General features: G+C 44.4%; 3 protein-coding genes, 1 long non-coding RNA gene and 1 pseudogene across 28 annotated transcripts; 4 read left to right on the forward strand and 1 right to left on the reverse strand.

The window, feature by feature from the left end:
* The first annotated feature begins 8,519 nt into the window (after nt 1–8,519).
* PRICKLE1 (prickle planar cell polarity protein 1) lies at nt 8,520–103,518 on the forward strand. Of its 3 annotated transcripts, none has more exons than XM_084749465.1 (8): nt 8,520–8,833; nt 91,505–91,694; nt 93,230–93,343; nt 94,089–94,226; nt 94,507–94,710; nt 97,720–97,906; nt 98,919–99,782; nt 101,291–103,518. In XM_084749465.1, the coding sequence occupies exons 2-8, from the start codon at nt 91,563–91,565 to the stop codon at nt 102,145–102,147; spliced, it is 2,496 nt and encodes an 831-aa protein (XP_084605591.1). In that variant the 5' UTR covers nt 8,520–8,833; nt 91,505–91,562; the 3' UTR covers nt 102,148–103,518. The 3 variants fall into 3 exon arrangements, with proteins under 3 accessions (XP_084605591.1, XP_084605593.1, XP_084605592.1); XM_084749467.1 differs by lacking the exon at nt 8,520–8,833 and adding an exon at nt 9,107–9,744; XM_084749466.1 differs by lacking the exon at nt 8,520–8,833 and adding an exon at nt 86,334–86,479.
* A 9,581-nt stretch (nt 103,519–113,099) lies between these two features.
* Nucleotides 113,100–195,301, reverse strand: PPHLN1 (periphilin 1). 19 transcript variants are annotated; one of them, XM_084749485.1, is made up of 12 exons: nt 195,167–195,301; nt 194,143–194,407; nt 185,148–185,239; nt 177,004–177,210; nt 174,128–174,189; nt 161,391–161,509; nt 150,128–150,184; nt 146,903–146,982; nt 146,145–146,192; nt 142,749–142,868; nt 135,146–135,265; nt 113,100–115,371 (listed from the first exon to the last, which is right to left on the reverse strand). In XM_084749485.1, the coding sequence occupies exons 2-12, from the start codon at nt 194,180–194,182 to the stop codon at nt 115,177–115,179; spliced, it is 1,140 nt and encodes a 379-aa protein (XP_084605611.1). In that variant the 5' UTR covers nt 194,183–194,407; nt 195,167–195,301; the 3' UTR covers nt 113,100–115,176. The 19 variants fall into 19 exon arrangements, with proteins under 19 accessions (XP_084605611.1, XP_084605596.1, XP_084605614.1 ...); XM_084749470.1 differs by having other exon boundaries at nt 161,391–161,599; XM_084749488.1 differs by lacking the exon at nt 177,004–177,210 and having other exon boundaries at nt 161,391–161,599.
* Nucleotides 150,191–152,625, forward strand: LOC311579174 (large ribosomal subunit protein eL32-like; annotated as a pseudogene). Its single transcript has one exon. The product of its transcript is annotated as a large ribosomal subunit protein eL32-like (transcript).
* Nucleotides 167,817–172,429, forward strand: LOC311579177. Its single transcript, XR_014773090.1, has 3 exons — nt 167,817–168,054; nt 169,325–169,423; nt 171,025–172,429. It is a non-coding gene; the product is annotated as an uncharacterized lncRNA (long non-coding RNA).
* On the forward strand, nt 195,287–205,665 carry ZCRB1 (zinc finger CCHC-type and RNA binding motif containing 1). 4 transcript variants are annotated; one of them, XM_084749489.1, is made up of 8 exons: nt 195,287–195,426; nt 196,266–196,351; nt 198,140–198,168; nt 199,761–199,872; nt 200,170–200,277; nt 203,478–203,590; nt 203,682–203,757; nt 205,483–205,665. In XM_084749489.1, exons 2-8 carry the CDS (start codon nt 196,268–196,270, stop codon nt 205,612–205,614), a joined length of 654 nt encoding a protein of 217 aa, XP_084605615.1. In that variant the 5' UTR covers nt 195,287–195,426; nt 196,266–196,267; the 3' UTR covers nt 205,615–205,665. The 4 variants fall into 4 exon arrangements, with proteins under 4 accessions (XP_084605615.1, XP_084605617.1, XP_084605618.1 ...); XM_084749490.1 differs by lacking the exon at nt 195,287–195,426 and adding an exon at nt 195,445–195,639; XM_084749491.1 differs by lacking the exon at nt 198,140–198,168.
* Nucleotides 205,666–219,095: the final 13,430 nt, after the last annotated feature.

A 219,095-nucleotide genomic window follows, 5' to 3' on the forward strand; every position in this document is an offset into this window, starting at 1 on the left:
ACTTTAGGCCAAAGTCGGTTTTTGTATTTCTTTCTTTCTTTCTTTCTTTCTTTCTTTCTTTCTTTTTCTCAAACTGGGAGCAAATTTGGATAATTAAACTAAGTATTTCTTTAAATTATTAAATAGAGGAAGCACTCAGAAATAATGCAATCCTCTACATTGTCCACAGATACTCCCGAGTCTCCCATCTTCTCCTTTACTTAACAGCCCCTCTGTAAGCATCACTTTGACAAATCTCTTGGGAGCTTAACAGTCTGCCCTTTTCAGTTTTAAGTCTTTTGTGATATACCTTAATCATTGAAAGCTTTGAACCTGCCATTTTTCTTGCCTTATCTTGCCAACTACAAAGCGTGGTTCTAAGCGGGGAAGACTGAAGGGCCAGGATTAGAAGGGAGGTTTTTTTTCATGGTACTACATATTTCACCTGTAGAAGTGAAACTCATCCATCGTGAAACTTATTCACGATGGCAATTCAGGAGACTTATTCCACCATCACTAATCCCTTCCCGGTGTGAAGTGAGAATTACAGGGCCATTTGGTTCTGTCTTGTTTACCTTTATAATCTCCCGGCTACATATTGCCTCCTATTCTCTTTGGATTAATCCAGATATAAATATTCAGGTATATGCGTATACAAACACACACTACCCCCTCACACAAGGTCAAATACCCAATCTTTGTGCTCAAAAATCCCTGGGAAATTCCCATTGTCATCCACCTCACATGATCTGCTAATGAGGCGCCTGGACCCAGAACCCAGGTCTCCATAGCTTTCAGCTCACTTTGAAGAGGCACATAAGTCAGCGGCCTTGTGGTTAGACTCAGAACCCAGTCACGTGCTCCTTGTACAAGCCAAAGGACTGTAAACCAAAAGGGACTGTCGAGAGCTACTTTTCATATTGATAGGGAAATGAGTCGAGTGGTACTATTTCCAGTGAGAACCCAAGTTACGCTGAGGAAACCTTCCTTCATGTAGTCTGTTTCTGCTCTGCCAGAGCCTGCCTTCTCACCACCATGGAAAGTAGGGGGATATGAACGCCCAACCCCAGCATCTTGGCATTTCTACCTTCCTTGTATACACACACACACACACACACACACACACACACACACACACACACACTAAACTATTCCTGGGTTCCTCAGCCTGCCTCATACTGTCCCCTCCATCACAGCCCTCTTCCTCTGAACCCCCTCCTCCAAGCAGACTGTATCACCCCCTCCTCAAAATCCTTGGTCAACCCTCCCTTTTTCAGGGTGGGGGCATGGGGGTGGGGGCAGGCCCATTAATATTGTGGAGATGTCAATCATTACAAGGAGAAATTTTATATTTATCTCTCTAATAAAACTCTGAGCTCACCTAGAAGCAGAGGGAGATGCCAGGGCTCTTCGCATTTCGGAGGTGGAGGAAGCGGGTCAGGATCATCCTCGGCCACCCAGAGAATTCAAAGCTGTTGGGGAATAATCTGATGTATTTTGATGTTAATCCCTGTTTTCTGTCTGTGACCAATGCAGGATACATTGGATTCTGCCTCAAAATAAAATAAATAGACATGCAAACTATGGTTCTGTATAAAAACATAATTTAGCATGTGAGATTACACACTGAATAAATACAACAGCAACAATTCAATTATTTGTCGAGTTCCAGTTACCTGCAGGAGTAAGCTATGAGATGTCCACCAAGTCTAAGACACAACTTGTGCCCTTCAAGAACTGAGAGTGTTATCAGAATTTCAAACCACCGTGCAAAATGCATCAAGCATTATGAACAGATGTGCATGGTGCAGGTGAGAGGTCAAAATGATAAAACTTGGACGCCCCGTAGAGGAATGCAAACAAAACTCCCTCCAAGTGAGGAGAGACTGAGCCATTAAGTGACAGCAATACTACCTGCTTCCCCATCCATATCATGCTCATAAATCAGTGGAGAAAATAAAACTGTAGTTTTTAAAACTTGAGAAGGATGCTGGAGAGATGGCTCAGTGGTTAAAAGCACTGGCTGGTCTTCCAAAGGACCCAGGTTCAAACCCCAGCATCGACATGACAGTTCACAACTATATGTAATTCCAGTTCCAAGGGATCAGACACCCTCACAGACATACATAGAAGCAGAACACCAGTGTGGTGTGTGTATATATATATACATATGAGAAGAAAATGTGTTGTTCCTTCACCTATTAGCCCCTATGTCTCTAATAAAAATTAATGATAATACGGTAATGTGCCAAGCGTCATTTCACTTAGTTGATGTGCAGTTGCACAATAAGAAACTGAATCATTTATATCTGTTTCAATAATTTCGCTTCACTGGAAACCACCCCCTGCCAGCCAACACTCCCTCAATTGTCAGGCTAAAATAGCATCACCGCCTTCCGTTCTGGTTGTGACAAGAACTTCCTTTGCTTTGGCTGTATTTTGAAAAGCACCCCCTTTCCCTTTCCCTCCCAACACTTGTCACCCCCACACCTCTCCTGATTCTTGCAGAGGGATCAATGAGCAAAGACATAAGCATACTACTGTGTCCCCCCACCCCCCCATTTCTTTCCAGCCAGCTAGCAGGACTGCCTACTGATTTTTCTCCCATTTAACCAGACAGGAAGGAGACGAGATCTGTAACTGTTAATAGACAAATTCTACTTTCTGATGAAGCAAGATTTCATGCAACTTGCAAAGATAGAAGACCAAGTGGCGGTGAGACTCTGCTCCATCATCTCACCAAAGGAAAACATATCCTTTGAGTCACTTTTAGTGTCTTTGTGGCCTTTCTTTCTTTCTTTCCTTCCTCATGTTAAATTATTATGCTTTTAGGCAAAATTGGACTTTTTAGCAGGAAAGGAGTGTATTTGAACACAGAAGATCTATAGAAACGATTGTGTTGGGTCATGCAGCATGCCTCCATCATTTTTGTTTTTGTTTTTTGTTTTGGTTTTGGGTTTTTTTTTTTTTTTTGCTAAGTTTTCTCAAATGCCATTATTTTACAACATAAAAAGTAAATTAAATTTGCAGTCAGAGAACTAATTCTAAAAAATTAAATATTGCCCTTTGATGATTGCTTCAATCTCCATTTGCCTTTTAACCTAATGGAGTTAGTAAACTGATTTCCTTTGTGCATTTCATGCAATCCCATCGTGAGTGACACATCACTTTGCTAATGCTTCAGGACAGCCACCCAGGGTCACATGGCTAGCACCCTAACACAAAAGGGTAATTTCCAGGCCATCAAAGCCTCTCACCTAGGAGGAAACCACATCCTGCCTGGATAGGGCTGGTGTGGGAGCCAGTTCCCAGGAGTTCAAGAGAAAGCATTGTCTCAGGCTTCTCTGGCCCCTTGCTACCATTTCACTGCCTTATCTGAATTCTCACAATTGTTTTTGCAAAACCTAGAAGCAGGAGCCACAACCAGTCTTAAAGTTCAGGGGGAAAAATAATAATAATAAAACAGCGCAAACCTAGCCGTCCCCACTTAGAAGTTGTTTCTTTTTTTTTTTTTATACTCACAGTCCATAATCATACTGTTGAGCGTGTAATAATGTTTTTTACACTTTGAGTTTTAGTGCCCCACAAACCCTGGGCTCAGGTGGAAGTTGGTGCAGGGAGCAGAAGGAGGGCTTTTCTAACCCAGAAGTCCAGGGGCCAAGTTACGCAACAACACTCTAAAAGGGAAGCTGTGGCAGACATCACAAGTCCTACTGGAAGATATTTGTGGAATGCCGTGTGCTATCTAGAAAATATCTACAAGCCTGGGGCCAAAGGTAGCAGGAAGCAGCAAGATTCTGAAGCGGGAATTGGTGTGGTTTGTTTTCACTGTTCTGTTTACTTTTTTTTTTTTTCTAGAAGGGCAAATACTCACCTATGATCTAACCTTTCTGAGGTGGACAGAAGATTTAATGACTCACCCTTCCTCCAGTGAGCCCACTCTGCATTCCAGAGTTCCCCTCAGGTGAAAAAGAAAAGACAAGGCACCTTCAGATCAGGGTTATTTCTAGAAAGGATATGAAGCCATTGTGTCACTCTCTTAAGCTTTTCGCCCTTGCTACGTGACTTAGTAAGCCTTAGATGTCAGAACTGGACGCAGAAGCTATGAAGCACAACAGATAGGGTTGCGATAGCCATGCACAAAGGGGGACGTTCACTTTTCCTGTTTCTCACTCTCTCAGATTCCCAGGCATGTGAAACTGACAGTATGGAGGCTGGCAGGTAAATAAGGGAACCAGAATAAACAATCCCAACACTCTAGGGCAAAGGCAGGTGGATCTCTGAGTTTGAGGCTAACCTGGTCTATATTCTGAGTTCCAGGACAGCCTGGGCTAGGCAGAGAGACCCTGTCTCAAAACAATAACAATAAATAAATAAATAAATAAATAAATAAATAAATAAATAAATAAATAAAACACCAATCCATTCTTCAGTTTCAGCATCTCCATTTTGGTGGTAAAAAGCTATAATTTGGGACTAGGGAGGTGTTTCAGTCAGCCAAGTGCTTACCACATACACATGTGCATTAATAAACTACCAAGAAGTGGGCATCTAAGCAAAGGTTTTCAGGACAGAAATGGACTTGATAATAAACAAGGCACTGATCAGTGGGTAACTTCCTAGGTACCATCTCAGCACAGAGGTCTCAAACAGCTTTTGAAGAACTGTGAAGAGTTTGGTGGGATTAGTGCAAAGACGGGCGAAGGCAGAAAGAACATTCACATCTGTGCAAACATGAGCACCTTCTCCCTACTCTGAGGACAATGTGCTTTGTCCTAAAAGGCATAGGAAGTCTACCATGGACTGTTAACTCAGGACCATGCATTCCACAATGGTCGTTCACTATGGGCTCAAGGTCACGCAACTCACAGTCCCCATGTCAGGCTGAGTCTGCGGGTCATGGGATGTTCGATATTTGGGGTCAAGAGGCACAGGGAACAAAAACCAAACGAAAGGCAGGAACCAATCAGACTGGATGTCAAGTAAGGATTGTCAACCCTCCTAGGCTCTTGCTTAAGTCTCCGTTTTGTCTGAACTGCTGAGAATTCTTTATCTTGAGTGAGCTGAGAGCATCCATGAGTCATTGGGTACCACATTTGGTGCCTGGCACTGACATAACAAAGCAAGACATGTGGGCTAGCCTGGACAAGAGAAACACAGTGCTCCACAATTGAAGAAAGGGGACGTGTGGGATCAAGTCAGAGGGAGAGCCGGCTCCTTCTGAGAGCTGCCCTCCACTCAACTGGCTTCTGATAACTGGCTACAATCTGCTGCAGCCCTTGGCTTGTAAAGCATTGCCCCAATCTCCACTTCCAGGTTTGTGGCATCTCCCTGAACACAGGTCTGTCTCCAAATGTCCTTTTCATATGACCAATCATGCCAAACATGGTATGGGGGACGCAGGCAAGAGAATTATGAGTTCAAGGACTTCCTCAACCACACAACAAGCTCAAGGATAGTTTGGGTTACGTAAGACCCTACTGTCAAAACAAAAAAAAAACAAAAACAAACAAAAGAAAGGCTCAGTTGTACAGGATTAGGGCTCAATCTGGTCAACTCGATTTTGGTGTCAGTTATATCTATAAAGAGCCTGTCTCCAAGTAAGCTTACACTCTGAAGCACTGGGAATAATGGCTTCTACACATGAAACTTGAAGCTACAGATCAATACAGGAGGGTATAACTTTTATAAAAAAAAAATTGGCGTCATTGCTTTAAAGTGACTCTGACTTGACTTGCATACTAAAAGCATGATATTCTGATATTCTGTGACAACACAAAGATGAGAGAAGCCCCATTAATAAGAGGTCCAGAACACCCAGGAGTTCACAACGGTGACTACGTCTGACCCATTAAATTTTATTTTCAAGATATACTTTATCATTTATTTATGTGCACGTCTATGTCGACGTGAGTAAATATTTTGTGTGTGTATGGGTGCCCACGAAGACCAGAAGACGGCAGACACTGAATGCCCTGGAAGTTGGAGACAGACAGAGGCCTCTGTGAGTCATCTGATGTCGGTGCTGGGAGCCAAACTCCAGTCCTCTGGAAGGGCAGTAAATACTCATAACTGCAGAGCCATCTATACAGTCCTAATATGCCCCCCAAACTTTAAAACAGCCTCCTACTTTTCTTTTATCAGGCATGGTGGCATGCAGCTATACCCAAAGCAACCCAGGAGGCTGAGAGATGATCTCAACTTCTTCAAAGCCCGCCTGCGCAGCACTATATGACACTGACACAAAAGTAAAAATTAAAGGGCTGTGGTATAGTTCAGCGATCCAGCTCTTGCCTACAATGCATGAGGCCCTACGTTCAGTCCTCAACACTGACGGGCATTTTGCATGGAGGTAGGAGTAAGGGAAGGTGGTTGAGAAAAGATGTGATACAGAAACGCCATCCATAAAACTTTTTCTTCAGCCCCAGAATCCATTGCTCTTCAGGGCTAGTGACACCCTTTAGGCTCCATTTGGTATATGGTGGAGCTTGATGTGTAAAAATCAAGATACTCTAATCTCAGACCATCACTTAACTGCCTGAGCGATTTCTCAAGCATCTTGTTTGAAAAAGCAAGTGTTTGCTACGAAGATGCTTGTCTCTAGCACGTTACCTGAAGAGGTATCGGCTTCTTGAGAGGTTAGCGGACACCGTGTTGGCACCACATGTAATAGATGCCCAATTTCAATAAAAGCATCTGTCACGTCACAGCTGTAAGCCCTCTCTGCTACCATACTCGTGTCGTACTATAATATACTAACACATTCTCCATTTAATAGGGAGGTCCAAGTGCGGGCTGTACAAATATCCTTTCTACCAGCTTCTCCCTCTCAGCTCTGCTTGCTGAAGGGGGACCCTCTGAAGAGATAAGGCTGTAGAGAATAACTGGCCCCGCCTTCTAAGCCACCCCCGCCCCCCATACTATTCCACTACATCGCTTACTTTTTAAGTTTTTGAAAAGCCACTTTACTTTGAAGCTTTAAGAAAAGGAAACAGACAGGAATTCAAGGCATTGATAAAGACAGTAGATTCGTCCTTAAAAGTAGTAAATTTCCACTATGTCTGGAAATGAGGTGTTTTTTTTGTTTGTTTGTTTTTGGTTTTTGTTTTTTGTTTTTGTTTTTTTTTTTTGTCGGTTTTCTTGGACAAGAAGGTTAGTTAGTATTCCCATGCTTGTAGCTTAAAAGAAATATTGATATAGCTGACAAGACGAAGAGACACAACTTTAAAGGCCATGGCCAATGAAATGCTGAGGAGCAAGAAGGCGTGGGTCATTTCTTGCTCAGAGTCCCATCTTTGCGAACATCGCGGGGCAGCGGGGGGGGGGGGGGCGGGGGGATTTCAATAGCAACAGCCTATGCCTGTGAGGAGCATCCGGGATGTTAACAGAGTGAGGAGTTCTGAGCCCCCGTAAGAGCTGAGGAGAACAGTCCCTACCTTTGGAGGTTTCCCTCCTTCGTTTGTCTTTAACTATTATTACTTAATGTCTTCCTAGTGGTTGGCTCCATTCTTTTTTTTTTTTTTTTTAACCTAGGCTCCCACTGGAAAAAATGGTGAAGATACTTGCTACTTATCCTAAAACGGACAGCTTTGGGTTTTTTTTCCTCAAAGGAATACATATTCGTCAATCAGCATCATCCTTCCTACTGCCAACACGCAAAGCCTCCTCTTCCTGGAAGATGCTACCTACTTACAGCATCTCGGAAGGTTTAGAAGGCGTAGTGAGGTCGACAAAGGCTCAGCTTTGCTGGGCCACCTGTCAGGTTGGCATTACCAGCTGCAGTGGGGTCTGCCCTCTGAGATCTGGGGTTACAGTGCCCACAGTGTGACTCCTCGGATCCGGAAGTAGAGAAAGTAAGGGGCTCCGAGGTTTAAGGGGAAGCAAATGTCAGGGCAGAACTTTTAAACAGGCTGGGTCCCTGTTGAACGTGGGCGACGGAGCCTGACAGCCTAGCTCTGGGAACCGGGCAGAATGAAAACATGGATTGTGGCCTAGTCAATGAAAATTGATGTTCATGATGGAATGAAGGCTTTGGACTCCGCATCTAGTGTGTCACGCTAACTCGGTCCAGGCCCCAGACACAGCTGTTCCCCAAGGGTCGTTGGCTATGGCCCTCGGGTTTTTTCCCAGAGGTGTCCAGTTTGGGCTTCGTGATCTGTAATCTCTCCCTCTTGGCTGCGGAGCCGACTAAGTAAGGCCAGCCTGGAGGACTACACGAGATAGGATCGAGTCCAGGTGGGTTTACCAGAGAGCGCCGGAAGAAACCACGAGTTTAATTAACTAGTGCCCTCCGTACCCGCCCCAAAGGAAAGGGAGCCCTAATAGGGACCCCGTCAAAGTGTTTGATCAGAGGAAATTGGGTTTGCATTCTCCTCCCCTTCACCCTTCCTATCTCTCAATCAATCCTTCTGGATTATTGGCCGAACCCCGGCAACAGCATTAAAAAGGGCGGGGCGGAGACTCGCGGGCCTGCAGACCGCAGCCTGGCGGGTGCTGCCTCGCGGGAGGGATCGCGGCCCCGCACCGTGCGCGTGGGCGCGCAGAGCCGCCTGGATCCCAGGCGTCCGCGCTCCGGGATTTCGCTGGCGCCCGCGCGGCGGCCGGGGGCGGGTGCTCTGCAGCGGCCGGGGCTGGAGCGCGCACTCCGCCTGCAGCCGAGCAGCGGCCGGGGAGCTGCCACCATGCCAGCCCCGCGCCGCCAGCGCTGACCTGGACTGCGCGGCCGCTGCGCTACGGGCCAGGCTGCAGACGCTCCCGGGGCTGCGCACGCGAGCGCGCGCCTGACGCGGAGGACCGCAGCTCCCAACGCAGCCGAGGAGGAACGCGCGGGCCACCGCCGCCGCTCGCGTGTGGGGTGAGTGGCTCGGGGCAGGGGGCGCCGCGGCTCGGGTCGCGTTGTCACGGTACGGGGTGGGACGTCCGGCGGTTTGGGGAGCGGGAGTGGGGGGGGACGACGCGGAGAGGGCTGCTGGGCTGTGGCTGCACAGAGGCTGGGCGCACGGCCCCCTCGTGCTGCGTGGCAGCTAGGTCGTGCCGGCTCCCCCCTGCGCCGAAGCCAGCTGCATGGCTCGGAGTCTGGCCACGCGAGAACGGGGAGGCGAGGGTGAGTGGCTGAGGATCGGCTGTCACCTACTGGCGTCGGCGGGGAGGCTTGGCCCCTAGCGCGCCTGGGAAGGGCCGCCTGCTCAGGCTAGGGAGGGCAGCTGCAGCCTACCCTCCGTGGACACCCCCGCTCTGCATGCAGTTTGCTCTTAGGAGAGCAGGGAAGCCGAGACATCCTCCCTTCTGGCAGAAAAAGTTGAAGAAACTAGGTCTGTTAATAATTAGCAGGAGCGGGACTCGGGATGCAGCAGAAAGCTGTTGAGTTTTCATTGCCCTCTAAGAAAAACAAACGGCATCGCCAACGACTATTGGCAGAGCCGTGTTATTTTTGGGACTTTGGGAAAATTGTCTACAGATTGCATTCGGGAGACTGAAGACGGGGGGTGTACCGGGGAGGTCGCGGGGACGGCTGGCACCGCTTTGAGTTCCAGCCCGCCCCTGGAGGACTCAGAATTCTTAAGCCTGACGCACTTGGTTCCTGGTTTTAAAACGTAGGCAGAACTGCAGCCACGATCGAGGAGAAGAACGCACAGCGAACTGGCCTAAAGGAGCATATGTTTAAAAAAAAAAAATCTGGCAGAGCCTGGAAGCGCACTTGTACTGTTTTTTAAAAAACAAAAGAAAGGAAGAAAAAAAAAGAATGCTGCATTTGTGGCTTTTAGGGTAGGTTTTATGAATGACAAATTATACTTGATGAAACTGTATCTCCTATCTGTCCCTGAACAGTTCTGTCTGCCGCCTGGTTTTAATCAGCGCTTTGGGAAGGCAGTGTCTGCGCTGATGTTATATAATTGACATGGTTCGCCATCAGATATTTTTTTAATGTACTTTTGGAGTAAAGGAAACCTCCGTATGTCTCCTCAGACAGGCCTAAGGTGTAGACGAGTGAGGGCTGCTAAGGTTTGCCCTCCTCCAGCTCCAGATGTGTGAGCTCAGCTGTTGCCTGTCACTTAGGTGACAACTGGCCTTTTTCCGACTAAGCCTTTGCTGACGCCATTATCCTCAGTGAAGTGTCAGTGTTCTTTCGGCCTTCTATTACCAAGAGTGGGACTGAGCCCCTTGGGAGGTGTCAGCCGTGTTCACCATCCCCAACAATATGTATGTTTTTAGAGTAGAAAAGGGAGAGGTGAAAAAAAAAACCTGACAGCAAGATAGATACACTTTTAGATTAGGACCAACCTAATCTACAAATTCTGTTTTAATCAAGGCAGCTCCGTAAGGATGACGCAATGTTTGTCAAGCCTTTTTCACTAGAACAATATTTACTCCCACCGGGGGATTTAAAACTTAAACAGCAGCCATTTATCTTGCTGTCTGGTGGAGCTGGGTTCATTTTGCCTCCAATGTGGTCCTAGCCTAGGTGGCTGGGACAGGAATCTATCATTGTTGCCAGCTGGAGCCTGAAAAAAGCAAAATACAACACCTGCTGGTACCAGAGAGTTCGAAATGCCATCAACTGGCCAGCCGGGAAACACAGAAGGAGATATTTTATAAGCGCTTCCAGAAATGTTTATACAAAGGATTTAAAGGTTAACAATGCAAAGGGGCTCTACAAACGGCGCTAGAAATAAATGGATGTTGTTACCCTCAGTTAAGAGTTAGCATAGTCACTGTTAACTCAAAATAATAAGTCATGGCTAATGTTAATGAATTACTCTCGCCTCTAACTAAACCTTAAAAGGGAAGGGGGGGCAGAATGATGTCTAAAGATGGACAGGTTGATATGAATGAATGAGTTTGGTAATTTAATTTTTTCATTCTTAATTTGGTACTAATTGGAGAGTTGCCTCTGAATGAGCCTGTTGATTTATAGACTCTTAAAGACAAAACTGCCACATTTCACTAAGGTGACAGATTCAATCAGTTCTGCTGGTAATACCAATGAAGCTTAAAAGGTTGACTATATTTTTTATAATTAAGGACCATGGGTCCACTTTTTGTTGTAATGAGTCAGTTCAGGTTATGAAAGGAACGTCTAATACAAGCTAGAAAAAAAAAAAGAAAGAAAGAAAGAAAGAAAGAAAGAAAGGAACTTTGTAGTTAATAGCTAGACTATGACAGAGTTGGCCCTAAAAACAAAGTTAAATTTTTACAGTTTCCTTAGGGATTTCCAATAGTAAGCTGGGACATAGTTTTCCATGAGTAGGTAATCTCTTTAAAGCCTCCAGTAACTTGTCAGTGGAGCACAAAAGGTTAAGTTCTGTAAGTGATATCTTTACTGTACTGGTGAGCTAACCTGGGCACATGCTAGTTCCAGGGGTGAGCCACGCCCCAGTGAGTGACATTCCTAACCCTGGAGAAATAGAACAAGAATCTTTGAAAATGATTTACCATCAAGTCACTCTTAGAATAACCTACCCTGTGTCATTGAGTTGTCGAATTAAGATTGTCCTTTACTGGTACTTTAATTACAGCATTTAATTCCCCCAAAACAACACAGTTTATAATGGATAGGTCCTTCCATTTTAAAGAAGCGGTGGAATTTCAGCAGTCAAAATGGGGTTCTGGAGAGATGGCTCCATTGGTAAAGTACTTGTTCTGCAAGTATGAGGGCCTCCGTTTAGGTTGCCCAGCACCCGTGTGTGTACAGCAACTGGGCATGGTCACCATGCTTGTAATCTCAGCATTGAGGGAGCAGGGCTAGAGGATCTGGAAAGCTCTCAGGCCCTCAGGCCAGCCAACCTAGAACGTGTGTGAGTCCTAAGTCCAGTGAGAGACTGAACTTGCTGGAGAGACATAGAAGAAGATGCATTACATCGACCTCTGCCCTCTATGCAGACACCACACACCACACCACACACACACACACACACACACACACACACATACACACACACACACACACACACACACACACACATGCACACACACTCAAAGTGATTCTGTTGTGTGCATAGAAATGTTTATTATGTCATCTCCCTTCAGAAACGTAGTTCTGTGTTTCCTCCATGTTATGTAAATCAGTGTTCACTGTTCAACTCTTACTAGTGTGAGAATATGAAAATTGTGTAAGTCCAGGTGTAAGTAAGGTGAGGAGAAGAATAAGGTGAGTGAGGTGTTTCCTGGTGGGCATGCTAAGACGCCGCTATTTGTTTTTCTCCTGGTTACTGGATAAGGAACTATAGAGTTGCACAGTGATGTTTTTAGAAAGTAGAGATGAATAAATGATTTGGGGAGGAAAGCAGAGTCATTTGGAGGCCAAGCTGTGCACTGCTACAGCCTAGTGCCTCCAAACCTCAGCTGCAAAAGGAGCTGGTGCTTCCAACAGAGTATCAGGGACCAGGGACCAGGGACCAGCATAGCAGCCCTGCCCTCCTGGACTCCTCACTTTGGACATATGCAGAAGCCACCCCCTGAGCATCCTGGTAACCAACAAATGCATCCCCTTGTTTATGGTGGTGCTGAGAAGCCAACTGGTGAGTGCACATCCCGGAGCAGTGGGAAGGGCTGGCCAATAGCAGAGCTAGGAACCCTTGTAAGCCTGTTTCCCTGACCCTCTCTCCTAAAGAAGGCGTGGAAAGGGACCTGCTTTACAGCTTGGAGCGTGCTGATGTCATGACGCTTTTGGCACAAAGATAGGACAGAATAATCAGATCCCTCTCTGTGTGCCAGGATGACATGATTTTTCCACGAGCTGTTCCTGAGCTGCTGGTCCACGGGCACAGGCTGTTTCCAGTTACTGGGGGGGAGATCAGGCCTCTCAGACAGTTCAATAATTCTTCCTGTGTCTGTCTGTTTAAACTACATGCCCATGGTCTCATCTGAAGCGACTTCTCTGAGAATACAAAGACAGTACCACCTTCCATTTTCATCTGCCTGTAGCTAGAAATGTCAGGTAGGCAGAAAACAGCATCAGCATTTGAAAGCATAGAACCAACTGCTGCCATTAACTTTTATTTAACTCCCCTCCCCAAGTTTTGTTCTAGGAGATCCTAGAAATGAACTGGCCGGTTCAGCTGAGGTTGCATCCCCCGCCCCCCCTGGGAGATTGGGGTGATCCCCTTCATCTCCAACAGGTTACATACTCTTCAGAAAACAGTTTAGGGCTGTGTTGTTGCAGTTGGCTTGGTGCTGGGTGCTGCTTGTGGTTTACAGTTCCCACCAGCTTTGCTGTGCTCTTGTGTTCTCACTAGGCCTTTGGAAAGAGAGATGTGTCCGTGAAGAGTGGCATTCTGCATTGAGATGCCCCCGCTGCCCTGAGTCCTCTCCCACAGTTCCACTGCCCTTCTTTTATGGAGGTACTGAGCCCAGGGCTCACAATTATCATCTGTGACTTTAGTAACAATTCTGTTTGAAATGTTTCCAATTACACATAAGACTGGCCCCACGCAGCAGCTGCGTGCCAAAAGCATTTCCTAGTGTGCTCCAAGAGTCATGCTGTGATTGCTTTTAATTTAAATAAAGGCTACTTGGCTTCCTGTGATGTTTTTTTATAACCACCTTTTCCTCCATTTGTGTTGCCTTAAGAAAGACAAAGAGCCAGTAGAGAGCAGCCACCACTTAATGTGATGTGACCCTAGTTTTCTAGAATACCATTGGCTTTGAGCAAACACCCTGGATTTAATAAAATAATCTTAAAGAAACATTGTGTGCCATTGGGTTTCCCTAAGGAAGGGGGGGATAGGTTATCACATTGTAGGTCACCAACGTTTTCTTCATTGTTTTCTTTAGAGACCTACCATACTTATCCTTTTAGGCCATTGGCTATCATCTGACACATTGTTTCTTATTCAAGTTATTCCATCTTACCTTCTGAAGGACCATGAAGAAGGGTTTAAGACAAAAATACTAAAACAGTGGAGAGAAGCTAAAAAAAAAAAAAACATACTCAAAGCAGAAGAGGGGACAGCAGATAATTCCATCCATTCTACAGGCACTGGATCTTCCTAATGTACCTCCTCTGGGGGCTTCCAACTTTTTCTTAACACAGTGGTGGCTCTAATCCTCTAATAGCCACCAGACATATTTGACTAAACTTGAAAATAAACAGTCTTGGGACTTGGCCTGTGTAGACTGGTAATGGGACTAGGGGGGCTCTGTCTCCAGAAAGGTTTTCTGCCCCCCTTCTCCGTGAAACACAACACCCACAGCCTGAGGGGATCCAATGGGCGGGGTGCGGAGATGGTCCCCAGGAAGGTTTTCACACAGGCTCTTTCAGTGCCTCAAGAGCATCCTGGAGAATAGAGTGCTTCTTTGGGTTCAACAGTAGTTGACTTGCATAAATGCCAGCATCTCTCCTGGCACTTCTGGACAATTTCCATCGTGCAATAAATAGTGCTGTTTAGTCCAAATCTGTAAATGCCATATTTCATGGAGCCCCTCCGGGAACAGCAAAAATTAACCCAGGCTACTAGGGAATCATTGGATCCTGGAGGTTAGGTTACTGCCTAAATCCCAAATGTGACCAGTGGCTGCGTCTACTGGAGACCTTTCTTCAAATTAGGACTTAGCTTAGTCGGGATAGAACGGGACTGAAACGTTGTCTAGTGGCTCCCACATAAGGTCTTTCTTTTTCATCCCACTTCATCCTAGGGCACTGCCTATCAATTAAACAAATCTCCTTGGAGGATCTTGGTTCAGCTCGAGGTAAAGAGAGGTCTTGTGTTTAGCACCCACGGTGATAGACACACCCTTTGCTACAGGGACACCCTCAGTAGGACAGGATATCTAAAATAGGATATCTGTTAGAATCTTTTTCTAAATTGTCCAGTTCTCTGGCTTTGTTAAAATACTGAGTGCATGTACACATGTACACATACATACATACATACACACAGAGAGAGAGAGAGAGACAGAGAGAGACAGAGAGAGGGAGAGAAAGAGGCACATATGTACATACACACTAACTTAATAGGAATATTAGACTGTTTCACTTTAGTAAAAGTAAACTGACCCAACCTATATCTTCACCTAAGGCATTTGTGCTTTTATTATTATGATTACAGTGACAAACAGTGCGGTGATCTGAAGAAATCCGTAACTTGGTACCTGTAATTGATATCTCCAATTAGGCTATACATGCTTGGATGATCTGCATTCCTCATAGAGTAGAGCCAAAAGGAGGCTAATTGTATGGCGCTTTGCTTTGCTTTCAGAGACCTGTGCCAGACCATGTCAGGTTTCGCATAAGATGCTGCTGGAACGCTCGTATAGTCTCTGTCAAGAGAAATGGCATTTTCAATTCCTGGGGGGGGGGGGTCATTGTAATTAACAAGTATGGGCAGAGCTCTAGAGTTCATGTGCGTTACATAATTTTTTGAAAAAGATAAAGTGATGTCTGGAGTAAACGGAGCTGCAGATGTTTCTCATAGAAAGCACAGATGCGTTGTGGGAATTCTGCACCACATTTGGTGCTCAGCTTTGTTCATTCTGGGGATCATACGAGTGATTCCACTGAGCTGCCTCAGCCCCCTCTTTGCATACAAATCTTGAGCAACAGGGCTGAAGTACCAGCTTGACCCCTCACGTGGTTCTGAAACGCTTTTAGCCTTTCTAGGTTGTTGTGAATATGAAGGGAAGGAAGAAAATATACATGGACGTTTAACTAACTTAACCATGTATGTTCCCGTCGTGGGCCATCTGTAAACGTAACCAGTTAAGCGGGCTAATAGCCAAAAACACGTCCTTCAGTCCTGCCAAGTGTGAGAGAAGCAGGCCAGCTTTCTCCATTTTGAGGGATTGGAAAATGTACTTTCTTAACTTTCTTTTGAATTTTAAGGAGTATGCCAAGAAAAAAAAAATTCCCCCCTCTCTTCTTCCTGACCCATGGAAAAACCAAACAGCAGTGCTGTTCGCTGCCCTGCTGCCTGTGCCTTGCACAGCTGGCTTGGCTGTGTCAAGTGGGGTGACCCAGTCTGTGGCATGTGATGCGTCTACTGACTGTTTTTTGTCTTTGTGCCACCTGGAGACACTGGCTTTTTAACATTGCCTCAGTAACTTTTGGCCGGATAGTTTGACCTTTTATCCTGTTTGCTCTTGAACATGGGTTCTATCTATGACAGACAGCTGTGAGCTCACAAGTAGCAACCATGCACGGGGAGACAGTTTGTTTCATTCTGAAAATCGTGGAAGTCGGACTGTGTACGTACGAAGACAGTTTGTAAAAAGTGGGATTTTTCAACCAGTAGCTGTGTGGCTTTCAGTCAGTGTCCCAGCGTCTCTCGGCTTCAGTTTCCTCATATATACAATAAAAGAATTAGGCTAGATAGGTGTGTATTCAGGAATGCAATGATAAACACCTGTGGGACTTTGTCAAAAGACACATAATGCACAAAGATCTTAAGGGAGGGGCGCAATTTCTCAGTACTGGGTATGGAACCCAAAGCTTCGTCTGCCTCTGAGCCACACCCCCAGCCGTTGGGCGGACTCTGGCGCACGTGGCCTGAATCAGCCAATCAGGTGATTACAGTACACAGCTGTGGCAAAGCGCTCTGTAAGGTGGAGTTAAGAGATTCTCTGCCAGTACTCAAATTGTGTCCCTGCCCCACAGAAGCTGAACTCAATACCTTCTGACTTTCCTCCCCCCTTCCCTTCCTCCTCGCTTCTTCACCGTCCCCCTCTGCCTCCCTCCATCCTTCCTCCTTGGTTCATCATTGTGAACGGTTGTTTTCATTCTGTTTCTGACTAACTGTTGTCACTGAACCTAATGCTACCCGGACCTCTGCTGCGCTTGCTGTTCAGGGTCGATGTGTGTCAGAAGGAAGGCAGATGCCTCCCTCTGCCTGACCCTCACTGCACCCCGACCCCAAGCAGATACACATGCCAGAAGTCAAGTACGATGTGAATTATGTTTTGAAATAACGTACCAAATATTTTTTGGTCACCTTGGAGACACCTTTTAGGTAAAAACTATCTCCAAATTTAAAACAATTAACATTATCGTTCACTAAACTGGAAAAGAACATAATAGACATATTATTTTTCCTGTGCATTTACAATACTCTAAAGCATATTTATTGTAATTTGTTCCAGATTAACAATTTGGCCCATTGTTTTAAATTTGGAAGTACACTACCTAAAAAGATATTGGAAGACTAGGAGGAAACTGCATCTTAATCCAAAATGAAAGTTTTCCAGAAAATACAATTTGCATACTGTTGAAAAATAACTTTATCCTATTTTTCCTTACAGTTTGGGTTCCTATAGTTGTTTAATAAATTTCAGGGTTTTGTGATATATATATATATATATATATTAACTTAAGAACGATTACCCAAGTATAGCACTATAGAAATTTAAAAGCTTATCTGACAAATTATGAGTTTATCACAATGTCGTTTACAACTTTACATCCTACTTTTAAGTATTCTGAGTCATAATATCAGACATTTTTAAGTAGAACTATATTAATTGAACCTTTAGCTGAGCCTCTGTATGTACACACATACAAGTCTGTCCTTTCAAAAATGGGAAGACTGGCTCCCGTTTCTGTTTTTTACATTTATTTTCTTTTGAATTGGAGGTGGGTGGGAAGAATAGGGATATGTGCACATGTGAGTAAAAGTGACCACAGAGACAGGAAGACGGCATCAGATCCCTTGGAGCTACTGTTGCAGATGGTTGTGACACATTACACAGGTGCTGGGAACCCAACCCAAGCCCTCACTCCCTTTAAAAAAAAAAATCTATTTATTTATTATTTATACAGCATTTTGCCTGCATGTATGTCAGCAGGCCAGAAGAGGGCACCAGATCTCATTATAGATGGTTGTGAGCCACCATGTGGTTGCTGGGAATTGAACTCAGGACCTTTGGAAGAACAGCCAAGTGCTCTTAACCTCTGAGCCATCTCTCCAGCCTCCTCCTTTTGACTTTTTTCAAGACAGAGTCTCTCTGTGTAGCCCTGGCTGTCCTGGGCTTACTTTGTAGACCAGACTGGCCTCAAACTCATAGAAATCCACCTGCCTCTTCCTCCCTGAGTGCTGGGATTAAAGTGTGCACCAACACGCACAGCTGGATGGTATCTCTCTTAACCATCTCTCTTGCCCAGTGGCTCTCAGCCTGTGGGTTTCCACCCCTTTGGGGCTGAACTACTCTATTAAAGGGATCACATATCAGATATCCTGCAAATTAGATACTTACCCTAACTATAGCAAAATTACATTTATGAAGCAGCAACAAAGTAATCTTAGGGTTGGGGGTCACTAAGACACAAATCATCCCAGCATTAGGAACATCAAGAAGCACCGCTCTAGCCCAGGTCCCATCTTCCTGGACCAGTGAAGCAATCTTTAAGCCAGTTCACTATAGCTGTTTCTCTAGCCAGCAATGTTTTTGTCCTTTCACAGACATAAGCCCACTGATCTTCCATAACATGAATTCTTTAAAACTGTGTCCATGCTGTGAACAGCAGCTCATATCAAAGGATCTCAATAAAATGTAACAAACGCACCGTTTTTCTAATTAGGATAATATATCTGAAATTTTACTATCAAGCACGGGGAAGGGAGTGATTGCATAGTTTTGTTAAAATCAGTTAACAGACTTTGTTGCCCATATGATTTCTTTGTCTTTATTGGTTTGTTTGTTTTAACTTTGAAATTTTGGGTGCTGTTTGTCATTATCCTGGACGGCCATTGTTTCGGACATACACAAACAGTGAATCCCCACTGCGGTACAGCAGCCCATAGTGCTCAGGGGAAGAAAAGGCTTTACTATGGCCGCATTCTGATCCTAAAGCTGTAAAGTTAGCAAATGACTTCCTATCCCTACAGAGCTGGTGCTTACGAGCCAGTTTATAGATACCATAAAGGCAAAAGAAGCCAGGATTCTTTTTTTTCCCTCTGGGTCTTTCTTGTTTGGGGCTTGGGGTTGTTGTTGTTGTTGTTGCTGCTGCTGCTGCTGCTGGTTGGTTGGTTGGTTTGGTGTTTTTGAGACAGGGTTTCTCTGTGTAGCCCTTGCTGTCCTAGAACTCACTCTGTAGACCAGGGCCTCATGAACTCAGAGATCTGCCTGCCTCTGCCTCCCAAACACCGGGATTAAAGTCATGCACCACCACTGCTTGGCTAGGATGTTTTATTTTCATGGATGAAGTTTCTGAGAAAATTCCCACTTCTTTGAATAAAACTAGAGAAAAGTTGAGAGTCAAGGACAGGGCTTGCTTGGCCACGCCTCCTTCCTTTCCTCCTCCCACTTTGTTCAATGAACCAGGACTGTATGGCAGAGAGGTATTTGGTCCACATAGATAACACCTGCAGCAGGCCAGCCCCGTGGCCTTTCGCTTCATTGTGAGCCATACTGCCCACTTAAACGGTGGCTGGAGAAAGCATCTTCAGACAGGCTTTGGGCTGCTCGACGATAACAAGCTGTCTGTCATTTACTCTTGATCTACGTGCCAGAGCCGCAAAACTAATCCGTTAAGTGATTTCAACCAGCTTGCTACAAACCCTAGTTGCTTGAGTTATTATATTAATGTCTCAGGTTCCAGGGACTAATTGGCCGTGGATCAACTTTTTAAGAAGCCTAGCCAACTGATTTGTCCAGAAGTGATCATGTTTTAATTTGACACCTTTTTTTTTTTTTTTACTGTTGTAAGACAAATGCCTTTCGAGTACAAAGTGCCTTTAGTTATACCTCATGCGTCTTTACTCTGGCTTTGCGGAGGGGCCTACCCAAGGTTAAGCCAATGTACTGATGAGGAATCCACTCTAGTTCAAGACTCCAGTTGCTAGGCAGCTGTGGCTGGCTCAGCATCTCCTGAGTAAAGCGTGTCTCTGCAGTTGAGGGGTTTCAAAAGAAAGAGAAGCAGGAAGGTCAAGTGAACATCGCCGTTGCTTACCCAACATGGCTGATGCCTGTGGCCTCCTGCACAGGGCTGTCCCTAAGTATATGTGTTGGGTGACTCACTTAGTTCTCTATAGTCTTCTTACTCTAGTCTGCCTCGGTCCCCTTGGCTAGAATGCGAAGGTCATGGAGATATTCCCAGTTCATACCTTATTTGATTCTGAAATACCGGAGTCAGAGGCTTTACCGTCGGGGGCCGGATGGGAGCTAGCCGGTGTGGAGCGGTGTTTAGCAATCATCGTCACTGCTTGAATGAATGGGCAGACTTCTCTAACAGTCCACCCAAAGGTACTCCTAGTAGCCAGGTTCAGCTTACAGCTTTATTCAATTCTTCCCCACGGCAAACTCAAAACCCAGAGGTTGCGACGTTGTGAAGAGCTCAGGGGATATATACTTCCCAGACCCAACAGTTGGCTTAAATAACTTGTCTACGGTACAGTATGATAGCTAAAGATAAAATAAGGCTGGGTGGTGGTGGTGGGACACACCTTTAATCCTAACACTTGAGAGGCAGAGGCAAGTGGATCTCTCTGAGTTCGAGGCTAGCCTGGTCTACAAAATGAGTCCAAGACAACCAAGTCTATTCAGAGAAACTCTGTCTCAAAAAAAAAAAAATCTCACATAAAATAAACAGAAAAGCAGGGTTATTAAATAGAAAGTTACCAGTGTGTTGTATGTACAACAATGGCCTCATTTTCTCTAGTTTAAAAAATAAATAAAAAGGTAACTGTGAGCATTATGCTCATCATAGGAAATATAGGGGATTTAAAGCATGGGCTCACACCTTGACCAGGGTTTGCTAGAACATAGTGCTACTCGACACTTGAGTTGATTCCTAATATTTTTAAGAACCTCATAGTGTCCTTATGTTTTTCCACAGATACGTTAGGGAGATGTACAGTATGCCACAAAGCCCATTCTGTGTTGTGTCAGTCCCGGCTGGTACAGGCTGCCTATGTGACCAGCTGAAACAACTTTCTAGTGCACTGTAATTAGAGTTGAGCCGTTTACTTTGCAGCAGATCCTCAGGACCTCAAACGTCCGTCACATTCTAATGAGGCCAGACTCAATCAGAAGAAGCCCACACTGGGAAGCACAAGGCCACCGGCAGCATTTTCCTCACACCAGTCAACACAGCGAACTGAGTGTCGCATCTCCCAGCAGGTTCCTAAGTGACTCCGAAGTGCTGTGCGCTAGGAAGGACTCCATAAATGTGACATTAATAATCACCAGTTTGAATCTGGGTCACCTCAGCCGTGACTCAAAGATCAAACACCGCCCAATGGTAATGAACGTGTGAGAAAGTTCAGCAGAAAGGCCCCGCGTTGCTTAATGACACCTTGATGCCTCTTGAGCACCTGTTAGGGGCAGAGTGGCGATCAAGCCGCCTGAGCCCTTGGTCTGGAGGCCAGCCCTTCAGGGTACAGCCGGCACACTTTCATGGAGACTCTTGAGGGACGTCACAGCAGCTTCTGTTGTTCTAGCTCCTTAAAATGGAGACCCTGGCCCCTTTGTCTTTTCCTGACCATATGGTCACGTCAGAGAATCGGTGCCTATTTTGCATATTCTCCTGTCTTCTTGACACTACACTCACATGTGCCTGTTAGCCTTTAACATTCAAGGTGGTCATGCTTATTTCGATTTGGGGACATGGTTTCCTTGCAAGACACCTTTATTGAGTGATTATATTGTACCAAGCATAGGGTGACAGTCTAAGAACATAAACATTAGGTAAGAATAGTCTAATCTTGAAAGATCTCACTGTTGGTAGAGAACAAAGGCACTTAAACAGGAATATATGTGTGTATAAATATGTATATATGTATATATACAAATATGTACACATATATATGTACACATGTGTGTATACATATATATTAATTATAGTAGTACAAAGGTGAAGACCTAGGCCGTTTGTCCTGCGTGGGCTGTGATAGAAAGCTTCAGGAAGGAAGAAAGGCTAAGCTGGGCCTGACGGATGAGCAGGGATTGGCTAAGCCATCAGAATTGTAGCCTGAGTCATTCTAAATACAAAGCAGAATGTACAGAAAACAGGAGGGAAACATGGAGTCTGTGAGTTGCAAGTCTTTGTAGCTCAAGCATTGGTTCTGCTGCCCTTTGGGGGCATTTGTCGTCCCTTTACAAACCCTCAGTTTCTATCAGCAGCGAGAGATGAGGCTGACAACCTTCAGTCTGAGCTTGTCTTGTGCACATGCAACGGCTTTAAGCTTTGCAATAGAGCCTGCTCCTTACAGGCTGAGAACAACTGTCCTGCTGCCACATGTACGGCACGTGTCCTTCCATTGTAGTCAGTACACGCCTGTCTCTTCAGCTCACTGACAGGCTTGAATCTCCCCTTGGACCACACCAAGGGATGCAGGATGTGCTTCAGGGATGCTTGTGCTAGTTTCTGAGAGAGATGCTGTGGACACTCATGGTTGGAGAGAAAAGGCCTGAGTGTCATCAAGCATCTTTACTACGTTGCTCTCTTTATTTTGTTTTCATGAAACCTTTTTTTAGTGTTAAGAAAAAAGAAAACCTTACAAAGTATAAGTAGTAAACAGTAGACTCATAGGAAATCAGCAGACTAAATGATTTTTTTCTTCTCTTCTTCCTCCTCATTTTTGAGGCAGGGTCTCCTTATATAACCCTGTCTGGCCTGGAACTCACTACATGGACCAGGCTGACCTCAGACTTTTCAGAGATCCTCCTGCCTCTGCCTCCTTAGGACTGGGATTAAAGGGGTGCACCATCATGCCCAGGTGTTCACTTGTTAATATTTCTTGAACTACTTTTTTAAAATTATAACTTAGCAAAATGAAGCAAAATTTTTATAAATATAATTCAGCTTTGAAAATAACAATATAAATTACTATGTTTCCATTTGAAAGCAAATTGTGTTCGTTTGTCTCCTTGGAAAGGTACACACTCTTCTTAAAGGTATGGTCCTTTAACGTGGAAGTATTATAATTTTTTGAATTAACATTTTAGAATCTCTTGTATTCCGGTGGCTACTGATCATGCTTCCAGGCAGTCTGGCATTTGATAAATACTTTGTAGCATATGTGGCTGAACATGCCAATTTCAAAGAGCTTTACAAGGTTTAATTAATTTTCTCAGCATCCAGATGTTCTTGGTTTATTGATGGGAAATCCACAGACAGTGGGGCACAGACGCCTTGCTTGAACGCATCATTTAGGAAAGATGCTTTCAGACGCTGATGGCTTGGTAGGAGGAGCTAAATGTTGCGTGGTAGGAGGAGCTAAATGTTGCGTGGTAGGAGGAGCTAAATGTTGCGTGGTGGGAGGAGCTAAATGCTGCGGTGCAGGTGCCAGAGTGCTGGAGCCCAGCACATTGAGTTAGGCGGCACATTGGGAAGCAGTGGGGAAGTTGTTACGCTCCCTGTTAACCCTGTTAACCAGTCAAATTTGATGCCAGGCAAAGTTGAATTTCAGATCAAAGTTTTTTTAGTATTAATACGCCCGAAGTATTGCATGGTCCCTAAAAGGCACCCACTGTTTATATAAATTCAAGTTTACCTCCACATTCTGTGTTTGACGTGGCAACCCCAATCTGGTGGCTTTAGCCACTCTCCCAGCGCCCTTGTCTCCTAAGTGGGTGAGGTTCCTGGCCGCCTGAGCACATTCGAAGGCCAGAGACAGGAACAATCTAGACAAATACTGGGCAGGAGTGAGCACTGCCCTCCTGGTTGCTGAGACTCTCCCTGGTGATGCCCCGATAATGGCACATGGGATTTTTAGGGCTGTGGCTTTTGCTTCCCTTTCTTTTGTCTTGGATCAAATCCATCCGTCCCCGTCATTGGCAGCAGCATTTGCTGTCACTAATGTGTGGAAGCTAACATGGGAGCTGCTGGTGTAACGGTGATCGCAGGTTGCTTGCACCAAGCAAATACAGAGAAACATGAATAAGAGCGGGAGTGGCCCTAATGTGACCAATTGGGGGGGGGGCGGGGGGGAGAGGAGGGAGGAGGGGAGGGAGGACGGAGATCGGCTGCTATGGAGTCATCCTTGTCTTTTGGTCCTAGATGGCAGAGGCCTTCAGAGGCCCTGGCTTGCTCTCGGTGTTCAGCGAAGCATGTCTGTTTTTTTTGCTGCCGCATCTAAAAGCAGATTGGGAAGTTGTTCTCATTTTTCTAGCCACCTACTCCGCAGAGTGTTTTTATCTATTCAGCCGCTCAGTTCCTCGGTGTGCGTGAATACGGAATGATTATCAGTCAGAAGCTGCTAGGTTTGTTTTGGGGGAAATAACTCCTTAGCACCAAGGGGACTCCCTGATTAGCTGATAAAAAATATTTTAAAAATATAAAAGAAACCGAGTTCCTTATCCTGGGAGTAAGGCAACCTAAGTGCTTTAGGTTTGCTGTTCCGCATGGATGATGTATTTGTAAAATGTTAGTCATGGTTTAGTCTTTTATGGGTGCATTGGTAGGGTACAACTGAATTCTTTAGGTTCCTCCCCTCCCCCCAAATAAATGTGCTATAAGCATTATATGTTACTTGTAAGACATACATGAAAAGGAAATATTTGAGATTTAGTTTTATCTGCTTTCTGTGTATTATGTATTTGCAATGCTGGGAATGGAACCCAGGGCCTTCCGCACGCCAGCTGCCACATACCAAGCCCCAGAGATCTGTTTTCAGCAGTTGTAGATGTCAGAGTCATAGGCAGAGCCCCTCCAGGATGGACGTCTTTTGAGGTTGTTTTGAGACAGGGTCCCACTGTGTACCCCTGGCTGGCCTGGAACTTACCATGTAGAGCAGTCTGGCCTCAAACTCACAGAAATCCTCCTGCCTCCGCCTCCTGAATGTTGGGATTAGAGGCATGTATGCACCAACACACCCTGTGAGATTTTTTTTTTTCTGTGTTTGTTTGCAAATGTTTATGTCTTCCTGGCTTAGTGTTTATGTGAACCCTGCTCAAATGGCTGAGAGTTGACATGTGTATCTCGTTCTTAGACTAATCCACCACAGAGTTGTTGAGCTGGTTCTTCGTGTCACAGGATGGGGTAGTGGGTAGAAGGAACAGGAAAGGGGAGCAAAGCAACACCCCAAGATCTCCTTCCTTCGGGTCCTGGCTGTGTAGTGGGGCCATGCTTTCCTCGAAGTCTGGGGAGGAAAACAGTGAACACACACACACACACACACACACACACACCCCGCTGAACAACAGCACATGAGTGTTCTGTTCTGATGTCCAAGATGCCTGAGAACCGCCAGGCTGGATGTTTCCATTGGGACCTAACAGCCCAGGGTACCTGAGGTCATGGTAGGATTCATAACGTGATGCTACAACAGCAAACACAGGCTCCCATCCGGTGATGTGGATCTGGAAGCAGTTGAACCCAGAGCCTATCAACAGGGAACTAACTCATCTGCTGCTTCCAGTGCCGGTGCCGGGGCTGCCTGCAGACTGGGGCCAGTGTTAGGGCTGCCTACAGCCTGGGAGGCATTTTATACAACCTCACTTGTATAATGGCTTCCCTTCCAGAGGCTAGTTTCAAGGAGCTTATTTTTAATCACCTATATAAATATAAGTTCCATGGCATTTTTCTCCTCCCCCCCCCCACCCCTTCTGTTGTCTTTCCGCGTCTATGTATTCTCTTAGGGGAGAAAATAACCTGTAATTTTACTCTTCAAATACCTCCTTCAGAAAAGAGCTTGGACCACGCTTGCAGTGCCCCTCAGTGGGAGAATCATCCCAATCTATAAAATGATATGGAGGAGACCAAAACACATGAACTTACCTCTTACTCTGTTTTCTAAGAATGCCACAGAAGGGGGCCACATGTCATCCTGGCAGCGGCTAAATGAAAGGAGAATTTGTTGGACAGCCTGGGGGGGTGGGGGTGGGGGCAAATCTGTGTGATTAAGCCTAGGATCCTAAAAGGTTTCATTCTTGCTAACACAACTTTTTGGGTCAAATTTAAATTCAACTAAACAATTTCATATTAAATCAAGCTGTGTTATTATTGATATTGACATGTAAATACTCAGGGAAGTCATCTCCTAGATATAAGAACAATTTGAACACTGAATAAACGTGAAGGAACTTTCTTGAGGATTTGCATAATTATGAATAAGCCGGATGTTCTGGGGAGACAAGAGTGCTGCACACAGTTGGCAGATCACAGTCTATGAGCTGTGGAAGTCAGAGATTTGTCTTTGTCCACTGAGCTAGTACGAGGAATTTACTTAAAACCACAGCCGAAGGTCCTTAATTCTTTAGGACTCCTGTGAATTTTACCACAATGTCACCCTGTGACCCATTTGGAGGACAGTCATTTAAGGGTGCACTCTAGCAACTGTTTGACAATGCATAGTAAAACACAGGTCACCTATGACTCAGGAAAAGGAAGTACACTAACTGAAACAGCCAGGGCTAGTTGGGCAGGTAGACATGGCCACCCAGGCATCTCGGCACCAGTCCAGTAAGACTGACTGATGAGCTGTGAGGCCCAGACCTGCTTTGCTACGCTTCCCATTAGTACACATGGTGCCACCAAATACATGCTAGGACACTAGTTTGCAATTGATGATAAAAAGGAATGCTCTGGAACACACAGTGCCTATGATGCCCTAGCAGACCTCGGATTCCAGAGTCTGCTTTTTAGCTTTCAGGCATTCCAGCCAGAGAACTCTGCAGATGTCATATCAGTCAACATCAGCATGAAGACCTTGCGTCCCCATGATGGAGCCACCTATGCCAGGGACTATGTCACCACCAAGGAGTTAGTTTGTCTTGTCTGAAGGGTCAGGGTTAATTGCACAAGTCAGATTTAAAAAAAAAAAAAAAGTTAAACAACTGCTTTCAACTCTTAGTCTGTGCCTTGTTTTGTTTTGTTTTTTTCTTTAAGAGCACAGAACAGTGCGCCCAGTTTCCTTAATCAGCGCAGCTGGAGCCATGAGCATGCTGTCCACCTGGATCTGAGACCTGAGTTAATGAGCCCACCGGTAGATTGTCCTTAACGTGGCTTCTTTGCAGAAATGCTCCCACAGCCAACAGGAGGAAAAGAGGCACTAGGTGGCACTCTTCAACTAGAAATGATCTTTTCTAAACCAAGTCGGCCTGCTTTTTACAAACGGGCATGGCTTCATTAAAAAAAACTGCAAACATAGGAGCGATATGAGGCTTGGAGTTTTGTTTTTTGAACCTAAAGATGATCCCTTATTAACACGGTATCAATCAAGTCTCTCACTGAGCTGATTTTGTTACTAAATTATTTTCGTGTCTCATTTGGTATCACTTTAAAAAAAAAAAGGCCAGCAGAAAGCTCTTTTAGACATTAAAAACTAAGAATGGTAGTATGTCCAGAAAGTGGAAAAAGTACGCACCTCCTAAGAAGCAAAATACAGAGGGAAAATAGTATGAGAAAAATAGTCAGGATCTATTTGAGTGGAAAGAGAAGGTTACAAAAGGGTGTGTATAGTTATTCTTATTCTTTGGGGGCAGAAATAGTATATGAATATATACTGTTGTGTTTATGTACTTGTCTATAATAGTTTCTGATAAATGGGATTAAGGATTTATTTTTCTTTCTTATTTTGTTTACTGTTAAAAATAATATACAGGGGGCAGAGGGGAATGCTGGGCCCATAACTGGGAGTTTGGAGACAGGAGTTCACTGTCTTCCTCAGCTAAGTAGCAAGTTTTAAGCTAGCCTGGGCTACAGAAGACCTTGTCTTAAACAAACAAACAAACATGGCTGGGGAGATAGTTCATTTGGTAAAGTACAAACATGAGGACCTGATTTGGTCACCCAAAGCCATGCTTAAAAAAACAACAAACAAACAAAATCTGAATTGCTGGGAAGAGCTTGTAGTCACAGCTGAGAAGTGGAGGCAGCAGGATCTCTGGGGCTCGCTGACTAGCCAGGCTAGTCTACCTGGAGGGCTCCTTGGCCCGTGACAACTCTTTCAGAAAACAAGATGGATGGTGCCTGAGAAAGAACACTCGAGGTCCACACACGTGTGTGCACACAAAAGCACACACAGCGTGCACGCTGCTCTCTTTCTGGCTGCTGTGTTCTGTGCACACGTGTATCACCACTTACTCCATCTTACTTTATGTTTATGGTTTTGGTTTTTTTTAATGTTTGTTCGTTCTCTTCTATGGCCTTTAAAAAGTGCCAACTTGGGACAGAGAAATGGGGTGAAATAGTTGCTTTCCATGCTCCTTCCCCGACACCCCCATTCCCAAACTACCCACTCTAGAGAAGCACTCACAACAGATCCTAGGGTCATGTGACCCCCGCCACCCCCAGGCCTCGCCTTCCCTACCGCCAGGCCCCTGAGTTGTTGCCATAAGGTGGGGTTAACTAGCTTGAGGGAAAGTGCTTTCAAAGGCCACAAGCCTATGTCCATCTCAGAGCTGCTCCATGGGCGGCAGTAGCCTGGTTCCATAAATGGGAATCTCCAATGAACTAACATAGGTCGTTCGTATTGATGTCTGACTGCATTGACTTGGATGTTTGTGAATAATGACTTTATTTATTTGGTTGGTTGGTTGGTTGGTTGGTTTGGGTTTTGAGTGTCTCAGTGTACTGCTGGCTGTCCTGGAGCTCACTGTGTAGACCAGGCTGGCCTCAAACTCAGGTTCTCCTGCCTCTGCCTCCTGAGTACAGGGATGCAAGGCATAATGCTACCACTGTCCGATGGTGAATAATGGTTTTAAGTGTACATCTCTGTGAATTCCTGTATAGTCTTTGTTTACTTCCAGATGGCTAGAGCTAGTGTTCTTGCCCCAAACATTAATATAAGTTAATCATACAAATTAAATATAAGTTAATCTCCTGTGTAACAATTAAATTGCTGTCTATCACCAGTGCAATTGAACACTACCTGACCTTACATAATACTAAGCATACCCTAATCCTTTTGTTTACATTCCACTAGAGACTTTGGAATACAGGTAATTGAAACAACCCCTCCTGAAAAAAAAAAAATCCCCAAACCTAAATCCTTCTACAATGAAGTCGTCCAAATATGCATTAGTATAATAGTAAAGTTTGCTTGAAGATTGGGAAGTGTTCATATGTGTAGATTTTAAAATGTGACCTGCAAAAGATCTGAAAACTGTTTAGAAAGAGACACATTTAATCTTGAAAAGATATGACTGATAAACCAAATTTTCTTAATATTAGTTCACTTGAGACATTGCTATACTGAGCTCAGTGGCACGCACCTTTCATCTCAGGACTCAGGAGGCAGAGGCAGGTGGATCTCTGTGAGTGTGAGGCCAGCCTGGTCTATCTATGGAGTTCTTAGCCAACCAGGGTTACACAGGGAGACCCTGCCAAACAAAAAGAGGAAGAGAGGGAGAAGGAGGAAATTGCTGCTTATTTGGGGTCACCAATACCGAGCATTTGGGTCACTAATTAATAATCATTAATTGTACCTGTTAAGTCCTAACAACGTCCTGGTTTACATAACAACATCTAAGTTCTCTCTAGCCTGTTTAAATAGCAAGTAATTGTCAAGCTTTCTCTCTGTCCATTTATCTTGCAAATAAATGTGAAAACAAATTGGACTTTAAATTAAAAAAAAAAAAAACAAAAACCACCTCCAGCTTTCACCTTACATAGAGGGAGAAGACATTAATGTTCTTGTTCCTCATCTTGCTTGTACCTTACTTGCCCGAGGCAATTGTCCTGGTTCCAGTTTAAATATTTTAATAATTTAATGCACCTGTCTCTGTTGGCCATCCAGTTTTTCTGGCTAGTGGTTTCTCTCAAGTTATTTTAGCCAAGTTTCGTCCATCTGTATATACCCTTCTGTTTTCCCACTGTAATTAAGATAATAAGGCTAATCTTCAGAAAGCCATCTCCACATTAGAAAGCAATGTTCACTTTTTGTTTATTCTGGTAAGTCTTTTCCCTGCTGTGGAACACACTCTCCCATGTATCTGCTCATGAAACCTCGCAGATTTATCTATCGTTATGTGGATGAGTGTTTGCCTGAATGTCGAGGCACCACGGGTGCGCCTGGTGTCCACTGAGGCTAGAACAGGGCATTGGATCTCCTGGGACTGGAGTTACAGATGCTTGTGAGCTGCCCTGCGGTTGCTGGGAACCAAACAGGGGCCCTGTTGGGAGAGCAGCCAGCGCTCTTAACCACTGAACCAGCCCTCCAGCCCTAATTCTTTTTTCCTTTGTTTGTCTGTTTTTGTTTCCTTTTATTTTTGAGACACGGTCTCACTGTGTAGACCAGGCTGGCCTAGAAGTCTGTGTAGACCAGGCTGGCCTTGCGCTCACGGAGATCCACCGCCTCTTGCTTCCTGAGTGTGGCATCGAAGATGCGCACCGCCGTGCCCCACCCCCTAATTCTGCTTTATAAGCTCTCTCCCAGAAGTGCGTTCATTCAGAAGTCACTGTAGTTAATGCTTTATCAGCCAATTTCAAGTCCATTCAAATCTTTTAAAACTTCCTATAGTTCTAATATGTACACAATATATTCCAACCCTTCCTTTTTAAGCGCTGACATCTTATAACCTCAAATCGAATTCTTTCTCTTCACATCATCTCTAGTGTGCTTCCCCCATCTCTCTTGCTCTCTCCCTCTTTAGTATTACCATGTCAGCATATTATGTGCATTCATTTTTTTTCTTAACCTTTTTATTTGCAAATGAGTTATACTTTCCCAGTATATCTCTAAAGGCTACATTCACTGTGACTCGCTGTGGTTTGATTTTTTTTTTCTTTTTTGTAAAATAAGGTCTCATTCAGTAGCCCCAACCTGGCCTAAAACTTGAGACCCGTTTGCTTCAGGTTCTGCAGTCTGGGATTATGGGTAGGTGGTTTGCAGTTAAGAAATACCTTCTAACGAGATAGTATCCTGGCGTTTCATTGGCATGCCCTTTCTTAGGGACTGTTCACAAGTTCATCTAGGTATCTTACTTGAGAACTGGGTCATTAATACCAAAAACATCATAAATGAAAAATAGTACAAATCTCATTTATGCACTGATAATGCACAAATGACTGAGAATTTGCAACACGCATTTTACCCAATAATTAAAAACTTGCTACCTTCTAAACCTGTGGTTTTTAAGTTAAAAAAAAAAAGTCATTAATTCTTGGGCAGAATAAAGTTAACCCTTATAGTACATGACACACCCACCAAAGATAAATGCCACCAGTTAGCCATTCTGTGACTGCTACAATACTCCTAAGTCTAGTAGAGAAGGAAAAAAAGTAGTGCTTAAGAGAAAACCTTGGGTGGAGGGATGGGAAAGGCTGGTGGAACAAAAGTCAGAGACGTGACTGGGTGTGGAAAGGTCACTTCTTAAGGAAAATGCCTGGCCACTGTGACGTCTATTGTGAGTACTTTTAAATGAATCTTTTCCTTACAATGCATGCAACCCAAGGAAAAGTGAATCAGGTGCTGGATCCAAGGTCCCCCCGTCTGCCGTAGCAGGTGCCACTCTGTTATTAATGAGCTCCTGAAGGGTGTCTGGTAGTCTAAGCCTAGGTCTTTCCCTAACATAATCTTTCTGACAACTTCAAAGAGTTTCCGAGGCTTGTCTCGTTCTGATCTTGTCAGCCCGGTGACAAACGTCTCAGGGAAGCAGGGCGGATATAACCAGTCTTCAGAGATTTATATGGTTTCAGGCATCACAAACCCTGGACCACTTTCTTCTTCTTCAGGACAGAATCCTATGACTACTTTTATACTGCAAGTCAATGCTGTCGGTATTGTTATTATTATCAGGACCACTTCCGTGGAGAAAGGGCTCTTGATCTGCCCCCAATGGGGACATTTTTCTTGACTCAGATATGCATCTATACTTGTGTGTGCTTCCTAGTGTGTATTGGTAGCCGTATGTCAGATGATCTTCAGTGCCGGAGATACTGGCTTCAGCTTTGACAAGGCATCAAAGTACCTAGCTGTCTAGTCCAGAGTAACATAGAAGTAATAAACACTAGCCTTTCGTGGAAATTGAACCCTCATCTCTCCCTCTCCCTTTGTTCTTTTCTCTTTGTGCCTCCTTTGCTCTCTTTTTTCCTCTGGCATGTTTCCACACTGACAAATAGTCCTGAACAATAGAAATAGCATACATTTGAATACACACTTCAGAGGCGGTGCGTACCTAAAAGCTGAAAGCTAGTCCATTTAACTGGATTTGGAATTTTAATTCTCCACTTTGATTTTGACGAGCTGGTCCCTGGTTCTTTCTTTTTCTGGTGTATTAAGAATTGTTGGAGGAGGGGGAACTCGAGAGATGGCTCAGCGGCTAAGAGCACTGGCTGCTTGCTCTTCCAGAGGTCCCAGGTTCAAACCCCAGCACCCACATGGCAGCTCACAACTGTCTGTAACTCCAGTTCCAGGGAATCTGATACCCTCATACAGACATTTTTAATAAACTGAAGAACAAGAAGAAGAAGAACAAGAAGAAGAAGAACAAGAAGAAGAAGAACAAGAAGAACAAGAAGAAGAAGAAATAGTAGTAGTGGTGGTGGTGGTGAGACTCTAATTTTATGAGATGATGTCTAGTGGGCCCAAGAGAGCATCCTTTAACTTGCCTGTGGTTGTGTATGGCACAAAGGAACCCCTTCAACATGGGCAGTGAGCTTCAGCCTTCTAACGTGATGACTCCCACTGTGGAAGCTGCCATGTTGTGCAGAATCCATACCAGAACCAACAAGGAGGTGGGTTGCCTGCATTTCAATGACAAGACCAGGATGGCGCCCTGAACGTGGAAGGCCTTGGGTGACTTTTAGCTTGGTCCATGTTAATTATAAAGTTCCAGTTAAATGAATTTACAATAAAGACAGTCTTCTGGCCTCTCCGTCTCTGATAGCTCAAATGGATATATTGTCGCTTCCTAAGCCCACCAGGAAACACTTTGGGAAACAGAACCGTTAGTAGTAAGGAGGGGAAAATGATTCCTGTGGGTGTTGTAATGTGTGGATAGCACAGGGACCAATCTCTTATTCATCTTTTGCAAATTCTTTAGTATTACCAAATTCTGTTTTCTCTATAGAAGTTTTCCTCTCAAAATGCAAGTTAAAAGCTAAGACTTCTTGATGGAAATAGTACACAGTCAATCGTGCAATAGGCTAAATGTCCTTTTTTTTTTTTAAATGCTTGTTTGCTAGCTATCGGATTGACTATAAGTAACTAATTCGGTATATTCACCATTTCAAGAATGTCTTTTGCTTTCCTAGCAAAGCAGCCCTCGACTGACGTTTTTACTGTTATCCACCATATAGTTCAGCCCTTTGGAGGAGAATGGAGCCATTTAAAAGAAAATAAGATCATAAAAGCCGAGAACGAGCACTTTATTACTTTCTGTGAGCAGACTTTTACAACAGTGTGGCTTTGTAGTTTAGTTACCCAAAGGCAACATGGAGACTGGTCCTGGTGAGCCTGTGGTCTGTCCAGCACCCGCTTATGGCTGGCATCTGCTGGCCCAGGGTAAAGCCAGCCAGGGACCCAGGCAAGCAGCGTCCTGTTGGAGACCTTAACTGCACTTTCCACTACAACCTTGGAATTTTCCTAAGGCAGTTTCACAGCTGGAATTTTAAAGAAGGTTTGCCCTTCAATAAAATGGCAGTAAATCTTAGGAAGCATTGTGCCTTTTTTGGTTGCTGTTGTTTTAATTAACCTGGCATTTTTCTACTAAACTATTAAATTATTGGACATCCCGTCTCCTTTCACTGTTAATGGTAATATTGGACAAAAAAAATTAGAAAGAGCTTTTTTAATATTACTAATTATGGTGATGTAAACACATCACAAAATATCATTTTTTCATAAAAGTGTGCATGCATTCTTTTTTATCATATCTAAATATTTATTGAATTCAGTATTATTTACATTTGTGATTTGCCTTTTAAAAGCTCTTTATCGGTGTCAGTTTGTTTTCTTAGAATGTTTGCGTTTAATGTGATTTGGGGAAGATTTTTTTAAATGGATGCTTCATTATAGTTACTTTTGTTTTTTAGTATTACGTATCAATTTCAAATGTAATATACAGTTAAGATTCTGAGAGACTAAATAGACACTCTTTACAGATTTAAACCATAAAGACATTGCATAGATTTAGGGTTACCCAGAGACCCAGTGTGGGATTTGAGCAAGCAAGGATTTATTGGTTTAAAATTTGTATTTTTTACCTGGTCTTAGCCAAAAACCTGGAGACAGCGAATGATTATTTCTCAAATGACCTTGTGCATAGGCTTTGACTAAGTCCTTGTCTTGGGCCTTTGGAAAGAGAGACAATTTAAAGGCATAGTATATCTACAGGCCAGGGGGGCCACTCCTACAGTGGCTTGGGACTTGTCACATCAATCATTAATCATAACAATACCTCACAGATTTCTCTGCAGGCCAGTCCTATGGAAGCATTGTCTCAACTGACATTCCCTCTTCTAGATATGTCTATATTTGTGTCACGTTGACAAAGAGACAAGCACCACGGTTCTTTACCTATAAACCATATCACCTAATCACAGTGGTATTTGAAATAATATTACACATGACAGTGAGAACAAACATAAAAATTCTAAGCCGAACACGGTAATGGCATGTGTTCTTCTAGGGTGCGATTCCTTTATTGATGTGACTTAGCATCGTCTGGTTATGAAGATGTGCAGTTTGTGTGCAGACACACATTTGTCACAGGCAGCTTGCGTATGGCAGGCCTCTCTCCAGGCCTCAGAGTCACCATCATGCTTAGAAGCTCTCACACTCCAAATGCCACTGACTGAGTGTGTAAAGCGTCTCTTCAGAAGCTGGTGTTATCGACTCCAGTCTGTTATTAAGAATAGTCTAATCAGCTGGGCTGGGTGGTGGTGGTGCACTTGGGAGGCAGAGGCAGGCAGATCGCTGTGAGTTCGAGGCCAGCCTGGTCTACAGAGTGAGTCCAGGACAGCCAAGGCTACACAGAGAAACCCTGTCTCAGGGGAAAAAGAGAGAGAGAGAGAGAGAGAGAGAGAGAGAGAGAGAGAGAGAGAGAGAGAATGGTCTAATCAAATTCCGAATGTGGCAGCTTCTTAGTTTAAAATATCAAAGCTGTTCTTTCTTTTCTTTTTTTTTTTTTAAAGAAAAACTGTGGTGTTTTGAATCCAGTAGCTTAGAATATGTTTGAGAAACTTCCCTATATAGAGAGGGAAATTTTGCATGCTTGCATAAACCAACCATGAAACCCGAAATTTTGCTTTTGATAACTCCCACAGGACCCTCACTATTGTAATAATCCACAGTTCCCTGAATTGTGGGCGGCAGATGAGCAGAGGCTGTACCAGGCTCTCCTGCCTCCAAGTGGGTGTCTTTACCACAGAGCATTGGCTGGAGGCAGGGGGATGGGAGCAGAGCAAAGTAGGGCTTTCTGCTGTTCCAGAACAGATCAGAAACACAAATTGTCTGAACTTGCAAACTATTTAGAAGTGATGTGAGCAGTTCAGCAAGTCTGATTTTTCATTTTTTTCTTTTTAAAGATTTATTTCTTTATTATGCATACAGTGCTCTGCCTGCATGTACCCCTGCATGCCAGAAGAGGGCATCAGATCACATTACAGATGGTTGTGAGCCACCATGTGGTTGCTGGGAATTGAACTCAGGACCTCTGGAAGAGCAGTCGGTGCTCAGTGCTCTTAACCTCTGAGCCATCTCTCCAGCCTGAGTTTGCTTTCTTTATATGGCCCATCACTCACCCATTTAATCAACATCATTGCTTACTCCTCACTAGAGCTGTCCGCAGCAGTCTACAAAAGGTCAACCCAAAGTATGTAACTGTCAAATAAACTGTATTTGAAAAGCAGTCTCAGACGCTCCCTCCAGACGGCGTCCTCATGTTGCTGAGTGTCCCGCCCACTAGTCACTCTGGAAGAAACGCAACTTTGGCCTGTGACCCACACTAAACCACAAGCTCTCTGAAGGCAAGGAAGGCAGTGTCTTATTCTAGATGGGACATCTGGAAACAGTGGGTACGTGGAAACAATTACTGACCTTAGCATAAAGGTATTTGTGAAGTACGTTCAAGTTTATAAAATTCAGTTTTCTTTTCTTCTTCTTTTTTGGTTTGGTTTTGTTTTTTGTTTGTTTTCTTTTGGTTTGGTTTGGTTTGGTTTTTTGAAACAGGGTTTCTCTGTGTAGCCTTGGCTGCCCTGGACTCGCTTTGTAGACCAGGCTGGCCTCAAACTCACAGCGATCCACCTGCCTCTGCCTCCCAAGTGCTGGGATTAAAGGCCTCAGCCACCATGCCTGGCAAAATGCAGTTGTGTGTGTGTGTGTGTGTGTGTGTGTGTGTGTGTTGTATAATCCTCCTCTGAAGCCCATCAGACAGATATATTTGTAATGAAAAATGAGGAATACAGTGATAGCTTACAGACATCTTGGACAGCAATGGAGCTAGCTCAGTCACGCAGTGGGTCCCCTCTCTGAGTCAGAGTACAGAGCCTGTTTGATGCTGCCTGTGACTCTCCGACTAGCTGAGTGATAGCAGAACTGCCCGTATGAGGTGGGAATAGTAGCAGCAACTTTTTACAGAGGTGCTCTGACGATGGCAAGACCCACCAAGTGTACAACGCCTGAGCCTCATTATGGGTGTTACTTATTATTTGCACAGTGGCTGTGGGGCGCGGTTTTGTTGTTGTTGTTTTGTTTTGTTTTTCCAGAAAGAGCAAAGACACGCATAGCTTGTGATGAAGCTGGGGAGAGGGAAGGAAGCAGATCTTCTCAGGGCCCCTGCTAACTTAGGAGACTTCGTCCCGGGACAAGCCTGGGGAAGGATGCAAAGAGTCTGTAACCTTTTGTCTTTTCCGAGGTTAGAAAACCTCAGTCAGTGATTTCTGCAAGCAGTCACCTAAGGCGACCTTGTAAGTGGCCACTTGAACATAATCAATAGGGCTTTATGTGCCAACCACAGAGGAGAATATGATTGTATTCAGCCATTGAGTGGGGTGGTGAGTGTTTGCTTACCTTCCAGTGGAATTTAGAAACGCTGTAACATTACAGACCTAACCCCAGGCTGTTTGTAAAGAAATCAGATTTGGTGATTAAATAGTGAAAGGTGTAATTCTTTTTGCTCTCCAGGCTCCTAGAATAATAGAAGGTTTCTATGTGCTGGCGTTAGGAGGGAGGGTATCGCTAATGCTAAGCAACCAAGTAGCACATGAAAAAAATGCTGCACAGGAAAAAAAAATTACCATTCCAGGAGAGATCTAGAGGGCAGCTCTTAAAAGTTGTTCCTTAATGCCACCTTTATTTCTTATTGCTAGGACGTTTAGGATGCATTAGAGCATACAAATATTCATTTGTTATGTTTTAAATGTTTTTTCAGTCCTGAGCCCTTTGTCTTTTGAGACATGAAGAAACATTAGAGCGAAGATCTGTGTCCCCCTTCTCAGGAAACTCTCTGTGTGCGACACAGAGATGTGAAGGGTTTTAAACTTTAAAAGCAGGAATAAGAAGTGCAGTGGGGTGTTTTGGCAGCGCACGCCTTTCGTCCCAGCACTGGGAAAGCAGAGGCAGGCACATTCTCTTAAGTTCATGGCCAGCCTGCTCATATAGTGACTTCTAGGCCAGTCAGGGACACATAAAGATAATAAACAAACAAACAATGCTAGGACGTCCTGGCTGTGCCATCTTTCACCCCATTGGTTGCCAAGGTTGATGTGGCTGGTGCGGTTGCTAGGCAGATTTGTGGACCTCCCTCACCATTCCATGAGGGTGCCTCCGCGCAGCGGAGCCTGCTGGTATCTCATTCTCCCTCTTTACTCTTTTGCCGTGGTGATGAGTCTCCTAAGGGCAAAACTTCTTACTTAGAATTCGCCCTGTCTCCTGTGAAGTGTTTTTGCATCCCTGACGGTTTGTGGTTCTTATTTCCTGTAGCTTGTGAGTTGCCAGAGTCCAGGGGGAAGGTGTCGGAGCGGTGGATCCATCTTCTGCCTTTGGAACTTTTTAGCCTCCTAGACTCCACTCCCTTTTGCGGAGACCTCCCCAGTTCCTTAAAAATAGTCTGTAGTTGCTATTAGGGGCATCTTTTTTTTTTTTTAAGGCTTTCATTTCATTCTAAAAGTTTCCACTTTGAAGATTATAGATTGTTTTTCTTGTTGCTCATTTCTGTTCGCACGTTTTCCTAATACTGTCCCAGTAAGAGCGGCGTTCCGCCACCCTGAGCGCTGAAGTACGCGCGCTGGACGGACCACACTACCACCTTAAAATTCTATAGCAGTCAAAGTAAATGCGGGTATAACGCCCTGGACTCGGGCCATTGAGAAGGGTCAGCAGGTAATGGCGCTTGCTTCCAAGCCTGATGGATGCTTGGGAGCAACTCTTGTCAGTTATCCTCTGTCACCCATGTCACTGAGTGTGTGCACACATGTACACCCATAAAATAAATATATGGTTTTTGAGTGGAAAAAAAACCTGAAGTGAAATTTTAAAAAAATACTTGTGCTCAAGGAGACCGTTTCCCTGTTTTCCAGGAATTTGCTGTGTTTGCTGAAACTGAAAACAGTCTTTATGTACATTCCCCATACGGGTGCTACTTGCTCCCGCTCACAGCTTCCAGAGACTGATGCCTAATGTATGCCCCACCCACCCACCGTCCGATGGTTGCCCACTCCCCACCCCACCCCTCTCCACCCTCCTCCCCATCCCTGCCCGTCTCAAAAGAAGGGCTGGACAGCAGGCTCCACAGTTGAGAGTACCACTGCGCTTTCAGAGGACCTGGCTGTCATTCCAAGCACCCACACGGCAGCTCACAACCCTCTGTAATTCTGACACCCTCATACAGACTTACATGCAGACAAAGCGCCAATGTGCATCAAATTTTTAAAAATCAATAGAAAAAAATTTTTAAGGAAATGATGCCTTCTCCTAGGTGAGGGTCCCCTACTGGTGAGTATTGGGACTGACTGACTTTGCTGACTTGCTCTCTGATCCAACAGGCTCTGTACTCAGAACGTCTATACATTATCTTACTGAGGTCCCCCCCCATGTTTTTTCCAAAACATGGGGGAAATGCTGTGCTTTTTCCCCACATTAAAGAAACAGACAATAACATAATGACATTAAGTCGCCTCCTTGGGCCTACAATTATAGTACATAGCTCACAGGGCTCTTGGGCTCAGGATGGCTTTATTTGTCTGCTTGTTCGTTTCGGTTGGTTTGTTGGTTTCAGGATTTCTGTTTTGGGGAGGCTTTGTTTTGTTTTAGTTTCTATATTGTATGAAATAGGGAGAGAGAGAGAGAGAGAGAGAGAGAGAGAGAGAGAGAGAGAGAGAGAGAGAGAAGAGATGACTAAGCTAGTGTAGGCTGATTTATGAATTCAAAATCTTCCTTGCAGTTGGTTAGGAGGTACATGGTGTCCGCTTATGACATTAGCTGGCTGTAGCACAGCACCCGTTTGAAAGCAAACAGTCCACTGGCTTCTTTTCTGAAAGGAAATGGCAGGATGAGCACGTGCTCCTCCCTCGGGCCACACACAAAGGAGAGCCCAGCTCCAGACACTGGCCGGCACATGTGTGCTCTGCTGGGCTCCCCTCTGCCACTGGTTCCTTGCTGTCCTACAGAGATGAGGCCTTCACTCTTCACAGGTGGGTCAATATTTACAGCGGTTCAGAGAAGTTGTCGGCTTCTTGTTCTTCAGGCTACTGTGTAACAAAAGCCTCCTGTTTCCCCTTCTGCTAGCAGTGCTGTGGTTAGCGCCACCCAGAGCCTGAGAGAAGGCCGGGTCAAAGCAAATCTGTTGGCAGTGCACAGAACCACCTTCCTGTGTGCTAGGAAAGGGGGAAAAAAGCTCTGCCCCCTGCAGATGTCAGACCCAGAGGTAGCCGCGCCATTCACGGTGGACATTCATTTTTCCGCCTTTTTTTTTTCTCACGATCACCTCAGCCACCCAGTGTGTGATCACAGCCGCTGTGCAATTATAGCTATTTAAGGTACTGCAAGTGAAAATTGACGGCTAGATACATGTACATTAGTAGGGTGGTGCCGATAAGAGGAGAAAGAGACAGGATCGCAACAGCATTTTTAAATTAATGAATGCGATTGGATTTAATTATTTTTATTTTTATTTTTTTAAATACGTATGTCTAACAGGCTTCCTCAATCTGACCTTTTTGTGCTGACTCCGGCACATTTTCCTCTGAAACTGGGGAGAGCCCTGCTCTATCATCATGCAGATGGCTTCTGTTAGTCCTCAAGGAAACTAAATGGTTACAATTAGCCACATACTGAAAATTTCAAGATTCTGGAGTTTTGTCCTATTATTTCAGGCATGGATCCCGTATGCCACCCTCTCTCTCAAGGAATGCCTAAAAAGAGAGATGCTCCTGGCAGTCGTGTTGTGTCTTGGAGTTCTCAAAGCCCAGTTTAGGCAAATCCCTGTTGCCTTTGCTGGCTCCAAGTATTTATGAGTCTCCTTGCTTGTAGTTTGGGTAGTTCAGTGAGGATGGGAAGAATCTGGATAAAATTGAGTAGCAGCTATAGATAGTTCAAAAAACTCTTAAGTTCAGGTAATACTAGAGGCGATGAACAAACACCATGTTGCATGCCTCAGGGGTCAGAAAGGTCACCGTGAATTCAAGGCCTGGGCTACATAATGAGTTCATAGCCAAGCCTGGGAGAGCTGGAGAGATAGCTCAGAGGTTAAGAGCACTGCCTGCTCTCCCAAAAGGTCCAGAGTTCAATTTCCAGCAACCGCATGGTAGCTCACAACCATCTATAATGAGATCTGGTGCCCTCTTCTGGCCAGTGGGTATACATCCAGGTAGAGCACTGTATACATAATAATTAATTAAATAAATCTTAAAAAAAAAAAAAAAAGAATAGCCTGGGAGGCCACCCAGTACTCCGGAAGAGGAGGCAGGGGCAGGCAAATCTCTGAGTTTAAGGCTAACCTGGACTACAGAGTGAGTTGGGCAGGCAAGGCTACACAGAAAAACAATGTCTCAAAAAACCGAAAATGAATAGCCTGGGCTACAGGCTAAAATAACACCACACAATACTTTTCTTCCTTGTCCTATCACATCATACATGGTGGCACACACTTTAAATAAATATTTCATCAGATTCAATGAAAGGATAAAGAAACAAAGACCACTACCTCCCACTCGTGTCCTCCCCACCCCTATAAACTAATGTTTGTGGCCATTTTCTCCCAAGTTGTTGCCTTTAACCAAAGGACACTGCTTTCATTTTGACATGCAGTTATACTTAACAAATGTTTGGTTGATTGGCCTTCTGCACATGACCTGACAGGTGCTTACAGAGAAGGCACCAAGTTAAACACTTTGAGTTAATTGTGACATCTTAGGGACAGAGAGGGTGAGAGCAGAGATGGTCACTTGTGTTTAAGCTAGAAGATGACAACATGTTACCACTTGTCAGCATGGTGGCCCCAAAGCAGGGAGGGTCAGGAACTGCTCAGGAAATTAGATGTTGCCAAATGTACATTTCAAGGCAGCAACTGAGATAGGCTGGTGGGCTGGGGCTGGTAATAATGCCTTTCAATGCTATGTGAAAGGAGTTTCAGATTTTATCTGGTGGAGATTTTCTTTGTGGCAGCAGTCTGTAGGATGGTGAGATTAGAGGAGGTGAGACCAGACCAGGAAACAAATGAGCTGCCTCCTGCAGAAAGAAGAAAGAGTGGCACAGAACTGGGAGGCAAGGGCACAGTGGCAGTGCCCTTGAGTTACCCAGGTGGAGAAGTCATTTGGGTCTGGAGGATAAAGAAAAGACGGGGCCTAGATTCCCAAGTATTCTTGCACTGAGAACTCTGCACACAGCTCAGGAGAGTGTCAAAATTAGCTTTGCAGCAGGCAGCCTCGCCCGCTGTCCTCTGTGTGGTTAGCTTGATTTCACATGGGTGCGGATCCTTCTGGAACTTGTGTGGTACAAACATCACAGCTTCATACCGTACAAACCTAGAAAATGCGGCTCACTGAGATGGGTGAGAGCAACTGATTGCTGTTGCTGGCTGCTGCTCTTCTCCCAGCTTCCTGTGAGGTCTTGAATTTGGAGATGTAGGAGCCATTCTCTTGCCAAAACCAAACGTAGCGTCTTCAGACACCAAGTATGCGTCTTTGCTGCTAGGTGGGGTAGACGGGGTAGAGCCGTCTTACCATTGTAATGATGACTTCCAGCCTACCCTCTAAGGACCAGCTTAGAATCCACCCTTTCCTTTGAACTTACCTCCCACAAGCCAGCCAGCCTTTGCTCCTCAGAGCTCAGATAGCGTTTGTTATTTTATGTCTCTTAGTTGCCACTTAGCATTCATGTCATTGTCGGGTATGTGGATTCCTTATTTTCCTTCCAGGTGGAAGTCTCCACAGAGTCCTTAGTTCTGTGTTCTATATTGTTTTATGCCTAGAAGCAAGTAATAAATTTGCATTAACATTCTAGGGTGACCTACACTGTGTATTTTTCTATTCCACATACTATAAATGTCTTGGTCTTCTCATAAACACCCACTATAAACAGATAGCTATGTTTGTTACATGTATATTATTAATCTAAGAACTTAGAAAATGGGACTAGTTCCTAGCTTTTAGTCTTAGTGGTCCTTTATAATAGCAGGTCATATTATTTGAACACAATGTATATCGCCCCATGCAGTATTTTAAAATAACATGATGACTAGGGCCATGGCTCAGTGGCAATGCGCTTGCTTAGCATGCGTGAATCCCTGGATTCAATCCCCAACATTCCCAAAAGATTAACCACTGAAACAGACAATAAGAAACAAGAAAGACCTCATAAGGTGTTATTTTCTTGGCTTTGAAGATAGGAAGAAGAAACTGAGCCTTGAAGAAACTGAGTGGCCTATCACGAGAGTTATAGCCCTGAGAAGGCCCACGGGACTGTGGGCCCAGCAAGGTTCAGCCACAACTCTTAATTGTAGGATTTAGCCACAGACAATGCTCATGCATCTGCCATTTTACACATCTGCCCAAGGATCTTATGAATACCTGTTGTTAGTGTCCTTTACAGATGAATAAGCTGGAATTCCAAAACTCAGCAGCGTAGCCCACCTCAAGGTATTGTATCCCAACCCTTGCCTTTTCCTTCTGTGTACAGCTTCTTCCCAGCATGCACTGCGATGCCTTGGCTGGAAACGTGATGGCGTTCATTGCTAAAAGATCTTTCCACTCAAGGAACCTGTCATTATAAGACCAAAGTTTATCATGGAAATAACACTGTAGGAGTAGAAACTATCCTAGCCACCGAAAGAGAACTTCACAACTGTTCTGGTTTCTGACTTAGTAAACATATATATGCATTCTTCAAACTTGGAGCTAATTCAAAACAAAACTGGGTGTATCTTGCCAGAACTATTTAGTGCGTAATCAAAGTAAAAATGAATTCTCTTTTGCTTTTCCTTTCTTGGACCATAGTGGAAACACGAAGAAAGCAGAAGGCAGACAACAATGAAACAGAGAAACAGAGTCCTCAGCAAGCCCACAGAAACTGTATCAGCAGCCAGCAAAACTGAGTTTTATGGCCATTAAAGTGAGCTTGCAGTATTCTTGTGCATTGCATGCCAGATCCATTTCCAGGGTTCTTTCTAGTTGAATAGGCTGGGTCGGTGGCTCAGTCCATAAAGTGCTTGCCTTGCAAACACAAAGACCCGAAATTTATCCCCAGAACCATGCAAATACACATGTAAGCAAAAACTTACCTTCCCCGCACCCTTCGCCACAAAAATGTACCTGGTTCTTACTCCAGCACTAGAGAGGTTGAGGCAGGAGGATTCTTGGACTTAGTAACCAAACCAACTAGCCTCATTGGTGAGCTGCAAGTCAGAGAAAGATCCTGTCTCAACAAAGGTGGACATGGTTGCTGGGGATGACACTGGAGGATGTCCTCAAGCCTGTGTGCGTGCGCATGTGTGCGTGCGCACATGTGTGTCACCATCAAGTCTGGTGAAAAGTGCTTTGCATGGACCGAATCAATTTCATTCAACATCAGTCATGTCCACTAACCTAACTGCATTAGTTTATAAGCTATTGTCTGCCACTGATTAACAGTCCATTTTGAATTCATGCTATTATTTAATTATACCATTAGACAGTGTGTTCTGAGGCCTATGGATGGGCTGAGTCTTTTCAGAGTATTATTTTTTGTTTGTTTTGTTTCACATCAAACTTTGACATTCTTTAAGGTTCAGGGAAGACTGCTGAGCCCACGTGACTCTAGGGAAGACCTCCCATGTATTTTAAAACAGGTGGACTCAAATTGGTTTCTAAGGTCTAGATTTTTTTTTCCCTGCAATGGTGGGTTAAGAAAGTCTTTGAGAGCCAAGAGGTGGTGGCGCATGCCTTTAATCCCATCATTTAGGAGGCAGAGCCAGGCAGATCTCTGAGTTTGAGACCAGCCTGGTCTACAAAGTGAGTCCAGAACAGCCAGGCCTACATAGAGAAACCCTGTCTCAAAACAAAACAAATAAACAAACAAACAAAACAAAACAACAAAAAAGTCTTTGAGAATCCAGGCATTTTGTGGCACATACTTTCAATCCCAGCACTTGGGAGACTATGAGTTCAAGGCCAGCCATGAACACTTAGTGAGACCCTGTCTCTAAAAAAAAAGAAAAATTCCTTGGGAGTCGGGTGCAGTGGTGTGTGTCTATTTCTCAGCTACTTAGCTGAAAAAGATCACGTGTGCCAGGAGTTCAAGACCAGCCTAGACAGCATGGCATGAGGCCATATCAAAAAAAATGAGCACTTGCGAGAGGGACAGACAAAAGAACAGCAGGAAGGCAACAGCCAATATTGGTAGCTCAGTGGTCAAGCGGGTGCTTAGCCCCTGCTGGGTTTAATTCCCAACAACAAGAAAAGAAATTACTGAGAAAACTTGATAGCAGCTTTTTGTTTCTGTTGTTGTTTTCTGAACCATTTGTTGTTTCAGGATAATCTTTCCTTTAAAATCATTTAATGTGCTAAGTTTTCATGTTTTCCAGGAACACATTAAAGTAAGATACAAAGAACCAGTTCAGTGCATATGACTTTAGGATGGTATGCACTTCTGCCTTCTGCCATAGGGACCTTCAGAGTGTAGCTGGGTGTGTGTATTTGGATCATCCGGTGAGGTTCAACAAGTGCCTGATGACTAATTGTTGTCTGCTGCTAGTTGCTAGTTGCTGACAGAATTCAATAACATAGCCCAGGGGTCTTCCCAAGGGGCGGGGACTAGCTGTTCCTCATATCAGAAGCAGCTACAAAACTGACAAGTGACGCCTGTTTTCGGAAGCCTTTAGCACTGGCTGTTTAGCTCTTAAACGTGTGTGTGTGTGTGTGTGTGTGTGTGTGTGTGTGTGTGTGTGTGTGTGTGTGTGTCTCCGATCATAACTAGTCCCCCCCAGGTGGCTAGCGCTCCCAAGTGGAAGAAACTTGACCCCTCCAGATCCTCATCTCAAATTCTGAATAGTGGGGGAGGGGAGGATTTTAATTGGTGTTGATGTGAGGTAACAAATAGGACAAAGATTAGCTACAAGATGCATAGGTCACTACAGAACAGTTGCAGAGCAGGCTACGGTAAGGTCGTGGAATAGAATGTGAAACCGTACCCCAGAATTGTACGCATGGCGTAACTCCATGTACATCACATGCTTTTTTCCTCTCACGCTTCTGTCATAGGGAAAGCTGCTGATCGCCAATATTATCAAGTAAGCTTTTCTCCCCTTACGGTCAGTGCATAGGTTCAAACCCAGAGCCTCACGTGTGCTGGGTAAGAGAACTATCGTTAAGCTCCAGCCGCAAGCCCCACTCCGCCTCAGCAGGAATGAGGCATCCTCGTTTGTTTATCGGTGTGTAGCAATGTGAGGTATACAGGGACTCCAATGAGACACTTCTAGGAGCATTTACTTGAGTCTGGGAGACGTTTACATAGCTTATGGGCAATTGGGGAGTATCTCGGTGCATTCGGGCTGCTCCAATAAAATACCATGGGTGAAGTGGCCAGGTAAATGCATCAGTTTGTTTTCGTTGGTGTGAGACTGACTGATAGGTCCCAGATGAAGATGCCGAAAGATCCCCTGACTGATGAGGGTGTGTCTTTTTGGTTCTTAAACTTTCTTCATCTTCATCCTGAGTCCTCAGATGGGGAAGAGAGCAGAGCAGCTCCCTGGGGTATCCTCTAAGATATTCGTTCTCTCTAGACACTCATTCTGGCCGTGGAAGCATCAGTCACAGACCCTAATCTTGTACTCCCCAACGCCATCACCTTTGCTGGTAAGGTTCCAAGGCGAGACGCTGAGGGGCTGGCAAACCGCTCCATCCAGAACGCAAGACGAATCCCGACCTTTCCAACGGTCAGCGCCATTAGGAGAAAAATGAAGATGCTATTTAGAATGTAGAGACCTAGTTGTGCTGACCAAAACACAACACGCAGAATTCTGATCGAAAGAAAATGCCTCTCTTAAAACATTCTAAAAGCAAACATGCAATGGCTCACAGCTGCAAACACAGCGCTTGGGGGAGCTGACGCAGGAGGACTGGAAACTGGCTGGTAAAGGTCAGCCTGGTGCCGGGGACGGCCACGTCTGTCCTTCTCACCTGGCTGTGCCACCAGCATGCACACCTTCTGTCTCACAGTGCCGCTTGCCAGCTCTCAGGAGCGTGGCTGTGACCGCTCTCTCAATGGAAAGCGGGGAAGTGAATGATTCTCGCTCTGCCTCGGCCAGTTCTGGGCTCCACAGGAGAAAACTAGAGCCAACACATTCTTGAATTAGATAATTAAGGATAAAAAACAATCCTCTGTATGACTTGAATAATTCTTTCTCTATACAACATAAATTCTAATTACCAATCTCTCTGTTATAATGAGCTATTTAAGTGCCATTTCAACAATCTTGTGTCTGAAAGTCCCTGCTGAGGAGGGCATCTTATCAAAGACTGTGTACACACTAACATTTCTTGATATTTTGCTGCAGTGTCTTCTGAATAAATTTGTTTCTGGGTTTTTGTTTGGTTTTTGGGTTGTTTTTTTTGTTTGTTTGTTTGCTTGTTTGGTTTTTTTTTTGTTTTTTGTTTTTTGTTTTTTTTGTTTTTGTTTTGTTTTGTTTGTTTGTTTGTTTTTGTTTTGTTTTTTTGGACAGGATTTCTCTGTGTAGCCTTTGCTGTCCTGGATTTTTTTGTAGGCCAGGCTGGCCTCGAACTCACAGAGGTCTCTCTGCCTCTGCCTCCCTGTGTGCTGGGATTACAAACTGCACCACATGCCCAGCTATAATTTTGTTTCCGAAAGTGAGCTATTGGGCTCTTTCTGGTAAGCAGATGCTATCGTTGGAGTCTTTTGTTCCTTTGTTTTTAAGACAAGGTTTCTCTGTAGCTTTGGCTGTCCTGGAACTGGGACTGTAGAATAGGCTGGCCTCCAACTCAGAGATCTGCAGAGCAAAGGTGTGTGCCACCAGCGCCCCCCCCCCCCCCAGCTATGGTTTGAGTCTTAAGTGCCCCCCAAGCTATTTGTTTAAAGGGGTCAGTTCTATAGGATTTGTGGGGATGTGTCCTACAGGGGGTCATGGGCCTTGGCTTCCTCTTTACTCTCCTGTGATTTCTAGCCATGAAGTGACAAGTTCGGTTCCTCCACTTTTACTTCGCACCTTCTTTGGAAGCCACCACGCAAAGAATGGTCCCTCACACACTCACAGAAGATGCTTTCACTGGAGCCTCCAAAATCCTGAGCTGAAACAAACATTCAAATTTAATTATCTCAAGTATTTAACATGGTGATGGAGCACTGACACAGCACATAACATACCTACATTTTCCTCTTTTTCTTTATTTTTATTTTTCTTTATCTATTTACTTATTTACTTATTTTAAGGCAGGACTCACCAGCCTGGGACTTGCTGTATAGACCATGCTGGCCTCAAACCCACAGAGATCAGACTGCGTCTGCCTCCTGAATGCTGGGACTAAAGGTGTCCACTACCATGCTCAACCCACATACTTCTTTTTTGAAAACAGAAATCCAGATATCATACTTTGCTCATAAATATTTTTGTAGAGGAATTTTAGTTCAGAACATCGCTGCTCTGGCAAGAGATCACATCCAAAGGACCTTCTAGGTCTGTGTGATGCTGCTAGAATACAGACACGCCTTTAATTCAGGAGACAGAGGCAAGCAGATCTGAGTTCAAGGCCAGCCTGGTATAGAGCAAGTTTCAGATAATGAAAAGCCGCGCCCGGCTTTAATCCCAGCACTCGGGAGGCAGAGGCAGGTGGATCGCTGTGAGTTCGAGGCCAGCCTGGTCTACAAAAGTGAGTCCAGGACAGCCTAGGATACATAGAGAAACCCTGTCTCGAAAAAAAAAAAAAAGAAAGAAAGAAAAGAAAAGCTTAAGTCCAGGCATGGTGGTACACACCTTTAATTCCAAACAATGAAGGTAAAGTTAGTTTGTAAAAGGAAAGCACCCATGTTTGAAAATGATGTCTAATTGAGAGGAAGAAAAGGTGAAGATCAGAGAAAGATTTGACAGATTGGCTACCCACAAATTTCAGGAGAACAGAGAGGAAAGGGACGCTACTTAAGGGAGCAACACAGAGAATGGGGATTGAAGAGGCAGTTTTACCAGAAGAGTTTTACAGACAGAGGAGGTTGAATGAGAGAACAAGCTGGACATGAGCTTGTGAAGACAGAACAAGCCAGAGAATAAGAAGGAGCCAGGATCTTAGAGCAGATTGCTGAGTCAGTTTGAGGCCAAGCAGAGCAATTCAGGGGCCAAGAGAGAAGCCAGATTGAATAAGTCAGCTGGGAGAGGAGTTTGAGCCAGAACAGCTGAGTTGAACCAGCCAGCCCAGAGCTCAGAAAGAACAAGTAAGGGTGAGCTCATTAAGCAGTAAGTCTCAGAGGCTGAAAACATTCTAGGCCTAGGTTAGATTGTACAGAGGTGAGAAACTTCCAGAACTAGGCCTAGGTTAGCAGAAGGAGGCAGTAAGCCTTGGCAATGACAATCACAGCAGGCAAATAAAAGTTCGTTTTACATACTTTGTTTGACTTAAGAAAAAAATTCCTAAGCAAAAACACAGCGGAGGACTTTAAAAGAAAGGTGGTAAAGAATGTTTTATGTATACTGAGCCATGATCAATTCCTTGTCTGATATTAAAATATTGGCATTTGCTACTGGGGTATAGTGGTCCATACCTTTAATCCCAGCAGAGGCAGGCAGATCTCTGAGTTCCAGGGCAGCCTGGTCTACAGAGTGAGTTCCAGGACAACCAGGGCTATACACACATACACACACACACACACACACACACACACACACACACACACACACACCTTGTCTTGAAAAACCAAGTTAATTAACTGATAATGGTGACATTTGCTTCAAAATTAGCAGGCATGACTGCTTCCTCTCTGTGTGCTAAGCAACATACGGTCAGTATAGTATTTAATGCTCCCAACAGCCCTGTTCTTATTCCCATTTCGCAGATAAAAACCATGCATCCTACAGTGAGTTTTCCTACGGCCTGTTTGCTGAGATGACAGAGTAGAGGGTTTGTATTCAGGAGGCAGCGGCAAGTCCAGGCTCTCAGCCGTCACTGTCACAGCCTTCCCATCATGGAGGTTCTCTCCCTCCCCCTCCCTCTCTCCCTCCCCCTCCCTCTCTCCCTCCCTCCCTCCCTCCCTCCCTCCCTCCCTCTCTCTCTCTCTCCCTCCCTCTCTGGCATGAGATGCTGTCCTCGCGCTGAGCGATGCTTCCCAAGGTGCAGTAGGAACATGAAGAATGTTAGCACAGGCTTTCGTTGGCTTAGGTTTTGTGGAATCAATACAACTATGACTTTAACGTAGGAAATGCTTCCATCTTTTAGTGCGCCAAACACCATCTTAAATGAAAGCAGAGAGGAACATGGAATATGCAGAGTGTAACCCCAGCTTAGCTTGGGGTGAGGGCTCCGGGTAGGGGGCCATGGGGGGGGGGGGTTGGGAGCGCTGCTTTTCTTCTCACAGGGACCAGAATGCCAACTGGAAGAGCTATCAAACGTTCTCGAGGACATTGGATTGTAATTAAAGGGCTCTGCCCCACTGTCGCTTCAACTTCCTCTGGGGCCCAAGATCAAAAGCAGAGCTGGAACATGCCTGACATCTCGCTCAGCCCCGCGCAGTCATAAAAACCCTTGCTTGCTGCTTTGTAAGGGACACATGGAAGGAGGCACAAAGGACTCCGCTTTTAGCCTCGTACATAGAAATGTGCCTCTTTAAAACATAAAAACAACTGACTTTCTAAGCTTAATTGCAGAATTCTTCATTCATAACTGACTATAAACAGCAGGCGCTGTGATTTATAGAACAGCGAGGACTTGCTGGCAGGATCGGAGGGGTCGGCTCACATCAAGATTTCTGCCAGCATCAGGGGGAAAAAAAAAAGTCTTTCACTGTCCAGGACAGCATGTGTGGGTCAGGAAGACAGAGACAGAAGGTTTCTGTGTGCAATTTTTTTTTTGATCAGTCCTTAAGCATTCCCTATCTCTTAAGGCAGAACTTAGCTGTATGTGCTTCAGGAAGCAGCAGCTATCACTCATCTGTATTTTTTTTTTCCTCAGCTATTAAATTACTTCACCTGTGCCCTAACATCATATTGAATTCATCTTATTCATTTTTCCCCTTTACAGTAGCCAAACGAACTCCCAAGTAGGAAGGACCATGTCTTGTCCGTTATCTTTTTTTTTTTTTTTTTCTGTCCTTTACAGCCTGACTCACAGGAGGTGACCAGTGCCTAATGACTCCTGGCTGTTTGCGCCTACATTTCATAGCTACAGCTCCCACTCTGTTTGCTGCCCGTCCCAAAGGAAGAGGAACATTGTCACCCTCGTTGCTTGAACCCTCAGTGGTCATACAATGCAGGCTGTTCTGATGACCCGGCTACATTGGCCTTACTCATCTCCAGCCAGTCTGCCCTCACTCTAGTCCAAATCAGATCTTTCAGAACCACTTCTGGAGAGAAAAAAAGAAAAGAAAAGAAAAAAGAAAAAGCTTGTTGGTTCGTTCAGATGAGAAGCTCAGGAGTAGATCTGCTTCAAGGACCATCTACTTGGTCATTACCAAGAACCTAGCTGCCATCTTCAAGTCCTCCTCCTACTGCCTTGGCCTCTATTGCAGGTGTGTTGTCCAGCGCGGTCATGACTGCAATGTGCATCTTTTCAATGCCCAGGAAAGTTCCAGGATTGAAGTCAGATGCCATCAGCCAGACTGCTTAAGTTTGAAGAGTCCCTGTGATCAACTTCAAAAACAGGCTACCAGAGCGTATGAGAGATGCCTTCTGTCTTAGTTACTTTTTTTTTATTATTCCTGTGATAAAGACTATTATCAAAAGCAACATGGAGAGGAAAGGGTTGGTTTGACTTACGTATCCCAATCATGGTCCATCATTGAGTGAGGGCGAGGAGGGACTCAAGCAGGGCAGGAACTTGGAGGTAGGAACTCCAACAGACCATGGAGGAATTCTGCTTACTGGCCTGCTCTTCCAGGCTTTCTCACTTTGCCTTTTTATATACCAGGGAACGACCTGCCTAGGAGTGACAACACCCACGTTGGGCTGGGCCTTTCTGCATCAACTGTTTATAGAGAAAATGCCCCCACATGCTTTGCCTACAGGTTAATCTTAGGGAGGCATGGTTTGTTTTGTTTTGTTTTGCTTTGCTTTGCTTTGCTTTGCTTTGCTTTGCTTTGCTTTGCTTTGCTTTGCTTTGCTTTGTTTCACTTGACTTCCCCTTTTCCTAAACGGCTCTAGCTTGGGTCAAGTAAATAAAAAAAATTAACTGGTACAGCTTCCCGTAGACAAGCTGTCTTCGCACAAGATTTTAAAAAATGAATGGAGTTGGGGGGGCGTGGGTAGGGGTGGCGGAGAGATGGCTCTCTCCGGTTAAGAGCACTGACTGCTTTTCTGGAGGTCCTGAGTTCAATTCCCAGCAACCTCAGTGTTGCTCGCAACCGTCTGTAATGTGATCTGATGCCCTCTCCTGGCCTGTAGGTGTACATGCAGGCAAAGCACTGTATACATAATAAATAAGTAAATCTTTTTTTAAAAAATCATAGTTACCTGCAACAGTACCCTGTCCTATTTCATGTTATTTCTCCCCAGAAATTCTTTAAAAAAAAAAAAAAAAAGAACAAAAGAACAAAACAAAACAAAAAAACCCTTCATTTCCCAAAGCTCCAGGGTAAAAAAAATAGGAGAGGCCATCCACTAACAAGGGTCAGAGTTATGACTCCAGAGTCTGACATATCCCTGCTCTGACTTCACACACCATGCCACCTCAGGCCAGACAGCGGCTTCACAGGTGGTCAGTAACGCCTGCCTAAGCCTTCCTCTGGAGAACAAACCGACTGTCAAGTGCAAAGCTCTAAATGTGTGTCTGGCTTCACCAATCTCGCTGGCCCATCTGCAGCGCTCCCCGGCTTACGTCCCACCCTCCCCTTGCTCCAGCAGCACTGCTCTGCCTTTCCCAGACTCCTCTGCGCCACCCCCCCCCCATCCTACCTCTACACGCAGCACATGCCGCTTTCCATTCTGGGCTGTCTGCACCACACCCACCAGGTCTCCCTGTCAGCGAAGGAGACTTCCCAGACCTGATCTACGATTGTCTTCCACAGAAACCTCCTTTTCTATTGTCGCCTGTCCCCGATCTTTAGTAAACTGGTGATTTTGTGTGCCCTTCCCAACTATAAGCGCCCCCTTCCCCACCCCGTCCCCTTACATTGTAAGCAGGCCTTAAGCCACCGTTTCTTAGTACGACATACTACTGTAACGGCAGGTATTTCCTGGGCCTGTTTAAGGGTGTTGGGGACTTTGTTGAAGCCGCTGTGAAGACCGTCCCAACAGCTAGGGGGCTAGAGGTGGGAGACTATGGCAGGAGGGCTGGAGAGCAAAGGCAGGTTCAGTGGGGAGCGAGTACTGTGTGTGCCACATGAGCAGATGCCAAGAGTGTGGCATTCATGGCAATTTAGGCTCCCCATTTCAAGGTACATCATGTCTACAGGTAGCGTTTTTCTTCTCTCTCTCTCTCTCTCTCTCTCTCTCTCTCTCTCTCTCTCCTTCCCTCCCTCCCAACCCCCCCCCCAGCCCTGTCTCTGAATATGGGGTCCAGGGGGTACTGGTCATGTTACATGTTTATTATACAATTCCCCAAATACTCTGAATAGCCACATTATAAATAACGGTTCTTTATTATTGCTGTCTAGACTTAACAAATGGCTATTTAACAGGCAAGGAAATGATTTATCCACAGTTCTCATACTGTAATTACACACACACACACACACACACACACACACACACACACACACACACTCTTAATGGCAAGTGTTAGGGCTCATGTTCAAAATATAAGTCTTGTTCCCGGCGAGTTATTCTCTGCAGACAGAGGGTGCTACTGTGAAATACAGAACAAACAGAACAAACACACCTCAGTTTTCCAAGGATCAGGCTCTTGTTGTCATCATAATTCAAACCGATTGTGATTGGCAAATATTAAATAACATGTCTGTTCATCGGCTTCAAATCATTGCAGGTTTACTAGAAAACACAGTGGACATTTTGACAATTACCCCTTAGATTATCTTATCCTGTTATGAATTTTTGAAGCACAGCATTAGATTCATACTACACATATGTCATATCAACTCTTCTTCAATTTTAAAAATACTGAGCATGTGGTGCATGCGTGTGCGTGCGTGTGTGCGTGCGTACGCGCGCCACCAACCATGATGACATGAGTCCTATTCCCAGGACCCACATGATGGAAGGCGAGAACTGACCATCACAGTCATCTTCCACACATGCATCCTGTTAAAAGCAAGTAAACGAATAAGAACAGACTTTTTGGCCTTCCATTATTTGGTTCTCTTTCCCCTTTCCCAGAAACGTATCATTCCTGTCACTAGCCATCGTTCATTTTATTTTTATTCAAAACCATCATTTCAACCGTATTCAAATAAATTACAACTGGCTGACACTCTCAGTTGTTATTGAGAGTCAGCACTGAGTTCTCTTACTTTACGTGAATTGCAAACTACTGAGTTGGAACATCACGTAATCCTTCTAGATTAGGACGCGGTTACATCGGTTGGCTATAGTCGACCAAAAGTAGAAGGTAGGAGCAATCTATGGCTTCCAAGTTTCTGCAACTAAAAACGAAAGGCTTAGTCCATGCCACAGAGCTGCTCACGTGGGCGTCTCTCGTAGCATTAACCGATACAATACACTGGAGTTTCTGCATAAGTGGCTGGTGGACTCTGTAAGAGAACGGCCCTTGCTTACAGCTTTTGTTTTGTTCTCCTCCTGATGTGGCTGGGCTCCTTCACGCCCCCAGGAGCTAGTACAGAATTGCTAATTCAGGAAGTAGAGCATATGCTGTATTCAGAGATGGAGCATTAGGAAGGATTTATTGGACCGAACAGAAAGCTGAATGTAACTTAAAGGTCTATTGCATTTCAGAAGCACAAAATGAAGTGTCTGGTTCGCTCTCTGTGTCTCATTTGAAATAACGAGTTATATTGTCTAATAGTGGAGGGTAGAAAAATAAAAACCTACATGGCTCCGACTTGGCGAGTTCCTCCTTTTCCCCTAGTTCTCCGTCTAAAGAGTTTGACTGATGATCCCAGCCCTAAGGAAACAGAAACACTGAGCTGGATTTTTCTCTTCGAGAAGCCTCATCCCAGTAGAGTAGCATTCAGAAGCACAGGTGGAAACGGCTCTGCGTGGCACTGTGCTGAAGATGTTGCCAAAGCTCTGCGGTGTCACCATGTCACCCCGGTCACCGTGGAGCTGGGGGATCCTTGAAGTACACATTCTCACACAAGTCGGCTCTCCATAGGAAATTTTCCCATCTGATTGCAAAGGAGGGTTTCCTCGTTCGCTAATTTGAAAACATACCATTTTGGGGCTGTTTTTGCTATGTGGTTCCAGCTGGCCTCAAACTTGCAGCCACCCTCCTGGCTGTGCCAGGACTACAGGTGTGTGCCACCTTGCCCAGCTGACAAATGTGCCCCTGGAGAATTGCATCTTCCGTATACCCTACAGTATGCCTTTCAGACAATATACAGAGACGTGCAACATGTCACACTAGCCTGGTGCACTTTAATCCCAGCACTCAGGAGGCAGGAGGGAGGGGATCTCTGAGTTCCAGGCAAGCCAGGGCTACACAGTGAGAGCCTGTTAGAGATATAAGTTTGTTTTTTTTTTTAATTTTGCAGTCCTGGGAGTTGGACTCATGTTGGTGTAGCTAATGCTTTATGTGGGCTAAGAGTCCCAGCCTCCTTCGATGGCATTTAAAGGTGAGATCCTATATATAAGAAGCTCCTGGAGGCATTTCATCCTCACTATTGGTCTAGAGCAGCTCGTTTCTCACAAGTAAGTAGACAGGCAGCGGCCTCTCTGCTAGTTGGAAGTGTAAAACACTTTTCCTAAAGGCTGTTCAAATAGGTGCTTTTTAAAGCTTGTGTACGTAATAAATAGCTTAACTGCATATTAAGCGTTTGCCATTGGCACCTCTGTCACACATCACTGACATCAAGTCCCAGAGGAACGCGTTCACTTGAAGAGTGAAGGCTACAGAAAAAGCTTCGAAAGCATTATTTTGATCACAAATAAAATTCAAAGCGAGCCATCTAGTTTTAAGGACTAGGTATTTTTCCTAATTAAAAAGTAACACGAGAAACCTGTCATTTATTCCGGTATAATTCTGTAAATGTGTCCATGTGCAGTGCCAGGGAGGAAGAAGCCCGAGCCCAGTGCATTCATTAGGAAAGAGAACGGAAGGAGACGGTCTCCTCCTCGTGCTGGGACTCGGAGACGCGGTGCACCGCCCTCCTCGGTTTCCACAGCAGAGCTAGTTCCTAGTGATCACAGTAAAGGAGATGTGCAAGTAAGAAAGGTAAAGGCTGCCTGCAATGTGCATCGCCTGCACAGCCCGTCAGCTATGAGGTGATTTCTTGACTTGGGTTATTTTTAAAGCCTAAGCACGTCCCGGGCACCTTCGCTATATATTCGAAAACTCGCAATTAGTTCAGGTTCTGCCTGAACTAATTTTTTTTTCCTGATGATTCAGGTTTAATGGAAATGTTTGACCACTTAGCATTTATTTTGTTTTCTACAAAATAAATTGGATTTTCATACCTGTATTCAATGTATATGATCTGTTCCAAATCCCTGTGTCTGCACTGCCGCTCCTCACACCTTGCTGGGCTGACAGGGTTACTTCTGTGCAGCCCTGGCAGGCTGGGAACTCTCTGTTTAGTCAGGTTGGCTCAAATGTAAAAGAAAAAGTCCTCTTCCCTGTGCCTGCCAAGGTTACAGGTGTGGATGCCTAGGCCAGGCACTCTTTTGTTAACTTTAAAAACTAAGATGGCTCAGAGGTTAAGAGCACTGGCTGCTCTTCCAAAGGTCCTGAGTTCAATTCCCAGCACCCACATGGTGGCTCACAACCATCTATCATGAGATCTGGTAATGCAGGTGTGCAGGCAGAATACTGTATATATAATAAATAAATAAATCTTTAAAAAAAAGAAAACTTGACAAGTCAAGATTTTTTTAAACAATAATATTTTATTATGAAAAGACATTCAAGACAAAGATCAAGCCAGACTCTGTTTTGTGGGCTTATTTTTGCTTTGATTCTCTGCTTGTGTTTCCTACTGGTGTTCAGGATTGGACTCTTGGCTCCGTACGTGTGGAACATACACTCTACCAGTGAACTATGATCCTGGTCCCTAAGCTTAGCTTTGTTCATAAAAAGGGATTTGTTGTTTTGCAAATGATCAGTTTTTCTCAAAACTAAAAGCCCGCTTTGAGCCACACAAATTTGACTGGCCTGTGTGAATTTGCGAATGTTTGCATTCCATTTTTATTTCTTTAATTGCCTTATTGAAAAATTTTTTAAATGGTGGAGAAGAGAAGATTTGGAATTTGGGTAAAGTAGTATAAAGAATTGCGTAGGGACTGGAGCAATGGCTCAGTGGTTAAGAACGCACACCTTTAATCCCAGCATTCGGGAGGCAGAGGCAGGCGGATCGCTGTGAGTTCGAGGCCAGCCTGGTCTACAGAGCGAGTCCAGGACGGCCAAGGCTACACAGAGAAACCCTGTCTCAAAAAACAAAACAAAACAAACAAACAAAGAACGCTTGTTCTTGCAGAGGACCCAGGTGTGGTTCCCAGCACCCACATGGTGGCTCACAACCATTCATAACTGCAGTTTCAGGGGACCCATCACAGTCTTCTGCCTCTGTGGACACCAGGAGCACATGTGATTACACACACGTACATGCAAGGAAAGCACTCACACACAGAACTAAATTTTTAATAAAAAAATTTAATGAGAAAGATAGATATATTGATAGATAGATGATAGATAGATAGATAGATAGATAGATAGATAGATAATGTCTTACCAGTATCCCATGTCTAATATAGTGATCACTTATACACATATGTCTTAACCACAAAGAGATCTCAAGTAGCTGTTTATCCTCCCAAATAGCAGTACTTTTTGTTTGGGATTTTACTTTTAGTTTCTTAGTTTTTATCCTGAATCTCATGTACCCCAAGCTAGCCTCAAACTCACTACGTAACAGAGGATAATGCTGTTTTCCTGACCTGCCTATCCCCCCCCCCCATACACAAGAACTACTGACATGTGCCCCGACGCCTGGCTTTATCAATACTTTAAAAGAAAGAGTAGCTTACACAGTCAGTTTCACACATAGTCTTGGTTGACCCATCTCCTTGCTCTCCATCTCCACGTCCCCCATCCCATCTTTGTGTTCTGTGTTCCCTGTCCCTACACATGCCTTTCCACCCAGTGCTTGTTAACCATGTCTTAGGCTAAGAAGAATCCCTTCCCTTGGATTTCTCTCATGATTGTCTCTGTTTGTAAGGGCAGAGCCCTTTGCTCTCAGCTGAACAAAATCTCGCAGAGGATTTGCCGAGCACAGAGCACATGCCAGGCATGCTGGGGTCGCCATAGACTTCACAGAGCACCAGCTGAGCCTTAACTGTTATGGAGCTTTTGTCCTGCAGCCTAAGAGGTGGGCCTTGGCCTGGCTTCCACCTAGGGAGGACAGAGGGAAACAGTTCACCTGTCAGGACACACCCTTGTGTCTGACTTCACGGCTCCTTTGTTAACAGTGTTACGGAGTGTCTGCGCTGTTTCAAATTACCCGTGTTACACAGCAGATCTGAGTGGAAATAAAATTAGCTTCAAGATAGGAAGTGCCTCTGATTAGCTCAACAAGGCCATGGTCAATTCAATTAAAGTGTCAAAGTACACTTCAGAAGAACGCATGCTTAAGATCATGACTAATTCCACACAGTTGTTCAGAGCACTCACTGCTTTCCTGGGACTGTGCACTGTGCACTGTGCTTTGGAGATAACTACTGTCTTTTTTTTTTTAATGCCCGTTTAATAAAATGTGCTTCAGAATACTGCATTTAACATCAAAGATCATTACCATGAACCTTGTGGCTAACAGTTTTCATTTCACTTAAGTATGAGATAGATGAGTCGCACCAGGTAGCTTGCAGATAGATAAAAGTTGTAAGCATCCAAATTATGTTATGACTGTGTCTTGCGTGGTTTCTGTCTGTACTACAGAATGTCTCCCCAGACCTTTGCCCTTTATTGCAACAATAGAGTTCCTGTTTGTTCCTGAGCATCCTTTAAGCCATGGGGGCCACCAAGTAGGCATGTAGCTGAAAATTAACCTCACTGACCATTCTCCTTTCTCGGTTGTTTGAAACTTCAATAGAAGGCTTGCTCAAAATGGAAGTGTTGCCATGGAAAAAATGAGCTGAAGAGAATCCAGAAAACATCTTATTTGGCCTTTGAGTGCTTATTCCTAATTTAAAGGAGATATATATATTTTAGAATCACTTTTCAATTCAACATGAACTGCTCTAGGAATGGGAAGAGTTTATCATTGAAAGTGACTAAGGATAAAACAGACTGGCACAAAGCTTGCTTTCCTTTAAAAAAAAAAAGGCCACCAAAAGGTCCAGGGTCCCTTTAAGATCAAGTTTAGATAATGTCTACTTTAAAAATAGCTTTACTGGGCTTGGGGATTTAGCTCAGTGGTAGAGCACTTGCCTAGCAAGTTCAAGGCCCTGGGTTTGGTCCTCAGCTCTGGAAAAAAAATAGCTTTACCAAGTTCTTAATTTAAAAAAAAAAATCTAAAACTACCTCTGGTGGCGTACACTTGTAAATTCTGGCATTCGAGTTTGAGGCCAGCCACAGAGGTATGTGTGTGTGTAAACACAGGTCTGTGTCCTGTAACCAGAGGCACCTGGGATGCCAAGACCAAACATAGTGCTCAGACCTCTCTCCGCACTTCTTAGAACTTGTATTTACTAAAAAAATAAACTAAAATATGTATATTTTCAGATACATATGCCTTCTCCTGGCACATTAGGTGGTAATTCTATTTGCTGTGTTTTGAGTCATTTGGAAGCCAGATTTATAATAGCAAACACAAACTCCAAAGCAGAGATATATGCACCTTGAATTACTGGCAGGAAGAAAGACAAGAAAGGTGGTGTCCTTTGATGGATGCCGCCCAGGGCACATGACATATTCTTTTACCTCTGTGCTGAGCACAGTGAAAATGGCAGTCTGGCCAACCCGGACTTTGCTTGAAATATTAACACAACAAAGCAAGTGAAGTTGGTGTGAGAGTCCTCTGCTAGTTTGTGTAGGCAGGCACCATGTGTGAGCGTCTCAGTGCTCAGGGAATTGGGTCAGTCTTTAATCCCAGCACTCAGGAGGCAGAGGCAGGTGGATCTCTGAGTCTGAGGCCAGCCTGGTCTACAGAGTGAGCTCCAGGACAGCTAGTGCTGCACAGAGAAACCATCTTGGAAAAACAAAACCAAACAAAAGTGGCTGACTCTGCAATCTGAGGTTTAACTGCTTGATTAATTTCTACTGTTACGGCTTCTAAAAGGTGTTTTGTTCATAACTACTTTAAGATTGAGCTCCAGGAGATCAGAGAGATGGCTCATCAGTTGAGAGCAATGGCTGCTCTTCCACAGAACCCTGGGTCAATCCTCAGCATCAGTGCCAGTTCACAACTGTCTTCAACGCCACTCTCAGGAGATCTGATGCCCTCTGCTGGCTTCTTCAGACTCTAGGCACACAAGTGGTGGACAGACATACATGCAGACAAACACCCATACACATAAATTAATTAATTACTTAAAAACCCCAAAATGAGTTAAATTTTAATTTTAAAGTTACTTCCTTGTGTTATACTTACAATTGTTAAAAAAAAAAACATTCAACAAAATAATGTAAAGTTTGTTTTATCCCTTCATTCTTTGGGTTTTCAATTAGATAAGCAAATCTATATTAATACAATACACTTTACCTAGATAAAGTACAATGTATATCTAACCCTGTTGTCCCTCAGCTGCTATATATAAGCATACTTTACCACATCGTTACTTTATATGTATTCTAGCTGTGCACATCTGGCAGTCTCAAGGTCTGCACTCAGACTTGCAGTCACTGTACTGTGTCAACCAAGTCCAGTTATTCAACTTTCTGCCTAAATTGAAGGACTTTTTAAAAGTTCAAAAGTCTTTGAGTTGCCAGGCATAGTGTGGCTCAATAGTATAATCATAGCACATGGGAGGTGGAGGCAGGGGGATCAGGACTTTAAGACCAGCCCTCCCCACCCCACTCCCGGTACCCCCACCCCCACCAAAAGACAAACAACAATAAACCCTTTAAGTCAATGGCGTATTTTGAGGTTAATGTAGATGGTACATGCAGCAGTTGCTGTAGTCCAGACACATGCTCTGAGCTACTGGGACTGACCAGGAGAAGGGGGACTGAGAAATTCTGCCTGAGGGTACATTTCTTTACCATGTGCTTAACGTGTAGATCATCCTTTAGTCTTAGTTGAGTTACTAAGTGAGGTGAACATTGAGCTAAAACGCTCGCTCATATCCATAAATTGGATGTGTGCTTTTTTTTACACCCACCCTACCGTCTCCTTGTAGAAGTGTTTCCGCCCCTGCACACTGGTATAGGAAACCCTTCAAGGAAGTGTTCAGCCACGGGCTAAGCAGAGAAGTCCAAGGCCTGGAGAGATGACTCAACAGTTAAGAACACTTGTTGCTCTTCCAGAGGACCCAAGATGGTTCTCAGCGCCCACGTGAGGGGGGTGGGTAGTAACTCACAGCCAAGTGTAACTCACAGAACTGACAGTTACGGTGAGCACCTGTATACACGTGGTGCACACTCACAACCCCACACACATGCACGCACGCACGGTGGGGGCTGGGGCACTTTCATGAGCTATGGCTCAGTGTCAGAGCACTTCCCAGTATGCACAAGGTCTTCCTCAGTCCCAGGCACTGGTAAAAGAAGTTCACCAGGAAGCTGTCAGGACATCATGGCGAGCCTCTTGAGGGCTTTGAGCGTCATTACTCCTACTTCAGTCATGCAGGACTGCTGCACGTGCTCAAGGCCGCGCCAACTGGACTGCCATGAATTAAACAGGCTTTGTTTTAAGTAAAAATGATGCTGAACTTCATAGTGTAGTTTCTAATTAGGTGACTTTAATTTTTTTTTTTTAAGGTTGTAAAATTGGCAGACAGATGCAGGGGACAAATATAGGACTGAAGGACCACTGGGCTATTTTTGACAGCTTCAAATGAAGTTTGCAGCTGTTGTTAGTGTCAGAACTTAAATAACTTTGCTCTGCTATATATATATATATATATATATATATATATATAAAATAAATCCAAAACATTTGGATTTCAGCAAATTCTATGTTTATTGTTGGTGCTTATTAAGGAAAGGCACTTCAGGCCAAAAAATGAAGTTCTCTGGGCCTGTTGGCAGGCAGCTGATAACAGATTGCCAAGGGCTCTGTCCTTCTGATGCCATCAATTTAGTCGTAAGAGCAGTGTCCTTGCTAGTGGAACTAAGCAGTCTTGAGACCAGGCTTTAATTACGTTTATTTATTTTATTATTGTATGCGTGTCCTCGCATGTCATTGCAGGTATGCGGAGGTCGGAGGACAACTGGGCAGCGTAGCTCTCTCTACCAACGAGGTTCTAAGTGCCCAACTTGAGCCATCAGGTCTGGCAGCAAACGCCTTTACCCATCTTGCCAGTCAGTTGTTACTTTTTTAGAGACAGAAACTCAAGCCCACACAGACATTCTGACTCCAATTGCTCGGTCAGGCTTTTGAAACGTATGCCTATCTTATGTGCAGAAGGAAGCCCGTCTATGAGGAGGAGGAGATCACTTGCCAGGTTCCCAAAGGAGGCCTCACTCTCCTCTTGAGTCCACAGTGGAGTGTGGCCTCCGCCAGCCGAGATGCCCTGCTCTCTCTTGCTGTCAGGATCTAAAGTGCAGCAGTGCTCTTGTGCCAGGGGAAGGCAGTGGGACTGGAGTTTGGAGACGGCCTTAAAAGCCAGCTCGTGAGAATTACGACCCACACACAGAGGCTGGAGAGATGGCTTAGTGGTAATGGCACCCGTTGCTCGTGCAGAGGACCTGGGTTTGGCTCCCAGCACCCATATGTGGGCCACAACCACAACGTTAATTCCAGAAGGTCTGACACCCTCTTCTGACCTCCAAGGACACTAGACACACACTTAGTGCACAGAGATGTACATGCAGACAGAACACTCGCGTGCATAAAATAAAATAAGCCTTAAAGCAAAAAATGAAGCTGAGACACAGCTGAGCTTCTCTGCAGGACTCCCTACAACAGGAGAATTTCTGCAAGCCTAGAACAAAGGCTCTCTAGGATAGGAGCAAGTCCAACCCTAGGTCCTTTTAGTTCAGAGGAAACAGCGAGCTTAAAGTCTCCATCCCTGTCCCATCCTTCCAAGCAAACAGCTTCCAACCAGCTTTTGAGTGTTCACTTTTCAATATAAATAGCCAAGGATCACTAGGAAATAGGACGGAATGAGTACCACCCAGGGGAAAAGAGGCTGAGGGAATTATAATATACAATACAGTATTTATGAGAAAGGAATAACTGCAAACAAGAACAGAATGCTACAAAAAAAAAAAAGAGCCTTCATAAAAACCGAAGGACTTACAAAGATAAAAGTATGAACTATTCTGCAATTAAAACTCCAAATGTTTTATTTGGGGATTTTTATATTTAGTTTAATAAATTGCATTTTTAAATTGGAAAGAAATACAGGAAAGAAGAAATGGAAAACTGTTCGCTAGAACTCTTAGAAGGCACAGCATAGTATATCTCTCAGAAATTAAAATAAAAGCAAACAAAAATGTGTATTGAGAACAAAACAAGAACATTAAAGTCTGGCCCCAAGATCCAGCATCTAAATAAAAAGAAGTGGAGGAATGAATATTAGCAAAGAAATAATTCCAGAAACATATGGGAGCAGGAGGACACAAACTCAAAGACTACAGGGCCCAAAAGCGTTATGTACATTGCTTGAAAATAGGCTCACGTGTATCCTCAGAAAATGCTAAAGTACGGGGAAAAGGGGGTATTCTACAGACCTTCAAAGACTGGGAGAAGAGGTTTCCTGTGGAGACCCAAATATCAAAATAGCAACAAAGGAGTCTAGGAGACAGTGGGGGCCCCTTCAGAATGCCAGGGCGAAGTCCGTGTGGGCATACCAGTAAGTATCTCACCAAAGTATCGTTTGATGTTAAAGACAAAGAGGAGCTGCCGATGGCTCAAGAAAGGAGCTGCTGCCAAGCCTAAAGACCTAAGTTCAATCCTGAGTTGGGACCCATGAGATGGGAGGAAAGAGCATGGAGATTGTCCTCTGACGCCCCACACATGTGCCATGACATACACTGAAACTCACACACACACACACACACACACACACACACACACACACACACACTTGATTTTGAAAAGGAGATGTTTAGACTGCACGGCTTCACCAAGCTTCCGTGGAGAGGGCATGTGACAGAGTAGGTGAGGAGGGAAGGGGATGGAAGCAGAGAGCTTCATAGTTTGTAAAAGTTACTTGGGAGGAAAATGGAGTAGTCTAGGATGGAGGAAGCACAAACCATGACGCTTCCTCATTGGGTTACGCAAGTCTGTCAGTGTGATAAGCGCATAAGCCATAGACGGTCCACATTTGGCCTTAGCTCAGCAGCCTGGGAGCTTCCCCAGTATCTGTATGGGTTCACATGCCACAGTGGACTCATTCTTTTTTAATAGTAATTAAGCTATCTTTGGGCAACTGTTGACTATTGACCACAGAGTCACACATTTATAAAAATGATAACGTCTCTCCTTCCACTAAAGAGCTGCAATATAGATGACAGCTAGGGTGGGGAAGAGCTCTCAGTGCATTACAGTGCCAGCCACACAAGGAAGAGGACACACATAAAAGGTGGGCACAGTGGCATACATCTGTAACTCCATTTCTGGGGTGGGGGCGGCACAGGTGTACCCCACACCTGGCACTCCTTGGCCAGGGGTAGTGGGGGGGAGGCGGCACAGGTGTACCCCACACCTGGCACTCCTTGGCCAGGGGTGGTGGGGGTGGGGCACAGGTGGACCACACACCTGGTACTCCTTGGCCAGAGGTGGCAGAGGTGGGGCACAGGTGGACTGCACACCTGGCACTCCCTGGCCAGTCAGCCTAGGTGAGCCAATGAGCTCCACATCCTGTGACAGACCTTGTCTCAAAACTAAAGTGGAGGCCAGTAATCAAGGACATCAACTCCTGGTCTCCATAAACATATAGCTACATGACATATACATATACCACACCCTTGCGCACATACACACTGAAGAGAGGGGAGGGGGGAGCGAGACAGCGAATCTGAATGAGAACACTAACTGGTGGGGAATTTAATGGTTTCTGGGCACACAGGCATACACACAGGAAAATGTAAGGGAAACCGGAGACATTTTAAGTCCCAGAATAGAAAATGTAGTTCCAGCTGCAAGGACCTAGACTAATTGCTTTTATGAGACCATAAATGTGTCTTGATTTGGGGGAATGCCATGCTATTGAACTATTTTATTGTGATGATGACGCCTCAAAGGATTTCGAGAACACCAAATGAATTTTTCAGTGTTACAGTCTCGGGGCTGCTGCACACACTCCAGTGGGTAGCTAGCTCCCTAGTGCCCAGGGAGATTGTATCCATGTTTTATTTTATGATAATTTTGGAAGGACTCACACTAAAGCTTTGGAGGGAACAACTTAAATATGAAGAAAACATTAAAGATACATAAAGGAAGCAGAGAGTAAATGGCCTTCAGACAAAGAACAGCTCTCACGTGTCCCCTTATTTCGCAGCCTGACAGTCTGTAGGCATTCCGCTAACAGATACTGAATGGCCGCCGTGCACTGGTGTTCTTCATCGTGTCAGTGAGCAAGTCAGATGGAACTCCTGCCTCACGAGCTTATTGTCTGTCAGGGTTGTGAGTAGGAGCAGACGCTAAACAAAAGGGCTACACAACATGCCTCCAGTGTCACACATGGTTAGGGACTGTAGGTGAGCAATGCCAGAAAGGTCGAGAACAAAGGTCAGGGAACACAGAGGATGCAGTTCTCAATGGGAGGGGGCATAATACGCATAAGACAACCTTGTCACTGATTTTAGTGCAGGGCATCCAAAAAAAAAAAAGGCTTTGTTCACATTAGGTCCATGTCTACACTCAGGTACACCCCCAACACCACCCCCTAAAATTATTTCTTAACAAAAATCAATCTGTCAGTGTTTATTTTAGCAGTAGAGCCATCCCGTCTGGTCTGAAAGCACAGGACTGAGAATGAAGGAGAGACCAGGGCAGGGTTAGTTGACCAGCGCTAGGATGGATGGAGCGGTGGCAGGACCTGCGATCAGTACACCTCAGAGCCCTGTGCCTCATCCTTTCCTTAACGAAGGAGGGTGTTTGCTTGTCTTTAAAGATCCTTGGCCTCCAAGAATGTACAGGGCCTACCTTGGAGGGGAAAAAGCAAACACCTGGTAAGTAAACTTTGATCCTGAACAAATGGAGCTCTTTCTTCCCCAGTGTGTGTGTGTGTGTGTGTGTGTGTGTGTGTGTGTGGTGTCAATGCACAGAGCTCTCCAAGTTTGACAAAATAAGGTTTATTTATTTATTTATCTGAGGGTTGTTTCTTTTCTTTCTTTTTTCTTTTCTTTTCTTTTCTTTTTTTTTTTTTTTTTTTTTTTTTTTTTTTTTTTTTTTAGTTTTTGGAAACAGGGTTTCACTGGTTTTTACAGTGTAGTCCCAGCTGTCTAGGAACTCACTCTATAGACCAGACTGGCCTCAGACTCAAAGAGATTCACCTGCCTCTGCCTTCCCTGGGATTAAAAGCATGCACCGCCACACCCTGCTGCTACCTGGACTGCTACCTAAAGACTGGATTATTACAAACACACCTTGCTGCCCTAGCATGTGCTCAGTCTCTGAAGCCAGCTTCCACTCCCCCACAGCCTCTGGCCCTGGGAGAAAAGCAAGAGCCTACCTTTTGAGAGTACAGTGTGGGGGTTAATGGTGGGAGTAAGTGGTGGTCCCAGACATCTCCCCAGTTCTGGGAAGGACAGAATCCAGCACCCTTGACTGCTGTCTGGTCTTTGTCCCAGGCAGGATAAGCTCATGCACACGTCACAGCAAGGGGTAAGTGCCGCATCCTCCAGGCTGGGCTACCGCCTTTGAAGTGTAGTGGTCCAGCACTGGTGCCAACTAGGGGAGTCCTTTGTTTTACAATAGTGAGACCTGAGGAGCCAGCTGATAAGACTTGGGACCCTGGTGTGAAAATGACCCTTTGAACTAGGAAGAGTCCTCAGATAAGCAAGCCACAGCATTGTTATTGGCCACGTTTTATTGGAGCTCTTTACAGACTGAGGCATGCAAATAATGGCATTCCAGGCCCTTCTGCACAGACATAGGGAGTTATTTTAAGAATGCCCAGCTCCAAAAAGGTCTTAGGGAAAATAGCCCCACATTCGGGAATCAACCTATAGTTTTGTTTGTTTGGTTTTTAAAATTCATTATGCCAGGAAGAAAATATAAATGAAACCACATTATATGTTTTCTTTTCCCCAAGAAAATGTTATGCTTTCTGCTTTAAAATTATCTTGATTACCTTTCACAGCAAATGGCACGTATGCCTGTTAGTAAAAGCCAAGTTTTGGAGGAATAAAGGGAGAAAGGGGAGTGGACAAATAATACGTGCTAATCTTTTTCAAGGTGGCATTTAAGTCGTGTCTCAGATCGCACGTTCATCCCTCAGCAATTCAGCAAATGTCTGTCCAATGTCTGATGTGTCCAAGCTGCTGAGCTAGTGCTGAGAGGAGGCATCAAGCACAGCTCTGATACTGCGTCCTTGGAGCTAGTCTCCTGCCCCAGCACAACCACAGACAGCAGAGAGTTAAATACAAAGGGTGAACAGAACATGGAGGGGTCGTGACAGGGCCTGCTAGGCCACTCTGCTTGATGCTGGCATTTCCTGGAACTTTATTCTGAAGTATGCTTTAAATTAACGGTTTAATTATCCCCTTTCCAGCAACTCTTTGGGTATTTGCATGCTTTGTGTCCAAGGGTGCTTTCCAGCGCTCCCTCATGTGAGCCTAAATGCATCTCCAGACAGTCTCCCAAAATAGAATTTTTCCATTCCAGACTGAGAAGCTGCAGCTGAGCTGGAGAATGTAGGGTAAATGCCACGGAACCTTGACTGGAAGTTGGAAACTCTCATGACAGAGAGCCTGTGTGGCCACTCCGGCCTGTAGGCACTTCACTGGGTACACTAGAACCAGAGCCAGCCGCCCCCAGGTGGCTGCACTGCAAAGGACTGGGTGGCTTCTACTATAGCAGTTGGCTTCAGCCAGTTCCCCCTATACACCTGTCCTCCGTCCCTCCGTGTCCCCATGTACACCTGTCCTCTGTCCCCCACAGCTCCCCATGGACACCTGCCATCTGTCCCTCCATGTCCCCATGTACACCTGTCCTCCGTCCCTCCACCTCCCCCTGTAACCTGCCCTCCGTCCCTCCATGTCCCCCTGTACACCTGCCCTCTGTCCCTCCGTGTCCCCATGTACACCTGCCCTCTGTCCCTCCATGTCCCCCTGTACACCTGCCCTCTGTCCCTCCGTGTCCCCATGTACACCTGCCCTCTGTCCCTCCATGTCCCCCTGTACACCTGCCCTCTGTCCCTCCATGTCCCCCTGTACACCTGCCCTCCATCCCCCCAGCTCCCCATGGACACCTGCCCTCTGTCCCCCCAGCTCCCCATGGACACCTGCCCTCCGTCCCCCCAGCTCCCCATGGACACCTGCCCTCCATCCCCCCAGCTCCCCATGGACACCTGCCCTCCGTCCCCCCAGCTCCCCATGGACACCTGCCCTCCATCCCCCCAGCTCCCCATGGACACCTGCCCTCCATCCCCCCAGCTCCCCATGGACACCTGCCCTCCGTCCCCCCAGCTCCCCATGGACACCTGCCCTCCGTCCCTCCAGCTCCCCATGGACACCTGCCCTCCATCCCCCCAGCTCCCCATGGACACCTGCCCTCCGTCCCCCCAGCTCCCCATGGACACCTGCCCTCCGTCCCTCCAGCTCCCCATGGACACCTGCCCTCCGTCCCCCCAGCTCCCCATGGACACCTGCCCTCTGTCTTCCATTCCTAGCAACAGTGCATTGGCTTAAGCCGTCTCCTGCATTCCTCCTCCTGCATCCACTGCCCTCCATTCTAGGTTTTGTAAAGAATTCAGGAAATTCCAGGACTCCCGGCCTGGAGACCTGAGCGACCAACTGCTATTTTGTGTGTTAGAAACACAAGTCCAGAGGGCAGAAGCCTCCTGTCTGGCCAGTGGCAGACATAAAACCATAAGCCAAGACCAGTCCTTCCCTTCTGCCAGAGAAGTAGGACAGAGGACCACAGCCTCCCAAGAACCGGAAGCTGTGCCCTCTGTCTGTCTGACACCTCCCCTTCCCTTCCTCACTCCTCCACCTCTCCTTCATCTGTGTTTGGAACCAGGCAGTTCTGCAATGTTTCCCGAATGCTCCGCTAACGCAAGTTTCCCTAACACAGTGATTCCCAGCCTCCCTGACACTGTGACCCTTTATTACAGTTCCTCACGTTGTGGTGACTGTCACCACCACCAACCCCAACCACAAAATGATTTTGTTGCTACATCATAGCTGTAATTTTGATATGTTAGGAATCGTAATGTCAATATCTGATTTGTAGGATAATCTGACATGCAACCCCAAAGGGGGACATGGTTGAGAACCAGTACTCTAAAAGAAAGCTATCTGTGAAGCAATCCTTAGCCCCTGGTCCTGTGGATGTGTGTGTGCTTTCTAACTCAGGACACGATGTAGAAAACTTGGGCCCAGACCAGTAAAGGTTGGTCCTGCAGCTTTGCCGCCGCTTGCTTTTTCTTTTCCTCCCAAACAATAGCTTGCTTGTGTGAATCACCTTGTGCATGAGGTTCAGACACAGTTGAATTTTAGGCCTAAATGTCCAAGGAGTACAGGATGCTCCAGTAGGAAGGTACGCTGCACTAAGTTGTTGCTGTAAGTAAGGCTCACGGTGCCTTTAAGCAACATGAGCATGGAGAATCCTTTACAAAGATACCTAGCATTGGGCCAACACTCTACCCCTCTCCTTTCCTGTTCCCTCCTTTTCCCTCGGACCCAGGGTTCTCTGTACTTGTCATTTTCCACTGTAACTGTTATGAGAGGTTATTTTCATGAGTTCTTGGAAATGCAATAGCTGAGCTGGGCGTGGTGGTGCATGTCTTTAATCCCAGCACTCGGGAGCTGGAGGCAGGAGGAAGAGTTGAGGCCAGCCTGGTCTACATAGTGAATTCCAGGACAACCAAAAAAAAAAAAAAAAAGAAAGAAAGAAAGAAATGTAATAACTGGGGGTTGGACAGATGGCTCAGTGGTTTAAGAGCACTTGACTGTTTTTCCAGAGGTTCAATTCCCAGAAACCACATGGTGGCTCACAACCGTCTGTCATAAGATCTCATTCCTTCTTCTGGTGTGCATGAAGATGGAGCATTCTTATATAAAATATATGTATATATGTATAGATTGGTATATATCTACCTATATTGGTGTATATATAGGTATATCAATATATTGGTATATGTGTGTGTGTAGGTAATATATACATATATCACCTCTCAGCAATTATATCTTTGTAAAAAAAGAAAAAAGAAATGTAATAACTGTGCTTCATTCAGTCACTATTAAAATGAGTTTCCTCAGGGGCTGGAGAGATGGCTCAGAGGTTAAGAGCACTGTCTGCTCTTCCAAAGGTCCTGAGTTCAATTCCCAGCAACCACATGGTGGCTCACGATCATCTGTAATGAGATGCAGTGCCTTCTTGTGGCGGGAAGATGCGCATGAAGGCAGAATACTGCATAAATAATAAGTAAATCTTTTTTTTAAAAATGAGTTTTCTCAGCTAGGTGATGGTAGTGCACATCTTTAATCCCAACACTCAGGAGGCAGAGGCAAACAGATCTCTGTGAGCTTACAGCCAGCCTGGTCTACACGGTGAGTCCAGGACAGCCAAGGCTACACAGAGAAACCTTGTCTTGAGGGGAAAAAAAAAAAAAAAGAATTTTCTCTATATAAATTGTTTATCCGGAGCTATCTTGTAAAAATTCACAAGTGATAAACTGCTGGACTGATCCATCCAAATGAATCAGATGAGGTTCACATCTTTTTTTTTTTTTTTTTTTTTTTTTTTTTGGGTTTTCGAGACAGGGTCTTTCTGTGTTAGCCTTGGCTGTCCTGGACTCACTTTGTAGACCAGGCTGGCCTCGAACTCACAGCAATCCGCCCGCCTCTGCCTCCCGAGTGCTGGGATTAAAGGCCTGTGCCACCACATCTTGATGAAAGCCATAGGAACAGGCGCTGTCATCGTAGCCTGCCCATGTAGCCTCCCTCAGACAGGTATTTGCCTTGTTCCCTAGCTAGGGAGCAAAAGCTAACACCGTCAGTCTAGTGACTTAAGCCAGCTATAAGCTTGTAGGTCTAGTCTGAATCTGAGCATTAAACCAATGCAGATGCTGCGGCTTTGAAAATGTCAGTCAGCATCATTTAGGCATCATTTAGGCCTCGCAGTTGGCTCCGTGTGGTGCGGCCTTCAAAGATGGCGTGATGGGAATTTGAGGTTAGTTCTTCCAGAATAGTCTTCCTTACAGTAATAGGATAATAATAGCTCAAAAAAAGTATTACATGCAATAAAACAAACCAGAAGGCGGAGGAAGAGAAGAGCTGCCGACTGGTCCAAGAAGAAAGACAAAAAAGATTGTAGCAGTGAGAAGGAAGAGGAGTTAGACCCAGATGGACTCATTTGTCAGTGGTCAGCTTGAGGGGAGCAGCAGCTTGTGGGAGCAGGAGACCTTTTCTATCTTTTGTCAGGAGACTGTGCCCCAATCCCAGTCAGTGGGAACCCCAGACCCAAAGATTCCAAGCCTCCTTTCAGCTTTTGTCTGTGAGGGCCATGTGTTCTACTTGCTTTCTGCTCTGTGGATACAACTTGGTCTACCTAGTGTTTTCACCAAATATCCCCTGTCCCTGAAACATGCGTCTGTATGCTGAGGCACTAAGGAAGACTCCAAAGTCAAGGGGACAGCGTTAGGCCATGTAGTTGGCTCCACATGGGGCTGCCCTGCAGCCTTCTCCGTTCATCGGCCCTCCTCAGCGGGAAGGCAGTTCACTTCTCCCACAGAGGCAGCACTTGCCTCAAAAGTGGAGTTTATGCGCAATTATGGGGTGTGCCTGTAGTCACAGCCACTTGGGAGGGGAGACGGAAAGATGGGACGATTGCTTCAACTCAGAAGCTGGTATCCAGGCTGTGGAGAGAGAGGGAAGGGAAAAGAAAAGGAGGAGCTAATTCTTCATTTTGCCTGCAGAAACATTAACCGAAATACTTTAAATATTTTTTTCAATCCAACGGAACTAAAAGGCAAAGGGTTACAGCAATCAAAAGGAAAAAAGTCTTGTGTTGAAAAAAAGAAAAAAAACAGAGCTAAGTGGAAACTTCAAAGTTAATCAGCAGAACTTAGCTTTACATGATGGCTGTGTTTCTAGAAAAGAGGGGTAAAAATAAAATTGAAAGTGCTTTCAGGGAGCTGTCAAAAATGGAGCTTTATGCATAAGAAATGTGTTGAAATTGCAGAAATTGCATAAGTAAAATTAAGCATTGCCTGCCTCCAAAATGGCAGGCCTGAATGACTGGTTTCTAAATTTCTTAGCCCATGGCTGTTGTTGCTGGTTGTTTTTTTTTGTTGTTGTTGTTTTTTTTTTTAACCCCCTTTGCAAACATTTTGGGAAAGCTATGTATGACTTTCAAAGGTTCTGTGCATTAAAACCAGTCCCACAAGCCACTTCAAAAGAGCAGTTGTCCTGACCCACTTACAGGGAGAGACTGACTTCCACTTGAGAAAGACCTCTTGACGAAGATGAGTGAGATTCCTCAAATCAGTTATGCTTGCAGAATGTTTCGGGGAGGGCTGAGAATCACCCGAGGACGTGCTAAGGTCCTGGAAGAATTTTGCAGCTACTGACTGACATTTTAAAGATGCCCCTGGCTTTTTATCCCACGAACGTGCCGCTTTCTTAGAGCTGGTAACCTAGAGTTGATGTTGGCTGTAGATCAGTGGTTCCTAAGCCAGTCACCAACTGCAGTTTTCTGTGGCGAGTATGTGCAATAGAAAGGTGTGTGTGTCACAATTCAGTCTTACTGGGCACATGGGACATGCTGAGACTTCTGTGTTGTATGAGTGGCTTCCCATACGACACTCCCATTGCTAACTCAGGGAGCGTGTACTAATTACTAATAACCAGTAATAAAAACAACTTACTTCCTAGCCGCAATATCTGATACCTAGCTCTCTTGGCCATACTACGAACAGAAAATTATCCGTAGAGATGTCTGTCTTACTTTTGCCCAGGTTGACCCTGAACGCCTTGGGATCAAGCAATGCACCTGCCTCCTGAGTGGCTGGGACCACAAGTATTAGGCAGTAACAAATAAATAAAAACAGTTAACCCATTTTATAGACATTTTTGGAATACTTGGCCATGACGAAATAAGCCCAAGTCTGCCGAATCACAGGCTTCCAGCCCACAGTACATGCGTGCATATGTGTGTGCATAGTGATACTCGCGCGCGTGCACATACACACACACACACACACACACACACACACAATCCAAACAATCCAGCTGGAAACATGGATGAGTGATTGTTGGTAGCCTGCAGGATCATGACTGAGAAACTGTGAGGCAGTCACAGAAACTGAGCCGCCACCCCGTCCTGCTTTCATAAGAAGGAAAATAAAGTGGTTTTTAAAAAAAAAAAAAAGAAAGAAAGAAAGAAAGAAAAGAAAAGAAAAAGAAAAAAGGAGAACATTTGAAGATGAATAAATACTGTCTATCTTGCTAAGGAATTTCCTTTTCTGAGTGGCAGCCACTTTCTGGTAGTCAGTTGCACTCCTGCCACGTGGGAGATGCCTACCTGTATCCTGCCTGCAAACCATTCCTCACTCTTTCCCCAGGCACTTAAAACGTACACACCCCATGGACATCCCCACCAGCTGTGACAAGGCCTTCCGCCACTGTGAGGGAGGCCCCGGTAGCCTGCTCAGCTCAGCTCCCCTGCTAGCTGACGTGGCTTGAGGTGGGTATCACTTGGCTCCCAGTTAGCATAGGCTCCCTAAAGTCACTTGGATCCTAGCTGAGCAGTTTCCCTGTTCTCTGCCTACCAGCTTCCTCTCTGGCCCAATGGCATGGGTCTCGAAGCTTGCCTACTTTTAAGGACTGTGCATTTGGTCTCCAGCTTCCTAGCTCTCTAAGTGTCCTCCTGGGTTTTTGTTTGTTTGGGTTTTGGTTTTTTGATTTTTCAAGACAGAGTTTCTCTGTACAGCCTTGGCTGTTCTAGACTCACTTTGTAGATAGACCCAGGCTGGCCTCGAACTCACAGCGATCTGCCTGCCTCTGCCTCCCAAGTGCTGGGATTAAAGGCATGTGCCACTCCGCCAGGCTGTGTCTTATTTTATGAAATTCCCTCAAACCCTCATGTTCTTCATAACTTGTTTCTTCTGTTTAAGAAAACCAATATTCTGTTATCATCTATTAATATTTAGAACTTCTAAAATCTACATTTGACCTTTTTGTGAAGAAATGATTGAGGTTTGGAGGGGGTTTGTTGTTTTGTTCTGTTGTTTTGGTTTGGTTTCTCTGTGTAGCCTCGGCTGCCTTGGAACTCACTCTGTAGACCAGGCTGGCCTCAAACTCAGAGATCTGCCTGTCTCTGCTCACCTAGTTCTGGAGTTAAAGGCATGGGCCATCATTGTTTTGTTTGTTTGGGTTTCTTGTTTGTTTGTTTTGTTTTAAAGTTTCTTTTTCTAAAAAGATTTATTTATTTATTACTATGTATACAGTACTCTGCCTGCATGTACATCTGCAGGCCAGAAGAGGGCATCAGATCACATTATAGATGGTTGTGAGCCGCTATGTGGTTGCTGGGAATTGAACTCATGACCTCTGGAAGAACAGTCAGTGTTCTTAACCCTCTGAACTATCTCTCCTGTATTCTTTTGTGTTGTTTTTGGTTTTTTTGTGTGTGTGGTTTTGGGGTTTTATTTTGTTTTGTTTTTGTTTTGAGAGTCTCATTCTGTAGCCCAGGCTAGTCTGGAACTTACTATGTAGCCAAGATTGGACTGGAACTCACAATAATCCTCCTGCCTCAGCCTCTTGAGTGTTGGGATCACACCCCATCTCAGTGGCTGTTACGTATGGGTGTGTAGACAGGCCTGCTCTTCTGTAGGTTCTGTGTAGTGACCTGGGATAGATCTGCATTGCGATATTCTGTTTGGGGGGAATTCCAGAGATTTTTTTTTTTGCCTGTCTTAATATCTCTACTACTCAACACTCCAAAGAACGTATTCTCTTGTGTAAACCAGGGTGAGTGAAGTCTGAACATGTTGATCCCAGGTGGGAGTAACTGAGCCCCGTCTTCCCTAGATGAGTAACAGGTGTGAGGTGGTGTCGCTAGGCTCTTCTCCTTGACAGCTGAATTGAGCCATAAAAGTTCCCAATAATTTATGCAGGCCTGCAGGAGTCCAGGTATAGGATGGTTAATCCTGGACTTAAAACGTGCTGATTTCACACAGGGCTGCTTAACATGAATTTTTATTGTGGCTCTTATCTTTGGCCTAGGTGAAAACGTTCAGATTGCCTCATAAGTCAAAATTAATTTAGTTTTACCGTTATCCACAGATTTAACATCTTCTGTTTGCTCTTAAGTAGAATCAGAGTTCATCCCGATCCTGTTTCAATTTATGCTTTAAAGCATTACAAGATGGCCCGTGCTGGGGATAAGAACCTTTTAAAGCATCTTTAATTTCAGTGTAACTGCGAGGCCTGCGTAGCCGTCTTCTAAACTGAATCTTTGCTTCAGAAGAGCAGAGAGGAGCAACATGTGGTTTGTGTGCCTGCGGCTCTTCTTAGCCTGCTTTGCATTAGGGAGCTGAGGAAGCTAAGTCAGAAAGCTCTCCAAAGCCTCCGCAGCAAAGGAAGGGCAGAGAGGAGAGAGAGCTGGACCCCTCCCGAAAATCACATCCCAGTGTAAAGTGTGGGTCTTTGGTAGTTACTTGTAAAGAATGGAAAAAAATTTTTTTAAATATATTGTTTTAAAGAGTCATACCTAAGAAGACCCAGCTAACTAACTAGATCCCATGTTTCCCCTTTCAGAACCACCCTTCCCCCCACCCCCAACAAAACCACCTTAAAAGAAAAGCAAAAAACATTCACAGGCCATCTTCTACATTAACTGTTGATTCCTCGGCTACTCTTAAAAAAATAAAAATAAAAAATAACAAAAAAATAAAAATAAAAATAGGGCTGGTGCGATGGCTCAGTGGCTTGAGCACTGGCTGCTCTTCCAGAGTTCCCAGGTCTCAGCAGCCACACGGGGGTTCACAATTGACTGTAACTCCAAGTACCAGGGATCCTACACCCTTCTTTGACCTCTGAGGGCACTTTATGCACAGACATACATGCAGGCAAAATGCCTGTATGCACATAAAATAATAATAATAACAACAGCAACAACAATGAAAACAAAAATTAAAATAATAAAGTCTGCCATCCTCCAGTGAGGGATGTAGCTACCAGACCTGCAGAGGCTGCTGGAGACAGACAGCATGGCACAGACCCAGCCTGCTTTCTCCTCATTGCTCCCAGCAATGCCAGTGGTGACAACAGATGCCTCCTCACACTGTCTGCCTGGGGGACAGCTAGCAGTCCAGGCACTCATGGGTACTGAGGATCCCTTTGCTCCCTGTATCCCCATCATAAAGTCATTATTCCATAGCAACAGCATCCGCCGTAGTTTGCACATGTGATCACCGTGTTTCCTTTCTTTGAGCACTCATAGCAAGCACCAGAAATGGAATGACACTTACTAGCAGGTTTTGATTTGCCTGACTGTATTAAAAACATACTGGACTTCATAAAAGGCATCCTTGGGATCAGGAGCGTGTCATTTTGAAGAATACTGAACGACGTGAAGATGCTTGGCCTCTTTAATGAGTATATGTGTATGTACACATGTGTATATATGCACATACATTTCTTGTGTGCATGAATGTATGTATGCATGTTCATGTGCACACAGATACACATGGGAGTGGATACATATGCACATGTGTGTATGTGTGTAGAGGTCAGAGGTCAAACTTGGGTACGTTTTAGTTGCCGACCACCTTGCTTTACGGAAATAAAGTCCCTCCCTGCTTTCCAGGTCCCTGGTTGGCCTGGCTAGCCAGTGAGCGTCTGGAATCCTTTTTCTTCACTCTCCTAGCAGTGGGATTTTAAGCATGTGTGTCCCATTCCGCCTTTCAAATGAGGCCTCTGAGGACCTAACTGAGGTCCTCATGTGGCAGGGGAAGCAGTTTGCTGCTTGAGCTTTTTTCCAACCCTGGCTTTTTTTTTTTTTTTGAGTGGGAGCTACACCCCCCCCCCACTCCCCCCTACCCCGAAGAGGCTGCTTAACCATATTGTCAGATCCTTTAAAAAACTACATCACTTCACCTCCTAAAATGCAGGGGGGCATTCTGCATAAACAGCACACAACCCGTCCTATATGTTGCTATCACCACGCACTCCATTTCTCTGGGCTCTCTGGACACATGCTCCCCGCAAAGTAGAAGGCTGGTGAGCTAGCCCAGTGTGTGAGCGCTTGCCTCGCACACGTGAAGCCTAGGTCTGATCCCAACACAACACCGTGCGCCCTCATACAAGACAACACATCTCAGAGGTTCCTGGGATCAATGGTAGTTGTTGTTGTTTTTGTTTTGTTTTGTTTTTTAAGCATTCTGGTCCTGTGACTTGAACTGTAATCAGTTTTATCTCACAAGTTATAATGGCCACATTATTATCAGTGGTCTTGGCCTTGGGATGTCATGTGAGGTGGCAGAGTGGGTTACACGGAGGCTCACTGGAACAGGTCTTGAGGCCTGCCCCTTGCTTCCGAACAATCTGTGTTTGAGTTGAGGAGGTGACAGGTGAGCCACTGACTGCATGCAAGAGGGATGTCTGAGTGAGAATGCAGGATATGCTAATACTGGCTGTGACGAGGAGGCAGCGGAACATCTGTCATACAAAGATCTCAAAGAGCCAGTTGTGCTGTGTTTGGGCAATCAGGTGTGTCCCTGCAGGACTGGAATGGCAGCATCAGCTTCAACTCAAGGGATCTCCAGAGTCAGGGGAAGGGGTCGGGGGTGGGGCGGGGCGCTCCCGGTGTATTTACCTCTGAGCTACACAGATGTTTGGGCTGCAGGTCAGTGAAGTACTATGAGTGAGCTGCCCTAAGGGAGGCTAAAGGCCATAGCTTAATTATCGCCTCAGATAACCTGGCATTGGAGTTTCTAGACTTTCCTTCTGTGTTCTAGTGCTGGCATTGGAGTTTCTAGACTTTCCTTCTGTGTTCTAGTGCTGGCATTGGAGTTTCTAGACTTTCCTTCTGTGTTCTAGTGCTGGCATTGGAGTTTCTAGACTTTCCTTCTGTGTTCTAGTGCTGGCATTGGAGTTTCTAGACTTTCCTTCTGTGTTCTAGTGCTGGCATTGGCGTTTCTAGACTTTCCTTCTGTGTTCTAGTGCTAAGAGAAACATCAGGGAAGGCAAACATTTTATTTAAGCCATTTGTCAGCTCTGCTATGCCGAGCGTGGTGGCACATGACTTTCCCCAGAATCTAGAGGCAGGGGCACGAATATCTCTGTGAGTTCGAGGCCAGCCTGGTCTACAAAGTAAGTCCATGACAAGCAGGGCTACACAGAGAAACCCTGTCTCAAAAAGAAGCTAACACACACACACACACATTCTCTCTCTCTCTCTCTCTCTCTCTCTCTCTCTCTCTCTCTCTCTCTCTCTCTCTCTCTCTCTCTCATAAGATGCAGCTTCTCCATGAGGCAAAGCTCTAGGATAGTAATGTGGGGTTCATTTGACACTCTTGGATTCTTGCCCAGTATATCACCAAGACAGTGACACCACATGATATACCCCCAAATAACCCCAGTTCTAGTAAATCTTTGATGTCCGAATCTATACTGATTCTACCACTGCCTCTAAGTCGCAAGCCTCCAGGACCTGGAAGGAAAACCCTGTGCCAGGTCCTCAAGGGACACCATGAGGAAGAAGTCCTTCTCTCCAAAGGGTGTGGATGACGTCTGAAGTTCTAGGTCAACCCAGACCCCACTTGTACACCCAACAATCAGTGTCTCTGCCCTGAGCATTGTGAAGAATGCATAGCCATGTTTTCCCTTCAAAGTCCCTTTTCTTTCTGCACAGATGCCTTCCATACATGGTCAATCCGGTCTCCTGCATGTATATGCACATGCATATATGTGTGTATGTGTATTATATATCTGTGTGTATTATCTATTTGTGTGTATATATATATATACATACATATATATACATATCATTAATATTAACCAAAACATCCTTAATGTATACTCTCAGTGCTGTAGATAGATTCTAAGTGGCCCACAGAGCCTCTGGGCTATTCCATGGATGTTCAAGTATAGGAAGGGAATCTTGTCACTCTAGGTCATAGAGTTTCTGACAGGAAAAAAACAGCAACGACAACAAATTGGTGGAGTGCCTGGCCTGAGTAAGACAGGGGCTGAGGCTAGTGGCGTGTGTGCAACAGTGTGGTCAAAACATGGCCGCTTCCTGGACTAGTCTGAATGTAGACTTGAAGGAGGAGTTAACAAGGCTACAAGACAGAAGACATAGCAGGGTCATGAAACAGTCTTTCAGGGCTGCAAAGATGAGGTATGACAAGTGGCAGACGAATGGACGGATGCTACAGGCTGCAAATGGAGGTGTGAGGGGGAAAAAATCTGAGGAAGAGGCTGTAAAGTAAGAACATGACATCGTGCAAAGGGGAGTGAACACAGGGGCAGGAAACTATTTGCTGTTGTCTCCCGGCACGGGGGCTGCAGGGCAGACAGCAGACACGGGGCCTTGATGTGTGCACGGGCTCGCCACCAATCCCTGTGCTCAAAGCAGCTCCCTTGCCGGGAGACAACAGAAAAGAGAGGGCTCGTGGAAGTACCTGGACCAAGTGTAGGCTGGGAGGATGTAGCTGGAGCTCCAAAGGGTCCAGTCGACCATGTCCTGATCTTGCTCATCCTCAGAGTGCCACACCCACACTGGAATTCGGAACAAAGGAGGGTATTGCTTTGGGCTCTATGGCTTAGAAATCAAGAATAGCCCATTAGTTTAGTTTATGTTGGATCTCATAAGGCAAAACAAAAAATCAAGTTCCTTTAAATATTAAAACTAGAACACAGAAGCCCTTGTAATCTGATGACAAGGGAGGCTGAGATAGGGCCGCTGCAAATCTGAGGCCATGTTGGCTTCTACAGTAAGTTCTAGGCACCTGGGCTACATCTTATGGAATCCAAGGATTGAACTCAGATTGTTAACCCTGCACCTAATGCGTGCTGCTACCTACCAGTATTTTTCGGATCATAAGATGCACATACCCCTCCCCAAAAGTGGGCAGGAAATTAGGGTGCACCTTATAGTCTGATGGCTGTTTTTATTGTTTTACTGCTCTAAAAACTGGGTGCGTCTTATGGTCCAAAAATATGACCCAGCTTTCTCTCTTCCTCTTCCTCCTCCTCCACCTCTCCTTCCTTCTTTATCATCTTTCTCTTCCTCCTCCTGTTCCCCTTTCTCTTCTTCCTTTTCCTCCTCTTCCTTCTCCTCCTCATCCTGTCCTCACTGAGAGCCTCACACTTATTAAGCAAGATCTCTTACCAGCGAGTCACACCCCAGCACTCACTTGTACTTCAAAGTCCAAGTAAAGAACATTAGAATTTCTAAGGTATATATGAATACTTAGTGTGCAAGGCCCCAAGTCAGTCTGTGGAGGATCAAAGTGGAGCAAGCAAGTCATCCTCACTCAGCAAGCACTAACGTCATGGGTGCCAGGCAGTGTATCTGGTGGACCGGGCAAGCCAGAGATCATCAAACGGAAACAACAGGACCATGTGCAGGCTTTGCATGCAAACTCAGTGCTGAAGAAACCGAAGGGCCAGATGAGCACAGGGAGATGGGAAATGCCAAAATAAGTCGGGTAAAGGCAGTTACTTATCTAGCAGTAAGTGTGAGCTGAGAGCATCAGGACAGCGGTAGCGCATAAACCAGTCTCGGACGCAAGATCCCCGTCATACTCCCACTGTTGCAGAGAGGGCCTTGGCATCTTAGATCAGATAAAGGAGTGGGATAGAATGCTCAGCTGACCTTTTCCTTCTTGGCAAGCGGCTTCTGGCTGCTTGAAATACTCCTTTGCTGATGCCCCTCTGAAAATAATTTGGTTCGTTACAGCACCCAGCCAAGGATGCTCACTCAGCTGGCGGGGAGTTTAAATAGCAAGCAGAAACAGATGATACACAAAGCTGTTGTGAACAAGTAGCACGTGAACCGAACATTCTATAAACTAAAAATCTGCCACGAAGCACTATTACTTTGTATTTCATTTAAATGCAGCTGGACTGCAGACCATCCCGACCACTACCGCTCCACAGCCACCCCCTCCCAGGGCCATCTGGGCCTCTGCCCTCGTACTTGGTTGGGTAGGTCATCTTCATGGAATTTGCCAACTTGAAAACTGTGGGCTGATTTATTTTATAATGATAGGCTGGAGCTCTTTACCCTGTGGTAAGCATTATAATGCATTTTTTATATATGCACACATACATACGTATATACATACATATGTACATACATATTTTGTGTGTATTTGCCTTATTATGTAAAGCATGTATGCATGTGCACCACGCACAGGTCTGGTGCCCTCAGAGGTCAGAAGAGGTGATGAGTCCCTGTTTCCTCTGCGAGAGCAGCCAATGCTCTTAACCACTGAGCCATCTCTCCAGAGCCTGAGCATTATATTTTAAAGGTGATTATTAAATGAAGAGAACATTTAAGCTTAGAAATGTCTGGTCCACACCTCTGCTATTGCAGTTGGAAGTTAGAGCTCATGCCAGGGCTCAGCTTCAGCCCCTCTCAAGCAAGCTATGTGACTGTATCAACTCACTGCGGAATTCCAGGCATGCCAGCCACCCCTCACCCCTGTACCCCTCACTCCTGTACCCCTCACCCCTGCATCCCAACCCTGCGTCCTGGGCCGCTGTAGCTATAGTCCAGCCTGTTGTCCTCAGAGCACCTTCCCCTGCTGCCCCTGCCCTTGACTCCTGTGGTAGCCTTCTGGCTCTCCCCAGCTGCTGTTCCGAGTTGCTGGGCCTGTTTTTCCTTCACTCACCTAACACATGGATGGTTGTGCCACTATTTTCTACTGAAGTGCCTGTGGTTCCCCACTGACCCGGAATAACTTAAGTGACCCTGGGGTGGCTACACAGCCATTCACACCCTGGGTCTGCCTGTGGTCGCACTTTCTAGTACCTCCCCCTCCCCCGGGGCTGTCTTTTGTTCCTCAACCTTTGATGCCTCAACCTGGCCCAAAGCTAGTCCTATGTCAGTGCCCCTCAAGGGCGTGTCCTGATTGGCAGTGCCATACTGGCACTCGGCACTCCACTGGGCACTCTTCTTGAGCCTTGCTTGATGTCTTGCTTATTTTATAAACATCTTAAAATGGTGGCTTCCAATGGGTCTACTGTTAGCATACTGCCTCTAGTCTGCCTAGCAACCTATGATGCTATTACCTGCCTGCCACGAGGTGTGCCAGCTGCCCAGGATATAAAAAGGGCAGACCCATCTTGTCTCCTTCTCTTCCTCTTGCGCCTCTTCCTCTCGCCTCTCTTGCTCCTTGTGCTCACTCTGAATCTCTTACTCTGTCTCTCTCTGTCCCCCTGGGGTGCCCTTCTTCCTTCTCTTCTAATGCTTCTACAATAAATCTTATTCCATGTATAATTAACATCTTCCCATCCCCACTCAAAAAGCACATCAGCGTTTTACTCTTTATATCCTGTCACTATTTTGCTGTGTGCTGCGTGTTCTCAGTAAACACCGTGGTCATGAAACCTGACTGTATCTTGGATGTCTAATACCTTTTAGATCTTTCAACACCTTTTAGAAGCTCTCTCCTTAATTTCTTTCCACGTCGGTAGGTTTTCAGTAGTGAAGTTTAAAGGTGTTTGTGTTAAACCCCAGACCGGAAGAAGTTGAGGGAGCTGAAGGCCAGACTCTTGAGGCAACTTCTTCAATCATGCTGGACACAAGTTTGTTTGTCCAACATGTCTTTGGGTGTGAAAAGAAGTGCCCCAGCGTTGTTGGGAGTGAAAGGTAGAGCAAGCCGAGGTGGCTGCTGGGTTTTCCTAGCAAACACCAGATAAGTACCCCAGATCTGTATTCTTCACCAGGCTTGTGCTGAGGCTCAAGACAGCACAGGCCTAAGCACCTTTCTGGTGGGAGTGTCAGGATCAGCAATCAACCCCTTACATCAAAACAAAACAAAACGAAATAAAACACCAGAATGTTGGGAGCAGGCCGCTTGACGTGGATGAACTTCCTTAGGGCTACGATCTGTTGCTATGTCAAATGATCTGTTTGACTTAAAAACACAATTTGTGTTCCTCTCCAAGAAGTTTTAAAATTGATGTAACCCAGATACAGGCATTTTAGAGATGTGATGCTCACCATCACAAAGGCTAGTCTTAGATAAGTGATCTATCCTAGTGTTGGCGAGTACCAGGCAAGAGGATCGGCATTTAGCCTCCTAACCACAAACCTTGTGGACCAGGACACTTTGAAGTGGGGATGCCCCCACTTGCCAAGGTGGGGATGGCGGGAGGGAGGATGGGTCGTTGCGAGGTTGGGAGTCATAAATACAATGGGACGGGAGTGTAGAAACCAGTGCTCTCTAATCAAGATGCTTTAAATATAATCAAAGGGTAAAGAAAGTAATTGGAGACCTTGGGAAGCTGAGACTTATCATAAGCCTCCATAAGGCCCCTAACTCCAGAAAGACCCTGCCACCTGCCTCCCAGCCCCTCCCTGGGGTGGAGCAGGCTCAGCTAATGGCCACAACAACATCCAAATGCTCAGTGGTCGCCCAGGCCACAACCGAGGCATTTGGTACCAACTTGCAAGGGTAAGAAGGCAGCTTACTAAAGTTATTCCTCCGGCTCATTGGTCTGAACAGGAATTGTGATTAATTCTACAAATGTAGGATTTGGGGAGGGGGGGGGTGTCTCTGTACATTGTGCAAGCCAAACTACTGTCTTACCCCATACCCCCACTAAAGACTAAAACTGTCAGCTGCCTCTCAGAATTAGGTGAATGAGACGGGACAATGAATGCTGGAGCCAGTTAGCTCTGTTTTCTGTTTTAAAAGACTTCTAATCAGAAATGTATTCATCCGGATCACTGGCATTTCCCTATCAATGCCTTTAAAATGTATAAAAAATCAAGGGAAATACAGCCTTAAAGCTAAGAAAGGAGTCTGTACTTTGCTTCAGTGTGTGTGTGTGTGCACTCACCCATGTGTGACCATGAGGAGACTTATAGTCAACATTGGTTGTCTTCTGTTGTGCTCTGCCTTACTTTTGAGGCAGAGTCTCCCATGGACCGGGAGCTTGTGGTCTCAATCAGCCTGGCTGGTTAGTGAACTCCTAGGACATGTCTCTCTTACACCCTCAGTAGGGAATTACAGATGTGCAGGGACACCGGTTGGCTTTCTACATGGATGCTAGGGATGCCAGGAGCCCAATTCTGGTCCTTGTGCTTGCAATAGTAAACACTTTACCCAGTGAGCCACCTCCCCAGCCCAGGGAAGAGTTGTACAAAAGAGACCAAGGTCACCATAGGGAACTATAGTATGGAGATTTGTTAACACCCTACGCTTTATCTCTTTCTACCAGAGTCGACAAGGCTAAGCTGGCATTTGGCAAAATAGTAGCTCTTTGTTTCTCTGCCCTTGGCACATTTGTTTGCCCAAAACAACGCCATGCTAGGACAATGGCTTAAGCTTAGAAATGGACTTACTTGGATAAGGTATGGGCCCTGAGAACAACATGTGAAAATCATTCACTTTACTCAGGCTTACTGCACCGCTCTGCGATGTGCAAGGCACAACTCTGAGAACACAGCAGTGAACTCCAGAAGTCCCCACAGAATACAAGACAATAAGGCGATGACTAAATAGGCGCTGGGTGCCAGGCAGTGATAAGTGCTGAGTGAGGCCAAAGGAGAGGGTGCGGCTTTGAGGACTGGGGGTGTGCTTTCTGCGGAGCTGACTGTGGAACAGATGAGGGTGGAAGAAGCTAAGCCCCTGAGAATTTCTGAGTTTCCTTTCTCAGCCCCCTAAAAGTGTGATCTTCAAACAACTGAATATTCTACCTAGCTGAAACAAAAGGATGCCGGCTGGGGGCATCTCTGTAGATCCACTGTTGACAATAGTGACGCCTTTCAGGCGTGTTTCATTCAGATTGAAAGTTAGTAGGAAGTTTCTAACTGTCCCCAAACCACTTCTTTGGCAGAAACACAATAGTCAAGTTGACAGTACCTGTTGGGAATGTGGCAAATGGTATTTACAAGTAGTTACCTTGTAACACACCCCTGTGGTGGCTACATTTAATACTGGTAAGCCTCACTACAGGATGCAGTGAGAGTATTTGTACTTTTCAATAGTGTGAAGCTAGCTCTCCTTTAAGAGCCCTTGTAAAAAGGGTCAGCCGTGACGGCATAGAGTCTGTGTTTTACCGACATGTCAGTTTAGAGGGTGATGTCTATCAATAACTGGTTGCACATTTGTTCTATGGATACCTAAAGCTAAAATCCTCCCTGAGGAGCTTAAACAGAAGGGCATAGGAAAAAGGAAATTTGAGACAGCTGTGGCGGCAAGCTCTGATAATCCCAGTATTTGGGAGGCCCCACTAGGGTACAGAATACGTCTGAAGAGAGCCTAGGCTGAATGAAAAAAACTCTGTCCAAAAGATAAATTAATAAAATAAAAATCTCACAAGGAAAAGAGCAGTGTGACTCAGGTGCAGCCACCACAGTGAATGTCACAGATCAACAGGGAAAGTGGACCCGTTAGAAGCTTTCCCACAAATTCCTATGCCTGAGGGTCACAGGTGCTTGCTCTCTGGGGATCATCTGGAAAGCTTGAATACACTTGAATCCCAAGTAATGATTTGTGACGTCCGAACAAGTGTTTCCAAACTAGTCTAACAAGAAAGCCAGGACCTTTTGGTCTCTGTCACTTTAAAAACCTAGCAACTTTAAAAACCGGCTTGTCCTCCGCTGCCTTGCTCTGCAGCAGAGATAACAGAATTTGGCCACACAATTATTTACTTGAGGGATCTATTTCTGGCAACCTGTGTATTTTTAAATCACAGTTACAATAGGCTATTGTTCTCTGTATAAATATGGGCTGCAAAATCGTCATACTGTGTTTTTAAGTAGAAATGAGTGGCATTCAAGGTGCATTTATTCATCAGCATTTTAGGCGGGGTGGAGCACCTAGGTTTGTTCCTGACCCCTCTCCCGACTAAAAATAAGGAGAACGTGGACGTCTCCCGATTACTCATTACTAAAGATCATTACTAATTGTCATTGCTTCCTGGGCTCGCTTTGAGGTCCAGTTTTTGCTTCTCTGAGCCCTTTCTGCAGACAACTGAAGCCGAATTCCTCTCTTAGAGCCCCTATAAATAGCACAGAAATAAGATTAACAAGACCGTGCATGGGGTGTTTTCTTGTCTCGAGGATGTAAGTTAAAACTCTTACTAGCTACTTAAGCGCATCAAGGGCCTGACTCTTTTGCTTTTTCTGTTATTTACTGATAAAAAATAAATCTCTGGCTCTAAAGCCGCAGGAATTATTTAAATGCAAGTAAGTCTTGGGGGGGGGGGGGATTCGTATGTTAATGAGCCCTTGCGTGTGAGAACTGGGTTAAACGCGCCATTTGCTGGCATTGTTATGGACAACTTGGAGATGATTTGTGTAAGCTCGGGTTTTAACACCAGGGCCCTAGCCCTGCCCAGCCCAGCGTGTGGGGCCGTGAGTTCGAGGCTCAGCACCGCCCCCTTACACACGGCCTGCGCCTGTGGCGGTGCTTGCACCTGCGGGCGGGGGAAGTTTACAGAAGCTTTCAGGGGCATTTGCAGCGCGCCGGCCACAGTCCTGTGCCGCCGGGGATGGCGAGCGGCGGGCGGCGGCGGTGCTCCGGCGACTGGGTAACTTTTCTAGGAATGCTGTGCGCGGGCGGGCGGGCCCCGGTGGACACCTGCCAGAGGAATGGTCAGCGTGACAGTTCCTGGAAAGCGAGCGGTGACCGGCGGCCCCGAGCCGGAGCGGAGCTGAGGGTGGAGCGCCGAGCAGGGGCGGGTGCTGCGGGCCTGTGCGCCCCGGGGACCGGGTCGGGGTCGGCGGGCATGCAGATGCGCAGTGCTGCCTGGATGTCGTCGGGCCCGGGCCGAGACTGGGGGCCGGGTCGCGGGGTACCGGACCTGGGGGACAGGAGCGCGAGTGTGGGCGCTGGCCTCCGCCGGGGCGCCGGGCAGACCGGGACGAGGCGCCCCCTGGCGGCCAGAGCCACCCTTGCTGCCTGGGCGCAGGGCCGAGCCTGCTCGGAGGTCTGGGTGGCCCCGCCGCCCTGACCGCCGCTGTGTCCCCGAAGACATCCTTCCTCCTAGCCCATCTTTAGAGACTCGCGTTAAACCGTGTGTGGATAAAGTGGGCGGTATTCGGAGTTTATTTTCACAACTCGACTCTTCTCGCGTACTTTATGGAAGTGTTTTCTCGGGAAACGCGTTTCGGGAGAGCTGTAAGTCTCACAAAGGGGATGCTGTTCTGGAGCCAACAGGTGACGGGGTGAAACCCGAGTCTGTGTGTACATTGGAGTCAGGTCTGGCCTCCGTTTCCTTGGGCCGCTGCTGAAAATAGAATTTTTTTTTTAAGTCAGTAAGAGATTAATGGGAACACAGTTTTGAGAAAATGTGTCTCCCACTGTGGAAAGTGATGTTTTTGGTAGACATGGTTTTGCATGATTCGTCACAGGCCACGGCATGCCAGTGTAGATCTCTACAGAAGTGTCTCTCTGGCAAAGCACCATGCCTTGTCATGGAATTTCCGCCATTTGTTAAGCAGGTCATTACTGTCCTGGAATGTATTTGTGAGTGAAGTTAGAATGCTCTCGAAGAGTTCCACATTCCGTCTTGGAAAAAGTGCATTGTATTTTGGCAGCTGGTGGCACATAACAGCTGGGGAAACGGGCAAGTTGGGCAGAGATTTACCTGGAAAATACCCAGTGGCAAATGCCACCAATTGCTGGTGTGAAGTACTTTTAAAGGGGAAAGTTGCATTAGCAACCTTCTAGTGCTTTGTTAAGTGTGGTCTTCCACCACAAATGAAGCTGACCCGGGCTATGTGAAAAGTGACTTTTGTCTCTAGGAGGCAACAGGCACAGTGTGCTCTTGAGGTGTGTGAAAACTTTGAAGTATAACTTGGTGTGTGTTTACTGGCTGACAATCTTGATGCCAACACTTCTGCTCCTTCTGGGTTCATTTTAAGTTAAGGACACCACAAGCAAGCAAAGGGGTGTATCCATAAAGCTGTCTGATTCGTGTTTTGAGAACAGAAAGTGAGCAGGCTTCTGTGCTACCATGTTCGCCCTTGGTTACATTCAGTTGACCTGTATTATTTAGCCTGGAAGAATTAGCGTAATTTTGAGTAAGGATCGTGGGATGACATCCTCTGTGGACTAAGGTCTTGATAACAGGCAGAAAACAAAGAAGCTGTTCACGTGTGTGGCTCTTAGCAAGGTGGCACTTAGCAGGAGGCGACACCTGGGGAATTTCAGTCCGGCGACTGGACAGATCAGTATCTGTTCAGGTAATCAAAGGGTCTCCTACGGATCCTACACTACCACGCCAGCCTTCACGTAGCAGCTAGAATGAAGCTTTATTGGGAAGTATGATCTTAAGACTTCATATTCACAAAAACCTTGAGTTGTTATAGATTTGTTTAATGTGTGTGTTTTGCCTGCACGCACATATATGTGCACCACAGGCATGCCTGGGGCCATGGATCCTCTGGAACAGGAGTTACAGACAGTTGTGAGCTGCCATATGGGGTGCTGGGAATTGACCCTCGGTCCCCTAAAGGAGCAGCCCATGTTCTTAACTGCTATCTCTCCAGCCCCCTGGCAGTTGGTTTATATTTGCATGATTCTGATTTGCTGAGTTGGTCCGAGAAAAGGATGACCAGTGGAAACCAAGGTAGAGCTGAGACTCCTGGCTCCCTCACTCCTCACTGCCCTTCCGAGTTGCCCTCCCATCTTTCGACTATAGCATCTCAAAACTATAGCTTCTATTTGCCTCCCACTTCCGTGCTAGTTTGTTTTTCTTTGCTCTCCCAAGCCACCTTCCTTAGGAACTAGGTTCCCCTCCCAGGCTTCTTTCCTCTTTCCTGGTCATAATTTTCAATGTGCATCTTCTTACAAAGCCAGAAACACCCTGTGGCATCTTTTGTCACTCTCTGTTGCCCATGGTGTTGCAGTCCCCTGCCTGGCAGGTGCAGTTTTTGGCAGCCTGATCAGGTACCATTCTCTGGGAGAATCTGTCTCCTAGGAAACCCATCTTTTAGAAAAACGCTCGAGAGCATCAGCTCTCAACCTGGGGAAAGCTTGACCTTCGAAGTTCAGAGCCTGGAACCCAGGACTGGCTCCACATGCTGGGATGAGCCCAGGCTACCCTCATTCCAGGTGAAAGGCGGGTTTCTAGGTCACCCAGCTGGATTCTGTCTGCTGCTTCTGGAATTCTGAAGCCTGTGCAGTTTTCATGGGGCCCAAAATAAAAACAAGTCACTAGCCACAGGCTCAGTCCTATAATTTACACCCGGGCTGCTAACAAAGCAAACAAGGGACACCTATAATAGAGTTTGGGACCATTCCTATATCATGCTGGCTACATTCACTTAAAAATCCTGGCTCCCCCAGTGGAATGTCGCTTGCCTCCTCTTTAATTTTTGTTTAAATTTTTTGTGTGTATGTGTGTTTTGCCTGCATGGGTGTCTGGGCGCCATGTCTATGCCTGGTTCCCAAGGAAGCCAGAAGGAAGTGTGTTGGGTCAGATGTTCCCTTGACAATTATATGATGATTGAGAAGTGCTACATCTGCAGGCAGATGTGGGAGGATCTTTTCAGATGGTGAAAGCAGCTAGCTGGTTTTCAAGGAAGGGGTGGGGACAAAGGAGGGGAGTGGAACTGTTCACACTCCTATGGCTTAGCTTGCGTGGAACACGCCCATGATAACCCCTGGAACTCTATACCAGCTCTGCTAACCTCCAGCTTGTTTCTCGCCCAGATGGGTCTGGCTTCAGGGCTCCTTAACTCTGTCCCCTGGACAGCTGGCCCTGAGGCTACATATGTGTTGAGACACCTCCTAGGTCACACTGCTTCCTAGAGCATTTAAATTTTGTGACACAATCGGTAGCAGGTAAGCTGGCCTTGCTACCAGTAAAACAGGAAACTACCATTTGGATGAAAATGACTGTTTAATTAAAAAATAAATAAAAATAAAAAGTTAACGAGGGAGAGAGAGAGAGAGAGGGAGAGGGGGGGCAGGGAGAAAATGACTTGTTTTCCTAGACTTGTGGTACCCTTTATGTTGTCTGTAATGAAGCTATAAAAGTGTGGCCAGTTTGTCCAGGTAACTAGCGGGAAGGATGGTGGTGTGTTGCACCATTTACCTCCATCAGGCTGGTGATGCATTTTCAGAGAAGACAGCTGTAAAAAGGGACTCAGACCTTTGGCATTTGATATCATTGAGCAAGTTCCGGGGAGGAACATGGTTTATCATAATTTGTAGTGTTGTTTTATTTTCTCCTTTTAAAATAGAGCAACATTTAATTTTTAGATTCTTTTTTTAATATTTATAGTCCGTTTTGGGTTTTTTTTTTTCACCCTACCCCACCCATCCCCAGCCAGGTTTGGCAACAGACAAATGCTCCCATTTCAAAATTCAGGTTAAATTGCATTGAAAGTACCGGTTCTCCCAGTGGGGCAGTGGGTTACTAATTAAAGTCTTAATCTCTAGTCCTCTTCCTTTGACACATGGGGGCGGGTCTTTCAGGGCAAAAGGAAAAGACCCAAGCCTCCCGACTTTCATTAACACGTCCCCTTTTATTGAGGGGGGTGGAGGGATGCACCTCTGTTTAGAGAGCCTTCCTAAGCCGTGAATGGGCTGCACCTGTGTCAAATCACTGGGTCAGAAGGTGACAGGCTGCCGATGGTGGTGTCGGAAATGAGGCAGCCTTCCCTTCTGTCGCGGTGGATGAAAGCCCAGTTTACTAGCTGGGGACAGGATCTGCTGAGTCACCGCTGCTCCTGCGGGAATGACTGCCGCCACAGGACAGGTGCTCTTTTTAACCCCCAACCTTTTGTGAAGTTTAAAGTTTAAAACATCCTTGGACTTCTATATTAAAAAAAAAAAAACCAACCTAAATTTTGATAGCCACCCTGCAACCTCCACCTGTATCCCCGCCAACACTTTTGTGTCGCATTAGGAGAGCTGCTGGGTCACTTCTTCTCACCATGGGACTGGTTAGGATCTCAACCTTTCCCACAAGTGTGAGCGAACTAGAACATTTTCTAAACCAGAAGGACCGCATTGGACTAGTCACATGTTCTTTATATATAGTTTGATATAAAGGTTCTTGGAATTTTTTTTTCCCCTTAGTGCCTTCTGTGTGAGGTATGGGTTTTTGTTGTTGTTGTTGTTGTTTAGGAACTGGGAGACAGAGAGAGAACGCACAGTGCTAACGAAGCTGACATCTCAGGTTTAGGATTCCTGCGTTGACACCTTTAGTGTCCTTTTCCCGAGGTTTAACACCTCACTTTGACCAGTAGTGGCCCGGTTCCATTTCACACTCAATAAGCATTCCTAAGTGTTGGTTGATAATGAGCCTGGTTCCCAACACTTCCCTCAAACCCTTAAGAGCTCACAGGACGTCATTTGTAGGTAAATTAGCCCGCAGAGCACTTTGCTGAGAACACTAGCTTCATAGCTCCCCGCCCCCCCCCCTTTTTTTCTTTTTTGGTACTGAGCTGGCTAAAGGGGTCGCTCCATGGTTGGTTTGAGTGGCACTGGGCTTGCAGGTTACGGCTCCAGGCACTGGGTCACTAGAGGCTATAAGTAAAGAAGCTGTTGGTTTTGGCTGTGTCGTTGTTTTACACATTTGTTTCTCCTCTATCACCTACAGCAACCATCAGTGGATGTCCTGTGACTGAGAAGCCAGGTTTTTAAACGTCATTATTATTATGCCTTTGGAGATGGAGCCCAAAATGAGCAAACTGGCCTTCGGGTGCCAGAGAAGCTCCACGTCAGACGATGATTCGGGCTGTGCGCTGGAAGAGTATGCTTGGGTTCCGCCAGGCCTCAGGCCGGAGCAGGTAGGAACCCAGCTGTCTGTCTTTGAGTTTCTTTCCAGAGACTTCTGCTGTCTTAAAGGGTGGGACCTCACTCCTCCCCGGCCAGCTTTGCTTTCTAAGATCTGGTTTGGTCAGTCGAAACTCATGGATCCTATTGCCTCCCCACCCCCCACCCCCACCCCCAGCAAAGCTTTGCTTCTGCTGCACATGGGCCACCACGGGCATTCCTGTTAGGACTTTCAGGAGCCACTCTTCAGAGAGGAAGAGAAACTTAGCTGGTTTGGAGTCTTTTGAAATGGGGTCTCATTGTGTAGTCCTGGCTTGCCTCCAACTCACAGGACAGAGATCTGCCTTCCTCTGCCTCTCAAGTAGTTAAATTAAAGGTGTATGCCACTGTTATAAAGCTTCAGCAAGAACAAAAGGAAATAAAGGCCCGCCTCCAGGCTCCACAGCGCTCAGCTATGGAGAGGGACACAGCTATGGAGAGGGACACAGCGGCGTTGCCAATAAATGTGGCCTTTATAAGTGCAATGGGATTAGAAAAAAAAATCACTGTGGCACTTTCTTTGAATTGTTTTAAGGATGGGTACAATCTGTTTGCCCATTTTTATTTTCTAATATCCTCATAATGAAGTTATTGAAAAATTGTTGATAGACCTTGCACAGGCCAGGAGATGCCAGCCCCATGTCTGTCTGTAAATGACCTTTCTTGGAAGGTGGGAGGGAACCCCTTTGAGATTCAAGACCCAGTGCCTAAGCGGCTAGTAACCATAAGGTGTAGGAAAAGCTTCTAGAACAACACAGGAAGCAGAGGTATGCTGGTGTAGCAGATAGGGAAGAGGAATCTTGACAAGCTTTTGTGGGGAGACTCTCTCACATCCTAGGATAGGTACAAGTCAGGAGAGCTGCTGGTAGCAGACAAGGTCCCTAAACTCTTTTACTTGGATGCCTTTGATTCCATCTCAGCATCGCAGTGTCCTTTGCGATGCTCATCAAAGGATGCTCCTAAAAGACAACAGGAACATGAAAATGAAGCTCCCCAAGGCCAGCTCAGCATCTCCCTTCGCCTGCTTCCTTGGGGAAGCCGGAGGCTGGGTATTGCAGACACCACCCACAGAAGCCTGCTGGAGAGGACCATAGAATTCCAAGACAAAACCCAGTCTGCTTGTTTAGAGCCTGGCTCTTGGATCTTGTCACACAGCCTGTGTGGTCATCTACAGAATCCCCCCAGCACTCTCCCCCCCCCCACACCCCCCCTTGATCCCTCAGCTGACCTTTGCAAGACTTGGGGGGAGCAGTAACCATAAGTGCGCAAGTTTGATAGCGCATAATTTATGATGCCCTTAATTGTCACTACAAATTGCATTCCCGAGGAGCAATTTAGCAGCTGGATGCGAGTGGATGCTAGCAGATGCAGGTTTGCCCCTGCTGCTGAGTTGACTCAGCTGGTCCCCTCATTAGCTGCAGGAGGCCAAACCCCTGTAAGGAGGGCAAGGTAAAGGCAGGCAGCTTGGACCTGCGCTGATGGCTGATGGCATCCTGTGCTGCTTCCACAGATCCAACTCTACTTTGCCTGCCTGCCAGAGGAAAAGGTTCCTTATGTCAACAGCCCTGGAGAGAAACACCGCATTAAACAACTTCTGTACCAGTTGCCACCACACGATAACGAGGTAAAGTAACAGGAGGGAAGCTAATTAGTAAAAAAAGAAAAAAAAAAGAAAAAGAAAGAAAGAAAATAAACAGTAAAGCATCAAGAGGCCTTTTCAGGAAATCCCAGCTCTTGGCTGGCTAGGCCTCTCTCAAGATACACCCTAAGAACACAGCTTTTCCTTTAAGAGGAGAGAGAAAAGGAGCATCCTCGCAGCAGGAAGCATCACACAGGCTGCTTCTGATAGTGTTTCCTGCCGCCCAGCAATTATCAGGAGCTTTCCTTCCCAGGTGCAGGGTGGACACTTGAGGATTAAAGACCTGAGTGCCCGTCCAGTGTGGAGCCAAAGTGGCAATTACTCCATTTCTCCCTTCTGAGGAAGGGCTGCAATTAGTTTACATTTAGAAAATAGCAAACCATGCCTGGCCAGGCCTGTGCTATCAGATAGTGTGTCGCTTTTCCAGACATTGAGGTCCATTTTACTTTACTTTTTTAGTTTTCTATTTGAGGCAGGATCTGGATCTGGTAGCCAGGCTGGCTTTGAACTCTTGTAGATGTACAGGTCTCTAGGTCCTGAGTGCTGGGACTATAAGTGTGTGTGTCACCCTGCTCAGCCATGCCATGGTAGCACTGAGGGTTTGGGGCAGGGCAGCTAGACTTTCTGTTTACCTTCTTGAGACCCTGGGAATGAAAAATGACAACGACAGCTCCCCCCCCACACACACACACACCCCCCAACATGCACTTTGGTTCTCTTTCCCATGAAGGTGCGGTACTGCCAGTCTTTAAGCGAAGAGGAGAAAAAGGAGTTGCAGGTGTTCAGTGCTCAAAGGAAGAAAGAAGCTCTTGGAAGAGGGACCATTAAACTCTTGTCCAGAGCAGTGATGCACGCAGTGTGTGAGCAGGTAGGCGATGAGTGTGGGTGGGAGAGCTGTGACCCACCGGGTAAGTGACGGCTGGCATAAGTCTGCACTGCTGTGTGACAACAGGAATCAGTCTATTTGAATGAAACTGTGCCTTGCCACGGGGAGACCCTGTATTTTAAACATAGAGATATGTGGACAGCCATTTCATCGCCAGCAGGAGTATCCTAACTAACTTGTGGGTTATTTTAAAAGTAGGAAAAAGCTGAAAACCTAGTCATTGAAATGAAGGACCGTTTTAATTTCGAACCTTTGTCTCTAGTGCGGGTTGCAGATGAACGGAGGGGAGGTCGCAGTGTTCGCCTCCCGCGCGGGCCCCGGAGTGTGCTGGCATCCGTCCTGCTTTGTCTGCGTCACGTGTAATGAGCTACTGGTCGACCTCATCTATTTCTATCAGGATGGAAAAATTCACTGTGGCAGGCACCACGCAGAACTGCTCAAACCTCGGTGCTCAGCCTGTGACGAGGTAAAAAAAAAAAAAAGTTCATCCCTTAATGATGGAAAAAAATAAGCCGGTAGCCAATATTCCACCGTTCCCAACTAAACAAAACATGAGTGTCTCCTGCTTTTGTTCTGCATGGATTTTTTTTAAAAGATAAAGCTGCCCATTCCCACTGGAATTCTAGGTAGCTAATAAACAGAAGGGCGGCAGGTGCTTCTGCCTGTCCGTGATGATGTCTCTGAGGAAATGTAGGGAAAACACACCACAGAAGGATGTGTAGACTAGGTAACAGATATGTTGTATACAGTCAGCAAAGGTATGGAGAGACTGACCGGGTCAGTGGATGGCATAGCATAAAATGGACCACAGGGTAAAAGGAATTGTTTTCCCTTACATTGCTATTATTTTTTTAGTTTTTGGTATTTCTGAGATCGTCTCATGAGGCTAGGCAGGTCTCCAACTTACCACATAGCCAAGAACTAATGCAGTCCTCACCCCCCTGCCTCTGCCTTCCAAGTGTTGAGATTGTAGATACACACCAGGATGCCCACCAAGCTTTTTATTTTAAAGTAACTTTAAGATATGAAAAAGTTGACAAGATACTGTAGAGGTCCCCTATACACCTTTCTCCCAGCTCCCGGCTGCTACCATCTTCACAAAACCATGGTGTGTCTGGCAAGAACTACCCCTCGTATAGAGCAGTGCCTATAGCTATGGCTCTATTTAGATTTCCTTTTCCTTTATTGGAGCCATCAGTGAGTTTATTTTAGGTCTTTAGGCAAAAGAGTCATATGGAAAAAGGGCACTGTGTAATTCCTAAGATGTGATCCAAGGTTGACAGTGGCTGGCCACACCCTTTGCGCCTTGCAAACAAAGTGCTCAGAGGATGTAAGTTACAAGAAGGCTTAAAGATTCAGTTAAGACTTAACACTTAGTTTAAAAGTTAACATAGACCAGCCTTACCTTTAGAAGAGCCGGAGTCTCAGGTAGCCCAGGTTGGCTTCAGACTCATGCAGAGAGCCAGGCGGTGGTGGCGCACGCCTTTAATCCCAGCACTCGGGAGGCAGGGGCAGGAGGATCGCTGCGAGTTCAAGGCCAGCCTGGTGTACAAAGTGAGTCGAGGACAGCCAAGACAGAGACCCTGTCTCAAAAAATAAAAAACAAAACAAACAAAAAAGCCAAAACAACAAGAACAAAAACAAAACAAAACAGACTCATGCAGAGAATGACTGACCCTGAATTGCCAATCTTCCTGTTTCACCTTCTGGGGCCCGTTACGTGTTCGGGGATGCAATCCAGTGTTCCCCGTTGTCTTCTTCATCTTATACACCCACACACAGAGTTCTTCAACGGAATATAACAATGTAAAAGTCCTTAATGTGCAGGTGGCTCCCACGGTGTCAGTGGAAGGACTCCCTGCTCAGCTGTCCACCCAGCCCCAGCACCACTGTGGCCCTGTGTCCACTCCACAGACACTTTATATTTCAGTTAAAACATATGCTGACCAAAAGTTACTTGGCTGCCAGCATGTGCTTTGTCAGATTTGCCAGATAGTGCTGCCAAAATGGTCCTCAGGAATAAAAGGGTGACAGGTGGACTCTACCTCCGAAGAAATGTTCCTTCATGCTTAAGAAAACACTTAGTTTTCCCTTTTCAACACGGTAAGTTTCTATTCCTGTAGACAGATCTTTGTCAGTGAAATGAAAACATTTGAATGAAGCCAATACCAATCTTAGCTATCTATATAGAGGCACATGGATTACATATACATTTGTAGGAGAGTTGACTATTTCTTTGCTATATGAATGATGAACACCAAAAGCATAAATAGAATATAAATAAAGTCAGTGGGTCAGATTTTCGATGGTTACAAAGCAATATGCTTGCCAGGCAGTGGTAGCACAGGGCTTTAATCAGGAGGCAGGTGGATCTCTGAGTTTTGGGCCAGCCTGGTCTACAAAGTTCCAGAATAGCCAGGGGCTACACAGAAACCCCGTCTTGAAAAACTAAGTAAACGAAGTAGTACGCTCTTCAGAACAGCACAAATCAAACAAGTAGAAAAGCAGTGTTGCCTCTTAGACGTCACTGATGACCTGATATGGGTTAACTTAGCAGACAGGTAGAAAATTAACTATAAAACAGAACAAGTTCAGCTTCCAAATCAAGGACATTTTTTAACTTGAAGCTGTCATCTGTTTTCTCCATGTTTCTTTGTCAAAGTTCAGAGCTTGCAATTTTATTTTTTTTTATTTTATTTTTTTATTTTTTTTGGTTTTTCGAGACAGGGTCTCTCTGTAGCCTTGGCTGTCCTGGACTCACTTTGTCGACCAGGCTGGCCTCGAACTCACAGTGATCCGCCCGCCTCTGCCTCCCGAGTGCTGGGATTAAAGGCATGCGCCACCACGCCCGGCTAGAGCTTGCAATTTTAAGGCTTTGGAAGCACACAAGTGAACAAGGACAGCTTGGTCCAGGACGGTGCTTTGTATCTGTGGACCCTGTTGGGACTCCTAGGCACTCACATCGGCCCCTCACATTCTGCGAGCTGCCACTCAGCTCTGGCCCACTAACTCAGTTGGCCTCTTGTTGCTAAGTCCTGGGAGCAAGAGTTTTCTATGGGGGGGTGGGAGAGGGGGTAGGGGTTCCGGTTCCATGTCTGGGCTCCCTGTCCTTGTGTCAGCCTTCCTGCTCCGCTGCCTCTTCCTTTGCCACACGCCATTTCCTCCTCTGTGTGATTTTCTTCCATTTTCTTCTCTTCTCGCCTTGCACCACTACTAGGCTATGGCCATTTTATAGCCCGACACACACACACACACACACCTCACCTCTCCCTGGATGACCTATAAAACTACAGCCACAACAGAGGCCACCTCCAACAAGACCATCACCACAAAACTAACCCCTGAGATGGCACCCTCCCCAGGGCCTTTGAGCTCAGGTTGGAGAGCCAGTGTTAGCTGGGAAGACTGGAACTTGTCTTCTGAGATTAAGTCCATGCTGATCTGCCATCCCGTGGTTTTGTGTTCCTTTTTAAAGATCATTTTTGCTGACGAGTGCACAGAAGCCGAGGGGCGCCACTGGCACATGAAGCACTTCTGCTGCCTCGAGTGTGAGACCGTCCTGGGAGGACAGAGGTACATCATGAAGGACGGACGCCCCTTCTGCTGCGGCTGCTTTGAGTCTCTGTATGCCGAGTACTGTGAGACCTGTGGGGAGCATATCGGTAAGTGCCGGTGCCACCCACCTCCTGTCTGCCCTGTCGCGCAGCCACAGCCATCTATGATTATCCACAGCCTCGCTCCTTTGTCAATGTTTGTGGAAATTAAGGTATAATTTACATGTATTGGAGCACACAGCACTACAGTGATTGTCAGATGAATACTGTATTCTGATTACCCACAGCAGCAAACACAGAATCAGTGAACACTGAGCTGTGATTCTGGGGAAGTTCACAGTTAAAGTTCCCATGAGCCTCTGGGGCTTTTTGTTTTTGTTTTTGTTTTTCTTTTGTTTTGCTTGGTGGTACTGGGAATAAAACCCAAGGCCTTGCATATACTAGGAAAGCCGAGGTCCCGCCATTTTCATTAACACATCTGTTTCACGAGTGTTTGGGGTTAAAGCCTTTCACTGAAAATATAGTGGGACCAGGTCACCATTGAGGTCCCAGCCATCAGCACATGTAGTTCATGACTAGAGCTTATGTAATATTTGTATTTGCATGTGCGTCCAACATCACCTCCTGAGACATCTCCAACAGCAAAAGTACCAGCAAGAAAAGCACAGAAATGCAAAAGGCATGGCACTGAACATATCAAGCGCAGGATACTTGATTATAGTTCGGGAGGTGAAACCAAAGGGTCCCTCTGTGTGGCCTCAGTGAGGAACATATTAGAACGATTTAAATCTTTATCGCTCTGCAATTCTGTCAGTGACCTTGCTATGGCTACCAATTTTGGGATTACAAATAAGTTTTTGAATAGTTAAGTTGCAAAATGCATTATCTAAAATAAGGAAAGCTATCCGAGCACATGTAAAACCCACACGTGACAAGATCAAAGCCAAACCCAGAGCCGGATGTGTCGTGCACACCTGCAGCCCCCGCCCTCAGAGACTGGGGCAGGATGGGCAGGAACAAAACAAAGCCCTGAACGTTTCTACCACCCCACAGTTCCTTGCTGTCCACATCTTTCCGCAGCACCTAATTGTTTTCCTTATCCTTTTTTTTTTTTAAACAGGTGTGGACCACGCACAGATGACCTACGACGGGCAACACTGGCATGCCACCGAGGCCTGCTTTTCCTGCGCTCAGTGTAAGGCGTCCTTGCTGGGATGCCCCTTCCTTCCGAAACAAGGTCAGATTTACTGCTCCAAGACCTGCAGCCTGGGTGAAGACATCCACGCCTCTGATTCTTCCGACTCCGCGTTCCAGTCGGCGCGATCGAGAGACTCGCGACGGAGTGTGCGCATGGGCAGAAGCAGCCGCTCAGCAGACCAATGCCGGCAGTCTCTCCTCTTGTCTCCTGCTCTCAACTACAAGTTTCCGGGTCTCTCTGGCAATGCTGACGACACCCTTTCTCGGAAGCTGGATGACCTGAGTCTCTCCAGGCAGGGAGCAGGGTTTGCTAATGAGGAATTCTGGAAAGCCAGAGTCGATCAAGAAGCCGCTGAGGACCCTGAAGAATGGGCTGAGCACGAAGATTATCTGACCCAGCTCCTCCTCAAGTTCGGCGATAAAAGCCTTTTTCCACAGCAGCCCAGTGAGGTGGATATTAGAGCCAGTGAGCACTGGCTACCTGACAACCTGGTTACAAATAAGCCCGAGGTCAAGGCGACTCACCAGAGCCTCGCAAGTAAAAAGTATCAGTCTGATATGTATTGGGCCCAGTCCCAGGACGGGCTGGGTGACTCTGCCTACGGCAGCCACCCCGGCCCTGCCAGCAGCCGGAGGCTTCAAGAGCTGGATCTGGACCATGGTGCTGCAGGGTATAACCATGACCAAGCCCAGTGGTATGAAGACTCCCTGGAGTGTTTGTCTGACTTAAAACCCGAGCAGAGTGTCCGGGATTCAATGGATTCATTGGCGTTGTCCAACATCACAGGTATGCCATCCAGGGGTAGGTTGAATCACTAGATACAATTGAGTGCCAGTAGAGGGCGTATTATCAAACTCTGGACTCATGAAGGCGGTTCATTTACTTGCCACAGGGTAGTAAAACAGATGTGTCTGTGTAGTTGAGTAGCATGTGTAACATTCTGAACACAGCCTTTTGTGACAGGAGGAAACTGGTTTGGATGAGGGAATCTGCATTTGGATTGTTGGTTAGAGGTTCTGACTTTAGATTATACTTTATGGATTTTAGGATACTAAAATTAGCCTGAGCATTCAATTTTAACTCTTGGACATAACTCAAAAGAAAAAAAAAATCTAAGATTTTTTTGTTTGTTTTTTCACAGTATAAATTGTACTTTAAGCCGGGCAGTGGTGGCACACACTTTTTTCCCCAGCACTTGGGAGGCAGAGGCAGGAAAGTCTCTTATGAGTTCAAGGCCAGTCTGGTCTACAGAGTTCCAGGACACACAGAAAAACCCTGTCCTTAAAACAAACAAAAACAACAAAACCTAGATAGACAGACAGATAGGAAGTAAATTGTGCAAATGTCTATTATTTACCCACATTTTATGTTAAAAACAACCCTAAGCTGTACAAAGTAGACATTACATTTTAAATAGGAGGAAACCTGAATTGTTTGACAGCTGATGCCACCCATGTCTTAAAGATAAGCCTGGTGTAAAACCCAGTGTGTTACACTGCTACAATACAGCCAGTAAAGGGCCGGGTGCTGCCTGCTGCCAGAATGCTTTGTGCAGGAGGCTGGGACACTGCTCCAGCCTAGCTCCTGGCCGGTCAGACATGAATCCTGCTGTAAAGGAGGGCCTAAGAAGCATGGCAGGTGAGACGGCCAAACCCCGTACACGTGGGTGGAAGTTGGAAGTGTGAAAGGCAGGAGCAGGCGGCGAGGCTCCAGAGTAGAGCAGGCACTTTGCGTGTTCAAGGCCCTCGGCTTAACCCCCACTGCTGAAGGCTAGAGGCTGATGATGGTCCTTGGGAAGGATGAGGAGGGAGCTTGTCAGTCTCCTTGTCCTGGGTCCAGAGATGTTTGCGTAGATCATATTATGACGGAAGCCATCGGTCTTGGCTTAGAAATAAGAGCAGTCTGAAGTAGTGTGTTTTATGGGCCGAAATAAAATAACTGACAAAGGGTGCAGGCCTGGGGCTGACAAACCTTTTGCTCTCAAGGGCTTGACTGTCCTTTTTTGGCCAGGCCACTGGGGGAAGCAGCCCCAGACTGCAGATCCTACAGCTGTGTTCCGGTGTGACTGCATAGGTGTTAGTTTCTGCTGCTCAGGCCACGTGCTAGAGCAGTCTTTTGGTTGGTTCCCTGGCAGCATTAGCAAGAGCCATATTCTCAGTTGGTAAACAATGCACAGTAGCCTTTCCTCGTGTGTTTTAAGTCAGATGACTAAGTAGGACGTTCTCCTTGAAACACTCTCCTGGATCACTTTTAACGGCCGTGAGAATCTCACTGTCTCCTGGGTTCCGTTGCAGGGGCGTCAGTTGATGGGGAAAGCAAGCCACGCCCATCGCTATACTCTCTCCAAAACTTTGAGGAGATAGAGGCGGATGACTGTGAGAAAATGAGCAACATGGGGACGCTGAATTCATCCATGCTGCACAGGAGCGCGGAGTCCCTGAAAAGTCTGAATTCAGAATTGTGTGCAGAGAAAATCATGCCCGAAGAAAAGCCAGTGCACCTGCCGGTGCTCAGAAGATCCAAGTCCCAGTCCAGACCCCAGCAGGTCAAGTTTTCAGATGACGTCATTGACAACGGAAGCTATGACGTCGAGATCCGGCAGCCTCCGATGAGTGAAAGGACTCGGCGACGAGTGTATCACTTTGAAGAGAGGGGATCCAGGCCTCACCACCACCGCCACCGGAGGAGCCGAAAGTCGCGGTCCGACAATGCCCTGAACCTGGTCACAGAAAGGAAGTACTCTGCCAAGGACAGGCTCCGGCTGTACACCCCTGACAACTATGAGAAATTCATACAGAGTAAGGGCGCCCGGGAGCTCCAAGCCTACATGCAGAATGCCAACCTGTACGGCCAGTACGCCCACGCCACGTCCGACTATGCCCTGCAGAAGCCAGGAATGAACAGGTTTCTGGGACTTTACGGGGATGACGATGACTCCTGGTGTTCGTCCTCCACTTCCTCCTCCGATTCGGAAGAAGAAGGGTATTTTCTCGGACAGCCAATCCCTCAGCCTCGGCCACAGAGATTCACCTACTACACAGATGACCTTTCTAGCCCGGCTTCCGCACTGCCCACCCCGCAGTTTAGTCAGAGGACAACTAAATCCAAGAAGAAAAAGGGACACAAGGGCAAAAACTGTATTATTTCTTAACCAAGTAAACACGGAGATTATCTGTTTAAAGCTCAGTCATTTAGCCTGGACTTTTGACCTTCTGTTCATCATAGGAAAGTCGCTAAAATAGTGTAAAGTGCTTTCTTGGCCTATGTAAATGAGAGCCCTACTGCTGTTTACAGTCAGATTAACACAGGAAGTGGATGGTTTCTCCAGTCACCTTTTCCTGGGTGGGGCCAGATTAACACAGTCTCGTGCCTGTGACAGGTAAATGACAGCTGCTTTGGTCCCCTAATCCACAAGAGAACACTCCAGAAACTAGCGGCAGGTGATTGGACAGAGTGTCTTAGAAGATGGATAGCCACCTTTGTAAGCAATAGTGCTTGTCCTTAATTCAGTCAAGTTGGCTCAGGTCGTGACTGGTGTCTTGTTGTGAGGCATGCCTGTCACCATGACGACCTAGCTGACACTGTGCGTGCCATTGTGTGAGGCGAACTTGTTCCCCTTCAGCCCTTATTAGCCAGGTAAACATACTGTATTACTTCCAGCTACAGATTGAAAGGACTTGCTATTTATATGTAGTATCTCATAGACCTAAGTGTATCCCTAATTTAACGGTGCAAATATTAATGTATATACTGTACAGTTCAGATTTTAAAGCTGATATTTTTATATCCCTGAATTGCAAGATGTTTGTTACACTGCCGTGCTAGAATTGTTAGGAGATCAGAAATAGCATTTATGGATGAGATGATTGCTTGTATTTTAGTCAGGGTTTATAATTTTAGACAGTCAATTTATATTGCTTAGTGATGGAAAGTTGGGGTTTTTTTTTGTTTGTTTTCTTCAATATTAAAAAGGCTCTGTATGCATGGTGGGGCTATGTACATACTTGTGACTGGGGCCCTGTTAATCACAAGTGTTATTTATGGGTCAAGCTTTGTAAACTGTATAAATGTAAAAACAAACCCCACACATACCTCCGGAGCATACGGTAAAACCAAGGAGAAGCTGTCTGGGCGTTCTTCCCTGGGCAAGGGGGCTCCCTCTCAGCAGGTGATCTCGTCCTTACAAAGAGCTTTCTGTGGCAGTCTGTGTAGACTTACTATGTAAAGAGAGGTCATTTCTTCTGCCCTTCCCTTCCACCTGGTTGTCGGCCTTTAAAAGCGATTTTGAAAACTGGCTTTCCAGTTGCAGTTTTCTTTTAAGGATTTTCAGTAAGAATCAGGAGCCAGAGTACTTCAAATCCACGAGGCTCTGGGCCCGTGGAAATGATGCCGGGTTTGAACTAATGAGCAGGAAGTTTGGTCTGTGCTGTTTTCTTGCATTCACATCTCAGTCCTAACTAAAGGTCCTGGTGTCCTTCTGGACTTTTCAGGGAGGAGTTTAATAAAGGCTTAATAAATGACACACTGCCTTTCTGAGTATGAATCTTCCATTTATTTCCCGTGCTCAGGCAAGGTTAATTCCGCAGCCCTCCTACCACTAACAGATCTGTGTGGAACCTCAGGCTTCAGGAACAGAAACTGTATTTATCAAAAATCGGCCTCAAAAGGGCCAGGCATGAATCCAGTGGGTAAACCCGTGGAGAAGCACCTCATAGCATCCATCCCTGAAGAGGGCTAGGCTCGAAAGAGTCCCTTCAGAAAAGCTGCAATGAGAGCCGTTTGCTCCGCAGCCACTTGGGCATTTCCGGGGTCACTATGAAGATGAAGATTATGCCTGTCAGGAATCCTTCAGACAGACGCAAACACAAAAACCCTGAAGCTTCTTCCTGCTCCCCATCCCCGCAAGTAAAAAGTACTTACCTGTTCCAGTGCACACTTCAGATATTCCAAACACAAGAGAAATCTCGGAAGAATTCTCTTGAGGGGGCTGGAGAGATGGCTCAGAGGTTAAGAGCACTGATTGCTCTTTCAGAGGTCCTGAGTTCCATTCCAGCAACTAGATGGTGGCTCACAACCATCTATACTGAGATCTGATGCCTGCAGGTATACATGCAGGCAGAGCACTGTATACACAAAACAAAAAACATTTTTAAAAAATCTTGAGCATGGGGGTGTTGTTCAGTGTCAGACTACGTTCTGTATGTACAAGGCCATAGGATCAATTCCTAACAGTAAGAGGGTGAGAGCCACCCCATCGCTTCCCATGACTGTAAAAATCTCCTGGTTCAGTTGTCATCTCAGAGGCTTACTGCCTCCTTCAGCTAACCTAGGCCTAGACCTGGAAGCTTCTAGCCTTCACGCAATCTATCCTAGGTCTAGAATGTTTTCAGGCTTGGAGACTTACTGCTGAATAACCTCACCCTTACTTGTTCTTTTCTGAGCTCTGGGCTGGCTGGTTCAACTCAGCATCCCAGCTGACTTAATCTGGCTTCTCTCTCAGCCTCTGAGTTGTTCTGCTTGGCCTCAAGCTAACTCCCAACATTCTTCATCTCTGGCTCCTTCTGTCTTCACCTGGGTTCTCTCTCTGCAACCCATCTCTCTATTACTGTCCTGGTAAAACTGCCTCCTCTCTCTGGAAAACTGCCTTTAAGTAGCGTCCCTTTCCTCCCTCTTCTCATGAGAGTTGGGTGTAGCCTGTCAAACCTCTGATTCATCATTCTTTAAGTCACTCAGTGAGATATCACTTTCACACATGGGCACCTCCTTCTACAAACTTTACCTTCATTTGGGATTAAAGGCATGTACCACCACACCTGGACCTAAACTTTTCTTTACCTGATACTTGTTCTACACCAGGCTGGCCTTGAACTCAGATCTGCTTGCCTCTGTCTCCTGGATTAAAGGCGTGTTTGTATTCCAGCCAGATCACACAGACCTAGAAGGTCTTTGGATGTGATCTCTTGCCAGAGCAGAGAACATTCTCCTACACATGACTGCATACAGTTGTTTCACCTCACTCCTTCAGTAACTGTTTCTATTTGGGGGCATTCCATCCTTCAAAAACGCCTTTGGGGACATACTTGAATTTCTCCATACATATCCCACAGTGACACATGTGCCTATACACTGAGCAGCAAGATTACTGGGGGAAAAGTTATATATTTGTAGCTGATAGATACCACCAGTTTTCCTCCAGAAAATTCTCATGTTTCATGTGGCGTATGAGAACGCACACCAGCAGGTCTTTTGGTGGTGAAGACTGTGCGCTCCTTCACCATGGTGGCGCTCTTCCAGAAACGATTGTTGTGCTGTGCAGAGCTGCACCGTGCAGGCTCATTCAGGCCTGAGTGTGGGCGTAAGCTGAAGCTGGAGCCCCACACAGTCTTCAAGTGTAATTTCAAGGAATTATTCTTCCTAGTAATCTGGCAGCAATCACGCATTTTCAATGTCCTTACTTAATAGACCGTCAAAACCTAAAGAAAGCGAAGTATCTATGCATGCTAATATAATCTTTAGGCTTTTAAATCTGCTCACCACAGACAAGACTACAAAAGGAGCAAGGAGACAGTTGTTGCAGTCATAAAAAGCACTGAACTGTAGAAAACAGACCTGGTTAGAAAGCATATAAAGTATGCTGGTCAGTCCCTGAATTCCAAAGTTGGATCCCAGATAAATACATGGGAGAACTGTATCTGCTCACACAATAGGGAGGCAGATGCTGAGCACTGTATGGTCCTCACTGGAGTCCTTATAACCTGAGAACAAGAACTGTCCATGCATCTGCTGTCCACTGTGGTGGAACCAGTGCTGTCAGGTCCACACTATTTCAAGAGAGGCTAGGGGTCTGCTTCTGTAAAATTCCTCAGCTCTCAGGTACTGCTGACTAACTGAAGTCTTTCTGAAAAACTCTCTAGCCAGACGGACCTGTTGCTGGAAGTTCCTATCCTCAGTCACAGTCAGGGTTAGGTTGTCTAAGGGAGGCCCACTGACACTATTTACAAAATCCTTCATCTGCTGGGTGTAGTGGCACATGCCTTTAATCTCAGCACTCAGGGGGCAGAGGCAGGCGGATCGTTGTGAGTTCGAGGCCAGCCTGGTCTACAAAGTGAGTCCAGAACAACCAAAGCTATACAGAGAAATCCTGTCTCAAAAAATAAATAAAATCCTTCATCCATCTGTGCTGCTCACAGCTACTCCCCACATCCCCACCCACCCAACTTATGCCTTTTCTTTCTCTTCAGAAAACAGGAAGTCATTAACATCAGAATAAAAAGCACAAGAAACACAAACACACACATATACACGCTCACACAACCAAAACCCACAAAAGCACAAAATCAGGAAACAAACAAAATACCATTAATACACAAAGCAATGTAGGAAGAAACAAACCATCTACAAAAAAAGCCGTCGAACTCATCTTGTGCTGGCTGCCTACTGTTTGGCATGGGGCCTACCTCATGTGTGGTAAATATACACAGCGAGACTTCATCAGAAAAACTAATTTTCCCTTTGCAAGCTGGAGACAGCTTCTTGGTTAGGGATAGGGGCCTGTGTGCATGTCCCTCTCAGTGCCGGGACCCCATTTGGACTGAGCTTGTGCAGACCTTGCGTATGCTGCCACAGTCTGAGTTCTTACGTTCATCAGTCCTGCTGTGCTTGGAAGGCACTGCTCCCTTGGTGTCCACCTCCACGGGCCCTGACGATCTGTCTCCTCTTCCACATGAGCCCGAAGGACAAAAGGGTATGAAGACATACCAGTCAGGACTCGGTGTTCTAAAGTCCCCCACACTCTGTACAGTGCCCAGTGTGGGTCTCTGTGTTAGCTTCATACACTGCAAGAGGAAGCGTCTGATAAGGATGGGCAAGGTAGTGACTTATGGCTAATACCAGAATAATGTTAGGAGTCATTTTATGGCTGTTTCTTTAGCAGAATACTACTGTTTGGCTTTTCCTTAGGCCCATGCTCAATCTAGTCTCAGGTTCTTGGGCACCCATGCACTGGCAGGTATGGGTTCCCTTTCATGGGAGCAGGCCTTAAATCTACTCAGAAGGTGGTTACTCCCACATTTGTGCCACCAGTACACCAGTGTCTCATACAGGCAGCTCAACAATGTAGCTCGCAGGGTCTGTAGCTTAAGTTGGTGACTGCCTTTCTCTTGTACCTTCCCGTATCATGATGACTAGACACAGGGAATGAAGGCTCGAGTTGCACACCAGCTCAACTTCTCTGTGTTCAGCGAGATATGTAAGTGTTGCCTTCAGCAACAGGGTCTTAACATAGTTTGTGGAGAGCAACCAATACTGAGATGTTTGGGAGTGTCTATGAGGCTCTCTTAGCTAATAAATCAACTAGATGGAACCCATTCCTAGCACTGGAGGTTTTATTTGGTTGCAAAAGATGCTTGGTTGGCACATTTGTCTCCCCCACTACTGGGTGACTCTATTTACGTTTCTTTCATCCATGTACATACGCAGGAAGCTTCTACAGTAAAAGATTTCCATATGACCTTGCAAATGGCCCTTAGTGTTGGCTGTCCCTTCTGTCCTCACTGCCTTACCACCCCCCCTCTTTGCTTTCCTCTCCATCCCTGTTTAATCCTCCCACTCCAGTCTCTCCCAAACTATTATTCTGTTTCTTTCTTGGGATATCCTCCCCTGCCCCTAGTCCCTTATTCCAATATCTAGCACCTGTAGTTATATAAACTGTAACACACAAAATTAATATCCATATATATATAAAAACACAAATTTGTCTTCTGAGGCCTAGTTTATATCAGGATGATTTTTTTTCCTAGCTCCTTTCATTTACCAGAGAGAATTTTAAAATTTTTTAATGGCTGAGTTAATAATAGTCTGTCGTGTAAGCATATCACATTTTCATTACTTATTCATCTCCGGTGACATCGAGGCTGTTTGTGATTTCTGGTTAAGTTGAGTAGAGCAGCAGTGAACGTGGATGAACATGTCTCTGCCGTAGGATGAAGCATCAATGCCCTAGAGTGGTACAGTTGCATGGTGAGGTAGCACTCTTCCCAGCTTCCTGAGAACTCCAACACTGATTTTCATAGCGGCTGTATAAGCTGGCACTCCCACCAGCAGTGGGCAGGTGGTCTCCTTCCCCCAGGTCCTTACCAGCATAAATTGTCATTTACTTTGCTGATGTCGGCCATTATGACAGCTGTAGGATGAAACCTCAAAGTCATCCTGATTTGTACTTCCCTGCTGACTAAGGATGTGGGACATTTCTTTAAGAGTTAGTCAGCCATCTGTGCTTCATTTTTCAATTGGGCTAGCTATTTGTTTTCTTGACGTCCAGCTTTTTGAGTTCTTTATATATTTGAGATATTAGCCCTCTATCAGATGCGTAAGAATCTCTTTGCATTGTGAAGCCTGACACGTTGTCTGAATGATGCTGTCCTTTGCCATACAGAGGCTTTTCGGTTTCATGAGCAATCTATTAGCTGCTGGTATAACACGTTGCTTATGCTGCGTTAAGTATGCACGGGGTCGGGGTTCTGTGACCTAGAGAAGAACTTTCTGGAATCGCTTAATGCCAGACAACGCAAACCTTATCTTTATCACGATGAGGAGATGAAGAGCGTTCCCATGTTGGGAGACATCTTAGTAGTTCTACAAACCTGAACGAAGTGATTGATAGAAAAGATGGTACTGGTCTAACAGACACGCCCCACAGAGCGGACCTTGCAAAGTGGGGCATAGCACGCAGGACTCCGAGACAGGAGACTCGCCTCTCATCAGCGTTGGCACTTTCGCTGTAAGGGTACCAGACCTTCTCAAAGGCTCCCAGGAGCCTCAGCATTCCGGGGCAAGGAATTCCCCATGCAGCATTCTGCTTCCCCTTTGCTGATTTTTCAGTTACCAACAGGTTTGTCCAATAAGCATTCCATGTGCTGTTTAGGTACCAATGGTGTTTTCTGAATTTGCTTCAAAGAGGAAGTCACATAAATCAACATGAAACAAGTACAGATAAAGTAAAAAGAGAGAGAACGGTACGCAAAAATAAAATTTTTACTTTTTTCAAATGATTTTACAATATGTACCCATATATATATTTATTTATGTATTAGTATGTCTAATCCATTACACTTAAGTTGCACATTAGCTACACATACACCGAATAGCTCATGTGCACTGGGTTCAAGATTTTAACTAGTTATGAACAACCAAACCTTTTCTATTTCTTCCAACATTTCTGATCACAGACTGGCAAGACTGGGTTAAAGCCCCGGCCCCGACACATACTAGCTGGGTAAGTTGTAACTTGTTACCTACAGCAAACACGAGAATGAAGTCCTCGCTACGCCTGGGCTTTATCATCAGCACTGGAAGAACAAAACAAACCATAGTCAAGGGCTTAAGTGTGACTGGACTTTCACGGCTAGTGAGACCACAATGGTAGCTGCTCTTCGGGGTTTAATAAAACCTGGATACGTTTGAAGCTATATCCAATATGGTATAGTATATCCTAATCTACAAAAGTAGCGGAAAGCATGCTATGGCAGCGATCTGGGCTGCTACGACACAGTGCAGACCAGGCTGTAACATCTGTCCTTGTCACATGCACTGATAATGTCAGGGCACTAGTGAAGGCTTTTATGCCTCCAGTTCCTTCCCCCTCACCTAAGGTCAATAAGGACATGGCGACACAGGCCACGTAGGGTGTGGCCAGGGTGGGTCAACATTACTGACGCTAAGCTCTGGATGGTAGTGGACAAGATGGAGTACTCAGTAGCAATAAAACACTTCTACATCAACTTCCCACACAGTGATGTGCTTAAAGACGTTCACCTTAACCTCACCCAACAGCTCAACTCAAGGACCAAGGTCCCTTCTTGTCTGCAGCTCCGTAAGAACCGGAAGGGAGCACTGTGGTTGCTCCTATACTTGGGAATAGACGAAGAGACAGAGGACCCCTCTCCCTGCCCTTGGGCCCCTAGTCCACAGCAGCACAGGGAAGAACTCAGTTCACATACTCAATGACAAGGATGCCAGGGCAAATGCCGAGCTCCTCAGTGTGCACTTTACGACCATGGAAAGGCAGGAGAATAGATGCTGGCGACTCTCCTTGTTTCCCCCTACCCAGAGCTGTTTTTCCTTGTTTACTGAATAGAGCTGGCAGAAAGGGCATGAAAACAACACACCATGTGTGTAGCCCAACCTTGGTCTGGCAAGCCTTTGCTCTCAACAGCTCCGGCTCTAAGGACAAAGGTGTGATTGGCTGCCTCTGACACCCACCCTGGCTTCCTCCGACACCACCTGCCACCCACCATGAGTCCTTTGGAGATGAAAGATGAGCTTTCCCCCAAAGCAGCAGCCAAGGAACCTTCAGAGCCTACCTCGGAGGTTAGGGCACTACAGCAAAACCTGGGGTGAAACTGACATCAGTATTGATTCTGGCAAAGTACAGCAAGGCTCTTCCTTAGGGGGTATCTGGCTTTCAGCTCGGTGAAGGTCAGGATCTGTGCAGTGGCTCAGGGCTAGGAAGCAGTTGACAGCTACGAGCAATCAATGAATTTTGACAGTAACATTATTCATGTAATTTCAAATTTCATTCGGAAGGAAAGCAACAAGCGTGATGCAACATTCCTTACACTGTGTTCAACCTACCTTTTCCTGGAGAAGGGAGAAGACGTATTGACGTAACTCCAATGTCTGGAGAGGTGGAGATGTGGCTCAGTGGTTAAGGGAGCTCACTGCTCTATCAGAGGGCACACAATGGGTGGGCTACAAACACATCTAACTCAGCTCCTGGGGATCTGACACACTTCTGGGACTCTGTGGGCAAACACATGTACAGACACTCACAGACACACTCGTGCACATAGGTATGTACACACACACACACACACACACACACACAGTCTACAGTGGAGACAGACTCCTGTAACAGAAGAGAGACTAAGCAGAAAACATAAGCAAGTATGCTAATGTGTGTAGTGCTCTGCTCAGCAGAGAAAGCTACTCAAAGCAGCAGAGAATGTGTGTAGCCTTGAGCAGCTTTTCAACAAGGAATGCGACGCAGAGAAATGCTGAAAGCAAAGCGACCCCAAACTTGAGACGTGGGAAAAGTCAGGAACAACTTACATGAAGACAATATGACAGATCTGGACGAGAGCTGGTGGCTAGAGAGGTCACAGGCCCCAGTGGGAAGCTACAGTTGCTGTTTTGCTAAGCGAACCCGGTTTTCTAATTGGATCAGCTTCTAAGTAACGTATAGATGCCCTTAGATTAGTGCCAAATTTGATCATAGATGTTTTTTTTCTGCAGTGGAGAGGAGGAAGTGAGGATACTGAGAGCCATGAGAACACCCTGCCCAAAGTTCAGAGACTAACACAGAAAAGGAACAGGAAGAACTCAAGAGCCAGAGGAGTGGGGCAGAGTGTTGGGACACTGTCTTCTAGGGACGTCATGCTATTATACTCCTGAATTCTTCCAGCTCTGACCTGCTGCACAGACCCATCTAAGACTAGGCTCACCAACATTCTGTCATGGAGTGGGGTAGGGCTCATGAAGGTTGCTAGAGCTTAGTAGGTAGTTTAATGGTTTTTCCTTTACCAGTATTGCCATTAGTAAGGTATCCATGCCCCTGTATATAAACTCTCATCTGTGCTTCTGTTAAAAAAAAAAAAATCCTAATGATACTCATTGGGCCACCACCACCTCAAACACACACACACACACACACAAACACACACACACACACACACACACAAATAATGGAACTTATTATGTATAATGAATACAAGATCATTTGTGAAGAGTCTGCTGCAGCAGACATCTCTGAGCTGACAGGCTTTGTAAATAATTTAGACCCAATCATTAGACAAGCCAAGTGGAGAAAGGGTGAAGAGAGTGGGTTTTCTTCAAAGACTCTTTCCCTGTTCTTGATGGTGGTGGTGGGGCGGGGGCCAGGACATCACACACTTTATTCAGAGGTTCAGGGAAGGGCTGAAGAGATCCACAGGAGCTGCGGTTCCCAGCAGGGCAGATTTCCAAAGCCTTCCCATCACTCAGAGAGAAAGACTTTCCGCTCCGGTCTCGTGCCTGCGTTTGTGCACACACAGTGGTGGGGTTCTACACTCGGAGGCTTCAGTCTTGTGTCCTTCACTCTTCACTGCACCTAAAGTCCTGACTATTACTGGACTTTACTGGACCGAGAGGCACTGAGGAGTGTTAGAGAAGTGCACTTCTGCATGTCTGTGCAGCTCTTTCTAGAGAGGTGACATTAAGAGTGAAGACATTCCCCAAATGAGGTGCCATCTCCCCCTGACACCACATGCTTCCTGGCTGCCATGCACAGTGAACAAGCTCAGCTCTGCTCCAAGTGGTCCACTGTTTGGTCATATTTTACCACAGATCCAGAAAGAGTGGGGCTGGGTGACTCCACTGGCCTGTCGTGCGCCGTAAGTCACAATAGAAAACAAGCCTTCCCTCAGGTACTTGTCACAGCACCGGAAACTGACCACGCCACACAGGTGCAGACCGATCTTTCACCACTGCACTCCCTCCTTCTAAACTTCTGATACTCCTCAGTCTGAATAAATCCTATTTCTCCCAGACCCAGGAGCAAGCTCCCCTTAAAGTGAGCTGATGCTGACACCAGGGGTGGTTGTGCTCAGATCGGACTGGCAGAGCAAGGTGCAAGGATCCCTCCCCTTATTTTATGTGCACTGGCGTTTTACCTGCATGTTGGTCTATTCGACATCCTGAAGTTACAAACAGCTGTGAGCTGCAATGTGGGTGCTGGGATCTGAACCCGGGTCCTCTGGAAAAGCAGTCAGTGCCCTTTAACGGCTGGGCCATCCCTCCAGCCCAAGAGAGCGAGGGTCTTGCTCTACATACTTGACAGCTGCGATGGGGGACTCTCAATCCCACAGCTCTCTGAAAACACCTCACTCACAATTACATAATGACTGAGTATCACTGGCTTCTGTGACATCAAAGCTCCAGAAACCATCGAAATAAGTGTCTCAATTCTCCAACTTCTTCTACCCATCTGCTGAGAGCCAAACTGAACAGTAAAGATCCCTTCACAAGCAGAGCTGTCATAATGAGCCGGGGAAAATAAGAGAAGACAAGTTAGAAGACTTAGTATTGGTTGCTTTATTTTGCATGTTTAAAGTTCACAAAAACATTACAGTATCTGCCCCCCCATGTTGATCATCAAGGCCTTGTGGTAAGACAACGAAAATGTTATCACACAAATTAGGTATACTCAAAAACAATGGGTAATTTACAAACATCTCTCTAATCAAAAACATTTTACAAAATACACATTCTAGTACACACACGAGTTTACCCGCCCTAAAATTAGACTGTAAAAGGCATTTTCAAAAACAAAAATAAACAAGATGTTTAACACTGACAAGCCTAGCAGACTAATGCTGATGGCAGGCTAAAAATAGCTTCAAATGCTGAATGTAACTTGAGGAAGGAGATTATTTGTTGGACCTGGTTTTAAATAAAATCGACTAGTAAGATTCTCTTTTTAATGAATTTCCACTGAATGAAATTTCATTGAGCTTCTCTCAAATTTTAGAGTTATGCTTATTAAGAACTTGATTTAAAGACCTAAAAATTTGTGGGAGAAAAAAAAGGGGGGGATAGTATCGGGAGATAGTATCAGTATCTTCAGTCTTTCTGAAATGACCAGCAGTTTGTTCACTGCTTTCACTAAGGAGGAATGTTTATATAGGGTATGCATAGAATCTCAGTGCCTGAACACCACAACGTGTTCTCCTAGCTTAGGAAACTTATCCTATTCTCAGACGTCCATTGTAGGGCTATTTCTACTTCAAAGCAATCTGTATGCACTTTAAGGGTATCTCTGTAGACAGTCTCACAGAGGCCACAGAAAGTAAGGGCTTGCAAGCATGGTGGCACACACATGCAAGCACACACCTGTGATCCAAGCACTCAGGAAAGCTGAGGCAGGAAAACCAAGAGCTAAAGGCTGGGGGCAGGAAAGTTGGAAGCCAGCCTAGGATGCACAGTAACACCCTGTCTCAAATAAAAAAGGACAGAAATGAATGAAAATAAGGAAGGAGGGGGGAAAGGGATACTGAGCATGGTAGCTCATGTGTTATCCCAGCATGTGAGAGGCAGAGGCAGGAGATTTCTGTGAGTTTAATGTCAGCCTGATCTATACAGGTTAACCATGATTTTTAAGGAACTTAATGTCACAAGTTATGCACTTTGGCTCGATGCACTGCTGGAAGGGACAGGAAATGAGAGGACAACTCCTAACCATCTCTTCACTTACTCACTGGTTCACTCATGAGGCAAGGGAGGGGAGCTGTGCTGGCCTTGCTGTTTTCTGCTTGTTTCTAAAGACACTTGCCAAGAGTGAGATCCTCTAAGTTTACAGAACTGAGATCATGGAAATTAACAGAGTAATTGTGATTTAAATCCAGGCACAAGCTCTTGTCAGGTCCCTGTCTAATACAGTGTGAGCCGAACACAAAACCCCAGTGCTTCTGTATATTCTAGCTCACATTGGATCCACCTGGGGTTTTGGAGAAGTCTCGCCTTCAATGCGCCCTGCACCTGGACCAGCCCTCCTATTACAATGGTTCAGAGAGGGCTGCCAGGAGCCTCAGGAGCACTGCCTAGGAGAGCTGTGCTAAGCTCGCTAACTTGGAAGGTTTTCAAGTGCTTTTTTACTATACCAAATAAGAATTATTCTCAAAGTTTTAATTCATTAAGACAGCATATTTTGATTTCACCAAAAGTTACAAAGCTGAAGTAAAGAAAGCAGCAAGTCAAATTGACAACTCAAAATGCTAACACTGCCACTATCATGTGCAACCTGGGAGGATCTCAAATTACAAATTACATTCCTGAGACCAAGTGATCACACACTGTGGAAGACGCCTGAACAGAAGTACAGGAAGTTGCACTCCAGAACTGCTTCTTCAAACATTAAAAAAATTAACTGAACATTATTTTTTGCAGGGAGGAAGTGTATGAAGATGGATAAGAATCTACATGTATGGAAAACCTTCTGATTAAGATATTGTAATGTTTATTTAATACTAGAAACGTGGTCAGCTATCATAAAGTATTTCTCTTCATCACAAAATAGTAAGGATTTACACAATCCAAGGGGGGAAAGCTAGAAGCTTTAAAATTTGTTTTTACCTGGGCACTAATTCTTCTAAAAAGGGTCTCCAAAATCTTGAGTAGAATTATCATACTCAGTAATGAAATGCTTGAGTTCTTCCACACACCGCTCACCTATTTCATGCAAATTCTGCCTCAATGCAAACTGTATAGATTTTTCTAATGAAGGATCTTTTTCAATCAGCATTTTCACCACCATCCCGAAAGTTTCACAGTCTTGTCGGTAAACCTAGAATGGTGAGGGTACATTTTGGTTAGCTGAGTGAAATTCAACAAACACATGGCCGACTGAGCTGGCAGAATTAAGATGCTGAAACCTTACAGTAGCCCGGATGAACCTGCCTAATACCAGCATAGGCACCATTGGAACCTGTCTTGGATACCGGCTCACAACTGAGTAAGCAGACACGCCCGCCACTGAGAGGAGAGGCCTGCTGCGCCTCTGAGGCGAGACAGACTACCCCACAGGGTGCTGGACTGGAGGATAAAGTAGACAAGAACATAGAAGGCGAACAAACCCCTCACGAGTCAGGCACTGTGGCCACTTTTAGTCCTATCAGAGTCAGAGGGATCGCTCAGTTGGAGGCCAGTCTAGTCTGCATAGCAAACTCCAAGTCAGCCAGGGTTACCAGTAGACACATAGTGAGACTCCATCCCCAAAATGCCGGGGAACTTTCTGGAGTTCAGATTCTCTGAACCACAATCAACAGACAAACTCAAAAGCCGTTTGGAATACAACAAGATGTGAGAATGCTAAGCAGCTGAGGGGAAATACTGTGGTTACAAATATTTAACCAGAAGCCGGGTGTGGTGCTGCACACCCAATCCCAGCCTGGCCTACAAAGTAAGTCCAGGACAGCCAAGGCTACACAGAGAGACCCTGTCTCAAGGAAAACAAAAAACAAACAAAACAGGGTTAAAATCAAAACAATAGAGTATGCACATACAGACGTGTACACTACATCTGTGTATATATATAAACAGATTATGCACATAGTTACATGTACTACATCCATGTATATATTAACATGCATATGTGGTGTGTTTTTTAATGTATACATTTTTATTTCAAATATGAAAACTTTGTCGATGGCAATTAGGTATTTACTGTCTATTAAATGCATAGTTCCTTTACACTAAATGCCATTTCCTTAATTTTTAATGTTACAAAATACATTTTTCTCATTTCTGTACTCCTTTGTTCATGTACTTAAGGAAAATGCCATTAAGGGAAAAAGGGCAGTTCTGTGGAGCTGGTTCTCTTCCACCTTACACAGGCCCACAGATCCAGGCTGTCAGGCTATGGTGCTAGCACATCTACCCACTGAGCCACTGTGCAAGCCACTGCTCGTCGTTGGTGTTTTGAAGTCTGCAACTTATGTTTTAGCTGCTTAAAAATGGGTATTTAAGGACTCATACTGAACTTGCTAAATTTTACTAAATTAATTACCATGATATTGAAACTAATTCCCAAAGGCAGGCACAGTAGTGCGGGCTCACAGAGGCTGAAGAAGTAGGCCCGTGCTGTCAGTGTTAGGCCAACATGAACAACAAAGTAGGTTCAAGGCCAGCCTGAGAAATCCTGTGTGTCCAAAAGAGGCAACAACAAAGCAAACAAGAAAGAAAGAAACAGATTCATCAGTTCCAAGGAAGTTGAAAAAAGTTTTAGAAGGGACAAGACACAGAGTAGAATATATAAAACCTTTATCTGTGAGCCAACAAGATGACGCAGTGAGTGGTTAAGGGGCTTGCTGCCAAGCCTGTGGACCTGAGTCGATGATCTCACATGGTAGGACAGAACCAACTCCTCTAAACTCCATACGTACGGGTGTACACACACACACACACACACACACACACACACACGCCTTGTTAGCAATAAAATAAACACACATATGTACTTTTCTAATATGATAAAATTTCTTTGCAACCTATCAAGTTCAACTCAGCCATTTACTCCATTTTATCCTGAGGCCTCCAGGACATGGGCCTGTATTGGTTGTTGGGTTTCAGAGATGGGACAAGCAGCAAAGGTGCCTATTTAACATACCAAACCAGGCCTGACCTGCAGCCTCTCCCAGCATCCCTCAGTCCCTACCTGAACTTTCTCCACGACAGGCTCTCCATTATTCACTATATAATCCCGCCCTCTCTGCCCTCTGCTTTTCTGTCTTCCCCTCTACACGGCAAATTCCCTGACCTCCTCCTGTGAGATCAGAATCTTACAAACCATGTAGAAACAGTCTATTCACATACATCACATATGGTATTGTGCCAACAGGCACAGTACAACTGGGCTCACGGCACATGCTACCCAGGTCAAGCTAGCACAGTCCTATGGGAAAGAGGAATCACGATGCTTGAGTTGCTGACAACTTAGATAATAACAGCACTGGCACACCAACACAGGCCTCAGCGGCCTGCTGCGTGGGTGGTCTGCATTTTCCTAGCTTTTTAAAAGTAACAGATGCACTAGATGAAGACAATGCTACCCTGAACCAGCCTGCAAAGCCTTTAGTGTCGACCTGCTTCCTCCCGAAACCCCATTACTGGACAGATGTGTGCTACCTATCTGCATAGGAAAACGCAGCCTAAAATTCAAATACTGAAACCACAACCTGTCCCAGGCTACAGACACTCTTGCTTAGTATATGTTCTTATTAAAAGTCTTTTTGAATTATTTACTGGAATACAAAGTTGGTTGTACATTTTTGGGGACAGGAATAACCCAAACTGTTGAAAGCAACATAATTCTCTACTTGGGGGAAATTTTTTCCAAAGACTTTCTAAAATGCGCAGTTGGACATCAAATAGGAAATAGTTTTAGTTAAAGGAAGACCTCACCCTGTAACGTTTTATAAACACAACTTGAAACTGTCAGAAACCTATTTCTGAAATCTGTTCCACAGTAAATCCAATCCCAGACAGGAAGGGTGTGGCTCTCTGTAGCAGAGTTTGTTTGCTTATGGTCCCTAGCTAGAAACACATCAATAACCTGCAGCTCTGATCGCTCCAGGCCACACAGGAAGACTCTGCTTCTGTTTCTGTTGTGTTTGGACCTCATCAATATAGGAAGCAGGTCAGTGTCCAGGTGGAGCTCTCACACCCTGCACAGACAGCTAAATTTGTCAATAGAATGAAAACACCATCCAATGTGCTTTCACAGACCTTTATTATAGAGGCCATGTTAACAACCAAATTCTCACACAGGACTTCTAGGAATAAAATATATTAAAATAAACCACTCGGAATTGTGGTTACTAATTATGCTTTCAGATCCAACAACACAACAGCTCTGTGTTATATTCACAACAGTTGAATATAAAGGATATCTTGGGAAAGCAAACTTAACAGCAAATTTGCTCTAGTTAAAATGGTTTCCCAGTACTCAGGAGGCAGAGGCAGGCTTATCGATGTGACTTCGAGGCCAGCCTGGTCTACAAAATGACTCCAGGACAGCCAAGTCTACACAGAGAAACCCTGTCCCGAAAAAAAACCAAAAAGGACTGTTGAGGCTGGACAGGTAGCTGAGCTGGTAAGAGAGCTTGCCGAGCATGCACAATTGACAGCACTATAGCAAGTCATCGAACAAACAAAGCAGCCTGTTAGGACGCAAAACTCCTCTAAAGAACACTACTTCACTCTGTTCCGTGAAGAAGGGAGCACAAAATTAAGGTGAACAGGTGGAGGGGTGCTCTGCTGTACACTGGCCTCCAGTGCTGCTTGTATCATCCAACAAGGCTATTCCTCTGCTGTTGTTGCCTCGGCGTCTCATATAATTTCCTTTAACCAAGCTCATTGGCTTGTATTACTCTATGTCCTGCCCCAGGAGGGCCAAAACCTCATGACAGAGGTAAATGGAGCCGATTAAAATGTCAGCACAGATGGGACAGTTAGATGAGCAGGGAAGACAGGGAAGTGGATGCAAGTGTCAGTCTCTCAGCTGGGAATCAGCGGAAGGCAGCTGTGGAGATTAACAGCATACTTCCAGGCTCCTATCAGCAACATGGCAGACAGTGCGATCTTTTGTTTGTTTGCTTTCTTAGAAGTCTAAGGCTCAAACCCAGGGTCCTACCTGTGTTAGGCAAACACTCTGTCTACCACTGACTTAAATCTCCTGTCTAATATAGTTACAAATAACACACTGGCCAAAGAAGTCTCAAGGGAAATTCTAAGGCATTCTGAATTAAATAAAACGTTGAAATTTGTAAAGGGCAACAAGAAATATATTTAGGGGGAAAATGAATATTAGAAGACATAAAATGAATATTAGAAGACACAAAAATGAATATTAGAATGACACTACGGAAAAAATGAGACTCAGGGTAACTAGAAGAAAAAATGACAGTAAAACAAAAACAAGGGGTAGGGAGAGGCTTGAATAAGGCCTTGCTATGTAAGCTTTAAAGTCTGGACTCCAGATAGCCAAGTGCACCTGCCATAGCAGTGCTAGTAAACAAAGATCCTCAAGGCGTGCAGCCCAGCCAGCCTCGCTGAATTAGTGAGCTCCAGGTAAAGCAAGGGATCTAGACTCAAAAAACCGAGCTGAGGCTGGACCAATGGCTCACTCTGCAGTAAGAGTGTTTACTACTCTCACCGAGGGCCTGGGTTCAGTTAACACCAGGTTTCACCCAGGTTGGACAGATCACAACAGCCGGTAGCTCAAGCCCCAAGGCATCTGAACTTTCTGGCCTTTATACTTGTGCACATACCCCATCACCCACATACAAATAATAAAAATAAATATTTTTCTTCTTTCTTTCTGAAGAAAGGAAGTGGTGGGTGAGTGTGAAAGACACCTTACACCAAGCTCTGGCTTCCACATCTATGTACACTAAGGATAAAGAGTCAGTGTAACCAAATGCTGGTTTGGGTTTAATGTTGAAACCCAACATTAGGGTCTCATTTTAGCACAGGCTAATCTCTAAGCTGCTATGCAGTTGAGAATGGCCTTGAAATGATCCTCCTGCCTCCACCTCTGGAGTGCTGAGATTACAAGCATATACCATCATGTTTGTGGGGTACTGAGCATGGAACCTAGGCCTCAAGCATGTTAGGAGGCACTCTAACAGTTAAGTGAGCCATACCCCCAAAACCTGCTAACTCTGTAACTAAACTTTGCAAAGGAGAGAAAACAGATATTGCTTGACTTCAAGGATATTCATTAGCAAATAGAGATTGTAAACTTTTTCCATTAATAAGATGAAATGGACCATTTCCCTGAAAGACATAATCTGCTAGAACTCCTCCAAGGAGAGACAGTTAATGTGAGCAAACCGACACCCACCTGGCAACCCTGAGCGAGCACATAATACAAGGCCCAGATGGCCCATGTGAGGGCGGGTCAGAGTCCCCACAACCACCTTCTCCAGGACAGGCAGAGGCTGCTGAGCCCAGTAGCTGAGGTGCAGACTGGAATTCAGTGCAGCCAGTACTGGTTGCCAGGCACATCAACGCAAAATACTTATGAGCAGCTGGGAGGAGAAAGGTAGTTTTCACAAGTTTCTGCAGATTCAAAGCTACTTAAAGATTAAGTGTATTAATGTAAAAGAATTAATATTAATTAAAGTGGTTTTCCTAATTTCTGTGCAGTTTTCAGTATCTGTTCCTGAAGACTGTTTAGAGGATTAGGTGAAGCAATGCAGAGCATTCGTCACCCTGACTCCCATAAAAGTACACTTATTCTGCATCAGAAGGTGATGAAAATGGAGTAATAGGCAGCACGCTTATTTTGGATTCGAGGCTGCTGGTCACATCAAATTCCCGGGAAGCAGAGGGAGATGAATGCTATCATTGGGCCCATTTCTCCTTTTTATTCAGCCTAGCATTAGATGAGTTTTTTGCATCAATAACCTCATATGGAAAACCTCTCATAGGGAAGCCTAGAGACCTCTAAGATTACATAGTGAGACCCTGTCTCAGAAACAAAGCAGAACAACTAACGGAAGCAGTATAGATGTGATACTGTGAAGACTGGTGGAAAAGAGAAAAACCAAGTAGAAAAGTGTTCAAAACACAAGTAGTGCCTGGAAAGTATACTCCAACCTTCAGATAAAAACATAAAAATGTGCCAGGTGTGGTGGCACATCCTTTAATCCCAGCACTTAGGTAGGCAGATGGATCTCTGAGTTTGAAGCCAGCCTGGCCTGCTTGATAAACTGGGTTCAAGGAAAGCCGGGGCTATACAGAAAAATCCTGTCTTGAAGGAAAAAATAAATAAATAATATATATGAAAATATAAAAATGTATGTTAAGAAAAGAATTCCAGCCAGGCATGGTGGTGCATGCATTTAATCCCAGCACTCGGGAGGCAGAGGTAGGCGGAGCTGTGTGTTTGAGGCCAGGCCGGTTTACAAAGCGTGTCCAGGACAGCCAGGACTACAAGAGAAACCCTGTCTCGAGAAAAACAAAAAACTCCAACTGGGGCATAGACATTTATAATTCTAACATACTAATGGAACTGGTAAAAATCGACAGAAGAGAGCCAGGTGTGGTGGTACATACCTGTGATTCCAGTTCTTAGGAGGCAGAGGCAGAGACACCTACGAGTTCAAGGCCAGTCTGATCTACGACATGAGTCCAGGACAGCCAGGGGTACATAGAGAAACACCATGTCTTGAAAGAACAAAAACAAAAACAAAACACACACCAAACACTTCCGGCTCAAAGCTACAGCCCCACACCTTTTTAAAAGCAAGCTCTTAAGGTTGTTAAGAATGCAATATATTTTAACTCCTAACATTCAATGTGTGGTGAAACTATTATAATGACAAATTTTAGTACACAGCATACTACTTATGCTTATACATATATAAGTGTATGTGTGTATGAATGTATGACACTGGCACACACACACGCTCTAAGAACTGGTCTATAGCTGGTGTGATCTAGCATGTGCAAAGTGCCCTGGCTTCTAAGTCCAGCACCGTGGTATAAACAACAAAAAATACAAACTAAATAACAATTCCAAACAGAGAAAAGTTAGTATCTGTGATGTGTGTATATTCATATATACACACATATTTCCCGCCTTGTGTTAGGCTTGGCTGTCCTGGACTCGCTTTGTAAACCAGGCTGGCCTAGAACTCACAGTGATCCGCCTGCCTCTGCCTCCCGACTGCTGAGATTAAAGGCCACCACACCGGCATGATGTTTTTATATTTTATATATAAGACAGCCATAAATATTTAACTCTACACCATGAGCTTTATACTGATATGTTCAGGAATGAAGTGCACTATGACATGCAACATGCTAAGACATGTGCTAAAACTAAGATGAACTAATAAAGGACTTGAGATGTCATAAAGTACATGGAAAGTTATGTAGGTGGGAGGCATGAAGAGGGGCAGAGATCACATTGGTAGCAAGCAGGGTTAAAAAAGCATTGAGACATTCTTAGCCATTATAGTCAATATGGAAAATGAGAAAAGTATATTTAAAGAGTAATGACTCTTAGGACTATAAGTTTGGAAGTAACACTAATGACAAACTAGGATCAAAATGGATTTGAAATGCATAGTAAAGATAAACTTTACATTGAAAAACAAAGCAAAGCAAAAAATAATTCCCAGAGACGGGAAGTGCTCAGTTGGGAGTGTTTGTCTAAGACATACAATGCCCTCGATTTGAACCCTAGCACAATATAAAAATGGATGAACATCTGTAATGAGCAAATTGTTGCCATGTTACTGTGCAAGTGAGTGCTGGGCTTACAGATGTGCAACACCACCTGTGGCTTTTCACGTGGTCTGAGGATTTAACTCTGGCTGCTAGGCTTAGAGCTTCGACTTGCTGAGCTACCTCACTGTCCCAGCAGCCTCTGTGGACACACATTATCCACAGCCAAGGACCTGAGCGAGAATTTAGGAAAAGAAAACTCTTGTATTAGTTTTACCTAGTCTTGTGTAAATAAGAATTGCTCAGTATCATTCAGTGTTTCTGCTTATAAGAAATTGAGGGCAGATACTCATCTTTGTTTTCACTCTGTAATACATTCTATTAAATGGGTTTTTTTTTCCCCAAAGTTGAGTTACTGGTGTAAAGACTGCTTCATTGTTTAGTAAAATCACCAGGACTAGAATAATGAATAAATTTGGAGTAGGGAAAACCAGAAGGAAAATCTTTTGTTTGGACTAGTGTCACCGAATTTTTGATTGGCTCAAATAAAATAAAGGTCCCAAAGGCCTCCCACCTTGCCATGTGAGCCAAATGGAGTGGCAGACGGTCATTTCCTCTTTAACTTTCCTCTCACTGGACTGCCATGTGCTCATATAGATAGAAGAGACGCAGGAGTTTTTCAGATAAGCATATCCTGGAAAAATGCATTAAACCACTCTCCTCTCCAAACATATTTCCAGGATCATATGATAATAAAATTAAAATGTTAAAAAAAAAACACCCCAAAGTCAAAACAGGTACACCATTCAGGATGGCACTATATAAGAAGCCAAAAGGATTACACATCTGCAAGACGAAGCAAGAGTTAGTGAAATGTTCCTACTTTCTGCTTTGGTCTCCATTGTGCAGCTATGACAGGAAGGCTCCAGAATTCCCTCTCAGATACAGAGTCATCTCCAGTGGGTTTAGCAGTATTTATGCCAAATCCCTCGTTCATCTGTGCCCCTGCAGTGTCCTGCGCTCTAGTCTCCCTAAACGATGGCCCTTTCAGCCTCAGAGACAAAGCAAGCCACATTAACTGGCACAACATTAGGTGAAGACTTGACAATAAGGCCCCAGATTTGTTCTGAAGAGCGGCAGCCGTTCTGTTCACATGCATAGCACATCCCCAACAGGCCAGACGGGAGCCAGGCTAAACAGTCTTGTAGCCTTCAAGTGACTTCCCACAGTCAGAATGACCGCCAGAGATTCAAACTCAACTCTTTGTGTAATGAGAACCAACTGTTATAACCTTGGAAAATACAACCCTTCATATCTATGGGCATGCCACAAAGGGAAAAAATATAATAACAACTGCCAGAGATTTAAAAAAAAAAAATGAGTATCATTTTCTTTCTATTTACGCAGAAAAGAAAAATGGTTTGAGTACTGAGCATATATACTAAACAACAAAAATCTAACTTAAATAGTTTCATCTTCAGAATTGGAGAAAAAAAAAAGCCTTATTTTTACAACTCCCTACACAACTCCTCTTCCTGAGAGGTGGCTGCCAGCACTGGGAGTTTAAGCAGAGTGATGGTGAAGTCCACAGCCACAGAATCTGCAGGCTTGGGGTGCTCCAGCCTTTTTCCCGGTTCTTATTTAAGGACTACTACAGTGCTTTAGCTCAGGGGGCTTTCCAGGGGACTGAGAGAACAGCACGAAACACCAGCTTTGTCCTGGTATAAAGTACCTGTGTTACAAAGCCTGGCTTATTGTTCTCCTCCTACAGTGGCATTCCCCATGCTTTGCCCTGACAGACTGTGGTTTGAGGATGAAGACTCAGTTTGCACCTTGGTGGACATACAGACACCACCCTGTCTGGCACCAGCCATGTGGCACTGACTGATAATCCATTCCTAAAAGTGAAGAGGGTGCCACCCTCTCAACTTATGAAAGGAAATGGAGCACTGTAAGAACACCAAGACATAATGAATCACATCCAGAAAACCAGCCCAAGAACTATCAGGCACACCAGACAAAACGGCACTAACCACTCCCTCACCCGGACTTCATAAACGAACCTAGCAGTATCCCAATTATAGCGACAGACCAGCAGACCTGCCTGCCACCTGACCATTAGGCACCAAACCCCCAGATGTGGGGAGTTAACTCCCTGCCGTGGCTACTGAAGTCAGCTATTTGCCTTCTGGGCTCACTCCCACCCTGCACCTCTACAGCTCCCACCACCTGGCCTTTCTGTAGGTCATGTTGATCCCGTGACCCGGCAGTAGTCTGATTCTGCTGCAGCTTCTTTATTCTTGGCAAGCTGTTGCCAACAGAAGCTCCGTGTCTGTGACTATACTGCTGCTGAATAAATTCTGACATTGTGGAGTGACACAGAGGTGCTTACCAACCTTTCTGACAGTGTGCTCATGTCTACTGTATGTATTGGGAACACTCTTGGTGAACAAAACATGAATGTTTAGCTGGGGGAAAAACGCTCAGTAGCTAACAGCATGCACTGCTCTTCCAGAGGGCCAGAACTCAATTCCCAACACCCTACCAGGCAGCTCCTAAGTGTCTGTAACTCTGCTCCAAGGGAATCTCTGATGCCTCTGGCTTCCTGGGGAACACGAACACACATGTGACGCCCGCGCCACCGCGGTACCGAGTCGAGGGCGAGGGACTGCGGAGTTAATTCATACATACACACACACACACACACACAGAGAGAGAGAGAGAGGGGGGGGGGGGAGAGAGAGACATAAGAACAATTGTAGTATTACAAAATAATTAAATTAGTCTTACTGATAAAGGCACTGCGGCACTGCGGCACTGCTTAGATTGGTTAGGAGCACAAGTAAATATTTTAGTTTAAAAGGGTTAGATTTATATGAGAAGCCAAAAGAAAAATTATAGGCAGAAATCTGCATATATCAGGGAAAGCCTCCCAAAGGGAGAGAAACTTGTCATCGCCGCCGCCGCCACCACCATCGTCAACATCATCATCATCATCACGGTCACCATCACTGTTGCTGAACACATGACTGGAGGCCTGAGTACCTCTGCTGGTGTCAGAGGACAACTCTGTGGAGTCAGGTCCCTCTTTCCATCTTCACATGGGTTCTGGGGTCAAACCCCAGTAGCCAGGCCTACAATCATCTTCACTAGATAAACCCCTCCCTAGAAATCAACGCACGCACAGAGGGAAGGGCAGACGTGAGGGCTGGTAATTTCCAGAGCTTGCACTTCTATGATAAGCATAAGTCTGATGGATTCAAAGAAACCTCTGTAGCTCCAGGCCAGCACCCACCCAACACTCCACATACTAATGAGTAAAACTAAGCCAAGTAGTTAGGAGTACCGTCCTTTGTTAGAAAATTCCAAATTATGAGATATATTGGCCATTTCTTGCTTAAAACATTTAACATGAAGCTACTTGGTACCATACAGAATATTCTTCCTTGGCCAACCAGCAAGGTTTACCAGTTGGCTGATTAAGCAGTTTGGTTCGCCTTGTCTACCCTTACTCAGGGGATGCTATGAATTGTTGGAAGAAGGCCAGAATGGCAATTACTCAGTCTGCTGTGAACTCCCTACTACTCTCTGGTCGACTTCTGTATCAGCAAACACCACAGTGAGTACTCTCAGCCCTCTCCACACCCAATTCAGGGACTTCAGCAGCGATGGGACTCCCCACCTTCCTATCTTGTTTCCCTCTGCTCTCAGCAAAATTACCTCTTTCCCAACTTATCTCTTTCCACCTTTAAAAAAAAAAGGCTCATTCTGTTCTCCTTTGTCCTCTTACTTGAGGAATTTCAGTTTCCCTCCCAGCCCTAACAACAGAAACATCCACTCTCCCTGACACTGCCCAGTCTAATCCAGGCTCTCTACACAAAAAAGGAGCAAAACATGTCCTCATAGCTAAACTAATCTACTGATCACAATAGGCTTGTGCTAAAAATTCATCCATAAGTTGTTCTGCCTGCCCGTCAGTAGAACGGTTAAAAAATCCACCTCCAACCCACACGTGCTTGTATGCCCACTGTGGGCTACTTACTATTATGACCATGTGTAGCTTCCGCCAGCACATTTCAGTAAATGGTCTCTATACAAACGCCACTTTTCACTGCTGTCAACTGTGCCTCTCACCTCGTGGGCTCTACACTAAAGAACAGTCGGGGATGAAATGATATTTCTTCCTGCTGGACCCTTGACAGTAAAATGCAGACGTACAGGAGAGATGTCATTTCCCCTGGAAATCCACAAACTTGAATTTCTTTTTCTTTTTATTTATTATTATGTATACAGTGCTCTGCCTGCACATATACCTGCAGGCCAGAGAGGGCATCAGATCACATTATAGATGACTGTGAGCCACCATGTGGTTGCTGGGAATTGAACTCAGGACCTCTGGAGGAGCAGTCAGTGTCTTTAACCTCTGAGCCATCTCTCCAGCCCCATGAACTTGAATTTCTAAGTACAAACAAATAACTCCAAATCTCAGGCCCTGAGGGAACTTTCTAAAATAAGTAAGAGTCAGGAGAAGCAGCTGAACTAACTAACCTCTGGGACTTCAGGTTGGGTAGGTATTCAGTATAGAATATAGAGTGTATCTTAAATATGGGCAAGCCCAAACATGAGACTTTATTCTTACATTAAAATGTAAGTTTTCTAATCCATGTTTTTTATGATTACAGACTAAATATAAAGCCAAACAGCAGCAAATAAACAGCAAATCAGCTTTTAATTGAAACTGGCATAAACGGAATCCTGTTTGAATTCTGCATACTTGGATTTTGAATTTTTGCTTAGAAAAAAATATTTATTTTCATTTGTGAAGCTAATAATTGCTTGCCAGTTATACAGACATGGTATGCGTCCAACCACACTGCTGCTTCCCTTTCAATAGGTAGAGGCCTTAGGCCAGCACCTTTGTTTTAGTCAGCTGAGTGTGTCCATTGAGCTGATGACCTGGAGGGCCCTCTGTCTTGTGCAGTTTGGTTCTGCCATTAGTTAGCCCAGGCCAGTGGATATCGATGCTATAGGCAATATTCTGTGTTGCCTTTCAAGCACTTCGTAGAAAGAAGCAAAGCTGACTTTAAGTTCCAGTGTGCACAGACTGAAAGCTTCCTCGTGAATGTATTGTGTGGTTATGTGATCTAACTGATCTGGACAACAGAAGGGAGGAAAAAATTACTTTTATTTCAAAATATATTTCTTTTTACATGCAGTTTCATATAATGTGTCCAGAAATGAAGCTTTTGAAAAACTGATCATACATAAAATAAGTCTAGGCCTACTTTTTGAATATTTATGTTTTCCTTACAGCTAGTAAATTATAGAATGCCCTCCTTGCTGGCACGTACGTGCCTTTAATCCCCTGACACTCAAGAGACAGAGACAAGTAGATCACTGGGAGTTCAAGGCCTGCCAGGTCTGCATAGAGGACAGCCAGAGCCACACAGAGACCCTGTCATCTGAAAGACTCCAACCAGCAGGGGATGGAGGCAGATGCCAAGACTCCACCGAAAGTACAGAAATAAACAACAAAACAGCCACAAAACAAAAGTAGGGGAGAAAAAAACAAACAAGAAGAAGAGCCATTGAAGTGGCTCATCAGATGAAGGTGCCTGCTATCAGGCCTGAGTACTTGAGTTTGATGTCCAGGGCCTGTGTGATGAGGGGTGTTAACTCCACAGACTGTCCTGACACTATGAGCACACACAGACACTCACTCCTCCTCCACACACCTCTAAGTTATCTATAAATAGAATCACAATTTTGCAGAGGTCTTCCATCTAACTCACATGTGCTGTGGAGTACATGAAAGTCTGCTTTGCTATCTCCAAGCAAGACACCCATATGTATATTAAACAAAAGCTGAAGACACAGAAGGTATCATACAGGGTTATACCTCAGAAAATAAAACTGCACATAAAGATGAAAAATAAGAGAACAATAGAGCAGAAAATTTCAGAAGTCATTTTTAATGCTGTAAAAAGAAACCAAACATAACAGATGAAAACAAGTTTAGAGTTACCCAGAACACACAAGGTATTCCACAGTAAAGTTTTATATTCATTTATGAATGAGCCAAAGAAAAATAAGGGGAGTCACGGAAAACAAGTGGAAAGTAAAAGAGCACGCCAGGAACAGCAGAAGGTCCTGGACTACACAGGGAGCAGCAGGCACAAGAGGCAGGGGCGAAAACTATAAAATATTCCCAAGAAGGAATCCAAAGGCAATCATCACCTCAAAGCTGCAAAGAATCAGGCAAGTGTTACTGAACACGGGCATCTGTACTTGGCGTTTCCACTAAGGGGAGAGTTTTCAGAGACTGGCTGTCAGTTTCTCCACAGAACCTTTAACCACGGTGGCAAGGTGGGCTGGAGAGACTGCTCAGCCGGGAAAGGCTAAACTCACAACCAAAATATAACTAAGGCGGAAAGATGCTCCCAGCTGAAAAGCACTGAGCACTGGCAGCTACACTGTGCTTTATGAATGTCCTTAACGTTTTACTTAGTGACAAATAAGACTGCTGACTTAGAACAAACAGAGCCGAGTAGCAGGAACAGTAATTTACCCCAGAGAAAGTCTTCAGGAACACTGAATAGTGGTGGGAGTAGCTGGGAGCAGCCTGCACTTGGCCTCATCTTATTTTCTGCATCCCCTTGGGGCAGCCTCCCAAGAATAAAGTTTAAAATGGACTCCTAATACCTTGTACCCTTCTACAGAAGGGTTCTTATAAAAGTTTGGAATGTATACTGTCTATATTTTTACCAAAAATGTCCATTTTGATACTTCCAATGTGGTAGATTATCTCACATTAAGTTAACTCCCCTCCCGGGCCCCCACACACAGTCAAGGATGCCCTGCATTTCTGAGGCTGCTGTCTCACTGTCTCCACCTCCTGAGTGCTAGAATTGCAAGTGTACAGCACCACACCGTGCTTATGATTTGCTGGGGAATCAAACCGAGCCTCGTGCATGCTAGGTAACTACTAACACAGTAGCTCCAGGCCCACCTCCTCCTCTTAAAATGACACCACATATCTTAACACTTTAGCAGAGAGCTCACGTAGAATAACACAAGCAAGATTTAACTCGTAGTAAACTATGCATTTCAAAAACATTAATATTTGGCTAAAATAAACAATTCTTAATTATTTTAGAAATACAATTTTTTGCAGAGGCAAATCTTGGGAGTGCGGTTTACTAAATCTATATATACCAAGTCTGCAGAAGTGGCTGATGGCAGATTGTTACACACAATGGTGTAGACCTGATGTCTAGACAAGATAATACCCAGTTAAGAGCTGTACTTTTAAGAACATTTATAACTTGTCTGATAACAAGAAAAAGCAAAAAGTTGTTTCTATTACATGAGGTAGCCAAATGCTTCCCTCACACACATAGGGCAATGGATAGAGCATCTTCTATTTGAAAACAATTTCATTTTGATCTATCAGAAACTGAAAGCTGATTCTGTACGTCCACACTCTTGTTAACATTTCCAGGATGACTATTCATCTGCCTAATCTTTATTATGGACTTCCTAAAAGAAGCAGGAGCTGGGGAGAGAGAGTGCTGGGACTCACCAGGCTGCCGACAGAGGAAGGCAGCTGTAGGACGGGAGCTGAGACACTGATAAACTCATCTTGTACACTTTTAACTCAAGAAGCAATATGACTCCCCGTGCTTAACTGGGGTCCACAGGGGCTTCTTAAAAATAGTATTTCATTTTAGTGTAGGACCCCTACACGTCTACTAAAGAAGGTTAAAAATGTAAAACACATAAAACTCTATTATTAAATATGAAGTAACATGGGAGAGAAAGAGCAAAGGGCTGGACACCCGGTTCAGCAGCAGCAGCAGCAGCCTGCTCAGCCTGGGCTTGATCCCCAGCACTACAAGAAAAATCCAACACGCAGGTTTGTAAACAAAATTACTGAGCTCTGACTATCAAATATGATTTAAGAAAGTCAAAGAATATGTAGTGTATATAGGGAAGATAGAACAAAAAGTAGATCTGTGACTCTATTCCTCAATTTAATGCCTTAATTGACACTCACAAGATTATTTCTAATTCACTGGTATAGAATTTTGTATGTAGATGCAAAATAAGTTTAATTCTAGATAGAGTGGCATAGAATTCAAATGTAAATTTATTCTTTACCCACATTATATATGCATGTATAAATATATATATTTATTTATACTTAATATGAGGTATTGTACCCATATAACTCAATTATAATACAAGGTTTACTTTCAATACTTTGAAAGCGCTACGAGTTGGAGAGATGGCTCAGTGGTTAAGAGCACTGTCTGCTCTTCTAGAGATTCTGAGTTCAATTCCCAGCAACCACATGGTGGCTCACAGCCATCTATAATGAGATCTGGTGCCCTCTTCTGGCCTGCAGGCCTAATGCAGGCAAAGCATTGTATATACATAATAAAGAAATAAATCATAAAGAAGAAGAAGAAGAAGAAGAAGAAGAAGGAGAAGGAGAAGGAGAAGGAGAAGGAGAAGGAGAAGGAGAAGGAGAAGGAGAAGGAGAAGAAAAAGAAGAAGAAGGTGCTATTGCAGGCTGTTTAGAATAAATAAGTTATACAAGTTAATTGTTAGCTGATCAAATCATGGTCATGTCAATCACTAGTCTACTTTTATTGCAAGAATAAACATCTTAGGTGCAGCAGATGAATATTCTGTAGAAAGATAAGGTAGGATAGTTAGATAAGGTCTTCAAAAACCTCAGAGACATACAGAATATAGCATTTTAAAATGTTTTCATTATTTTAAAGATTCACTGACAATCAGACAGGTAACACCTGGCAACACCCAGATTTCCTCACAAAGAACCTCCTTCTGGAGATGGCTTCAAATGTGGCAAACAAGCCACTGGGCAAGATGTCCTTGTTTATACCACAGACAGAATTCTGTCTAAAAAAGGGCACGCTTGGATGCAGGCAGTCGACAGCCAAACTCTGCTAAGACAGGGCAAGCAAGTCCTCAACAATTCCTGCCTCACAAACATGTCTGTCAGATGTATTGGGCCAGAAGGCTGAAGAAGATGCTCCAACATAATAGAGACCCTGAGGTATCACATGAAAGAAATGGCCTAAATGAACAATCTTAGCAAGTATTTTGGGATTATGGATGGGAGATAAAACAAATAGAAATTATTAGAAGCAAATGGGATGGAGACTAGGATATAAATGAAGGTATCTTAGGAAGCAATACCTGTCTCGCCCCAGGTGAAAACAGGCTATTATAAAGTACATCAGATGTCTGTGTCTATATTGATTGTAAAAGCAGGTCAGAGAATACAGCCATAATAATTATAAGCCTAATAATAAACATTAGGCCGTACTTTCACATTAACCTCAACAGATCACAAGATTCTTGCTGTTAAGCATGTAAAATGTGCTTATGTTGAATGGTGTCTAGAAAGCCATTCCTATGCCAGAATCTTACCAGCATTTAAAGACTAAGAAGAACTGTGCCAGGTACACAGCATGACATTTACAGTGATACAGAACCCCAAACCAGGAACTAAGGAGACCTCATATTTTATTGCTTCAGTCATTTTAAATACTGGTTGAAGGGCCTATGTAGCTGTTTGTTCACTATCTTTTTATATTAACTATATTCCCATTCCAGTATACATCAGCTATGCTTAACCACTGATCATGTAATTCATACAAAGTCTTATATTATTGTTTAATGCCTGTCGGTAGACTTGGTGTCGTAATGAGAAACTGTCCTCTGATGGTCTACATTATTCCAAAAGTATCCCTTTGATTAATAATGTCTCCTAACTCTAAGGTTCAACTTAACAGAGAAGGCCTGAAAAAGATAGGGAAGAAGCAAGTGAGCACTGTGAGGGGAACGGCTGCCTTCGCCTTGCGCAGAGCATGGGGAGAATGCCCCTTAGTACAGACAAACGAGGCAGCAATGGTGTCTCCCTTCCTAGACTATTCGTTTGTCCATCCATATTTATCTGTATACAGATACATGCCAGGTACGTCGGATACCTTGGTGTTCTCTTTCCATCATTAAGAGTCTCTGCAATCCAATGCTCTGGTCATCAGCCTTGGCTGTGAGTGCCTTTATCACTCAGCCATATTGCTGGCCCTAAAGAGACTTTCTTAGCGGGGATAATACTCAATCTTAAAATGTCTGAAGCTCTTACTTTTTGTCAACATACTTATATAACGATGAACACTGGTCAAGTCTTAAGTGGAATGAAACATTGCACGGTGTCACGACATGGCTTTTACACATTTATTTTTCTACTTTTTTCACAACAGAAAATCAGGAGAGAGCACGCATGCAGCCATGGCTTTTAAATGCCACGTTCTCTTCTGTTACTACCTAAAATGCAGCTCTAGGGACATACAACTGTCAAAACTCATTCATATTTAAGCCATACATTTTATCTGTTCATTAAGTGCACCTCGACTTATGTTTTAGATATGTAACTTTGAATCCCCATAACATTGAGATGCTGTTAACTTCCAGGTCATAAAAAGTAACAGATGTAAAAAGAACTTTCTCTAATTATTTCATTCTAAATACAGGATGCATAATCAGCATTAAATGGAAAGATGTGAGAAAATTCAAATCTTAATGGCCCACTCAGACCTTATGAGTAAGAATGACTTTGGATGAAATACTCAAGTGACCAGCAGCTACTTCTGATACCTAACACTAAGTTCAAAAAGTACCATGCTTCTTAAAAAGATGATCACTACTGTGCATTGGGGCGCATGTCCTTGCCTGTGTGGAGGACAAGGCACACAGCCCTTTGCAGTTAGACAGGGGTCAGGATGTATTTCATGCTTATCAAGTTATTTTTCTCCTGCATCTGTTTCCCACAACAGTTTAGATTACAGGTACCTGTCACCATGCCCAGATATTTTGTAGCTCTCTCATTAACCACTTTACTCCTCTATAACACCAAAATGTAATAATTTTATTTTTTTCCTTATGTCCCCCTCTCCCCCTCTCCTCCTCCCCCCATCGCTGTCCCTTCAGCCCCTTTCTAACTCAGACTCTCTGGCTGCCCTAGAACTGGAGGATGCCTCTCCCTACAGCACTGGAATTAAAAGTGTGTACTCCCCTGCCCACAGCTGCCTCTCTGAGTTCTTGAGGTCACTTGCCATCCTGCAACAGTCTCAGCATGCTTTAGTAGCAGCTGTTTTCATCAGTTTTAACAGCAACTCTAAACAAATTGATTTTCAACTCAAGCGAGGTTTCCACAGAGAGCTATAAAAATTGGCTTCGTGCTAATTCAGTACACGATCAAGCTAGTTTATATAACCTAATAACTTTCTCACAATCAAAGAGATCAGCTTTAAACAACAGTATGAAGAAATAGCGAAAACAGTATAAATGGCAACACAAAATACTTCCTAGCATTTCAATCAAGTGTTTCTTCTAGTTACATTCTTAAAAGAGTTTGTGTTTAAAAGAGCCTACAACTGAAGGGGCCTGAGAGGTGGCTCAGTGGTTAAGAACACTAGCTTTCATTTAGAGGACCTGGCTTCCATTCCCAGCACCCACGTAGTGGCTTATAACTGCCTACAACTCCAGTTCCAAGGGGTCCAATACCTTCTTCAGCCCTATGAAGGCACCAAGCACACATGTGGTGCACAGACATGTATTTAGGGAAAATACTTATACAAAGGCACATAAAATAAAAATTAATGAACCTTTAAAAGAGAGCTACAACACAGGAAAAAGGAACATTAACTCATTCACCTGTTCAAATAACACCTTAAACACTGTTGGGAATGATGCCTAAGCAAGGTAGGCAGTAACGAAAGACAACCGCCTCCTCCATTCAAAGGTCACTATTGGGGTTATAACTTCACCCATCATCCATCCAACAAATACTTTCATGAGCCAGATACATGTGAATCCATGCTGTAAGTAGAGTACCACTAAACAGAACAGAGGCCCACTTCTTGTGAGGTCTATTGTGGTAAAGAAAGACAAGGAAACAAGCACATCAAGTGAATTTAAAGGGGAAAAAATGCTGACTAGTGGCTCATACCAGCAACTGAGCATTTGGCAACTGAGGCAGCAAGACTGCAGTAAGTTCAAAAGACAGTATGAGAACCCATGTCCAAACAAAGGAATCCAGTTCCCCGGGGAATGGAGACCAGTGCATTGTACCTTCCTTGCTGGCCAAGACTGACCACTTCATTGATTTTAGACTAAGTGAGCCCTGTCTTGGGAAAAAAGGGACTAAGGAACACCTGAGGTCGTCCTCTAGTCTCTACACGTGTTCGGTGGAACTTTGGAGTTACAAGTGGAAAATACACACCAGGATATGTATTCAGTGCAGAACCACAGCCACCAGCTGTGTCTATAGAAGACTGCATTCTTACCTGTTCGATCTCTTTTGTTTTTGATGCAATTGCTTTAGAGCGACTGCTGAGCTGGTCATCTGATGTGCTTGACTCGGGTTCTTCTGTCTGGTCAATAAATAAGGGTGCTGTGGACCCCTCCTTGAAAATAGAGTAAGTCTTGAGTTATTTTCTTAAAGGACAGATACTGTTTGAGATGGTGTATGTTGTCACCAAGAGAAGATTATATTAAAAGTGCTGTTTAATCAATCTTAAGAAAAAAATGTATACTGCCATGATACATAATAGGCATGTGAAGACGGCTAGAGGACATAATTACTTTTTGTAATTTTTTTTATAATACCAAACCTTATGCTATTCTAAAATTATGATAAATATACTAAATACAGATTAAGATATAGATTAAAAAGGTTCTGTCCTATTGTTATTCTTTAAACAATCTATTTATGAATATGGACCAATGAGAAGAAAGGGCCCAAATATAAATGAGAGCACAGGCTCGCATAAAGGAGCGGTGAGAGAAATGGGAACACACTCCAACTTCACACACTAAACTCCTTGTTCCTTTACTCAGAATCATCAGAAACAATGCAACATCGCAACACTGATAAGTTCTGTCACAAACAATCCAGTAGTGAGTAAGTAATACAGAAGCAATCAGACTAACCCCCTTCGCACAAACACACTGGTGTTCTGGATGATTTACTGTCAAGTTGACACAAGCTAGAGCCAGAGAGAAATGAGCCTCAGTTGGGAAAACGCCTCCATGAGAACCAGCTGTAGGGCATTTTCTCGGGGTGCGTGACCAATGGAGGAGGGCCCAGGCATGGTGGGCGGTGCCATCCCTGGGCTGGTGGTCCTGGCTTCTATAGGAAAGCAGGCTGAGCAAGCCATGGGAAGTGAGCCAATAAGCAGCACCCCTCCATGGCCTCTGCATCAGGCCTTGCCTCCAGGTCCCTGTCTCACTTGAGTTCCTGTCCTGACTTAAGATGAACATCAATGTGGAAGGGTAAGCAGAATAAGCCCTTTCCTCCCCAACTTGCTTTGCAGTCATGGTGTTTCCGTTGTGACAAAGACAGAAAGAAATTCAATGGAGAAGGATTAGAATTAAATGAGGTCATAAACCAAATAGATGTAACAGACATCCACAAACATCACTAGAACACTAAAGAATACCTATTTCTATAAGCAGCCTGTAGAAATTTCTCCACAGTTGACCACATTTTAAAATACAAAGCAAATCTCAACAAATCTAGGAAGAATGAAATAACAACCTGCATTCTATCTGACTAGAAAGGAAGAAAGCTTGATACCAGCAACAGAAACTACAGAAAGAACACAAACTCAGAGATTTAACAACACACCACTAAGTGATAATGGAATCACTGAAGAAATCAAGAAGGGAGGGGGGCGTAAAAATCCTAGAATTGCAGACAATGTTCCAAAACCTATGAGACATGATAAAGGCAATCCTGAATGTTTACACAACCAAGTGCCTACATCAAAAAAAATTTGTGGGGCTGGAGAGATGGCTCAGTGGTTAAGAACACCGCCTGCTCTTCCAAAGGTCCTGAGTTCAATTCCCAGCAAGGACATAGTGGCTCTCAATCATCTATAATGTTATCTGATACCCTCTTCGGGCCTGTGGTATACATGCAGACAGAACACTGTATACATAATAATAAATTTTTTAAAAAATTTTGTGACATTTCAAGTAACTACTGATGCACCTGAGGCGCTTGGGGAAAAAAGAACAAACGAAACCTCAAATAGTAGACAAAAAGAGATCATCAAAATCAAGGCTGAGGGCTAGAGAGCCAGCAAAAAGCTAAAAGCACTGGCTGCTCCTCTAAAGACACAAATTCAATTTCCAGAACACACGGCAATTCACACCAAGTAGAACTTCAGTTCCAGGGGATCCAATGCTTTGTGTTTTGACGTAAATGTAGGCAAAAAACCGCCTGTAAACATAAGAAATTAATTTTTAAAAATCAGGGATAAAAGTGGGTGCTGGAAGGACCCTGCTGTTTGAGTTTGCAATCCTCCCAGTCCAGAGACATTCTGAGAAGGAGGTATAGGACTCCCTCCCCCAGCAGGGCCTCCAGCTCTGCCTGACACCATGTGGAGAGTGTCTTTAGACATAGATGCCCTAAACCACACCTGATAAATGGCCCTTGACACAGCTCCCTGCGCCTATAGTAATTAGTACTGTGTTCCCCTCATATGAAAGGAGCATGCTGCTAGATGCAAAACAATCATCCTTGAAGTTCCTAGTTTCCACGAATTATGAACGCCTATCCTAGAAGCCCCACACCCACTCCCCAAGGGCTATACAGCCTTTGTTCTCCATGACTAAGGTTGAACTCGGTCCCAGAGTAGTTCCCCATTCGATCTCCGTCTGCACATGGCCTTCCAAACCCTGTGCCTTGTCTTCTGCTCTTCCTTCCTCAATGTGCTGGTGGCCATTGACTCCCCGCCCCAAGAGAAAAGAAAAATCACAAACTGGGGGGAGAGGTTTGAGAGATATGAAAGTGTATGTAATGATAACACATTGTAACATATGAAGGTCTTAATGAATTAAAAAAAGGAAAAAGAAAAAAGAAATAGAGCAACAGTGAGAGGGAGAATAATGTAAGTAATGGGATATAAGTAAGATCAAAGTATCTTATATTTGTATGAAATATAATGAAACTCGTTTTGTATAATTAGTATATAATTATATAATAACTTATAAATACAAAATTTTCTATTTTACTCCTTTAAAAAACTGGGCTGAAATAATAAAACATAAACTAAAAGAATTAAATAAAGAGCTCATTCTACGAAAAAAATAAAACAGTGACAAATGCTTTGCCAGGTTAAACTAAAGAAAAACTCAAGTTGTAAAACTAGAAATGAAAAAGGAAGCAAACAGATACCCGTGAAATTCAGAAAACCATAAAGATATACTTTTAAAACTATTACCTAGAGGCTAGAGAGATGGCTCAGCAGTGCCCTTGCAGAAGCCAAGGTTCAATTCCTACCACCCACATGGCAGTCATGGTCTGTAATTCTGGTCCCAAGGGATCCAATACCCATTTCTGGCCTCTGAAGGCACCAGGCACATACATTCAGACAAAAACTCATACATATAAAATAAATAAATAGAAAACTTTAAACCTCTATTACATCAAACTGGAGAATCTAGAAGAAATGAACTAATTTCTAGGTGTATGAAACACAGCAAAATTAAACAAAGATGAACTAGACAGCTGAAAGGGTCCATTAGCAGCAATGAGCCAGGGGCAGTAGTAAAGTCTCCCACCCAGTGTTCTCACCCCAGGATTCTACCAGTACCATGAAAATTGTTCCGTAAAGTAGAAAAAACCAGAAGTCTTCCAAAGTGCTTTTATGAAGGCAATATCATCCTGATACTAATACCAGAGAAAGTCACAACAGCATTACATACACACACACACACACACACACACACACACACACACACACACACACACACACAATTACAAGGATCTCCCTGGAGAGCACAGATAAAAAGTTCTCAACAAAATATTAGCAAACTTAACTTAAGATCATATCAAAGAGCATTTATCAGGACCAAGCTGGCTTTTTTCAAGAGATGTGGGGTTGGTTCAAAATATGTAAACCACACAATCATCTCATGACATGCATCCTTTCCTGATTAAAGGTCTCATGAACTTACAGATGGAGCATATCTCTGTATAAACAAACCTACAGTAAGCATGGCGTTATGAAGAAAAACTCAAAGCATTCCATTAAGATCAGGAACAAGGCAAGAGGTCCACTGGGTCAACTACTTTTCAATACCGAGCTTGAAATCTTAGCTAGAGCAGTAAGATAAGCAAAGGAAATAAAAGCTATAAATAGAAAAGGAAGTCAAATTATCCTTATTTACAGGCCATATTATTCTGTGCATGAAACCCTAAGGACTTTCTACTGCTGTGATAAACACTATTAGCATTCTCTCAGTGGGCACGAGAAAGGGGTTTATTTGACTTATACGTATCCTGCTCACAGTCCAGCACTGAGGGGAGCCAAGGCAGAAACTAAAGCACAAACCACGGAGGAACACTGCTTCCTCACTTGCTTCGCATGCCTTTGTATACACCCCAGGACTACCTGCTTTGGGGACACACTGCTCCCCCCACCCCCATAAGCTGGGCCATCCCATATCAACTAATCAATCAAAAGCCCTACCAGTTATGTAAGTCCATGTGCCTGCTTGTCTGTATGTGCACTATGCCCGTGTAGTACCCATAGGGGCCAGAAAAGGACATCAGCTGGAGTTACTAGTAGTTGTGAGCAACCATGTAGGTGCTGGGAACTCAAGCTGGGTAAAATGTTCGTTGCCAGGGAGCCCTCTCTGCAGCTGCACCACCCCATCCCACCCCCTCCACATTCCTATTGACAAATATTTTCAGCAAAGTAACAAGATACAAAAATATCTGAAACCTTGAAAGTGCTAGAGCAGTGGCTCTCAACATCCTGCTGCTGTGACCCTTTACAACAGTTCCTCATTTCATGGTGACCACCCAATCCTAAAAATTGTCCGTTACTACTTTATAACTACTTTTGCTGTGATTATGAATCATCATATAAATAGCTGTTTTCCTGCTGTCTTTAGGCAACCTCTGTGGAAGAGTCATGTGACCCCTCAGTGTGGCCACCACCCACACACTGAGAATCACTGTGACAGAAGGAAAAGCACAAAGTACATGGCAACAAATAGGCACAGGTAGAGACTTTCTGAATAGGGCCTGGTAATGCAGGAAATGAGGCTAGCAACCGACAGACAAGATCTCGTGAAACAAAAACACTTCTGTACAGCAAAGGAAACTGTCAAGCAGTGAAGAGGAACCCAAGAGAATGGGAGAGAAATCTTTGCAAGCTAGACATGGAACAAAGGATTAGTGTCTACCATACACAAAGTACTGAAAACAACTCAATTTTAAAATGGGTTATGAAACTCCAAGTTCTTATAAGATCTCCAAATGGCTAGTAAACATTCTTAACTATAACAGAAATGCAAATGAAATCTATTCTAAAATACTACCTCACCTCAGAGTGACCACCACCACCAAAAATATAAATGGCAACAAATGGTGTAGCTGTGAGGAAACAGGGATCCCTAACACTGTTGGTGAGAGTGTAAAGTAATAGCCAAGTCAAACGTTGATCTACAACTCTCTCAAAAGACAAACAACAAAAAAACAACACAACACTATAAAACAAGAACCAGAAATAGAACTCCCATTTTGCCCCACTATGCCTGTCTTGGGCATAAGCCCAAGGGACTGTATATTGTTACAGAGAGAGTTGTGCACCCATGTCTACTGCCACTCTGTTCACAACGGCACAGAAGCAGAATCAGCCTAGATGCTCATCTCCTGATAAACAGTATCAATGCAGTACACAGGCACAACTGCACATCACTCAACTGTAAAGAAAAATCATGAAGTATACAGGAAATGGAACTTGAAAAAATGATACTGAGGTCACTCAGGCACCAAAAGACAAGTGCTACCCATTCTCTCTCCTGCGTGGGTCCTAGCTTCAAATCCTTCATTTTGTGTGCTTAACTGGAGTACATATGGAAGCTGGGAAGCTAAGAGACAGGCCATCAGGGTGCATTCAGAGACAGGGGAGTACATGGCCACTGATGGGCATTTCAAGTCTTAGTAATGACCCATGTGTACCTGGGCAGCACAAACTAGACTCACTGGGTTTAAACAAAAACAAAAATGGGACAACATAAAGCTGGGAAGGAAAGAGGAGATACGTTCAGAGAAGCCCAGCTGTGGTCAGAATTGGAGGAAGAGATTGAACAATACATATGATCAAGATACATTGTATATATGTATGAGATTTCCAATGAAAATTAAAATGCAATTTAAAAGATGCACTCAAAGGCAACATCAGGGGTGAGCCCTCTGCTGTTTGGTCATGCGAGGAACAGATCTCCTCCCTCCAGAGTATGGATCATCCAAGGTATCACCTTAGACTCAAGAACGTTAGACGCCAAGGCTAACAGGGCCTTGACCTTGGGCTTCCCTGAATCCTGGACTATAAGTAGTTCTGGACTGCATCAACTGCCCAGTCTCAGGTATCCTGGGTCAGCTGCACAAGTGAACAACACACCATCATACACTCAAAAGAGTCAAGTTGGAGCATAATGCACAATCATGTGTAACAGGAGATTTTGTAAGAATCAAAAAGTAAGGCAAAAAGAATGGGGCTGGCAAATGGTTTAGCAAGCACAAGTGCCTGATGACTCAAGTCTGATCCCTGCATCCCACAGTGGGAAGAGAGAACTCCAAAACGTTGTTCACTGACGTCCATATACTTAGTAGCATACACTCACCACTCACACAAAAAAATTTTTTTTAAAAAGGCAAGCTAGATTACTAGTGGGTGAAGGTATTTGCAGCTCAAGGTCTGGCGAATGGAGTTCATCTGACTGGGTCTTATACGAAGACAGATGACTAGACCATAAGTAGTCATGTGTAAGTGAAACTTTCCTTACATACCAAAATACTAAATAAGCAAGAAGCCAGTCTAACTCTCAAGTTGCACCTCTGAAGTACAAGTATCTTCTGTTTATAAAAAACTTAGTCTAAATTATTACAATAATCAACATTAAGTAAATAATCCAACATTTCTCATCTATGCTACAAGTATTATTAAGTGCTTAGAATAGCTTGATATATTTGATGTATTTACTTAAGAATACGCTGGGCTGGAGAGATGGCTCAGCCATTAAAGGGTAGGCTCACAACCAAAAATATAAGAATATGCAAAAATATCTCTACACCTAAATCAAAAACTTTGAGCTGTTTAAGAGATTATTACCTAAATAACAAACCAGCATGCACACACACAAAACAAACAAAAGGGAGAAAATTCAGACGTTCATAAACCAGTCTTTCTGGACTTGTCTAACCATTTGGCCTACGCACACTATACAGGAGGCATTTGGAGAATGATCCTCTTATGCTGCATCAAGGTATGGGTTAGAACACTACTGTTACACACATGAACAGTCGTATCTACTGTAACACCTTTCATGAGGGCTGGAAATGTAAGCAACAGCCCCTGGAGGTGAGAGAAGCAAAGCAAAAAAATTGGTTTTGCTTTGATTTTGGATTTGTTTAAAGAGACACGGTTTCTCCGTGTAGCCTTGGCTGTCCTGGAACTCAGAGATCGAACTGCCTCTGTCTCCCAAGTGCTAGAATTAGGAGTGCATCACCACCATCCACCAAAGCAAATTTAAAAAAAAGAAGTCTTTCATTAAAATCATCACCAACTATACTCTTCAACACTCCTACTTTGTGGTAAATCCAATAATCCACAAAAATATTTCCCCAAGTACATGCTGAGGTAACTAAAACAAAGCAAATATTTTTCATTTTGTTTTTTTTAAAGATAGGATTTCATGTACACCAGGTTGTCCTCATACATGCTCTGATAATGAGTGTGCTTGAGGATCCTCCGCCCGTACCTCCTACATGCTGGGATTATAGGTGTGTGGTACCACGATAGACCTCTACCCAGTTTACAATTCAGACAAAACCTTCAGATGTGAAACAAAGGTGAAATTAAACCATACCTCAAACTCAGCAATTTCACCCAAGTTATTTTCATCTGACTTCTCCAATTTCTCGCTGGCCCACTTGCTTTCAGCCTCAGCAAGTTCCTTCTCAGTTAGCCTGCTAGGTTTGTCTAACACCTAGGAGAAACAGAAAGACACCTTGGTTAGCATGCCTTTTTCTTTTTTTACCCCTAAGATGGGATCTCTCTGTGTAGCCTTGGCTGTCCTGGACTCGCTTTGTAGACCAGGCTGGCCTTGAACTCAAAGTGATCCACCTGCCTCTGCCTCCCAAGTGTTGGGATTAAAGGTGTGTGCCACCATGCCCGGCTCTTGGTTAGCATTCTTAAAGGCCTCTAACATCAAGAAGCACACTGCATTGAGAGCAAGCAAAATCCCCTTTTCATTCATCTAAAGGACCAGTGCAAAAAATAAAATATATACAAATTGTATGCAGGATACATATAACATCATGCTGATTACAACATTCTTTAATTGCGTTCAAATTAAATTTTAAAATGGTTAAAGTTCATTGAGGTAAATTTTTTCTAAGAATGCTTTTATTTTTTAATGTTTAAGAGGGTTTTTTGTTTTTGTTTTTGCCTGCATGTATGTCTGGGCTTCACATGTGAACTTGGTGCCCCACCCAGAAGCCAGAACAGGGCACTGTGTTCCCTGGAATTAGAAATGTCTAGGACTGTGCGTCACCATGTAGGTAGAAGGAATCAAGCTCGGGTCCTCTAGAAGAGGCACTAGTGCTCCTAACTGCTGAGCCATTTCTCAACCCTAAAGTATATCCTTAACACGTAAGAAAGGCCCTGATACGTTATCTTTGAAATCTGTGATTCCTTTTCTTTGTTTTGGGGGTTTTCTTTGTTGGTTTTAAAAAAAAGATTTATTTATTTATTATGTATACAGTGTTCTGGCCTGCAGGCCAGAAGAGGGCACCAGATCTCATTATAGATGATTGTGAGCTACCATGTGGTTGCTGGGTATTGAACTCATGACCTTTGGAAAAGCAGGCAGTGCTTTTAACCTCTGGGCCATCTCTCCAGTCCTTGTTTTTGTTATTTGAGACAAAGTTTATCTGTGCAGCCATGGCTGTCCTGGACTTGTTATATAGACCAGGCTGGCCTCTAATTCAGAGATCCACCTGCCTCTACCTCCTAAGTGCTGGGATTAAAAGCAAACACCACCATGCTCACCACTGACAAATCATTTATACTAAGACATATTTGAAAAAGATGAGTAAGTTCATGGCAGAAATATAAAGACAAAGAAAATGGCTTTCTAGCTCCCTAAATTCTGAAACAGGATGGCACTGTAGGCCAATAAGTAAGTGAAGCTACAGAGCAGATTAAAAACCCTTCTAAGATCCTTCACCCTATTTCTTACAACAATGTTTTCCAACCATGTGTCATCACCCTCTCTCTCACTTCTCTAAGAGGCAGCAGGGGCTACAAATATCTCCTCCCTCCAGATGACACTCTATAATGATGAATCTTGATTTTTCAGCTTGGTGGGATATGGCATCAACTAAGAAATATGGCTCTGTGGGTCTTTAAGGCAGCCTCCAGGAAGGACTGACTGGGTGGGCTCATGGAACCTTCCAACAGGTAGCCTAGACATGAAGTCCAAGGGAAAGGCAGTGCTGTGGCTGGCATCCTCTATAGATATCTGAGCCTGGCTTCTTTGGCTCAGATGGGGCATCAAGCCACAGCCTACCCAGCCACTGTCATGCAAGCTGCCCTTCTGTAACATGTACCCTGTACTGGTTCTATTCAACAGCCCAGAAAACCTTGCTAAATGTGCAGCTCCAATGAAAACAAACAAACCGAAACCACCTCAGGAGTACTGGTACACTGCTAGGAAGTGCTTCTGTACACCAAGCAAAGAACACGGACAGAACCCCACGAAAGGGACCTGGGCAGGCCGCACCACCTCACATTAGAAGACAAGAAGAGAAGGATGGTAGCTTGCCTAAGCTCACTAACAAATACTCAGGGCACTACAGGCTGACCATGGATCATATTCACCATGAATATAAAAGCACAATGTTGGGAAAGAAAAATTTTTTCCTCCAAATATACTTGACTATTTTGACTTAATTATTCAGAAAAACTGCAGGTCTCTGTAAACTTAGGAATGGCTCCAAAAAGCTATCTATCATTCTATAACAAGAAATCAAAATGAGCAAAATAAAGGCCATAAAAGAGGCCTTTTCTAACACATCCACGTCTGCCTGAGAAAGCTCATCCCAGGGCAATCACAGGGTCTAGAGGCAGCTACAGCAGAAAACTGGTCTGCTTAAGCCAGTTTTGGTGGTTGGAGAAATGGCTAAAACAGCTTAGTGCATAATGCTCTTACAGAGGACCTGAATTTCATTCCCAGCATCCATGTGGCGGCTCACAATCACCTGTGACTCCAGTTCCAGGGACTCTGGAGCCTCTAATCTCCAGCACTAGCACTCACGTACAAAACCCAAGCACATACATAATTAAAAATTTTTTAAATCTTTTAAAGAAACAAAATGAAAACAAAAGAAGACAGCCAACCAAAGTCAGCCTGAGGTTCTAGGCCTCTGTGTACTGCAGTGCACAATAGGAGGAGGGGGCTGAAGCCTTGCGTGTGATGCTCCCTGCATGGCTCCCACGCACAGCACACACATCATCAGGCTTATATTCCACAGATCTCTCTAATATCACCTCATTTCAGACTGAAATTATTAAGCCTTCAGAAGACAGAATCTGAAGCTTACCTCCAAATTATATTCCACAGCCACTAGGTAAGCTTAAAGCCCTCATTTCAATTCTCTACCCATCCATAAGGTTTTGGGTCTCAATCTGCAGCCATGGCTTGCTCATGCTTATACAATCCTCTTGACTCAGCCTTCAAGTGGGGACTACAAGCATAAGGTGCCTACCCACCCAAGAGGTTAAAACAGTATCATAAGACATTATTAGAAATATAAGTCATGAAATATAAAGAAAATAAAAGCATATTCAAGAAAATAATGTATATTAATTTTAAGAGAGGCTTATGTTTTCAAAAGAATTATAGAGCAATTCCAAGCTAATGATTTATGAGTTTTTGTAGAAAATAAAGCAAAACCTACCACAGTCTCCTTTTTATCTTTTATCTACCCTTTCTATAAAAGCCGTAACGTTTGCAAGAAAAAGTCCTCATCTGAGAAGGTAATCCAAGAATTCAGGAGGTAGATGCAGTTTTATAAAGACCAGCCTGGGCCACTACTTAGTAAGGTCCAATATCAAAAACACTTAAATACAAATGTTTCAAAGACCTGGCTTTCTATGGTCGGGGATGTAGGTGGGTAAAATTTCTGTCCACCATCTGTAAGGGCAAGGACCTCAAGTCCATCACTGCCAAAGGAAAGGAAAAACAAAACAACGCACCTACCTGACATTCCAGTATCCAGAATTTCTGACGGGACCCTCGTGATAAAATCTGTCACAGAAAGATCACTTTTTCCCCTCAGACTGACAAACTGCTGTTCTTATAGACCTACACCAGATTGTCAGGTAATAACTATTTCTGCTAAAAAGTCAAAAACATTAAAAACAAAGCAAGAACAAAAAGGAAAGAATATCTAGAGCAAGTTTATAAGCAAGAGAAGGGGTGTGGGGCTGATAAAGGTAACAAAGTAGAGACATGGGCACTGCCTTCCCAGCGCACTTTGAGGTGTTAGGAAATGGCATATGAGCAGCAACTTTATTTATTTGGCTTTAATTATTTGGCTCCTGAATCCTGAGTTTCCTATAGAACCGAGAGTTAAACCTACCTACCTACCAACCCTTTGTATGAGTTAGTACAAGGAAATGTTGAATATTAAAATTAAGCAATTTTTAAATATATGTTAAGCATCTGCGTATGTCCTCAGTTTCCCAAATAAAAGCAAATCCTATGAATATACACTCTATTTCTATTTGCTTATGGTGAAGATGAGCAAAGACTATATAGAAACCCTATAGGAAAATATTAATGAGGAAAAAATGATCATTTATTTTGACTTCTGTAATATTTTCAAGTTGTGATGACGTAAGATTCAAGCTTTCAGATAGGTTCATTAGCACCATAGGTGTCCATGATAGTGTTTGTGCTGGGCACCCTATCATCTTCCCATTGTATTTCTACCTAACTTTTGAAAAGTAACAAACCTTGGATGAAGAAACAGCTGAAGAACTTGAGGGAGAAGTATCTCTTGAAGTTTTCAAAGACTGGATGGATCTCTCTTTACCTATGTAACAATGTCAAGAAAGAATACAGGAAAAGAAACAATGTAAGATGTGATTTTCCACTTCTTCTAATTTTGTAGATGAATAGGAAAGTCATATATGCAATTTAACACTGGAGTTTCTAATTACATTATTAACATCAAAATCTACCTCTTTTAGTAACATCACAAAACATTAAAGTAATGTAGAATGAAACAATGTCATATATGGTGGTCTAGCCACACCAACGCCTCTGGTAAGTGTAACTATAGAAATGCTGATAAAGGCAAATACTTTAACTAGAGTGTCTCCTCAAACTTCCTTGCTATGCTCAGCAAGCTTCAGAGACTCAGGCTTCTAACCACCTGGCATGGTAGTAAACAAGAGCTCTTCCCAAGGTCTCAAATTCAGGACCTCTCTCGACAGCAAAGGCTCTGGGCCCGGGTCAGCTCTGCTCTACCCACTGGGGCCCTGGACAGTATTCTTGCCGTTTTCTGTTGCTGATAATCTTTAACATATGACAATGTACGTACATGTAATGTTATTATAGTTAGTATGCAGACACACAGAACAGTCAGTTAAGGGGTAGTTTGAAGAGTGCTAGCCACAGGAAATTTACCAGATACTCCTAAACATTCACACTATTTAAAAGAATTTAGAAACCCATTAATTCAGAAAACTGATCCAGAGCCAAGCATGACTGATGTTAACAAGTATTTTTGTTTAAAATAAATCATTTCAGATACTTACATGAAGCTGCAAGGAACCATTTTTAGTAGAAACATAAGCCAGAAAATATGAACAATATTACTTTAGCAGGTTCAACAACCAAAACCTTATTTAATCAAATTTAGTTTTTTGTTAGCTAATTTAGTTAAGCTAATTTATTTAAACTGTTTTAATAGCAGTTTATAAAAACTATTAAAAGCAAGCTGTTCCTGGGTTTAAAACATCTTACTAATATGTTTTTAACTTCTAATCACGCCTATAATGTTAAATTCTGGGAAAATTACCAATATTACTAACACAAAGTTGTTTTAGAAAGTGGCCACACAAATGCTGTTAAAAGCCTAGAAAGGGGGAAATCCAGGAGAGTCGGCAAGAGCAAAAGCAGCCGCCAAGCCATCTGCAGTGCAGCAAAGCCAGCTAAGCAAGCTCTGGAGCCTCAGGCTTTCAACCACCTGAGGTGGTTGGTGTTACGCAGCTCTTCCCAAGGCCCTGAAGACTCTCAGCCAGGGACATGGTGTTCTTCCCACCCTGGCACTGGGCAGTGTGTAAAGATATTCTGATTGCTTTCAGTGAGCAAATACCACCGCAGATACAACTGTAGGTCAAAAATGATGGATGCCTTCTATGGGCGGCAGGCAGCCCCACCCATCAACAGAATCATCGGCTTCGACAGCACTGAGGCTGAGTGAGGGGCAAGCCCTGCACGAGGGTTAGTATTCCAGTTTTGAAGCCTCAACAGAAGCCTAAGACTCTTGTAGTACTATAATCCTGGTACCACAAGTTCCAGGCCAGCCAAGGCTGAAGAGTGAGACCTTATTTTTAAGATAAATAACTAAAACAAACAAACAAACAAACAAACCTGATACAACCATCCTGACAACCTCCAATAGCCAAGAACACATTTCAGGCATTCCTTAATGTATTCCCAATGCATGTGGTAAATTAAATTTACAGCACTGTAAAGTCTACCCTACAGCCAAAAGCTCCTAGAACAGAGGTTTCCAACTTGTGGGTCGTGACTCTTTTTTTTTGGGGGGGGGGGCGGGAATATCACATCAGATATTCTGCATACCAAATATTTATATTACAATCCATAACTGTAACAAAAGTACAGTTGTGGAATAGCAATTGAAATAGTTTTATGGTTGGAGGTCACCACAAAATAAGGAACTATACTAAAGGGTTGCAGCATTGGAAGGTTGAAAACCACTGTCCTAGAAGAACAAGTATCAACTTTTTGGTAGCTACAGTCTCCTCAGCCTGAGGACTTAGGAACATGAGTCAGCACTTGAAGTCAGGTAGAACGCAACCTTATCTTACTACATGTTGGGTACAATGTCTTCTTTACCTAATTCTGTTAACCAGTCCTTTGAAAGATGAGGTGCTGAGCCAATGAGCACAGTCCAGGCTAACTAAAGGCATTCTTATGTTAGGTAGCTAGTTGTGTGTGAGTAGGCCTGTAGGTCACTCTTTGAGGATAGACTCCCTCTCCCCAACACAACATAAAACTAATAACTAAACTGGAAAACTCCGAGCAATGGTCAAAGAATGGCATGTGAGTTTCCGCTCTCACCTGGAGACTGACATGTGGACTACCCACAGGGTCTGAAAATCACTGTGTAGCCAAAGGAGATAGACACACACTTACTGTAAGAGTTAGTGTAAATGGGCTTTTTCATCTCTTGTGCAGGTAAACAGTCTTCTGGGCAAACTGAAATGCTAGAAAAGTCTTTGTTTAAATGTAGATGGGGAAATGGTCCCTTCAGCCACTGGCCATTCTCACCCCTCAAGCATCTCCTTTCAATTCTGTACTCAGCCCCACCAATTACCTCATATAGTACCTTGTATGTGGCTCATCTAACTGTTAAAAGTCTCAGGGATAGGGAGCCTGGGGAAGGTCAGAGCAAAGCCCTTGTGCCAATTACATACTCAATTTGCATCAGCTAGAATACAGGAAAGAAATAGCAGCAACACTACAGTCTCAGACTTTGCCAGGCCAGGCACGATCCTAGAACCTTTCTTGATTTCAGATGCTCAATGGCTAAGGGAAGCCATTGGTACGCAGAAGCAGAGGATTGCTGTGGGCAGACACGGCTTATCACACACACTCATTTATACCTGCTGTATAAACGAGTGGACAAGCAAAAAGCAAGGAACAAAGACATAAACACAGACGACACCGAAGTCGCAAAGGAAGCAGAGATCCCTAGCTCCCACTGCCAACAGACTCATTCTACAGGCTCAGTCCTCCTGTGGCAGCTGTTCCTGATCAGGAATGGCTGGCCCAGACAACCAACTACCTGGCTGTATTGCTTCACAACCCTGGTGACAGTGAACTAGATAGAAAGCAGTAAGACACTTCCCCCATTTCAAGTAACTTCTCAAACCAAGCCTCCCACCCCTTCAAGATTCCAGATCAGAACCTAGTTCCAAACTCACCTCTTCCTGGATTTGCTTCATTCTGCCGTTTGTAGGAAGCACCGACGCGCGCGGACTCTAGGGAAAGGTGGCAGGGAGGAATGAAGAAACCAAGGCAGAACAGGAAAAGCCCACACGTTCTGCACACTGCAGTAGCCACTCAGAGGCCCAAGAGACACCTGGTGGTTCCTAAAAACCATTTTTTACAAAGGAAATGTATACTTATCTAAGTTAACTGACAGCAGATACAAAAAGAGCCTTTGTATGAGCCCCTTACCCTACCTAAAATCATGTCTAGTAACTATCTTATCACAGGAAAGACACGAGTTTCATACCACACTAGAATCTCACAGGCTATCACCTATTCAGAAAGCAACTTGGAGCCCACACGTGACTGTGTGTGCATTAAGAAAAGCTTCCTCGGAGGTCTCTTCCTTCTTCCTCAGGGCTGCCATCTCTTTTGCAGCATCATGGCTGCCTTCCAGCCTCTGGTGAATCCCAAGATCGTCAAAAAGAGGACCAAGAAGTTCATCAGGCACCAGTCAGACCGATATGTCAAAATTAAGCAAAACTGGTAGAAACCCAGAGGTACAGACAACAGGGTGCAGAGAAGACTCAAGGGCCAGATCCTGATGCCCAACATTGGTTATGGGAGCAACAAGACGACCAAGCACATGCTGCCTTGCGGCTTCTGGAAGTTTCTGGTCCACAATGTCAAGGAACTGGAAGTTCTGCTGATGTCCAACAATTTTTACTGTGCTGAGATTGCTCACAATGTTTCCTCCAACAACCGAAAAGCCATCGTAGAAAGAGCAGCACAGCTGGCCATCAGAGTCACCAATCCCAACACCAGGCTGCGCAGCGAAGAAAATGAGTAGATGGCTTGAGCGCGTGTTTTACTTGTGATTAAATAAAACCACAAAAACTGCCCACCCAAAAAGGGAAAGCTTCCTCTTCCATGTGTCCAATCATTCAAAAACCCACAGCTTACTAACATTTTCCCGCCAGAAACTGGTAACCTGCACTCAAAAGTTCTGTTAAGTTCAATTATCTGCCCCCTCCTGTGATATTCCCATGTGTATAGACACAAAAAATTGTATGTCTCCCCCTTTCCCCTACCCATGCTGACAGGTCTCCTGTCGGTTTGTTTCTCAATTATAAACTGTCAGAATACAGAAGGGAAGTTTTAGTTCAGCCAAGTGGAAGTGTGGTGAGGAGACCAGCCAAGGAGAGCAAGAAAGGGTCTCAAAACATCAAGTAGCAGCATTTGTCCATACCAGAACCATGAGGTTCACACTCAGAGATATGGGATCACACACATATCAGAAGGGTAAGGAGAGAATCAGACCGTCTACTTACTGGAAGGTTAAGTCACCAGTGGAAATAAAACACATTAATAAGAAAGCTTTCTAACTTGCTCAACAAATTTACCAATACTCTGATATTGCAATAACTAAAACTGAGTCTCTCTACAAACTCTCTCATACATGGATTTCCCTCAGATACAAATTTATGGCTATCATCCTGGCTAAACCCTTCATTATGCTATATTTAAAATCTCAAAACACCTTGTTATCTTCTTATGTAGACAAAAACATCAAAAATAAAAGGGCCCAAAATAAAAAGCCAAGCCCTCAACTCTCTAGTGCCAGATCCTCGCTACTTGGTGCCTGACCTAGTAAACTGTTATGAAATAAATTCCTAATAACTCCTGAGCGTCACCCCACATCACCTTTCTCAAAAGGGAAAGGCGGTATTATAGACTCCTCCATAACAGGATCTTGCACTTGCCAACTTATCTACACAAGTTATAGATATAAAAATACATTAAAAAGAAAATGATTTTGGGTAGGAAACCATTTGTTTATAGTAAACTGGTTTCATCCTGAAGTTTAAAAAAAAAAAGGAAAAGGAAAAGATGATTGCAAATAGACATTAGGGTTGAAGAAAGGACTCTGCAGTTAAGAGTACACAGGACAAGCCTGTGAGGGCATTATCTGGTTGATTAGGTCGGCTGAAGTGAAAAGGCCTCCTACCCTAATAAGGACACCACCATTCTTCGGGCTTGGGTCACGGACTGCAGAAAAAGATGACAAGCTCATCACAGTGCCCATCATCCTCTGCTTCCTGATGCAGATGCCATGTGACTAGCTCTCTCAGGCTGCTGATGATAGGCCTTCCTCACTGGGATTAGATATATTCTTGGACAGTGAATCAAAGCAAATCCTTTCTCCCTTCAGCTAAAGGTCTAGACAGTTCATGACAGCAACTGTTATTACATAATTAAAAATACTTTTAAAGTAAAGAGTACATAGGCCTCTTCTGGGGTCAGTTAGATTCCCAGTACCCACATCAGGCACCTTACAATTCCCGCCCCACCCCAACTCCAGCTCCAGGGGATCGCCACAGGAGCCTGCACTCATGTGTGCAACACACATGAAATTTAAAAAATGAATCATTAAAAAAAAATAGGTAACAAGCCAGGCATCGTGGTCCACACCTGTAATTCCAGCTCTCAGGGTAGCAGAGGCAGGTGGATCTCTGTGAGTTCTAGGCCAGCCTGATTTACACAAAGAAATTTATCTTGGAAACATACAAAATAGAAAAACAGGTAATAAGAAAAACTAGACGGTTAATGTGTGTTACAAGATGGACGCTAAACCAAGAAAAGTAAGCATAAAAAGAGGATCCATTTGCTCTGTGAGAACAGAGGTCTGTGACCAGCTGCCACAAGGTCCTCTCATCACGACTTCCCTCAAACTAGTCAGTACACAGACGGTCATGTAGTTGCAGTCCAATGGGCCACTCTCCATCTCCAGCTGAGAGAAGAACTTAGCAGCATTAGCCACGCAGTACTGGCTTTGCAGATACAAAAGGTGCCAAGATATGAGGGGGTCAGAGAGTCTTTCTTGCATCATGGTTCCAGAAACTTGTTGAAACTGAAAAGGGAAAACCTAAGTTGAAGTGGGGACCTCGGGATGTTGGAGATGCCAGGACCAATGGTGTCCACTGAGGAAAGCTGCAGTCATGGAATGGAGTCAGGCCACAGAGAAGTCAGGTGTGCTGGAGGCAGCAGAGTCGGGAGGAAGGCGACCTAAGCCCCTTGGAGCCTGAACATCTCCATCACAAGCCCTGGTGACAGAGGAGGAGCTACAGGAATGTGTTTGCCCTTCTGGAATTTTGAGGCTTCCATCTGATCACTCCTTGTTATGAGGTTCCCCTTCTGGGGTGGGAAACATTCCCTCTATGTCACACTGTGTGTGTGTGTGTGTGTGTGTGTGTGTGTGTGTGTGTGTGTGTGTAGATTGCCTTGAGTCTTTGCTGAGACTTGGACTCTGGCAGGAACTGTCAGACTGTGGGGAACTATGAGATTGCTGGGAGTCCAAGGGGATGAAGGTGGAAGGTTACAATGGCTAACCTCTGCTGTCAATCACTTACTAGATCAAACCAGGCTAACAGGGATGGAACCTCCACCCTCTGTGGGTGCCGCATTACACATGTTAGGGTCACGCAGGAATCAATACAAAGGAGAAAGCAAACTGAACACAATCTTTTCACTGTTCTTCGCTCCCTGACTGTAAATGCCATATAAGCAGCTGCCTCAAGCTCTTGCCCTAACATGATGGATTGTACCCTGAGGAACTATGAAGCAATAGAAATGCCCCCTACCCTCACCCCCACCCCACCCCCAAAAAAAAATCAGAGAAGAAAAAAGAAAAAGAGATAGAGGCTGGAGAGATGGCTTAGTCTGTAAAGTGCTTGCCTCGCAATTACAAGACCATGTGGCACTGTGATTCACAGAGTGGTTGTATGTACTTATAAGCCCGGTGCTAGCAAGACAGAAACAAAGACACCCCGGAGGGTCACAGCTCCCAGTCTAGACGCCATGTGTCTGAAGAACAACACCCATGGTCAGCAAGACTGTGATCCGTCTGGTAATGAGAAACTAAAGCAGCCAAGACTCAGTAGCCCCACTAAACAACAACAGGTAACGGCCATCTACTGGGTCAACACCCAACAGGAAGATATAAGCAAAACAAAGAACATTTCAAATAGAATTCGACCAATCCCCAAACAGGATTTTCATCCTAACCTGGTTCAGCTGGGAACTGATGTCCTAACTGCTCTAGACAGACGGACAGATGACCAACTTCACCCACTGAACCTCATGCAGCAGAATCAACAAGTACCAGATTCATCTTTTACATCCCACAGCTTACCATAAATGTTACATTCTGTTACTGCCACATCCTTAACATCCTCAATCCTTCTGGGAGGCAGCTGACCTTACCTGTAGTGCCCCATCAGATTTTCAAGATTCACTCCTTTCCCAACCAGAGGCCACCTGGTTCATAGATTAAATGCTTTGTGATAAGCAGACACAGACTTTCAGTTTTGCAGTAAGTTGCACATAGGTCTTAGAATCTAGGCCCATTTGGGTTAATTCCACAACAGCAGAAAAGCTAAATTAATTGCCCCTACTTAAAAAAAAAATCTAGAAGTGTTTTAAAAGTAAGAATAGTGCTGGTTTATTGAGGTATACTTGAGGTTTAGTCCTATTCCTACCAGTTGGTAAGAGTTACTGTCACCATCTTGAAGGGCTCTAGAGAGCCCAAGCATGGCAAACATGGTACCAACAGGCCTGGCCCTTCTCCCCCATTCCCTCCGCCTTGCTATAAATATGAACCATTAGCTTACACTCCTAAAGCTATCCACCAAGGTCTATTCCCTTATGTGGCCACTTCCTCCTCCTAAGGCTGACCACCAAGATATCAAAGTACTTTGATATCCCAACAGTCAAAAGCCGCTTTTAGATACCCCAATTACCCTGTCCAATCGAAACTAAATACCTCATCCTTGAAAATAGTTTCTCCTTTACCTTTTAAATGGACATTTGCCTGTGGGCCACGTCTGTCTTCCCTCTCTCCAGAAGCTGTCCTTTGTCCCTCCTGGGCAAATGTCCCTTCCCCCTCATCCTGGGTCCTTTCACCTTCTTCTTAGTCCCTATTTCCTGTCTTTGCCTCTTACTCCTTGACCTCTGTTTCTTGGAGCAAATAAATTTCCTCTGTGCTGAGAGCTTGTCTTGTGTGTCCATTGCCAGCTCCACTCCTTTTCACATCTGTTCAGTCCCTGTGTTCAATTGCTTCATGAAGTATTTACAGCCAATGTCAGCAAATATGACAAACTGTGTGTGTGCCTAACTTCCAAACAGGCCCCACCTCTTAAAGGCCCCCCACTTCCCAGCGCTCTGGCCGAGGAGCAACCCTTCCTTCCTCACATTGTCTTCTGGGTACACTTCTCGCCCTAGTGCCTTTGTCTTCTCTATCTTCTGGCCATACCTCTCTTTCCTCCTTGTCATCCAACCTCCAAATCTAAGTGTTCTTCCTAACCTCCACCCATCTGCTCTCCTCCTCTTCCTTGGGGCAACTGAAGATGATGAGCACAGATCTGTGCTATCAGCTACTCAGCCATCCCTTCAGATTCAGGTCACAGGGCAGACATCCTCTTTAGAAATAAGTAAAAACACAAGCCCCAAATATTCCTGCTTGTTGATCAAACTTGCTTAAAAACAAACAAACTGATCTTTATATATATATATTAGGGTGTACAAGAGAAATCCAGAAAGAGAAAATTTGAAACTAATAGAACCGGGCTGGAGAGCTGACTCAGAGGTTAAGAGCATCATTTACTCTTCTAAAAGTCCCGAGTTCAAGTCCCAGCAACCACATGGTGGCTCACAACCACCTATAATGAGATCTCGTGCCTTCTTGTGGTGGGGAGGCACACATGTTGGCAGAATACTGCATAAATAATAAATAAATATTTAAAAACAAACAAACAAACAAACTAATAGAACCGAGTAAAAAGTCCCGTCTGTATTTGTGATTTAAGAAGTGACATTTAGCGCGTGGGTGCATACTATAATCACTAGCACTGAAGAAAGAGGCTCAAAGCCAGGTCCAGGCGGGACTACACAGCATAATTATGTCTCAAACATTTAAATCACAATTTTCCATATCCAATTCCATCCATTTACCTGCAAGTTTCAAAATTTCAGTTTTAATACCTACAGATTAGAGCAGCTCTCACTCTCAGAGACAATTAATACAGAGACTTACTAGCAACTAACTGGTCAAAGTGCAAAGCATAAAAGACTGTTGAGTGTCTAAATGTGACAACTGTTGGAGTTGAAGTGACTTGTCTCAGTGGGTGGGGGCAGCATTGCACTGAGAAGGCAGAGGCAGGTAATCTCTGAGTTCCAGGCCAGCCTGGTCTACAGAAAAACCCTATTGGGGGAGGGGGAAGGAAGTGGCATGCCTTTGATCTCAGCACTTGGGAGGCAGAGGCAAGTAGATCTGTGGGTTCAAGGCCAGCCTGGTCTACAAAGCCAGTCTAGGCTAGCCAGGGCTGTTACACAGAGAAATCCTGTCTTGACAAAACTAAAAAAAAAGAAAGAAAAAACAAACAAACAAAACAAAATGTAAGAACTGTATCACACCCCTCCCTCCCAGAGCCCAGGGATCACTGTGGAAGAGGGCAGAGGAAAACACTGTTTTCCAGGCACAACAGGGCCCTTACACACACAAGAACTTTAGTGCTATGACTGATGCACAAGATCAATCAAGCCAAGACTCCAGCATGGACAGAAGAGGTCACCAAATCCACCTCTGCCTGAGGAGCTCCTGGGAGTTGATGGCTGTTCACACTGCCGTGGCTAATCCTACACCAATGCACAGCTTGCCAACACTATGTGAACTCAGGTTTAAAAAAAGAACAAGCTGGAAGGAAGGAAGGGCTATAGGAGGAGATAGAGGGAAAGGAGTGTGGAATAGATTTATAAATTTTTCAAAGAGTAAATAAAACTACTAAAAAACATTGTTACCAATAAAAAGCACAAATAAAAAAAGAATTTCAAATATTCCCTGATTTACAACTGTTCAACTTACGCAAATTCCAATGTCAAGATGGTAGTGCAGACTTCAGTATAAACCACTCTTTGAATCTGGACCTTTTCTAGGGCTGATAGTTAACTTTTAATCCCCTAATTGCCACAATCTACAGTCCCCTGGTCGCATTCTCAGTGATGGGCAGTCTAGATCAGGTTGTCCTATCTGTGGGAGGTTATCTGGGTACAGTTCCTAGGCAGGAGACCCTAACTGTGTCAGAGAGAAGCAGGAACAGAGCACGAGGGATCACAGTCAATGGCTCCAGCATGGGGATTGTTGTCAGGCATGGAACTAAGGCATGTGCCCTATGACACTGATGCCATCAGGAGCCAGGCTGAGTATAAGTTCCAGCAGCCCAAACTGCAGGATACGGGGTTTCTAGGCGACAAAGCTTGGTACCATCTTAAAGGCATAGCCAACCTGAAATTGAAGTAGGTGACACTGTAAGCCACGAGCATTCCCATTGGATCCACATACCAGGTCAAAGTGTTTGGCACTCAAGTGAAACCCAGCTGTGGATACAACTTAAATGCTTCAAAGTAATACTAAGTCCTGTAAGAATTTCATTGTTATTGGTGACTCCTTTCACGTAATAAATAAGCATACATCTAATATAAAGCTTCAAATGACTCGCCTCCTAAGATAGCATTCCTGCTAAAAGCAAGGGTGAATATAACTGAGGACATCCACTTTAACTACTCTATGCGTCCTTGACAAGTCACACAAGAACAACAAATACTGCAGAAAGCCAAAACCAGAAGCATCATTATACAGAATGGAATTATGGGCTGTGCCTCGTACACTACTGTGCTCTGTGCAGTGTTTAACAAGCACGGACCTGACAGGTGTATTCTAATTCAAGAAACAAACTCCACACCGCAGGTACTATGCTAGGTTTCTCTTTAACAGTGGAAGCTTTAAACTTCAAACACAAAGGGACCACACAGACCACAAGAAATTTTATAAGATAATTACAAGAAAAAATTTAATGAATGAAATAACTGGCCTTAGAAGGACAAATATTGTACATCTTGTCTCGTCTGTGAAGTTAGATTGCACGGTGTGAAGGAAAGTACTGGAAAGAACAGGAGGGTCAGAAGATGGGCGGCAAAGGCAGGCAGAAGAGAATGTGATCAAAGTACTTCATAGACATGAATACAAATATTGTTGTATAGCTAATACATACTGACTTAGAAACCAAAGATTCTGAAGAACAGGTGTGGAGACTGAACTTGGTTCTGGTATCACCTATAGTGATAAAGCAAAGTATAAATGATTAAAGCTAATTAAATCGGGTCACCATGCAGTGTTAGCATTTAAATATAAACAACTAAACCCAGTGAGCTCACAGCTGTCTTCAGATCAGCACAAGGGTTTGAAGACAAAATTTCAACGTAGTGATCTCAGAGGGCAGAGGTAGCAGGCAAAGGAGTGCTCAGCCACTTCAGCAAGCCTGAAGCCAGTGATGGCTACATGAGACCCTCCCAAAGTAAACAAAAGAAAAGCAAAAATCACTCAGTGGCTTGAAACTAAAAACCTTGCTAGTAACTGACCGCCTCGCACAATGGAAGGAGACCGCTGTCGGTCCCAGCTGTACTCCGACATCCTTCCATACACTGTGACATGTATATGCACACACAAACATACACAACAAGAGAAAATAAGTCACACTCCTACTAATAGAACTGACGTCTGGGGGATGGCTCCAGCGGGCCTGAATTTGACCCTTAGAACCCATGAACAAAAGGCAGGCATGCAGTCAGGGAGATGCTCAGCGACTGGTCACTTCTAGCCATGCCTTATGAGGTTAAGCTGAACCCCCAGGGTCCCCGCAAGTTGTTTTCTGACGTCCACACATGTATGTGCCAAGATATGTGAGCATCCCTAACCCTCACGTAAAAATTAAATAGATGTACTTTACAAATTAAACAGAATAACCGGGCATGGCGAGGCACACCTGTAATCCTAGTGTTAGGGGAGGCAGAGACAGGTAGATCTGCGGTCGCTGACCACTGGTCTCCCCTAAGTGGTGCACTCCAGCCCAACAAAGAAGGTGGGTAGGGTAGCATTCCTGAAGACGATATCCAAGGATGTCCTCTCCCCACCCCCGACACACATACATGTGCACACACACAGAGAAGGGCTAGAAACTTAGCTCACCAATGAAGCTAGTGTGATCAAAGTTCTTGCTCAGTCCCTAGGAGGTGGTGGTGGGGGGGGTTGGGTTGAAGAATTGAAACAATAAGGAATAATGAAATTAGAATTATATCAAGATTTCAATTATAAGTCAAATTTTAGCACACTGCTAATGGGTTTAGCTCAAGCCACTGGTAATGGAGGAACTGTCAGTATCCACGCCTTCAGATCAAACCAAACCTGTCACTCTCACATTATTTTCTTGTTGTTGTTGTTGAAAAGACTTTTGCGTTGACTTTTTACAAGTTGACCTTATATGAGTCCTCTGAAGTGTGTGAAAGGAATATAAAACATTGTCCAGTTCAGCTTTCATTAAAGAGTGAAGGTAACTTGTGAGAGCTTTTCCCGAACAAACATTTTATATTGGCTACAAAAACTAATGACAATCCCAAAAAAACAGGAAGGAAGGCTTTAGCAAATCCCTATGCTCTGCTTAATTTCTTCACCCTACACTCTGTTCTCTCTGTTACTGTTCTACCACTCCAGATACTAAGGTTGGGAGGCTGCCCTGGAGAGCAGGACCAACACCACATGGTGGCCCAAGCTTCTCTTCAGATTCTAGAGTCTGGCCAGGGCAGCCCAAGTGGAGACAGAAGAAAATGCTTCCCTAGAAACCTCTGCTTGACAGCAGGTCCAGCTACACTTGGGAGGCAGGGACTGGAGGACTACTGGAAACTCAAAGCCATTCTGCGATGCACCATGAGTTCAAGGACAGCTAAATCCTGTCTTAAAAAGAAAACAATTCCTGTTTCAGAAGATAAACAGGAAGTTAGGCTTATAGGTGCTATCAAGTAAGAGTCTCGTTTCCATTACTATTTTACATTGTATTAAGACTTCATTATGAGCTGTCAAATATATTTTTCTTTTCCAAATTGTTAAGACAATTATGTTGAGGCTGCATACTTCCGAACAGGGTGGGGAAGTTAGAAGATGTGTGTCATTAATACATCTCTATTCACGACAGCATTCAGTAGAGTTAGAGGTTGTCTATTGTCTAGTGGGAGGTGGCTGCCTGAGTTGGGGGGGTCAGAGGAAGGTAAACACCGACCCTAACCTTTACAGCACAAGGCCCAGTTTCCAGGAGTCACCTTAAGCAATCACACATGTGTACACGCATACTGCTGTTTGTTTCAGTTCCTCAAAGGACATGCTTTTAAAGAAATCTTTTTTTCTGGGGCTGGAGAGATGGTTCAGTAGTTAAGAGCACTTGCTGATCTCCTAGAGGACCCCAGTTCAATGCCCAGCATGCACACAGTGGCTTACAACCATTTGTAACTCTAATTCTAAGGAATCCAAGGCCTTCTGGGCACCGGGCCGACACGGACATACCAGCAGTGTGTCTGGTGCACAGACATAAGAGCAGACAACACATTCATACACATTAAATAAATTAATTTTTTTAAAAAAACTTTTCTCTTTGTGTATGTGTATACCTGTTCATGTACATGAACACAAGCATGGGTGTGTCATGGTGCACACACACATGGAGTTCAGAGAACAACCCTGAGTGCTGGTCCCCACTTTCTACCTTGTATGAGATGGGTCTCTCTCAATGTGCACCACAGTAGGCTGGCCAGTCCTCAGGGTTCCTGTTGCTGAGGAGTGCTTGGAGGGAAGAGGCTAGCACTGCATTTTTTTTTTTTTTAATGTTCTGAGGATCAAAATTTGTGTACACAGTGCTTTTATCCATTGGGCTTTCTTCTCAGGCCACAAATGATACTTACCTTACAGTCATCACCTACACACCCGCATGCAAACAGGTGTGTTCTGTGACGCTTCACTGCTTTGCAGATAACAGACAACTTATAGATATTTGCTGAACAAAAGAATCCAACAGCTACCAAGAAAGACAACATGATGCCTTGAGTGGGAGGAGGCAGAGGCTTAAAGACCTAACTGGACTACTACAGAGTATGGGGCGCACTGACTTGAATAGTCACTCTAAGTTCATACAAAGAATGACGAAAGCTTCCTGTGTGTGCTTACTACACTGTTCTGTCAAGTTTGTGTTTAAAATTGCTTAAAAGTGCCGCGTCCTGCATCCCTGAATCAGTCCAACTCCATCTCAACAGTGTGGCTGAAAGGACGAGTCTTGAAAACGCTTCAGAGAAAAGGCAACAAGGAAAAGAAAGCAGACGTACTTCTATGCTGAGACTGGTGGAAGGAGTGCGTCCTGCCTCGCTCTGGAGAGTAGCTTCGGCTGCTGACACTGGAGCCCGATCTGCTGTGTGGGGAGTCCTTCCGGCCTACGGGTGATTCTCTGAAAAAAGGAGCGTCCCTTTTATGGGGAGACCGGTCTCTTGAATAATGGGAAGAGTAGACTTTTCTTCTAAAGCCATCTCTCATGTCCCTTTGAAGGAAAAAAAAAAGTTCAGTTAATCATATCCTCTATCCAAGCGTATACAAAGATAGCAAAAGCTCTGATGACGATGCTACAGTGAGGTCTTGCTGCCCCTTCCTAACAGCGGCTGACTGCAGAAGTTAGCTCAAGTGAGGCTTTCAGCGAACACGATTTAGAGCGTACTGCTTCACAGCCTCTGATAGATCCAGACGATGAGATACAAAGTTACTTTATCCTAAAATGTGAGAAAACTAAACATGCTCCTGTCAGCTCTCACAAACACCCAGAAGTGTTTTTTCCAAGGAAAAAACAGCTCATTGCCGGTTAAGTAGGTTAAGTAACGGTAAACTCCAAGGTCTGAAACCTGCACCCACTGTTTCCTACTCTGGCACATCCCTGGATTCACTCAAGGGATATTCACCCCATAAAGGTTATGTAAATGTTTCAGAAAATAGTCGGAAAACTCCTCCTCTCAGGCATATCTGAAGAGATGCTCCACCTGTGTATACCACTGATTTTTATCTCCAAAGTTGGTTTTCATGGCCACTGGGGTGTCTCTGCAGGGCAGTGTTGGGTAATGCCCAAGACACCAAGGCCATACAAACTAAAGCAATCCATCTAACCCAGAAGTTACTAATGCTGATCCTACCTCCGGCTACTCCGTCCTCACTCTCCTCAGGACACAGACTGGTATGAATCTTACCACCTTTATAAATCGCTCTGAGTTTCTGCACATTTCTTTATTAAGCAGTATCAAGACAAAGCCGTAAGCAAGCCTACTATTACAATTTTAGGCAAGGCTGAGGATACAGCTCAGTTGGCAGTGATCACTGCATATGTGACACTATGGGTCTGACGCTAGCACTGAAAAAAAAAAAGAGGTAGGGGAGAAGAGGGGAAAAGCTTTATACAGGAGAAATATCAAAGTAAATCAAAGTTATTAGATGAGTCAAGATATAAACCTCTATAATATAAAAAATATTAAAATAAAAAACTCTATAAAAAGAATGCTCAAATAAGTTTTAAACATACTTTCATATTAAATTTAAGTAAAAATTTGTCTTTATGGTTTATGTATATAGCACTTTGTCTGTATGTGTGCCTAAAGCCAGAAGAGGACACCAGATTTCATAATAGATGGTTATGAGTCACCATGTGGTTTCTGGGACTTGAATTCAGGACCTCTGGGAAAGTAGCCAATACTCTCAACTTCTGAGCCATCTCTCCAGCTCTTGCCTCTATTTTTGTTACTGTTTTGAGACAGGGTCTTACTTTTAGCCCAGGCTACTATGTACCCAACTCTGGCCTCAACCTCACAGCAGTCTTTAGAAATCACACCCAAGAGCTGGCACCACCACACCTGCCAAGGCACTGTACCTCATACAGACAAGTGATGATGCAAACAAGGCTTTCCCAGTGCTGGAGACCAAACCCAGGGCTTTTTCTAAAATAGTTTTAAACTGATTATCAGTCCTCACTACACAAGTAGCTGATTGTTTTAAAAGTTCAGTTGAGCACTAACTAATCAATTCATTAAATACACTGCCATACAAAAACAATTGAGTTTCGAGTAAAAAGTATCTAAAATTCATTTAGAGTAAATGAAGTCATATAAAGCATCAGTGCTCAAAGAAAGCTCTTAGGAGTTGGGTTCTGCCCAACATCACGAGTCAGTGGCTGTGTAAGCACTCAGCAGGTCTTAAGAGCTGTATGCCCACCAGTGAAGCAGCAAATGCCACCACAGGTGCTATAGGGCCCCTGCTGTCTCTAAACTCTGAGGCTAGGAAGAAAGGCTGACACTAAGCTAACGCACATAAGGCTGCACATACGGGCTGCAGTCAGGAGAGCTGTAGGGGGGATGGATACAAGGGAGTTCACACAGCCAAGGAGGGAACCCTGGTAGCTTCGATGGAATGGTGCCTATTTGACTAGCCTGAAAGACACAGCATGCCGAGTCTCAGAAATGTAGCATGAAACAGTACTGAAGTTAGAAGCGGGGATGAGGTGCGCTGGGATGCTCCACATCTGGATGGGAACGTGTCACGTGTGAAGTATGGGATGCTCCACATCTGGATGGGAGGGTGTCACGTGTGAAGTATGAACGCAAATTCTAGGTCAGCAGTGAAAGACAACAGTCTTGAGTTTACAGGAGACTGGGGGGGGGGGGGGTGCTCTTACTTTATGCTTGGGTACAAAGGAACAGGATACAAGCCGGAGAGTACATATGGAAATACAGGATAAAAGAGGCAGAAGGATTGGCAGACAGGACAGGAAACTACCACAGAGAGAGAGAGAGATGTGCTGCTGGAGAACAAAAACAGGCAGGAAAGTAAAGCTCATCCCAAGGAGACCAAACACTTTCTAGTGATTCCTCTTCCTTTGACAAGATGGACCACTGAGCTAGTTTGCTAATCCCAACACCAGAGGGCGGTCAAATCCAGCGCAGCTCAAAGCAAGCAGCCTGTGGCTAGGCGGCTTCTCACCACCCTCCCTGCAGCCTGCAGACATGAACAAACAGCTGCCTAAGCACCTGTTTGACCAATACTTCTGTCATCTAAGCAGATGTGACCACGCCAGTTACTTGACAGGCATTGCGACACTAAGGAAGTTTAGCTCAGGTCTGTGACACTCAGGACCAGGAATTAGTGTTAAACGTTCAAGGGAGCTGGCTGGTTCTAGAATTTAATACTGGCATATATGGTTTTTTGGGGGGATTGGGGGAGGGGCAGGCCCATTGTTGAGAGAAGCCAGGGCAGAACACAAGGCAGGACCTAAAGCAGAGACCATAAAGGACTGCTGCTCTGAGGCCAACCTGACCATAATAAACCCAAACAATACTTTGATATTTTAACAAAAATGAGAGTTGGGTCAACACCAACACTAGTAGGAATTGAGTCAAACATGCATCAACCATATCAAAAGAAATAAGGGAAGCCAGTCAGGGCTACATAGCTAAACCCTGGTTGTTGTTTTTTTAGACAGAGTTTCTCTGGGTAATTAACAGCGGGAGCAGTCCTCTGTCTTAGTAACATGTGCTTGAAAATCTACTGCAGTATTTTACATTGTTTTCATATTAAACCTTCAAGTCCAGGGTTACGTATTTTTCAGTTATGCATACTGACAATTTGAATGAGTCAACTCAAGTACTTTAATTATACCACCAGATTCAGAAATCTGCATCCTTGAAGCCCAGTTTCAGGTGCAAAGAAAGCATATCAGAAGAAAAACTAAAAAGCAAAGCCTTAAGAAAAGTTCTTATGAACTACTGCAGATGCTGGAAGAAATCTACATTTAGGACCTAGAGGTCATGTGACTTTGCTAGTCTATTAAAATATTGGGAAAAACCAGATTACTAGACCTTAAAGTGTCAAGCCAATGCTTTTCAGCTGAGAGAAGAGAGAAGGGGAAAGCAAAGGAGATGGGAGGAAGGAAGAGGGGTGGGGGAAGAGGGAAAGGAGAGGGGAGGGGAGAGGAGGGGAGAAGAGGGGAGAGAGAAGAGGAGGGGAGAGGGGAGGGGAAAAGAGAGGGGAGGGGAGAGAGAGAGAGAGAGAACTTTGTTTAGGAGGGACCTGGAGTTGACATGGTTTTGATGCTAGGTGCCTATCTGCTGTGGAAGGTAAGCAAAAAGCCATCTTATTATAAAGTGGGAATTGAAAATCCAACAAACACCCAAGAATCTGACTGATTTTAAAAAAGGCACTAAACATTCAATAGGAGAGAAAAGATGAAATGAGAGCAAACAGATGAGCACAACCATGAAGGGAAATTAAGGGAAGGGTTCCCTCTGGAACTCCAAACAGAAGGTAGTAGGCAAGCCCCATCGGGCCGCCTCATCCCAGCAAAGTGACTCCCAAAGGCAGCTCCAGACCCCTGTAAGCATCACCTGTGAGCACAGTGGAGCCGCAGGTTCTAAGGATGCTCCCTCTGTAGCCACAGCACAACTGCCAGGAGTTCTGACTCTGTATTCCAAATTCTGAAAGTCCACAAAGCTTCCCTGTAGGCGCCATTTTTAATCTTTTACTTGGGTTTCTTATGCCTCTACCTCCCACCCAACACCAAGTAGAAGAGAAAGAATGTTAGTGTGGGGGGGGGGGAAGAGGTAAGTTCTCTAGCTACTGTCTGCTGGTTAGGGAAGTTGGGTTCCTTGGGGCAACTCCAATCTGAGTTTCTGAGTCTCCTCAACTTTCCATCAAACGGCGGCAACAGCAGCAAGCAGGAGCAGCAGCCTTTCTCTGAGGCTCCCTCTCTCTCTCCGGGCTTGGCATTTATTCTCTCAGAGTTCCCAGAATTCAACTATCTGTAGCTGGCAAAGGTCACGCCCCTCTAAGAGCTCACCCCTCAGAGTTCCCAGAATTAAACTATCTGCAGCTGGCAAAGGTCACGCCCCACCCCCCAGAGCTTGCACAAGGCAAATAGTCTAATGCTGTGGACAATCTAAAACAGCCCCATAGGCCACACCTGGGATTAAAACAAAACCATGCTTACATACATAATGTGACTGAGTTTTTAAAGACACCAAGGCTTCCACTATACTTCCCTGGAGACCCTTGTGCTCACAAGACTTCTTTGGGAAGGACTGACACAGAGAACCTTACTAATGTGTGAGAGTATGTATGTATTAGCAGAGTTGTCCACAGGCTAGAAGACAGTTCAAAGCTCAGGACAGAGCTCTAACAATTCCCAGAGGAGATTCTAGGGTCTGACGTCGCTGCTGGCAGCAATAGCTGAAACATGCAAAAAAGAACGGTTCTGTATTTTCAGAGATGGGCAGGCAGGAAGAGTCAGCAGAAAAGAGCGTGAGCTAGAAATTCTAATTATCAAGGAAAAATGGTGAAGTCCTACAAATGTGTCTGAGGTAAGGATGGGGTTATTTAAGCAAGCAAGTTTAAAGGACAACATGGCTTGGAGTAGGCAGTGCGGAGTAAGAAATAGTGCAGGAATGTGTCTCACAAATCCAGGAATTAGGAAGCATATGAGCTAAGAAAAACATGGCTCCCTGGAGTGAGAACCCAGGTGTAGAATGTGGAAGAGAATGCAACACTTGGCCACTCTCTTTTGGGCGCTGTGAATAGAAAGGGCAGACAGATGAGGCAGAGGACAGTGTCTTGCTGCATCAGAAACACTGAGGCAAAGGCAACAGCAGGGGCTAGAGAAGTAGGGAAGAAAAGCCCACATGCACTCTCTCTCAATATATGGACCTGGTCTGCCTACAGCACAGCACACTTACCCTGGAGGCTGTTTCCGAGGCTGGTTTCTCCCTCTCAGAGCAACAGGGATTGACCCCAGGGTTTCATACAGGCCAGGCAAGAGCTCACCCACTGAGCATATCACCAGCCCTTCAGGAGCTCAGATGCTTCCCAGAATCCCAAAGTAACTGCAGCTGTTCACACTGAAGGTCAAACCAACAGGCCATGGCAGATGAGACCTTCCAGTTTGACATTTAAATACATACTCAACCACAGCACCAGCGGAGGTCAGAGGGCAGTTTGCAGGAGTCAGCTCTCTCCTTCCACTATGTGGGTTTCAGGGATTGGACACAGGTCAGCAGCTGTCTATCCAGAGACCCATTTTACTACATGTACTTAGGTAGATTGGCTAGGGGGAAATCTCAATGAAGTAGGAAAAAGGGCTATCAGGGGAAGGAAAAAGGAGGGAGCAAATGCATTTTACTTTTTAGGAGAATCCCCCGCCCCCACATTGAACAGCATATAAATACTCCACACAACATACTGGCTACTTTTCTAGTTGATGGCAACTTAAAAATGGAATTAAGACTTCAAGAATCATTTTAGGAAAACAGTTTGGTAACAGCTGGAGACCTCAAATATCGTCTTGTCTTTAATGTGGAGATGGCAAAGCGGGTGCTATTTGGCCATATGACTGAGGGAGTTTCCACCTGAGCTATTATTCTATAGCATTGGGGGGTGTGGGAGGGTCTTTCAGTGTTACTTAGTCTGACTAATAACACCAGAAACACAATGTGCTCTTAAAAGACATGAAGAGTGAGGTGGCACAGGTTTTTAATCCCAGCACTCAAGGAGGCAGAGGCAAGCAGATCTCTGTGGGTTCAAGGCTAGCCTGGTCTACAAAGTGAGTTCCAAGACAGCGAAGGCCTTGGAGGGTGGAGGGTAGGGGGTGGGGAGGACTAGATATGCCTAAACAGCAGCAATAAAAATAGCAAAATGCTTTTTGAAAAGTAGCAACTTTCTCAGAATACTAACCAGTGCATTCTCCTCATTTAAGAAATGTTATTGAAAGACAACAACAAGACAAAAAAGAAAGAAAAGGAAAGGACTGAGACACAAAGATTACTTAGGCAAAGAGTTTAGGACAAATGTTCAGGGACCCATGGTGACTGGATTGAAGCCTTGTGTTTGATGTCATAAGCAGGGCATGATGTCATAAGCAGGACATGGCAGAACATAACCCCTTCATTCTTGAACAAGAGAAATTGGAATTCTATGGTAACAAATTCTGGTCTATACAAAGAGGTTGGGAAATGGGGAAGGAGGAATGGAGAGAGGAGGAATGAAGGTTAAAAAAATGAGGGAGGAGAAAAAAAAAAGAAAAACTACAGAGTAGCAGAACTCGGATTCACATTCCACTAGAGCTAAACTGGTCTTGTGACTACATACCTATCTGCAAAGAAGGGTTATGAAACCTTCTTTGGTCTACTGCCAAAAAGGTGGAGAGCAAGTAAATGACAGCTTGAATGCGAATGGTCCCATAGGCTCATCTATTTGCGTGCTTGGTCCCTTGTTGGTGGACTGTTAGGAAGGGTTAGGGATGTCGCCTTGTTCAAGGAGGTTGACTCTACGTGTGGGCCTGGAAGTTTCAGAAGCCCACACCAACCCAGTCTGGCTCTGCTTCCATCTGGCAGATAAGATGGGCTCTCGGCTACTGCTCCAGCGCCCTGCCTCTCTAGTCGGCCTGCTGCCACACGCCCACCGTGAATATCATGCACAATCCACCCCCCCCCAAAAAAACTAAGTAATGTATGTTAAATGTTTATAGAACTATTTAAGAAAAGAAGTGGGATGGTCAGGTGTGGTTGGGTGTAGTGGAAAGTTTTGGTGTCTTTTAAAACTCAGTTATGTTCTGTAAACATGTTTTTGTTTTAATCCCAGGTGTGGGGCTGATTCTGATTGTCCACAGCAGCAAACTGTTTGCCTTGTGTGGGCTCTGAGAGGGGCTCTTTGCCAGCAGCAGAGAGTTTAGTTCTGAAGACTCTGGAGAGAGAATGAATGCCAAAGCAGGGGTGGGGGATGAACAACACAGAGGTCTACTCCCTTTCTCCCTCCACAGCTCCTGGTTGCTATTGATGCAGTCTGATGAGCAGATTGGACTTGCCCCAAGGAACCCAATGACCTTAGCCAGCAGGAAGTAGCAAAAAATAACTATAACCCCTTCCTCCCACTAATCTTTCTCTTCTACCTGGTTTGGGGTGTTGAAAGGAACTGGGGTGGAGAAAGGAGAAAGAGATACAAGAAACCCCAAGAAAGTAGGTAAAAAGTACACCAATCGTAGATCGTAGCTCTAATCCCCCCAAAGGTGAGCAGACTCGGACTTCAGTGCCAGCCGGGTCTAGAGTAAACTCCAGGCCAGCCAGGGATACACAATGAGACCTTGTCTTAAAAGAGAAAAGACAAAAAGGGAGGGAGGAATGGGCCAAGAGAAAAAATAAGAGCACTGGCAAGAGGGCTCAGCAGTAAAGAATGTTCTGTTCTTCTGAAGGACCAGCGTCCAATTCCAAACACCCATGTTCAGTGGCTTACAGCACCTGTAACTAGCTCTAGGGGATTAGCGATACCACCTTCTGGCAACACACACAAGGTAAAAGTTAAAAAACAAGAAAAAGGAAAGTTCAAGAACCTTATCACTGTGTAAAACATCGCCAACATTGATCACAATCCCCAAAGAGGCTAACAAAGTGATGGTGCATAGTGCTACCTCCCGCACAGCCTTTGGGCAAATCTCAACACCCACATGCAGAACTGTGGTACTGCGCATACATCACACTCTCTGACTTCCCCTTCTGTCTTCCTAACACTTCAGTGATGTAAGCTAATCTTGAACGTTGCCATCATTTTCCAGAGATGCCCTTCATCAGAATTTTTATTCTATTAGCACTGTGTGTGTGTGCATGCGTGCAAGTGTTTGTGTGTGTGCACACGTGTGTGATACGTTTGGGATCAGGATTTCAACATGTGTGGTCTGGGATGTACTTCAGGTGACAGAGCGCTTGTCTAGCACACGCTATTCTAGATCCCATCCCCAGCACAGCATAAAGCAAGTGTGTGGTTGTACATATCCAGAATCCCAGCATTAGAAATACAGGCAGGAAAATCAGAAACTCAGTCACCCTCCATTATATAGTCGCTGACGTCACCCTGAACTACATGAGACACTAACTCAAAAAGCAAAACAAATAAAAAACAAAATTAAACAAGCTCCAAAAGAAGAATTTGAAGGGGGGAAAAAATGTCTAGAATATAAGTCGGTCAAGAAAGCAAAACTGGTGTCATGAAGGTTTTGTGAGAGTGGATAAGGACTGGCAGCCGCACAGATTCAAAGCATAGCTATCAAAAGCCACTTCCTGATGCCCAGGGGGAAATTAACTCACAGTAGCAATGTCTGCAGATTCCATCTTCAACAAGACGCAAAAGTCAGTATCATAAAAGGCAACAGTGTGAGCAGCCTGATACGTGATTCAAAGAAGACCTCACTTTAAGGATTGTCCCAGAAAAATGTAAAACCTAGATCTAATCACGAGGAAACATCAGACTTTATTGAGAACATGCCACAAAAATAATCCAGGGCTGGGAATGTCTGCTTAGCACATGTGAGGCCCCAGGCTCAGTCCCTAGCAGTGCAGATAACGCTTTGAGGATATCTGCCCACTGTAAATCTCGCCAAAAACAGAAGACTAAGGAAAGACTTAAGCTGTTCCAAAGTAAAGTCTACTGTAAAAGTAATTTGTGGGGGCTAGAGAAGTAGCTAGAGGTTAAGAGCACTGACTGCTCTTCCAAAGGTCCTGAGTTCAATTCCCAGCAACCACATGGTAGCTCACAACCATCTATAATGAGATCTGATGGCCTCTTCTGGCCTGCAGGTATACATGCAGGCAAAATATACATGGACAGCCAAGGCTAAACAGAAATTTTAACTTGGGGAAAGAAAGGAAAAAAAAAAAGACCCTCAGTAGATGGATACTTGTTCTAACAACTTGTCTATGAATTTAAAACTTCAAATGCTCTTTCTGTTTCTTTCCACAATGCAAACAATCACTGTACAACCCACTGGATGGGAGGAAACTGATGTGGCTTCCTTACATACGCAGAGCACACAAACACACATAACTAACTATGCTCCTTGCTTGGTGGATAATGCAGTCTGCTTTGTCATAAAGCAACTGCTACTTTCTATCCCTGCAGTCTTTCAGTAGGAAACCTTCCACATACCCACCTGATACAGAGAGCAGCCCACAACCAGCCAGCCAGCCAGCAGCAGGCATCAAAAGCTAGAGCTTCTGTGATGAAAACCGAAACCACTACTGAAGACACCCAGACACCATGTGAGAATCAGGAAGTCGTGGACGCTCAAGTCGGGTCTACTTCAATCTGCTTTCTTTTTCTGCACCAAAACCACCTTGTTATTTGTTAACTGTGCATAATAAATGCATGTTGATTGTGCACCACTTGTTCTCTATGCATTATTAATATGTAGGCTACATGAATGCAGCTCTATTTTACTCTGAGAGGCTAAGGAGAGTATCTGGCATAAAAGCAACATAATAAATTAATGAAGATAGCATATACAATGAGCTCCATAAAAACAGGAACTTAATCTTCTCTGAATGCCTAGCTTAGAAAATGTACTAATGATGATCAGTGGCAAATGAATTTTAAAGTAGAATAATATCTCAGGCAATACTATATGATCAGAAAATAATTATAATATAACAAGATTAAGGGCAGATTAATCAAAAGGCACCAGAACTGAGATACAGTTATAGCAATCATATAAAGTAACTGCAAAACTACTTATATTTAGAAGGGAGCCGAAGGGGGAAAATCATCCAAGTTAAACTTAATTTTTTAATGGAATTACTTTTCAGGTCTTAAAAAAAAACAGGAAAAAAAAAACCTAGCATACTGACATCTTTCAAATTAAAAAATAAACAAAACAAACAAAACAAAAGGCCATATCCTTTAGTCCAGAAAGTCTTCATTTGACAACTTACCAAGAAACTAATACAATGGTTTCATAAAGATACTACACACAGGGATCTGCTTCTACTGTTTTTATGCTGTGACACTGCATAAAATTAGTTAGCATACCAGCACACTGTACGCTACCATTTGAGCACTACTACTAAGTAAATAAATAAATAAAAGGTAAAGTAAACATCTTAGAGGGACTTTCTAACCACCCTTTTCAAAAGTGTAGAAAAAGATGTGCAGCCGGGCGTGGTGGCGCACACCTTTAATCCCAGCACTTGGGAGGCAGAGGCAGGCAGATCACTGTGAGTTCGAGGCCAGCCTGGTCTACCAAGTGAGTCCAGGACAGCCAAGGCTACACTGAGAAACCCTGTCTCAGAAAACAAACATCAAACAAAAAAAAAAAAAGGAAGAAAAAGGTGTGTATAACATAAACCTACAAGCAAAATTAAAAACTATAAGTATTTATGAATGTGGGTAAGAATACAGAACATACATGGATATATTAGCATGGCTATAAGCATTAGAAGCCCATATGTAGCTTTTTAATTGCCTTCTTTAAAAAAATGTAATTTAATGTGAATGAGCGCTTGTACCTATGTACGTGCACTGTGTGGGTGCCTCCGGAATTAAAGACAATGTCGCCACACTGGTACTGGTAACTAAACCACGTGTGCTGCAGAAGCAGCCTGCGTTGAGCCATTTCTGCAGGCCCCGTTACTTTCTGTTTCTAGTGTGGTTCAGTGTTTCACTGTGTGCTCCGTTCTTCCATAGAAGACAGCTTCAGGCGGCTCACAACCTTCTGCACTTGCAGCTTGAGGGCCCAGTGTCCCCACCCTCCAGCAGCCAGAGTGTCCAACAAGTGAGCACAGAAAATTCAAAGGTGGGAACGGCCAGTTCCTGAGGTGACCTAAGGCATTCTCCTTATTACACAAGTATCTGCTCTTTTTTAAGTGCTAAAGATGGAACCCAGGGCCGTGGGCATACTAAGGAAGTGTTCTACTTGATGCTAGAGAGATGGCTCACTGGTTAAGAGCAACTGCTACTCTTTCAGAGGGCCTGGGTTCAGTTCCCAGGACCCACCCGGCCGTTTAGAGCCATCTGTAACTCCAGTTTCACTTGGTTATCAGGAACATATCCATACACATAAAATCAATACAAATCTTAAAGAGGAGGAGGAGGAAGAGGAGGAGCAGAAGGAAAGGAAAAAGAAAGTGCTCTACGGCTGAGCCCCATCCCCAGAGCACAGCTTCTTTCTCACAGCTCAGATCTCTTTGGCAGCTACATTTTGCTTGGTCTCAAATTCGTCATTTATGTTTGCTTGTTTTCTGGGCAAACTAAAACTTTTAAGCCTTCCCACTGTGCTTCTGCTCAAAGTCAGAACTTTGGTGTAAGACACTAGCAATGCACATATGGAAGCCGAAACACCAGGCTGCCTTCAAATCTTTTCCAGCATGTTTACTAGTCTGGTATCACTAAATTCAGCTGACACGGTCTTGGGACATGGTCAAGATGAGACACAAGGCTTTGCTACAAAGAAACATGCACAGCTGACCTCTAACACACTTACAAAAAGTAGCCTCTACCCTTTAGCTCCTGGGAGGCCTTACCCAGGTGAGGTAAACATCACAGCATGGGAGTGTGTGTGCTGAAGACTCGCTTCAGGCAGCTATGAAGACCAACCACAGTGACCCAACTTCCTCCCAAGGTAGCATGGACAGCTGAGGGCCATGTTGGCATCACAAAGGCCTTCTGGGAGCATTTCCTGGTCAAATCACAGGTCCCAGGAACTTACATAGTGAAAGCAGATAACCAAGGCCCCCCCAAAAATTGTTTGCCCTCCATCACAGCACATACATGTCCCACTACACACAAACATATACGTACAGACACATAAATAAACAAAAATAATTTGAATACATAAATAAATAGACCATCAGAGAAAATATCTTATAACAGAAGACACTTTGAAAGGTTGAATATTTTCAAAAGGCTACTTTTGGAAAATTAAAAAATTCTTTATTTTCCACTTAAGCAAAACTGTACCTTATAATCCACACACATTAAGAATAACTTTTAAGGCTATCACTATCCCAACTTATCTTTAAATTATTTTAAACCATATAGTCAATTATAAAAGGCAACAAATGAGAAAGAAGTACCAGGTGCTAGCGACATCAAAGTCACAAAAAGAGCACTAATGCTTGCTGCTCCTAATGAACCCTAAGAAAGCCACTCAGCCACTCATGTGATGTTAGGCTTCCACAACACACCTCGCAGAGTCACACCAACGTACTCATTATTTTCTCTTTTTTACCTGTATTCAGGCTGTCGGCTTGTGGAATAGTCATCTTTTGTCCATCTGTAGCCAGATTCATCCTTGTAAAATAAAAAAATAAAAAATTAATATGGGTTTTCGTTACAATATTTTGAACAGCCTCTGAAGTAAAAACACTTCTCTAGGGATTCTTGAGCTTCCAAAAGAGTAAGGAAAAGATATAAGCCATCCGTTTCAGCCACTAAATAAGCCTAGGAGCCTGTGATACCACTTACCTGTATTTTTAAAAATGTATTATCCCCTTGGTAGACTCACACAGACTTAGTGCCACAGACACATGTACCAACATGACAACAGAGACTGGCTGTCTGAGGACAGTGGTCTAATTAAGGCAAGTGTACATTGCTCAACTCTTGGTTTTCCAAACTCTTTCACCGATGTTCAGCTTCAAGTTCAGTGAAGAACTTAGTACTCTTTCCGTTTTGCTTATTTTCTTTTCTCACTTATCACTCAATAAAGGCACAATTAGAAGCAGTCTAACCAGAATTGTCATTAATAAACATTATTATAATATCTGATACAAAAGTTAAAATGAATCAAATGAAGCACTTTTTGTCTCTAAGACACATGTGCAGAGAGAGATTAAAAAAAAAAAAAAACAACCACAGATGGGGCTGGAGAGACGGCTCAGTGGTTAAGACCACTTGCTACTCTCACAGAGGTTTGATTCTCAGCACCCACAGGGGGCTCACAGCCACCTATTAACTCCACTTTCAGGAAATCTGATGCCCTCTTCTGGCCTCTTTGGGAACTGAACACAAGTGGTACAACTCCACATGGAGGCAGAACACCCATAAAACAAAAATACAAATAAAATGTAGGCTTGGCATAGTAGCACATGCTTTTAATTTCAGCATGCAAGAGGCAGAATCAGACAGATCTCTAGGAGTTCAAGACCAGCCTAGTCTACAAAGCAAGTTCCAGGACAGCCAGGGCTATAAAGAGCCCCTACTCAAGAAAACCAAAAGAAATAAAAAATAACACGACATGCAAATTTACAGTAAGAGAAACTGATATAATTAAAACATTATTTTTCATCTTCTTCATTAACATTACAAACCCAGCACTCGTTTGTGTAAGTGTCTATTATTTTCCTTCTCAATATTAAATATAAACAAGAAAAAATAAAAACTCCATAGCGATAATGTAACACTGGATCCAATAAGAAGTTTCTATAAGTAAATTTAACATGAAAATTAGTGCTTTAGAAGTTCTAAAGACCACAGGTGTACAAATTGTTTACTATAAAAAGAAAAAAGTTAAGTTTAAGAACAAACTAGGTTTTTGTTTGTTTGGTTGGGTGTGTGTGTGTGTGTGTGTGTGTGTGTGTGTGGTGTTGAGGACTGAACCAACAAGGTTTCTTGTCATGCAAGGCAAGAACTCTCACCCCAGAACTGGCCCAGCACAGACAATCTGGAAGAATGAAATGAAGCAACTGTGCTGTTTCTGAAACACTATCAGCTTTTAGGAAAGCATTCACTATCATGAGGTGCCAAACACAACCCTGTGAAAACAAAGGTACTCAACAGCCACAAAGAGTGTCCATGAAAAGGTAGAGATGATCGTGCTGTGACCAGATCCTCTCTCTCTCCCTGCTACCTGGAGAAGGGATCTGACAGGAAAGCCCAGTGTCTCTAGTACAGAAATAAGGCTTCCTGCCCAGCATCTAGACCTTTCCACAGGAGCAGCATGGCACAGCAGAAGCCAGCAAGGCGAGCAGGGAGCTGAAGCACCGCAAACTTCAGCAGGAATCACCAGAAACCACGACAAAGCCTCCTCGGCACGTGAGAGCTGTCCGACTCACAACTGTGAGGCCCGTGAGAGCTGGACTCCCGCACACGCTAGCCTTCAGGGGATCGCTTACCTCCGTTTCTTCAACTGCCAACACGAAGTCAAAGGGAATGTGTTTAAATACATGCTACTGGTTATCATGTTACATATTACAGAGAAGGAAAAATTGAGAACAAGGTGAACAGTGTAAGAGAGACTATTGTAATTTGCAGTTGCTTCAACAAACGTTCAATAAAAGTAATAAGTTATCAAAACCATAAATATTTTCTAGATTATCAAGAACATGCTAAAAATCTTAGTAGCCAATAATTTCAAAGTGTTTCCATTTGAAACAGTGACTTGACTGTGTTCTAATCTCCAACAGTAACGACCTTGAAAGGAAACAGACCTCAAGAATTCTAACAAAAAGGAGATAAAGGACTTAAGCCCACCTCGCGCAGTGTTTCATGTTAGAAAAACAGCAGTGGTGAACATGAAGTGACCAGGGCCCAGCACCTGCTCATCGCTGCCTCTCTCAGGTGTTAAGCTGCCTGAGTCTGCGAATCCTGCAAGCTTAAGGTAAAAAGGCGAACAAGGCTGTCGGCTCGGGATGCAGCTCAGTAGAGAGTGCTCACCGCGGGGCAGGCACGAGGGAGGCCATGGTCTTGCTGCCCAGCACCACACAGAAAGCAAGCATGCTGGGATTATCGATGTCACTTAGAGCTGTCCAGGATGCCTGATCACTGTCCAGCACCACAGAGCCTTGACTGCCGTGTTCTCCGGAGCTACACCCAGCAGTCAACAGCATCTAACTGGAATGGTGGCAAAACCCTGACAGCCTAACACTCCAGCACCCAGGAGGCTGAGACAGGAGGATAGCAAATTCCAGGCAAGCCTGACCTATATAGTGAGACCCTAGCGCAAAAGGGGAGTGGGGAGGCTGCAAATAAAACCAGGCCAAGCAACACAACAGAACACAAGCATTGGGTGTTTATCCTACTTTCAAGGCCTGCACATAAACTTTGGTTACATGAATTTTAAACTTGAAAGAAAGAACAATTAGTACATTGGGGAAATTTACATACTCCTCTGTGAGGTGGGCCACTTCTTCGATCATGAGAAAAACTGCGGCCCTCGCCACACTCTCCGTAATCAACATGATTGTAATATCTACTGTAGCCTCCTTCATCAGGTCTGGCTAGCAGAGGCGGTCTCTTGTCTAGCAGAGGTGGTCTCTTGTCTAGCAGAGGTGGTCTCTTTGGCACAACATTAACTACTCTATGGTAGCCATCCTAAAACAGACAAAAAGAAATATAGAGACATCACTAATTTCTCTATTTCGTCTTGGAAATGTTTCTTAATAAGCACAGGAATTCTTGTCCATAATTCAACATAGTAAACATACAAACAAAAAAAAATGCACTAATGAAAAATGTGAATGTAAGTAACAGTAACATCTTCATATAGATTAATGGAAATAAAAGTATTTACTAAAAACCTATCTCAAAAACTCAGAATAACATACAACAATACAAGATGACAATCATAAGTTAAGAAAAGGGGGCTGGAGAGATGTCACAGGGGTCAAGAGCACTTGCTGTATTCCCAGAGGATCTAGGTTCAGTTCCCAGCACCCAGATGGTGGCTCACAACCGTCTGTAAAATCAGTTCCAAGGAATACGGCACACTCTTCTGGCCCCTGTAGGTACTGCAGCCACATGCTGCACACACATAACAGGCAAAATTAAATCTAAGTAATGTAGTACAAATGAAAGAAAAACGTCATTTCAACAAAAGAAAGAAAAAACTACACACAATAAGGTTCCAAGCAACGTTGTTCCTCATGACAATGAAGACAGCACACTATAAATGCTTTAGCAGTATTGTTCCTCATAATGAGGACAGCAACTGTTCTATTTAATATTCCACACAGTGCTTGTGCCCACAAACCAGCAAGCTGGGAAGAGTAGATACTGCACTAGAAAGAGCAAAAAAAAAAACAAAAAAACCACTCTGCTTTTTTCCTGGAAGCTCAGGAGAGAGATCTTTTAGCTTTTTAAGTCTGGACAGGAAGTATAAAAGCTGACCTAAAAACTAAAGCTATTTTCCAAAGTAATATACTCTTAATGATGTGATACTCATAGTAACTTTTTGGGGTTGGGGAGATACCCCCCAGGGATAAAGGCACTGACCACTCTTTCAGACCATCTGGGTTAGTTCTAGCACATGGTAGCCCATAGCAGTCTAAAACGCCAACTCTAGGGCACTGAAGCCTCTCTGGTCTCCGTGGATACTGCATACATACACTGCATAGACTTGTTCCATGTAGGCAAAATATTCATACACATAAAACATAAAATAATAATTTTAAAAAATTTAGTCACTGAGAGGGTTTTATGGGGTCTGAGGAATAATACAGAAAACCAAGCCTGTCTTATGTTAAGTGCTAATATGAACTAGAGCTATTAGAGCAAGAAGTAGCACTGCCCTGTAAGGAACATCTACCTACAAAGTTGTGCGGTGGTGAGACATGACCTCACTGCACAGTCCAGGATGGTCACCACACAATCTTTTGGTTTTTGAGGTTGGGTTTCATGCTATAACCAAAAGGGGTCTGGAACAGAAATCCTCCTGTCTTAACCTCCTGGACGCTAGAATTATAGGTGGCTTCACAGGCACACAATACATAAACTGGCTAATTAATTTTTAAAAATTAATTTCCTATATATCCCAATTTTTAAAATTCTGTTATAAAAGATATTTTCATTTTTGAAAGTAAAAGCATCAACTATAACTCTATTATACTTTCTAAACAAATATTAAATTAGCTAGACACAAATTAAATGGGTTAAGACATTTATTTAAAAGTATTTCTTAGGCTGGAGAGATGGCTCAATGGTTAAGAGCACTGTCTGCCCTTCCAGAGGTCCTGAGTTCAACTCCACATGTGAGCAATCACATGGTGGCTCACAACCATCTATAATGTGATATAATGCCCTCTTCTGGCATACGAGTGTGCATGCAAATAGAGCACTCATATATAATAAATAAATTTTTTTTGAAAAATTATTTCTTGGGCTGGAGAGATGGTTCAGAGGTTAAGAGCACTGGCTGCTCTTCCATGGGTCCTGAGTTCAATTACCAGTAACCACGGGGTGGCTCACAACCATCTATAATCAGATCTGGTGCCCTCTTTTGGCCTGCAGGCATACATGCAGTCAGAACACATTTTATGTAATAATTAAAAAAAAAAAAAGACTCACAGATCCTTTATGGGGACTGGAAAGATGGCTCAGCTGTTAAGAACACTGTCTGGGAGCTGGTCATGGTAATGCATACCTTTAATCTCAGCACTGGGGAGGCAGAGGCAGGCAGATCTCTGCGAGTTCAAGACCAGCCTGGTCTACAAAGAGTTCCAGGAGGGCCAGGGCTATTACACAGAGAAACCCTGTCTCAAAAAAACGAAAGAAAGAGAGAGAAAGAAAAGAACGAAAGAGAAGAAAGAAAGAAAAGAAAAAGAATGGCTGCTCTTCTACAGATCCTGAGTTCAATACCCAGCAGCCACATGCTGGCTCACAACCATCTATAATGTGATCAAATTCCCTCTTCTGGCCTGCAGGCATACATGCAAGCAGAACACTATATACATAATAGATAAAAAAAAATTTTTAAAGTATCTCTTGAGATTAGGTGGCATTCAGTTATAGAGCAGGGGTTGGGTTAATCCCCTGAAACAAAGCAAAACCCACCAATTTTCTAACGTATCATTAAATATATGTGAACTTATTTTAGCACAAAAGCATTGTAGCTTTTCTTTTAACTAAGACACTGTATGGTGGAAGAGGTCCACACGCTTGCCACAGTGTCCATGTACAGCTGAGGACAATTCCCTACTTCTACCGTGTGCTTCCTGGAGACGGATCTCTCAGGTGGTTAGGTTTGCAAGCAAGTACTTTTACCCACTGAGCCATCTTGCCATTCTACAGAAACCACTTCATTTACAATTAAAATATTTTGATAGGGTCCTTCCTTAAATATCTTTATCCTTTAGAGATACATGGAAATGCTTATTTATATTTGAAACATGAATAGTGGATTTACTTCAGAAACCCCTCAAAAAGGCAGCACTGGCTGCTGTTCTAGAGAGCCTGGGTACAGTTCCTCACACCTATACAGATGTTCCCAACTGTCTCTAACTGTCCCAGGGCTCCAACACCCTCTTCTGGCCTCCTTAAGCCATAGGCATGCACATATGTGGTCATAGACATACATGCAAACAAAGCACTAATACACATAACATAAATAAAAATTTTTAAATGAGGGAGAATAACCTGGAAGAGAGAAAGATAAAGACAACCAATCCCCCCCCCCAAAAGTAAATAATTACTGCTTTCTTGACATATACTTTGAATTGCTTCTCTTGCCTACTTTTAAATACTATTTTTTCTTTATGAAGAATCAAACACAAGCCAAGCATGGCTACAGGGTAAATGCTATGCATAGCACTGAGATACTGATGTGTTGGCGTCAATGCAGTGGTTTGGGGGGATACTGGACAATAAATCAAAATATTCTAGGTTGGTCCTGCACTCTATACATTTATCATTAGAGAACTTGGCCAAAAACTTACAGTATCTTTTCTGGCAATAGTGACAAAAGGATGTTAAGGCCTTAAAATCCTGTCAGTCAAGAAATTAAACCATGCTATGTGCACCCACCTGTGGGCCCCTTTGTGCTACTTACACCTGCCCACCCCATTCCTAGACTTGCCATGTCCTTCACAGGATCCAGCCTGACCCTTTCATCCACACACTCTGTAATGTACGAGGGCCTTCAGCCTAGACTGTCCTTCCCTGCATTCACTGCAAAGAAACTCCCGGCTTGGACCACTATCCTCACTACCTATCCCCAAACCACAGGACACTGCCACATCACATCCAAGCTTTCCACTCAGGCCTATCAAGCCCCACACGGCCAGCTGGGAACAGGAAACCCGTCCTGTATGCCAGCCCAGTGCCCTCTGCCCACCTGTCTAAATTCCACCCAAGTCATGTTCCCTCTCTAGGCCCATGCTACACAGCGTCCTTTACACCCTAGCCCTGATCAAGCACCAAAGTCTACATGCCAAGATCTCATCAGAGGCATACTAACAATACGGGAAGATCAAGCCAGCATCTTCCCTCCAAAACCTGCCAGTTCTGTACAAATCCTTACCCAGATGAACCCTAGGGCAGTGAAATGAAAAATACAAACACAAGCCTCCTTGAAGAATTCAAGGGGCTTAAAGAAGACGTAAAGAAATAACTTAGTAAGATCTAGAAGAAAGAGCTTAAGGAGAATAAACACCTAAGTGCTACTCAAGACATGGCTGATGGAAATGACAAAGACGACCCAGCACAGGAAAATGGAGTATAATAAAGAAATAGAAATACTGAAAACTGCTCAAGCTAAAGTGATGATAGAATTGAAAAAATATACATGACAATTAGAAAACTGAAAGAAAGTCTTACAACCATAAAGAGTAAGACAGAAGATCTAGATCAGATAAGCAAGTAACATGAAAAATAAATCAAAACCATAAAAGGAACACACAGAAAGTGTGGGACGCCAGCTTGGCGAGGCGGCACATGCCTCTAATCCAGCATTGAGGAAGCAGAGGCAGGCGGATATCTGTGAATTCAAGGCCAGGACAGCCGAGGCTGCACAGAGAAATCTGCCTGGAGGGTGGGGGTGTGGGGTGAGGTAAGAATGTGGGACACCATTAAAAAAACAAACTTTTGGATTACACGCATAGATGAGGTAGAAAAATCCCAAGTCAATATACCAGCTCTCCAACACTATCATAGGAAAAAACTTCCCCAAACTAAGGATATTCACATACAAACACAAGCAGCACACAAAACACCAAATAGACAAAACCAGAAAAGAAATCCCCACAGAATATCCCAGCTAAAATAGTATACATAATAACAAATACGTAACAAATAAAGTGTATTGACAGCTGCAAGAGAAAAAACACAAGTAACAAATAAAGGAAAACCTATCAAAATAAGAGCTGATTTCTCAACAGAATCTCTGAAAGCCAGAAAACTGAGTACCAGGAAAGTAAACCGGGACCATTGCCAGGATGGGGTGACTGGGGGTGGGGGGGGGGGGTAGCAGGCTGCACATATCTGAACAGGGGAAGGGGAAGGGGGAAGGACTGTGAGGGAGAGGGACGGAGGTTCCCACAGAAGGCAGCAAGGAGAATGGTAGGATACAGGCAATCCAGGGGAAATAAGAGAGGGGAGCCTCCTTGTGGGGAGGTTAATAGAGAAGAAGGTGGAAAGAGCGTAAGGAAAGAGGGAAAGGGAGGAGCTCCTCAGAGAAGGGACAAGGAGGGCGACACAGAAGGAGGGAGGTGAGTCTCATAACAAAGCAGTGTAGGAATCACAAAGTGCTGCTGGATGAACTTTCCCCAGGGCAGCAGTGACCTCACCTCGCTGACTGGGTCCCTCCTTGGGCTCTCTCCCAGTATTTCTTCCCAGTAGTGACCCTGTCCTGGCTTGTTTGCAATGTTTATATAAAGGATCTCTAGGATATACACTGCTGAGCCCAGCTTCTGGCCTTCAGGACTGTGTTGTTCATGTTCCACTGTGTTGCTGAATCTGCAGTAGGCCACTTAGCCCACTGCTGTATGATTTAAACAGCTCGTTCATTATCCTGTTAGACATCCAGGCTGCTGCCAGCTTGAAGCTTTTAGCAATGCTGCTTATAAACATACATCAATATGATTTAAAAGTCATCTTAGATGATCTCTCCTTCATAAGCAAAGATCTTAGAACATTGTTAATTTGTGTGTGTGTGTGTGTGTGTGTGTGTGTGTGTGTGTGTGTATGATTTTTACACCTATCCATTTTGCACTGACCAACTACTCCAGGGTGTGGGTCAATATATCAGGCATCACATCATTAAATGAAATCTGTTTCCTCTATCAGCACATATTGAATACAATGGCGCCTCAGCTGGAGGTGGGGCTTTGTTTGCATCCATCTCCATGCTGAGATTTTTGCCTAGCTAGATCTTGTGTAGTTCTTGTGCATGCTGTGTGAGCTTGTATGTGCACCTACTCTGTTATGTCTAGAATATGCCATTTCCTTGAGTTTATGGTAACTATTTCACACATACATACACACACACACACACACACACACACACACACACACACACACACACACGAGCGCCATTAGATAAAAAGGTTTTTAAACATTTTACTATAAAATGCTCGTTCAATTGGGACTTCTGTCACTTTTTCCTCTCTCTTCTCTTTCTTTCTCTCGCCCCTCCCCCTCCCGTTTTTTACTTTGTTTTTTGAGACAGGGTTTCTCTAGCTTTGGCTGTCCTGGAACTCACTCTATAGACCAGGCTGGCCTCAGACTTACAGAGATCCATCTGCCTCTGCCTTCCGAGTGCTGGGATTACAGGTGTGCACTGCCACCGGCCAGATTTTTTTTTTCTTTTTTTTTCTCTTTTTTGAGGTGTTTGGGATCAAACATGCTAGGCAAGCACTAATTACATCCTCAGCCCTTCAATTCTAATAGACTAAGACTCTGGCCAACGAATACACTTAATTCCACCCTGGGAACTCCAATCGCCTATCCTTCTACCAAAAGGGTGACCTTGGACCTCAAGACGCTTTGCCTTGCTCCCCAACCCCCATTTCTTTGAAACCACTTCCCCTCTCAGGTCTCTCTTCTTGATGAGGTCATTTCCCAATACATTACCTCAATGATTCTGAGTCAAATTCTTCAGTATCAGCCTGGACAATCACTCATCTTGCAATGTTAAGTCCATATAATCTGCTTTTCCCATCCCCCCCAATTATGCTACTCAGTAAAATACACTCACAAATCTTCAGGTCAATGTCCAGCCGGTAAAATAAAATTTTTACTCAAGGAATATATGCTTGGTGGGAAAGAGAACTTAAAACATTTTTTGGGAAGGTTTCCTACAGCTATATGACACTTAACATGTGTTATTTTTTAATCCTTCTAGGTGAATCATAAAATAAATTTATCAAGTTAAGCCTGCCCATCCTAACACAATGGGTTTCGTCATTTTTTTTTTCTTTCTATCTTAAATCGTTTTGTATCAATTTCAGCCTGAGCAGTGTAATTCCGGCCAATGAATGACAACTTGAAGGTAACACTTCTCATCTAGGTGAGGTACAGGGCAAGTACTGAGGTACTGTCAGCTGGGCCTGGTTGTCCCACCACCACCACCACACACACACACACACACACACAACTATAAATAAAAAATTCCTGATATGTAAACAAATACTTATGCCTTTTGTGGTAGATAAAATGTCTACAACACTGCAACCCTATTGTCCCGACATTCAAGGTGAGTCCGTGCAGAACATCAACGGCTTCTTGGCCTCCGAGCATCCCCTTGGTTCTCCATGTAGAACTGCAGGGAGAAGACATCCACTCCCTGAACAAGTGCTGGGCCTCTGCTACATACGGGACTGATACAGTTTTGGGCACAGTAAACAAAGTTATCGAGAACATTATGACAAATAGTCAAGCTCTAAATCCCTAACTGTCAGAATAACAGGGACAGGAAGACGGATGATCATCGGAGCTCTGTGTCCCGAGCCCTCAGCGTCCTTCTCTCGCTGCAGGCTGCCTGGCCCATCAGAGGCATGCCCGCTCAAGTGCTAACCCAGGAGATCAACACGCATCTGAAAGTCAATCTCTGGGTAGAAAGTCATATTAATCTATAGTGTTTTAATTTTAATTTAATTTTGTCATTGTTGAAACAGGGTCACACTGTGTAGACTGGCCTAGAACTTGCTATATAGACCAGGCTTGCCTGGAATTCAGAGATCCACCTGTCTTGGCCTCCCAAGTGCTGAGGTGAAAGACTAGGGACACCATGCCAAGCTCAATTTATAAATATTTTAAGACAAATCAACAGCAGCCACAAGTAGAAGCAGATATTCAACATCTTCATTAGTGCCTAGTATATTTATAAGAAATTTCTTCCACCAACTAAATTTCAATTCAAATTTTTCCCTAAAAATGTAAGTATGTTATACAGATTTTGCTTTTTACTTAAATAAAATATTATTGTGCATTTTCTAGCTTTCGAAAGGTGAGTGTGACCTATTTTTCCAGGTGGCTGGTAAACTGAGATTGGAAGGTGCTGGAGAAGACAGATGTCTCTCCCTGCGGCAGCGACTTACACTGGGATGGCTCCGGGGCGGCACTCGCTCTCTTGGAAGTCGATCGTAGTCATACCGTCCCTCAGACCACATTTCATCTCTTGTGGAAGCCACTAAAGAGAAAACAAAAACAATTCTGGGTTTTGCTTGTCAGCAAGAAGGAGACAATGAAGAAGCAACCAACCACCGCCTGCCAAAACACCTGGAGGGGGTAAGCCTCCTAGCCCTCAGCAGGGGATTTTTAAATACGCCTGTGCGTGTATACACAGTCCTAACTTCCATATTGAACATCACTTGAAAGTTCAATAAAACCTTTCTTTCCCCCCACCATGCTGGGTAAAAGCCATAAACCACATATAGTTTCTTTGTTGCTAGGTTACACAACATGAGATCCTAACAAACAATTTAGCATAATAAGGTAAAATAATAAAGAAAAGGAGGAGGCGCTGTAGTGAAAACTGTTAAACCTGTGTTGGAGGCTTGCTTGCCTTGGCTACTCAACAGCACTGCTTGGCCCAAAAGTTCCAGACCAGCTGGTCAACATTAGCAGAAGACTCTGTCTTAAAAGGGGGAAGGAAGTGTGTGTTGGCTAGTTCTATGCCAAGTTGGCACAAGCTAGAGTCATCAGAGAGGAAGGAGCCTCAGTTGAGAAAATGTCTCCATGAGATCCAGCTGTAAGGCATTTTCTCAATTAGTGATTGAGGAACAGGACCCAGCTCATTGTGGGGGGTGGTGCCATGCCTGGGCTGGTGGGCCTGGGTTCTATGGGAAAGCATGCTGAGCAAGGCAGTAAGCAGCACCCTCCATGACCTCTGCATCAGCTCCTGCCTCTAGGTTCCTGCCCTATTTGAGTTCCTGTCCTGACTTCCTTCAGTAATGGACTATAATTTGGAAGTGTAAGCTAAATAAAGCCCAGCTTTACTTTTGGTCATGGTGCTTCATGATAGCAATAGTAACACCAAGTAAGAGTGTGCATATGGGTGTGCAAGTACTTAGCACTTCATATGAAATTCATAGGCCAGGAGAATGCTGTCTTGTGCAGCACAGACATCCCAGGAAGTGATAGACTACCAAACTGCAGAGCATGTTTTCAGGTTGTTCCTGATCCAGCTTGGAATTTTCTGCCTATCAGTTTGGAAAATGAATTATCTCAGATACTACAATCACTCTAAGAATCAGACAGAGCCGGGCGTGGTGGCGCACGCCTTTAATGCCAGCACTTGGGAGGCAGAGGCAGGCGGATCACTGTGATAAGGCCAGCCTGGTCTACAAAGTGAGTCCAAGCCTGCCAAGGCTACACAGAGAAACCCTGTCTTGAAAAACAAAAAACAAACAAACAAACAAACAAAATCAGTCAGAGCACAGTGAACTACAAAAGAGGGATCTCTAACCCAACCGACCTGAATTCCTTTTCTTTTTTGAATTCAGGTTGACACCACTATTTCATACATGTTAGCATTCTGCAACTTAGCTACAGTTGTTCTTCAAACTTGATCTTGAATGAACTGACACAAAAATAAAAGGCATTTCAGAAAGGATGATAAAAGCACTATAGAACATGCTAGAATTGCCTGCAAACCGTACCCTGCAATTTTCAAAGTCAGGTGGAAGCATTCTTAAGTACAATAATCTTTTGATTAATGTTATGTGTTGCTTATGACAGGACTAAGAAATCCATCTCACAACCGAACAATGGCAGTGCCTCATGACACTAAGCACTCCCCTCCCGTTCCTGGGGTCTCAAGTGCTCTAGGGCCTAAGGAGACAGCTCAGTGGCTAAAGGCTCTTTTCAGTCAAGCACGAGGAGTTTGGGTCCTACCACCCACATAAAAGCCCACGGCGGCTCAGTCATACCTGTATCACCAGTAACTGCAGGGACCAACAAGAGGATCACTGGGTGACCTCCAGGTTCAGAAGACCTATCTTAAAAGAACAAGCTGAAGTGTGACAGAACACTCCTCCCGGCCTTTGCATGCCCAAGCACACACATTTGTACCCAACACCAACACACACACACACACACACACACACACACACCATTTTATTTCTAAAAGCCCTCCAGAATAATTCTCTATCACAACAAAGCAGAGAACAGAATTAGAATTCAATGTGGAAAACGCAAACTTCCTTTAGAAGTGTGCCAACAGAGCCAGGCGTGGTGGCACACACCTTCAGTCCCAGCACTCAGGAGGCAGAGGCAGGCAGATCGCTGTGAGTTCGAGGCCAGCCTGGTCTACAAAGGGAGTCCAGGACAGCCAAGGCTAACACAGAGAGACCCTGTCTCGAAAAACCGAAAAAAAAAAGTGTGCCAATAATTGGCTTATGCAGGAATCAATACAGGGTCTAAGTAACTCCATCTGCGGGCTCCAAGTCCAGAAGGAAGATAAAGACTCCTTAGAGCACTCAACTGAGACACCCCAAGCCTTGTTCAACTTAAGACTGAGCTGTGCCTGAGAACTGGCAGTTTGAGAAAACAAATTAACTCACAGGTAACGACCTTGTATCCAACCAGACATACTTTCAATCCAAAGTCAAAATGATACAATTCTTTTTGAGCTCTTCAGATTGCCTGGCGTGGCAGTTCAGGAAACAGAGGAACAGCAGTATGACCTAGACAACTTCCCCTCATCTTCAGGTGACCCCCCCCCTCGCCGTATTCCCCTCATTTTTTATTCTCATCTAGCACTTGTTAGCCAACTAGAGTTCATGAAAAGTCACATTTAAGCTCGTATTCTGGATGAGCAGTAGGCATGTGAGCCGACAGCTCCCCTTAGAATGCTCTCCACACACCTCAGTAACTTCCTCAGCTTCCTCCGGAATACTTGAATGTCACTCAGGCAGACCCTCCATCCTGCTTTCTTCACAATATTAATCACCTCAAGGATGGCATGACTCACATGCAATGCATACAGCCACCTCAGTTAGGTTACTACTGTTGTGATGGCTCCATGAGATCAGAGGGTGGGCAAGCCTGTGGTGCATTATCTTCAACTAGTGACTTGTGGAGGGAACATTGTGAGTGGGGCCATCGCTGGGCTGGTGGTCCTGTAAGAGAGCAGGCTAAGCAAGCCATGGGGAGCCAGCCCGTAAGCAGCAATAGTGACCCTAACTAAGATACCACATCGCTACTATTACAGAAACAGGACACAGACGCACTGTGATGTCTACTGTCCACTAAGTTCCTCAACAATCTGCACAAAGAATGTGATCAGTAACCACAGTGAATTTGCTCATGTAACGAAAACTGCCCCTCTCAATAAATGATTGGGCCTCTCCCCTTCCATCCTGCCTTTGCCCTAAGGAACACAGTGTGTACCTCTAACTCAGCACACCCAAACAGTGCTTCATACTTTCTCAGACTCATCTCGCCTCCTGTCTTCCCTGTTTTGATCAGCGAAGCCCATGAGGTACCAAAGCCTCAAATCGGAAACTTGAGTAACAAAACTCCACTCACACCTAAACTTCATCTACCTCAACAAAGCTCAAGTACGTAAACATCCTGCTCCTGTTACCAAGAACGCGCTGCACCTTAACCTCTCCCCAGGTAACTGTGCATACAGCCTGTGTGGCGCGAAGATGCAGCCCAAACGCCAACCTTTCTCATAGTCTCCAGAGGGAAGCCTGTCCTCCTCTGTGTCCTTCAGAACCCCACCTTCTATTGGCTTCCTCTTCCTCATCATCCTCCCCATGCAAAGGCAATAACTATACCCTATAGCAGAGGAAAAAGTACTTTTTAATCAACAAATTAATTATTAGTTCTGATGACAACCAAGAGTCCTCCTAGGCAATCTAAATACTAGAGTAGATAGCATCTTGAACTCCTCAGAAAACTTGTGGGCGCTGTTAAATTCTGGTTCTAGCCACATTTTTTAAAATGGCATTAAACCACCTCACTTTTTAACACAAGACATGGATGAGAAACTTAAACCCAGCGTCCCCAGGTGCATTCCACTTGTTGCACAGCAACGATGTCCAGGACCTGAATAAACAGCAACACTACCCAGGTCCCATCTTCCCAAAGTCCCCAGAATGCACTCAGGAGGATGTAACTGCTTTCAGATCTTTTTTTTTTTTTTTTTCTGAGACAGGGTTTCTCTGTGTAGCCTTAGCTGTCCTGGACTCACTGTGTAGACCAGGCTGGCCTCGAACTCACAGCAATCCTCCTGCCTCTGCCTCCCAAGTGCTGGGATTAAAGGCGTGCGCCACCATGCCCGGCCTGCTTTCAGATCTTAATGCCATCTCGGGCTAAGATCAACAGACTAAAGGGAAGCAAGCTTATTCCTGACATCCACACCCAAAACACTAACATGTTAAGGGCTGGCCTGAAGCTAAAGCCTGCCTCTAGCAACAAACATTTAAAATTCCAGACAACTAAACCAAAAACCACTTACTTTTAGAATATGACTAAAGACATTCAAAGAAACTGCACTGATACCAACTAAAACAGTCAAACGACAGGATCCCAAGTAGAACTCTGTGGTGCTCAGCACTCAAGAGCATGCTGCATGTGGGTGTGGCAGGGGACCCTTACTGCTCAGCTCTTTGAGTTCGAGGCCAGCCAGGACTCCAAAGTGAGAGCTAGTGTAAAAGTGACTATGCTAGGAATGAAAACTTTTAAGGAAACTAATAAAATATTAATTAAATAGAGTCATGAGTGATGACTCAAATGAATAGGCGACAGTGTACAGTAGAAGCCGAGAAAAGGCCTGAGGAGGAACTGCCCAAAGGTGGAGACTACAAAGCAATAAGCCTACCTACTCAGACAAGTTCTCCTTTGCTCTCCTACATGCAAGAATTTCTCCAACAAGCTTTCAAGACCCTTCCACCCTTTACCCACAGGACCCCAATGATGGAGTTACCATCTCCCACTTCTACATAAGAACTTTGAAGCTTTCAAAATATGAAATTGCAGAGTTGAGCCTAGAGTACCATGGCAACTCTTCCCAACATGATCACAAAAGCAGCAAGCATGGAGAGAGAACAGGTTCCAGGACATGAAATGATAAAGAAAAATCTAGACAAGGCTGCTGCTGCTTCTTCTTTTCTTTTTTTTTTTTTTTTGGTTTTTCAAGACAGGGCTTCCCTTTTTAGCCCTGGCTGTCCTAGACTTGCTTTGTAGACCAGGGTGGCCTTCAATTCACATTGATCCACCTGCCTCTGCCTCCCAAGTGCTGGGATTAAAGGTGTGCACCACCAGGCCCGGTTCAGTACAGTCTTTTAACCCTGGGAATAAAGGGGGAAGGTTAATGTAGCAGCCGCATACGGAATGGACTGGTGAAGGCAGGAGCAAGAAGACTGTGGGTAGTTTAGGGATGGAGAGGGCAGAAGCTTGAGACACAGTTTCACTAAGTAGCCTGGCTGGCTTGGGACTTATGTACATCCTAGGACTCCTGCAACTCAGCACCTTTAAAGTACTTCACTCTTACCAGCTCCACAAGTCACTCTACACACTTGAGGCCAGGTGTGGCAGTACATGTCAGCAACCAAAGAACTGCACAAGCAGAAGCCAGCTTCCCTCGCACAGCCAATCTCAATCAGCCTGGGTTACATCTATATAGCAAAACTCTGTCAAGAAACAGGCAAACCCAAGCCGGGCGTGGTGGCGCACGCCTTTAATCCCAGCACTCGGGAGGCAGAGGCAGGTGGACTGCTGTGAGTTCAAGGCCAGCCTGGTCTACAAAGGCGAGTCCAGGACAGCCAAGGCTACACAGAGAAACCCTGTCTCGAAAAACCAAAAAAAGAAACAGGGAAACCTAAAAACTTCTTCATTGAAACCAAAATGGTGGTTACTGGGAGCTAAGGAGACTAGCAGAAGAAAAGGATGGAGAGGGGTTAATGAATCAAATTCACCCAAAATAACCCAAAGCACTAAATTAAAAGAGAATAATCTTAAGATCCTCCAAATGTAAAATAAAAATAATTCATAGGGTATCAAAAAAAAACCGTAAAAATAGCTAATCTAGGCTACAACCAATGTAATTCCGGTGGGTTAGATTACATTTCCCTCACCTGCTCCCTTCATCTTGTGGGCTTGATTTTAACCCAGGTGGATCACTCCTATTCACATTATGTTACAGCACACTCAGAAGAGGAGAAGGTAAACAAGGCACACTGGGATCCTCACAGCTAGCAGGTCTGAAGATCCGGCAGCTTCTTCCTTGCCGGCTTTAAGAGCTATTTCTCTACCAGGCATGGTGGCGCACGCCTTTAATGCCAGCACCTGGAGAGGCAGAGGCAGGCGGATCTCTGTGAGCTTGAGGACAGCTTGGTGTTCAAAGTGAGTCCAGGACAGCCCAGGCTACACAGAGAGACCCTGTCTGGGGAAAAACAACCAGCCAAGCGGCTCTTTCTCCTGAAGACTGCTGTCAGGCTCTCAGGCTGACTATTCAACCCCATCCTCATGGGGTCCCAGGAGCGAATGGCCTGACACAACGCTGACATTTAACAAGTACTGCAGGGCCTTCCCACGCACAAATGCAACGGACGGCTATCAGAACTGAAGGGACACCACACCTTACACTGAACTCCCAGACACAATGGTTAACCTATTAGAATACCACTGAGTGCAGAGGTAGGAAGGTCAGAACCTGCGGCCTGATTACAGTTTACCTCGGGCTCTCTTTAGCCCCCTAATAAGATATTCCTTGCCTAGCTCTGTTTGACCCAACAGTCTTGTGACTATCAGGAACCTCTTCGAAGGTATCATCTTAACAGATCCCTGGCTTCCACAGACCAAAAGGCTAGTGTGTTGTCAGGTACCACCTAAGGACAATAGCTGAGATGTCCCGAGCTGCCTACCTGATGTTTCTAGCAACTTATTTCCTTTTAAGAGTTCTTTATTTTTAGCCTGGTCTACTACGCAAGTCCAGGACAGCCTTGGCTAACACAGAGAGACCCTGTCTCCAAACAAACAAACAAACAAACAAACAAAAAAACAAAATAACACACACACATACACAAAAACCGATTTATTTATTTTTATGTATACAAGTGCTGTTTTCCTCCACACCAGAGAAGAAAATCAGATTCCATTACAGATGGTTGTGAGCCACCAAGTGGTTGTTAAGAACTGACCTCAGGAACTCCGGGAGGACGGCCAGTCCTCTTCATTGCTGAGCCATGCCTCCAGCCCCTGAACTTATTTTTAAAGTGCCTCAAAGTATGACTGACTTTCTTTGCTATTACCACAGTTGTTACCATGTTAGGACATGGAATTATTTGCAGCAACCAGAATCTGTGTTTCCAGGCCACATTCACTAGCACTTGGCCCTGAAATAAATTCTAATCTAAATTGCTTCTCTTTAAGCCCCACTGTTCCGTACTTAGAAGGAAATGCCTGATTATCCATTGCATTTGACAAACTAACTAAAATCATGTAAGCAGGCCTGTGTGTGATATTTATGAAACCAAACCTTCAAATCCTTACGGAGCTTAAGGTCCTACCTGATCAGCCTCTTTCACTGTCATACCCTCCATCTCACATAACACAGTCAACTCCTAGTGTATATGGCTTCCTTAATCAAGAATGCGAACAGTTTCTAACTGAACCTAAGCCCAGACTTCTCTACCCCCCTCCTTTTACTTGCCCTCCTAACTTATTCTAGGCAAAAGCATGCCCCGGGCCTCACTGCCCCACACTTGCTAGCCTGCATTTCTCCAAACAGGAGTGAGTACTTCTTCTTCCTGTGCACATTAAATTTCCAACCACACTCATAAATCTGTTATTCTCTTAAAAGAACGCATGGGCAGAACTCTCCAGCACCTAAAACAGATCTCAAATCATTAAGTGATAGGCAGCACGTGACTTTTACCTGAAAAGCACTTAAAACAGGAGACATAAACCTGGTGTGGAAAAAGAAAAAACCTGATGCGGTGGCACAACAGCTTTAATCCCAGCAGGTGGGAATCAGAGGCAGTTGGATCTCTGAATTCAAGGCCAGCCTGGTCTACAGAGTGAGCTCAAAGACAGCCAGGGTTACAGAAACCCCGGAACCCTGGGGTGGGGGAAGGCTGAAAGGCTGAGACATGGGGTGGGTTGTTTGTTAATAGTGTTTGAGCTGGGTGTGCTGCGCGCCTTTAATCACTTGGGAGGCAGAAGCAGGCAGATCTCTGTTGAATTTGAGACCAACACGTGGAAAGGAGGGCGGGAGAGAGGGAGGGAGGAAAAGGCATTTGAACTGCTTCTTGAACAAATTAAATTGGATGACCTGGCAACACTGAGCTCAGACCTCTCACATGCCACTTATTTGTAGTAGCTAAGTAGCTGCCCACAAGATCCTGCCCCTTACCTACTCGTTAACTAACTATCTTAACCTATAAAACCACAAGAATCCCAAGGAAAACCAAACAAATACACCCTCCTTCAAAGCTTAAGCATAAAGACAAAGACACAAACAATTAAGATACAAATGACTCCTGCTAGGAGTCTAGCCTAACTTTGGGGAGTTAGGGAAGGATTACTCAAAGATAGAGCACCATGAAGCCTGGGGAAGGCGGGTAACGGGAACACAGGAGGGCTGAGTCGGAACAACGAGTGGATCACCAGTCAGCGGCCTCGATAAGGGGGCTTTAAAAAAAAACAAAACAAAAAAAACAAACAGTTCCAGACCCTGCTTAGAAGAAGAAAAAAAAAGGGGGGGGGGTGTAGAAAGAGGCTAGGGAAATCATAGGAACAAAAGGAAGGATACATTTAAGAGAAAAATAAAAACAAACGAGAATTTTAAGAAAATGCAATCGATTCGATACAGATGCAGCCCACAGCCAATCTTAAAACACAGGTATGGGAAAAAGTTCAATTTAAAGGCCAAAGCCAGCTTGGGTCAGAAAAGAAAACGGTTCCAAAACGAGGCTAAATATGTGGCGTTTGCTAAGCAGACAAAAATAACGATTCCAGGGAGCGAAGACCATGTGCTCAGGAGTGAACTGAGGAAAGAGAAGCAGTGATGCCCCCAAATCGAGAGAGAGGAAGCACAGAACAGCACGGTTAATTAATGCATAGAAGACCAAAGGGGCTTACATCTTGGGCGATAACCAAGCACAACCGGGATGTGAAGCATGGTAGTTTTGGCTGGCCACAAGTTTGCCAAGAGAATTAGTCCCAGTGGTCCCTTGGTGGACGCCAAGGCATTAACGCCTCTCAAAACTCAGCTGCGCCCTGGATGGATTGCACTCGGTCCCTCCGCTTCCGTCAGGATTGATTGTGCAGGCTCCAGGACAGGCTCTGGGCTCCGGGCTGCTGACACGCAGGTTCCCACCCAGGGAACAGGCCTGGTCTGTATGTGCTGGTGGGTAGAAGTTAAATTTAAACTACCATGCATTATTTCCTGATTTCTCTGTAGAAATCAGAAGCTCAAAGAATAATCAGTGTAGCCGGGCGGTGGTGGCGCACGCCTTTTAAGCCCAGCACTTGGGAGGCAGAGGCAGGCGGATCTCTGAATTCAAGGCCAGCCTGGTCTACAGGGTGAGTTGCAGGACTGACACAGCCACAGAGAAACCCCGTCTCGTAAAACAAAACAACAAAAAAGAATAATCAGTGCGTGCCCGTTCCATATTTACAGAAAGAAAAAAAAGGTATACCAAGAAGCTTAACATCGGACCATGCCAGTACTCAAGAATGGGTCACTCTGTGAATCCAACTCTCCCCACGTTGGCTTTGTCTCCCCAGCCACACTGACATTTTCAACAGCAAGTGGGCGATGTTTGCACTTTTTTTTCTCAGTCTCTGAAAGTGCATATTACACAGCTGGGTATGTCCGAAAAAACATAAATTACAGACTTCCTGACGGACCTCGAGTCACCGAAGTTACCTAGCTTCGTAGTCCCTTCTGCAATAGTAACTAAACAAGAAGGCGAGCCCGCGTTTTACACTCAAGACTGCTTTCCGCCCAAATCCACTGAGTCTCTCCAGGCTCTAGCACAAGTGCAGAATAATGCACACCTCCAACGCGACAGGAGACGCCCGCCCGCCCGGCCACCCGGCCACCCGGCCGCCCGCCCGCCGCATGCGCCCCTCGCGCCTCTGCGGAGAGCTCCTCGCTCACCTACGTTCTGCTGCGCCGCCGCCGCCGCCGAAGCCCGCGAAGGCAGACGTCCTCTCCGCCACAAGGCACTTCCGGCGCGCGCCGTGACGTCGCCCGGCGCGCCAGCCTCCGGCCCGCGTCCGCCGGAGTTTCGGGGATTAGGAAGAAGCGCAGCCTTGCGCCTTGGTCGCGGGTACCCGCGCTGTAGCGCGTGGCAGAAGGCTGCTGGGGGTGAGGCCGCGGCGGGCTCGTATCCTCCGTTCTCGGCCGCCGCGCAGAAGGTAAGCCTCCACGGCCTGCGACCTCCGCCGCCCCGGACCCGGAGACGTCCAGCCCTCATTCGTGCTTCTCTCCCTACGAAACTTGAAAGGCGACAAAGCAGCTGTTGACTACCTGAGGCTTTTTAAATAGCCCTCCCAGCAGCCCAGCGTGAAGCGCTCTTCCGCATTCCTGCCTCGATTGTCATTCTTAGTGCACAGACTTTGTTTTTCCAGGTACTCGATAACTCCTGCGGACGCCTGCTCTTGTTAAAATCAGATTTTTTAACTCATTTCACCGGTAATTTTCAGAGTTGTAAACAGTAAAAGCGGTTACTTGGCGTACCGATAAACATACCGGTTAGTGACCCATTCAAAGCATGCCATTCATATAATAAAATGGGTCGTTTCATAATTTGGTTCTGCACAAAATTAAAAAGCCTAAAGAACTTCATCAAAATGTGAAAGTGTCCCAAATAACAAAAGGGAGACTGGCGTCTTGGCCTGCATCTGTAATCCCTGTATTTCGATTGTAGATGCAGGAGGTAGAGGAGAAAAAGTAAAAACGGAAAAGCGGGATAGATAACTGTTCCTTTCGCGAACAATACGGTGAATAGTTGGAATCGTTTTTGCTTTTTACCCCTAAAAAGACGTCAATTGTAGCCTTGTGGTTTCACCACCTCCTTAACCGCAGTGCAGAACTAAAAGCCTGACCAGCTGCCGCCTGAGCCTGAGTATTCACACCCCACCCCCACTGGCCTACGCTAATCTCTTTAAATGAATGGAGGATGTGGAATGCTGCCTTGTTTACATCAGAGGCTGCTGATAAGATTCCTGATGGGTTTTTTTTTCCCCCTTTTTAGAAATGAGCGGTGGCTTGGCTCCAAGTAAGAGCACAGTTTATGTATCCAACTTGCCTTTCTCCTTGACAAACAATGATTTATACCGGGTAAGTTGTATTAGATATATCTCTTTAAGAGAGAATCTGCACCTTAAGCCAATACTGATCCCTGAAAGAAAGAATTCTTTATAGGTATCTCCTGCAAATGTTAGCAGGGGGGAAAAAAAGTGAGTGCTTTAAAAACAGCTAGAGGGTAACTTGTGGGTGCCCAACATCCTAACACTCTGAGAGCTGAGACCATCAGATCATAAGTTCAAGGCTAGCTGAAACTACATAACAATGTTCTGTCTCAAACAAACAAAAAATAAGCTGGGAATGCAATGGAGGAGCGCTTGCCTAGCATAGTTACCACACACGTGTAACCCCAGCACAGAGGAAACTGAGGCAGGAGGATCTTGGGTTCAAGGCTAGTCTGGGCAACTTAGACCATGTGTCACAAAAGGAAAGTAAAGAGGGATTCTGAATTGGGCAGCCTGGGCTACACAGAGAAAGCCTGTCTAGACAGACAAAAACAGGTTAGCTGGGGGCCGGGGGTATAATGTAGTTGATAAACTACTTGCCCTGCATGTGCAAAGCCCTATGTTGAATTCCTAATACGACATAAACTAGGCATTGATGGTATATACCTGTGATTCCAATATTTGGAAGGTGAAGGCTGAATATTGGAAATTCAAGTTCATGCTCAGCTTCATGAAGAGTTTGCTGTAAGCTGGGAATGCATGAGCCGCTGTCACCAACAAACAGAAGGTGTCTTGACTAAAAATGTGAAGCAGTAGAAGACAGTTGTACTGATGTCCAGGGCACAAACATTCCCAAAGAGGAAGGGTCAATACAAGTAAACCCACTCTCCCCTGGCCTCACCGGCCTGATCCAGATAGTCACTCTGCTTTCACTCTAAAACGAGAACCCATAAAAACTTTTATAGAAAACTTCTTGGCCTTGGAATCTAATGTTGGTAGTTAGGTCTATGACCCAGAACTTAATATTTCATTATTAAAGTGCATGTGGTAAGATCTACTAAAAGCCTTTTCTTGGGAGCACCGTTTGTATATATTAACTAATAAATCGGAACTGTAAGTAGCTACATGTTGGCTGCAACTACAGAAATGGCTACGTGTGTTAGGCTGCATGGAGAAGTAAAGGAAGGCCAGCGGACAGTAACTAGGGAGGGAAAGAACAGCCGCAGTAAAAACAGCTTCAGTTTGTCTTTGCTCTTTGGCAACAGGGTCTTTGTAGCCTGAGCTCGCCTCAAACTCGCAGCCTCTTCTTCCTTTGCTCTATTGAATGGTAGGTCACTCCCGGATAGAGTGAGTACTTTTTTCATTTTAGGGAGTTTTTGGTGTTCTTTGCAGTCAGAGCTGTGCCTTTAACAGCTGACTGTTTAAATCACTGGTGTAGTTTTATTCGACAACCCTGGTATTTGAAGCACGGGTTTAGCTAGTGTTCTGGTGGGGTTGAGTGTCCCACAGGCAGATCGGGAATACAGCCACTACCTAGTCTGTATGTCATAGATCTAAAAATGCCGGGTGGTGGTTTCTCTCTGTCCGCCCCTTAGAGGGAATTTAGGAACTGGAGCTTACTGCCTGTAACTGCAGTGACCATAGTATTCTAGTCACTTCCACAATGTTTGTGTTTGTTGGATCCTGCTGTGCCGCCCTGAGTCCTGAGCCTCCTCAGCCCCTAGGTGTAGGAATGTTTCTTGTAAAGCCTGTTGTATACACTTGAAGGCTGAAATTTTACATAAAACATAACAGAATCTGGTCAGTGCATACAATATGAATATTTAATTTGGTAACAGTTTAAATTATGAATTATCCTGTGATCTTTTGTTTTCAGATATTTTCCAAGTATGGCAAAGTTGTGAAGTAAGTATTCACATTACAAGATGATTGGTTAAATAAGAATGCTACTGTTAAGCCGGGCGTGGTGGTGCACGCCTTTAATCCCAGCACTCGGGAGGCAGAGGCAGGTGGATCGCTGTGAGTTCAAGGCCAGCCTGGTCTACAAATTGAGTCCAGGACAGCCAAGTCTCCACAGAGAAACCTTGTCTCGAAAAACCAAAAAAAAAAAAAAAAAAAAAAAAAAGAATGCTACTGTTAACATTTTAACATATAGTTCAGTTATTTTCCCATGCACACAAACATTTGACAGTTTTCATGTCATAAGTGATACAGAGATTTACAAGTTTAATAGTACTGAGAAGCGACCTCAGGGCCTCAGATGCACTAAGCACACTCCTAACAGCTCAGTTACACATCAAGGTTTTGTTCAGAGCTTCGGCTTGTGCGACGTAGAGCTTAGTTGGAAATGTCTAGCCGACCAGTCGCTCTGGAGTGATACTGTCTCAGGGCTCTATATTAGGTTCATGTTTTGTTTAATTTCTTTCTTGAAACCGGAACTTCCAGGTTCCTCTTGCCTCCACCCTGCTCCAGATTTAGTCAACCATTTCTTCCCAAAGAGCTCAACAAAAACGTTGATTTGCTTTGTTTTTAAGATGGGGTTTCACGCGGGGCGTGGTGGCGCCTTTAATCCCAGCACTCTGGAGGCAGAGGCAGACAGATCACTGTGAGTGCGAGGCTACAAAGTGAGTCTAGGATAGCCAAGGCTACACAGAGAAATCCTGTCTCGAAAAACCAAAAAAAACAAAAAACAAAAAAAAACAAAAAACAAAAAAAAACACCTCAAATAAATAAGTACGACAGACATGATCTCAATGCTTACTTCAAGCTAGCCTTCGGTTTGTCTCATTTCTGCCTCAGCATCCTGAATGGTAGCATTCTAAGTATGTGCCACCATGCCAGACTCAAGTTCTGTCCTTCTAAATGACATTAGAGGAATGTCATTGCGCTAAATGACACGTGACTAGCAATCCTTGTAGCCCAGGGGCACTGAAGTAGTGCTAAGGACCACTAAACTTGAAAATAACAGTAAATCACTTTGCTTTTTGTATACAAGAGAATACCTCAATTTATGTCTCAGTTTTGCAAGGAAAAGGTTAGTAGGGAAGAGGATGTGTGTGTTGATACGCAGTTGATAATGATATAATAATTGCATCTCCCTGTCTCTTGACTGGATCCTTTCACGCTCTAATTACTAGGGAAAAAAAGCTCTCTTTATTCGAGCTGTGGACCTCTGGGTTGTCAGTTGCCTTCTCATTTCCCTTCTCCTTGGTCTTCATGACTTTGAAGAGCTCGATGGTTTAAATCAGTCTCTCTTTGCAGACAGGCTCTCACAGCCTAGGCTGGCCTCAAGCTCTCTAGCCAAGGATGACCCTGACCTCCTGTTCCTTCCTCCTCCCCTCACTGAGTGCTGGCATCATAAGCATCTACCACTAAAGCATGATTTTTTTTTCATTTCAAATGTTTTATTATTTAGCCTTATAAACATGATCTTGCATTTCCTGAGTAGTTACACATTTTTGCCTCACTTTTAACCTGTTCTTTGTTTGTGCTTTAAGGGTTACAATAATGAAAGACAAAGATACTAGGAAGAGTAAAGGTGTTGCATTTATTTTGTTTTTGGATAAAGACTCCGCCTTAAGCTGCACCAGAGCAATAAATAACAAACAGGTAAGCCATTCATTTTGTTAGGATTTTAACCCAATGTTTCTGTGTTCATCTAATCCAAAAGCTATGGGGCTGCAGGAGATCATCAAGTTTGGTTAATATCTGTAATTCAGGAGTGCTGCCTTTTTGAAAAAGATGTCAGCATTGTACAGGATTATCAAAATGCTGGAAGAATCTTAAGAGAGGAAATTACAGCATAGACTCTAGCACGTACTTACTACAAGAAGACTCGAGGCAACAGCATTCGATAGCTGGTCTTGGTGACTACGCCCTGTGCACTCACACTGTTCTCTGGTTTAGTTATTTGGTAGAGTGATCAAGGCGAGCATTGCTATTGACAATGGAAGAGCAGCGGAGTTCATCCGAAGGCGAAACTACTTTGATAAATCTAAGTGCTATGAATGTGGGGTGAGTAAGCCTAACCCTCTGACTCTTCTGTGGTATAAAGTGTCCTTCATAGTAGTCTTTCCGTGGTGCCCACCAATGGGGGTGCCTCGAGGGGGCACCGGTGGGTAGAGGATACAGGGCTCCAAATGTGCTGCCTATCCTGTCACTTACTCCCTTTTAACAAGAGTCTCTCTCTGAACCTGGGGCCAAGCTGGTGACATGCAAACGGCAGTAGTCTTCTGTACACACATACCTTACTGGGGTTACAGGCATACATACAACCATGCCTGGCTTTTTCTTTCTTTCTTTTTCTATTTTGCAGTGGGGGGTGGGATGGGGTGGGGTGGGAGGGACAGGGTGTTAGTTTGGTTTGGGTTTGAGTTTGTTGTCATTGTTTTGTTTTTTGGTTGGTTGGTTTGTTTAGTTTTTTGGTTTTTTGAGACAGAGTTTCTCTGTGTCGTAGCTCTGGCTTTCCTGAAACTCTCTTTGTACATCAGGCTGGCCTGAAACTCAGAGATTCCCCTGCCTATACCTCAGGAGTGCTGGAATTAAAGGTGTACCACCCAGCTGCTTTTTTTTTTTTTTATGTGAGGCTGAGCATTTGAGGTCTTCCTGCTGGTACAGCAAGCACTCTTCCTTGCCATACCATCTCTCCAGCCTCCTCATAATTTCCTTTTGTTGTAGATTGTTTTCAGTTTGTTTTGAGATGGTCTAAAAGTACAAGGCTAATTATCTTAATGTCTTGAAAGATTTTAAGTAACTCATAAATTTCTGTTAATAAGGTATTGAGTGTGTTTTTGTTGTTGTTTTCTCTGGGTAAGCATCAGGGCTCACTATCAGTGTGATCGCATGACCTGTGCTCCATAAGAGAACGGATTGAACTTCTCTTGTAGTTATTCTTGGGACAGGATCGCAAGATGTTTCCAAGGCTGGTATTGAACCCATGGCCTAGAGGGATTCTCCCACTTCAGCCTCCTAAGTAACCACACTGAACCATAAATTTTTTTAAATATAGATTTTTTAAGGTTTATTTATTTATACATCTGAATACTCTATATGCAAGTACGCCTGCATGACAGAAGAGGGCACCAGGTCCTATTATAGATAGATGGTTGTGAGCCACCATGTGGTTGCTGGGAATTGAACTCAGGACCTCTAGAAGAACAACCAGTGCTCTTAACCTATGAGCCATCTCTCCAGCCCCCACCTGTTTTAATTTTTAATATCAAGAGAATTTCAATCTGAGCCTCATTGCTGTCAGTCCCTAAAAATGACTATACAATACTTAAACACTGAATCCAGACTATAATGGAAAGGCAGAGAGGTGACTTCTGTGAGATACTGTCATAGCTACAAAGTAACATAACAGGGTAGAAAATCAGGGAGTTTGAGGCCAGCTTGGTCTACAAAAGGTAGTACAGAACAGCCTATACAGTGAAACCCTGTCTTAAAAGCAAAACCCAATAAATAAATAAAATAACCAGGGTAGATGCCCGAAATGCCATGACACCTTAGTTACATCTCTATTGCTGTGATAAACACCGTAACCAAGGCAACTGAGAGAAGGCAGGGTTTGCTTGGGGCTTACATCTCCAGAGCCATAGGACCATGACCACTCTGGTGGGTGCATCATCGTGGACCAAGTATTCTAGTACATGAGCCTATGGGAACATCCTCATTCAAGCAGCAGCCTCCTTTGCCCAGCTGCCACCGCTTACCTCTGTTCCCCCAAGAAAAGAAACACTGTGGACAGGTGGGTAGGGGACTAGAAAGGAGACAACTCTGGCTACACTGCATGCTAATTTGGTCAGTTCATATCATTTAAATCCTGTTAAAAGATTATTGTGTAGGCCAGGTCAGCTAGTGTTATGTAATGAGACAAAGTCAATAAACAAAAACCCAAAACAAGAAATAACAACAAAAATATACAAAGCATGACAACAACAGATATGAGTGAATCCATAGATCAAAAGGGATATCTGATTTCCACACTTATTTAGCATCTTTCAGATGATCTATATTCACTATAAGCATGGAGAGTAAGGAAACATTTTTTTAGAGATTTATTTATTTTATGTGTATGAGGGTTCTGCCGGCATGTACACCTGCTTGCCAGAAGAGGGCATCAGATTACATTGTAGATGGTTGTGAGCTACCATGTTGTTGCCAGGAATTGAATTTCAGGACCTCTGAAAGAGCAGACAGTGCTCTTGAGTGCTGAGCCATCTCTCCAGCCCAGGAAACTCTTAAACGGATAAACAGATGTAATGGAGACAGAGTCTCTCTGTGGCCTAGTCTTGCCTAGAATTCACTATGTAGCTCAGGGTAGCCCTGAGCTGAAGGTCCTTCTGTCTGAACCTCCTGACTGCTGGGACTACAGGCCTGTGCTACTTTGCACAGTCAGCACTGTTCTTTTCACAAACCCAACCTAATACTTTAGAATAGTTTCAAAATAATCTTTTTTGTTGTTGTTTTAGTTTTTCTGTTTGTTTGTTGTGTGTATGTTGTGGTTGGTTGGTTTGTTGGTTGGTTTGAGACAGAGTTTCTCTCTGTAGTCCTGGCTGTATTGGAACTCACTTTATAGACAGGCTGGCCTCAAACTCACAGAGATCCACCTGCCTCTGCCTCCCAAGTGCTGGGATCAAAGGTGTGTGCTGCCACCACTACCACCACCCAGCTCCCCTGCTTGTTTTTAAAACTAAATATTCAGCAGCATCTTATAAATTAATAGAAATATCCAGATGTGGTGGCACATGCCTTTAATCCCAGCACTCAGGAGGCAGAGGCAGGACAGCCAGGTCTACAAAGCAAGGCCAGGACTACATAGAGAAACCCTGTCTCAAAAATAAATAAATAAATAAATAAATAAATAAAAGTAATAATAATAATAATAATTTTATCCCCATTTATCAGGCTAATATAAATTTTGTATTAGAGCTGACGACCATTTAGATTACAGTTCTTTTGTAGGTAAGAGTTGAGAATTAAAGTGTTTGAAGAAAGTTCCCCCTGGCTCCCCAGTTACTGTTGTAGCATGCTAGCACTTGGAGTGCCCCACACTCCGCCTCCTTCGTGGGAAGGGAACAGGTTTGGTCCTGTGTTCACACAATGAGAATGCTGTTTCCTGGCTTCTAGCCTTGGAGTCACAGGTCAGGGGGGTTTCTATCCGTAACAACACTACAGTCGGTTTTTTTCTTTTCTTTTTTAACATGAAACAAAAGGAAAGTGGACACTTAAGTTATGCCTGTCCTAAAAACATGCTTGGAGAGCGTGAGCCACCAAAGAAGAAAGAGAAGAAGAAGAAAAAGAAAGTCCCTGAACCGGAGGAGGAAATGTACGTGCATCTTGCTCACCTGGCTGGTGTGCCCTTTTGTCTTTTTGCTGTCAGCTGACCACATCTGAACTCTCTCTTTTTGCTGACCTAGTGAGGAAGTCGAAGTGAGTGAAGAAGAAGGGGAGGATCCGGCTCTGGACAGTCTCAGTCAGGCCATAGCGTTCCAGGTACTGGCTTGTGCTGGAGGCACGGGTGGCTGGGGACAAGGCACTTGCTTGGCAGGGCAGGATTCTAGCACTGGAAAAGCAGAGCAGGTTTGGGGGCGGGGGTGTGGGGAGATGGTGTGGCACAGTGTGGAGCTTAGTGGTCCAGTTGACTTGACTGAGCCCAGCTACAGCCTTTCCCCTACGTACCTGGGAGGCTGCGGATTCAAGACCAGCCCAGGGACACCTTGTCTCAGAAAAAGGGGGGAATAGTAGGCGGGGTAGTCCATACCTATAAACTCAGTATTCGGGGTAAGGCAAGAATATTACATGCTTGAACCTAGCCTGTCTACAAAATTGAATAAATAATTTTTAAAAGTTGTAGATTATCCAGGCATATGGTATACTTCATTTTATAGGTCATAGTCTTTTGTTTGATTTTGGTTTTTTGTTGTTGTTTTCTTTTTGGTTTTTTTTTTGGGGGGGGGGGTGTTTTTGTTTTTCCAGACAAGGTTTCTCTGTGTAGCCTTGGCTGTCCTAGACTCACTTCTTAGACCAGGCTGGTCTTGAACTCACAGAGATGCACCTGCCTCTGCTTCCCGAGTGCTGGGATCAAAGGCGTGCGCCACCATGCCAGTCTATAGTTCATCTTCTTATATCACTGTGCTGCTCATGTATGTCAGGAGGGTAATTTCTGCTTCCTTCTGCTCATGTATGTCAGGAGGGTAATTTCTGTTTCCTTCTCACCTCATAAATTTGAGACTACATGAAACATTTCGTTTGTTTTTCTGGATTGTGAGGTCCCACATACTTTCAGTATGTTATTAACCTGTCTTCATTACAAAATTGAATGGAAGTGTTGGACTAGCCGGTGTGTTATCACACTTCTGTAGTCCCAGAATGTGGGGAAATAGAGACAGGAGTTCAAGGCCAAACTGGGCAACATGACACCAATCTCAGAAACTAACTTACTGTTTAAATTAAACCAGTTTGATTAAATTTTCTTTAGCTCATCCAGAAAGAATCTTTAAAAGTTGCCTAGAATGCAGCTAATCCTCACATTGCATACTTGTCTTCTCACCTGAGAAGGCTCAGGAAGGAGGAGATGATACGTTCAAGGCTAGCCTGGGCTAACTAACAAGTTCCAGGTTGTCCTTCCTATGTAGAGAGTTCAACACTTCTCTCTCGCGGAAGAAAAAGTAATTCTCTGCAATTATTTTATTTTATTTTTCATTTCTTTGGTTTTTTTGAGACAGGGTTTCTCTGTGTAGCCTTGGCTGTGCTGGACTCATTTTGTAGCCAAGCTGGCCTTGAATTCACATAGATCTGCCTGCCTCTGCCTCCCTGAGCACTGGGATTATAGGCGTGCACCATGGGCACCTGGCTTCCTGCAATAACTTTGAGTAGGACTTTAATGAGGATCAAGCTTGGGGCTGGAGAGGTGGTTCAGTGGTTAAGGGTGCCACCTGCTCTTGCAGAGGTCCTGAGTTCAATTCCCAGCAACCACATGGTGGCTCACAACCATTCTTTGTTATCTGATGCCCTCTTCTGCAGATAAAGCACTCATATACAATAAATAGAATGAATAAATCTTAAAAAAAAAATTTTTGAAAAATTGAGCACCAAGTTTGTCAGTATGGCCTGGGAGGGTGGAAATTATTTGTGTTCTGGTTATTCCATAGTAATTCTTTTGGTAGCATGATATGCCCTAAATAACTGGTTTTGTTCTGTTTCTGAATCATATTCCAGCAAGCCAAAATTGAAGAAGAGCAAAACAAATGGAGACCCAGCCCAGGGGGCCCCTCCACCTCGGATGATTCCAGACGGCCACGGATAAAGAAAAGTGCATATTTCAGTGATGAAGAAGAACTTAGTGATTAAAATTGTATTTATTTTGTAAATATTACTCACATAAAATCTTATTGTACCAAATACAGTTGTGGATAGACACCTTTTTTTTTTAATATTTGAGAATGAGAACACTTAAAACCATATAGTATTTACTCTAATGTAGCTCAAAAGAAGTTTTCCAGTGATTTTGAAGTGCCATGTTTCTAGCTTGCCTCAGCACAATGCAAATCCTAAATCTGAAAATCCAGTGTCTAGAGTGCTCCAGACTTTTAGCACCAGCATGGTGCCTCAAGTGGAACCGTGAAACAGCTTCACTCACAGCCTTGTTAAAGACTGGAGAAACGCTTATGGTGAGACACAAGTGAGCCTTGTGGTTAGACTCAGCTCTTACCCAAATATCTCTTTATGTGTATCACCAGAAGAACTGGGGCTGATATAGTCCAACGCATTTCACACAGGGCACACACAGTCTGACCTAAAATCAGAATTTTTTTTGAAACTTGAAAATAATTCTAAAGAATAAAATATACTATGCCAACTACAGAAGTAGAGAGTGGATGGTAAAACACTTTCACAACATAGTTGTACCACTTTATTTGTGCCTAACTGGGTCATGTGAGGACTTGTGAGAAAAATTAACCTCCTAATTTTTTGCCTGCATACATGTTTGTGTACCATGTGCATGCAGTGTCCCTGGAGGCCAGAAGAAGAGTGTGTGAGCTTGAACTGAAGTTACAGGTGGTTGTAAGGCAGTGCATGGGTGCTGAGAATCAAACCCAAGCCCTGGGGAAGAGCCACCTCTCACATCCTGCAAAATAAAGCTCTTCCTGGGGACACACAGTGAGAGGCCAGCGTGTGAAGCCATTTTGAGCACTATGTACTGAGTTCACCCTCCCCCCCCCCCTTTTTTTTCTTTTTTAGTTTTTTGAGACAGGGTTTCTGTCATGGACTCGCTTTGTAGAGCAGGCTGGCCTCGAACTCACAGAGATCCACCTGCCTCCCAGAGTGCTGAGATTAAAAGCCTGCACCACCATGTCCAGCTGAGTGCCAACCCTTTTAAATATTTATTTATTATGTATACAATGTTCTGCCTGCATGGACACCTGCAGGCCAGAAGAGGGCATCACATCTCATTAGATGGTTGTGAGCTACCCTGTGGTTGCTGAGAATTGAACTCAGGACCTTTGGAAGAGCAGCCAGTGCTCTTAAGCTTTAAGCCATCTCACTAGCCTCTGAGTCCCTTTCTTAATACAACAAAATCTAAAAGGCTGAACAGTTATGTGCTGCCTGTGGCCTTGAGATCTGTTCCCTAGAAGCGAAGACTCTAGCCATCTCCTTTCATGGGTTTGTATGTTACTAAATAAAATGGGCCTTTGCTCATCCATAAAGGGATAAGAGAAGGGTTTTTGTTCTGTTTTTTCCTGTTACTCTCCGGCCTTCATCTTCAATTTGATTTTAGATGTTTGTTAAGTACGTATTGTATTTAGAGTAAGAAGGATTATAATGATGTAAATATTTTTCATGTCATCAATTATATTTTTTTATTTATGACGAAGTCTTTCCAAATCCTTTCTTTTTTTTCCCCAAATCCTTTTTATTTGGTTCTGTAAAAATGGTATTATGAGCTGGGCATGGTGGCACACGCCTTTAATCCCAGCACTCGGGAGGCAGAGGCAGGCGGATCGCTGTGAGTTTGAGACCAGCCTGATCTACAAAGCAAGTCCAGGACAGCCAAGGCTACACAGAGAAACCCTGTCTCAAAAAAACCAAAACAGAATGAAGTGAGTCTAGGACAGCCAGGATAAAATAGAGAAACCCTATATCACAAAACAAACAAACAAACAAACAAACAAAAAACAAAAATGGTATTATGGAGTCATTAATGTTCTATTTACATTTCTGTAGTTTTGAGTAGAAGTTTCTGCATTTTAATACTAAAGTTTCAAAACAAAGTTATATTCCAAATGCCAATAAAGAAACAGGGCAGAAGGATAGAGACCATTACTTCCAGGCCACCCATTAATTAGAAAGCATGCTGTACTGAAAGCACTGGGGCTTGAGGCAGGAGTTGAAGAGCTCGATGTCAGCTGAGCCACATGAGGCCTTATTAAAAAACAAAACCATACACAAAATGTGGCTCATACTTTAGTAAATATCAAATGTTATGTTCTAGTCTTTGAAGCAGAAATCTTGCCCTACTTTATTCTCAGTGCTAATCAGGAGGAAGGGGACTGGGATCAGGCTGTAAAGAGATGAAGTAAGTAAATAAATGGGGGAAAAAATCCAGCATATCAAACACTGCATGCTGTAGCTGGCTTACTGCTTTAGAACTAATTTACAGACTTAATCACTTGTATCAGAAAAAAAGGCAAAAAAAAAAAGTTTCTACATTAAGAAACATAAATGCGGGCTAGAGAGATAGCTAAGAGTTTAAGGGCACTGACTGCTCTTCCAGAGGTCCTGAGTTCAATTCCCAGCAACCACAAGGTGGCTCACAGCCATCTACAATGTGATCTGATGCTCTCTTCTGGCCTGCAGGTGTACATGCAGGCAGAGCACTGTATACAATAAATAAATCCTGAAAGAAAAGAAAGAAAAGAAACATAAACAAAAGCATTACCAAAACAAGCAGAAAACAAGGAAACAAAATTCATAATGGAAATCAAAATTCAATTAAACCAAAAGACGGCTCATTGTATCAATAAAACTAAGACACCTTTTGATGTTGGATGGATGGATGGATGGACAGAAGGAATGTGAAAGAAAAGGCAGCATTACCACCCTTACAATAACAAGAGTTGGTAGAAATTGACACAGCCAACATTGTTTCAGTAAAGTAGGTGGATAAAATAGAGTGACGGGTGTCTTGTAAGGCACATGCTACCATAATGCAAGAAAGAGAAATATGAACGGCCTGTGTAGAATTTAAGGTAGTATAACAAACTACCTTAAATCTAGTGATTTAAAACAATACAAACAGGGGCCTGGAGAGATGGCTCAGAGATTAAAGAGCACGGCCTACTCTTCTGAAGGTCCTGAGTTCAATTCCCAGCAACCACATGGTGGCTCACAACCATCTATAATGAGATCTGGTGCCCTCTTCTGGGTTGCAGACATACATAAAGGCAAAAAACAAAACAAAACAAAACACTGTACACATAATAAATAAATAAATATTTTTTTAAAAAAACAATACAAACAGATTTTAGCAGCGTGGCTTGGAAGTCCAGTCTCCTGAAAGTTTTGACATTCCACTAGGGTGAAGAGAACTGCATTTCCCTCTGTGGGCTCCAGGGCCGTGTTTCCTTGCCTCTGGAATTTCTAGGGCTGGGCTTGGAGACGGTTGTGCTCCTTGGCTTAAAACCACCTTCACCAGCTACAAAGCAAGCAAAGACAGGCCACACACTCGGCATGCTCCGGCTTTCATTCGCTGTTAAGCATCCTCGTCACTTGCCAGGGCTCTCCTGGATAGTTCAGGGTATTCTTTCATTCAAAGTTCCCAATTAAATCAACATCTGCCAAACGTTGCTAGATAAAGTAACATTCATGGGCTCTAGAAAGTAGGACATGAATATCTTTAGGTTATTATTCTTGCTACCACATCTTCCAACAATTGAATTAAGAATTTGAAAACCTAGGGCTGGGATTGTACCTCAGAGGTAGAGTATATATGTTCGACAGGCACAAGGCCCTGCTTTTAGTCCCCAGCACCAAAACAATTGCACTAATAATCTATACAAAAAATCAAACCTAGATGGCCTCACTTGTGAATTCTTTCTTTCTTTTTGGTGTTGTTTGTTTGTTTGTTTGGTTGGTTGGTTGGTTTTTCAAGACAAGGTTTCTCTGTGTAGTCTTTGCTATTCTGAACTCACAGATATCTGCCTGCCTCTGCTTCCCTGAGTGCTCGGATTAGAGGCATGCGCCAGGCAGGCTTACATAGGTAACAAATTAAACATAGGCTTACATAGGTAACAAATTAAACATAGGTCAAGGCTAGTTATGTAGGTAACAAGTTGAAGGCCAGAAAGGATTACACATGGAGAATGTCTCGAAAGAAGAAAGAGGAGGAGGGGGAGATAGAGATGGAGAAGGTGGAGGGGAAAGAGGAGGAAGAGAGATGGCTCTGCAGTTAACACTGCTTGTTCCTCTTTCAGAAGAATAAAGTTCTGTGCCCAGCACCTGTTAGTTTACAACTGAATGTAATTCCAACGCCAGGGGTTTCAGTACCCTTTTTTGGCCTCTAGGGGCACCAGTACATACCTACACATAGAAACATAGACACACAAATAGATAAGTATTCAGGGTTTCTTTTTTTTTTTTTTTTTAAGATTTTTTTTTTTTTATACAGTGCTTTGGCTGCATATACACCTGCAGGCCAGAAGAAAGCATCAGATCACATTATAGATGGTTGTGAGCCATCCTGTGGATGCTGGGAATTGAACTCATGACCTCTGGATGAGCAGTCAGTGCCCTTAACCTCTGAGCCATCTCTCTAGCCCCCAAGTATTCAGGGTTTCAATGGACAACTGCTTTGAGTTCTGAAAAGGCTGGTTCTATAATTACATATTTGTAGAGGTGACCTTCATTTGCCTCATTAAGGTGTGCCTCTGTATATTCGATAGTTGACTGCTGAACTAGCAGTGAGCTAGTTCTGGTGTTGTCATTACTATTGAGGAATCTCCTGTTTCAGTGCTGGGTAAAAATTACCCCCCAGTTATTTCTGATTGGTTAATAAAGAAGCTGAAGAGCCTATGACTGAGCAGAGAAGACTGTAGGTGAGACTTCTGTTGCAAGTCTAGGGGTCCCAGGGAGAGAGAGAGATAGGGGAAGAGGGAGGGGGAGGGGCAGGGGAAGGGAGGGGGCGGGGCCATGAGGACGAGGACATGAAGCTGGGCCATGAGGAGAGGATCACCATGGAGGAGTCACCATGAGGACAAAGATGAAGCAGGAATGGACAGGGCAAGAGTAGATGCCAAGCGACATGGAGAACATGACTGGGAATTAGGCCAGGCTAGTCAAGTTTGAATAAATCAATATATATATATAAGCCCAGCTTAGTGCTTTGGGGCTTATTATAAGTGCAACAGGTCTCTGTGTCATATTTGGGAGTTTGAGCAAGTATAGAAAAAAACTTTAATTCCAACATTTGGTGCCCAATATAGGGCAAGAACTTACACAGACCCAAACTTATTCCCTAGAAGACCCTAGATTTAGGCATTAAAACAAAGGGCCAGATACAGAAGCTGCAGTGTGTGTGTGTGCCTGTGTGTGTGTGTTGGGTTTTTACCACCCACCTCTGCACTGGCTTCTCACAGGCCTGGTTTGCCTGTGACAAACCACACTTGGTCTTAAAAGGCCAAGCCTGGGCTGCCAAGTTACGTGCAGGATGGGCTGTAGGTAGTGTGTGATTGCTAAGAAATCACTCCCCCATCACTGCTGCCACCCAAACTGCAGCTTCTGTGCCTGGCCTTTAGATCTAATGCCTAATTATAGTATCTAAGCTTGGATTCTGTGTAAATTTTTACCCCCCGGTTTAGTAAGCCAAATGTATGAATTAAAGTATTTTTTTTCTATACCCCCCCCTCTAGCTCTCAAATATGAAACAGAGACCTGTTACATTTATAATAAGATTCAAAGCACTAAGCTCAAACCAGAGGTGAGGACGGAGCTCTGCTGATGCTGTTTGCTCCTGTTTGCTCCTGCTGCTGTTGGTGTTTGCTATTTGTTGCTGTTTGCTTGCTGGCTGGAGATATCCTGACAACAAAGATCAAACTCACACCAAGGAACTCAGTGCCCCTTATCGACAAGAAGTAATCTATCAATATCAATGGCCCCTCTCCCCTCTAACCTTCTTGCTCTCCTACCTAGTGTGAGAAGGGATAGAGCTAGTGTTGGGAGGTAGGAAAAAGAACCCAACAATCATTAACTACCTTATCGATGCACTGAACACTACTACTAGTATTTTTCGGGAAGCTTAGCTCCTACTTGTTTTTTTTGTTTTGCTTTTGTTTTTGTTTAAGATTTATTTCTTTGTTTTACATGTGAGTACTCTGCCTGCATGTACACTTGCAGGCCAGAAGAGGGCATCAGATCACATTATAGATGGTTATGGGTCACCATGTATTTGTCAGGAATAGAACTCAGGACCTCTGGAAGGACAGACAGTGCTCTTAACTGCTGAGCCATCTCTCCAGCCCCTGCTCTTATTTATTTATTTATTTATTTATTTATTTATTTATTTATAAATTTTATTTAGGAGGAATCAAGACAGGGTTTCTCTACGTAGCCTTGGCTATCCTGGACTCATTTTATAGACCAGGCCGTCTTCCATCTCACAACAATCCACCTGCCTCTGCCTCCAGAGTGCTGGGATTAAAGGCATGAGCCACCAAAATGTATTTATTTATTATTATGTATACAGTGCTCTGCCTGCTTGTAAGATGCAGGCCAGAAGAGGGCATCAGATCACATTATAGATGGTTATGAGTCACCATGTGGTTGCTGGGAATCGAACTCAGGACCTCTGGAAGAGCAGTCAGTGCTCTTAACCTCTGAGCCATCTCTCCAGCCTCCTAGCTCCTACCTGTTAATGCTCTCTTGGTTCCAGAAACTCAAAAGTTTCTACTTTTATGTTAGATTCATAAGAAAGACCATGGGATTTTCCTTTTCTTTTTCTTCAGTTTTTTGAGACAGGGTTTCTCTGTGTAGCCTTGGCTGTCCTGGATTCATTTCATAGACCAGGCTGCCTACCTCTGCCTCTCGAGAGTGCTGGGATTAAAGGTGTGTGCCACCATGCCCGGCTGATCATGGGATTTTGCAATAGAAGGTTTTAGATGGCTGGTGATATACCTCAGCTGGTAGAATATTTTCTTTGTGTGTGTGAGGCCCTGGGTTCTATCCCCAGCATCACATAAAGTAAGTGTGGTGCTGCACACCTGAAATTCTGGCACTAGTGGGGTGGAGACAGGAAAATCAGAAGTTTAAAGGAATTCTTGGCTACATAGAAAGTTTAAGGCCAAACTGGGCTAAAGACTCTGTTTCAAAATTAAATGGAAAAAAAAATCAATCAATCAATCAATCCAGAATAAAACTTAAGAGATTTAAAATATCCTTTATCTTTTTTAGGCCAAGCCTAGAGTCTCAGGGAGAGTGGGCAAACTATTACTATAACAGTATGTCTGTATCTCACCCAGAAAAACCTTTTCTTGGGACAGGGACTTACATAGTCCAGGCTAGCTTCAAACTCACTGTGTGCTAGAGGATTACCTTATACTCCTAATTTGTTTACCTCTGCCTCTTGCTAAGACTACAGGCAGGTGTGTGACACCGTGCCCACCCGCACTCTATTTCACCTCTACTCTAATACAAATAAAACTGCCTTGACTCCTTTCCTACCTGAGTCCTGTAGTCCCTAGGAATTCAGTCACTTTGCTGTACTGCCCTGATTCACCATCTCTCCAACAACCTGTTTTACACTTAACACGGGATAGTTACTCCCTCAGACTGGATTTTCAAAGTAAACTCCAGTAGACATATCACGTTGGCTCACAGCCCATCCTTTGTCTTGTTCCTTAAGGAACAAATGGGAAAATATTGTGATAAATGTTGATTTAAAGTCCAGATAATCCAAGATATCAGGACAGAAATATGTGTGTGTATGCATGCATGTGGTGTGTATGTATGCGTGTGTGTTGTGTGTGTGTTTGTGTGTGCGTGGTGTGTGTGTGTGTGTGTGTGTGTGTGTGTGTGTGTGTGTGTGTCGGGGTGTGTGTATATGTGTGTCGGTTTCTGTGTGTGTGTGTGTGTGGTGGTGGTGGTGGTTTGAATAGGAGTGGCCCCTGTAGACACATGTGTTTGAATGCTTGGCCCATGGGGAGTGGCCCTATTAGGAGGTGTGGCCTTGTTGGAGTGGGTGTGGCTTTGTTGGAGGAAGTCTGGGTGGGCTTTGAGGTCTCCTATGCTCAAGCTATGCCCAGTGTGGCTCGCTGTCTCCTGCTGCCTGCTGGTCTGGATGTAGAACCCTCAGCTCTTTCTCCAGCACCACATCTGCCTGGATGCTGCCGTGGTTCCCACCATTTGGTAGTGCACTAGACCTCTGAAACTGTAAGCCAGCCCTAAGTACATGGTTTCCTTTATAAGAGTTACCATGGTCATGGTGTCAGTTCACAGCAAATAAACTCTACTAAGACAGTGTGTACATGTATGGTCAGCTATACATACTGACATAGAAGGGGCATCGTCCTGTATTCAAATTAGTTACGGGGCACACTACAGTCAGAGTCCTCACGTGGACAAATGATAAGCTCAGAAGAACATAAGGCATTAACTTTGTGGGTAGAACCTGAGCCCTGGGACTCGAGCCAAGTCCAAGGCAACAGTTTACATCTGGAAAGAAAACCTCCTTTGGATTCAAGGAGCTGAAGGCAGTCATTTCTGTAGCCTGATCTAACAGGTCTGTCCACTGCTGTGTGTGTTCACTGAGTGGACAGTGCCTTGAGCAGATGACTTTCATCAAGGATGAATTGCTCTTTGAAACGAGACGTGTTGGGGGAGGAGGCTGCTGCTAATGTGCACTTAAGTAATTTTTATTGTAAAGTGACCAAAATTGCGCTTTATTCCCGAAGTGAGATTCTTCTAGAAGCATGTGGTCACACTCTAGGATGCTCCTTACTTTCTGAGTGCCTCTCTTCCTCTTAACCTTCATGCTTAAAGCTTATAGAAAATACATTAAAAAAGAAACAAAAAACCAAGAGGGAGTGAGTGGTGGTGCACATTTGAGAGGCAGCAGCAGGTGGGTCTCTGTGAGCTAAATTCCAGACAGGTTTATATAGTGAGCTCCAGGCCAAGCAGCACTACATAGTGAGAGCTCAGTAGACATATTGGATTTTAAAAACAAAAAGCAAGCAAACAAACAAAACAAAACAAAACTGTCAGCTTGGCTTCATACTGGCTGCTCCTGAAATTCTTTTCTGCATTAAAGCCATGGATCTAGTTTTGCCTGAGTTGAGGTCCCCAAGAGATAAAAGAACCCAGGATGTAAGCCAAACACATGGAGCTTGGGCTTTGTGTTCCTTTCACAGATGACATCTCTCACCCAGGATCCCTTGGAAGCATTTTTGCCTCAGGAGCCTCTTAACTAATTACTTTTTGCTTTTTTGAGACAGAATTTCTCTGTGTAGCCTTGGTTGTCCTGGACTTGCTTTGCAGACCAGGCTGGCCTTGAACTCACAGAGATCTGCTTGCCTTTGCTTCCCTGAGTGCTGGGATTAAAGGCGTGTGCCACCACGCCCAGCCCATTAAATAAGTAAAAGTTCCATTCAAACAAACAACAACAATAAAAAGACATTTTCTTTAATGCAAAGGTAAGCTCCAGTAAATGTCTATTATTGGCTGTGTATTTATTTTGTTTGCTTTTCAGTTGAAAGCACTATTAGAATAACATATGCCGGGTGATTGTAATCTCACACTATTTTCCTCTTAATTTGCTCACTTTCTTAAAATTCTTCCTGTATGTTTTTCTATAGTATTAGTATGTAACGATCACTATATTCTTTTTACAGTCCTTAGTATCTCATTCTTAAACTCAGAAGTTAAAATGAAGGAAGCCATTATACAAAACCGGTTGGCCATGGATATACTAACATCATAAGGCCGGGCGTGGAGGCGCACCCGTGTAATCTCAGCACTCAGGAGGCAGAGGCAGGTGGATCTTTGTGAGTTTGAGGCCAATCTGGTCTACAAAGTGAGTCCAGGACAGCCAAGGCTACACAGAGAAACCCTGTCTCGAAAAACAAAACAAAACAAAAAAACAACCAAGAAGAGACTTGATACCCTATGAGCATATACAAGGGGAGGAGGTCCCCCTCAGTCACTGTCATAGAGGAGGGGAATAAGGGAAAAATGGGAGGGAGGAATGGGAGGATACAAGGGAGGGGATAACCATTGAGATGTAATATGAATAAATTAATAAAATAAAATAAAGACAAAAAACAAAACAAAACAAAACAGCATAAGGAGGAGCTTTTGCCATTGTTAAAGGGCCAGACAACCCAGGCAATGTATCCTCAGCTCTCTAAGATGTACATATTCAAAATAAATTGACATTACGCTCTACCTTAAACTTTACTTTCTTTTTTTAAAATTTTACGTTTATTTATTTATTCATTTTATAGTCTGATCATAGCCCCCTCCCTCCTATTCTCCCAGTCTCACCTTACCCCCTTTTCCCCCATGCCCCCTTCTCAGAAAAGGGGAACTCCCACCCCCTACCCCTCCGCCCCTGCCACCAACCCACCACAGCACGTCAAGTCACAACAGGACTGAGCGTATCTTCTTCTACTGAGGCTTGGCAAGGCAGCCCAGTCAGGGGGATGTGATCAAAAATCAGGTAACACAGTCCATGTCAGAGACAGCCCCTGCTCCACCTACTAGGGGACCCACACGAAGACCAAGCCACCCATCAGCTACATTTGTGTAGGGGACCTAGGTCCAGTCCATGCATGGCCCTTGGTTGGTGCTTTGGTTACATAGAGTTTAAGCCATGCAGGGCTATATTTATAAATAAGGTCTCAAGAATCCCTAATGTCTGAGCCTGGGGTGCTGAGATTATAGGCACGTGCCACTACACCTGGCTAAATCACCCAGTGTGACTATACCAACGAATCCTAATACTTTATAGAGTGTTGAAGCTCTTCTCTTGGCAAGTGTGAATGGCACCTGTTTGGCTATTTGTGTAGAAGTCTCTGTGTGGACATATGTTTTCTTTTATCATAAGTAAATACGAAGGAGACAATTGCTGAGACATAAGATAAAGCTGTTTTTAAAAAAGATTTCTTTATTATTATGTATACAGCGTTCTGTCTGCTTGTACACCCACAGGCCAGAAGAGGGCATCAGATCACATTACAGATGGTTGTGAACCACCATGTGGTTGCTGGGAATTGAACTCAGGACCTTTGGAAGAGCAGGTGGTGCTCTTAAACACCGAGCCATCTCTCCAGGCCAGATAAAGCTGTTTTAACAAAGAAATTGTCACACTGTTTTCAAAACCGGCTAGAGGATTTTACATTCCTTATGTATGAAGGTTCTAGGTCCTCAATTTATTATTGTCTTTGAGGGCTTTTGTTGTTGTTCTTCTCCATTCTGAGAGCAAACCCAGGGCCTTTCCCCTGCTGCACTAGGCAAATGACAGGCAGTACTGTGATTCTGAACCACACCCCCAGCCATCTGTCTCCCTGTGGGTATGAACTGTCATCTCACTAGGTCTCTGCTAGTCACTCATGATGCTCAACATCATAAACACATAGGGCATTCGTAGATGCTCTTATTTATTTTCCCTTTGTCTTCTTGTCCCTAAGTTGTAACAGCCTTTTGCATTGTCTAGATATGAGTCCCTTATCAGACATGTAATTTAAAAATCTTTTTCTCAGTTTGTGGCTTTAGGTCTGTGTCCTTTGAAGAATAAGGCTTTACTTTAGATGAAATACAAGCTATCACTTTTTAAAAAATTATTTATTTATTTAATTTGCATTGGTGTTTTTGCCTGCATGTTTGTCAGTGAGAGGGTGTTGGATCCTCTGCAACTGGAGTTACAGACAGTTGTGAGCTGCCATGTGGGTGCCGGAAATTGAACTCAGAACCTCTGGAAGAGCAACCAGTGCTCTTAACCACTGAGCCATCCCTCCAGCCCCCAAACGATCACTTTTTATCATTTGTGCTTTTGATGCCCTGTCTAAGAATTGTTTTCATTCTGTGGATAAGGTGATGTTCTCTTGTTTCGTAGCTCCAGTTCTTACAGATCTGTCTATAATCCACTTTGAGTTGACGTTCTTGAACATTACGAGATAAGCTCCTAAGCACTTTATATGAGGGCAGCCACCTCCCAGCACCATTGCTTGAAGAATTAGAACACCCCCACCCCACCCCCACCCCCGTATACTGGTGATAAAACTCTGTGGGAAAGGCTCTCTGCAAATCTTGATGAACCGAGTGTAACCCTGAGGACTCACACTGTAGAAAGAGAAAACTGACTCTTTCAAGTGGTCCTCTGACTGCCACACTCCACCCATTTATACCCATACACACACACACACACACACAGACTCAAAGCAAGCAAGCAACTAAATAACTGCAAGGAAACAATATCTAGCCTTGAATAAATAACTGTAAAGAGACTCTCTATCCTTTACTGTGAAGCAAATTTTCCTCATTGAATCACCCCAGTGCCTCTTTTGAAAATCAGTTCACAATAGACACAAGGATTTATATTGGGGTTCGAGCAGGTATTCATGACTTAGCAAATTATGACATTAATTAGTACTCTGTTGGTTTGTGTATACTAATATTATCATACATTACACTTGCTATTTATTTAGCAAGGAACCTGTTACTCTGTACTCATTTGGCCTTACAATTACCATACTTGTATTCTCTTAATTCTATTTGAAAACTTGTGTGTGTGTGTGTGTGTGTGTGTGTGTGTGTGTGTGTGTGTGTGTATGTGTGTGCGTGCATTTGTTTCTCTCTCTTCACAATGTGGATTCCTGGGTGGAACTCAGTTTATCAGACTATGTAAGTGCCTACATCCACGGAGCCATTTCATAGGCCCTGTTTCCTGAGAATGGCTTATCTAGATTAAAAACAAAACAAAACAAAACAAAACAGGAACTTAAAAACTGCTTTTGCTGAAAACCACTGGTTTCTCACTTGTTGAAGGCAGGAAGGAAGCTTTGTTTCCAGCCCTTCATTTTCTTTCTGTCTACCTTATTTTGAGTTTCTTCCTCCTCAACACTTCCTATGGGCATGTTAATCCTTTTCAGATCATCTAGTTAATTAGTCCTAACTTTACCTAATCTGTTTCAGTCACTGTTCTATTGCTGTGAAGAGACAGCGTGACCAAGGCAACTTATGAAAGAAAGTGTGTACTTGGGGGCTTGCTTACAGTGTCAGAGGGTGAGTATATTACCATAGTGGTGGGCAGCACGGCAGCTGGCAGACAGGCATGGCACTGGCAGACAGGCATGGCACTGGCAGACAGGCATGGCGCTGGCAGACAGGCATGGCGCTGGCAGACAGGCATGGCGCTGGCAGACTGGCATGGCTCTGGCAGACTGGCATGGCTCTGGTAGACAGGCATGGCGCTGGCAGACTGGCATGGCTCTGGCAGACTGGCATGGCGCTGGTAGACAGGCAGGGCGCTGGCAGAATGGCATGGCGCTGGCAGACTGGCATGGCGCTGGCAGACAGGCATGGCGATGGCAGACAGGCATGGCGCTGGCAGACAGGCATGGCGCTGGCAGACAGGCATGGCGTTGGCAGAATGGCATGGCGCTGGCAGACAGGCATGGCGCTGGAGCAGTAGCTGAGAGCTCACAGCTCATCTGCAAGTTGCAGGCAGAGTGAGAACAAGACTGGACCTGGCATGGGTTTTGCTTTTTGTTTTCATTTTTTGTTTGTTTGTTTTGTTTTTCTGAGACAGGGTTTCTCTGTGTGTAGCCCTGCTGTCCTGGAAC

Source organism: Acomys minous, assembly GCF_964271855.1.
Source record: "Acomys minous genome assembly, chromosome: 12".
Taxonomy (NCBI): Eukaryota; Metazoa; Chordata; class Mammalia; order Rodentia; family Muridae; genus Acomys; species Acomys minous.

Excerpts from the sequence above, each read along its gene's own strand:
- PRICKLE1 (XM_084749465.1), top strand. The coding sequence starts at position 91,563 with ATGCCTTTGGAGATGGAGCCCAAAATGAGCAAACTGGCCTTCGGGTGC. Across the intron at positions 91,695-93,229 it reads CAGGCCTCAGGCCGGAGCAG|ATCCAACTCTACTTTGCCTG; the intron begins GTAGGAACCCAG and ends CTGCTTCCACAG. Across the intron at positions 99,783-101,290 it reads GGCGTTGTCCAACATCACAG|GGGCGTCAGTTGATGGGGAA; the intron begins GTATGCCATCCA and ends GTTCCGTTGCAG.
- PPHLN1 (XM_084749470.1), bottom strand. The coding sequence starts at position 194,182 with ATGCTTCACATCCCGGTTGTGCTTGGTTATCGCCCAAGAT. Across the intron at positions 185,240-194,142 it reads GCTTGGTTATCGCCCAAGAT|TGGCTTCCACAAGAGATGAA; the intron begins GTAAGCCCCTTT and ends TTTTCTCTTTAG. Across the intron at positions 161,600-174,127 it reads AGCCGACAGCCTGAATACAG|GGACATGAGAGATGGCTTTA; the intron begins GTAAAAAAGAGA and ends TTTCCTTCAAAG.
- ZCRB1 (XM_084749489.1), top strand. The coding sequence starts at position 196,268 with ATGAGCGGTGGCTTGGCTCCAAGTAAGAGCACAGTTTATGTATCCAAC. Across the intron at positions 198,169-199,760 it reads AAGTATGGCAAAGTTGTGAA|GGTTACAATAATGAAAGACA; the intron begins GTAAGTATTCAC and ends TTGTGCTTTAAG. Across the intron at positions 199,873-200,169 it reads GAGCAATAAATAACAAACAG|TTATTTGGTAGAGTGATCAA; the intron begins GTAAGCCATTCA and ends TCTCTGGTTTAG.